A 288358-nucleotide genomic window follows, 5' to 3' on the forward strand; every position below is an offset into this window, starting at 1 on the left:
AAACACTTTGCGACAGTGGAGAGAAAAAAAACTCTCGTCTAACGGAAGGAAAGATCTTTCAGAAGCAGATTCAGGGTGGTCGGCCATCTGCTTCGACTGGTGAGTTTGGAAAGAGGAATGTTTGATGTGATGTAGAGATTGTGACAAAAACCTGTTCCACAAGAGAGGAGGCTGGTAGCTGCCACTCTACTTCCAATTCTACTCTATAACCATAAATAAGCCAGTAGCACTGACCAACGCCATATATCAGTATAATATCTGAGCTTGTCAGGATATTGTCCCGCTCCTCAGGCATCAAGGGAGTCCGTGCAGAGAAATAAATAATATAATAGAAAGATATCCAGAACAAATGACAAATTTTCCTCCTCTCAATACTGACTTTGAATGCATCTCTTGTTATGAAGCAATTGCACTAAGAGATTGGAGACGAACACACTTTTCATGATACTCAATATATAAAGACAATTTATATATATAAATAATATACTCTATTGATTAAATTACTTGTTTAGGTTTAGACGCAAGAAGGAGAGATGGGGGTGTGGAGCTGCAACATCGTTGTGCTGTTGTTTCTCTGTGGAGCTTCTGTCACTGAGGCCCGTCCCTCTTATGTATCTGATGTGGAGCCCAGAGGCCTTCAGAGACGTCTTCTAGTAGAGGAGGATCCCACCAACAGCAACATTAATGGAACTCAGAGTAAGTGACAAAAGGAATGTTGATGGGGATTTTACCATCACCCCCACTGTTGCAATCAGGTGTGTCTGAGGAACTTTGAGCTCTGTAACTCCTCATTTACAAGAAGCATTTTGGTGTCAACCTCTCTGTCTCTGTCCTTGATGCAGTACATTCTTCTCCCTGCTGGTTTTCCAGGGGCAGTCGATCCAGATTGGGGCTCAAAGTCACTGGAGTGGTCCTATCTGGCTGCAGGACTGGGCACGGTCCTCACCATGTCCCTCTTCATCGTGATGGCTGTCAAGCTTCGCCTCTTCCACCGCTTCATCGCCAGCTACAGACACTCCCTGCTCCACGAGGCCGATGGGGTCAGCCAGTACGGCCAGGACGATGTGTCTTTCCCGAGCAACGTGCCGGGTAGAATGGGAATGGTCAGAGGGACTGCTGAGAGTGGGCAGGATGAAGATGATGACGGCTTCATCGAGGACAATTACATCCAGACCAGTGAGAGACACAGGGCGGAGAGAGAGAGAGTGGAGCAGGAGGAGGGGACAGAGGACAGCGACGATGATCTGCAGTTCACAATAGGGTGATGGGATAAAGACTAATTTCAGTCCTGCACTACTTACTAATTATAACACATTATAGACACACCTTTTAAAAAAGCACTGTGCATAGAGAAATCTTGATTGTAAATTTTGAGCGATGGCACCCATCTATTCTATTGGAAGAGATTGAACAAAAAATAGTCTTAGTGATGTCGTAATCTTTTAAATTGTTCAAGAATTTGTTTTCTATACCCTAGAATGGGCCCTTTGTGTTTAAATACTATATATTTCCTCTCTATGGAGACCACCATGTTTTTTACAGTAGCCCAGACCGGACAAACTAAACACCTTTTGAGTTTTTATCACAACTGAAAGCTGCCACAGGTTCTCTTTCATCTTTGGAAGGGGAGGGTGAGGTGAGAGGTATTCAGTTGCAACATGCAACTTCACCACTAGATGTCACTATATTCTACACACTGAACCTTTAACTGTTGGACGCCAAAACAGATCAAAAATATAAACATGTCACAACAGAAAGTGAAAGTTTAAAGAAAAGAATAGATGGGAAAAAAAAGAAAGAAAACAAACATGTGTCTCTGAATTATGATTTATTTTTTATTTTCATTTCAAGAAAAATGTTACTGCTTGTCACTGAGTTCATTTGAGTTAAGATGATCTGCACACAGGATTTGCTGCAATCCTTTTTGCCTATATACTGTATACGTTGCAGTTTGTTGCATTTGCTTTTTTCTCACAGATCTGATAAATCACAATGTTGTCTGTCACATAATCACCAATCATTCCATGGATGCAGAGTAGAAGTTGTTCAAATTAAAGCTTAAATCTGTAATAAGTAAGTTTCATATCCATTTGTATAATGACACATTTGCACCCTGCAGTTCAAAGCTGTTCCTGCTCTGCTGCTGATAAATCTTGATTGCCAAGATTTGACATGTTGATATTTAGATTTTGATATTTAACAGAGTGAGAAACATTTTGACATTATTTGAATGTTTGAGTGTGTGAACATGTGTAAGAGGTAGAAACGTCACTGTATTAATGTAAACATAGAAAAGATATCGAAATTCATTAATAAATAAATTCTGATTGAAATTCCACCATTACTCATTTTTTATGTAAGTTGCCAGTCTGGTTCTTTGAGTGTGCGATAAAGAAACTCACAAAACACAACTAACACAGTGATGTTTCGATTTGATGTGAACACTTACTGAGTTTATTTTCAACCTCTGAGAATCTCAGTCAACAAAATGTTTTTCTGAGTCATTGCTGACAACAGACTGTTGCTCTGGTACATTTAATGTGCAGGTATTTGAGTTGACGATAATCCTCAGTCGCCAGTTTGTTTTGATAATGGAAAACAAAAGGACTAGAACAAAGGAGCTCTGATGTCTACAATGTGGTGCTGATAATCCTGCACATCTCTGTGATTTGTACTTTCCTTGAACACACATTACATTTAATATTTTCTTCCTTTCCCAGATGATTAAACCTTTTTCTGAATGTTTTTGCACATTAAGCTCATTCAGATCAGACTTGTTCTGCTGGAGGACATCTCTCTCCGCACTTGGCTCGTCTGTCCCCCTGAGACATTGAACACCAGGGCGGCTCGACTCCCCAGCCTCCTGGCTCTGCTCATTCTCATCATCCTCCTCCTCCTCTGCTCCCTTTCTTTCTTAAGGTAGATAATCACACCATAAACAGCCACAGTCACTGCCATGACGATCCCAGCAGCCATCAGCACCAGCCCAGACACCAACATCTCCCTGCTGTCGTATACTCGGTGGCCAATTGTGGCCATGCAGAGAAGCACTGTCCCACAGAGCATCACTGCTGACCCCACAGCAAGAATCAGCACCGGGTCGGCCCTCCCGCCGCTCTTCAAAAGGTCGATGCGACGCCGGCTGTTCACGCAGTTCATGTCCTGGATGGCAGAGCTGAGGAGCTGCTTGAGCAAAACAGCGAGGGCCAAGAGGCAGAGGGTGGTGCCCACCCCGAGCCTCCACTCTCCGGACAAGCTCTTGGTTGTGGAGAGGAGGCCTACACCGCCAAGGCCCAGCCCCATAATGAGGGCCACTGAGGCACAGTAGCACAGCAAGGAGCGGCGTGGCTCTGTGAACCACCACAGCTCCACCTGGTCTTCCAGGACACGTCTCTGCATCAAGGCGGGCTCCAGGTAGAGGCCCGCAGGCCGACGCACATTGTGGTAGAATGCCTGCATCTCAGTCATGGCGGGTCAGCCGGCCCGAAAACACAGTGACCTGGTAAGATTGTGCAGAATTTGTGTTGATGATCAGAGCACAACATAAAAACAGAATTCAAACTTTGGTGCCAAATAGAATCGTTTTTATAAAGGTCGTTCTTATGGTGAATTTTATGAGCTAAAACATCCTGTGCTCAGCTTCTCTGAAAACAATGAACTCACCTTATTGTTGGTAAAACAATCTTTGTGGAATGGTCTTGTAGTAAAAGTTTGTAAGATCCCACAGTTGCCTGGTATTGTTGTATCATTCTGCAGAAGAGCCTCTGTCCACTTCAAGTAAAAAATAATCCAGCTTCAAAAAAATGCTTCAGTGATCCTGTGAGTGAAGATAATATCCTGATGTCAGGCTGAAGGCAGAAGAGCAGCAAGGACCCGACAGCACACAGGCAGGGGCTCCCACAGTGTGATACCCACTTACATTGTCACATGGTTTTTGTGTTTGTAGCTTGTCCACATGTCTGCTCATCAAGCTTCCATCACCAGAGTGACAGATCAATAATCTGTGCCCTCCTCACATTCCCGACCCCAGTGCCAGGCAGAACGGCGGACACCAAACAACCCCCCTCTTCTCGCACAGGAACACCATGTCGTGTGGTTAAGTGGGAAAATGGACGGGTTCACAATAGCAGCGTTGGATCATGGTTTGGACAGAGATTGGCGACATTGTCCGGCATGCCCCCGCACAGACAATGGGCTGAACGATGAACACAATGACTGTGCTGCAGGAGGAGGCCGGTGGTGTGCTGTGCAGGGCTGAGTGATGTCAGTGTGCCCTGATAATGGTGTTTCTGTGATCCAAGGGGATAGCGTCATTCACACACTCAGCTGAGCCTCTTAGATTGGCCATGATGAGCGCTGCATCTCCTCAATGAAACGTTCACTGACCCAGGCCCTCGGATCTGGTGTCTTCCAGTGATACGCCTCCCAACGCTGGAGATATTTCTTCGAAACATTTTGCCTTTAGTTTGACAGTAGATATCAGAAAATAATGTATTTGGATCTGTTCAAGTTCAGAAAGCTGCAGACCCTGAAGAGAGGGAGTCGAGTTTTGCACATGTGGAAACAGGCTGTTGATAAAAACACATCTTGGGTGTCTCGGATGTCATTCAGTTCCGATCAACTCCGCAGCATCTCACCAGACACTCAGCTATTCAAACCTGTGACAAACAGAAAGCTCTGAACCACACAGACATTGACAAAAAGTATTCGCGAAAGAAAAGGAGAACAGAGGGAACAAAGAGCTTCAGGACGAGCTGGACACACACAACAGGCATCTGAGTTTCTACACACTGATGGAGGAATCTCAAAAGAAGACAACTCCGACTCCACAACCAGAAACAGTTTCCTCACAACACCTGTGTTTCTCAGAGTCTTTCCTACATGAAAGAGCATCTCTGGATGAGGAGGTTCCAGGCTAAGAAGCAAAAAGATGAAATGCTTTTAAAATGAAAGAGGAGCCTCAAGTAAAGTTACATATTTAAAAGGTTTGTCATGAAACATTCCCCCCATGGCCTTAAAATGATTTGAATATATCTCTACACCTTCCTTCCTCATTTCATGACTGGGCTCTATGAATATAAAGCCCTTTTTATAGCTAGTGAGCCCCACCCACATGTTGACAGGATTGATTTCTTAGGTTTGAAACACTGGCTGTCTGACTTGGCATTTGGTTATTGTAGTGTCAAGATGGATATTCAGTTATGGGATTGACTTATTATTTCACTTACAATATGTCTTTTATCATAAAAAAAATGCTATTAACAATCTCTAGAGGGACATGTTAACATGTTTGAAAACTAGATTTTTCCCTGAGGGGGACATCAAGGCCTGTCAAAGCTTCAGCTGCAGAGGAGATTTTCTTCTCTTGCCTACAGCTTAAAATCAAAGCCCATGAGAAAAGAATCAGGTCTTTAAAAATACTCACGCTACCTGTTCAGCACCAAACAGCAGGCTGCCATTAAGAGATAAGCTGGAACCACCGAATCGGAGCTGAAAATAGAACGGATACTGGACTTAAATTCACCTGGTGACCACAAACTTCACGGCAGCGGGTTCATCACCAAGTTGCTCTGTCTGCGGGATAAGAACAATTAAAGAAATTCACATTTGATCGAGGGCAATTTTTTCCATTACCACAAGAAAGTGTTGATATTCTAAAAAAAGACTAACACTTTCATTGTATGTTCAGCTTCAAACGTCATTTAAAATTTAAGTACGTCACAAAAAATTGAACCGTGTGTGTGAGTGTGTGTGTGTGAGTGTGTGTGTGTGTGGAGCTCAGGCTGTATGTAATTAAAACAAACCATAAAAAACGATATCATCAGTTCTATAAGAACTACCTGAAATGACAGAAAAAAAATGTTGACATGTACTTTAACTTTTATTTAATCAATGTCCAATCTACTAACCTTGAGGAGGCAGTATTTATGACCTATACTGCAGCCATCCACCAGGTGGTAATCGAGCGCATTGGCTTCATTTTGGGGAGCTGTCATGTTGTTCATCCTGTGGGGTGGGGTGAATGGTCTTGTCATCTGAATCTCTGTTGAACACTGGGTTGTTCTTATGGACAGATAGAGTCCACAGAAGCTGACACAGGTAAGCAGAGGATTTCTCTTCATTCTGGTTCAGTGATTGTGGTTGCACTGCATGTTACAGGTTAGTTATTTGATGCTGGTTAGTTAGTTTTACTTGAGCGAATTAACCAGCTAGTAGAAGGTAAACAGCTCAACAGCCTCAGATTTAAGCAGCAAACATTTTTCATGTGTACTGATAGTAAATAGCTCCATTTATATAACTTTTTAAAAGTAAATTATGTTACTATCCAAATGTAGCCCCAACACTTTAGTCTTAAATTAATTAATATTAAAACAAAATGACTATAAAAAAACACATGTTCACACTGATGTTCAGTGCTGGTCCAAGTGTCTTTTGCTTATTTTATTGTAAATCTTAATAATTCACATACATGATGAATTGACGATGTGTCTCCATGGGAACCTCTCATGAACCAACCAGTCTCTGCACTGAAAAGATGGACAGGGACACAAACTGCACCGTCTCCCCCTAGTGGACAGTATTACTCGGTGCACAATCCACCATTGGATCCACAGCCTATAAACATTTGAATGTCAGACACATCAGAACAAATTTTAACAAGTCTTATATATCAAAATTAATTGAAGCAACTCGCCATGAAGTAGAAATGTAAACCAAATAAAAACTTATTTTATTTGGTACCTTTCGAATAGTTGATTAATGTGTATGTGTGTCTGTTTGTTAGTCTTATGGTAGAAAGGCCTGTCGCTTACCTGTTGTACTCTGGAAAAAGAGTCGAGAATGCAACTTACTCTGGAAAAGCAGAGCAGGATGAATAGATTAACAGATGATTGAATGAATGACTTATTATAAATTATTGTCAAATACGCAACTACTGGCTGCAATGATTCAGGCATGTTCTACAAAGCAAAGTCCACATGCCCGTTTTTTCTTCTTCAACTATCACCTACAAAATTATCCTCCAGTCGGCCACAACATGAAAACTGCCAACTGGCTTTGGATCAGTGTAACTTTCATTTAGTCAAACCATGAGGTGTTTAAAAATAGTAGATTTTAAATCCCAGTACCGATAATTCACAGTGAGCTATTTTAAAACATCCAACATGCTGAACGATGAAATTCTGACAGCATAGCTTCAAACTTCTTCATAAATTCAACTATAGACACTGAGTCAATTAAAATATACTGAGTATAGAACCAGCACCTCATGTACACACACTGTATTCTTAAAAAACTGTGTATGATATTGTTTTTTTGCAAATCCAGTATTCTCTCCTCCCTCTCGATCTCTACATATATATTTTTATTTTGAAAAATAAAAAGATTAGACCAACATCAATATTTCCGTTATGAACAAGATTTTTCATGTCCAAAATGTGGCGTTGTTACCCCAGTTTGACCTGTAGAGGGCAGCAGCATGCAGAGCTGGACAGCAGTCTGCAGGATGCAACATTGGATGCCTATACAGCAATATGTTTTGTGCAAGATTTTAAGGTGAAGTGGTTCGAGTATTAATTTACTGAATCAACACTGTAAGGGTATTTAACTCAAAAAACGAATAGTTATGTTTTGTAAATGTAGTACTTTAATATTTGAAAACTGTGCACGAATACCTTGAATACATATTTCATTATAACTTATCTGAGTACATGGTATAGGAATAATGTACACGTGTTTTCTTAAACTAAGAAACTGTGCTGTGAGTTTGTGTAGGAGAGACACAAATCTGCCTTGAGACTTAAAAAATCATCTCTTATGGTGAGATTCACTGACTGTTTTTAAAGATGGTCGGCATGCCAGCTTCCAAAAAGTAAAGCCAAAGTGTCTTGATCGCCCCCTGGTGGCTGGCTGCAGTATAGGTCATAAAGCCTCTTTCTCTCCATGTTACCGAATGGGTATCGGACCAAACTCAAAACTCAAAACAATGTCAAACCAATTTTGGTTTGACATTGTTTTGGAAGATGGTTTCTATCATTTTAGGCAGTTCTCATCAGAGTGATGTATAAGTGCTCAGTTTTTGGTAAGTTTGGTTTTAATTACGCTACTTATTTGATATTTTAAAGATGGGGTAAAACCTCATGATTATCAGCTGAGACTGACTCATGTATTAGTGTATAGGTGGGACCTCGCTACGGCCTTGATCACTACAGCACAAACTCTGACTCCAAATATGGGATATGTGGCCTTCATTTTTGAAAAGGCAGGAAGTGGAGATGCGTCATCCGCCCTAATATACGTCCAAGGTTAGATTAGAGTAAAGAAAAACCTGCTGCAGTCTGACAAACCAGTGCCCAAGCATTCGCAACCGAGAGATCTGTGTGAACAGTTTGTGATTCTGGCTCCAACTCTCCAGCAGCTGATCTCCCTGACAGGTGCAACACCAAGCGGAGGGGATGAACTAATCTCCGAGCCGCAGATCGCTGGGTTAGACAAACAGGGCTTGTGACCAGAACGTCGCTGTTCCAGTTTCCCCTGCAGCAGCTGGGTGGAGGTGGGAGGAAACAATGAGCAAACGTGGCTTTCTCATGTCTCAACAGCAGCTGCGGCGGTGGTCTTGGAGCAAGGTACTCAAGCCTAATTGCGTCAGTGCTCAGGAGCCATTAGGGGATAGATACACTGTAACTGAACCGTGATGCCTTGTCGATGCCAGCGTCGGCAGTGTGTGAATGTGGAGCAGAGAAGAAAAAACTGTAGGTTTGCTCAGCACCAACCATTAATTAAAATGGAAATGTGGCCCGAGTAGAATGTGTAACTATTTCCTTGACTGCTTTTCACATGTAACCCCAGATTTCCATGATTGTAGTGGCTGCACATCCTTAATGTGCAATACCGAGGAAATGTGGGATCTGCTGCCAGTTTTCCAGCCCCTGACGTCAGGTGACACAAACCTCAATAATCCTGACTTTTTAACACCCCCTACTTTCAAAGTTCCAAAGTTGTGAAACTCCTGCACAGACGTATTAAAAGCCAGGTGTCAGTCTGGCGGAAAAAGACAACTAAAGATCTGTCCTGAAGTGACTTTATCCCAGTTGTAGCAATTATAATTCTGTAGACACTGTCAAAAAGCGTGAGTTATGTAGGATGTGGCGTAAGTGATCATAAAGTGTTTTACAGGACACATTTGCAGTGTACCCATTTGTGTCGAAATTATTTCAATGCATGACAATCGTACAAATCACTTCCACAGCAGTTGCTACGAGGAAAATATTGAGTACGAGCTATAGTAGATGTGTAAAATCTGATTTTCGGTTACGCTGGCCGTGTGGCTTCAGATGTGACACTGTCGCTTGTTGAAATATCTCAACAGCTTTATAATCATAGATAAAGTCGACATTTGTTGTGTTGAGTGATTATTCAACAGCCGCTGGAGAGATTTTTATAGAGATTGGTACAGAACATAGACTCTATATTGTCGTGGACCAAGAAGTCAAGGTACAAAACACAAATTTAGAGTTAAAAGAGGTTAATTTTCTCCCAAAAGTTTTAACAACATCATGAAGAAACTAAACTAACGGAGTTATAGGGCCCTTGAAAGAGGCCAACAAAACACAACTCGTACATGAGGCAAACAAAGCAGCTCAATTTCAACTCAATTAAGAGACCTCCAAAATTCTTCTTCTTCTTCTTCTTCTTCTTCTTCTTCTTCTTCTTCTTCTTCTTCTTCTTCTTCTTCTTCTTCTTCTTCTTCTTCTTCTTCTTCTTCTTCTTCTTGAATGGCGGTTTGGCACTTAACATTTAAGGTGCATTACCACCACCTACTATACTGGAGTGTGGATCAAAGTGTTTGGTCTGTGGAAATACCCCCACCAACTTAAACCTTAACCTCTTCATTAATTCAGTTTCTTTTAAAAACTCAAACAAGACTTTATATTTCCCTTCCTCCATAATGAATAAATTCTTCATGTATTCTTCTAACTCTTCCAACCCCAATTTCCTCAGCCAATTCTGTAGCTTTTATATTTCTGGCAGTGACAAATCACATTTATCACAGTTTCTTCCCCTAAGCCACATTCACACTGTCCTGATGGACGTTTCCCTATTAAGTGCATTTTGTTTAATCCTATGTGTCCTATTACTAACCTTGATATGACTGTTTGCTCTCTGGTGTTTTTGCCAATTGTTTTAATTTCTCCCACTTTGTGCTTTATTTGATACAGATTGCGTCCTTTACCTCACTCATCCCATTGTATTGCCAGTCAGTCATGATGTTACTCCTTATTACTGTTTTGGCTTTGGCCTTACTGAAAGCTACCACAGCTCTTTCCTGTTTTAATGATTGTTTAACGAGTGAATCTGCAGTTTGTGTGTGATGTATAGTGAGTAAAGTGTTTTCGTATATTTCAGACAGAGTATCTGCTCTGCTGTGGGCTGACATGGACTGTAATGATACCAATACTGGTAGTGAGTCTGAACATACTATTACCTTTTTAATCTTGTTTTGCTCTGTCCACTGTTATGCCATTGCTTTTACCAACATCTCAACTAAATATACTGTTAGGTGATATGGTGTTCTTTCTGATCCTTTGATCCCTCTGTATTATTATGTGTAGTCCTTAACCTTCCCTCTGCTATGTCTGACCAATTCCGTTTTCCTTGGTCTCTCTTCATTTTCTCTTGTATATAAAAGTCTGGTGATACAGGGGGAAATAGCCATGTCGGTGTCACAGGATAAGGAAATCTTGCATTGCATTTTTTTTTTTTTTCATGCAACCTCATCTCTTTTACCATTTTACTGGCTGTCCATACATAACACTCTGTCTTAGCCATCCCACTCCCAGCATGAAGGGCTCCCACAGCTGGTTCTTCTTCTTCTTCCCTGTGTCCTTGTAGGGGTGACTGGTAATTTAGCATTAGTTGTTTGTTTCAGAGAATCAGCAGCATTTCTCACATCTCCACTTGGACAGCTACAACCTTCCATATTGAGCCATGAGGGCAAAATATTTACTAACTGACCAAACCAGTACACACACACAGTGGAGAACTACATAAATAGAAGGTAAATCCCAAAGCAAATATACTTTAATCCCCCCATGATGTCAAAGCTCTTGGTTTGGTCCTCTGCATAAAACCAGGCTCCGCCGTCAGCTCAGGTCACTGCTGGACCAGGAAGTAGAACTCCATGCAGAAAACTCAATCTAAGAGAAATTAAATAGTAAACCAACTATTGAAGGAACAAATAATTTAACTGTGTGAAATTATTAATGTATGAACTTAAATGACTCCAAATCAAAATAAAAACTGTATTTCATAGTGATGTGTGGCTGAATGTGTGTAATTAAACCTTCACGTTTGGTATCTATCATATATATAGATGCTCCCGTAAACTGAATCCAAAGTTTAGTGATCACCACCTGGTGGCTGCACTATAGGTCATACATCCTGCCTCCTCTGTTAGTGGATGGGACATCAACCAATGTAAAAAGTCAAACTACATGTCAAATACATGTTTTTTACCATTTTAGGTCGTTATCACTTTGATATATTTTAAAGGGCTCCCTTTTCTGACAAGTTTGGTTTCAAGCAGTTATTTGAGGCTCTGAAAGTGGGTTTGAATATCATGATTGACAGCTTAGATTGGCTTGCGATTGGTCGACCACTAGTATCCAGGTTATTTTTGCCTCGTTTCTGAGAAGCAGGATGAAGTGGAGACGTGTCGTGCCACTTATATACGGCACTTACCTATAGCACTTTGTAGTTTGGCTTTCTTGAAGAGATTTCTTGATTCTTCTGGTTCTGGGTTTGTACCCTCATGGTTGAGTGCACTTATTGTAAGTCGCTTTGGATAAAAGCGTCTGCTAAATGTAATGTAATGTTTACAGTGCAAATACTGAAGCAAAACTTACATTCCAATCAACTTCATCTGCACTTTGTTTAATCTCAAACTTGTAAATGTAAGTATGCTAAAACTGTAAATTCAATTGGTGTCCTAAGCAACATTACCCTCTAAAGGTTGTAGCATTCTGATGTCAGTATGAAAGTACTGCTGTGCATGGTACAACATCACAAAGCTGCCAGCATCGTCGTCAACTCTTGCTATTGCTTTTTCCTTGTTTTTCCTCTTTTCACTTGAAATAATTGTATTTCTTACTTTCCTCATCTCCTTTATTCTTGATGAAACTATTTGCAAGAATCACAGCAGGCGACTTACAGAGCTGGTTCTTGAGCTCACCCATGTTCATGGACACTGGTGTTTTAGAGCCTAGTTAACCGGGCACTGAGGCCAGAGCAAGCATGGCCTACGAGAAGTATACAAAACCTGCTCTCCACTAATTCTGTATTTCAGATGCCTGACAGTCTCTCTCTCCTTCAGATGTGCCCGGCCTCCGGCTTAATCCTCAGCACGCTAAAAGCATTTTCATTTAGTCATGACTCATTCCTCATTCCTCAGAGCAAATTGACTGTAAACTCAATTTAGATGGTGTTATCTCTGATCGGTGAGAATCGGATGAGGCCACAGACAATTGTTGTGCTAAATCAATGTTAGTCGTTTTAATTTTTTACTTGAGCAAGCTAGGCGGGCCCAAATAACATGTGTAATAGAGTCCGCAGAATCAGATGTGAGTGCACAGCAGGAGTCGTCGTCCCCCCCCCCCCCCCCCCCCCCCCCCCCCCCCCAGTGGATTTTCCCGGTTCTAACACTCTACAGATGCAAAAGTGTAAAAAAAACAAACAGAAAATATACATCTCCTGGGGAAAAAGCGCAGACACACATAGAAGACACTGACAAATATATCAAGTGAGTTTGTGGTGATAAGAGCCAGTGACGATGTCAATGTGCTGTAAACAAAATCCCATTATTTCCTGGCTCTGCCTGCTGCACCCGGCTGCTCTCGCCCGAGTAATGCGGAGGATTTGTTGTTGTGAAAGTGTCTAGGCAGAAAACTAACTTCCCCGCTGTGTTGTGCGTGCGTGAAAGGCAAACTACAGATAAAGTCCAGACCCAATTCTCTGGACCTCCTCCGCAGGTCATGTCGGAAAAAAAGCTAAAAGCTTATTGCTTTGTGATTCCCAGGTCATTTGCCTTACAACTTTGAAGAGGCATGTAGCTCTTTCACAAAGTTAGAATTCAAATAGTATTGTGATGTTTTCCTGTCTGACTTAACATCCCGCTCACAAATCAGAATTGATCACTGGGGCTGGTGTTGCTTACTCATTTTCAGACAGTAATTCCTTTCAATGATTTGAGCGCCTGTTCAACAACCACTGCACTTGTGTAACAATGACAACAGCTACCAACTACAATCCATTTTCACCTCACTGCCATGACTTCAATGGCTGCAAATTCGATTGTTTGTGCTACTTAATATGTGCATATGTGTGTCAGAGTCTCTTTGTGTGTTTGCTATATGTTGCGGTTATGAGGGGGGGATTAAGTTATCCCTCAGCTTATCACCATTAAATGATGAGCAGTGGTCGTGACCTAGTTTTGAAAGACAGCCTTGTTCTCTTTAGCTTAGAGAGACTGGACCCTGTGGCCATTGATGCACTTTTATCTGCAGACAACTGTTACCTGGTTGTGTTTAGTAAGAGCAACAGTGCTGCAGTTTTGTTAATAAAAGAAGTGCAGGGGCCTTTTCCTGTTGCTGCTGCCTAGGAGAAAGTACAGCCTGCGGTACACCTTAGCACTCTCATAATTTGCATATAGATGAGAATTATATTACATTACTGCTCAGGGGGTACATTCATAATGTGGTTGTTGAACAGGATACAGTACAGTACAGAGAGCGAAACAGGTGGGGCTCAACGTGCTGGTTTCTGCTGAAGTCACACTGTCCCACATCTTCCTTTTCTCTTAATCAACAAAACTGCATTTCTTTCTTTCTCTCAGTTGTTTGAACTTCGAAATGACTTCCCCAAAATGACTTCCTCGAAATGACTTCCCCGAAAAATCTACACCAGACACCACAGGGACACAACATTGCTTGACCTTACTGAACCCATCTGCTCCTGTTGGTCCCCACCACGGTTCCACCAAAACCTGCATGTCTTGCTCTAAAATTTATTTCACTGACTCGGTGGGTGTCAATTAAAAATATTAACCATTTAAACCACAGCCACAGTCTTATCTCCAGCCAGGTACTGAATCAGGAAACAGCTCCCATTGTTCTTCAGAAGGGCTAAAAGGGCGCTGACCGTGTTACCTTTGTAAAGTTCATACAACTCACATATTTGCTGGTTATATTTAATTAGTAATATTCAATTATAACTTCTGTGTTTTAGTATAAAGATTCAAACTAAAAAATAAAAAATAATCACACTTATTCTATTATATTTTAAAATATAGTAATAATACTAAACTTTATACAGCACTAACAGCACTTAATGTTACAAAATGATTAACAGAAATGAAAAACATTATACACATAAATTAGTAAGTGAGATATTCTGTGCTATTTTACTATTGATATTGTGATACAAATTTACATTATATAAAGAAAAACAACAAAAGGAACCACAGTCAAAACAACAGACATTATTTTCTCTACTTTACAATAATTGTATTATAATTACTATTTCCATTTATATTATAGCTATATTAAAAAAAATCCCTCCTTGTGCCACTGTCTCATCTGTGAATTTCCTCTTCGCATTAGCCGTAAAGCTGCATCTTATCTTATCTTAATGCAATTATAATTAACATCAATTATATAGTATGTTTTAAAAAGGGTGGAAATGAAAAGAACAAGACAAATTCTATTCTATGATCACCATAATGATAACTATAGTATATCAATAATATATGATACACTTTTCTTAAAAAAGTCACAAAGTAAAGAAGAAATACACACAAATGAAAAAAACACCAATCAAAACAATTTACGGCTCCATTCTATTCTGTAAGCTCTAGCTCCGCCCTGCGTGCTGACGTCACGCTCCGGGCAGCCAGTGAGGCGGAGGGATGGAGGATGGAGGGATGTGGTATGAGGCGGAGAGGATGGAGGGAGGGGGGAGTTTCTCTTTCACTCACACACACACACACATAGACAGGCAGCAGCAGCAGCACTGGCGTCGCAGCAGCGCGTCAAGCAGAGCGGCTCTCGGGCTTTGTTCAGTGGATGTGAATGAGGCTGAGCTCCATCACCTGCTCCAGACATGTGGACGGATATAAGGACACTGCTACTTTTACATCTGTTCATCCTCAGGCTGCAGCTAACGGCAGGTCAGTGTGACAGGAATCCAATAGAATATACCGGTGTGTGTGTGTGTGTGTGTGTGTGTGGGAGCGTGTGTTTTTGGTGGGATGTAGAGGTGAGTGACTGGGAGCGCTCCTACTCAGTGTGGGTGATTTCTACTAAAAGAGAGGGAAAAAAAGCAAAAATACTTAACTTAATAATTAACACTAATATTCAGACTTAGTTAATATGAAATCCGTTATGTCTCCGTGTGTGAATAAATGCTTGTGTGGGATGAGGGAGGTGGGAAAAAAAGCCTGTGAGAGTGTGTCATGTGTTCCTGAGCATCCATACTGCATCGGGAGAGCAGTAGTAGAATCTTTGTCCTCATGACTGCTGACAGACTCTGGGCCTCCTCCTCCTCCGCTGCTGCTGCTGCTGCTGCTGCTCATTATATCCTGAAATAAAACTGGATCAATAACTGAAAGAAAAAAAAAGAATAAACACAGAGCATGACGCTGAAAGAGGCTCAGCCAATTGACCTGAATGAAGGCTGAATATCAATTAGGCATTCATTTGCAAATGACAGTTGAACTAGTTGCGGTTACTACAACATTGGGGGTTTGTCTCTCATCCATCTGGACCCTGTTTGTAAGTGTGTGTGTGTGTGTTTTGTTGTTGCAGCCTCGGATGAGTGTGAGGATGGACAGTTCCAGTGCAACAACAAAAGGTGTATACCGACCATCTGGAGGTGCGACGACGATGACGACTGCTCAGACAACAGTGATGAAGAAAACTGTCGTAAGTGAGGCCTCATTGGAGGAATACATTATGGTAACACTATGGATGCAAATAACACTATGGATGCAAATATCTCAATAAGGAGGAGTCATCCCCCCCCCCGCAATCATGGTCTGATCAATGCTATACCCTCCCAGGACTATGAGCTAAAATGAATTGCTTTCTTATGATCTGAATTATAAAGATATAATACAGAACAGTTCTTCATTGAAATGTCCAAAAAGCGACTTGATTTGTGTTGTATATTTTTTGTTGACTTGTGTACCTAAGTTATCCAAAACTTGGCGTTTCGTATTGTTACGCTTTATCAGCGGCTTTGGGGAAAACACACTGCTCTCCAGTTAGCCAGCAGGCTGTTCATTCATTCCCCTGTTTGTACTGGAGAAGGTTTGCGGTTTGAATTCTGGTTTTGGACGGGGGCCTTTCTGTGCAGAGTTTGCATGTGCCCGTCATGTTTGCGTGGTTTTTATCCAGGTAATCCAGCCTTTGCCCAAAATCCAATGTCATATACAAATTTGGGGTTAGGTCAGGTTGAGACTCTGAACTGAACATGTGAGTCTGAATTTTAGTTTGTGTTTGTATGTCGACCCCAAGATACGACCTATCCAGGGTGAACCCCGCCTCTCGCCCAAATCAGCTGGCCCCAGCCTCTCCCCGAGACCCTCAAAAGGTTAATCGGTACACTTGATAGATAGATGGACGGATGGATGTCTGTAGCTGACCTGTAATGTATCACAATTATTCATTGTAACTTGCTGGGTGCTGCGTCACATAGATTTTCATTTGCAATTGTGGCGAAGAGAACAACTCCCTCGCTGCCTCACGACCATGAAGCTTTCTGTTATTGTTTGGATTGAGAGACCCTCAGCGGCTGAAGTTACATATTGTGCGTTTAATGGTCTGTTCCTGGCTCCGATGTTTTTATTGAAGCTTCTTTATCTTAATGTATTTTCTCAGAACAGTTATATGAAGCAGAAAATGCACCAGTGTCTCCCTCAGCTCTCCGTCCTCTCGTAATTTCACATTATTTTCATGGTTGAATATATTTTGCTCTTTATCTATTTGTTTTTTCCTGTTTGCTCACTGTGCATGACATTACCTTATATTCAGGGAGACACAAAAGCTTATAGTCTCCAAAGAGGCACAAATAAAACCATGTACCTAGTAGGGATTAGGTGTGTGTGTGTGTGCGTGTGTGTGTGTGTGTGCGTGTGTGTGTGTGTGTGTGTGTGTGCGTGTGCCTCAGACCGTGTGCGTAGGTGACTTCATCCCTTAGCCATACAAGTATAGAAATCTTAGTAAACATGTTTTTTTTTTTTTTTTAAAAGAGGGTTGATTTGGTTCCCAAAAGTCCCTCCATCAGAAAAAAAACAAATGATCTGAAATGAAAGAATCCCCCTCTCACAATCATAGACATGTGCATTTTCATATCTTGGAAAAATATTCACAACTGATGCTTTGCATACAGACATTCAAAAAAAATGTTGGAACCAATTTGACAATCAGATTCTTTATTTTGTGTTTTTTTGGATTATCCCCTTTCACGCCTTGTTGTTTAACGGGCTCATGTACAACAGCGGATCCAGTTTTACGCTGTGGAATCGAGCGCTGATCACAGTTAACTGCTCAGTGCACAGTACAGACGCCCCCGACAAACTTTTCCTGAGCTGTGTTTACAGAAAGAACTTTTCCTTGATCACTATAACGCAGCGTTTTCACTGTGTTACATGAATATTTTTCAGTTTTCTTCTTATTTTTATTCCTCAAAGAGGAAAATATCGCATATCCTTCGCTTTCATCAAAATTATCCATCTTCAGAGCCAAACCTACTCCAAATCCCCTCTCAGACATCACATCTTTTTGCCGAATATCTTTCATCACCTGACTACTGGATATTGACTTCTGAACAAACGTATCGGGTTATGCTCAAGAACATCACTTTGACATTTGAGAGGGAGGGAGCATTTTGATGCTGTGCTCAGTGTTGTGATGACTGTCAGCCATAGGCGATGCTCAACCCGGTCTTGGATGTGTCTGTGCAGAAATAATAGAATTTCAGTTTTCTTCTGACTGCGTGCCAGTGGCCTATATTTTTTCGGAAGAAACCAGTGATGCTGTGCCAACTCCGAAGCCAAGCTCTGCATGTTTTCCGTGGAGCTACGTTCTCATGTGTCTGGCTTAATTGTGGCTCGGGAGGAATTCCTGCACCTTCCAGCACATATGTATACATATGTGCTCTTTCTCTCTCTCATTCTCTCTCTCTCTCTCTCTCTCCTTCTCTTTATACGTCTCTCTCTTTGTTTGTTTCTGCTGCTTCTGTCTCCTACAAACTCACAACAACCTGCCCTACACAAGCACTTTGGGATTCTTATACTTGTTACTCTGGAGATGTTTCCATTGTTTCTCTGAAAGCAGCAGGACGTATCCTGGGGCGCGCCAACAAAAAGCAGGTCATTTTGAGCATCTTTGCTCCTAAAACATTCATGTGTCACTGCCACACACACACACACACACACACACACACACACACACGCATACAGCTACTCGGATGCTGTTTAGAGAAAATAGCTCTGCCAGCCTTTCCTCAGAATTCGTTTTATGAATGAAGGAGGAAATTGTGAAGGAGATTTTACTATCCACAGTGTCTTTTCCATCATTCCGAGCTCCGGACATGTTTAGTGTTTGAGTGAAAACACTTCTCTCCTGAAAGCTGAGACCACTGTCAACCCACGATTTGAAGATGGCGACAGTCCGCCATTACATACCCTGTTACATACTGTACATTATATTAGAGAGTGGCCTTCACTTTCTGCATCCATCTCCTCTCCTTGTGAGGCTCGCTGTATCTGCGTGGGCAGGCGGATCAGGCTGTGTGTGTGTGTGTGTGTGTGTGTGTGTGCGTGTGTTTATACGTGTGTGTGTGTACGCAGAGTCAGATCTGTCTCTGCATTTGCATCCTCACAGTGCTTGACTGCTGATTGGCTGAAGGAGCATTTATCTCACCTGTATGGACGAGAACACATTACTGATTCAAATGATGCAACTATCACTTCCCACATACCTCCATGCGTCATTTACGTTGACATGGTCGTAAGCAATGCCTCCACTAGAGGGCAGCACAGAGGCGATAGGTTCTGACAACCACAAACTCTGCGACGGCGGATAAGGTTGTGTGTCTGCTTGTAATGCCCAAACACAATGGAAGGAAATGTAGTTTATGGCTGGAAGAAATTGCACAGCAAGAAAGAAAAAGTATATAGTATAAAGTAGATTAATGGAGTGTGATCAAGTTACAAAATAGGAGCCTCAAAAGTAGCTTAAATCAAGGCAGCCTGTTTTCCCTTTTAGCATTATTAGCAAACAAACTTCAAGTTCCTCCTCGACAAAAACACCAGTCCAGAGCTGGATCAGAGGAGCCGACGCAACGTACAGGGGGAGCAGTCGGACTATTCAACCGTGCAGTGTGAACACATACATCGTGAGTTTTCTCTTTCCATCTCAGACGACTTACAGTGCGAGGTGGACTGGAAATGGACCGACAGCTCCCTCCGTGTGTAGAGTATGAATGAGCCTTAAAGGTTTTTAGTTCTTCAACTCGGACCACGTTTGATTTGGAGAAGAGGTGCTCGGGCACATCGCGCAGCTCTGGCGATATTTAATTAATTTGTTACTTTTAAAGTCATTCTCCGGGGTTGAGTCTGGAAGCGCCCTCTGCTATTTCTACATCTGAACAAGCCAGTGAGCCAGTGATCAAAGACAGTGAGCACAGTGGAGTGAAACTTGTGCTGCACAGACTCGTGGGCTGATGGTCCAGCTTCTACACACATCACAAACTACACAGTTGTCTCCTGGTGGACTGTGAAGTGGTTGCGAGGGAGGGCGTCACTTTCTGTCACTTCTTCTTACATTCTCGATATATTATTTTACAGTACAGTGCCAGGACCAAGCATCCAGTGGCTGAACGTGTGCAACGGACTGTGGTTGTGAAATATGCCGACAGCAGAGAACCTGTGCTGCAGCTCCTGATTTAAGCATCCCCTTGTTTTTAACCCGGGTGGTGCAAATTTACGGAACACGTGTAAAAGCCTTAAAAACGTTGTCGCTGCTCATATTCGAGTCATACCCTCTATATGCACCATTATCCTCCACCATCCTCCACCCTGTTTTTCCGTTATAACCACCATCCCCCACCAGCCCACCCCCAGACGGCGCTCCCATCTCTTCATCTACCCCACCATCCCCCCTCATCAAAACTCGTATTCCCCGCTGACCAATCACTGGCTGCGTACACCCACACATTCATAGATTCATAATTCCCTGTACAAGCAAGGACACAAGTATGGACCTGATGAATGCTGGCATAAATGCATATGTACGTTCTATACAACTTTCGAGACCTCGATAAAAAGAGAAAAAGGAGTAAATGATATAAAGAGTATTCTTTTTTTTCTTTTTTATTCCAAGCTGCCTGCTTGTTCTCCAGCCTCCAGTCATTCACAGGTTTGCTTCTGGGGGAATGATGTAACAGCCACAGGTTGAGCGTCAGTAGATTTTTTTTCTGTATTGTTTCTCTAATGCAACCTTGACTTGGAAAAGATTGCTTTTTATAAAAGGTCTATGGTGCAGAGTGACGGTAGAAACCTTTGCGTTCATCTTAACTGGTTTAATAATTCATAGTCCATGTTTATCATAAAAGTATTACTGTTCACATGTGTGGTTTATACATACATTTGAATGGTTTACTAAACTGCTGTTATTTTGCCCTGCATTGCATGTCGGCAGTTTCAGAGGTCTGTTAAGGATTCTGCATACTAACAGACCCAAGTGCACAACTTTTCAAAACAAAAGCCTTGTTCTTCGACCCACCAGAAAGAATTATGGCAACAAAACAAACGCTGTGCTTTTACTTTGCTGGCAAATTGCTAAAGAGGAAGTGAGTCAGCACCCGTGATACCTATGAACGTCTGTGTCTGTCCTGTATGGCGAAATAAAAATAATCAAATTACCAAAATTATCCGGTGGTGCAGATATTATTGACAGAACACAGCTGTAGTTTATCTGAGGATGTAGAAGAAGACCTGTTCTTCTGTTAGCACACTGCCTGATCTCCACTTACTGCTACAGATATTTTTCTATTAATATTGTTAAAATAACGTATTGTGTGTCCAAAGATTTATTTGTTGAATTTGCAGGTAGCTTGTATACTTTTAAACATGTAGTATCAAAAAAGTGCTGCGGTATTGACACTTTTGATAATCCTAATACAGAATATAAAGACAGATGAATTCACACCAATGGACTCTGCTCTCCTACAGATATAGCAAAGTTGAATCCACATGCACCACGATAGAAACCTAGGCCACTGAGTGCATCGTGTTTTTGAGGTGAGGATGAGATGCAAAGCCGCCGCGCTCCTCACTGCTTCCCGGATCTAGAGGCTGCAGTTGAAGAACTCTGCCACGAATTCTCAAAGTCAGATCTGTGCCAACTCTGACACGGAGCTGCTGTTTAATCCTCCTTATGATTATAGAGGCGTATCAGCCACTCTCCATCGCATCTGCGCTACCTTCAAAGTCCGGCGCGTGTCCGCTCCACTTTGTTCTCATGCTTGGATGTGATAACGATCTGTTTCTTCTACGTCCGCGTTCATGAATTTAAAATCTGCACCTGAAGAAGAGCTGAACGGGTGCCTTTGTTTTCATCCGTGATGCAGAATCAGCAAACTGCGTGCCTCCCCCCTTTGTGCTCCATCTTTTTTACATAATAAATCCTCCTTCGGATGGAGACTCACTTTTAAAACTGCGAGCGCTCTCCCACAGCTCCTGGAGTCATTGTTTATGTCTTTATTCTAAAGCCTTTCAGTGGATGCAGCTTCCTCTGCATGTCGTCACACCATGAACAATGTAGAACTGCTCAAAGTAGACTGGAGCTTTGTCTCATACGGAAGTCTCCAGTTTTTAAAGCTCAGCGTACAACTGTTACACCTGACTCCTGCCCAACTACTTTTACAGGTGCACCGATATTCTTAATAAGACATTACTCGTAGTATGGCGGGTGTGTAAATGAGCTGCTATAAGAATTATCCATTCATATTCCCGTTTACATGTTACAGAGAATAGCCCGTTTATGTCCACTCAGCATACGTTTAACGTTATTGCACCAGTTTTAAAGTCGTATGTCACAAAATAAATCCTTCAGGACATTATAATGTGACTTAGATCAAAATACTCCACAGGTCTTAATTGAATTACTACATATTCTCAGTATGACCTTATTCAGGTTAAGTTAGTCAGAAAAATAGTATTTTCTATGTAGTGGTTTTAGGAATATGTTATGATTGAGTATAAAAATAGATTACATGATCGTCCAGAGCTTTTGGTTTCTCACCATGTTGTTGTTTTTGTGCTGGACTTCATGCTGGGTTCCTGGCAGGAGCATCTACCATTCTGTTCCTTGAAATGATTCAGGTATTGTTTGACAACTTGAGAGCAAGTTCAGTTTTAATTGTGATTTTTGTTTTTTTTGTGCTGATCTGTTACTCATCCCCTGCATTGAATTTCAAACTACATTGTTGCTCTTAAATGTTTCCCTCTCCTCTCCCCTCCTCTCCTCTCCTCAGAAGTATTCTGACTCTCTCTGTTGATGGGCAGCAGGAGCACAAACCTTTCCAGTTAGCTCCACAGTTTGAGATCTGTTGGCCTTGTTTGTCCTGCTCTGGCAGCTTGTTGTTGTTCTCTGAGCTTGGTGGAACTTAACCCAGCAGCGCAATTCTCTACCTCCACCAAGAAGGTTATGTTTCCGTTGGTGATTGATAGTTGGCAAAGATACACAAAAAAACGATAATCATGAAACTTGGTGTAAGTATGATATGGGTAAATCAATCAATAACATTTTTTCTCTATAGCCCATACTCATACAGATCCAAATTTAAACTGGATCTAGTGGATTTAAATGTGTTTGTATACGGCTTGTAAAGCTAAATGTTGATGATGGGGAAAAACTAATCATTGAAAATGGGGGAAGAAATTATTTTGATTTGTAGATTGAATTAAAGAGTTTGTTTGTGTTTCTGTCAAATTCTCTTGTGTTTTTTGACACTATTTACTTATTTATTTTGTATCTTTTCAACACGATGATGCACTTTATGTGTCAGCTCTGAGTGAATTAAGTATATTTTAACTCACTCGCTTGCCGCTCACATAATCACAGCAGAGCCTTTATTAGTGTACCGATTTGTATTAGCCTACATAAAAGGGATGTTTTATGGCAAAAGCAGAATGTTATATGTGAATTGACTCAATTGAGTATTGAGTCAGTGTTGGACTGACATCAGTCCCGAATTATTTACTTAAAAATCGAGTTTGAAGTGAAAATGCACATCCCTTGAGAATAATAAAGTAGCAGGAAAACAGCAGAGTAATCAATAATAATAATCATTATTCAGCCCTAATGTTTTGGAATAATTTAATAATTTAATAATAAAATGCAGATAATTTACTTTTAGTTATTAAGCAGTTCATGTGATGAACAGTGTGTTTCTTTGATAATAAGTTAATTAAGTATAAATCAGGTTTTAAATCAGACCAGACATTTTCTCCCAGGATGCTTTGCATTTTCTGTCTTCATTTGCCAGAAAAACGTTGAAGGCCATTGCTCTGATACAGCTGTGCCCATCTGTGTGATGTGTGATGTGTGATGTGTGATGTGTGTGTGTGTGTGTGTGTGTGTGTGTGTGTGTGTGTGTGTGTGTGTGTGTGTGTGTGTGTGTTTTTCCTCTTTGGCTGGCCCTATCTGCCCTGTGGTTGCATGTCTCAGAGCCACCTTCCCCAAAGTGATCATTAAGAAGTCTGCGGTTCCAATTGAGCTATTATCTCAGATTAGTGTGTCGCTATACGCAGAGCTGCTGAGAGAGAGAGAGAGGGAGAGAGAGAGAGGATGAGTGAGAGCGGATGAGTGAGAGAGAGAGCATGAGAGAGAGAGAGGATGAGTGAGAGAGAGAGAGAGAGATAGAGAGAGAGAGATTAATGTGTGGGTATAAAACATCACTCAGCCTCAGCCTCTTGCCCTCATTGTCCATATATTTATCCCCCATTCCACATATCCTTTTAGTGTCCAGCACCTAAGAGAAACCATTTGTTTGCATCATATTTAACTTCACCCCACCAAAGAAAATCTTCATTTCTTTTAAAATCTAAAAAGCAGATATTTCTGTGGGGACACTCGTAGCTATGGGCTTTTGTCTCATGATAAATGCACTCAGCTCAGTTGAATCATTACAAAAAAACGATGCAGTATTAAAACAATATTAACTGTAGTTTGAACAGACTAGAGTTTTTATTGCGTTAAAGTCAATTCAGACTTTTTTGTGAGTAAAATAAATGTTGTTTAAACATTGTCAGGGAATCGCTATCGGTGCAAGTTTAGTCAATGTGACTATAGATCAGTGTCAGAGGCTAGATGTTGTGTCACATGCCTCGTGGTGAAAAGTACATCATCCATATTTACATAGCTGTGACAAACTGTTTTCCCTCGATAGCACCACAGGCTGCTTTAAAAACTGATAAATGTCAGGTTAAAAATAAAGGTAGCTGACATCAAGCGATTCATTCAGTCCCATTTTAATACGGACATTACACTTTAAGAACTAGTGCAGTCTGGGTATGCATTTGGTGAAACGTTGTTGGTCTTTTATGCCACAGTTTAAATTTAGTTTTTAAAAAGCATCACTGTTGCTATGGTTGCTACTGTCGTCCACACTACTGTGGTGTTTCCGACGTTTGTAAACGATGATGCAGTCGCCCATATTCGCTTCCTGATGATGACTATCAGTCACGACTCGTCTACCAGTGGAGAATACAAAGCGCTCAAACCCTGTGGCCTCACTGGGTGCGTGTGTTTGCTGCACAGCTGCTTCTTGAGGTTTCTGCTACATCTACTGTATTTGCTTGAATTAACGTAGCATGTGTACTCAAATAAATGCCAGTTCTGCAAATATTTCATAAAATAAACCTTGTTAAAACCAATGAGTGGATTCAGTCAACAGACGTGCTAGAGTGCTTTTACTTTGAAACAGCCAGTTTATATGTTTGTGACATATTCCACAGATATAAACACTGAAGCTGTGGTGAAAGCTCATTTTCACCGTCTGGTTTGCTGTGAACCTCATGCGGAGAAAACAGGCGAGAGCCAGACTCTCTCGAGGAGCAGCGCGGCTCACGCTCGCAGTGTGGCTGCTTTAACCTGATAACATGGAATGAAAAGCAAGACGTTCCCCCCCCGCACACGAGCCGCAGTGTGGCCCCGGTGTGACACTCCCTGTTAGGAAGAGTTCCACCTCATCATCACTTCAAGAAATGAAATTCCTGCTCTCACTTTTCACCATCGCTGTTCCAAGTGTGTTGTATTTTAAGCAACCAACTCCAGAAGAGACAAGCACACTCATGTCCAGTGTAAGTGAACGATCACGTGTTTCGTGTTTTCTGCTGTGTTGGTACGGACGGGCGATTACTTCTGATACAAAGCTCGTCTGGATGGAGATTGTTTTTTGCTCTTAATTGTGAAGTTGAAAGCTGAGCCACGGTATTGAAACCTGAACACGTTAGGGACACAGTGATGCAGCTCCACATGGCTCTAGGTTTTTCCGTGGCAGTGATTCAGTAGTAGCAGTGAAGTGAACCCAGGTTACATCGAGAATCAATAAGACACATGCTGGATGTTTGAGAGCGGCTGCCTGCTCTGTGAACCCAGACCTCAGGGCCGCAGTCATCCAGGCAGACATCGCCTTTCATCCACAATCACTGTCAGGAAAAAGAAACGACCCACGAGGGGGCTTGTTGGCAGACATAGCCATAACTGTGGAGCATAATTCGCAACTTCTGAGTCATGTTTTGTTAAAAAATGCCACTCCATGTGACTCAATAGCTGCGCTCGGGACTCTCTGCCCACAGCTTGGGACTGGAGTCAGGTTCTGACTCTCCCTCTATTTTGATTTATTTGTTTATGGATGAGTACACTCGCTCATCGTGGACCTTCAGAGCACATTATTCCACTGTGAAGTCAAACCAGTTTAATGGAGAGCGTCAGCGGCTCGTGCACGTGGCGCTGACGTGAAGTGATGAGCTAACAGCTGAGACACAGCAGCCGAGCCCTCAAGTCTCTTTCTTTTTACTGATGATTCAGTGAAGCTGGATGAATTATGAGCGTCAGCTCCGCTCGGAGAAGCAGCGACAGTCGCCTCTGCCACACAGTGACTCACTACATCACCACCATCCTAATGTTAAAGCTTCGCATGCAGGCCAACCCTGCCATGAAATCTTCCCACCTTCCTGCCTGTCTCAATGCAGCCATCACACCCAATGTGCCTGGTTACTACTGAACTGGGACCATTGTGTTTCTTCCAAAGGGCCCGAGAGGTGTAAAGAAAAAGCAGTCACAACTTGATTTGTGACAGAAAAAGTCAATAAGGAGCAGGTACCTTGAGGACTGAGATATTCCATCATTCTATTTCATCGTTTATATTTCTTCTCTATAAACTTAGTGTTGGTGAACCCAAACAACAAGTGTTACAACCAAAATGAGGTTTCCGCAATGTAGTTAGCCTTTTGGACCAATAGCAGTTAGTCGAGAAAGCATGAAGGAATAAAACGAGAGAAAGAGGCGGAAGCGGCTGGCAAGACCATTAGGAACTGTTGAGGATTTTCACATGCAATCTAATGTCAATACATAGTATATAAAACAGAAGTTTTTAGTCGGCTCCCTCAATTACAATGTGAAACCAAATCGCTAATAAGAACATGAACCTTGGTGTGGACCTTCAGATGTGAAAACACCCCAAAACACAAATAAATGTGATTTTCAGTCATCAGGGCTCCAAACCTAAAACACAAATTTACAGACATCAAAATAAAATTTAAATGGATACACATTACATCCACACTGGTACTGATTCCATGCTTTGGCATATAAAAACATTTTATTTAAATAATTTTCCCCTTTTGAATTGTTTCCACATATTTATAATGCTTATAAAAGCAAGTGGAAGAAAATGTTATTGGTGATAAACAACTGCAAAAAAGGCAAATCCTGCACAACTTAGCAGATGGAACCACAGGTATTTACTAACTTATCATTTTGACACAATATATAAAAAGAAGTTGTCTTGTGTTTATAGTTCTGACAGCTCAATGAAAACGAGTCGAATGAACAGAATAAGTCTGTTTGACTTGTGTGACTCTGTATAATTTTCATGAAAACCCCAATTAAATTACATTACATTCCCATTTCTATGTGATTGTGCAGACGGCAGTCCTTCAGTGTTTCCTCTTCTTCTCAGCTGCTGATTATGTAGCATGAGCTGAATGAAGCTCTTAATGCTCTTTAGGCTTTTATTCATTCTAGTAGTGAAGTGGAAGTGGTTGCTCTTTCCTCTGAATGAACGATAAATTAGGTTTTCAGCACAAATGCAGAATTTATGAACCCAAGATAAATAGGGATTTAATATTGTCAGACACTGCGTTACCTGAACAGTGCAACAGCAAACAAGGATCAGGCTGAGACTCATATACTCAGCAGTAGTTTGTAGTGTGCAGGCGCCGCGCAGCCAGACAGGAACTAATACATGATAACCAGCTTTCTGATTAGAGGAAGAATGATGCTTCACACTCTACTCTGTGATGCTTCTATCATTATTGCAAAATACTTAGTTACCCTGAATGTGTGTAATAGGCAGCAGGGTCGTACCTCGGTACTTCAGCAGACCTTTTCTTGAAAGTGTTTGTTAGAGAAAGGTGAGGGAAACTGTTGCTGACCTCCTGAGATTTTGGGAAACCCGATTGTGATCAAAGCTCAAGAGCTAAGCTCTTCCAAGAGATGGATATGTTTTAAATGCATAGCCACCGGCCACTTGCACATGCACGCACAAACATGCACAAGCACAGACACACACTGACACACACATTCTGTTGGCTGTAGACTAATGGAATTACTTTTTATACACAAACACACAACAACACTGTTTTGACTTGTTTGTGCGCACTGGTTGTGCACAGGAAATCTTGTAATCTCATGTGACACGGATCACCAGAGAGGGATGAACAAGAGCAACGGAGAGAGAGAGAGAGCGAGAAAGGTGAGAATGAAAGGAGAGAAGAAAAAAGAGGGAAGTGTTGAGGCGAGCCAAGGGGAGTGTTGCTATGGAACTGGGGGGATGGAGGCAGGGATGGAGAGTGCTGCAGGGTCATTGATTGTGGAGTTCGTTATTGTTGTGATGCAGATCAGATAGAAGTGTATCGGAAAAGATGGGCAGCCCATCAGGATTCACCAGTTCTGTCTCCTTCACGAAGGTCAAAGTTGAGGATATTGTTTTCAGCAGCACTGTCTGCACGGCGTTGTGTGTGCGCCGCTCAGACTACAGAGCTAGTGTCGAGAGAGATAACGACAATGGCAGCCGTTTGTTTTGAATGAAGACGAACAGAGCAGCTTTACAGGAGGGGTTCAGCTCACTGCAGAACATCTGCTCAGTGGTACTGCTGGGAACACCTGGCACACGTACAGCACGCCTGCTCTACTTACAGCACTGTTTGAAGTACATTTTCTCTGTTTAGCTAGGAAAACAGAGGCAAAGCGGACTTTCTGTATTTCCATTTGAACAACAGAGTTCATGTATTTAAATAGCAGCTTAGGCTGCAGCCATACTACTGCGTTTTAAGTTTGAAAAGTCTGTATAACTTTCATGTCCATGCTAACCTGAAAACACATTTCGCTCGACCACTCGCTTACAGTGGGCATGTGCCAGTGTTAACAGGAATTAGTCATATAATAGCTTTCCTTGTAAAATGCAGAATTTCACTGCACATCAGCTTTAAGCAAAGAACAAGGTCATCAACGCGTAATTGATTATCCATGTTGTGGAAGGAAAATCATTCAAAATCGAGTTATAGAGCAAACAGTAGACAAAGAAAGAATGCAAATGTGCACCTTGCTGAATCAGGAATTGTGCAATGATGTTGAACATATAACTGGCCCTTCTGTTTAAATCGTGGCCCCCTTATTGCCCTTGGTTTAGAAAAAGCCTAGATCCGCCACTGCTGGCAGCAGCACTGATGCAGGGCAGCAGAGGCATTGACAGGTGAAGGGAGCGATGGGAAATCATTGCAGCTTAAACAGACCACCAAATAGGGAGGGTGTGTATGATGGAGGATTGTGGAGAGTGATGCATGTCACATGATTAGAGCAGTGCAGCTCCAGTTGACTCTCTGAATCAGCTTGCAAGGGTTGCTTTATTTAAATATGCTTCAGTACACTGGTAAAACAAAAGTTTGTTCTCCCTCAACCCACCAGCAGGACCTAAATAAATTCTGCATAATACATCGCTACAGCCCTGCAGTAATGACACACAGTAAACTTTAAAACAAATCTCAATCCAGAGCCGAACAAAGATAGTTTTTGCTGCAGGATTATTATACATGCAGGTGTTGTTGCATCCATCTGTTTCTCCGATATTGCCTCCTCTGATCCGCCTCTAAAATCATTAACCGCTCTATCTTTCAATTTGTAGTGATCCCCAAAGATGTGTCACTTCTTTGTATCTATCCAGCAGAAACCTCACTTTAACATGCAGCACTAAGGCCTACTTTGAATCTCAATGGCGCATACTGTATATTATTATTATTATTATTGCAGGTTAGAAATGGCAGCAGAATTGCCCCAGAAAAGCCTTCATTAAATTTGCCTCATGCAACAGGAAGCTACTATTGCATTTGAAAGCTTGCAGCTCATTTCACACAGTGCTTTGTGATCTTGACATTAAGTGAAAGCTTGTATTCGTTTTGTGCCAAAGGCTGATAGAAATAGTTTTGTCAAAGCAGAAACTTTGCTGATAAAATGTCACGTTCCTGTATTAGCACTAATGTAACCTCATGGATTTGAGGTGTCATTTCCAAATGAGTATCCAAAATCTTAACCCATTAGCCAAGTTACGCTGCCAAAGCCAACTCAAACATAGACTCTATATGGAAATAGTCGACCTGACTGCTCACAGCAAAAATGTAATGTGGAACAGGTCATAAATCAAACAAAAAATTCAAAGGACTGGTCAAATTGTAGGTAGCTATTATCACACACATGTATGTCAAAGTGCTCATTATTCAAATATGTTTGGTTTTATTTGATTGTTTGATTCTATAAAAACAAGGTAAAATATGTCATTCCTGTGTAGTGGGAGGAAGAGGAGACGTGTCGTCCATCTTTATATCTAGTCTATTATCTTTCCCTGTCTACAGACAGTAATCAGTGTATCCAGCAAATCGTTGCATCACTTATGTGTTGTGACATTTTGGTCCTGAGGAATGTAGAAGACTGTGGATTTGGTATTCCTTAGTAAGTTAGACATTATGAAAATAGCTTGCGTACCCCTTCACTGTCTGTCCCTTCCGTTCAAGTGAGCCAACCAATTGTGCCGTTATTTTAATGGAGCCCCTGAGTGCTACATGCATGAAAGAAACTGCAGTTAAGAGCATAGTTTCTTTCTCACCTTCAGTTTTTCCCCCCAGAGACACTCTCCTGGAGATGCAGCGCATACTGATACGACTGTATATGCAGCAGATGTAGAGACACAGTTGTGCGCCTCAAAAAAGAGAAAAAACTAAAATCAGGGACGGGCAGCTCTGCGTGTTGTGACAGTGAAGTCAGTGAAGTGTGGGGGTTGATTCTTAATAATTTACAAACAACAATTTACAACTCCTTCCCACCCTCGGGGCATCAAGGTGTATTCAATCCACTGATATACAACATTAATACATAGCAGTAAACCGCTTGTGTCATGTGCCCAGGCTGCACAGTGGCTGCATTGTGCTGCCGTGCATATACTCAGCTGCTCCGGAGCTGAGAGGGAAGCTTTTAGTCTGTTTTTATGGTGGGCGGCTGCTGGACTCTTTGATTGACTCCTTTTCACAGTGGGCATTTGGTGGAGCCACGCTAAAGGATTTCAGCCCTCACAGAGTCCATCAATGCCTGTCTGCCACTGCGCTCCCCCTGTCTGACTCCAGTGGGCAGAAGAAGAAGAAGAAGAAGAAAGGGTGAGGTGTGGGTGAGAAGAAGAAAAGACAAAATAAAGTTTGAAGCTTGGAGCACATAGAAAGGGGGTCTACTTGTGTGGGGGGAGAGAGTGTGCGCGTGAGAGCGTTGTGTTCGATGCTCAAATGCCAACAGCAGCTGCTGCAGAAATCTAAGGGTATCTTAATTACACTGTCGTTGCTAGGGGCAGATTTTCTCGAACAAGTAATTTAACCTCGGGCAGTGTTACACTTATGCTAATTTGCGTCTGCAGAGGGATATGTAAAACCCTGCTCTCAAGGCCCTGTCACAGCAATTTGCAGTGCCTTAGTCTTCAGGCCAGTGGGGGTCTCTCTGTAAATTTGGTCCGCATAGCATTGTGTTTCGTGTTATCGGAACTGCAAGGAAGAGAGAGAGAGAGAGAGAGAGAGAGAGAGAGAGGAGAGAGAGAGAGAGAGAGAGAGAGAGAGAGAGAGAGAGAGAGAGAGAGAGAGAGAGAGAGAGAGAGAGTGAGAGAGTGAGAGAGAGAGAGAGAAGAGAGAGAGATGAGAGAGAGAGAGAGAGAGAGAGAGAGAGAGAGAGAGAGAGAGAGAGAGAGAGAGAGAGAGAGAGAGAGAGAGAGAGAGAGAGAGAGAGAGAGAGAGAGAGAGAGATGGCCCTTTCTCCTTGCAGGGTAAAAGGCTAATCCTCCAATTCCCATTGTAGGCCCTCAATGAGTAGACAGACACTGTAATCCAGTATGGCACACATTTCCATATACAGGAGGAGCTGCGCTGAAGGCTTTAATGCATTTGGCTGCCTGTGACTTGGATTGGCAAGGCACTTTTAGCATTCATTCTTAAATTCGGACAGATTATAGGCTAAAAATGAATAATAGACAACTGAAAAGTAATGGGACTAGTCGTAAACCTTTCTGAGGGCTTTAACAACTATCTTATTTCTGTCCTGTATTCAGATACCGGGATGTAATTACGTACTTAGGGCTGCCTGCAAGCACTTTCATAGATTCATTTATATAGTCTGAATGCAGAGAAATCTCAGAGACCCAAATATCCATGACAAATAGCTCTTGTTACGGATAAGAGGCTTCATTTTAACTTATTTATGATTTATCTAAGTTATGCTCTTTTAACCTTAGTGTTATATGTATTCATTAGCAAGATTAGAGTCTTGAATACTTTTGTCTTCCCAGTACTATGCCATTGATTTGTTTTTCTCCTTAACCTGACTTTAGCCTTCACTCCGTGGACTTTTGGTATTGGCCAATACCGAGCACAGATCTTATACCGGTGCATAAATAAAACAACAATTAAACCTGTATGGAAGTGATGATTGCTGTCATTGTTGTAGGACCTGGCTCAGGTTAAACCCTTTGAAAAACCAAACACACAAAGAACTAATGACATAGAAATAATTTTATGATATCGTTTGACTGTTGAACTGAAAAAGAACACAAATGAATTAATCTAGAAATGCACAGCAATCTGCAACACGGAAGATGATGCCATGGGGCTATAGGATTAGAGGTGAAACGTCAAGAAACACAAGCCCAGCTGCACCTGTATAACTCCTGAAGATACCATGACCTGGATGGCTGAGAGCCATCACAGCAATGGTGGTGGCAATGCAACTTAAAGTTTCGCTAACAGCTAAAAGCAGCAGGAGAAGGAGAATTGTATAGTTCAGCAACAACAAAAACTAATCTATATCTCACAATGGTAGACTTGTCGGTCTGAAGTTTTCTGCCACTCCTTCTAACTTTCCGATTATTCACCGATAAAGGATCAAATAAATTCTGCCAGCATCTACCCTCTTCTGAATGAAGTTTTACAGGATGTATGGAAATGTCTGGAGGGACTTTCTTCGTCTCTCTTGCTATATATGTGACAGGAGAAGGACGGATAATTTAGCAGCTGTTATCACAAGGGACATACTCCATTAGTGGCTTATTCCATGAATCGTTCACTGACCTAGTTACACTTGGGAGGAGTGAGATATGAACAACTTGGGAACTAAGGTACATCTCATGTATGTTAGCAGTGGGGCTCTAGACTTGTTCTTCAGTCCCTGTTGGTCCATCATTGTGGTTGGATGCAACAATTTCAACATACTTATAGATCCTTCTGATTTTGGATTTTTCCCACTTTTGGTTGGATGTTACGACTGCTGTTTTTTCTGTTTGTCTGTCTGTACAGCAGGAGTACACAAAAACTACTTCACAGTTTTTGTTAACATTTTAAATTTTGGGGATATTTAAGTGAATTTCTCAAAAAATGATGTAGCTATCCTAATGATAGTCCATATGTATATTTAGTCTGGATGCAGATTTTGTGATTCTAATGGTTTGGAGGATGATCTTTATTTAGTTATGAGCTCTTCAAGTGCCCATCACGTTTAAAACGTTATAAAGTGGTTAACATTTAAAAGGGGAAATCGCTCCGTCACTGTTTAAGTATTTTTGGACTGTTGTCACTCAGGCCTCAAGCTTTTGGTCCTGGAGTCATTACTACTTTTGACAGCTGGATAATGATCAATAAAAGGAGTGTCACCTGTGTGCAGCTAGAGTGAAACTGGGAGGAGATTGTCCAAGTGGAGGGGAAATCACCTTGGGATACTCCTCATTCATTTCTATTCATCTGTTTCGCTCAGCAGCACAGACTCTAAATTCTGAGTCATACTTTATTCTGAAATTGCTGTAAAAGAATGTTAAGGGTTGCTTTAGTCTTTTTAACAGTGTGCTATGATTGGATATAATGAATCATATATAAGTATAAAAGTACAGTTGTAAGCGTTTGATTGGACGTAGGCGCAGGAAGTTTTGCAGTCAGCTGTATGCTTATTGTGGATTTTGCAATAAACTCACAGTGCTGATGTTGACCGCCTGAGATCTCGTACAAGACTTTCAAAAATTCTCCACTATTAATGTCTTAACTATATCTGTAGTGGAGGCTTTCATCTGATGTCTTTGATAAACTGTCAACATGTTAAAATCTTCAGATATCAGAGGGTTGAGCTCTACTTTCAGAATCAATGATTTCTATTTCTTTTTCCGAAAATTCTTTGAACTCAAGCCTTTAAAAACAGGTTCTCTGATCAATACGTCTCAGAGGTAAAAGTCTTGGCAGACCACTGGGACTTTGCTTAGCAATGCAAGACCTCCATACTCATTAACACATAACATAACACAAAGCAGAAGGGTGCAGCCTCTGCAGAAAGTTATGTTCACCAGGATCTTGGTTTGAATCCCAGACTGTGGTGATTCAGCCCAAGAGGAGGAAGGTTTCAGAGTCATTTCCACTGAAGCGTGCAGGAGAAAATCTGGAGGGAATAGTGATGGTGAATGTGTCAGCAGTTTAGCTGAAAGACCTTCTCTCAAACTGTGTGTTTCTCTGGTTTCTAGACCAGTGAGACTCTATAAACAAAAACTATGGGGCAGGTAACCACACACACACACACACACACAGTTATTACCTCAATGCTAGGTTGTCTAGCATTGAGCGACGACTCCTATAGCAGCACACACACTTCTATGGCAAAGATGTTCGAGGCTTCTCGCCTCCAGAGTTCCCTGACGGCCAAGACCAGGCTGGTGCCCAGACAGCTGGGGCTAAGACATGTCTGAAGAGCACGGTGGTCCCAAGACGTTCAAGCTGTTGGCGCAGGCGGCTCTCTCAGCCAGCAGTTCAAATGTGTGTGCGGGAGACAGCCGAGGGACTGGAGAGGATGGGGGACATATTTGAATGTTAGACGATGTGGTGGTACACGGGTTTAGTTACAGGTTAGATTTGAAATGAGCCTGGCTTTCCAGATTAACACTAACAAGCTGTCGCTGGTGCCTTTTCAAATAAATGTCATGACGTAGAGACATCTTTTAAGGTCGGCTGCAAGATCCAAGATGGTATGAATCACTAGGTATTGTTTTGAGTCATGCATTAACTTGAATGTAGACATTCATAAACGTGGTAACAAATGTTATGTTATTTAAAATATATTACTTTCATCAATACCAATCAAAAAAAATTTTTTGTATCACGAGAGGCTCATCCAATCTTTTGCGGGATTAGTTTTGATAGGAAGTTTCCTGTTTTGATAAAATTAGGCTTTAGCATTAATAGATGCATTCGCCGCCTCCAGCTGTGGAAAGGTGCACGCTGTCTGACCCTTGCCAAAGACTCGGGAACAGCAGTAGGGGCTGGTTCCTGCAGACGCCCGCTGTTAAAACCTTGCCTTGCTTCTGTCACTGCCTGCCATAATTAGATTCCTCTGCCAAACTGCTTAAAATTCCTCTCCAAGAGTTTCTCAATGAAATGCTCGGTAATTGCTTGGCTCTTCATAACGGCTGCTCATATTTTTCAAGGCACAGCGGTCCTCGTGGAACAATCACAGACACATTGCCCTACACGTCCTCAGCAACTCATACAAACACTACTCACTTTCAAGGGTGGGAGCTTGGCAGTTCCCGTCGGGTGTGTCCCCGCGGTCGCTACCTGCTGCTCTTCCGCAGACAGGTTGTGCAGTTTACTCCCTCCACCATCCCACCTTCCTCCTGTTACAAAGGCATTTCACTTGAAATCTTACCTTCCATTTTGTCAGTGTCTGCTGAGCTGTTCTGACACCCCTGCGGTTTGACTGGCCTCTTTGCTGAACCATTAGCTTGCAATGCTGGCATTTTTACCACAAGCACACCGAATAGCAGAACCTGTGCCTCTTCTAAATAAAACTGTGTAAATCCTTGTACAACAATTACTTTACCTTTCACAATGAGACGTGGAATTCCTGGCTGAATTCTAAATTAGATTTCCTAGCAGAAGAGATTATCCTATTACATAGGATTGGATGAAATTACAGTAAGGTTGCATCACTGGCTTAGAAATACCATATGTGAGCTGTAAAGGAGGAACGGTATATCTGAAATCCATGGAGCAATACCCTCTATTCAACAAGGGTCATGAAGCCAATCCCAAGCCCCCTTTTCCACTGATCAAAAAACGCCCACTAACATCTGGCTTTTGTCTGCAGTGCGAATGGATGCAATCGGCATTCATGCCTGGGTCAAATGTCTCTCGGGTAGAACCAGGATTTGATCGAATCCTGTTCTGATCAGCAGTGATGAAAACGTGGCACTCTTATGAACGTGCTTATGTTTTCTTCTTATTCTTTGCTTTGACAGTCTAGATGTTGGCGCTGCAACTTTTCTGGCGGCAATGTTATAAAGCACATTGACTATCCGGGTGTTAATGCGTAAATATCCATGAACGTCTGTGTACTGTTCGTGTTTTACGTCTGTGGAATTAGAAAGCTTTGCAAATCTGATATGTAGCACCTAAAAAAGGATACATACACATTGAGACACAACCGTCAACAATCATAATTGATAAATAAATTATAGTAAGAAAGATAAAATCAGTATAATAACAGCATCATATCATACGCATGGGTTCTGTTCGAATGATTGCACAAGTATAACCAGTGGATTGCACTTCATGATAAATAGTCTTTGAAATTGTCCTGAGATATTATGATGATGCAGAGGTGGTACGGGGGGGTAATGTTTATTAGAGTTTAGTTCAGTGATGGCTTGTGGGAAAAAGCTGTTCTTCAGTTTGCAGGTAGTTTACCCATGTTTAAAAAAAACTGCATATAGCCTACTTGCAAATTGTTGCCTAAAAGGGATAATGGCTGACATTAGACCAGAGAAGTGGGTTCACTCCTGGGAGCACGCCTGGCTGCCACAAAGCCAACATACAGAGACAAACCATTCACACTCACTTACACACCTACAAGCAAACCTTCATGTCTTTAGACTGCAGTGCTGTACTGTATATCCACTGAATCGTCCTGTTCTCATCTATATTCTCATACGCTGTCATTAAGTATTCATGAATGTGTTATGAATTGTTTATTGCTGTGTCGTCCTATTCTTTGCCGATGTGCCTGATGTCTGCTTGTTGATATGGATCGTATGCTACATGAGGACAAAAATGGAAATGTTCCATTTACAGCACCTCAATGCACGTCGCATGGCATTTAACCCAGGTGTATGCACTGCACCATGGTGGAATACAACTTGGAAGCTAATATGTAGGTCACTTCTTTATCTGACTTCTCTTATTCAGCAACCCGAGCATGAGCCACTGCTGTCCTGCACATTTCTGCATCAACCAAACACGTCGGGGATTTATCTCTCCCTCCTCTGTGTTGATACAGTAAACAAATGAATGTGTCTGCCGCTGCTCTTATCATTTTTATTCACACACAGTAATTCATGATGTACTTATTATTAATGTCCAAGCATTTCAACAAAGCCGCTGCTTCATGTAAAAAAAGCACAATACTACACAATTCAGTTGTGTTTGTTGTTATTCAGTCACTTCTTCAACACACTGTGTACCCTGCTGGCACTACATTACGTTTTCAGTCCTTGTGTTCAGAATCTTGATGTTTAGTCATCACACCTTGGACCTGAGAGACACTATGTGGGAAAATCTGTTTTTCTAGAATGCTGAACGTCATATCTCCCCCTTCCCACACTTGACCAGACTTAAATTAAAGAGTGTTCAGTATGCAAAGGCCTGTAAAGCTTTGAGCTTTGTGTCTCTGTGTCGATGCCAGGCTGTTTGGCTACAAATGTTGACATATGGCTGCAGACTGACTGTATTTTTGCTTCTTAAAAACAGCAAGAACAGGAAAAAAGTGAGTGTAGCAGAAGGCCAGACACAGGGAGAAGACGTCATGCAGTGAACGGCAGGGAAGGTTACTGTACGTTTGTGTACTGTAACTTTCTTTCGTGTGTAAACAGTACTGCACAATACAATGTGTTTTATTTTAGCAATATTTGTCACTTTGATTTCACTGGGCTGTGATATGTGCATTGTATGTCTGTGATTGGGGTCCACCTACACACTGCTCCATATGAGCATGCAATGCAAAAGAAGGTGGGCAGTTACTTGAAGCACGGATCTAAAAAAAAGAATAGAAGAAAAGAGCTTGATAAATCAAGACTTGTTCTGAACGTCGATGTGGCTCAGCTCCATTTTGTTGCCTTCTCATAGACTCACTATAACAACCTGAACCTGTGTGATACTGCTCTAACGTATGTCAGACATGAAAGTAAATATCTTTGTGTTATGCCCAGGCTGTAGCAAACTGTCTTAAGTATAAATCACTCTCAGGCTGCCTCACAGGGACAGCTACCTGAGAGACAGCTACCTCCGGCTGACCAGACTCCTCGTTTGGTCTGGAGATGTCTGGGCCAACGTGACCTGACAGGGGGAGAGAAAATGGCTTTTAGCAGTGTGAGGGCTATAATTAGCACAGTTTGTGTCTTTTGATGGGGACACAATATCAGAAGAGATGCAGTAGCACCATGTAGCCTCCTTTAACACAGGCATCGTGAATGTATTATGGTGCTGATCTGTTGAAAGGCATTCATGTTGTTGGTTTAATTTCTAATTTTAAAATATTGAGCAAAGTAATGACAGGTGATTGACTGAATACAGGAGTGGAGCAGCAGTGTGGGCCAAATCTGGGCCAAGAACTACCTAAAATGGGACCTGTATTGTGACTCTTTACTTTTTCTCATCTGCTTGCATGTAGAAGGCAAGGTTTAGAACTTGCACAGCAGCCAGCAATCCTGGTGGCAATTGAGACACTTTGGCTTCACTTTTGAGGAGCAGCCATATTGTCCATCTTTAAATACGGTCAATGTGGAACAACTCCAGCTATAGGAGCATGAATTAGTTATGGTATAAAACAGAATTACATTTGATTAATTAGTTGTTTTAAATAGTGGAGGATATGCAGTCTGTTGTAATACCTTTAGCTGTATCCGTAACATTTGATTTTCTCAATTTGTCCAAAAGGGCAAAAAGGTAAAACAGCGGAGAGAGAGAGAGAGAGAGTGAGCGATATTGAATCTGTAGATATCACTACTGTGGATCTAGGTTTCTGGATCAATACTCCATCAACAAGAGCTGAGTTAGAGCTCAGTCTCATGGGGCTTTTTGCCTTGATGTTGGCTCCAGTGGCTTATTGCTGACCACAAGGGTCTGACTGACAGGACATGAGTGACAGAAAATGATTTACTCACTCTCAGAACAGTTTTTCATTCAGCTACATGGACCTTCGAGGTATATAACTGATTCATATTATTAATATTTCGAGTACAAATTTATCAAAGTAGAAAAGTCTGCCTTCTAGCAAACTTAAACACTAAAAATAGGCTAATTAAATTCTATAATCATTTGCAAAAACAATTTCAGGAGCAGCTTGTTGGGAGCCTTGCTGATGCCATGCTGTATTTCACCATGATATCCCATTAATTTTGGACGGTTTAGTCATTTGCATGCCGGCTTAAGCCAACAGGATACATTATGTTTCCTGCCTCGACATCACTCCCCTACTTCACTCCGAGCTAATGAGGCCATTTGTCTTGTGATGCTCAGGAGACTGTGCTTATCACTGCATTACCTATTACGCTTCTCGTAGCGTCCAAATGGAAAGCGCCGTTATTAATATCCTTCATGGTAAAAAAATGTATATACATTTAGAAAGTGTGTGTGTGTGTGTGTGTGTGTGTATGTGTGTGTGCCAGATGACTGAAGGCTGTTTGCTCCTCCTTGAATGTCACTGAATGACTGAGGCCAAATATTTCCAGAGCTCATCAAGATTTTTTGTCCGGTAGTCCGACACTTAAATATACATATTCACGTCAAGCTTCCTAGTTGATATTTTAACCAATATTTTCAATTAAATATTTTCATCAATAACTGCTAAAAATGCTATCAGGTTAAATGATATGGTGCTGAAAATCAACAAAACCTGTATTTAAACCATAGACTGTACGTAAAGATGGATGCCACAGCTCCACTTCCTCCCCCAAACAAGAAATGACGCCAAAATATGCGGGAAGACATAAACCAAACAGCAGCAAAATGAACACTTGGACAATGACATACATCAGTACAAGAAGAGCTACCTAAAATGACAGATACCATATTTGAGTAAAATTGATTTGACTTGCACTTCGAGTTTTGCCATGTCCTATCCACTTACATGGAAGAGATGGAGTTGATAATCTATATTGTAGCCACACACCAGAGGGCTGTTAAGGTGCTTTGGATTCATTTGTGGGAGTTGTAATGTTGTTTCTGTATTAACAGTGAATGGTTGATGCTAAAAATCAATTGAACCTGTGCGTTTGTGAGGCTGCAATTTTACCGCGGTGCTTTTCACCAAATGCTACCATCAGCTTGCCAACATGATGCTGGGTATCATGTATAATCTCATTTTGGTGTATTAGGATGCTAACATTTGCTAATTAGGAATTAATTGATCAATTAGCAGATAAAGGGCCTGAGGGTTAGGAGCTATTTTGGGTGCTGCATGATTCCAGATGATACTCCCATTCATGCTTCCTATAGACAGTGTCACATGACTCACAGCTGGAAAACCTCCCTGACTCATCAGTAAAACTCAACTCATCAGTATTAAAGATAAAAAATGTATGTGGTTCTTTCATACAAAATCAAGGGATAAATGAGCCTTGACTCCTTGGCTGCATTTGAGAAATGAATATCCCATCAACAAGCTTAAACTTCAGATTTATTTTAATTTAGAAAAAAAAACTGAAACAAATAAAACGGTATTTTCTTATGTTGAAATACAACAAAAAGAAAATATCTATACCGAAGTTTTGGACCAACCAACCAACCAACCAACAACCGACCATACCAAACCAATGTTTTTACCAACCAACCAACCAGCCAATCAACTAACCAAACCAACCATACCAGCCAGCCAACAAATAACCAACAAACCAATCTTACCAACTATCGATTGGCCGACAGTCTAACATTACTGTCCTATGAGCCATGATGCTAACTTGGCTAACAATATATAAAGGTAGTTAGCTGTAAGGATCAAGCTGCAGAGGAAGCTGTCCGTTACATCAGCAGCGAGCCACACTGACATCTGGCTTTCACGTGAAGCTCATCAACCCAATTTAACACCAAACTCATAATGCATGTACACTGTAGGTCTGCCATGCGCATCCACATGACTGGAGATTAAGAAAGATGAAAAGGAGTAGAGGCAGAGAAACGCTTACAACATCGGCCCCACAGGAGAAGGCTCCAGGTGGGGTTGTCGGAGCGTGGAGCTCCTTCCCACTGAACCTCCTCCAGGAGACATACCATGGCTGGGTGAGCTCCCCTGTGCAGGGCCCTCGTTCTGTCTGTGACACATCCCATTTGTAATGTTCACCATAGGCGAAACTCGCACAAAAAACAGAATCGCTACTGCTTTTTGTTTTTCTTTAAATTTTCTCAGATGTTGGCTGCTTGAGCAGTGTCTCTAAAAACCTGTGATACAAGAGAGTGTGTGCACTATTCTGTATGTGTGAGTGGGTTTACATGTGTGCTGGGCTTGTCTTAGAGATTAATGTTCGGTAAGTGATGTCCGCCTACAGTGCAGTAATATTGCCTGTTTTTATTCAGTGTCACACTCTCCACTACGATTCCATAAAGCATTATTACTGTGTGTGTCACTCTCTATATCTGCTCCTATTACTCACTTGTGTTATTTCTCGTCTTTCCGTCGGACGGCTTCCCTTCTTCTCCTCGTTCTCCCGCCACTTTCCCCTTCAGCGTACGCTCACACTCGCTGACCCAACATTTTAAAAACCTCTCCTAATTAAAACCGAAAGTTATTCAAAGCAGATGGCACGGGATGGCCTGGGTAATTATTGCCAAGCGAACCATGGCCCCTGTAGACCTTGACTGAAACGAGTTGCAAGTTCACTTGGATTGGGTAAGGAGCTCAGACTCTCGAAGAGAACCGGCCCAACATGTCCTGTATGACCTGCAGAGGACACATACTGGATAAGAGATTTTTAAGGTCTTTGTCATTTGATCAAAGAACGTCTTATGTCTAAGTCAGCACATTCTGCAACTTATAGCCTCGTCAGCACTGCCCTCATCTCCCCTTTTGTCCATCTCCTGGGAGGCGTATTAACACAATATTAATACTCATGCAGGGATATACTGTATAGGAATGAAAGGTTTATTTTATGGGGATAAAAATGCTCAACTTGAAAAAGAATATTAATGCAAAGTTTTATCTTCTTCCGGGATTCATATGGAAGAACTCATGAATGTAATTAATCTGTTGAAGAAGGTGAATCGTTTCCTTTTGGCCTCTGGGCTTCTCGGTTTGCCGCCCCACCCCACCAACATGAGTGATAAAGAGGCTCTGGAAATACTCATGCAAAATACAAATACATATGCCAGAGTTAAACGTGAGCGCGCCACTAATGAGCTTATACACTTGAGGGAGGTGCTGGTTAAAAGGATGTCACTATCCTCATTTTATCGCCATCCGGCTTCACCTTTAACAAAAGCCCACATTCCAGCTCTGTAATGAGGACACGAGTGGCACTAAGGCTGCAGAGAAATAACAATCAGAAATGTGTTTTTTTGCAAGAAGCTGGGTATTATAGAGAAACAAAGCAAAAAGACAAGGGTGGGGGGAGGAAGAGACCTACAATTGAAGGAACAAAAAGAAGCAGAGGGAATGTTTGTCTCTGGAGTTTAATGGGGTCAGTTCATTATGTTTTGCAGGAAAGAATGTTAATTTACATTTTTGAAGTGAGCCGTAACAAGGGTTGGAAACACAGACTGAAAACGCAGTGACTGAAACACATGTCCTATTAGAGCAGCACTCTGAGAGACATTTCATTTCTTTTGATAGGGCCAGCGCGCCAAGGTGGAGCCATTATGGGTTTGACTTTGTTCCTCTGACACACGGGATAATTGAGAATAGGGCAATTAAACAAGATTTAATATTAGAAACGAGCACTTTCTAATTTCGTTGACAGGCTGTCTGTCACCCCTGGACTGCACTAACAAGACTTACAGCCACATCACAGGTGGCTCTTGAGTGACCCATACTGTAAATATGACATTAGGGTTACAGCAGGGGTTTAATGCATTTTGAATGAGAGCCAAATATCAAGAGGAAGGCTGGGACTGTCAATTAAAAGGTTTGTAAATGGACACTCATCATAATTCCACTTATGTCCTCTCTACATTTAAAGGTTTACAATTTGATTGAGTATCTCTCTTTTTATAATCTTTAATGAGATGCTGTTGAATAACATCTGATAAGGTCCATGTAGCTATTAAAGATAATAGAACTGCATGAATCAATGAGTAGGCGGAAATGGACAGGACCATTAGTACAAGAGTATAGAGGTTTGTAAAGTCAAAATAAACAGCTCTTCATAAATATGGTCTGCTGCAACTATAGGGAATCATTTTATCAATGGAAAATTAACCCGCTGTCTTGTTGTTAATTAAATGAATGAGTTATTATAAAAGGAATTGATGCATCTGGTGACTATATGACCACATCAGGGATTTCAGCCACCCTCTCGTTATCAGGGTTGCAACAGATCACGGTTCAGATCTGAGGGCAGTTTTATGTCATGGGTGAAGTGTTTTGCTTCGTTCATTCTTGCCGGCGGCGCCATTTGCCTCTTGCTTGCTCTGTTTCTTCCTCTCGCGTGCTATTGTCCATAAAGAATTTACTGCCCACACAGAAAGCCAGACGGCATAGTTTCAGCTACAGCTGTGTGGGTTGCTGCGAGTGGCATTCAGTGCAGTTCTCACACACCCAGGAACTTCTCTTTTACTCTCTACTCTGTGGAGCTGTCACTGGGACTATGTTCCATGTGAGAGTGAACGGCATGCAGAAAAAAATCACTGTGGGAAACACTTGTCTTATTTGCCTGTCATCTGTATATTTAAATCCAAAATGCTCCTATATGTGATGCAAATGATGAAGAAAATTCTTACTCTCCTTCAGTAGCTATGCCGTTCACTGTCATTCATGTGGATCACAGATCAACCATGGTCCTTAACGACACTACTAAATATCTTTGAAATCAAATTTATTTTTATTTCTTACATTATAATTTCCCAGTTATTAAAGTGGCACAAGCCTCTGGGAAACGTCCTCCTCTTGGCACAGAGCTCACTAATGGCAACTGTACAAAGGAAACCAAAGGAAAATCATTAGTCTCTTACAGGAAATGTCATCCTGATGAAAATTTTGAAAAAAAGACATCCTCTTACTGTTTTATTATTAGTCCCGATCATAATTGTAACCATAAATACAACCCTAACCCTAACAATGCCAACAGGTAGGAAGGAATGACTTACACCTGTGTCAGTGAAATAAATTTGATTTCATTGTTCTTTTTATCTGGGTTGAATCACTTTAATTACTTTTGAATTTGTATCCAACAAATCCTACGTCTGTGAAATGAAAAGTGGGACATCAGGAAAAACTACGTGCGTCAGCCAACTGATCTATATTGCTTTTGAAATTGGTGTGAGCCGAGCACAGCAAAGGAAGACTCGTGCTCCTTTCCCCTTGCAGCCGTTCAGCTCAGCTTAAGCTCCCTGGACATCTCTAAATGCTATATCTAATTTGAAGCATCAGAGCCAAGATGGAGCCAGCTTAGCAACAGTTGTGGCTGTGTAACAACACTTGAGGGCTCAGCGAAGGGCCGGCTTGCCAGTGATTTATTAGACCATATTGCAGGTGATCCTGGAGTAACAGGCTGAGGGAAATGAAAGGCTCTGACCCCTGCTTGCTTCTGGCTCCCTGGCCGAGTTGCTACAGGTGGCCTCTGTGTGTGCGTGTGCGTGTGGTAAACTCTCCGCTGTTACATGAACATTTTGATCACTGTCAGTTTTCCTTTCATTGCTTAAACAAGGTTTTTTTCTGACGTATATTTCTTGACTGCAGTAAACAGGTTTTCGAAGTAAAAGGTTTAACCTCCTTGAGCTTGCGGTGCTCGACAACCAGCATTAACATTTCCCTGCTCCGTGACGGAGAACCCGAAGGAGAGATTAGACTGTTTTTTGAAGCCCAGCAGATGGAGGGAGGGAGGGAGGGAGGGAGGGAGGGGGGAGCAGACGGGGTGAAGGGGGTAAGGGCATACAGCACAGTAAGTGAAAGTCAAGAAAATATGGAGAGTGGAGATGATTAGTGGGGGATATCAGTGGAGAGGGCTGCAGAGGAAAGAAGATGAGCCTGATCCCTTCTGATCACATGGATGATTGCTGGGATTTCACACATTGTGACCAGTTTCATGACAGAGCTTCAAGGCTTCTGACGCTGCCTTTAACCTCCTTTTCTCACCTTGTTATTCTCTCTCTGTGCTTCTCTCTCTCTGAGCAGCCAGGAAAACCTGTGCCCCTGCAGAGTTCGCCTGTTTAAACGGCCAGTGTGTCCCAGGACGCTGGCGCTGCGACGGGGAGCCAGAGTGTCCCGACGGCTCTGATGAGGCAGAGGAGACCTGCAGTAAGTGAAACCATTCAGCTGCTTGGTTTGAAGTTTCTCAATACAGTTTGAGCTCCAGGAAAATGAAAAACACTGTAAACAAGCCAAAGTCAGATAATCAAACTCAGTGATTCTCAAGCATAGGTGCCTGAAAGGAGAAAACTACTTTCTCCAGCAATCAGGTTATATTTTCACATTTTTCCTTTTTATTTGTCACATATAAAATAAAGCACGGATTTCAACAAAACTTGGTGGAGGGATGGGGCATGGGCCCAGAAAGAACTAATTAAATGTTGGCATGGAAACTCACTTTCTTCTCTAACATTGTGAGATTTATGAATCTTGATGAAAATAATATTTTAGAGGCCTGTTTTAGTTCGACCTGGTTTTTCATCTTTACAATTTGGCTTATTTTCCCAATTTTGCTTTACTGGTAGATTTTTTCAAATAGTTTTGATTAGACTATCACCCATTTGGAAGAATCAAATGGCAATCCAAATAGAGAATGCCGGGAGAGGAACAGAATTGTCTCAACTAAAATTAGGATTATTCAGGCTTTTCTCCAATCTTTGCTTATTTAAAATCTCCTCAAGTTTAAAAAATAATTGGATGAACATTCAGATAAATAAATATCACTGCATATGTGATGAAACGTCAGTGGATAAGTGGTCCCTAGTAAATGTTGCATTGCATCAAGAGGTTGCAAGCAAGAAAAACAAATGCAAGGCAGTTTATTTGGTTGTAAAACCGACAGTGAGTGCAATCATACTACAGTTACACTCCAATTTTTCATGGGAAAAAGTAGTGTAGGTTGCAGTAGATTTACCAAGGTGTTTGAATATAGATTTTCAAGTTTCTTCAATGTTAGACCTACGTCTAACTGACTCAGGTTCAGGGCTTTTTAGTGACATCACTGCATTAACAGAGCTCAGCAATGAAACTGCTGAAAACGATGTTGTAACCAATAGAAATCAGGGACAACCAGGAACTATAACAATCTTAACTGTAGCTTCTAAGAGGCGCATTAGAATCAGCTCTTACAGTCAATCAGTTTCTTCAAGAAAAGGAACAGTCGAAGCTGCAGCTGAATAATTGTGTTGGCATTGTGCGTGCAGCATCTGGATATGCAGCTGCACCTTCGTGTCAGTCTTTCCAAACCGGATTTAATTTGACTTTCCCAGAAGAGTCAGGTTCAGGCTGCTACTTTCCCTTGTTATATCTGCTCTGGCGGCAGTTCAGCCACCTCGCCTGCCTCCACTATCCCACACACTTCAATACTCAATGGTGTCTGATGGTGAACCCAAGAAACACCTTGAATGCTTCTCTGCCAAGTTGTTAAAGCTGAGTGTCCCTGGCTGGCTCTCTTATAGCCGGTGCCAGTCGCCTGCTCCCACACACAGGCCCTGATGGGGGGTTAGGCAAATTGACGTTTCCTCAACCAGGCAGGGACCAATGAGTGGGTGTCTTGAACTACTTAATTGTTTCCTTTCTTTCTTGCTAAAATTCAAATTTCTCTCCCTCCCCTGGCTACCGTCTTCTCCCATGGGGGTTACTCGTATACCAGACACAGCTCAAAGCAACGCACAGAAATACAGCTGCTGGAATCTGTTTCACTGAACATGTGTTTCAACCCTGGGTCTTCATCTGACAAACGCTGCTAACACAATATCTGGTATCATACAGCACTCCGGGAGGTTAGGATTTTAAACGTAGCAAGATGTTCTGCTCAAATGAGCTGAGACCTTCAGCCCAACCTGCTGAGTGCGACAGCAGCAGATGTTTAGATTTCGACTCTGAGACTGGAGTTTGTCTTTCAGAGTGAATTATTTTTTCATGTTTGAAATGCTGCGGAGATGTAACTGCACCGTCGTGCTCGCTGAAACTGCTCCACTGCACGGAGAAGAGTCACAGGTAACGGGCCCTTATATCTCATCCTTGCAAATGTCTGAGCAAATTTTTGATAGTCGGGATTAGATTTGGAACGTAAGGAAATATTCTAACACTGCTGCCAAATTTTGTTAAGCAACACATTTTTCGATTTTTTTTAAAGGATCTGGAAATGTTTTTCTTTTTCTCAAAAAGATTTTTATAATGATTGATGATCCAAAAACTTTTTTACCAGAAAGTGAACAGTTCGGGTTATTTCTCTTTTTCTTTCTGCTCCTCTAGGGGTGAAACAAAGAGGAAAAAAGATGATGACATGTACTTTAATGCACCACAGACATTTGAATCAAATCTGATGGCTCTTGGTGGGTTGTCTCACCATTTTCATGCAAATCTGATCAAACCACACCTACACACTCCTGACTCCTCCTGACTGACTGTATATAAAGATAAAAGGCAAGTCTGCACTTCCTCCTGCTGTTTAAAACTCCTGTCAGTTGGAGCCACAGTCTGTGTAGTTGTGATCGTGGTGTATTGAGCGCTCGACCAATCAAAAGTCAGTCTCAGCTGTCAATCATGACAGTTCCACCTTATCTAAACACAAGTCATTAAAACCAAACTTGAAAAAACAACACTTGTAATAAGAACTACCTTAATTGACAGGAACCGTCTTTTACGACAGGACCAATACTGCAGCCAACAACCAGGGGGCAATCAAGAGGGATGTAGGCCATCCATCTTTTTATACAGTCCAGTGTCTAATATGTACAATATGACTTGTAGAAGGACTTACAAGAAAAGTTCACCAGAACGATTCAACAATGATGTTTGTAGATGTACATTAAAAGAACATGTTGAATGATTCTAGCCTGTTTTAGAGCTGTATCTAACTTCCATCGCCAGTGTCCTTTTTTTTTTTTTAACTTTAAAGCCTTTTCAAAGTTATTGTGGGAGGGAATTAAAATGCATCCAGCTGAGCAGGAAATGAATCAAGAGAAAGCCAAATGAATCTTTCAGAGGATATTCATTCCCCTTTTGTCCCATTTTATTGACTGCGGATGTGTGGGCCGGTTCCATGAATAATGTAGCAGCCCCACCACCAGGCAAAGCTTCTAATGTCACCCCCAGAAAGGTAGGGCTAAGGAGAGAGACATGAAGGGACCTCTGCAGGATAACAAGTTCCTATAGGAAATCCAATTAAAGATAAATGAAGGAGGGATTCATCTCTTGGCTGCAGAATAAAGAGAGAGAGAGAGATCTGGGCTCAGGAAGGATTCATTAATATGGAAATCCCCTTTGCATTGACGTGATGTAATGTAAAAATTACACCAACACCTAAAACACCAACTGTGAAAAATCTCGCTGGGGTTTTTGTTCTGCTCTGCAAACAGAGATTCATCTCACTATGAAACAGGTTTGGAAAGATATGGTGCCTGTTGCTGTAAGAATGATCATTATTAGTCAGAGATTGTCCTCTTCCTCCTTAAAAAGTTAGTCCACTGACTACTTATCACTATAGTGAGGGACTGGTGGGTGAAACTTTTGAGTACACAAAATACTTTTAGAAGTAAATAAGGAAAAAATAAAATGCCTCCACACTGCTCCTGTGGGGTCATCCAAGAGTGCATAAGCCCGTGTTTTTAGCCTAGATGTCTGCTACTGGAAGAAGTGATGCCACTGATGATGTATTTGTATTTTTTCTCGTTTGAAAAACTGTCCCCAGTTGGATTTGGCTGTAATGCTTTTTACCCCTGAAACTCCCAAAGTTTTTTGTGGGCTCAAACCGAGTTAATTCAATTTTCCTGTGAAAGTAAAACTAGAGTTTTGCCAGTTCTCCTCCCCCTGCAGCATGAATCCCACCAGATGATTAATTCTGATAAAAATGTTCCTTCTTTATACTGACTCAGATAACTGGACTTTGTTTATCAACATATATCGAGTGATAATCCAATACCAGTGCATATAAAAACACAAAAATATATTTTCGTAGTTAGATAACTTGCTCCTAACCAAGTATGGAAATGATGATTGCTATCATTGTTCAGGTCTGGCTCAGGCTAAACCCTGTATTTAAAACAAGTACTTACAGAGAATGAATACCGTAGAACTTATTTTACTATCTGGTTACAGGATTATAACTGAAAATACATAAATAAGGAATGCACAACAGTTAATTCCTTAAGTGCCACCCCTTAAAACTGAAGTCCTGCATAAGGTACAAGTCACTCTTTCACTTGTTGGACTCTCCAGTGTGATATATTTCCAAATTACATTTTAGCCAGCTCTGTTCAATGCTACACTACAGGAAATAACTTATTCTTCACCATGCTAAGAACAGGACCCTTCTTACCCATTGCAGTACTGATGAGCCGCAGTTTTACCTGGGTGAAACTGATATAATTTAAGACGTGGTATCAGTTCGGTACACGCCCAACCCAACATCTTTTGCAGTATCGGTGGCATTTTCAGTTTGTTCTCAGAACATCTGTACTTGACTCTAGCCAGAATCTTCTCGATCGTTAGTGCTACTCTAAAGACATGGGGAAACACTTTTTGAAGGAGAAAAATAATTTGTCATAAGATATACATCCAAATCAGAGTTGAGCTTTATAGTCCTGAGGGCATCGGTAACTCAGGGGACCCCAATGATCCACTAGTTGGATAGGTCAGGCGTAGTTTTAGGCTGTATCGGAGGCATTTTTGATGGTGGTATCGTTATATCTAGAAATGCAGTGGCTGGTACTCTAATGAACGATGGAGATTGATCATTTACTGGCTGCGCTTATGGCAGAACACCTTTTATCCCTGCCCTCATTCCTCCTTCCTCCTGAAAGTCAAACTTTGACAAAAGCAGTCCTCCTCGCCCTGAAGGACGGATCCGTCCTGATGATGCGCTCAGAAGGGAAGTGTCAGACCGATGCCCAATCCTGAACAGAGGGAGCGTTAATGGGATCCACTTCATCACAGCTGTCTTTCTGTTTGAGTGGATGCAACTGTGCCGTGATCACACTGAGGAGAAAAGGGAAGGAGAGAAAAGACTCAAGGATGGACATTGTGGGAATAAACAGGCAACGGCAGCCAACCTGCTCTTATCGTGTGTCTCATTAACCTCTTTTCACTGGAAGCTTCCCTGTGTGTGGCGGCGCCTCGTTGAGATTACTCAGCTATAATGAGAACTGTACGTCTGTCAGCGAACGCCTCTTGGTGTGCTGCATCTTTCACATCAGACTGAAGACGAAAACGCCAAAAGAAAACACAGACCTCTGACATGAAAATGTAGCATTAACACGTCGCTCGGCACCCCCCAATCCCATGCAACACTTCCCTTTGAAATCAAAAGCTACAGAGCTTCGCATTTACCAGTTGAACTTCGCTAAAGTGGAGCTGGTTTTGCCTCGTTAATGACAAAGCGGAGGGCGGGAACTTCACGCACCCCCGCGGCTAATCTTTGAACGTGACGCTTTGGCGATGAGCTTGCTTTTATGTAAACGGCAGCCATCAGTGAGCGCACGGTGGTTTTCCACGGGGCTAATTACATATAGTGCGGCACATGCACCTTAATGCATCATGCTCCAGTTATGCTGAAGTCCGATAAGCCGCGCTGTCGTCTCCCACATGCAGAAAAACCCTTGTCTTGTAGTAAGTTTAATTTGGCCCCCTCCTTTCAGCTCTCCTCTCCTGTCTCTCTATTTCAGTCTCACGTGCACAAAAGTAACAGCACACACACACACACACACACACATAGTTGACGCACACTCAGTTAGAGAACTTTGGACCCGGGTGCTGCAGACATCTGTGCCACAATCATTCCGACTCACCGCGTGGATTCTCAATTACACGCTGGAGTAGCGTTACACCATCGCATTAAGAATTCAGATTTGGCCCACGCTGAGCGAGTTGACTTGCGTGCGCTGAAAAATGAATGAGTCTTCGGAGGAACACGTGAAGTGCCCGGGCTCGTCGTTTTTGGTATCAGATTAATGTGTAATCAAGGAGGAAGTGGGCCACCGCATCCAGCTGTGCAGCGGCTCCTCCGCTCTCCCCCCCCGGCCGGAGCGATGACATTTCCACACTGCTCCTGTAGTCGTCGAAATCACCTTTAGAGAGGATTATATAGAGGGGGTTAGGGTTAGGGTTAGGGTTAGGGTTAGGGTTAGCGTCCGCTGCCTGACTCCTCCTGGCAAATTTTTCGCTGAGTGCTGCTCAGTTCTGCTCGTCAGTCTGAGCTCTGTGAATACTTCTCTCGGAGTTGACAAGCGTGAGGTAGCTTCACAGTGTTTCTTCTTCCCGGAGAAGTTGTATTCATTATATGAGGACATACCCCCCCCCCCCAGCCCGAATACTTGGAAAAAATATGAATTATTCAAACAGATGGAAGTCTTCTTTTTAAACCCACCATATTGTGCCTTTGGTTTGCGCTTCTAAGTGTCGTGTAATTTGCAGAGGGTTATAGATATATCAATGAGAGTGGTTTGATGAAAACTTCTATGAAACTATTTGTAGATATTGAGCTTCAAACCCCTTTGAGCTTCTCCCTGGGAGCTAATAACAGAGCCTCACTTTTGTACTGACTTTATAATGGGCACATTTCCATGGTAAAGGTGTTTTCGTTTCCTTTGTAAAGATTTGTTTGTGTCACACACACCACTTGGCTACACTGATGTGATGTGATGTGGATTGTTTAGTGTCATGAGAACATTTTACGAGCACATATCCTTCACTCTGCTAATTATGTCTTCTCTGTCTCCACCACTGATTTTTGTTTACATAGTAAATTGTTGATGTGTCAGAGAAGTAAGTTTAATATGTTGGTAGACTCAGAACTAAAGCTGGGGAGAGTTCCATCAGTGGCAGAGCCTGACAGCGCTGCTAAATTGAGGTTAATGCTGTTATTGTAGCGTTCATACGTGGAAACGGGGGTAATTCTCATGCATTGAACTTCAGTTGGTTACGCTGTCTGCGAATAAGAAATTGGAGTGGGATTGTGATCCCAAGACAAAGTCAGGCTGCCACCTCAGCTCAGGTTTAAAGTTCAGTTTTACCACAGCAGTGTTATCAGTTCACTGTTATAAATCTGATTCAGTAAAATGAGCAAGATGTGATGATATTTTAGCTTTTTTCACTTAAAACATTATTTTCCTCTACATTTGTTCAGGGAAACTAAAATTGTACGTTACCCTACGTAGTAGTTAAAGCACTATACCCAAAGAGTGGTTTATAGTGAATTTAGAACAGCTCATGGGAGTTAAGACCAGAGCTATTTACTGAGGTGGAATACAGTTATGCAAGAATGACAGTGATCACATGATGGCAGAACGGCATCTAACAATATCATTATCAGCTAATGTGATTTTTGTCTCAGATTAAATGAGCCCCTCCAGTCTTATCGACCACTCAAAGCACTTTACTGTTCATTCACGCGGCCATTGAAACGTGGCTTCTGTGCACAGTGCTTTTTCTATTACATCACTCGTATAGTGTCAGGAGCAATTTGGGGTTCAGCATTTTGTTCTAATGAAGCCTGGAGGCACCGAGGATTGAACCACCAACCTGCTGGTTATTGGATCACTCTCTCTACCCTCCTGAGCTGCAGCTGTAGATTAATCATTAAGTGTTCAGCGATGTCTAGACATGATAAAAAATATGAAGAGCCGACTCCTAAAGCCAAGTATATGGGCCTGATGTTGTAATTATTTTGCGTTAATGATGCAAGCATTTTTCTATAATGCGTACAAAGGGTTAATAAATCATCTAGGCCTCAAATTTAAGGTGCTTAAGCATGATTATAAAATTTTTTTTTTGTTTTCCGTAATATTTGCTGATTTATTTCATGAATTGACAAATTACTTACTTGAAAAATTGCAGACATTACAGTCTGAACAAAAATTTGACAATTAGTTATGATTTATAATGGGGGGTGTCATCATGCCAAGGTGCTGAAGACCCTTGTCTAACAGCAAGAAAGTTGTGCACTTAAGTTTTCATATTTAGCTTCTCTGAACTGGCCCTCGGCAGTTGACTGTGAACGGTCGTCTGTACGTGTTAGCCCTGTGATGACTGCACCCTTCATCTGTGTGTCGCCGGAATTTTGAAACCGAAGTCGCGCTGAGGAGGATCAGCAACATCGCTTGGTTATAAAGAGGCGTTCATGCCACAGTGCATAACCTGCTAATGCACTTTGCTCATCAATAACAATCTCCCATCTTGTAGTTTGCAACCAGCTAGCGTGTTCTTGGCCGGAGCACATGTATAATTCAGGGAAGGAGGACACAGCCACGCTAACACGGTTTAATGAAGCAACGAATCTGACTGTGACTCATGTGACTGTGAGTGTTTTGTCCTTTTTTAGATCTGAGGTGGTTGTTACCATTTGAAGCCTGACATAGACGGGTGTAGTTTTTGTACTCACTCGCCTCCAGTTCTTCAGACATAAAAGACTTGCTGTGGGAAACGAGGAGCAGGAATTCTCAGAAACAGGTTTTGGAAACACGAGGATGTGTGTTTTTCTAAGTGTGTCTAAGTGGAAGCAGCTGTAGAGAGTAGTCAGGGACTGTCAGGGAGCAAGAGCTGTCATGAACTGGTTGTGGGTTGAATCACCACCGTGCATTATCTATAAGCATTCAAAAGCAGGGAAAAGGGCACCAATTAATGAATAGGTTCCTCATTATTACTCCCACGCCGCTCTGTAGTTTGTTGTTACATTTTTTATGAAGCTTCACTTCTGATCAATTTAACACATTTTTCCCCACCACAGGGCTTATTATGTATCCCTGTTATCTCATCATATGCCTCAGCGACAATCGACAAAACTTAAGAGCCTCTCCACTCCGTCACTGAAAGCCTGGTATCGAGGTTAAAACACTGAGCAATAACAAGGTCGCCCGCAAATGAAAAGCAAAGCTATTACACCATTGCGCTGAGGAAACAAAGGCCGCCTTGGGTCTTGTTAAAGGTGATGAGTTCTGAACAGATCTCTTGCCAAAACGCCACAGAGGAGATGCCTCCTCATTTTTCACTCCGATAGTAAACCACAGCCAGACTGTCAGTTTGTGTCGGTGAGTAATTGGTTTTCATTAAGTCGCCTCCTTTCGCGAGCGAAATCCTCATCACCTTTGTCTTTGTGAAATCTGAGATTTCGCTCAACAATAGCTGTCATTAGAGGCAGGGAGCTAACGCTACTTGGCTGGAGTCAAGTTTGGCATCTTCGTGTGAATTTGAGAGGAACTGTTGTTTTTAAGAATCGTCAGTCAGCCAGAGATCAGCCTCTGCCTGGTGGATTCAGATTCTGCTAAAGTCTGCTCTCCACCTGTCTGTCCGTCCTTTATCTCTTTCTTCTCGGGTTGAGTGGCTTTGATTTTGCTTTAGGATCAGAATCTGAAAGGTCGTACAGCACTTTGCATCATCATCTTTTCCTCTTTTCTTGTTCCTGGTGCACCTCCCCTCTTAAGGATTCCTTTCCCCCCCCCTCCTGCTTCACTCTCTGGGTCACCCCCTCTTTCATTTTGTCCCCGTGTCTTGTTTTCTGTCAGGTCCTCTTTGGCTCTGCATTAGACTGAATTCACTCAGACAGCATCTTATTTCCACTTTCAAAGATCCCACCTACTCGCCTCTTTCATCTCAAGACATTTCTGAGAAACTGCATTTCCTCTCTGACCGGCCACTCTCACATTTGGTTTGAAGATGTTACTCAGCTGTAATGCTTCACATTGCAGCTCATCATTCCTTCCCCTTGTCTTTTTGTTTCCTCTATTGAGCTCGTTTGCTCTCCCGACAGTCGTGTCTAGAAAAAAGTCACGAATTTCTCACCGAGAAAGATAAATCACAGGGTATAATTGTCTGTCGTATGCATGAAGAATTAAACAGTGACGCAGGCACCATCAAAGGCTGCCACACGTTGAGGGAAAAATAGCTTTCTGGTTTGAGATGATGATTTCTAAAATTCGTTGCACATGAATCAGAAGAAATAAAATGTTATTTCTGTAACTCATTGTAAATTTAGAGGTCTGTCGGTGGGTCATATTAAACTATATTATAATATGAGACTGACTGTCAGAATTATTGATGATTAACACGAACTGCAATTTGTACAGATCTAAAGTTTGTGGACTGTAACCAGGGGCACAACCAGGGGCAGATTCAGGGGTAAACTGGCCCCTGCTAAAATCAGATTGGGCCCTGAAGTGCCCCTGTTCTGTCAGTGTGTTTGGTAACAATACTAACAATAAATATAATTAGTTTAAATCTTTACTTTCTTTTTTTTGAAGAACACATTGTGCTTGAAGAAGGAACAATCGTCAAAACATATTCAATGATGCATTGCTTCTTGAAACCTACAGAGCTATCCACAAACAAGGACTGACTTAAATGTGCACTCTAGGGTATTGTGCATGGATGTTGGACATACAATCAGCCCCTCTGTGTAAATTGTGGTCGCTGTTTGACCCCTGATTTAGAAAACAATCTATCACAGGGGCTGGAACCTGATTGTAGGTAATTGACACTTCTCTGCCAGCAGAATACCGATTTACAATCTACCCAGAGTCCGAGGTGTTGTTTGCTGTAGGGACACCTCTGAACACTGCAGTAGCAAAGTGCTTGTTTTCTTTTTTCGTCCGTGGGGTCAGGGCCTGGCTGCCTCAGCCATTCTCAGATCGTGATCTCCCCAGGCACCAGCTGCCTCTCCGTCCTTCTCCCCCACATCCCTTCTGTCACCCCTCCTTCCCGCAGGGTCAGTAGAATACCCAATGAAGGCGGATGAAAAATAAATCTTCCTTAAGAGCTGGTGTTTAATGGTGGTTACCTGTTGGCGCATGGTTACCTCACTTATCTACCAGGAGGATACATTGGTTTGTATTGACTCTGAGTCAATGGATCAGACCTGGACTTATTTCACCTTGCCAACGCAGTACACCTTAAATGATAATGTATTATTTTCTGTTGTATATACTATTTATACACATTTTCTTAAAACTTATTTTTATTTGTTGTATGGTAATGCAGATATATTATTTACACATTGTTAACATTTTATCTTTACTTCATATGTCGAGTTATTGTTTTGGTCTCTGTATATTTCTATTCTTGTGACTTGAACAAATTGCCTTCAGATTTTGATACTAGTAAATGACGGTATGGAATATGAGCAACAGAAAAAAGCAGTAGAAGACTGGCAAAGACAGTGCTGTCACACCACTCCTCCTCTCACTACACTGGTCACATTCAAACTCGACTCTCCTGGCCAACCACGGCGCTCCGTTGCCTCCGTGCTGTCACTTCCTCAGGCCGCTGATCTTTGACTGAGATGAGTGACAGGACTCGTCTCTGTTCTGGCTCCACAGTGGAAATAATTCCCCAGTGAAGTCACTGCACGTCCCCATGCTGCAGAGTGAATACCCACCGTTTTTCATGCTGCACCTTGAAGCCCCAGGCTAGAGCTTCTATTTCATTTCTTTTTAACAAAGAACCAAAAAAACAAACAAAAAACCTAAGTAGTGTTTTTAACTGTTTATTCAGGGGAGATGAGCCTCCAATTTGGATTTCTTCGAGCTTTTGATGCTTTTGGGTTCCAATGCATTTTTCGCAAGTAATTTTGGATAAAAGTCACAGCCAAGCCATCAGTGTATGGGTAAAAAACATCCTGACAGCAGGCAGCTGAGGACCTTTGTTGTTTGTAAAATGCATATTGGTCAGAAATCCAAATTAGTATGAACCAATATATAATTATCAAAGTTACACTATAAAGTACACAACAATTAAATAGTGTTATTGTCTTTTTTAAGTTCTTGTACTTGTTATACTCTAAGTGATGCTCTCACTGCATACCACAGAAGATACATTTACACCTCATAAATTAAGAAAACAGATACTCATGAAAACCTTTTCAGTTCATTATGAAATCATGACAATTAAGGCTAAAATGATCCCTGCATTTTAAAACGACCTTTGTAATTGTCATCGAATATATACAGTAGTTCATTTAATAATTAAAGCCTATTGCATATTGTATTTACATTAGCAATTAAGGAATTACATTTTTGCCTAAGTGCAGCTTTCTAATTAATCTGTTTCCATGTGAACAGATGTGCTTTGGCTTGGTAGACGCACTTTATGTCTTTTCCAATTATCCACTATACAGTTTACACTAACATCAGATATTCTGTTCTAACCTCATAAGTGATTTTCATTACGGAGATTGCTCCCATTGTTTGTCAGCTGAAGCGAAGCTGTGCGCTGAGTCCATGTAAAAAAGAAAACACGACTGTCAGAAGGTTTATAAAGTTCATGTTGATAAGCAGCTGGAAAGTGAGGTCACATGGAAACTCCTGCAGACGGCAGGCTGCTTGTGGAAAGATAGTGGAGTAGCTCAATTAAAATATAGATGCAGTAGAGTGAATACATGTATCCATGTTAAGACTGGTGTAAATTAAACACGACATGTTGTAGCTAGCTAGCATAAAAGCTAATGCTACAGGAAAAATTTGCTAAAAATGGTTTCAATAGATTGATCAAGGTCGCATAATGGATATTTAACAGATTATAGCTACAGGGGATGTAATAAATGGCTAAGAGCTCATAGATTAATTGTTGAAATCCGAGACCGTGTGTAGAGATGGAGAACATGTCTCCACTATTTTCAATTTCAGAAAAATGTAGCTAGAATATCCTGCCATCTTGGGCTTTGGACATTTGGAGCCAGAGTTGATTGACATAGCTCCGTTAAATTCATGGATTAAAAAAATACCAAAAGTAGCTCATTACTCCAGAGGATTAATAGGTGAAATATTAAAAGGTGAGATACCCAAAGGTATTAATAAATATAGTTGAAACATAAGTCTGTAGCGCCAAATTCTTCTACTTTGAGCTGCATAGGGTTAAATAACTTAATAATCATATCATTTGGAACATTGATCATGATGAAGGGTTATTTGAGTTCCTCTGACAGTACTGAGGTGTGTGTGATTGGGGCCATTGTTCTTAAATATGATATTAAAGAGAAATAATCAAAGACCGAAATGTGGTCTTACCCTTTGGATCCAGCCTGCGAGGTTTAAGGCTGCACTGTAAGCAGAGATGTATAATTAACAACCTGCCTCACATGAAACAAATCTGGATCAAACCTGTTCTGTGCCAACTACAGCAGATTGGCAGGAAAAGAGAGTTGTGTGTGTGTGTGTGTGTGTGTGTGTGTGTGTGTGTGTGTGTGTGTGTGCGTGCACGGGGGCGTCTTTTTGCTCTTCAGCCAACCGTGCATTTGCTGTAGTTTATGGTCTTTCTGCATGTCTCTTTAGAGGCGGCCCAGACAGTCAAATCAATTGGCCAGACTGGTGGAGATTTGGACGAGTTTTAACATTATCGAGGGGGCGATGTCTCCTAGTGCTTTTTGTTGCAGCCTTTATGGGACCATAAAGACCTGTGCAGTAATCTCCCTATCTCTTTTATCTCTGCCCACAGGCAAACAGACGTGCCCGCCGGAGAAATTCGACTGCGGAGGATCCACCAACAAGTGTGTCTCGTTGTCATGGAGATGTGACGGGGAGAAGGACTGCGAGAACGGGGCGGACGAGGAGGACTGCGCCTCCGGTGGGTTTGTTGTCACGGAAAAGGAGGAAATGCATGAACCCTTGTTTATCCGGCGGTATGTTTTTCTGTCAAATGGTGACTGATAGGGAATGACTTGACGATGCTTGAAGTCGGCCAGAGGAATCACAACGCTTCCTTTTTGTATTTTAGAGTTTTTCATCCTTTTTCTGAACTCACTTATCATCCAGGGGCTTAGGACTTTAAAGCACAGTGGGGAACACTCCATACAATTAGAGGGATTTTCAGTAAGTTTTGATTTAAGCCAGCTGCACTCAAAAAATAGGTTCACTTTGATGTGGGAGAATATGAGATATCTGCAGCTTTCTGGTGATGTTTGGATTCTTCTGCCGTCGCATTTTGAACCTTGACTCGTTGGACTTCCCGCTGCAGGCTCCTCAGAGCCGTCGAAAAGTGACATCACCTCCTCGCACAGCCAATCAGACAAGTCAACCGTGCGGCTGCCTCCACCCCTTCAACCCCTGCAGGGACTATTCTTGCCCTACTTCTGAAGCGGCGTGAAAAATCGGCTCCCTCTTTTTCTCTCTCTCTCCCTTGCCTCTTCACATCAAGAAAAATTGATTGAGGGAACAGAGCGGGAGGAGGTGTGGTGTTTAGACTTTGAAGATTGTGCAAAAGTGGCACGTGGTGGCAAATGCAGAGGAGGAGAGGGGGGGAAAGCCATCTCCCTATTATCCCATATAAATGATGTTCTTTCATTCCAGGGATCTGCTCCCTTTCAGTTAACCGTGTGTGGGCGATTGCTATCCGTGCAATTCATGTTATTTTTTAAAGGATCTAGTCTATTTACATTTTGTATTTAGAGAGGAAACCAAGTGAATTTGTCAGGAAATTAAAACATCAATCAGAGAAATCATCTTCTAGAATAGATATTTACCTTCCTCTCCTGGAAAGATTATGAGCTTTGCATCCATTGTGCTGTAAAGATATTTTTGTCCCATCGGCCTGCAAGTGGCCTGTCAGTGACTCCATGTCTCAATGTGGCCCCACACGCTCATGCCCAGCCAAGTGGTAGTGATTCCATCGACTTTAGATCTAATGCCTTCTTAGCTCAAATGGCTCTTCACAGCGCTGCCCATTGAGACCCAGTCTAGCCTGTGCTAATCCTTTTTTCATTCTAATGTCTGTATTGATGCGGCAGTCTTAAGCTTCTCAGTGGCGGCACGAGGGCCGGCAGCGGGCGGGTAGCCACCCAGGCAAAGGCCAAAATCCCTCCAGATGTAAAGTCTGTTCAGCGTGAGCAGCAGGAAGAGGCTTCCTCAATAACCGGCGAAGGGCCGTTAAGTGCTGCACAGGCCAGTTTATGTGAGAACTGATTGAGCCCAATGCCAGGATGGAAGATCATGTTTAAATCAAGGGCAAGAAGCTTTTTTAGCACAGATCAGTCTAGGTACCAAGCAGCGAAGTCTTAAATTGTTGTTTGTGGTTCAGCCCAATAACACAAGGAATGAAAAAATAAGGGGTAATAAATCTATATACTAAATTCGGCCTGCCACAGTTTCATAATGATACAAACCTTTTTTTACCCAAAATCAATAATCTCTGATTTAAGGCTTACAAAATCTTTTTGAGATATTTTGCACACACAAACAAAAACAATAATATTCGTATTGCAACATTTTGAAACGAGCAACTAAACGTGATTGTTAATTGATGATAATGCAAATATGCTGAGATATTTGCGATGAGTGCAAAAAGAGCAGAACACATTCACATTGACAGCAGATGTTTACAATGATTTACTCACCCTGCCTTATAAAATAATGTTTAAAATGCCTAGACCTAAGCAGGCTTCGAAGTATCAGCCACTGAAAAAACAGTCAAAATATATTGAACATTTGAATCATTGTCCCTGAGCATAATCAATGTTGTGCAGTTGTGTCAACTCAGCACTGAGCTTTTTGATAATTTGCTAATTGACTGCGTTTATAGCTTTTCTATTCCCCGAGCCCTCAGAGCACTTTACACTACAAGTCACATCCACCCATTCACACATATACAGTGACTCTATGCAATGCTTTTCTATCACACATTCAAAGTCACTTTCAGACTGGATGAGCCAGGGATCAAACCCCTGACCTTCTGGTTACAGGACGACCCGCTCTACCGCCTGAGCCTTGATGAACTTATGGTAAATGAGACCGAACATGTGTGAATTTAAGTTTAAAAGAAGTTATAGGTCACTGATTTAGAGCTGAGCTCTTAGATTACTTCTTATACTGTAGACTGGAGGCTTTAGATCTTTCACATTTACAGTCACGATAAAGAGAGGGGGGAGGAGTGATGGAAACTACCAATCGGTTTGAGTACGTCTCAGTGTGTCGGTTCATTGCAGGCTCAGCTGCTGGCACAGGGGCAGCTGGAGAATTGACTTCAAAGCAGCATTAACTCTGCTGTATGTTTGAGGTTAGAAAGAGAAGATGAATGAATCAAAATGTGTGAAAAGATAAAGCGGTGGTTGCGTGAGAGTGAGAATTAAACTTTTTCATGCACATTAGATGTTTCTTATAATTTTGCTCAGCCGCAAACCTCAGTCTATTCACCTGTAAATGTTATTCCGTCATGACTGGATGCAGTTGATCTAAAATGTTGAAGCATGAATTAGAAAATGTTTGAAATTTAAAGGACCAGTGCAATGTCGGTCCACATCAACTAAAACATTCCCTGCAGAATCTACGTTATACTGGAACCAATTCATTGTGTTATCTCACTGCCTCTGTGTCCAGGCATTGTGCTGTGGATACTAATTGCCAGACTCCACCTCCATCTTTCTGAAAGAACGGACTTATACTGACTTATAACAAACAATCCACAATTTTCTGTCTTATTATATTCATTGGACATTTTTACTGGCCTCCTGCCCCTTTGTGTGGACCCAAATCAAAAGAAAGTTTATTCCACAAACTGTTGACACTTTCACACCTACCTTGTTTTTGCGGATCCTCACACTTTTGTTTTTAGTTCGAACCAAAGTAACAGTTGTGAAAGGTCTATACCAGAAGAGCTGTTCTCAGAATGGATCAAACTGAATTAGGGTTCGGTTCGTTTGCAATGGGAAAACATTGACTTACGGATCAATTGCGGGAAGTTAGACAACCTTAAAGAGAAGAAAAAGAAGCAGAAGTGGCTCTTAGGATTTCTTGTAGTCTTAGCCTCCAACAATATAACATGTGAACAGACGTTAATTTGTTTGATTCAGACTAATGCTGAGTCCTAACTACATCGGTTTTATGATGTGGTAGATTTACTATAATGATATAACAGTGGCAGCATAATAACAAAAATAAGCAATTCATTCATGAGCTTCTTTCAAAACAAAACTTAAAACCTAAACTAGACTCACCTAAACTAAGTCCACACAATGATGTCTTTACAAAATACATTGACATTTTCTTTTCAGTTGTCATGGATTTTAGAGTGTCAGAAATCCAGTATCACAAGAGTCATTATTCGATCCTCCTTGAGTTTGCAGTGCGTTGGTGTGCACCGACTTAAATAAAGATGCCAGCAGAGGGAAAACAACCAGATTCAAGTTTCACTGCTCCGGCAACAAGAGTCTTTCTGTAGCTGTCTTTTACACTCGTGCTTTTGTGATGCGCTCATAGTCTGGCTTGCATCGAGCTAAACATTCAAACACGCTGTTCCCTTTCACATGTGTTTAGTGTGAGCGGAGAGGAGCACTGACTGAGCCGGATCGCACTCAACCCTCTCTGCGCTCTGCTATTAGTAGAGTGAATAGCCCGCCGCAGACTCGGAAAAGCAAACCTTGCAGAGGCAAACTGCTAATTGAGTCACCCGCATGTTGAATTATGTATAAAGTAGAATTTAGCCCTCACCAGAGAAAGCTTCCCCTGATCAACATTACATTAAGCAGCGGCTCCAGAGAGGCTCCGCGAGGAAGTTCAACTGTGTCCTCCTCAACCCTCAGCGATGTGGGTTTTTAATGTGCACTCACTCGCTGGGCATCTTCTCCTGAGGACGGCAGTCCCACTGGGACGCACTGTGAGGCACAGGGAGCCGGTCCAGACTTGTGTGTTTGCTTTAAATGTTCTTGTGTGGTTTAACTTTTGCTTGTTTTATTTATTCATATCTAATACTGCTTGGATAGTATTAGACAACGAATGACTCCTTGTCTCTGTAGTGAAACTGAACAGGCAGGAGCTGCACGTCCCCAGCGATGCAGCTACACCACTGACAACATTTCCTCCTAATTTCAGTGTGGTAATAGAAATCTAGACACGTTTTCAATTTGTCTAAGCGGCGGGTGTTTTGTCTTTTCTCAGGTCTCTGTCTCCTCCGCCATCGCCCACCCGCCCCCAGGTGGCCTACCTTCTCAGTCAGTAATGATATCTGAGAGGAGGTTAAAAAAAGCTCTCTTCACTTTGATTCCCATCTTGTCGGCAGTTATCTTCTCCTGGTTGTTAGTGCAGATGAGAGGGGGCTCTCTGATCTGCTACAGCTGTGTTTGCTGTGTAAATGGGTGCGTGGCAGGAAAGGTCAGCCGCTGAGCTGTTTCCCTGGAGAGAGCCACTGTGACCTGTGTGAAGTGGCCGGCAGCGTGAGTGTGTGTGTGTGTGACTCTGCCTCTCTGGGTTTGTCATTTGTGGATGTTGTGTGCCTTTGTGAGTGTTTGTGTGAATGGCCCATTGACCCTGCTGCGGTGTCTGTAGCTGAACTGTCCCTTCAGTATGAATCTATGAATGTTGGAGCTGTTTTTCGAGTTTGCAGAAAAACCTAAAATGGTAGTTTAGATATTTCTGTTTGGAACAAAGTGATGGACTAAAGAACAGTCAAGCACTGGTGCTGGCCAATCAAATTACATTAACAAGAAAAAGAAGGCAGCTGTTGAATCATGTGTGTTAGCATTGTACTGATAGCTCTCATATCACATGAGCATGAAAGCCGGCGTTGTTGTGGTTCCCAACCACAGCATGAAACAGATTGTTGTCATTATGATGTGATAGCTACGCATGCGTCGGAGTCCAGCGTTACTGCCCACATTTTCCCATGTTTTTTTCATAATTTGGCATGGTTGTTAAACAATACATCCACTAGAGGGCAGAGTCGAGCGTTTCTGACAACAAACGTGACAACGGAGACGTAGGTTGTGATACTTCACCTGTTTAGAAAGAGGCAAAAGAGGCTGCGTTGTAAGCAGCATTGCTCTGTGAGGCGATTCAATACATTGAGGCATGTGGATGGGGAATTCTGTGTTGCAATGTCTTCCTCGTGTCTTACTTGTCACGCTTGAACTATTAGCTACATTGCCCCTCATGACTTCTGGTGGTACTGCTCCGTTTCGTCTGTCTCGTCCGTATTCTAAAGTGTTAAGAAGATGAGCACAAATACAGGAGAGATGAACGCAGTGTGCAAACAGAGTTAGCTCAGTCCTTTTCCCTATATATCTAACGTTGAGCATTAATGAGCATTAACCAACAGAGCCATTGCCTGACTTGTGCATAGCATGGAGCTGCAGATGTTAGTGCATAGAGAGATTTTATAGCCTTACAGGTAATTTAAAATGTCTATATGTGCACATATACAGTCTGTAGTTTATTTTGCAGCCGTAGTGTTTGCATACACATGTGTGATGTCACCATCTTTTTTTGCACACTTCAGTATGTTGTAGATTTAATTTGAAATTGATACAGCTTGTCAATCAATCTACTCTTAATAACCCACAATGACAAAGTGAAGAGTTTTTTGACTTTATTGCAAAAATTGAAATGTCTCATGATTGTCCTCAGACCCTTAATTCAGTATTTTGCAGAGGCCTCTATGACACCATTCTCTCTTCTTGGGCAAGTCTCTATCAGCTTGGTTCACCTGGATTCGGGCAGTTTATCCCATTCTCCCAGGCAGAAACTCTGAAGCTCTGTCAGACTGGATGAGAACTGTCTGTGAACAGCCATCTTCTGGTCCGTCCAGGTGTTCTGTGGGATTTAAATCTGGACTTTGGCTGGACTTTCCTCACAGTCAGAGACTCTGTTATTTTTGTGCTGAAAGTCAAACCGTGAAACTCAATCTCAGTGTCAGTCCTGGACTCTATATCAGGTTTTCTTCAATGGATTCATTCTTCAGTCAATCCTGCCCAGTGTCATGCTTCACTGTGAAGATAGTAATCAGTCTATATCACCATAAAGGCCTGAATGATTGAGAACTGCTGTGATGGTTGTCTCCGTTTCAGATTCTCTACACAGGTCTTCTGAAGGTCTGAAATCTTTATACAGCCTAAATGCATATTCATTTAGTTGAGATAACAATATGATCTTTAACAATTCTTTTTCTTTACAATGTCGAAAAGGGTCATTCTGTTATATATATCGTGACCTTTGCACCTGAATTATCAAAAATGTTTCCAACAATGTTTAAAGCCAGAAAAGAAATCCAGTTATATTCATTTGGGGCATTTTGGTTGTCTTTTTAACAGCGCCGTGGTTACTTTACCCCTCGCTTTACCCGTCTGTGCTATAACTTCTGGAGAAAACAACATGAACACAATGTTATCCAGTTAGCCAGTCGTCTGTTTATTCCTTCCACTGTTTGTATTGGTCGTAATGGATCATGACTATTCATTGCCGTGTTCTGTGCAATGTGAATAAAACTTAACTCCCATGATCCCACGCTACTTCACAAGTCTTCAAACTAGGCCATTTGTTATTATTTTGATTGAGAGATCCCCTAGTGGCTAAAGTTACGAATTGTAAATTGAATTTCCTGCTCCTTCTTTTAATGAATTGACCACACAATAACCCACTGAGTGAAATGCTGGGTCCTCGCTTCAATTTATCTATCATTTAAAAGCCACTGACTTGTACCACATCGTGCACTATGGGCTCAAGGTTGTTCAAAAAGTCCTGACATTCATTTACGCGGTGCCCCCACTGGAAACCAGCCTCTCTCGAGTGGAACCAGGTCACTCGTGTACAGTGCTAATGCTCTTCTCCTTGTATAATAACGTACATGACTCTTGAATCTCATTAATTATTTAGTGCCAAATTAAAACGGAGTGAGGGTTCAGGGCATTACAGGGACAGTAGTTATGAAACACATCAGAATCAGATGGAGCCTGTTTAATATGAATGAATAAAACCCCTTCACTGAACTGAATCCACAACATGGGCTTTTCGTTTCAGTTGCCTTCCCCGTGCAAACAAGGCTGTTGGAGTCAATTAAGGCAACACTGATGTTTGCAAAGAAAAAAAAAACATAGTGACTTTGACATATGGTATAATTATATAGGATAGTATTAGGATAGAATTAGGATGCTATGTTTTCAATAGATGAGGACATGTTAACCCAGTTGAACTCAGCATGTGAGATTAATCATAATTTTTCCGTCTATTTAATTTAATTTCTCATTTTCTTTTTACGCAATGTCTTGATCCAGTTTGATTTGGAAACCACTGACTTTGTTACTACTTTTAACTGATGGTTCAAACTGCTTTTTGTTTTTTTGTTTGTCTTTTTGATATTTAGAAGAATTATCCAAAAACTACTGGACATATATCAAACTTGGTGGAGGGATGTGGTATGGGTCGGGGAAGAACCCACTCAATTTTGGTTTGGATGTGGATCAGAGGGAAGATCCAGGACTTTATCTTTCGCCTGCTTTAACATTACGTGATCAGCAGTTTTTTGGTGATTTGTCAGAGAATAACTCATTAATCTTGATGGGGAAAAAAATATGGCATCTTAATGGTATAGACTGATATTTATGAGTGTTGTGTTATTTGATGTGGATCCAACTGAAAATCCAGATCTAGTGAATTTGAAATGTGGTTTCATGAGGCGACTGTTCGGCCTTGGTGGAGGAGTGCGCCCTCTGAGTGTCCTTCAGTCTCTTTTCTGTAGCCATTTAAATATTGATCCCTGTTTGGATCAATGTAAAAGTATCTGTTGCAAAAATGCTGCGTATGCACATATGGTAAGATCCTGTCTGTTTTAGATGGACGCTATGAATGTGGGTGTGAATGGAGTCAGTGGCAATAAACTGTACAGTGAAGAGCTTTGAGTGGTCATCAAGACTAGAAAAGCACTTTATGAATACAGACCATTTATCTTTGAATAAAGATAAATGGCTGATGACTCTGGTCATGTGCAGCCAGACCACAGACTGATGGGTTAGTGACTGTCAGGTATTATTTCACTCAGACCAAATTAAATGACTGGTGGTTTTTATTACAGTCCTGCGAGGGCCACAGAAACCATCTTTTTTCAGGGTCTTTTTCCAGACGACTTTATTTACTCTTGGCTATTCTGGCGTGAGGACGATTTTTGTCAAATATGTTTCAGGAACAAATTAATTCATGAAAAATGTGTCAAAACAATAACCCCTCCCCCCCATCCAAAGGCGAACGGTGCTGAAATTGAACTCCTGGTGGTTTGTGTAAATGCCTAAATGTGCTTCTCCCTCTGCTGGCCTCATGTGATGCTTTGGCCTCACAGTGGGAACCCTGACTCCCTTCACAGACTCAGTGTGTTTGGCCAGACACGAGTAAAGAGCCAGAGAAAGCTGCTTAAGGTAGAGAGAGTGAGAGAGAAGTGGATTTAGAAAAGCATGTACGATGACTTTGAAGTGAGGAGATGCACATGAACTTTTCTCTCCTGCTTAGGAACATTTTCATGCAGGGGCGAGCGAGGCCAGTGCTTCTTACTGCTCTCAGGTTTTTTTTAGGGTAGAATGGCATTTAGAGTTGACTGTAACCTACAATATGTGGTTGACCTTTGTGCTAATGATGCATCATAGGTTAAAGACCTGCTGATTGCAGAGAGGTCTAGCATCTTAAGCTCCTCAGGAGGCGACGTGTCTCATCATCTTCCTGTGAAACCACCACAGTCCCCTCTCCTTCCTCTTCAGCTCCTTCTGTCTTTTCCCTGGTTATGATACCACTGTTGCATCTCAGTTAACTGGAGAATCCTTTTCACTGTGTCTCTCTGTTTGAAGCGTATGTGATTGAATGAAGGGGCAGAATTTCAATACATCCGACAAAAACATTCATAAGCCTTTATAAGCTGATTAGAGTTTGGTGGTCAAAGGTCAAAGGTCAAGGTCACTATCACTGCACAGATAACTTTTGGCCACATGTTAATTTTGACAATATTTCTTACAAATGCCTAATCGGGAAAAATGTTGAGTAGCAATAGAGTCAATGGCCTTTTAACCTGGGACATAACGTTCTGCCAATACACTAATAACTATAGAAAGAAATTCTGATAATATTTGACTCTCTGTTGGATGCTGAATTGTAGACGCACAGACACACTCAAAGATGACCTGATTTGGTGGATAAATGTCACTGACTTCACAGAATGAATGTGCTGATTATGTCAAATTGGGTATAATATTAAAACTACGACATTTAACATCCAAAAGGTCAAAAGTCAACTTTGTCGCAACACCCTAAATCCCTTCTACTGGTCATTATTAATTTCAAAAGGGGAACTTGTTGGTGCTTTACTAGTAAAATGTTCTACATGTGAATATTCAGAATCTGTATGGGCTGGGAGGCTTCTAGATTCTGTTTCTAGTTTGACCAATCACTTGCCCTTAGGTAAACAGTACGTGTGGAGAACCAAAGAGGTGGTACACATTGACTGGAAAGTATCGGCTATCGGCCTTTTCATTTATCTGAATTCATATGCAAATAGCTGTTAAAAGAGATCAGCCAAAACATCGCTGTTTTTTTTTTTTTGTAGAGAAATAGTCTCGGATCAGATATCTGCTGTGTGTACCAAGAGGCTAATTCATCATCAGACGAAAGCCAGTGAGCTACGAGATTGTTTTTTGTCAAATGGTTTGTTACATTTCAGTCAGTTTTTATTTTGATTTGTTACAGGCTCTTAAGGATGGCTGGGTTACTACTCATTTTTAAAGCACAGGCCTTTAATCATATTCATTTGCTTTCACTTTCAGCTTTTAAGGGAAAAGTCAAAGGCATATTGACTAAACTATAAATTCATTGTAAAGGCTTCTCTTCCCCTGCGTCAGTTTTCATAAGACAGTATAGATGCAGACTCACCATTTCTCCTCAAACCTCTTTCTAAGGTTGTTGCTCTCTCTGTTCTCGTCCTCCAGATGCCAAGGCCTGCCCCAGCGGCGAGTTCATGTGTTCCAACCGCAAGTGCCTGGCCACTGTGTATGTCTGTGACGGGGACGACGACTGCGGAGACGGCAGCGACGAGCTCAAGTGCCTCTCCCCTCTCACCTGTGGGCCCAACCACCTCCGCTGTAACACCTCGGAGTGCGTGCCGCTCATGTGGAGCTGCGACGGAGACCCCGACTGCTCCGACAGCTCGGATGAGGGGCCCGAGCGCTGCGGCGGGGACGGGGCCCCGTACCTGAACAACCGCCGGGCCAACTGCACCGCCGGAGAGTTTCGCTGCGCCAACGGGGAGTGTGTGCGACTGACGTGGAAATGCGATGGCGATCCAGACTGCAAGGACAAATCGGACGAGTCGGATTGTCGTGAGTTTGCCTTTTTTCTCTGCTCCTCACGAATCTCTCCTTGTAATGTCTTCTTCCACGTAGCCCTTTGTCTCCCTCCTTTTTGTGTTCTGCAAGTGCTTATTCATGTTTTCCATTGTAACATAACTGTTTTTGATCCAAAAGGCTGTCCACTCCATTCAGATTGATGCATGGACATTGCTGCTCTGTCAGACGGAGGTAGTGGACTTGTAGGATCTGGGTTCAGGCTGAGGGAGAGTTTAGGTACAATAGAAAATTGAAGTGCACATGTAGCCATGGTTACATGAGGAGGGTACAGCAGAATTCATCCCATAAACCATCGACACACAAACTACATACTAATCCGATGCCGGCTGGAGGTGGCTGCTGTTGATGCAATTCTCAGAGAAAGTGGAGGAACTATTTAGATTTGCAAAACATCAAATTGCAGATGGTAGTAAACCAGCATGAGAAAGGTCCTGGAAAACAATAAAATAAAACAAGAGACATGGAAACAGTAAAACATTAGTATTTCAGGGCAGAGTACGGCTGAGTGGCTGAGCTGCTTGAGGTAGTGAGAGCCGAGGCAGAGCGGCGGGGGTGAGTGTGGCTGACAAATGGAAAGTAGTCGGTGATCCTGAACGAGAGAGACAAAAGGTAAATCATGCGGGAAGGAAGGTAATGAAAGACACATCCCAAAAAAGTAAGAAGACTTGTTTCAAAGAGGCTGTAAGTGTGACCACCACACAAGGTTGATTGAAGTTGTGGCAGAGAGGCGGTTTGTGAGTTGATGATTCAGACTCGGGCTGCGTGCAGCTCAAATAAAACATCATACAACGGTTGTTTGAATCTTTAAACAATGACGCTTTGAACACTGTCAGATATTTTTTGCATTGTTGTGTAAGAAAATCTTGGAGTTGGATGACATCGATTTCAATATGTGTTTAATACTTCAAAACACAATTGATGTTACAATGTCTGCCTTTGCCCATAAAATAAGTTCAGCTGCAATAACTATAATCTTATCCTTTCAAATAACTTGTATTACCGAACATCTCAATTGATGCAAACGCCAAACAGAAGCTGCCACATTTGCGGAGAAGCTATATTGTTGGATTTATATACACATCTCGGCTGATCTCAGGCTGCACCTCTGACACACCCAGGAAACGAGAGAAGATGTATCCTTAAACCCGCCTTCAACCATTTTTGAGCAAGAATGTCTTTCAACCCAGAAACGGTAGCAAAATGTTTTGGGATTGCCCCCCCGCCCAGCCGAGCTCACACACCGGCAGGGACAGCGCATACAGACGTAACAACCAAAACCAGTCGAACCAGAATGGTCCATAAACTAGTGTAAAATCTGTAGAAAAGGTAGTTTGGTTTCTCCTTGCAATGTTCACTTTGCAATGGCTTCCAAAGTTCCAGTTTGCATTGACACACCAATTACATAATTTCCTGTTTGTACAGAAGAAAATACAATTCAATCTTGTATGTTATACATTTAAGTATTGTTTAGCCTACTTACTGAAAGGATGCACCACAGCATATCATGGTAATTAGTATGAAGAACAATCTGTTTACAACCAGTATGTAGGATGAAAGTGGTACACAGCACATCTCTGCAGCTCCAGGCTGCTCACACAAACACACATCTGTCTGGACTTGTTTCTAGTGTTCTTGAGTCTTCTTTAATTGAATGTAAATGATGTTATGTTAACATAGTTTGGGTGCTTAGTGTTTAAGTTTTTTTTTTTTACTTGATTCTATTATCTATTGCCATTCACTGCAAATATTTCAAACAGAAGAATAGAGTTGCAGGCCAATCAATTCCCCTCACATTCAGAAGTAACTACAATGGGGGTCAGTTTCATTTCACATTATCTTTTTTTGTGGACAGTGTGTAAAGATGTCCCTTTGCTTTCAGATAAGTTATCTGTTTGCTTTCAGACTGGAAAGTGGTTTTAAGAAAAAAGTCAACACACACTATTTCCTTCCTCTTGAGAGGTGTTGCTTTATCATTTAGCACATTTCCACTCTGCTGGGAGTTGGGACGCTTGTTTTTTTTATTTATTTCTCCTTATAAATGTGTCAGGTGAAGAATGTGCTGGTTGATAAACACAGTGCAGAGATGGGGCTTTGTGATAAAGCAGGTTTTTTCCTATTAGCTGGTCATGGATGGAGGAGCCCTGCAGCGCTTGTCTCACTAAGCCAGAGTGTGAAACCCAGATAGTCCCACTATTCATTATCAAGATGTGTGGTGCGCACATCAAACCCACAGCTCACACTCTGCCTTGTCAAATAAGAAGCCCTTACAAGAGAGTGATGTTGTGTTAAGCTGCTGGATCCCTGCATTAAGGAACAGGCCCTGAGACGGTTAGAGGCACGACCCTGTATTGGTCCAGAGGTTATTATAGAAGCCACTTATGCTCAGCCCTTTCCTCCTTTTCTCTGTGCACACACTTCCGTCTATGCAAGGATTATCTTGCCACAAAAAAAATTGAATTTGCTGCCACCGGCTATTGCTGTGATTCATCAATATACTTTAGAATTTACTTCTTATTAATTCTATTCAGAACTGGAATGTCCCCCAGTAGAGCTCATATCGGCCAAGGCCTAACTGTACTCTGAAATTAATGGATATATTTTTTGGGGAACAAATCCTTTGCTTAAAATATGTTTTATGGACTGAAATAAACTCAACTGACATTTCATAGACATAGACATAGACATCCATCCATCCATCCATCCATCCATCCATTATCTATACGCCTTATCCTTTGAGGGTCGGGGGGGAAGCCAATTCCAGCTGACATTGGACTTATAGATATCAGTTCCCTAATTACGTCACAATGTTTAAGACAGTGCTGAAAGAGTCCTGGATCTGTCCCCCTATCCAGAACCACATTTGAATGGGTTCCTCGCTGACCCATACCATAATATTCCACTAAGTACCGTGGTAATCTGTCCAGTAGACTTTTGTCTGTTTCACAAACAAACAAACCAACCAATAAACTAACAGACATGGTGAAAACACAAGATATACTGAGAGTGCATGTGTTTCGATATGCAGCAGTCGGTTGCTGGTCTGATCCCCAAACTGATCTCCCAGATACAGGGAAACATTTCATAGACAAGATACTTACGTGTGTATGCATGTGCACGTGTATCCCATCTCCATTACATTGCCTCTATCGCGCTCATCCCGCTATAACACTAAATCACACCCCCACCGACCCCTCAGTCATATATATTGCCTCTTAGTGAGCTTTAGAGAGGAGTTATATGAGCTTACTGTGGCCTGTTGATGAAAACCTTGTCTGTGCTTGAGATATTAATGATGTTTGGTGTGGCTGCACTACTATATTGAAAATCATTCGTCACACACTCTCACTCACCCTCTGTCCGAGGCAGCACCTGATGCAGGCTGTGAATGGATAGAATAACACTATTTCATTTTATGATTTTCTCGACAAAGAGTTGATAAAAAACTGTCGTGCTGAAATGCAACAAAGGCTCTTGACTTGTTTTTGAGCCTCTGGATGTTGAGTTCCTCTTGCAGGGATTAAAGAGGATTTATATTTTGTGTGTGTGTGTGTTTGTGCGTCTCCTGCAGCCCTGTTGACGTGTCGTCCGGATGAGTTCCAGTGCGGCGACGGCTCCTGCATCCACGGGACCAAGCAGTGTAACAAGGTCCATGACTGTCCTGACCAAAGTGATGAATCCGGTTGTGTCAACGGTGGGTACGCCTGTCATCACTGTCTGCATGTCTGGCTGCTGGAATCTGTCCCCTTTACCTCTTTTCCTGTCTTCCTCTAGAATCCATGTGTGTTTGAATCTCTAATCATTTGCTGTGTCTATTGCAAGTATTTACTTTGATCCATTGCATCTCTGGCTTCTATCTGTATATTATTGTAGATATCATTTGGCCCTGTTGCTTCTTGAACTCTAAAATAAGTTTCATTCACCAGTGTGTTTGACCAAAAATCCTCCCAGCTGAAGAAGTGGTTGGAAAAAAGTAATGAAAGAAAATTTGAGCAATATCCCTTTATATAACCTCTGTTTGCTTTCTTGTTTGTTCTTTATTTTGTCCCCCTCTGAACTTTTTGGCCTTTTGGGGGCCTTGGAAATATATACATTATCACTTTTTAAATCACCTTTTTAGCATAGACTGTTTATACAAATGGAAGTAGATGCTGGGTCAAGGAAGTGAAGCCGATGTGGAGGTACCTGAATCCTGCTTTTTAGGCGACTGCACTGGTTGCATAAAGAAGTCAGTTCTTTTGAAATCTGAGAGAAAATGACTCACACTTGTTTTCTGGGCAGCTGTGCTGAGGGGGTCGAGTGGCTGTCCTCTAACCAGAAGGTCGGCAGTTTCATCATGGTCTTGCCCATCTGCAAACTGAGGTGTCTTTGTGGCAAGATACTGAACCCAAAATTGCCCCTGACGGCTGTGCAGTTTTCATAAACTAAATTGCTGCCCATAGATGCACTGTATGAATTATGTGAATTATAGTCCCATTTAGATTAAATTAGACAATGGAGAACTAAATGCATTATGCATCCATACCGTGGGATGGACAGCTGGTTGCAGGTCGCAGCTGGAAGTGATATATTGTTACTTCTGGTTTCATAAAACCAAGATGGCGCTGGAGAAAATGCCAAACTCAAGGCTTTAAAACGGCAGCTCACAATCTAATGGGTGACTTCACGGTGCGTTGCCAGCTGCTTTTTGCACATCCAGCAGATAATCGGCAACATTAGAATTGAGTCGGGGTCAAGTCTTAAGCCACAGGATGAATTTAATCCAGAATCCCCTCGTCTTGTAGTTGGGTGTCTGATACTGAGTAACTCCCAAGGGAAATATCTTTATCTTTATTTGCTCACTCTCCACATTAAGTAGCTGCTGGTGGTTGCTTGATGCTGGGCCGGTTATGTAGAGTAGACTTTTAGAGCTTTGAGAGGCAGTGCAGATTCAAGTGATGATTCTAAAGTCATCTTGGGATGTGATATTGGCGTAAAAACTAATTACAGCCACAATTGAAGTGGTTCTTTCCTTGTGCACAAATAAGGAGAAACTAAATGAACTCGCTTTAAAGTGATGTACGTGGGCTTTTTTCCGGACACATATCCATCTGGAATCATTTGCTGTAATGACCATTGAAGTTATGTGGAATCGGCCCAAGTTCTTTTTCTCAGCCAATTTGATTTCTTCTCCTTCCTCTGACTGTGTTGCATAATTTATCAGCGTTGTTCAAAATTATTTTGCAGGAAATTAAGCTGTAGCACCGTGAAACTGAACCAAATTCAGCTTCTATCGAACCAGGCTTTTAATGTGCCACGATGTGAATATCTGAGAGAAAAGTGTTTTATTGCTTTCACTTGTTTCATGCGAGACTTCAAGACTTCGACAAATCCCCTGCACATATTCAATTTGACTTCACACACTTTTCGATTGCATGAGGTTTTGACGGAATTTTCAGCAGCACGTGAAAAAATGTGTGCGATGTTTATGACGCTGATCCTGTCTTCTTTTCCTTATTTGGACACAGCCACCAGGTGTGAGGGGCCGCTGAAGTTCCTGTGCAAGAACGGGGAGTGCATTGACAGCTCCAAGGTGTGTGACTCTCTCAAGGACTGCAAGGACCGATCAGACGAGCCCAAGAAAGAGTGTGGTAAGAGGACTTTTTCGATCGTAATCTCCTGTCAGCTCTCACCAAAAGTTCGTCTACCCTTCGACGTGAACACGGTTTATTGCTTTTCGTCTGGGCTGCTAACAGGACAAAGCTTATTCCTCATTTCCCAGGTGTGTCAAATGCTCAGCTGTGAAATTGCAGGAGCTTGTGTGCGCTAGCGGAGCTTTTGGTTTCAGTGGTGAGAGAGCATGCACAGTATACATCTACAGTAAATGGATTCAAGCACTCAATGTATCCGCATAATCGTGTTTACCCTAACAAAATGTGACTAACTCCCTCCTATTACCTTGCATTTCAAAGACAGAGGCGTGCTCAAATTAGCAGCAGCTTCTGTTGATCAGAACAAGAAGCTCCATGTACTCATTACCATCAAACGGTATCAAAAAGCTCCTCCTGCTCTCAGACAGTCTCTTCTTCATCTCTCCTCCCGTCTCCATACACCTTCCACTCTCGTTGACCATGAATAAATGAGAGTGATGCCTTCCTTTAAAGGAACAAAACATTGGGGCTCTATTATCTTTCCTCTGTGTTGAAGACATCACTCAGAAAGCGCCCAGCATCGGAGATGGTGAGACATCGAATCATAAAATGACACTGAATTGTGAATGCAAAATTGCAGTGTAAAGGATGTGCTGATAAATCAAAGGACACATATATAAAAGTACAGACTTGATGATGGTCTTTATAGTTATTTTTTAGCAATAATTTTAGACAGAACTCAAACAATGATTCACTTTTGTCTTGGAGCGTTACCAACAATCACATATCAGACCTGAAACCAGTCAGGGAAACAAAACAAGGTAGAACATCAGACCCCCTTACGTTGGTGTCCCAGCCGGGGTCCACAGGCTTGACCTCTTTGTCCAAAGCCACCTCTGGGCTCTCTGTGGCTTCCCCTCTTTGCAGCTCCTGTGAAACAATTTCTTGCCAGAGCTTTACTGATTGAGCACAGAGCAAACCCCCGGCAGCCCACTTTCAACTGGCTCCCGGAGAGACCACCTCCCTGGGACTTTGCACTGCTCCACCAGCTCCTTGTATTTTCATGAGCCTCCATCGGGTTTTCTTCTCATTGCACGGTCAGCTGCCGATGATCACCTGCCTGGTGGAGTCTGAGAAAAAGACCAAGTCTGGGCAGAGTGTCATGTGTGATGCGATCAGAAAAATCTAGGCAGACTACAGCAGGTATATTCAATTAGAATTCACAGGGATCCAGAGAGAGAAAGATTTCTGCATCAGAGGCTCAGAACATTTCTTATGTGGGACTAGCACTTATACAGGGCATTATTAAATCTCTCAACATCTGTGTGTAGTTGACAAAGGACTGTTGAGTCAAAAATGCATAGTATTTGAATAATATACATACACAAATACAATATGATCTTTTCTTGTCACGTTGTTTTTACACTTGAAAAAATCCCATCCAGTTAGTTTAATGTCTCTGTAGCTAATGTCTCAAAAGTTCTCTCTCAATGCAACCATCTTGGTTGTTATTGAAATGCTTCAGCCAGGCTCCGCCCTCCTCTTTCCGAAACTATATCAAAACCGCCTCAACTCAGATAAAGGGTTGTGATTGGCCCCGCCAGCTTTGGGACGGACCTTATTCAGTCTGGATGGAAGGGGAGGGGGTCAGACCCATCTGCGAAAGTGAATATATTCGAGCTCTCTGATTGGTCCGGTTCCAGGCCGTTGACAGCTGGCTCCGCTACTCTTCCTCCCTCTCTCCTTCCACCCAGGTCTTGTGCTCAGCTCATTAACGGCGTGTCCACACACACCTAGCTCATCGCTCTGCTCACTCATCCGTTCCCTCACAAGATGTTCCCCGACTGCAACACAGGCACAAAAAACACAACAATACTGAAACACACTCACGTAGATGTTTGCTGTGATTGCGTTTGCCGCAACAACCTCGTCAGAGAAAATAAACACCACGCAATACTCTCTGTGTTCCAGCCATTTTATTTTCTATTTCCCTTCTCATTAGAAATAATGGCATATTACCACAGCATTGACTCATTACTAGCCAGGCCATTTGTTTCTTAACACTGCTCCATCGTTTTCCCCTTTACTCAGAAGCGGCTCAAAATAGGTACATAATGGGATATCACGGTGAGAGAGAGAGACAGGGAGGGATGGAGAGAGCGACGGAGGTGGAGTGGAAATAGGAGAGACGTCATGTTTTATTTGCCCACGGGAAAGGAGAAGTGACCTCTAAATCACGGCTGTCCTTGGAAGCAATCTGGAAAAAGCTGTTTATATGTTCACACAGGAGATTCTCCTGGGGCATCTTTGTTACCCGCCCAGCTCCCATCTAAGAGACAGGGAGCTACATCTCAGTCTTTTCTTTTGTCTGCCTATAATTTTGAACTGACAGAATGAAAGGAGTGGGATCCTCTGAGAGCGATAGGCTGCTGTCACAGATCCAGCGAAAGTAGAGATGAGGTTTCAGAGTCGGCCGACGTCCAACACAAAACACAAGAGGATTTTTCTACAAACAAGCCTTCAGTCAACCAGGAAGGAGTAAACTTTAGAAATGATATAGAATGTTGTTATGTAGCTGAGCAGCAAATGGGTTATTTTGTCTTTGAGTCAATGCCGCGTGTGTGAAATGAACCGGTTATCGGGATTTGTGGGTTTAAAATTAGAACAGCTTTAGCTCCAGACGATAACAAATAGTCATTACAACCCATTTAAACCCAGGGAAAAGTCAAAAATGCAAAGAAAAAATAAAGTTATAGGATAACTGCAACACAAACAGTTTGTAAAATGTAATGTGGTTTAGCTTTCTAAGGCAAACCATGTTGATGGCCTCCTGGTGGCTGGGTGCAGTATAGGTCAAAAACCCTGCCTTCTCCATTTTAGTGGATGGGGCATGTCATGGGCCGGACTAAAGTCTACACATCGTGTATTTTCTTTTCTTTAGTTCTTATCACACGGATGTATGTTCTTCTTTATTTTTCCAGTAATTATTTTTATTTACTCAGTTAATTGATGCTATTAATAAGCCTGAGACGTTTTGATTGACAGCTGAGATTGGTCGAGCGCGTGTATCGGCTTGACTTCATTACTGTGGCTCCACTTCTGCGTAGTAATGGCTCCAAATGACATCATCAGGACAAGATGGCAGCGTCTGTATCCAGGATATTTTGGCTTCATTTCTTGATAGTGTGAGGAAGTGGAGCCATGTCGTCCATCTTTACAAACAGTCTATGATCCAAACACAATCGATCAAATGGGGTTTGCGTACAAATATTTTTGTTTTCATTTAAGATTCTGCAGACAGAGACATCGACTTTAATTACTGGATTTTTGGTAGTCTGTGCCCTTTCAAATTAAAAGTCTTAGCTAAATCCACACAGGGTTATGGCCTGTTTATCATCTAACACCGAAATACACACCACACACAAACACACACTAATAAACTAGCAGAGGCAACCATCCACAAAAGAAAATATTACACATGCTTGAGGTGTGAAAATGTGATGTGAACGCCGCAATCAAAATATACAAAAGATTATTTTTATATCTAACTACCGAAGTTTCATCCTGGAACCAGTTGAATAAGGCTGTGCTTTGCTTTGGGCCGACTCTCACTTGCCCATGTTCAGCATAGCCTTGCCTCCAGTGACTGATGAAAAAGCTGAATGCCTATTGGCTAATGTGTTACACTAGATTGCGTAGGATACCGTCGACAGAAACTAGCGCCCTGTCATACTGAACGGCACGGTTTCTCTCTCGCAGTTAAATCCATTTTTCCCTTTATCGCCTCTTTCCAGTTGTCAGTTGCTCATTGTGCAGCTTAATTGTTTGTGAAAACAAAAAAAACAAAGCCTGCAGCTTTTGAATGAAATCTTGGCGAGATTTATTTTTTCTGGTGATCTTAGTTTTCACACGTTTGGTGTACCTTCTACGATTAGTTTAGACAATAGGATTTTTATTTCCAACTAAAGTGTGTTAGAGAGCTTCATAAATAAGTCATGACTTAATCATTGTACCAGTGACATGATACAGAACTATATGAGCTTCTGATGACATTATATCCTCAGCTATACTGAATAAACGTGAGGAGGAGATTGGAGAACTGGCCCTAACGTTTCTTCTTGCTGTCATGTAAACCCATTGTGTGCAGCACAATCCCATCTTAGTGCCTCTCCTTCCTCCATTGTGTGCCAAACTTGTGCAGGCTGCTTTGACCTACTTTCAAATGAGAGTGATTCTGTTTTTACATCTTGCTTTTTTTTCTGAGCTGTCATTTCCGTGATGCGTTTACATCACTCTGCCTCAACTCAGCGTGCCTGTTTAATTTAGATATCCTCACTTGCTCCCGTGATCGATCCTTATGGGACCTTTCGGAGTCCCTGCACACAGACGGACCTGATTCTCCGTTTAAAAGCTCACTCACTCACTGCGTGTGTGTGCAATGCCGTGCCTCTTTAATTCCCTCTCCACTTTTGAAAAAATCTGACAAGGATTCAAAAAGGATGGAGATGAGCCGGGCGCTGCAGTCGAGACCAAAATGTACCCCCCCCCCCTCGTCCCGTTTTATAGTAAATCAAATATGAACCTTTCTGAATGACCTTCCGGATGACCTTAACATCCGTTCATCCTCTGTGATTGGTTGCATTTGACAACAGGCTCCTTCTCTTTGTCTCCCAGGCCTGAATGAGTGTATGATCAACAACGGCGGCTGCTCCCATGTCTGCATGGACCGACCAATCGGATTTGAGTGCCAGTGCCCCACGGGTTACCAGCTGCTGGACAAAAAGACATGTGGAGGTAAAGAAACGTCCAGATCGATGTGTAGGTGGATGGATGAATAGATGGATGGATGGATGGGTGGATGGGTCTGTGTGTGTGCGTTTGTGTCTGTCTTTGTGTTTGTGTGTTGCTTTTGGCAACTGTTTAGTTGTTTGTCTCTCTGTGTAGTGTGCCCAGACTGTCACTCCCACAGGGAACCTTGCATACACTTGCTACTCTCTCTCACTTACTCACTCACTCACATACACACTCACACTCACACACACACACAAGGTTATTTTCTCAACACCTTCCTCATGCTTTTAGCACAACCATTTCCTCATTACACCCAAGGAAAAAGCCTGCGATGTTGTGGAAGGAAACAGATCAGAGAAATCGACAGGTCACACGCTTCTCTCTCTCTCTCTCTCTCTCTCTCTCTCTCTCTCTCTCTCTCTCTCTCTCTCTCTCTCTCTCTCTCTCTCTCTGTGTCTCTGTCTCAACATGTCTGTGTTTCTCCGGGAACTCAGAGCCACACATTTGCTTTTGTCTCACCCATTATCACTGTTATCTCACCCAAAACTAAAGCAGCACTATAGATTGTGATCAGCCCATTAATGGTGAATTAGTGTCTGTCTCTCTCTGTCTGATTGTTTCTTTCTCTTTGTGTCTCTCACTCTCTCTCCCGTCTCTGCAGACATCGATGAGTGTGAGTTCCCTGATGCCTGCAGCCAGATCTGCATCAACTACAAGGGGGATTTCAAGTGTGAATGCCACGAAGGTTATGAGATGGACCCCGTCACTAAGACCTGCAAGGCAGAGGGTGAGTCACAGTGACTGTTCATCAACAATTCAAGGTGTAGGTTAGTGCCTTTCCCTTGAAATTCAAAAAACACCTTTAGAACACACACAAACTCAAGGGAGGACTGGGGGTGTCTCTGAATATAGACAATGTGGTGGTTTACAGGTTTAGTTTCTGCATAGATTTGAAAATGAGCAGGGATTTCCAGATTCACACACGAGAGCTCTGATTGGTGTGGGAGGCTGTCCACTTTTGGTAAGAGGCCCAAAACGGACTTTATATTCAGAAAAGTGGTTACAAATTTGATATTAAAACCAGTATTAATGTGTTTCATCAGAGAGCTTTTTTTCACAGCTCTAAACAACACATTTAAGTTTGATACTATCAGTTGAATCCAGGGCACGGTGGCTGAAATGGTGCAGGTGAAGTACAGGGCTCTTATTTTTTTAAGTGGAAAAAGAGAATTCTGCAAGAATAAAGTTTTGTGTTGAGTCAAACTCTGAGCTTTAGTTGCTTTTAAAAAAAGAAAATGGGGATTTGATAAGCGTCTGTTTCCGTTTTCTGAAGTTTATAAATTAACGTAACCCACAAAAATGCTCGGCTTGTTTAGAAAGAGAACTTTCATCTGTGCTGAAAGTTTCCAAGCTTTGTTGTGCGTTTGATAACAAGACATTCTCTCAGATATTACTCGGCCTCATTAGTGCAACCCTTTCGCTCGCAGCAGCTTATGTGCCTCGGTGTCTAACCCTCCACGTCTCATAATCACCGACATCTTTCTGCTGTTAGCTTCTTATCGCCGCTCTGCGCTCGCTTGTGTACTCGACATAACTGCAGACAGGGAAAGAAAAAACAAGCATCACCAAGGCAACAGCTCACTTATCTCCCAGGCCGAAAACTGTCCACCAGTGTCCCGTCCCATTAGACAGTTTCCTGAGTGACGAGGCCGCTGTGTTTCGTCCTGCTAAACACTTATAATTAGGTGCAGCAACTCTTCAGGGGTACCTGGCTGAGTCACGGTGGAAGCTAATTACATCAGTTTAATCTGGTGTCCTGTTGGGCTTGTTGTCGACAGGCCAGCGTCAGACTAGTGGAGAACAAAGTGAACTGCTATGAGGCAAATAGATTTTTCCGCTGAGCTCCAGCGATGGCAAAAAAAAAAAAAAAAAAAAGCTATTAAGAGGAATTGAGAGCAAGGCCAGTTGATATATTTACACTTCATTTCCCCACAAAATGTTCATTATTTAATTGGCAGGAAACAGTAAGTGAGAATGAAATGTGGTGATTGGGTCCCTGTGGCTGTCGAACGCTCCGATTTTATTTCCCTCAATTAAACTGAGCTGATATCAAAGCTCAGCACTTGTGTGTGTGTGTGTGTACACACTGTACTTGTGTGTGGATTGTATCCCCCCCCCCCTGCCTCTGTACTTGTGTATTTCTCCGTGCATGGCTGCTCAGTGTGTTTTCTATCAGTTTATCACGGCCAGGAGACAACTGTGTGTGTCAGAAGCTGCCAAAAGCAGAATCGCTCCCCAAAATGCAGCAGTTCCACCTCCTGGTTTTCGGCAATGAAAACCTCTGCTGCTGCCCTGACAGCCCCATGAAACTAACAGAGGGCAATTCTCCACCTTAGAGGTTGAAAGTGTTGTCACTGTAACGGCCAGTTGTTTTAGCGGAGAACATTTAGTCCTGAGCGCCACTGTCATTATTCAGACTACGGGCTGGGAGAGGATGGAGAGGGCAGTAAGCGGGAACGTGCGATACCACAATGAGGCTCTGACACAGACCGTCGAGAGGGGAAACTGTGGCAAGCGAGCCATTAATGAGAGATTTTCATATCTGCCTCTCGAGAATAGTGGCTGCATCTGGCGTCCTATTACCACACAGTGTCAGAAAGATATGGGCTCAATATAGACGTTACAAGACAAAGGTGGGTGCTCTAGCTGGACTGATTCAACTTTCCCTGCAGGCTCACACTATGTCTGTTACCCTCATGGCTTTGCCCTGCCGGCATTATAAAAGAATAATCATAGAGTAATGATGATGATATAAATGCGTCTGTGGACCCTGGGCATGATTCTAATTGAAATGCATCCTGGATGACCTCATCCCAATGAGGCTCTAAAAATAGGCGTGAATTCACTGAAACAGTGAAATAAGGACACAGTGGGATGTAGACGCTGAGGTGCAGGGAAATGGAAAGTAAAGCATGATTATATCATATAATATATACATTATACAGCTGATAAATGCATTACTAAGTCTGCACATGTGTCTATGATGACACCACAGTCACTATTTTGTTGACAAATATGTATCTTTTATGGTTTTCCATGTATTTTAGAGCTCTGTGTATTAATGCATGTGTTTTTTTAAATTATCCCTTTTCAATGGCTTCCAGCGCACTTCCTCTTGACTTCAACCTTGTTAACATAGTTCTCCAATAAATTGTACTTTGTGTTGTGTATATATGTATATAGCATTTCATATAGTGTACAGTAAAAATATATATTTATACCGATATGTGCAGGCCGAATAAAACTACACAAAAGTCCAACATTGAAATTAAAGCTTGAGGGTTTATACAAACACTCTAATCAAAATATGCCTTAGTACAACATGTAGTTTAAAAGACAATGTAGCGTATTGAGGCTTATCCTCTATATCCAATTTTTCTTTGGACATACAGTTGCAATCAGAAATATTCAACCCCCCAAAGATTTTAAGGATTTATCAATTAAAGTTTACAGAATCTTGCTCTTTGAGCAAGATTCTGTCAACTTTGAGCAAGATTCTGCTTCGGATGACTTCTTTATGAGTTGGGTGATACAGAAAATCAGCATGGAAGCCATCAAACATCACTGATCTAGAGGCTTTTGCACTTGAAAAATGGGCAAAGATTGGTGTAAGAAGCTTGTCCGCACTTACCGAAAACGTTTTTTAGAAGTTATAAAAGCTAGAGGATGCGCCTCAAAGTACTGAAGCTGGGGGGTTGAATAATACTGCACATGCACATGTGTTGAAAGAGTTACATTTTTCATTTGAACTTCAAAGTTAAGTCAACTTCTGTTGTCAAAATAACTAAAAAACGCATCAACAAATATCTTTTTTTGTTTGATGAGGTTTTTTTGTCATTTATTGTCATTATCTGTCATCCACATCACTATAATGTCTATTGAGGTGAGGGGGTTGAATATTTCTGATTGCAACTGTAGATCCTACATTTCATTCATTAAGGTCTTGAAAAAAGTGTTAAAATTAAATTGTTGAAAACCTGTTACCTGTGTGAATGTTGCCAGTGTGCTATTTAAAGCAGTTTGTTCAAATACTAAGGAGCATAATAAGCTGCGTATAAATGAAGGATGCGTACAGACACACTGATCGATACTTCAACTACTCTTTTTTAATAAAATACTGCTCTTGTTAGGAGGAGGATATTTAGCCGTCTTCACATTAACTTCTGTGGTGTAATTGATCTGTGTTAAAAGATCACATTCAGTGCATCGACTGCGGTGCTACAAATGTACAGGAGCACATTAAGCTGCAATACTTTTTGACAGTGGTGAAACCTCTGTGCGATTACTGCAGAGGAAGGTCTACATCATTCCCTGACACGCTGTGCTTCCCATCAGGGTTAATGGTCCCGAGTCCAGCACACACAAACGTGTTGATGCTGTGCTGGGAAAAAAACAATCTCTCAGACTTATCGGCTTTTCCCGTTTTTTATTCCCGTCTTTTACCTCTGAATGGGGCTGTATGTTCTGGGTTTAATTATTGACACAAGAACAGGTAGAGTCTAGCCTGGATGCCAGACGAACTTAGCCCCGCCCACAACATTTTTGGTCGGGCAGTTCGGTCTGGAGTCGCTCCGTTGAGGAAAAATTATGCCCGACCGGGCCAATCAGATTGTCAGGGCGGGCTTTATACGATGATTGACAGATGATCAACGGTAACGTAATCAACCACGTCATCAAAGTGCCCTTGGGTTGAATTCGTTTTCAACAAACATGCCTGCCGCTGGCGAGCTGAGATGTGTAGATGCTGCCATTGAGTTTGTTTTAGAAGACATCGACAGCGCATTCATTTTGAAAGAGGAACACAGAACGTGGAGGCGACGCCGGGCAGCGCTAATAATATCACCCGTTGATCCAGTAGATCGCTGCATGGCTTTGTGCCAGTCACACCGGAGGCTGAAGCACCGCGCTGCGCCAAGGCTGCCTCGCGGTGCGTCAGCCTCCGGTGTGACCGGCACAAAGTTTTAACATGGGAGTGGATGGGAGCCAGCTGTTATTTAAGGCTTGGCGCTGCGCTGAAGCGTCCGGTGTGAACCCGGCGTTAGTAAATAACTCACAATGCGTTGCTTAGCATACGTCACATACTACGTTGCTCTGATTGGTTGTAGGTCTATCCAATTGAGCGAAGAGGAATTTTACTTCCTGGTCAGTTGAAACACGCCCCATAATCACAGCCCAATGGAGCGGTCTCAGACTCACATTCTGACTAGAATTGTGAGTCTGACAATGTCAGGCTAGGTAGAGTCATTACTTTTTACTCAATCTAAATCCAGTCTATGATATTGGTCAGAATGGGTTTGGAATTTGATTTCACTAGATAAAGGTTTGAATTGTTTTCATGCACTGCACTTGCTGTTGAATTTAAATTGATATATCACGAGTTCCTGGACGAATCATTTTCTACCAGCTTGCAGCTTTTTTTTTTTTGCTCATTACCAAACTGTCAGAAGTGATTTGACTGGTCTTCAGTGAAGCAGCATTCCAACTCTCAATGTATTCACCCTCCCTCAGCCCTGTTTCATAAATGAACTTGCTGGGTGCAAATATTCACACTTTGACCCGGACACCCTTTGTTTGTTTGTTTTTCCCCATAGTCACCAAAACTGAGTCCTAAATATTGTTTGATTTGCGTGCAGGGAAAAGCCCGTACCTCCTGTTCACCAACCGACATGAGATCCGACGCATAGACCCGGTGAAGAGGGACTACAGCCAGGTGGTGTCCACGCAGAAGAACGCAGTGGCTCTGGACCTGGACGTGGCCAACAACCGGGTTTTCTGGTGCGATCGCTTTTACCGCAGAATCTACAGGTAAATGAAAGACGACAACCTGAGTCACGTGTGTGTTTTAATATCAGAAACACAAGTTCCTGAGATCTTATAGTTTAGATTAGCCTTGAATTCAGCAATAAACATTAAACTAACTGGAGTCTAACTAAGTAATAGTTAAATTCACTGTTTCTCATCAAAAGCATTGGGAGACCTTAATTTTTGGAAGAATTTTTAACTTACAATTTGTTTATGTCCATGTTCACTTATTAGAAGCCCTTATGAGTTAAAACAAAAACAACTGTCTTTTCCGCTTTAATTAACAGTCAATGGCTCGGACTTGCTAATTAATTCAGATTCCATCCACTCCTTCTATTGTTATCCCAACAATGTTTTTTTCCCCTGGAGTTCATTCTAATTGGAGCACTGTGTTCTCCTCATGAAATGGATAAAGGGAAAAAGACCTCAGGGGGAAGGAAAATCCACATTCCTGCTCGGGAGCACATCTGCCTGGCCCTCACCTAGCAACTCTGCCAGGGCCAATTCATTAACGTGTGGGCCAACCCCTGAGTGAGGCCTTGTCTATTCTGTTAAACGCTTCACCTTAGAAGGACGCTAACCCCCCGAATGAACCTGCTCAGCGCGTTTACCCCAAGGCTTCAGCTCGCACACACCAGACCCTCCCTGCACGCTGTAGTCTATTTACAGCACAGTAGACACTTTTATATGCTCATGCATCCTCTTTATAGCCACTCATGATTGATACATTACTATCGAAACTTGCACCAAACATATTTTTTGCACAACATAAAAGCCTTTTTCACCCACGAGGAAAATACATTTATCTGGCTTCTAATGATAAACTAGTCGACAACTTCACCCAACGTAAAACGAGCAGAGCAGCACCAGACATAGCAAACAAGCTAAAGTTATGACTTAGGCTACTTATCCAAAAACAGTAGCACTAGTTTGGCATCTGTCCTTCATCCTTTGGCCTCTTTTAGCTCTCGCCAACCAGTGAATTATACTCAGATGTTCACTCGTGATTGGTTTATTACTCAGTCCCTTCCTCATCTCCTCTTCTTCGTTCAATCCGACAATGTCCTCTTAGGCTCTGCCATGATGTCCACACTGGGAATCGTGAGCCAGTTAGCTGTTAGCTCAGACTTTGGTTATGGTCTGTGATGACTGCCTCTGGAGGTCGTTATGTTCCAGCACAGTGTACCAGAGTTGCATGGCGAAATTGCAGGCCTCCAGGGGGCACTGTGGAGATAATAGACACGCCCTTTTCCCTGTTATATGTTTGTGTGCTATCAAGTTATTTTGGAGCTGTTATTTTAAGGTATAAAGACTACCTAGTGTTGCTTTATGGAAATGTTTGTAAAATGCTTTAGGTTATAATTAAATCACTTAAGCCAATTATAACAATGATTAACGTCTTTTCCAAGCTGCCATGTAATACGGGAGACTGTGAATACAGACCTATTATCACAAAACAGAGCCAACAGGCCTCTCAGCATCCCTCCACATAGATTTTTGGAGTAATGGCTGACTTGCTGTAGAGTGTGTCTTACATTTTATCAGCACGGCAGAATACTCCTTGTCCCCTTTGCTGCCTCCACTCCCTGTGTCTCCTATTTCTTCCCTGTCCTCATTTCTTGCCCTCTCCTCCACCTGCAGTGCGTTCATCCATGAGGCCAGCGACCCCTCCCAGCAGGTGCCGCTGGTGGATTCAGCCCTGCAGACCCCCGTGGGCCTGGCTCTGGACTGGCTCCAACACAACCTGTACTGGGCCGACTCAGGGGACAAATCCATCTCCGTGGCCTCCGTGGACGGCACCAAGAGACGCGTGCTCATCAACTCCGATCTCAGTGAGCCCCGAGCCATGGCCCTGGATCCCCACCACGGGTAAGAAGGATACATCCGGGGCTCACAACAACAAATGCCTTAAAACTGGACTCATGAATGAATCACTGACCCCATTTTGTAACAGCCAAAACTAAAGATCTGAATGGATCACTGATTATGATTGCTAAAACATGTTCTCTATCAATCAGTGTAATGCAAGAAATACCTTAACAATAGACTTAATTTTCAAATATATGCGAATTATTTAGCTGTATGCTATAAACAACCGTTTATAATGGTGTCACACTATTTGGGTGGCCCTCGATTACATCTCTTTATGCTGGCTGTACTGATCTATTTCATTATTTTATGTATAATATTGAAGACCGAGGTTGATAACCGCAGATCAAGAAGGGTAAAGTGATTTCATCTTTAAAAGGAAAATTGAATAACTAGAATCCTCCTCTTGGACCATGTCGAATGACAAGCAGAAGAGGACTTTTGTTGCTACACATGGGAATCCAGAGTAACAAGCTTGTGACCCATTTAGCATCCTGACTCAGGCTTTTTTTGGTAAATTCCATCCTGGCTGATCGCTCCTAATCTGGAGAGCTTTACGAATTTGTGCCAACTTGTATTTCTGCAGCTTTTGTGTTCTGGTGATCTGAACCCAAGATGAAAACAGATACACTTAAAAAACAGACACCCAACAGGAATCCAGCACAGGCTGAATCCTTCTTCTGATGCCAAATCTCAGCTCTGTCTATGAGGAAACCTCACTAGATATCACTATTAATTATTTATATGGAAATGGCTGTGTTAACCACCGTGTACTTCTCAATGTGGTCACAACGTACTGCCTGGTAACCATTTAACTATGGCTGGTTTAGCAGATTATTTACCAACACTGATGATCGAACAAAGCCACAGCGTTAAATTGAAGGCTAGACTACTAATTAATACACAAGGGGCCACAAAACATAAGTTGCCTTCTAATAGGATGAAAATATTATACATATTTATAATAAACCATAGACAGAATGGATGCATTTTCACTTCCCCTTTCTATTAAAAAATGAAGCCATAATATCACAGATATGGAAGCTGCCATTTTGACCTGACCATTTGGAGTCTGCACAGTATTAATCAGCGTATAGAGCCGTTGTAGCGATACACTCACTTAACCTACGAGTTGGTCTCAGCTGTCAATCATAATGTTTCACCCTATTTTAATGGCAACAAATTAGTAATTAAAACGAAACTTGGACCAACTTCAGTATGATTACCGCTACATAAATGGAAAATATTTGACCAATACTTTGACCTGTTTTTGGTCCATGTCCAATCCACATGCGAGGTGGCTGGTTTATGAACTAATTTACAGACAGCCACTAGGGGTCAATACGATGATTTGGCTTCATTTTGGGGAGCCCTCATTTCATCCAGCTTTATACACAGTATATGTTATAAACATAGAAATGGTTACATTTTACCCTCAGTTGTCATATGGAATAATAAAAAATCACTCTTTTTGGTCATTATGATTTTGGTCATTAAAAAAGCATCTTCGCAAGATCACTTTTGCACACAAAGAAAACTGTATATAATAAGTAATATAGACTAATAAAAAGCAAGTTATAATATCACAAGGCTGTAAGATGGCTGCCTTCATCCTTATAACAGCGCTGGAAGACAATAGGTTTTATTATGTTAGGAGAAATAAATGAGTATAAGCAGAGAGTACCTGGGAGATAACCTGACGTGTGTTGTGGTTTGGTGGTGCTGAACGGACAGCTCCCATAAAGTGAGCTTTCAGTTTGCTGCAGGAATCGAATCTTTCTGTCACTGCGTCGGCCATCACAAGTGATTAAATCATGTGTCACTGGCTATTAAGGGATGCTGTCTGTGTCCCATACAAAACAATTGTTCAAGACATTTTACAGGTAGTAATCCCAGACATTAAATCCCAGACAGTGCTACCACTGCGTTAGTGTTCAGTCTGCGGTGAAATGCTTTCCGCTGCCTTTAAAAAAAATGCTCATTTCCTGTCCTATATTTTTTCAGTCTTGTATAGAATTGTCCTACAATAGGCTGCATTTTCCCCTTTCATCCTGGTGGTGCAAACATTGTGGTGCAGACAGTCCCGATAATAAATATAGAGAAGAACGCTGTCTGATCTTTATCTAAAAGAAGACATTGACGTAAAGTGAGGAAAGCTACCCTGCAGGCGTCTGCGAGAACTGAAACAAAGAGTTCTCCCTTCTGTACAGACACTCAGAACTTCATCAACTGTCAAAAGTTTATATAATGCAGTATAATTAGTTTAATACTGACTACGGCATTATTATTTTCACATTTGTTACTGAGCACAGCAGCACTCCATGAGCATTGTATGATAACACAATAAATGTGCTTTCTTTTCTTCAATCCAGCTTTATGTACTGGTCAGACTGGGGCACTCGAGCGAAGATAGAGAAAGCCGGGATGAATGGTGTGGACCGACAGGTGCTGGTGGCTGATAACATTGAATGGCCGAATGGCATCACTCTAGGTGAGGAAAAAACAGCTTTTTTATTCTACAGTAGGTTTAACACTAAACAAGTAATTGTTGTGTGTTGCTAAATGTGTCTGTAGCAGAGTCGTTCAGAGAGCTAATGGACTCCGTCAACTCATTATAGGTAAAGGTCAAACGTTAATGAAAGTGTTATTGCAAATGTTCAATGATACTGGAAAGAAATTGATTTACGAAGCAATCACATTTGCTCAGGAATGATATTTGAGGCGTTTTAGAAGTTATGCATTGACACAGTAAAACTTGACTTGATGTAATTGTGGGAAACTGACATTTTAAAATGTAATCAATATCACCTAAAGGAGTTGTTGGTCACAGTGAAGGAGTGTTTACTGTGAAGGGAATCAATTTCTGCTCAGCTTCAAAAAGTCCTACTTATAATGAAGGAATCACACCTTTCACACCACGTGGACAGTTTGTGTGTGTTGCTTACCAGGCAAGAGGAGATACTGGTCGGCTTACATCCTAACCTGAGCCCTTGACATTTATGTGGATGTTACTTTAGCCCCTTTTCCATTTGTCAAAATCCCACTAATACCCACTAACATCTGGCTCTCACTTTTGGGTCTAATGAGACAGACATGGGCTTTGATTGGCTCCGGTTCTGACACGTTTGTTTGTGACATCGTACAAACCCCCTCTACTGGCAATGGGAAAGGAGTAAATGGCAGGTTTACCCACGCTCAAGAAAACTTGTGTATACCCATTACTTTTGGTATAAAAGAAGTATTTCATAAATACCAGCTTCCTATACCTTGTTGCAGACAAAAGCAACAATTCGTGGCAATTTTGCAATCTCTGAAACCAGGTGCCTGTTTTAGCAGGAGAATGGTTCCTGCCACACTGCCAAAAAAGCCGTTGAAATGTCAATTTCCCATATTTCAGTCTAGTCAATAATCCGGGATAAAAAAACAAGACCTCCACCTCACAACATCTTAGGGTCTTTCTGCCGGACACCACTACACACAAGTGCATATTTGAGTCTTGACAGGTCGAGATGTTTTGGGGTCGTCACCCACAGAATATTAGACAGGTGGTTTTAATGTTGTGGATGATCTATCTTTATATGTCTTTGTGTGTGTGTGTGTTTCTCAGACATGGCCAACAGGCGTCTCTACTGGGTGGACTCAAAGTTGCACCTCATAGCCAGCGTGGACCTGAACGGAGCTCACCGCAGAACACACATGTCGTCTGCAGAGAGACTGGGACATCCCTATGCTCTGGCTGTTTTTGAGGTATGTGCGTGTGCGTGTGCGTGTGTGTGTGTGTGTGTGTGTGTGTGAGAGAGATGTTTCATCGATGTATCACAGCCTCTGATGCTGTACCACTAGACAATAGACTACAGGGATTTGGGGCAGCTTTCCATGATATCACTCAGCCTCCCACAACTCATCATATCTTCATCTCTCTCATTAGCCTCTCAGGAGCCTGCAGTCTGACTGGGAGTTTTGAATGTAATGACTGTTGAGTTCAATTTAGTTTGTGTGTGTCCCTTTAGGCTGAGCCGACGAGCAAAGACTGAGCATACTAAACAGAGGATAGCTATATGGAAAAGAGGGCAGCCTAAAGCAACACACACACACACACACACACACACACACACACACACACACACACACACACACACACACACTGTGGTCATCAGCCAACTTCTCTGTGTGTGTGTGTGTGTGAGTGTCCGATGTGGCAGGGCCGTCCGGGAGCAGAAATCCGTTTAAGTGCCAAACAGTCCTGTAAATCTGCTGCCTCGTGGTTTCTGTGCTGCTTGTGTTTGTGTGAAAACAGAGTTGTGCTGCTATTGCTGACAAACTCCTCCCTGGGTTACCCCCCCCGTTGGTGCAGCCACAGCAATCTTCCAGACAGTTTCACATGGGTGGTAACAACATCGCCCTGATGGCCTGTTCCCCAGTGCCATTCCTCTCTAGGGGGAGCTGGTCTCAGCGGGAACAGATATACAGAATTCATTCAGCAGCAGTGCATATTTATAAGAATGAATTTTTTGAAAGGAATCATGTTGGAATTCAATTCGTGGGCTCAAAGGTCAAGATTCTTGTCCAGGGTGATACAAATATGTCCCTCCTGTGACAGTAGGAACAGCACAAAGAAGATTCAACTCTGTAGTAACCACACAGTATTCATCTGCAGGTACAAGTTATACATTCCAATACCTGATTAAAAAGTATTATCAGATAGATATCAGATATCAAGTCAATCAATCAATCAAACTTTATTACTGCAGCACCTTTCGAGAATGAATAAATGCTAAATATAGCTAAATTAAAATTAATATAATATGATAAATGGCTAAAAGATACAACTAAATATGTCTTAAAGACCAGTCTCGTCAACAGCCAGACCGAAGGTAGGTTTTAAGGTTGATTTTTTTTTTTTATTTAACTTTTATTAGTGTTGTGTTGTTGTACAGTTTAATATTATAATATTCGTCCTAATCATTGAACATTTTGAGGGAATTTCTTCAAAGAACCTTTATTTGCACAGAAAGAGGAACAGTTGTTTCATGAAAATGATATCGTGAGAACGGGCAAAGGTAATCATTTCAAACTTGGCACAAATTCTCACAAATTCTCACAAATTAACTGGTTCGATTTTGGTTATCATGGGTCAAAGGTCAAAGTCACGGTAGCCTAACTCAACATGTCTTTGTTCTCTTGAACATGACATCTCAAATATGCTTTTAAGGAAATGTATTCAAATTCCAAGCAGTTGTCTCTTGAACGATTCGAGGTCAAAGGTCATAAGTGTTATGGAAGTTGTCTGGAAGCTGGTGAAAGAACTCAGGCAGCAGCTGATGCATTATGCAGAAGAGTTTAATGTAGACTTGATGCATCAAGGAGACCAGAAGGTGGAACAATATACAAACGCTTACAGAGTAACATGAGCAACTGTGACCGCCAATTCTGAAGATGTCTCCCACAGCATCCCAGTATATCTCTCTCTCCTTCCGTCACCCATTCCAACAGCACCTCCATGAATGGCTAGAATTGCTGTCACTCTCTATGTTACATGTAGGTGTTTGCGTCCTATTGGATAGTTAAGCCTAAAGTATGTATTCCTAAATCCCATTGTGTCCTTACGTCTTATACCTGGTGTGATACGCAAGAGAGTTGAAGTTGGTGCCTCTCTGTCTGGATCATCTGAGTTAGTCGCTAAGCGTAGACACAACAATGAACTGTTGGTTTGGCCCTTTATCTATAACCTGACCTTGGGTACTGCTCAGAGAGAGAAGGGAGTATCTGTGGAATTATACAGGCACTGTTCTCCTGTACAGATATAATACAGTGACCTCAGTGACCTCATACGAGTGTGGGAAAACAAATTCTTTAGACTTGAATTGCACTGGTTGGTGGAGGCGTAGAACCACGGGGCTGCAGTTCTATTTCTTTTTCTTCATACTCTTAACAAAAGGAAAATATCCTTCCAAAGCATAACCTTGAGATTTTCACCGTGCACTGTTCATCCAGCCTGCAGACAGCACATCGTGTAACTCCGAGCAACGATGATAAATCCCCTCCAGTGAGATACAAGTCTCTGCTCTCTGCCCTGGTGTGACTGCAGGGGTGACCTTCTCCTCCAGGAAGTCCAGCACACACACACACACACAAGAGCTCCGTGTTATTGAACGGGGCTCGTTGTGGTGTTCATCACATCAACATTTCTCTCTGACTCAACACAAACACACACACACACATACATACACACACACACATACATACACACACATACACATAAACACTGTCTCGCCGCTCACTGGAGATTAGACCGTAGTTTCTAAGGCAACCGCCAGAAAAAATGGGCTCCTGTCTAAAACTGTCTTTTCAAGCTGTTGAGGGAAACAAAGCAAACAAATCAGTTAATAAACAACGGGGGTGGTTAGAGTCTGCCTTTAAACCACTGTACTTTGATCTGAATAGGAAGTGTTTTAATCATTTAACACTGCACACTGTTAGGAGCCGCAGAGGAAACGGCAGATAATTAACAACAAAGTGATAGATTATATCGTCTTATAGAACGGGACCATTTATCACCTGCCTGTCGCTCACTGCTGCTGAATACAAACCTCGTGTTGCCTCTGAACATTCATATGCATCTCCTTCATGCATTCATCCCATCCCATTTGCAGCAAAGGCCAAATTAACATATCTCTCTCTCTCTCTCTCTCTCTCTCCCTCCCTCCCTCCCTCTCTCCAACTAAAGACAATGAATTAGATTCTGTGTGGCAACAAATATGCATCAGTGCATAATTCACTCGCTCTAATTCTCCTTGCTATTATTTTTCCTCCAATAAATTAGACTTGTGAAGACTGCGAGCCAGGCTCTGTAAAATCTCTCAGCCTCCTCTCTCTCTGTTTAGGTCATTGGTCCACGAGCTTCTTATCATGTATCATATGCACTTGTTTTATTTCATTCCTGTCATACACTTTCTCTCAGTTACAGTCATATTAAAGGTTTCTTTACATGCACGATGTCCAGAGCCTGAACAAGGTCATCAGCAGTGTTGATACATCTTTCTTTAAACTGCCTCTTGTAAAAGCCGTAGCACGGCCATGCCCTTAAATTATGGACTGTAAGTATGAAGCAGTATTTCTGTTTGCCGCAATGTCCCGCTCGTTAAGTTCAACACAACCCTGATGAACTTGTGGTGTACTTTACACAATATTAACGTTTGGTGTCCCCTCTTTCTCAGGACCGGATCTACTGGACAGACAGAGACAGAGCGGCAGTCTTCATGGCCAACAGGCTGACAGGGGAAGACGTCCACACGCTGGCTGAAAACCTCAACGACCCCCATGACATTGTGGTCTTCCACCAACTGCGGCAGCCGCAAGGTGTGTGTGTGTGTGTGTGCATGTGTGTCTGCTGGTGTGCCAACACACCTCATCGCTCTGTGATCATGTGAGCGGAGTCGTTTCTCTTTGACCATGTTTCCTCTGTGGGTCCATCTCAACCCATGCGACATGAATAAATGATACTGAGGCCTGTGACTGTGGCGGAGTGATCAAAGCTGTGGGAGCAGCAGTTCATTCGCACGTCCGTCAAATCCCTGCCTCAGACCCGCTTCTCTCTCACAGGACTGTCTAGGATTGAACCGAACACACCACTTAATCGTGAAAGTGACGGATTGTGATTTTTCAGTTTCCAGATCTGTCTCCGGCTGCCTGTTGTCACAATTTTTCCAGTTCAATCTTGAGGGGTCGGCTGTAGCTCTGGAAATATAAGCTGTGTTCTGCCATGAACTCACAATTGGGTTTGGATTTTGTCCAGAGGAAGATTCTCTGTTGAGATATGTTAACACAAACAAAGAAATCTCCGGAGCGTTCAGCTGGTGCAGCAGACAGAGGCAGGATGTAAAGTATTAATTCCACTGCGGAGATCATGTTATTGTTTTCAGCAGAGCAGCACATCTCAAAAAACTCTTATTATCTTCAATGTCTTCTACATGTATGGCACCGCTTTTTCATCCTGTCTTAATTAGTTTTTTGTCAGCTTTGCATACGTCGTGTGTTAGATACGTCATCAACAATCCCACTTTGACACTGTGACAAACCAGCTGCTGTTTTCTCACATTACCTCACTGGGACACTATCCAGAGTTTTTACTTGGGGACTGGCAAGAGAAACTCAGGAGGAAGTCCAGAGCCTCTCACTTGGATTTACTAACAGCCCTCTTGAGAATATCAGGACATAATCCAGAGTTCAAGTCTGAAAGCAGCTGTAGAGGGTCATCCACTAATCACAAGGTTGGCAGTTCGATCCCCGACACCTCCAGTCTGCGTCTCATTGCGTCCATGAGCAAGATACTGGGCCCAAAGTTGCTCTTGACGGCTCAACAGTCTATAAAGAGTGTGCACTAGAAAAAGTGCTGCATGTGTGCGAATGCGGCATGCACTGTAAAGTGCTGTAGATGGCCAATAGGACTGGAAAAGCTCTACATTATCACAATCCATTCATCATTTACCATTCCTACACTGTATGTTCCCTAGTTTGTGTTAACTCAAAAGTTAAGGACCACCACAGTGGAGTTGTCTCAGGCCAAGCTGCGCAGAACCTGATTATTATTAACAGCAACTTCCTGCAGTTGCCAGATTTCATTCTTTGTACTCTCCTAGTTTTTGTTTACGCAAAGTAATGGGCTTTGTTGAAAGGGAATTCAACATTGTTCACAGCGGGGAACCATAAGAGTAGAGCAGCTTCCTCTGTCGCTCTCTCTCTCTGACTCGCCGCTCTCTCCCTAAGCTGAATAAGTGATAATCTTATTTACGTAACCATAACTGTGTAATTCTTCATGTTCGCTCCTCTGTCTCTGCGTCCCTGTCTGCAGGCCCTGACAGCTGTAATCTGGGCAGCGTGGCCAACGGGGGCTGCGAGTACTTGTGTCTTAAGGCTCCGCAGATAACCGAGCACTCGCCCAAATACACCTGCGCCTGCCCCGACGGACAGGTCCTGGGGCCCGACATGAGGGGCTGCGTGCCAGGTGAGTGTGTTTGTTCTCCGGTTATTGATAATGTGGTCATCTTCGGTGTTTATTCTCTGGTAATTGAGGGTATTTAGTAAATCAATAGCACTTGAGGGGATTAGCTGGGCAGAGCGTCGCCGTGCTCACTGTGCAGATAATGTGATTTTGATTCACTTTACAGAGCTTTTGGTTTTTGTGTGTCATCAGAGGGGACAGTTATGGGATTCTGGCCAGAAGCTGCAACTGGATTAAAAAGAGACTTGTTGCTTAATGCAATAGCTTATAGTGCTGAGCAAATAGTGTCACACATAATAACAATAATAGACTTTTTAATGAATACCTCACACAGTTAGAGCATTGAGTGTTAAAGTAACAGCAAAGCAAAACAGAAAAATCAACAGATACTAAGTTAACAAGGATGAAAAGGTTATTAATAACACATGATGACAAATGATATTCGTATTTGGAATGTTTATAACCAGGAGAACTGAAACATTTTCACATTTAATGTGAGTAACATTGCCTTAAACTCAAAAGGATTGATAACTGCCTTTACACAATTTGTCACAGAGCTAACACAGTAGAGGATTTGTAATCAATCTATTCTTATTTATCTTTTAGTGGCTAATAATTGATAATTAATCACTAGATATGTTCCCTCCGAGCAACATACTGTAGCTGACATGATAAAGGATGGTTGCTAAGCAACAGGTGGGGGATACAGTAACCTTGAATACTATGCAAACTGATAAATTAGATCTGGAAAAAAATACTATAATAATATAAAACAATATAATATGTTTTTTTCTGATTATGATCTTTTATAGCCATTATGCCATTCAATTTTTTTTTCATAAAGCAGTGTTATGTGCCACTGATCATGTTGTTATCTGAAAAGAACATGGAAGGTTTAATTTAATACAGAAATACAACTGAATAAATCCATATAGAACAGTATTTACACACACTACAGTGGGAGGAAAAAAACGTACATCTCCTGAATTCAGTATTTTGCGACACCGTCTCTAACATTTGAATCACAACGTGACAACAGTTGATTGTTTGCTCACGTCAGCGGGTCACTGTCAATCACATTTAATTCACTATCCCCACCCACATAGTTTTGATGAAGCACAGGAGTTTGGACCGTTAATGATCAATATCCATGGATGTTATATCCTTATTTTACATGATGAGATTATTTGTCTTATCTTAAAATTTGAAATTTGGGGACACACTCTGATTTGTTTACTAAAAAGGAAATAGTTCCCAAAATGTCAAAAATATTACTCATGCTAAAGAAAAAAATACTTAAGACTTGAAATCACATTATCAGGGGCTGTACCACATTTGGAATAATTCACTTTCTTGCACTCAGGGTTTCTTCCTCTGCTCCTTCTTTCCTTCCCACAGCACCAAGAAACAACGCGACGCTGACGTCCACACCTCCCACTGGTCTTACACCTCGCACTGGTGCAGCTGTCGATGGAGACTCGCCTCCACCATCAGGGGGAGTATCGCAGGCCGACGCCACCCCCCACCTGACCACTGCTCCCCCTGGTGCCCTGGACCCCCTCACGCCCCTCTCCACTCTCAAGCCTTTGTCGTCGCAGGACTCGAAGGCGCTGGGCTCCCACTCCACAGCCAGCGCAGTGGTCGTCTCCACCACGGCTGCGGGGGACAGCAGCGTGTCACAGCACTGTAAGTTGACTGCGATTTATGAAAACAAAAAGATTTATGACTTTAAGAGTGCTCGCTGTGTGCGTTTTAACATTTCTAATGAGAATGAGCTCAGTCTTCTGCAAGCACAACTTTCACCTGAGCGTCGACGTCCCCTGCCAAGTACCACATCCTCTAGTCCTACTCACACTTGTAATGTAGCCAACAGCCTCATCCTCACTGTAATGATGACATTAAAGTGAGATATCTGCGAGACTCGACGACCACGCTGGACTGACTTTAATAGGAGTGATGGATGGTACCTCGCCGCCAAGGAAACGTCGGCTGTCCCTTCATAAATTGTGCAGAGCGGAGTGTCGCATGTCTGCGAGGGCCACGTGTGCTCTTGTGTCATTGCACAGAGTGTAAACGTACGTGTTAGTAAGTGTGTAGTATGTAAATGAGCGCGAGCCGTGAGGTGACATTGGAGCCAGACAGAGCAAAGATGGATGGAGCTTAGAAGGTCAGGGTGCGTCGTCAAGGTCGCAGTCAGGAACGCCAACCGACTCATCATTTCTCCCCCCCCCCCCCCCCCCCCCTATTTCATTCTTATTCCAACGTCTTTTTTACTCTATCTGTCGCTCTTTGTAAAACACTCACGGCCACACACGCATGATCACCCGCTCCGTTTTTATCTCCCTCCTCTTCAATCTGCTTTTCCGTCCCGCTTATCTTTAAGTCTACTTCTCATACATATTTTTTATTAACGGTCCTGTACGCTTTCCCACTCTTATCCTCTCTGGCTCCGCTGTGTTTCTAGCCTCTCTCTCTCTCTAACTCCTCTTTCTCTGGTCTGCTCTCTCCCTGCAGCTGGAGGGGACCATTTCCTCCTGGGCGAGAACCTGACAGTAGCTGTTCTGGGAGTGGTCATCCCCATTGGTGAGTCACCCGAAGCGTCCTTTTCCCCGCGTCTGTCCGTCCACACTAAAGGCCTGCTGCCTTCTACCTGACGCCCATGGCCTCTCTGCTTGTGCTCAATTCACTGACCCTGCCGTGGCGGGACGAGAGAAGCCACAGGTCTTCTTCTCGGAGGTTCATCTCATTAGTCATTTTCTGTATCTGACATCTCTGCCGCGCTGCATCATTCCCCTCACGCTGGGTTGTGGTGTTGGGTGCTGCTACAGCCTGAGGCCTCCCTGTCAGTAGATACTTTGTCCCTGGAGTTTAACAGAGCAATAAAATAGACTTAGAAAATGTTCCTACCTCTAATGGCTGGTTAGGTTGTTTAGCTACTGCCGCTACACCCATCTATCTTTTACTACACAGCACATGTAGGTTACATCATAGCAGTGGCAGATTAATCCCTTAAATGGGGAAACAAGCAATATTCAGTGTGAAACTAAAACTAACCGGATCAACCTTGATTCAGACGTTCAGGTGTGATAAGGCCCAGAGTACAAACTTGAAAGCCTGAAGCAAAAACTAGGTCAACAAGGTGATAATCCATTTGTAACACATGGAAATAAACAGATTTGTTTATTTATTTCAATGCAGAGCAAGTAAATCCTAATATTATAACCATGATAGCGAAATATGTAAGATCAATTTGTCTGACTAACATATTTTCTGTATCTTTTAATGTTATGAAGTTGCTGAGACGTCTGCATAAACTCTTATTGTTGATTTAACCAGCTTCACTTTATTTAGCAAATATGAATTTGTGTAATTGTTTTAAACAGGTTTATTTAGCCTGTAACCTCAGAGTATTTAGTTAATGATGTGCCAATTAGCCTTCAATGTTGTTTACGACTCGGAGGCCAAGGAGCCCAACATTCTAATGACTGCAGAATAAATTACAACTGATAAAAACACAGTTTAATTTATTACTTACACTTTTGCTCTCATGTTTTTGGTTTTGCAAAGACTAGACAAACACCACAGTTTATAGAAGAACACAGTTACATTTAAATATGAATTTCCTCCGGGAGTATTTTCTCCCAAGTAAGCTGGTCCTCCTTTGACAACACTTATAAAATTATATAGAGGATAACAAACAAACTGCAAATGTGGAAGATGTTATTGTAGAATCTTTTGTTCATGTACAGTTTGATGTGTGAAGATGCAGAACTACTGCAACGTGTAAATTAACATGAACAACATGAGTAAGCCAATAAGTTTAGATGGACAGTTTTCATAATGCATTTCATCCGGTGAGCAGACAGTGCAAGAGGATGTAAGAAAAAGAGAAAGAATGAAGCTTAATTTGTGAATTTAATTATTAAAAAAATATATCCAAATAACATGATTTATTCAAGGTCAGATTTGCTGAGCATGAGCTGCCAACAGATAGTGATGAAGTGTGAGGATTTTTAGATGATATAGATAATAGTATAGCTTAGCAGAGCTGAGTCAAAAATCTCCTGGTCAGTGTTTGACCTGACTTTGACCTGACGATTGGCTGAGCCACATACACACACAGCCTGTGTGCCGCTGCCCCTCTCTGTCCCTGCATGCCTGTGCCGCTCCTCCCTGTGCCTCTCCTTTCATGCCATGGACTCGTTCTGCCTTGTTAACGCTGCCCCCTTCCCATTTCCCTGCCGCTGTGTGTTAATCGCGTGCAGTTCCTATCGTTGCCACAGTGGTGTTCGGCCTGGTCTGTTCCGGAGTCTACCTGGTGTGGCGGAACTGGCGGCGCAACTCCACCAAGAGCATGAACTTCGACAACCCCGTCTACCGCAAGACCACCGGCGAGGGCGAAGAGGACGAGATCCACATCGGCCGGACCGACGGCATGGGGCACCACACGCACCACCACCCGTACCAGCAAGGCGTCAGCATGGGGGTGGTGGGGGCAGGAGGTGGGACCTGCCCGCAGTTCATCGCGCTGCCCCTCGGGGGCAGCATGCCCGATCCAGGGACTCACTGGTACACGGAGCAGCCGATGCTCTCCACCGCAAAGTGATCTGAAAAGGGGCAACACCCGGAGAAGATGGCCGCTCAGGCACACGCGCACACAGTGAGGTCAGGGTGACTTGGACTGAGTCTGCTGAAGGGACGAACTACATATCATCCAGTGTATTAGCAGCCATTCACAGCCCTGTACTATGCCAATTTCCATTTGAAAAACAATAAGTCGTGTCAAACCTTTTCTGTGCTGGAGCTGGATCTATTTTTCCTCTGGTAAATACTGAGAATTGATAACAGAGTTTAAAAATGTGTGCCAAAATTGACCTAAGCTGGGATACAGAGTCAAACTGGTTCCTGTCGTGAGTCGTCTTTTACATTGATAACTTAGTGAGGTGTGTGCTGTGTGTCTTATATTTTGTGACAGGGCTAGTGAGAGGTTATGTTACGTCCTTGATGTACTAACTCTGGCTCTGTGCTTTTCCCAGTGGGCTGCGGAGCTCTGGGAACACAGTTTAGGAATGAGAAGGAGCTGTGGAAGTGGGACAGTACCTGCGTTGATGGGACAATCTGTACAGATTCGTGTCAGAATCAATCATAAATGTCATTACTGAAGCCGTGTTGTGTAGTTAACATTGTCCTTGATGTGTTTTCTGTACGATTTTTTTATTCTCAGATTGATTTTATCACCCACATCTTATTCTTACTTTCAGGTTCAGAGACAAACCTGTAGAAGTGGGTTGTCCTGCATTTCACAGTTATTAATTTACCTCTAACGTCCCAGAGTTTTGGGAGAGTACAGCAAGTGAGTGGAAAGGAGAAAAATGAACAAATTAAATCTTTAGACCTTGGTTTTCTGTGAGCAGAGAGATTGTGATGGTTAGAGAGAAAGTGGAATACACTACAGGAGTTGCTTCCTCTTTACTGGGACATTTTTAGATGCCAAACGGTTCGGGAGACGCAATAGACTGAGTTACGTGGGTTGACAATAATTACTTCAGTGTTTTGATTTTCTTTGATCACCTGAATTCGACTGTGACAAACGTGCACACGAACACACACACCGGGCGCAGTGCTGGCTGGCTCACGCTGATCTCCAGACGACGGAGACAATGTGCACTTGGCCTCTGAAAACACACACAGCATGCATAATTGCTCACCAACTGACGGCGCAGCCATTCTTTGTTCCGGGCAACACACACTGACACATGTATACACACATGCACGCACACTTTCACAAAAAAAAGCGTGTGAGATTCCGTGCCCGCACGCCTCCTCCTGAGGTGGCCGATATCCAAGCAGACAGTTGGGGATAGTGCAATGTGGGAGAGCCCAGCTGGTGGCTGCATGATGAGAGTGACCTGTCATGTGATGTAACCACACAAAAACACGAATCCCACTCTGATGTAATGAGTATGAGGCCGACTTGTCCTGTCAGTGAGTGTGTTCCGTGCTGGTTTATACCTGTCATTCACGCTGTTACTCCATTCTTACAACTTTAAAACTCTGGTGTGTGTGTGTGTGTGTGTGTGTGTGTGTGTGTGTGTGTGTGTATTCATTATTATGCATGTGAGTGCTAACGTTCATCCCACAGCCATATTTGAAACTGTTTTGTATGCTCTTTGTTGCACAGCCCTCTTAGAATGCCTTCTGTGCATTGCATGGAGGAAAATAGTGTATGAAGGTGTGTGTGTGTGTGCGTGTGCGAGTGAGTGTGTGTGGGTGTGGGTGTGTGTGCTTGTGTCTGTGAGACTGGAGAAGCTCTGAGGGTGCTTTTTGATTCATTGAGTTGTAAATATGCTTTCATAAGGTTTTTGATAATGTATTATAGGATTATGTAAAAGAAAAGCTGTACATAAGATTTTAGATAAAGTGTCGACAGGTATATTAATTTATTTGTATAAAGCTCTGCATTCCCTGATTGTACAAACTTTGAATTACCCACCAAAGTGATTTGTGTTGTTTTCTTGCCGTGCATCGTTTGACCTCCATCTTTCTGTTAACACACCGTGTCCCCTCTCACATCCTTGCAACGCTCCCCGACCTCAGTGTTAATGACATGATTTGGTTTTTGGTTGTTTGTGCCTTTGTTTACTTTTAAAATGTTCCCTCGTTATGGTTTTTTTTTGGGGGGGGAGGACAGGGATCACTGTAAAGGCAAAGATAAACTGGAATAAGACCAAACTGCTTTCACTTTTTCATTTTCTGTAATGGATGCTTTTGAATATCTCTATATATTGATATATAAAATCCAACTGAAAATTTCCACAATGTGTGCTGTGTCCTCATCTTCTACACATGATCAAATAGTACGCCTGTCTCAAGTACACCACCCAAAAGGAATATTTTAGTGTCACTGAAGAGCTTTAGAGCGAGCCTCTAAAGTTTGCTGATCAACTCTTTTTTTCAACTCTTAAACCAGTTGATTTAAACCTGCACTAGTAAATATTTTCTTATGGTTCCAATGGTCAGTGTGGCCTACACAGTTACAGATTGTTAGAAGAAAAAATAAAAAGGAAATGTATGGACATTAATGAGTATCAAACAGCAAACAAACTTACCAACTAGTTGGTGAACTAGTTGGGACTGTGTTTAAAGATGGATGACTAGATAGCGCTCCAGAAAAGCCGCCAAAGCACCCAATCAGCCACTGGTAGCTGGCTGCAGTATGGGTTATAAACCCTGCCTCCGTAAAACCAAACTAATAGGTCAGATGTATATTCTTGATCAAATATTTGTGTTTAAATAGAAAACATCATGATTGACGTCTGTGACTGACTTGTGTATGACTCGCGTATGATGCGTAAGATGGCAGCGTTCCTGTCTGGGATATTTTGGCTTCATTTCTGATGAGTGGGAAGAAGTGGAGACATGTTGTCTGTCTTCATATACAGTCGATGAGATGAGCATTTAGCAGCTAATGAGGCTGAAATTTTCTCAGATATAGTCAAGATCAAAAATATAAATAAATGAATGTGAATGTCGCACCCGCATTCATCAGGTTGGCCACAAGAGGTCTCTAAATGAATGCTTTTATTGTTGTATGTCTGATAAATATTATTTGCTAACACTTTAGCCGTTTAAATGTTAATGTCAATCATCATCTTTTGGCGACCTGAGAATGAGTGGGCCCACAAGAAGGAATCAACAAACAAGTCTCCTTATCAGGTATGGTGTGTTTATTTTCTAATTACTTTGATCTCATATAAGCAAGTGACAACCTACCTGTCATCCCCTATTGGTTTGTGAAGTATCCATGCCGTGCTTTATCATCAGTTGGACTCTAAGTGAGACCGTAATTTACTAAATGAACATCATGCTGTATTGAAGAAGGCTTAACACTAGAGATTGAGACCATAAACGCAGTATGAAAATGTTAATTTGTGAAGTAAGGTCATCTTCTAATAGACTTCAATAGAAAGGGACTTATTTGTAACCTGTAGAATCGCCCCCTACTGGTCATTTGATAGAATACCGGTCTTGGTTTGGCTTCACTTTCCAGAATATACGACAATTATTATAAACAGTCTACGGTTTTAAGTAGCTGCCGCTGGTCATACCAGACCAAGTAAGGCTGCCACAGCAAAATGACTACATGTTTCAATCTACCAATGTGTGTTCTATTGCTCACATTTTTATTTGACTGAAGGAGAATGTGTTGCTTCTGCATTCCAAATCTATTATGAGCCCATGCTGTCTTGTATCCATCCTGACTGTTTGTGATCCATCAGCAGACAGACAAACAGTGGCAGATAAATCCAGTCCAATACCATTATTAAAGGGAAACCAGGCAAATGCCTTCAGACTCATCAGCCTCCTTGTTTTCCTCCCACCCCATTTGGACATTATGTAATGAGTACTTTAGTTTTTTTTAATAATCTAGTGGTGCCTGCAGTAGAAATTCATTGGTCCACATATCAGCCCACCATATCAACCTTTATTCATCGTGGTGTGACGGTCTGTCAGGCTGGGGGATGGTATATGTCTACATATCTCTGTGGCCTTTGTACTCGCATGAATACGTATCGTCACGGGTCTTTTATTCTATTGTTCATTTATTTCAGGCCATTGTTTTAATTTTAGCCGGCAGTACGTCACTCTATGATAGAATTTGCTCAGATTTAATCTGCGACCCTAGAGAAGGATGCTGATTTAAGGGTTCATCACAGTGGCGGGGCAGTCGGTCGGCGAGGCTGGGGGAAAAAAAATCCCCAGGGGAAATGAGGTGGCTTTGCTCTTTCAGACGGAAATCCAGCCTCCTCCTCCTCCTCCTCCTCCGTCTCCACGCTCAGTCCTCTGTGTCACACAAATATAATCTCAAGTCTTTGCAGCAAAAATAAAAGCTCTGACACTTACTGTTCCCCAATGGGCTCAAGGAACAAAGGGCCACTCTCATACACACACAGCTGTTTTCACGCCTGACTGGGCCTTTCCAGCTGCCATCCATTGTGACTGCAGGTGAATCTCATTGTGGCGTCTCTCACTGAGGAATTACTACAATTCAGTGGGTGTCCTGTTTATAATTGTCTGCCACACTTGAAGGCGATTAGATCTAATCCCCTGGGTATGGTCATTTTAAGAATTGAGAATAGTGTTGCTCTATGTATGTGTGTTATTTGGCAGGTAGTGGTGATGCTGGAATGGAGGAACTGCTCCCCCTGCTGGATTTCCAGCGCAGCCTGACAATTCAACTTGTGTATTTAAGGACATGTTTGCTTGTTTGAAAATAGACATCATCATCATCTATTTCCCCCCGATTTTTATTAAAAACAAACATTGTTACCTTCATTATTGAAATTGCTATAGCGATAAATCAACAGGTTGGTTTACATTTGTATTTCATGTACACATCATGCAGCATTCAACAAGTACTTTACATGTCCTGATATATTTTACACACATTTTATTTTATACAAAAAGTGCTGATCTGCCGCAATAATGGAAATAGCAGCCTCTGCTTTTCCTCCGTAAACAGAGAAGCACCTGTGATAAGGACCATTTTATCATGACAATAACAATTTACTTATTATAAATATATATTTTCCTTGCATAGTTTGTTGAGGGAAGCTGATACTTGATTGTGCAAAGATCAAGCCTAACTTACAAAAACACATTTTACTGCACAAGCCATCACAACAAACCCTTGTTGAAAGCCCCACCTCTCTCATTGATGATGTCATCTCATACAAAACTTGAGTTAATACTTGTGCGGCACAAGTCCTGGATTCAAAAACAATATCATGGAAGAAAGAAGTCAATCCAGGCACATAGCATCAACCTTAAACTGCATTTTAAGGTGCATCAGACGGAAAGGAGCACGTGTAAGAGGTTCATTATATCTCCAGATTCTGATCAGATTCTCCAGCTCTACAGAAGTCGAGCCTTAGCGTGGGCCTGCAGGAGGGCAGCTGTGTCCGTGTGGGAACCTTGCATGGCAATAGAGATGGCAGTTTGACCAAGCTGGAGGATAGAGAGAAAGAAAAGTCAAATGAAGTTTGACACACAAGATAAAGATTTACTTATCCACCTGTAATTTTAGCCATGCTGGCAGTATTCAAAATCAATTACTAGATGGATTTCTTCGAACTTTTGTGAGGACTTCAGCAGTAGCTTGAGGATGAATCCCACTGACTCTGTTGATCCCCTGAGATTCACTCCTGTTGTTAGAGACACAACTGCAGTGGCTGTTCTAAACCTGCCTGTTTGGAAGGGTGTTCTCTGGTAATGCTGGTTGCAGCTTTCTTTCTCTGGCTGTAAAAGTGACCTGCAGTCATTGAGCAGTAAAGACTCAGGCCACAGAACCCTGAAGCTGCATGTTCTGTGAAGCTCGACCCAGTGCACAGATCCCTGAACTGGTGAATCCGTTGCCGTTGACATGAATGCTGTGTTGTCCTGACAACGTCTCTTATGTTGATGAGTCACAGCCGCCGCTGCTTCCGAACGCTACATTCACAGTTTATAAATACTGAAAGTGTCTCAACAGCAGATTAGACACTGCACTTCCTTGGGCCTTTAATAACCCAGTTGCCGAGCGTGAAGCCAATCAAATGAATTGTTCCTCAGATATGGGTTCCACATACAGACAGACAGAGATTTATTAAATGATAAGACTGATTTTATTATGTTACTGCTGACATGTTCAACTGAACTAGCAAAAATTGAAATAGACTTTACATTCTAATCTGGACATTAGCGTGTGGCTCAGGTACAAAGCTTCTCTGCCTGGCAGGAGGACTCTTGTCATTGTGTTCATTGGAAGAGTTTCATGGTGCAAGATTGAGGCTGCACCTTGAAATCAAACACTAATCCGCATGGTTGCATTTTCAGTTCATAGGTTTAAGAATTCATATTTACTGGAGTTTAATTAGTCTAATTAATGAGGGTTTGTGTTGAGGTGAGATATAATTGTATATGTTGCACAGTTGAGACTGGACACCCGTGGTTTATTGTCTTTTCTTCCTCTGAAACTAAGGTGGACTGCATCAAAAGTAATAGATGCATATAGCAGCCCTCTTCCCTGCTTCCACTCGCTCCAGACTGGCAGATAAATTACTGTTGGCGGATTAGCTCATCTCAGCCCAGGGAGATTTGTCTTACTGTATCCCCGATTAATCCTGGGAAAGCTCTATTCTGCTGCATGCACACACTCGGTCCACCCACATGCACAAAGTATGAGCTCCCTTTTGAGTTCAGTTATGTGCGTAGTAAAGTTGTGCCATTTTCTTATAAAACCAGGATTTCACAAGAGAAATCGAGTTGGAGTTATCCTTTTGAATTCATGAAATCGTATTACCTCAGGGTGCTGCTTGTAGAATTTTTAAGAAAATGTTGTCCAATTATTTGTTATTCTTTTGGAAATATTCATACTGCGACAACTGCAACTATGTATCTCACACTTGGCTGTCAGGGGGTAATATTGGAAATATATACTCCATGGGACTTGTGCGCTTCAGTGTCACCTTGTCAGTGAGGGTGAGGTCACACTGGCTCCTCTCCAGCAGCAGCCGTGCGATGTGTGTGTGCCCCCTCTCCGACGCGAACATCAGGGCCGTGGTGCCCTGGCTGTCCTGGCTGTTTGTGTCGGCTCCACAGCTCAGCAGCAGGCGGACCATCACCACTCGGCCGTGTCTCACCGCCAAGTGCAGAGCTGTTTGGCCCGTCTGTGAGGAAAAGAGCGAGAGAGGATGGGACACAGACGGAGAATTGTTGTCGATAAAGGACTCTGTAGAGGGATGCAATTCCAGGGTGGATCAATCTTCAAAAAACACAAGACCATATTTCCCATAATGCAAGATAGTGTCATTCATTGGACCCTCCATGGTTTTCACACATCTGTGGGGCCTAAGGATACAATTTGGGGGCCAATGCTTGAAGTGGATACACCAGTCATACTGCCAGTCATTATAATCAAACCAAACATAATATTCAATTTGTATTTGAATAATAAAATTCAGGCTTGGAATATAGATCATGCAAAAATTTTCCTTTTTAAAGGTGCCTTATTACAAAAATAATTTTTCACAGACTGACGGAGGGGGACGGAGTTTTTGGATCAAACATACGTGATGATCCTTGCTGTTGCCTTATCACACAATACTGACAGTAGCAAGTGCTATAGTAGCCACCCTAATCCAGCAAATGCGATGTATGACTTGGGGGGGGGCTCCTGGTGGCTGCGGGACCATAGTGGCAAACAGAAAGTTGTCTTATGGGGAGGGTCGGCCCTGCTGTTATATTCTCACATCTTTTAAACTGCTCCCCCAAGTCCTTCACAGCCTTCTTTAAATGGCTTCGCTCAGAGGTGTGAAAGGAATTTTCAGAACTGATTTGTAACTATTATGAAATGCAAACTGATGCACATGTGAAAAACAATAGAGTGACCCTCCATTTTGAGTGGGAGTAGATGCAATCTTCCATTTAGACTGGAACAAGCTCCCTCATTATGGAAGTTGCTCCTCGTTGAACTCAGACAGACTAATTCTCCAGCTCCTTTTAAATCTCCTCTTAAATCTTAACCTTTTATGAAAGCTTCTACAGATGATTGACTCTGGCTCTTATTTACATGTACTAATCCTCGTTATTTACAATTCAATTATTTTTATGATATTGTTCTATTTTCTCTGCTCATGTTCCATTGTCTTATTTTCATTGTTCCTACCTTGTAAAGCGCTTTGTAAAAACATTGCTATTTAAATCAATTATTCATTTATAGAGTTATTCATTTTCTGTAATTTTAATCAGTGTAGCCACACGTTACCTGACTGGAGTGAATGTTGATGTTGCCCAGCTCCATTATCTTCCGGACCACCTCCATGCCACCAGGGCCATCAGGGGCCGTCAGTGAGGCCAGCATCACTGCTGTGTAGCCAGCGTTGTTCTGCAGGTTAACATTACTTACACCTGAAGTACAGAGATAATCAAAATTAACATTGCAGCGATTACTTTGTAAAAAAAAAACACAAACTGGTAACTCTGTGGTATTACCTGTTTCCAGCAGCAGGCTGACGATGTCGTAGCTGCAGTGGGACACGCTGTAATGCAGCACCGTGTTGCCGTTGTCGTCGGCCAGGTTGATGAGGAAGGCCAGTAGTGAAGGTGTGGATTTCTTCACCTCCTTCAGGTACATAGCCACCCTGCTGGCCACTGAGGCCTCTTCTGCCGCCGCACTGAACCAATACTGAAACAACACGACAAGGGCCTTCCTCTGGAGAAACAGACAGGAATACAGGAAGGATGGAAACCTTGGATGATGCATTCTGACATTTGACCAGCAGAGTGTACAGTACATGGACAACCTTTTAAGCAGTATTAATGGACTTGTTACAGAACATAACACTTACATATTGTCACTGGATTGTCACAGTATAAAGTTATTAAGGTGAACAGTTCAACAATTTAGCTATTTTCACATCCTAAAAACATGTAGCAACATTAGAATTTATTTTTGGTGGCAGTGTTTAGTCCAATATTCGCTTTATTTTGGTCTCCACCAACAAATATCTGTTGGTTAATCTTGCCTATGTTCAAAGCTAGTTGTTAACTGTGTGTATTGTTTGGTGAGGAGGTTGTATGTGATTAGTTTCTCACTGAAAACAGCCAGAAACATGGTTTCATTGGAGAAACAGGCTACAAAATCTAAACAATGCGCTGAAAGATACTAAAATGTCCTTAGCTGGTTGATATCAACAATACAACATATTGATTGGGCAGCTTTAAGTTACATTTAGTAAGTTGAGTCCTGTTTCCTGTTTACCTAAAGACATATGAGTTTAAGTAGCTTCAGTATTAATTAATGACTTTCTTTAGGTTTAATGAAAAATCTCTGTTTAACAACACATACCATATCATCGTTGGGGTTATGCATGTTTTCCATGTGCTCATTGAGGAACTGACATGCAGTCATAAAATCTGCACTCACAGTCTCCCTGAAAGAGAAGAACATGTGTGCTTGGTGAATCATCACGTCGGGGATTTACCTCACATATTCAGGAATACATTCTATTGAAATGAAATAAACATTTATTGGAGGAGCTATTTCATTTACTAAACCAGCACTGATAAAGCATTAGTTCTGGTCCTCTCACCTGCCCCCTGGGGTTGTTTCTGAGCCAGAGCACCTCTCCATCTGTTCTCCTGGAGGCTTTGGTTTCGTCTTGGGCATTTTCACCGGAGCTTCTGCTTCCACAGACGCTACGCCTCCATCTGTCCGCCCTGATCCTGTTCCTCCCGATATCATCTGTGTGTCTGGGCTCATGTGCCGCTCTCCCTCCACCCGTCTCATCTCTGGGTCTGCATCCACCTGGGCAGCAGCCATGTCTCCGGGGCTGGTGCTGCTCTCCTTCTGCCGAACGCTGTCGTTCACAACTTCTCTCCCAAGATTTCGAATTGTGGTTGTTCTTTATGAAAATTAAGGAAAAGAAAATTACGCATCATTTTAAGCACTGAATTCTTGGATCTCTCAAACACTGGGATGTTTAAATAGAAACAAAGATGCTTCAATTCCCTGAAAAAACTGCATTAACTTTATTGCTTTTTTGAAATTTACAGCTGCTGTCATCAACCTTAAAGCCAATCCATCCATTTTCCCCCATGATGTCTCATTTGGCTCGTTTTGGAGTAAGGTATTTGGAAGAGATTATTCATGTTAAGGATAATTTAGGATAATCCAATCACTCTTTGAGTCAATTCCTTAAGCAGCTGTGGCTTGACATAAAAAAATAGTAAAAAAAAAAGATTCAGCTGATTATTTCCTACAAGTGGATTGTATATCCCATTCAATGTTTTTTGTAATTCTGACCATTAAAAAATACACAGTCTTCTGTCCTTCAGGATTATTCTAATTTAGAATGATGAAATACATTTTGATCTGAGGCGTTGGAAAATGAAGAATGTATGCTGAGGTAGAGCGGTCGTCCTCCAACCAGAAGGTCAGAGGTTTGATCCCAGTCTTCCCATCTGCATGCCGAAGTGTCCTTGGGCAAGATGCTGAAACATGAATAGCCCCTCATAGAAATGTTTGAATGTGTGTGTGAATGTGTGAATTGCAAACTGTAGCGTACTTCACTGTAAAGTGCATTGAGTGGAGATCAAGTCTAGAAAAGCACAATATAAATACAGACCATTTACCATTTCATGGGACATGGGAGCCCGTGCTTTAAAGGGAGTGGTATTCATCATTCAGATTTAAATCATTATAATTTTCTCAGTCAGAGCCAGGCAAGAGTAGCCGAAAGAACCTCAAATTCAGTCGAGTTCCAATAAACATTACTTTTAAGCTCGGTAAAGGCAGTGAGAGCTGTTTACTAACCCTTCATTAACACCCCCAGAATGTTGGCTTGTTGACGTCTGGACGCATCCATCTGTCTTCAGGATGGATTTGGAGTCTGCAGGGAAGACGAGACACAGACGACATGATGGAATATCAACATGCAGATGAGCAGCAATGTTTTTAACATGGTTTGGATTCTTTAGACATAGCTTCACAAAGCTGAGTCACCCATTTTTTAAACTTCGATATACAAACTATATAAACTCAGACCATCAAGTACCATCTGATAATTAAAGTTGGAGTCTGAAGTTGACTAATGAACTCCATGATTCAACCTCTCCTATAGTCAATTTTAATAAGATAACATTTTCAGTGTTGCAGCAAAATAACAAATCGCCTTTGTTTCGATAAAGGCGATTTGTGTAATGTGAGCAGTCGACCTTTTGAAGACATAAACACTGAGAAAAAATAAAATTGTTACAAATGGTAACACACAAATTAATTACGTTTTTTTTTCAATTGTTAACTTAACAAACTTTATAAATATGTGTGTTTCCAACAAAGTCTTTTTTAAGGCTGCGTGAAGTGCAAATTTGACTTAATTTTCTTTTGTTGACTTTTGTGGAATATGCAGAGAAATGTTTTCTCTCTCAGTGAACACTAGGTACAGTGATGTAATGTACAATCTCTTGACTACAGTACCTTCATGCTGAATCCTGTCTCCATCATTGTGTCCATTTTGGATGTAGTAGGAGGTGAGGATGTCAACAAGTCCCATCATCTCCTGCTGCAGGGAGTTGACTTTAGGGTCGGGGTGTATGAGTGGCTTACCCCCCTCTCCTGACTCCTTGTCTGCACACAGACACGCCCACTGCTGATCCAGGAGCCTCTTGATCTTCTTTATGTGGGGGACGACTACTGCTGTGTCTACAGGCCCAGTTCTTACAACACTCAGGGAGCTGACATTATCATAATCTGTTTCAACAGATCTCACCACCGTCTCATCTCCGTCCTGGTCCACAACCACCCTCTCTGCCCGGACCCACACTGCAGGATTTGTGATAAGGTGCTCCACCTTCTCGTCTTTCCTCTTGCTCTCCTCCTGCTGCTCCCTCAGTAGGCCTACGGCCCTCTCGAGCTCCAGGCCAGTTTCATGGAGCTTCTGCTCGAGCGCAGCCACCTTCGCTTGCAGGGACGTCACCGTCAGCAGCTCGTCCAGATCTGTACTAGTCCTCCACTCGTGTGTTGGATTAGAATCGTCTTGACTGACAATGTGATTTTTAGGAAACATAACATGGCTTTCATGCCTGGGCCTTTTGATTTCCCTGGTACCATAGTGGGACAAAGTATGAGGGTCTGTGCTTCCATTCATCGAAGGGGCTTGGATCTGTGGATTCAGGCCCAGACGAAGCATTTCTCGTTCCTCTTGGAGGATGCCGATCTGAGCCCTGAGCTCTGGAATGACCCTCACCTCCATCTCCAGCTCCCCGACATGTTCAAGGGCCTCGGTCAGGCGCCTCACCAGCCCTGAGCAGTCCCGAGGACGAGGGCTATCTTGGGAGCATAAAATGTCTTCACAGGAGGTGTTTCTTCCTCCGAGGTGATCCCTAGAACTGTGGAGGCTGCCGGGGTCATCGGTGGACTCTGAGCTCTGTCTTAGTAATACTGTGAGAGGCAGACTGGAGGCACGGAGAAGATTAGGTCTGATGTGCTCACCTAAAGGCTGCTCATCAAACTCCTTGATTCTGGCCTCCATCTCTGACAAAGACTTGAGCCCTGTGGGAGAAAGGGGTCTCCTGTGATCGCGTGCCCAGGAAGCATAGCTGTGATGATCGGCATCGGACAATCGGGACCTGGGGCCGATAGCTCCGGTAGATCCCCAGAGGCTCGAGCAGTGGCCAGAACCAGACGGGTTGAGATGCCTCGGAAGAGTGCTGGCCCGGGGAACTTTGCTCCGCCGCTGGATCGGGACTCTTTTGATGGTGTTGCCTTTCTCTATGTCGTCTACGTATTTTAGGAAGTCCAGGTCAATTCGGAAGCCATAAGGGGTCTCCACTGAGTAAGGGGGCTTCCCTTTAATTCCATTCTCTTTAGTTTTATGCGATGAGATATTTCCTGCACACAGTTGAACACTAATTAAGTAAATCCATCACAATGAAATGTCTCATTTAGTCAAACTCAGTCTTTTTACGGACTTTCTTACCATTTTGTCTCTCCATTTTTCTTTTGTGCTGTTCTCCGACAATTTGTTGTCACATTATCTGGTTGGACCTTTGAGTATCTGACAGAGCAAACAAGATAAAAGCAAAACAGTGGAATTAAGTGAGGCCGCTACTCATGGAACACATGCTAGGGACTGTTTATAAGTGGTTGAAGTGATTATTGTGTGGTTATCTAATAAAATAATGAACATATGAACACAGGCATGATGGCACAACTGATGATTTTTGGCAATGGTTGTGGTGACTCACAAAACTAACATCACCCAATTACACTCAAGCGCCATCTCGCTCCTCTTCTCTGTCATTCTCTTCTCCTCTACAAGATTTTTTTATGTTTTTCTCACACTGTCACTGCTTCATTTCTTCCATGAACCAGCCAGTTATTATTCAACGCTGGCAGGCCTGATGTTCATTTGATTACAGCCCTGCCATCCACGACTGGAGCTGAAAATAACTTGAGACGTTCAGCCTAGCAGCATTGGCCAGCGAGGCAAAAATATACTCCTCCAGACGTAAATGAAGACAGCCATTGTTCTGACTCACTATGTTCCTCCCTTCCTTCTCTCACTTTCCCTCCAGTCTTCTTACAGACCTGTGGTTTACTTTTAGAGAACTTCCTTTAACTCTCTTGTGTTACATTAGAGTTGCATTTGTACTGTGCAGATGGTTCTACTGCCATTTATATTCCCTTATCTTTTTTCTTGTCTTTAGCTAGTCAATATATGAGTTTATTCTCTATGTATTCCAGTAGTAACTCAGTGTCCCTCCTTTCCAGCCTCACCTCCTCCCACCCCAAACCACACACGCCCCCCTCTCCTGACCACCAGCCTCTGTGGCAGCTCGCTGTCCTCTTGAGGCACCGCAGCCACTGAGCCGCAGCCCCAAACAATGTCAGCTATGCAGTAAACAGACAAACACCACCAAATGGGCCTGCTGGGAATTTTATCTTCCATCTTTCACACCCTCTCTGTTGGCCAAGAACAAACAGCAACAAATCAGCAAATTATGCACAGCAATGCATACCTTTTTTTTTACACACTGGGATATGTACATATGTGCTTGAACTCAATGATAGGCCCACCAAGCCTGGTAGTTTCAAGATGGGTGGAGCTTGTCACATATATGGTATGTTCAAATATAGGATAACAGATATTAATCTGGGAAAATATATTAAATTCCAGTTAGCAAACTTGTTTCTCAGTGAGTGTGAAGTTGCCGTAAGGGCTGGATGTTATCACTAATAACCAATATAGTTTTGCTACTGATTTTAAATGATGATACCGTCCTCTGAAGAAGCAGTAACATATTTTTGACCAATATTCCCTCTGCTTTTAGATCAACTGAATTTCCCCCTAACTTCAGCTTTGTACTGTTCAGTCTACAGAAGGTTCATGGGACCCTGTCTCAGCTGAAAAACAAAGCTAAACAGATCTGTGGTAAAAAACAGTCAATGATTGATCCAAAGTCAAAGTGAGCTGAAAGATGTTTCCAACAACGCTCTGTAGAACTGAGGGGAACTATGAGTCAGGTGACAGTATTCTGACAGATATGTGGATTTTTCATCATAAGAAGCCCCTTTCTCATTAGACATAGATACTAGATCCATTGTTCATGTATAAGTATTGACTATAGTAGCTTAAATACAAATCACATTTTTTTATTTAACAAAACAAGCCACATTCTCAGAAATTGGATGTCTCAAGGGAAAAAACATGAGCAGCCATTAAAGTGGACAAATATGATTAAACTGATAACAAAATAAGTAGGAGCAGCATGACCTTGAGCAAGAATTTCTTGCCAGTGCTCATTTGACAATTTCTACTACTTTACTTTACAGATTTCAGTCAGCCCGAATGAAATGTAGCACTCTCATGCAAAGTGACTCAGTCAAATAAAAGCATAATATTGAGCCCGCTCTGTATTTCATGCAGTAACTCTTCCCACCAGGTAGCCTACTTAGAGAAAAATTCAATAGTTATTACAGTAACTAAATATATTTTTCCCTAAATCTGGTAAAATGATTTATCACAGCAGCGTTCCTTCTCCTCACGGTATGTTTGGTTCTGTTGTCCACACAGAAACCTACAGTACACGTGTTTCACTGAACACACTGAAACTGATACAGCGTGCATGTTGCCACACCAGTGGACCTCTATCACACTCTTTCAGCACCCAATCTGAAAAGTCTAATTTTAGCTCATGCACGTGGGTGTAAAGCTAGAGTGCATTACACAAGGAGGAGATGTAATTTTATTGGAAATTCAAATTGGAGTTAATTCAGTGAACGTCCTCCGCAAAGTTGGACAAACCAGGATGACATGATTTCCATAGAGCCAGTGAAGCTTTAATTTAAAAGAAAAAAGCCTAATGTGGAAAGGCTGTATTAACAAATCTGTCAACCAATGCTGTGCAGCAGAGCACCTGTTACTGCCGATGTCTCAATCAGTCTCTATGACGGCTCTGTCATCACAGTCAGAAAGTAGACGACTTCAAGAGCATCGCTTTGTGGCAAAAATGAAGTTTACTATGTATGAAAAAAACTGTTTACTGCTATAAGTTCATATCAAATGAAAGGAAAATATTTACTTTAAATTTCACACTCATATTTTGAGATATGGATATTGAGAGATGGCTTATTTACCTTCGCATACACTGGAGGCAAAGGGGATCCAGCTAGACTAGCTCTGGTCTTGACAACCCACATTGTTGAGCCAAAAAGTGCCGCGAGTTACCGCTAACTTTCAAGAAAAAGTAGTGAGTCTAATATCCAGCCCTTTCTTTATGCTGTCTACTTACCTACTTGCTATCTAACATACTTTGATGGGAAGATCACTTATGTTTTGTCCATGCAATATGAGACCTGGAAACTTGCGGCACACTATGAAAGTGGTGTCTATCTTTTCATCTAAAATCAATATTCCTCAAATGTCAAACCAGTCCTCTGAACTATCCTTGGGCTTGTGGCTATGTCAAATGGTTTTGCCTGCTACAGCTAATCCAAAGTTGAATGTGTAGCATTTAGAAAGAGCAGTATGTTCACTTTTAGACTACAGCTTCTAAAACAAAGTGAGAAACAAACTGCACTAGCCCACATGTTTCTTACATACGAATATAGACTCGCTCAAACATTTCATCCTGACCATGTTGCCACAGAGGAAACAATATAGCAGAATAACGATCAGGCCACTGCTGTGAGTCATTGCCTAAATCTGTCCACATTTCCGTGGCACATGTTTTGATTTCGTATGCTGGGCCCACCTCACAGGAAACCCAACAAATGAGAAGTAAAAGCAGGACCAAGCCAAACAGGCCCGAGCCAAGCAGCCCTTCGCACCACTACACTACTGCTAAGCTAGACAATGAAATGAGTTGATTTTTTTGAATAAGGTTTCCTTGGTATCCCACTATAACTCTTGCTGTAGTTAGTCATTTTTTCGGGGGTGTCTATTTTGCAAGATTCAAGCTCTTTTGGACTCTGTGTCCCCACAACAGCTGTTCTCCTCCTCTCAGGCTCTCAGTAAATGTGTTCCTTCTCACACAGACCTTTTGGCTCTGCCTGCATAAACCTCATAATCACAACATCTCTGTCCACAGCATTCTTTACTCCAGCCACAAACTAAATTCATGACACAGCAAGAGGCAACCTCCCACCAAAGCAACAATAAATGCTTGAGCTTCAAATGAGCACAAATGGATCATTTATATTTGTTTGTTTATCGTTCACTCAATGCTGGGAACAACAGGACGTTTGCTACAATGCAGAGTTTCAGCCGTGCTAATATGGTCCATTAGTCCATTAGTGTTTGATGGAATGCCACAAAATTGTGTACACACTTTTGTTGTCCTCAGAGGATGAATCCTAACATATTTATCCTTTTGTTCCACCATGGTTGAAATTTAATGTTTTGAGTTAGGTCCTCAGCTACTGAATGGGCTGTCATGCAATTTGATGCAAACATTAGATCCAGGTTTTTCCCGGCACAGGCTGCATTCCGAAAGCACCTTAAGCGAGATACTGTGCCGACGGTGAATGGTGTTTGATAGAAAAAGCTTTGCATGTAGAAAACCTATATGAGTGTGTGGGTGAATGCTACTTGAACTGTAAAGTGCTTTGGGAAGTCGACTAGGCCAGAAAAGTGCTACATGAATACAGTCCATTAACTTTAATGTTCCTATAATGATTAAATGCTATCACTTTGGGTGACTTTTTCATTTGGCGCCACCATCAGGTCGAAATCTTAATGCTTGGTGTATGATCAAAAACCTGCTAATTTCAGCCTCAGCTGGACATTTGCGATAAATAGCGACTGTTAGCAAAATAAGCTAAGATAGTGAATGTGGTAAACATTATACCTGCTAAACGTCAGTATATTAGCATTGTCACTGTGAGCATTACAAGCTGATGTTAGCATGTAGATCGATGTACAACTAACTACAATCTGACAGAGGTGCTGCAGTTTTTCACAAGTTATTGAGTTTGTGTAGTCTCACGTGTTTTTAGTTTTGTGGGTTCACATGGGGTGAGGTTTCAGATCAGTCCCTTTGTATCCTCTATCACATTATCCCAGTCAAACGCTCATGTTTATTATGTGTTTGGATAAAAAAAACACTTTTTGACACCGCAGAGTGAATGCCTGACTTGTAAAATTTTAGACAATTGACGTAATTCTGAACTTGGAAACCTAACAGTGAGGTTTAAAAACCAGGAAACTCTTTTCATCTTTCACCCTGTCCATCTGTATTCACAGCATATTGTACACTGCATGTATAAATGTTTCCCTGTCAATGTTCTGTTCCTGGAAAAATGATTCCTCTCCTCCAACTTTTGGCTGTACAGTCTGTGGTTTTTCCAGCGCATAACTCTAAACCCTGTCTTCTGTTCGGAGTTGATTTAGAAACCATAGCCAACTGTTTGGACTCAAGCTCCCTTTCCCCTCCTGCTTGATCCGTCTCTTCTTTTTCTGTAAAACTTTTTACACTCACTCTCTCCAAAATGACTTCCCTATAGACATTGCTCAAGTTCTATGAGTTCTTCTTCAGTATGTATTTCTTCTTGGGGATCTTTTTGGGACCACTGGAGTTGTCCTGGTCCTGTTCCAATACCAACAGGGTCAGAGGTGGATTGAGGCATCTAAGCCTCATTGAGTGGTATGTGAAGCCAAAGCTCAGGATGAAACAGCTGCCAGTGGCTTCACGCATTGAGGAAAGCTATGCAATGTTAACATGGCAAGGTTAAAATAGAAAGTGTGCCGCCTGGGCGCGTGTGTTTACGGGGACATGTGTGTTTGTGTTGCTTCAAGTGCTTTTCTGTTCAGCATGTGTAAATAGAAATGTAATCAAAATGTAAATGTAATTCAACGTTTTATCTCTGAGAGGCAAATGTATCCCCCTGAAAGTCTGATCAGTATTCAGCACAGGCCCAGGAGATACACTCGACACAATTTGTTAAACCATTTATAGTCAAATGCTTTTCTGATCCTGAGTTTAGAACAGATTTTTATCAAAGACTTTCAAGGTCAGCATTCAACATCTCGAGTTTGTGAGATAGAGACATGAGATCAATATTAAATCAGAGCTTACCTTGTGACATATGTTTAGCAGTTTCCTCCACTCTGTCCTCCTGATGTGAGGGCGTGTTTGCCAGACAGTTCACTACAATCTGTTTTCAGCTCAGCCTGTCTGTCTGTCTCCTGAGAGGGCAGGGGAGAGCTGTCTGGGAGAGTGGCACGCAGCAGCAGTTTGGGAGATGCCAATGTGCAGCCCCTGCCATAACAGAAGCTGGGGTTGCTTGTGTGCAAAATAGTGCATGGAGCAGGGAGGGGCTTGTGAACATGCCTTTCTTCAGTACCCACTGTCCTACCAAGACTGACAACTGGGGGGCTACACATGAGAAACCACGCCCACTCCTCCAGACGGCAGCCAATTGGAGTAAAGAGGCGCAGCCGGCTGCGAATGACGGCCACTCTTCCCGAACCCGGGTGACAGCCTGTCAAAGTATGGAGCATATGGTATGAAACAAGAGAAAGTACCAGAGTCACCTTACTGTGTACCGTCCATAATCATCTCGGATAACACCAGTGACTATGCAGTGCCTCACAGACCTCCCGGTTGCTGAGTGTAACCCTGTCCAGTGCTATGTGGTCTCTGTCCTCTATAATCAACTGAACAGGAGGAGAGAGCAGAGGGCTTGGTCCCGCTCATGAGGGTACATGTCTCTCATTCTTCATGGATCCCTTTTCAGCCCATTACCAGCATCTCCCTCTGAGGCATCACCATCATGCCAGGAAAGACATCCCATCTGCTCTTTGAAAGGGCAGTCGGAGTCAACTGTTTGATTGCTTGTTTGATGCCCGGTCATACTTAATATGTCGGGACAAATCAATAGTTGGCTGCAGGGATGGAATTGTTGGTCTGTCCACTTTGTTGCAGGCTAACATATTGCAACAGCTATCAGATGGATGTAGACATTCATGGTCCACAGATGATGAAGTTCAATTTTATAAATTAATCCAGGGGATGAATCTTTTAAAGTTTTGGAAACCTTTAGCAGTGCCCTGGCTTTTCCACTTGCACAGTCATGGGTTTTTCTTGACTCATAACCTAATTTGTAATTATAAACTATGGAACATAAATTCTAGGTGCCCATAGGATGAATCAGAATGGCTTTGGCAGTCCTACTCTTTGATAATTTTTGTGTAGTCCACTGACATAACCTATAACTTCTCAATACATCAACATGTACTTGATGGACTGGTATAAAAAGACATTCCAGTTCTACTGCAGTTTTATTGTTATAGTGTTGGTGATCCCTGAATCCTTCCTCTAGTTAGTATCACCATTTGTTGTTTGACATCTGTCTATGCATGTTCCCCTGAGGATGGCTTCCTTTTTCATATTCTATTCAATACTATACTACTGATATATGACCCTTGTATTTTGTGTTAAGTACTGATTAGCAAATGTTAGCATGCAAATACTCTAATATGATAAACTTGATAAACATTGAATTAACTAACAGTATGTTAGCATGATAGCTTTAGTGTTAGTATGACAGAGATGCTACCATGGCTACAGTTGCAATCAGAAGTATTCAACCCCCCAAAGATTTTAAGGATTTATCAATTAAAGTTGACAGAATCTTGCTCTTTTAGCAAAATTCTGCTTCGGATGACTTCTTTATTAGTTGAGTGATACAGAAAATCAACACGGAAAATGCATGATGTAGTATTTGGTTGTAGCAGTATATTTTGTTAAGATAGCCATGTCACAATTATTCAACCCTATATAATATTGTTGTTTTTAAAGCTGTCTGACAGTTTTTTTGTCTTAAAGTTGAGTTGAAACATTTTTAAGCCTTTGGGAAATCTATACTGATCCTTCATTTGCTTCAGCTGTGATGCATATATAAACCCCACCCATGAAGGTATTCAAGGTGAGTTGCAATCATGGGAAAGACAAAGGAGCTTCCACAAAAGCTGAGAGAGGAGATTATTTCATCACACCTGAAAGGCCTTGGGTAGAAGAAGACCACAAGGAACATCAAAAGTCGACTAGAATATGCAGGAGAAATTTGGATAAGACTACTGAGTTTTGGGTGACAGTTCTATGGACTGATGAAACCAAACTGGAACTGTTTGGACGTATGGCCCAGCGGCAGGGGTGGACTGGCCATCTGGCATACCGGGCATCGTCCCGGTGGGCCGTTGACCCAATGTGGGCCGGTCTGGTCTGCTATGTTTTTTTTTTTTCTCTTCTTCCTCTCTAAATTCCCTCCAATTGGGCCGGCCAATTGGCTACAGAGGGCTAGCAGTGTGTTGCCAGCATCGACACATATCATTGGTCTATTGTTTGTCATTGTCAATCAATCATGAGCTGACAGGCTCAGAGAGCCCTGACAGTGCTGTCAATCACAACACAAACCAGGGTGGGGCGGGACCTCATGGCATTGGCGGGGGGAGTCGCAGGACGGGCTGCTGCTGAGACAGAAACTTAAAATGGATAATAAGAGTTAAAAACGCCCGGGTGGCACTGAGAAGCATCGGAGAAAAAAGCTGAAGTCTCTGGAGGTGGAGGCTGCTACATGTGCCAAACTGACGGACCTGTTTGGAGCCGGGTTCACCAGCCCAGCAGCAGCAGGTGCGCCGGGAGACGAGCGAGGAGGACTCGACAATGATGAGCGAGTGGAGGCAGACATGGTAAGTAACGCTGGCCTGGGGCTGGCTAGGCTACATTTTTGAGACATGTCCAAAACAAAGTAGAAAACGTTTTTGATTTTGTTTTAATATGCCGAATTGTGATATTATGGGTTATTATTGTTCAGATGATTTAGCTAAGCTAGCTAAGAGCTGCTAACGTCGTTTACTGTAGCCATAGCAACAGTAAACTTTCTGAGCTGTAAATAGAGATGCAGAATCAAGCTATATTGAAAACAGAATACAAGTAAACCTATAGGGAATAATTAGTTTAATTTGAAATATTTGCCATTGAATTTATTTTAATCTTTCAATTCATTTATTGTTTACTGAGGTGATAACTATTTAGTAGGTATAATTTGTGTGTAAATGTGTTACTTTTACTGTAGTTTTCAAATGGCTGTGTATAGTGCTGTCTTGAGCATTTTCAGGCATTGTCACAATGATCTGACTTTTTTGCATTGGAAAACACTAAGAAAGTGTCCTAATGGAAACATCATACTTCATAAGTATAATAATTTTCAAAAGGTTTTAAAAGAAACACATATCCAAAAAAGTTCTCAACTCTAGGTGCAGGACAGAGGAATTTTTTTTCTTTATTCTTCAGACATTATAATGTATCCATGTCCTTCTCAGGTTGACCACTTGACATGTGAGAGCCTGAGGAGTTGTTCCCCCTCTGTCCATGTTCGAGGACTTGCTCTCTGTCTGCCTCCACTCTCTGCCTTCACTGTACCAAAGTTTGTCTGTTGAGTCTCCTCCAGTCTGGTGAGTTTATCATTTTTTATGTTTTATGAAATCATACTTAATTTGTGATGATTAGAGACATTATAATGTATCCATGTCCTTCTCAGGTTGACCACTTGACATGTGAGAGCCTGAGGAGTTGTTTTCCAGACACAGGTAGAGCTGGCAGGGGCGTCCCCCTGGGCCTGCCCTTTTGGGCTGGGCTTCAGCTGCAGATCTAAAGGCTGCTTCCAGGGACATGGGGCCCTCAGCCTTTGTTTTTCTTTGCTTCTGCACCTTACAACATACATCACACCTTATTTTCACACATCCAAACACTGTTAACACCACTGACGCGTAACATATTTTACACATCCCACTACGTAGTTAGAGCTATCTTGATTTGGAGTTAAATAAATTTACTTTTGGCTTGAGAGGTTTGTGTGTGGCCTCCCTTCTTGTTGCCATCTTTGAGCTAGGTGGTAACAGTAGTATGCATGAGAGAAGACGCCGCGAGATTTGTGGACTTCTATGTGGTGTCCGTTGATAATGTAGTGGGCTGGTCTGGACAGACAATGCCAGGGCTGAATTTTTGTCCCAGTCCACCCCTGCCCAGCGGTATGTCTGGCGTGTGAAAGGCCAGGCTTACGACCAGAAGAATACCATCCCCACAGTCCAGCATGGAGGTTGGTCAAAGATAATGTTGGGCTGTTTTTCTGCGGAAGGAACTAGCAATCTTTATTGTGTACATGGCATCATGGATTCACAGAAATACCAGGCCATTTTAAAGAGGAATGTGATGCCTTCTGTTGACAAATTAAACCTTGGTGATCATTGGACTTTCCAGCAAGACAATGATCCAAAGCAAAACCTCCAAGTCCACCAAAGCTTGGTTGAGAGAAAGATCCTGGAACGTCCTGGAGTGGCATTCAGAGTCACCAGATTCAAATTTGATTGAAAATCTTTGGTGGGATTTAAAGAAGGCAGTTGCAGCATGGAAGCAATCAAACATCACTGATCTAGAGGCTTTTGCACTTGAAAAATGGGCAAAGATTCCAATCGAGAGGTGTAAGAAGCTTGTCCGCACTTACCGAAAACATTTTTTAGAAGTTATAAAAGCTAGAGGATGCGCCACAAAGTACTGAAGCTGGGGGGTTGAATAATACTGCACATGCACATGTGTTGAAAGAGTTACATTTTTCATTTGAACCTCAAAGTTAAGTCAACTTCTGTTGTCAAAATAATTAAAATACGCATCAATGAATATCTTTTGTTGTTTGATGAGGTTTTTTTGTCATTTATTGTCATTATCTCTCATCCACATCCCTATAATGTCTATTGAGGTGAGGGGGTTGAATATTTCTGATTGCAACTGTATTATGCTCTTTCTTTTACTCCTATAGTCTGAGTTCATCCCTCTTTCTCTACTCTCGCCATTTCTTTTTTCTGTGCTTATATTTGCGTTGGGGTGCAAGTGACTCAGTTCGCCTCCTCAGGCCATGAGAAATTGCATTTCCCGATGTACTGTATGAACCCAGCCTCCAACTGGCAGCGCCCAACTTGAAAGCAAAGTTACCCGAGCAATGTTTATGAAAAGTCCATGACATGATGAGGCGAGAGAGCTGCTCCTGGGGTTGCAACCACCATGTTGTGCCCCGCCAGGGATGGAAAAGGAATTAGCAAGAATTAGAAAGAAAATACTCCTTTTCCATTACCCAAGCAGACAACCGACTCCGAGAGGGATATTGTGGTTTAACTCGAGGGAGAGAGAGAAAAAAACCCAGCCTTTATTGGACCAAACGACTGCTGACGGACTGACCACATGCGGCACAGCAGAAAAATGTTCTCAAAGGCAATTTCATAGAAAGATTTAGAGTTGCATCATATTTGAGGAGAATCTAGGCTACAAATTCTCTTTTTTATTTATATTATTAGTTGAACAATTAGTTGTTAATTATTAACTTGAACAAATAGACGTTTTTGGCCCACACAGTGAAATGCATGAAGGAAGAGGCTGATTGCAAGCTGCAGGGTATTCATTTGAATGTAGTTATTACTTATGGAAACTGCCTTCTAGTGGAAAGTGTAGCTGGGGGTGGTTAAATATCACTAAGCGGCAGGTCTTCTATTTAAAAAAATCATGTTTTTGAAGCTGTGCTAATGGAGAAAATAAAATTATAATAATTTTATAATTTAATTCTAATGAGTAAATTTCCGTTTTTTTTACAATATGTAACTGAAGAGACCACCACAAATGGAAAAGTTTAAAGTAATTTAATCCACAGGGTATTGTCATGGCCTACATCCGTCAAATGGAGTCAAACGTCAAATGGAGATTTGACGTTTGACATTATGTAACTGTGGCTTGTGGTCAGGGGAGTTACAGGTTGTGCTGTGGCTGCATTGGCCCACTGAAACCGGGTAGTTATGTATCAACGACCTATGAATCAAGACCAAGGCCAAAGACCCTTGGCAACTGACGTTATTTACAATTAAAGATGCATAAGCCCTAATTCAAGCTAGGGTTTCATTTGAGGTCATTGAGTAAGAACTGTATAATTCTTTGATAACCATTGAGAGTATTTAAGCATACATTTTTCATTTATAACAATAAATGTTGTGTAATATATGTGTTATGCCAGTTTACATGACTATCCCTATGGTAATACTAATGTAAGTACATGGAAGTACTTGTTTAAGATAGAGCTCTGGGGCATCCTCATCTCCAGAGTCCACCTGCATATATAAATCGACCCTAATATATCCAGGTAAGCAAGGCAACAGAAGAACAGACAGTGTAACAATGACAATTAAGCAGCATTTGATTTGATATGTGCCATCGAATCAAATGTGCATTTAAATTAAATAAATTCCATTTAAATGTATTGTTATATTTACAAAATAATCTTTGTACATGTTTAACTGGAATATATCCTGTTGAACCTTTGGTAAAGTTTTGTACCCCTACATCTACTTTAGTTGGACCCCTCCTTATAAGAGTTTTTGTATGTCAGCTTCTCTGTCATTGTATATTTAAGTTTATTTGTTAGTTGAAGGTGATAGTATAAAATGCTAACTGACTTCTGATGTGTCATTTGTTTTGGGGATCTCATACAAAGACATTCATGGTCCGGCCCTTTCCATCAAATAATTCCCAACAGAGACATCTTTAGACTCCAGAGGTTACATAAGGAACAAGGGAAACGAAACAGGAACAAAACTGGTGCAGGGGCTGAGGCAAGGTAACACAAGGCAACACGAGTGAGGGTGAATACTACTAGACACAAAGGGAGTTGGTATTGCGTCTAATTTGGGCGGGGCCAGCAATATCAAATAGGACAGGAGATGAAATGAACAATAGACACCCAAGGAAAATGTTTTTCAAAATAAAACAGGAAATGATATTCCAGTCCAGAAAGTCACTCAGAGCAGCAGATCAAGATATCTGCATGTGGCAGTGGGCATACAAACTGAGACAGTACAGGCCTGCACCATCCTGCAGCACATGGGACACACTCAATGACTTTTGAAGGCAGACTCACTGTTGCTACTTGATGAGATAAGCCATAAAAAATAGGGCATTGACCACACGAGGGACACTGACCTCCTCTCTGAACAGAAGAGACTGGATGGCATTGACAGAGCTAATCAAGAAAAAGGTCATCGGCGGAGACAGTGATCTCCATCACCAGTGGTTTGAGACGACAAAGAACCAGTTTGTCATCCGTTGCATCGGCTTGTGTATGTGTGTGTATTTACAGTCATCAAATCAAGCCAAATCCACAATAATGAATATGTTAATATATATTCATGAGTTCAATATTTCATCCCATGCATGTCAAATATAACAGTCACTGGCCTGCTCCCCCGTCATTGTTTATCACACTCACACACTCATTCTCCATGACCCTTACACACTATACTTTTGAAGTTGCTGTTGCTCCATTAGTGGTACATGTGCACCAATTAATTCCCCCCTCAGAAACAGGGCCCCCATGGCTGAAGTCAGGGTTGTGGACTTTGTTTACTGAGCACACACTGCCGGGCTCATACACTCCTGCTCTCATATGTGTAGTTAACATTTAACAGAGGAGATCCAGGGTCACCACCCAACAGGATGCTGATAGCAGGTTATATTCTCACTCCTACTGAAAACAGCAGGGAGTATGCACCACAAATATGAGTTTGGTTTATTGCATTGTGTGGAGAGTTAGAGTTTCTGTGGCAGAAAAGGAATATAACCATTTTTTCAGATCACTAACTGGAATGTTTCACTCCATCCATCCATTATCTACGCTGTTTATCTGTTTAAGGGTGAGGGGGAGCTGGAGCCAATTCCATCTGGGATTGGACGGGACGCGGGATACATCCTGGAGACTTTCACTCTCACATTAAGACCTGGTCAACTTAGAGTCTCTAATGAATCTAGCCCCAATCTGCCTGTATTTGGACTGTGGGAGTACAAAGTACCAGGACAAAACCCAGACAGACACAGGGAGAACAGCCATTCCATGGTCAAATGAGAGCATTAAAGCAGTTGTTCGTATTATAAGTAAGACTATGTGACAACCCTGGAGTTGTCTGCTGTGCTTGTATTCTGTTTCTGGATCCTGTAGGCGGAGTCAGCCTTCATCATCAGCAGTGATGTGGCGCACCTGGGGGACTACTACTTAAGAGACCTGCAGACTGGGCTCTGGTCTCTCTCACTCACCGGGTTGATCTCCACATGGACATGTGGAGGTGTTCTCGTTGTCTTTTGGTGTTTTGTAATAGTAGTTATGTAAAATAAATGCTATATCTTCAGAACTTGTGTTATTCAGGGTTTTCTTGTTGCACACCTGAGCCAAGGTGTAACAACTACATCCACACTACTATATTTTTGTTTGAAAAATAATCAACTCTGCTACGGCTAAGCCAACTCCTGAGTTTTACAGGTGCTAAAAGTTTGGTAACGCTCCCAGTTTTTTTTTCTTTTGGTGGAAAACTCTAACTCTGCATTTTAGTGTGGACGGGAAGAAACCACTATATTTGGAAACACTATCAGACATTCACAACCAATTGCTCATTGGATCTTTTTGGTCACGACGTAGCCTTCGCGGATTTATCAGGCTCCCCATTCAGAGATGGCATTTGCCTTGGTTACTAGTGTACCACAATTACAAGCATGTTGCGTTTGCTAACAGCTGTTGTGCAGTTAAATTTAATTGTGTAGGAGACAACAATTACTGTGTCCAGTGGCATTTGCAGGCCCACATGGCACACCCATGCCCATTGTATGGTTTCTCAGGCATGTTAGAATGGATGCAGATTAAATCTCATGTAGCCATAGAGTTAACATGTGGTATTTTTGTCTCAGCAGAAACAATCCACAGCTCATTACATTACGCACATATACACCTGCATAACATCTATACTGACTCACCACTGGAGTAAAATAAGTAAACTAGGTCACTTTAAAAATTAACCAGCCACACAACAGTCCCACTGAACAGCCATGGCCTCAGTGCAGGTAACCACAGGTCATCTGTTGAAAACACAGAGTCCTACTGTCATGGCCCAGAGAGAGAGAGAGGGGGAAAAAATGGCTTCGAAGGAATAAATGAAACTGAAAACGAATAATTTTCACAGTGGGATAAAATTGGCGCCGGGTAAGTATTATGCAAAAAGGTGAATTACTCCTCTCTCAGTACATTTTACCCAGTGGCTGCAACAATTTCAGATTGGATGGAGCTAAATTCAATGCATTATTAATTGCGTTGAACATATTAAATGCAGGAGAAGTCATTAGTAAACATTTACTTAATGCAAATGTCAAATCTAAGCACTGAAATTGTAATACAGATGAATATAAATTGAATTTGAATTGACCAATCATCAGGAGGAATCTACCTCTCGCTTACAGATATCGATCAGACGAAGTCAATCATTAACCTGACAGCAGACAGTTTGTGTATAAAACATGAGATGTGTACCCATTGGCTCTCCGTCCAGTCACAGAGGAGGGAGAAGGCTGCCAGACGTTCCCCTGATGTCATCGACACACTGCTGGTGAAGCATCAACAACAACAACATGAGAATAATGATAATTCCAGTAGTGCTCGTCCTGTCTGCTGCCTTCCTCCCTGCCCTCTGCGGCAAAGGGGACCCTACCGTCGTCCAGGCCCGGGCCTCGGCTGAGACCCGCTCCCCCTTCGCTGCCCTGGACGATGTGCGTCTCCTGGCGAGCGGCCTCCTCCAGCTGGGCCAGAGCCTGCGGGAGTTCGTGCAGAGGACGAAGGGACAGATCAACGACATCTTCCAGAAGCTCAACATCTTCGACCGCTCCTTCTACCAGCTGTCGGTGCTCGCCAGCGAAATCAAGGAGGAGGGCGAGGAGCTGAAGAAGACCGCCGTGGTGCTGAGGGCCAACAACGAGGAGATTAAAGGCCTGTCTTTTGAGATCAACTCCAAGGTGGACAACATCCTGCAGGAGAAGACTCGACTTCAGAACAAAGTGGAGGGTCTGGAGATGAAGCTGAGCAGTCTGTCGCAAGGCCTGGTGACCACCGAGCAAGCGGTAGAGATCAATAGCCTCAGGGTGAGTGACCTGTTGTGGATAGATGGAGATGTCCTTAATGTTTCACTCTTCATATGCATCGGGCCTGCAAAGGGACTTTTGGAGACCATGTTAATCCCATCAATGAAGATTTTTTAAACCAGTAATCATGTATTTCATATGAAAATACATAATAATAATTTATTTATATAGCCCTTTTAAAAAACAATTTTACAAAGTGCTTCACAAACATAGATACAGAACAAAGGAGTAGATATGAAATATAGTGTACTTTTATCAGTAATGATACTTACACTGCTTTGCATTGTTTTCCTCATTTATGTCCATAATACTGGCTCAATGTAGTACGTATAATACTACTAACAGATCCATCTTTACCTTTTTTTCTTCCAATGAGCAGGCTGTGATCCACAGTCAGGAGACGAGCATCACCGAGCTGCTGAACGCTGTGAGGGATCAGAGCGACCAGATCAACTACCAGAGGGACAAGATCAAGAACCTCGAGGAAAAGGTAGATGTTAGGGACAGTATGACAAGTATGCAGGAGTAGGGGAGAGCGGGGTAATGTGGGACATTTTTTACATTTGCTCCCATCTAGGCGAGCTAAACTGATGTATCAGTAAAATTTACACATTTCCCATTAATTCAGGATGTGATCAGAATGTCTTCAGGACAAAGGGCAGTGAAAATATGATTGTTTTAAAAAAAGTGGTCTTGTGTCACTTACTTTTTCAACTTTAAAAACTACCATAACAACACATTTTGTAATAGTTAAAATCCTGTCAACCACACATTCCAAAACTAATAACGGACTAGTAACAGAATCATGGGGATTGGTCAATTAAGCACATTTATGATTATTATGATTCATGTGATCTCTTGCACACCCTAGCTTACCTGCACAGGGACAGGGATATTGTTTTTCTCTGCGTTTTCAACTTAACTGGAGCAAGGCCATGGAACTGGTCAGCTAGTTGTTTCAAGTGTTTGGCTCCTCCTCCATCTCATCTGTGAATATTCTCTTTACCTCAGGTACTGCATCCCAGGCTACTGATTTTACTTCCCCTTTCTCTTTTTTCTTTATGAATCTTTTGAGGGTTGTCTTATCAATATTTCTATCCCTTCCAGCTTTTCTTAAGGACTTCTTTCCTTGCATGACCTCAGCGGCTGCACTCTCCATCTCTGCGAGGGGTGTTTGGGCCCAGGTTGTCTTCCTGGTGTAGTTTCTTGGCATGATGGTTTTTCTACAATGTTTATGACATTAAAAATAAAACATATATAATGTAATATAACACAAAAATATGTTTAAGACTAAACTTAACTTGTGCTTCATGGTGAGGTAAAGTGAGACACTGTCCCACTTTACCCCACAGCATTTGTCCCACTTTACCCCGAAGCCACAATTTTTGAAAAACATCATCTTTTAGCAATTCAGGCTAATCTTCAGCTAGCATCAATCACATGGTTTTATATGTTGGAAGTTCACCAACATGTATGATCTAAGTTTTTCTATCTGAAGCAATTTGTTTTGACACAACAGTTGATTAAGTTCAAAGCAAGAAAATTTACTTTTACATGGAAAAAACACATTTTTGTGAAAAAACATACTTTCCACAGCACCAGCACCGACTTCTCCTTCATTGCAAGGGGGGAATGGGAGGGGCTTGAAAACATAATAGTCACATGACCACAAATGTGTTCCGTTGCCTAGATACAACGGGTGTTTCACATCACCCGATGTCCCACATCACCCCGCTCTCCCCTACTGTCTTTTCAAGTGTGCTCAACCAGATCCAGTCTTCACTTGTGATATTTATAAAAATAAAGAAGAAAATCAAATAGTTACACCACACTGATGTCTTCCACTATCCGAAGAAATATTGTGTACTATTAAATGCTTATTACTCTAATGCCTTTATTAATACGTTTTTTATGACCATTGGTATTTTTAAAGAAATTGTACTTTTATTGTTTTTGGTGATGTTTGTCAGTGCGTGACTTGTTTTGGTCTTCTTTTACTTGCCCTCAACCAAATTGCCTTTTTGGATTAATACAGTTGTATTGTATTGCAACATTAAAGGGAAAAACTTCTCCAACACACATCATATATGTATATATATATTTATTCATATTTAATATAATAACCCTAACTGTTCAAAGGAGAAGTGCCAAAAAACATATTATCAACACAAAATATTTAAATTCTGAGCCGTCATCATCATACCATTGCACCTGTCATAAGAAACTTTTATATGTTTAAGTCTTTAGAGCTGAAAATTCTGATCAACTGGAAAATTTCTACTTTTGCAGAATAACAACCCACAGCAGGGATTATTTGGAATTGCTACTTAATCCACAGTTTCTTTTCTGACCTGTCATGAGGATTATATCTGCAGACTAAAGGGTTTCTCCAACATTTTTATTTCCAGCTAACAGTCAACAGATTAGCCCAAGAGACCATTGAGAGGATGCCTGAGACCTTCAACCCTGAAGCTCCGACACTCAGCCCTTTTCTCAACTCAAACTCTACAGGCAACACAGAGATGCGTAAGAATGATAATAAAAGATGAAGAAATGTTGAAAGTGATGTTTGGACTTGGTTTCTTTTTTCACAGCATTCAGTATTTAGTATTCTGTAAAGACTTTAACTTAAGTAATAAATCCTTCTGTGTCAATGCCCATGATATTAAAATGAGTCCTGTCAATTTCCTGCAATTTTATGCCTCACATTTATCCAGTTTCATGGAGTCACAGCAGGGAGCTGCCTGCTGTGTCCGCAGCCTCAGTACTTACTGAGCTATCAATTATCCTTCACACATTTAGCACAGACACTGCTGCTGACGAGAACTGTTCACTCTCTGTTCACAGTATCTGCACCAGATCAACAGTTTGCAGTTAAATTATGTAGTATGACAAATTATAAATAATATACAGAAGACTTTTAAGTTGGACATTAATTGTGTCCTCATTTTTATTTAGATCTATCATCAGACTGCAGCGAGCTGTTCAACAGAGGGGAGCGAGTCAGTGGCGTCTACGCCATGAGACCCAACGGATCGGAGCCTTTCATGGCCTTTTGTGACATGAGCAGAGGTAATCCAAGTTTCATTCAAAAGGACACTTTTCTACAGCACTCTGCTTTTATATCATGTGGTATGTTTTATTTTTTCATTTAGATTATGGAGTGACAGTCGTCCAGCGAAGGAGGGATGGTTCTGTGAATTTTGACCAAACCTGGGAGAAGTATGAAAACGGGTTTGGGGATTTTCAAGGTAAGAGACACACAACTAAACATCACATGGTCCAACACTGATCTAATTTTTTTTTCATGATTATGAGATTTGTCGCTTTATGAACCCTGTTATTACCTCCGCCAAGGAGGTTATGTTTTCATCTGCGTATTTACCAGTGTGTTAGTTAGCAGGATTACTCAAAAGTTACAGGACAGATTTTTCCATGAAACTTGGTGGAAGGATGCAGTAAGGGTCATGGAAGAACGCATGGAATTTTGGTCTGGACCAGGAGGCAGATCCAGGAATTTTTTTTTCAAGATCTTTCTTTATGAGGGCATGTTTTATTGGTTTCCCAGAGAATAATTAATGGATCTATTTAGTTGAGTGATATTTATGAGTGTGTGAAATCTGGTGCAGATCCAAATAAAAATGTTGATCTGGAGAATTTAAATGGGGTTTCATAAGGGGAGTGTTGGGCCTTGGCGAAGGGATGCACGCTACTCGTACCATTGTAGTTAAAAGAACTGAGTGTCCCTGTGCATGGAAGTGTGTGTGTATCATGTCTGTATTGTTGAAACCAGCTCTGAGCTGCCCCCCCCCTCCTTCTGTCTCTCTCACAGGAGAGTTTTGGCTGGGTCTCAAGAAGTTCCATGCTCTCGCCGCTCAGGGCGCCTCTGTCCTTCACATCCAGCTGGAAGACTGGAAGCAGAGCAAACACTTCATGGAATACAGATTTAACATCGAGGGTCCGGAGAGCAACTACACCATTCACCTCACGCACCTGTCTGGAGAATTGCCAGACCCCATGGGCAACCACACCGGGATGATGTTCTCCACCAAGGACAGGGACAATGACAACCACCAGGACTTCAACTGCGCCCGCATCTACTCAGGTACAGCAGAAGTCGAATTGTTCCGCAAATCAATGGGTAAATGAGTTCTTGTCATCCATTATTGATTATTGGTTGTACAACGTGTAATTTCTTCCAGGTGGATGGTGGTTCAACGCCTGTGGAGACACCAACCTGAATGGCAGATATTTTCCTGTGAGACCAAAGGGGCGTTCGGAGCGTAGGAGGGGGATTCAGTGGAAGTCCGGTCGAAAAGCTTCTTACACCTTCAAGCTCACAGAGATTTCACTGCACCGAGGGGCTCCACCTTCCTCCACCTCATCTGCCTCTGAGTCAGGCGTCCCTCTCTGATCCAGCACCAAAAACAACACTCAAAACAAACCAGCATCGAACAGTGGCCTCTGCAGGACAGACTTGGCAGTGCTTCAAGTGGGGCAGCCGTGGTTTTTAAAGGCTACGGGCAGAGAGGAAACTGCTTTCCTCCGAGTGTCGAGTCCTAAAAGATATAAATCGGTCACATATGACGAGTTTTACAATTCTGAGTGCCCCTGTGTCCTGAAGAGATGAAAGAATGGGTTTCTCCCTATCACCAGGACACTGTGCGCTTAGTCTGAAGAAAATAGTAGAAAATCTAAATGTATTGGGATATCCAAAACACAATTAATCACATTAAGCTTATTGTTAAGAATAAATACATCTTCACTTACAGTATCTCAGACGTTAAAGGGTATGGAGAAGGAGCTAGAACACAAAGCCACATATGAGCAGGTGTATATTGGGTCACATTGACTCACAGTGAACTGCAGTGGTTCCAATAGGGGAGGTGGGACCCATTGAGGAAGTCACAAGATACATCCAGGGGATCGAAAGGGAATTAACAGTGAAGGATCTGATTGTTTCTTTCATTGACTCTTTGAAATACTGTACAGATGTACCCCATCCGTCCTTACAATATAAGTGCAACTGAGAGTTGGGGTCCCACAAAGACATGGCTTGATTTTGAGGGCTCGATAATCAATGAAACTCGGGAACCACTGCTATAAATAACATTCATCATTACTTTACATTTTACTCTATTTTTGATACATTTGCTATATTTTTATTTAACTTAAAAACATACATGATGTTGACTTTCCATAATGCTAATATTAATTTGGGTGCAGATATTCCTAATATATCGCGCTAATGTTCCCTCTGATCAGACAAACACTGTCCAAGACTGATAGACTGTGGGTTGCTAATTGTCTGCAGATCTGCCACAGGATGGTTCTTCTCTGTCAGCAGGATTTGATCTGTAGAATGACTGTAGTAGACAAATGACCAGTGCATGTTCTTGTTACTGCTACACACTGAAACTTTCTCTATGTTGCACTGAGAGGTCGCTCTCTTTTGTACTGTGTTGCAAGATGCCCTGAATAAACTCTAGAGAGCAGTGTTGTTCCGTCTCACGCAGATAGTTCAATTAGATAAATGATGTTGCCTAAAACCACATATAAGTGTCAGTATGTGCTTCTAATGATTCTCTAATCACAGGTCTCACTCTCTGTCTTCACACTCAGCTTAGAGAAAAGGGTCAATGGTGAAAACCCGACCAACACTGTCCATAGCAAATTTGGCAAGTGCATCTTTGATGAGAGATGTCATCCTTCATTTTGCATTTCATTTCTTCATGCACAGCTGCAGCCCTGAACAGTTGGACAAATTGCTCCCATAACAGTTCAGTAGCTTCCAGTCAGACACACCCAAACAAACACACACACACACACACACGCACAACTTTGTGCCTGGGCCTGCAGCCTTGACAGTGATCCTCCTGCACATGTGTGAAGGAGCGTCTTCAGTTACTGCCTCTGCACATGCATTAGTCTGAAAGGTTATTTTGGGCCGCAGAAAGCACCACAGTAACTCTGGGCTTCTGTGAAATAATAGGAGGAGTCAGGCTGTTACCCTCCTATTCTGCCCCTGTGTGCTGCTTCCCCCCAATGTCGACTGACAGGGGATTTCCCTCCAAACAAGAGGTTCCCCAAGCTCTTTGCGCCGCAGCACTAGGTTGGATCTTCATTTTTTAAAACAATGGACAACATTCCTCTGCAAGTGTTGACCGTCCCCACGGCCCCCTACCCTGACCAGAGGCCCGGGACCAGCGGCCTCAGGAAAAGAGTCTTTGTCTTTCAGTCCAGGAGGAACTATCTGCACAACTTCATCCAGAGTATCTTCTCCTCCATTGACCTGCGTGACCGCCAGGGCTCCACGATCGTGGTCGGGGGAGACGGACGCTTCTTTAATCGAACGGCAATTGAGGTCATTGTGCAGATGGCAGCTGCCAACGGGGTCAGTGTCAGCATGTGTGCGGACTTACTTGCCTTGTTTGTTTGTGTGTGTGTGTGTGTGTGTGTGCATGCTGGAAGGTGTGTGCACGTGTGAAGGGGTGCGCACCGGGGTAGATGTGTCACTGTGTGTAGATCACCTCATGCGTGTCAATGTCACCTGCCCTCATCTCCTGATCGCTTTTCATTGGCTCTACCAGCTTCATGTGTTGTTGGTGTTCACCTAGAGTTGAGTTCTATCACTTAAAAGTTATGTATCTTTGGCCAAATTCTAGTCCCACAAAACAATAAATAAAAAATACATACACACCACCAACCTTAATGTTAGGTTTTTTTGTGTTTACTAATTAATTGGACTCACAAAAATGTAATCATCGTAACTCTCTGTCGTTTTGTATTTGCTTTGTGTGAAAGGGATTGACAATACAATCCTAACTCGAGGTGCAATTACTACACATCTACTCTCAACCATATTAAATAGTCTTCCTAAAGTCAAAGTAATGTCTAAAATGTGATTTAAATTAAACCATAAAAGCTGGAGATTAGTCTCTTTTACCATTTTCCCAGGTGTGAAGCCAATCAAAACTTTTTAGAAAACCAGTAAGTGAACCTTTATTTAAATGTACTGTCTCTAAGGTTATAGGCCTTTGCACATCAACAGATAACTAACATGCTATAATGGGAAAAATTATTACATAAGCTTTGGTGCTTTAGTAAAAATTATACTAAAGCCACTTATATACTTATATATATTATATATACTTATATATTGTATGTTGAAGTATCTTTATCGGGATAGCGATGTCAGTCAGTTGGTCAGCCCACCACTTTTGTCTGGATTGAAACTTCTCAGCAACTATCAGATGGACGTCCATACAATGTTGAACATACATTCCTGCACTTTTGGATGAGATGATACAACTTTCCCTTTTCATCTAGTACCATGATGTCATTTTTTATTTGTTCACCATTTTATTTGACAACACTGAAAATCTGCATCCCATCAACCTCACCTGCCCAAGCACTGCCATTGTAGTGTATCAGCATGTCACTATGTGCACATGGGCAATGGAGGACACTGATAGGAGAAAATATTCTGCTGTAAAGACCGGAAAAATCTATGAATATTGCCTTTCAGCCATAAACCTCAGTAGCTGCTGCAACTGCAGCTCCTGGCTTCTCTGTGGTCTTCAGATAGAAACATATGAAACCTATTTTGTTTTGAATTCTCCTGTTAGCACCTGCTCTCTGTGCTCCTCCGGTTTAAATTACAGAAGCCTCAAGCTTCTGGTGCTTTCTTTGTATGGACATTCTGGCAATCTGAGTGGGATTTGAAATACACTCACACATAACTGGACTGGTTCTTGACAAGCCGCAACTGTGAAATTCTGATCCCACCTACTGGCATGACACATTTACATCCCTCCCCAACTCAGATATATTAAAGATACACACTCACGCCGGACGATTCACTCACACCTGCGTGACTTTCTCTCAGGTGGGCCATCTGATCATCGGACACCATGGGATAATGTCCACCCCAGCCATCTCCTGTGTGGTAAGGAAATACAAAGCCATCGGGGGCATCATCCTCACTGCCAGCCATAACCCCGGTGGACCTGATGGAGACTTTGGCATTAAGTTCAACACTGCCAATGGAGGTACGGTAACTGAGGAGGGTGAATGCAGAAGTGTTGAATAGTGTTACGAGCCTGTGAAGTCAGGAGTTTAACACGCCTGTAAAAGCTCTCGTTCTGACACGTCCTGCGGACACAGGACCCAAAAATAACGTTATGACTGGATGAAGACATAAATGTGAAACAAAGTTCAAGCACCTCAAAACAGTCAGCACAGTTCTAGCATTAAAACAAATCATATGAAGCAATAATATGATGGATACAAATGGCGCCATCTTGCACAATTGGAGCCAGAGCCTGCAAGGTAGAAATCGCGCAATAGAGCTGCGGGAGCACAACCAATCACGAGTCAGTCTAAGCTGTCAATCATGCTCACAGTGAACATTTAGAAAAATTAGTTTGATGTATATTTTGACTTTTTAGCATGGTCCATGTCCCATCCATTAACATAGAGGAGGCAGGATGAAATCACCTTTACTGCAGCCAGCCACCAGTTGGCGTTCAAAACGTAAAGCCATCGATTTGGCTCTTGGGAGCTATTCATGTCTTCCATCTTTATATACAGTCTATGTTACGGGTATGTGGTTTTGACAGCAAACTACATGTGAATATCAATGTAAAACCAAAGTTCATCTTTCATATTTAGGTCCAGCTAAGGAGGCTGTCACAAACAAGATCTTTCAACTCAGCAGAACCATTGAGGAGTTCGCCATCTGCCCTGGACTCCGACTGGATCTGACCACCCTCGGGAAACAGATGTTTGATCTGGAGAACAAGTTCAAACCATTTACTGGTGAAATGCAGCATGCGTCTGTCACCCATCACATCATGTTGACTGCTGTGATGACAACAATTCATTTATTTGTTGATATTAAACACAAGCTGAAATCAGTGACAGCTAAAACATTTCTGTTCCTCATCTGTGTTTGTGTTCAGTGGAAATTGTGGACTCGGTGGAATCCTACGCCAACTTGTTGAGGAATATCTTTGACTTCGCGGCCCTGAAGGAGCTTCTGTCTGGAAAGAACCACATCAAGATAAGACTGGATGCCATGCACGGGGGTGAGAGAGGAGCACGACATCACATTGGGATATTCTCCGTTACACTGTAAACTAATGACAGAAAGATGGTATGAATGATATCAGCACCAGTTAATAGTAGTAGTAGTAGTAGTAGTGGCAGAACTTGTAATAAGAAGAAGAAGACGAAGAATTGTGAGATATACTCGGTAATGTAGAAAGAAAGGGAGAGAGGATAAAAGATGTAAAATTCTTGATTCAGTTGGATTCAATTGCTGTATTATTAACAATTTAACATATATGTAACTGTTGTGAGTTTGAAAGCAGACCGAGCCCCTTGCTTCATGTCAGCATCTCAACCTCTATTCCCCTCATCCTTTGAATATAATAAAGACACAACTGACTTTATTATAGATATAGATATTAAGATTATTCGTACAATATTGACTCAGTGTTTTTTCTCTTTCTAACTGGGTCGTCTGTTTTCAAGCAACATGTTCATGATTCTCATGTTCCTCACTTTGTTTGCATGAGGTCAAATGTGAAGGACGAGTCAAGTCGCTGGTCAGTGGTTGGTCACTCAGACACCAAAACATCCGACGATTGCGTGATGTTTTGGTGGAATTCAGTTTCGCAAGTAAATAATGACAGTGAGCAAAGTGTGCCAGACTGGGGGAAAAACAAAGAAAGACCACATGTAGTTTTTGAATCCTGTTCTACAGAGACTGGTTCTCGACTTTGTTCTGGCAGTGGAGAGGTGACATGGCGTTGAAGGAACCTTCCAACAATTCCTGACGATTGGGTTACTAAAGCTATTTCCAGAGTCCCCAAACACCGAAACTGAAACTATAGTGGTTGAACAGTTCCAACGACCCCCTCAAGCTGCATACACACACCATCACAATAACAACAAACTCCTCACAAAAAGTTATACATATATATATATAATGTAAGAAAAATGTACATGGTATATTCATATTTTGTGAGGGTATTCTTACCATGTACCAAACATCCACACTATAAACCTGGTATTTGTCACAAAACATAGATATGTTGTTTGCTTTGCCTCCTAAAATATCGAGTACAGGATGAGCCCCCAGCAAGGAAGTTATATTTTCAGCCATGTCCATGCGTTTGTTGGCTGGTTTGGTTATTTGTAAGCACGTTTACACAAAAACAACTTCATAAATGTCCATGAAACTTGGTGGAAGGATTTTTATTGAAGATCTAGATCAGGGGGTGGATCCAGGAAGTTATTTAAACTTTCTTTAACATTGTGAGATATGGAGTTTTACTGTTGGCCGTTTGCGGAGATGTGCACTCTACTGAGTGACATTCTAGTTCTTCCTCTCTTAACCCCTGTCTCTTCCACTTCTGCCTGCTCCCCAGTGGTAGGACCATATGTGAGGAGGATAATGTGTGAGGAGCTGGGCTGCCCGGCCAATTCTGCCATTAACTGTGTCCCACTGGAAGATTTTGGGGGTCAACACCCCGACCCTAACCTCACCTACGCTGTGGATCTGGTTGAGAGCATGAGAGATGGACAGTACGATTTCGGTGCAGCTTTTGATGGAGACGGGGTGTGCAAATACATATTTTTCTGCTTTTTTCCCCATTAATAAATTCAAGTCGATAAAAAAGTTATATTTCTAATTCACATCTAGAACCTGGCCCTGAAGACCTTGACCTCTAACCTCTGACCGTCTGCCTGCGTTATAGGACCGTAACATGATCCTTGGTAAACATGGCTTTTTCGTCTCCCCCTCTGACTCTGTGGCTGTGATCGCTGACAACATCTTCTGCATCCCGTACTTCCAGCATACAGGGGTGAGAGGCTTCGCTCGCAGCATGCCCACAAGTGCAGCCTTAGACAGGTAAAACCTTGGCCTGGCTTTCACCTATCACTGTCAAAACCAAACAGCCTCTTGTTTTCCCAGTTGTGGCCAAGTCAAACTTTGTATACTTTAAGATTATACAATTTAAATACAATTTAATCAGTGCATGTAAGACAAAGATATACATGGACAGGTATAAATTATTAATGTTATATTATTATGGTGTTGCCTCTTATTGCTGTTGCAAAGGTTCTCTGAGCTTTCTTAGAATACTATTTGGCTCTATTTCCCTTCAGAGTAGCCAGTGCAACAAAAATAGAGCTCTATGAAACTCCCACTGGGTGGAAGTTCTTTGGGAACCTGATGGATGCAGGCCGACTGTCTCTCTGTGGAGAGGAAAGCTTTGGTACAGGTAATGTATTTTCTTCAGCAAGTTGTTAGATCAAAACATGCTTATCTGAAATACCATAGGAGTGGAAGAGAAGCTGTCCTCATATCCACTTTCAGGTGGAGACCATATTAGGGAGAAGGATGGGCTCTGGGCCGTGCTGGCATGGCTGTCCATCTTGGCCACCAGGAGGCAGTGTGTGGACGATATTGTCAAGGACCACTGGCTGAAATATGGAAGAAATTACTTCACCAGGTGAGATGGTAATGTGAGACACTCTCCTTCTTGCTACTTTGACATCGTGGGCCATATTTCTAACTAACTTCTGTTTATAAAAAATGTATGGTTGGCAAGATAGAAAAACAGTGAAACAGTTGTAAATTATTTCAGAGAATAGCTATTTTCACAGTGCCTCATGTAGATGGAAGTATAAGAAAAGATAGGATGAACTACATCTCAAATTAGAACAGGATATGACTGACATCTACTGGACATTATATGCCATTGTACATTCTGTCAAACCGTGCACTGTGCGGTTGATTAAGATTTAAATCATGATATGAGGGATTCTACGGCCTCTTACATAGCAGCAAAAAAAACGACCTATTTAGTACTTTGGGGTTTTAGTTTTTATTTAGGATAAGAGCAAAAGCTGTACACTCTGTTACAGAAGAAAATCACAATTCAACGGAATACATCAAGATAAAGATGAGAATGAAGAAACATATCGATAACGCACTTCCTCCTTTGTTATTAAAATCAGCTATTGTTTGTTGCAGATATGACTATGAGAATGTAGAAATAGATGCGGCCTGTGAGATGATGGAGGATTTGGAGATCATGATTTCCGACAAGGCCTTCTTGAGGAAGAGATTCGCTGTGGAGGACAAAATCTACCAAGTGGAAAAAGCGGACAACTTCGAGTACACAGATCCTGTAGACAGCACCATCTCCAGGAACCAGGTTCATGTCACACACTCAGCTACAGTGATGAGCTTGTCATGTGTGCAGGATGAGTCCTGTGGTGTTTTGGGCTCTTGTCAGCATCCGAGTCAGTTTGCTGTCCTTACGCGATCTGTGCTGGGCTGTTTTCCCTGCAGGGTCTGCGGATAATCTTCTCTGATGGTTCTCGGATCATCTACAGACTTAGCGGGACAGGTAGTGAAGGAGCAACAGTTCGAATCTACATTGACAGCTATGAGAAGGAACACATTTTTGAAGACACTCAGGTACGGAAGATGACCATTCATCCATGTTCATCTGAAAATTCTAGATTAGTTATCTCTTATTAGTTATGACACCCAGTATAACGCATACCATCAACAAGGGTTAATAGTTTCCTGAAATTCAATCAGTTATTGCCCACTCATAGATATAAGTCCCCTGTTCTTTTTGATTAAAATCGTTAAATTATATCCTGAGAAGCTGGCAAAATGTACAAAAACTTGCTAAAAGCTCGAATCTTATTGACATCTAATATTAAAGAGATCCTTTGTTCGCATCCACACCAACATTTAATGGATTCCTCCTTGGCCTATTTCCCACCCCTCCACCAAGCTGCAAGGAAATCAGTTTTTGCATCATCCTGCTGACAACCAACAAATAGCCAAATGGCCTGTCTGACAACGTCAAAGAAAGTGAAAAGAGAAATTCCAGGATCTGCCCCCTGATCTGGATCCGCACTCAGACTTAATATTTCATTGCCAGACCCATACCCATCCCTCCACTGAGTTAGATGGTAATCAGTTCTGTAGTTTTTGTGTACTTCAAATCAACAAACAAACAAACAAACCAACAGATAAATGGAGAGGGGTGAAAACATAACCTCCTTGACAGAGGTATAAAACAATATTTATTTTAATTGACAATCCAGGAGGAAACGCTCTATGGCAGCTGCACTTTCTTAAGTCTCTAACATGATCGTCCTTGTTTGCAACAGGTGATGCTGTCGCCCCTGGCAACAATTGCTTTGAAGATTTCCAAGCTCCATCACAGGACAGGTCGAAGTGGCCCATCGGTCATCACATGATTCCTCCCACATGTTACTCCCTAGTGATGCTACAGAGTGATGCCCTATTGTTTTGCTTTCCAGATTTTTTGTACAAACCGAGCTTAAATACCAAGTGGAGCTGCACATCATGCTTTAGTTTGCAATTTGATTTGACTTTTACTCAGCGACTGTCTCTGTGAAACATTAAACCGCTTTTTATTTTTGGTTTATGTGTGACAGCTGGCACGTGCACACATAGACATCAAAGGGGGCTTGAGCCCCTGCCCTTTTTCTTCGTCGACAGGGGCGGCTGTGGCTGAACGGGTAGAGCTGATGACTAACCAGAAGGTTGTCTGTTCATTCCCAGTCGCCCCCACCTGCATGCCGAAATGACCTTGGGCAAGATGCTGAATCCCCAAACTGCCCCTCATAGTAAATGTGCAGAGGAGTCGAGGAGTTTATATCAGAGTATAATCAGAGTTTGTCCTTTTAAGCCTTAGGTGCTGCACGCAAGTATATACTGAAAGTCAAATCAGTTTGGAAAGCACTGACCAGTGTGATGGACAAACTGTTGTTGTCAGATTTTTTAATTGAGACCCTTTTTTAATTACAGCACACAATAACAATAACAGTCTATAATACTTTTGTATAATTTCTATAATACCTTTTTGTCTAGTTTCATAGAGAGTTCATATTTGTCTGACTGATTGTGATAACTGATGAAAAGGCATCCATGTACAGTAATATGGGAAATTGTGGGTGTGATACATTGAAATGCAGCAAGATGCAATGTCCAATCGTTGACTGCTTAATCAAATTCAAATCGTGAGTCTAGTGAAGGTGTACTTGTGAGCACACAGTCATCTGCAGTCATGTCATATAGGCAGCACCTCCCACCTCCCAGCTCCTCCCGTGCTTGTGTGGAGGTGAATTGTGATGAACAAAAGAGTTAGGTACCAGTGCCTCCAGTTTACATATAATCAGGCAAAAGACAAAAACAAATGTAGTTAACTTGTTTCTTGCTAATGCACTCGCATGAGCTATAGCTAATGCAATAAGTTAAGGCCTATAGGCTAATGCTTCTGTACTTAAGGGGAGACCCTACAGGTGAATACAGTCAAAGTCCTGCCTTAAAAAGTAACTGCATCATTTTGATTGTAGGATCCTCATCTAATAACAATTCATTCTACTTGTTTGTTGTATGCTGATAGATCTTTATCAATGATACAGAGAGTCCTACACTGAAACTAAGTCCTTGCACCAGTTATTATGTGTGTGTGTTATTCTAAATATATACCAGAAACTATTGTAGCATAGAAATCATGCACATTGCGGCATAGTTTCCTTTGTTGTTGCCTGCTCTTTGATAAACTAAAGAAGACCATTGTGTCTGTGGAACTGTTGAAAACTAACAATAGTGTGAGTGTATTAAAATAAATTGGTGAGTTAGTCAAAGGTATTCTACTATGTATACATTTTTTTTAATCATTTTCATTATGAATAATAATGAGAAGTGCCCTTTTTGTCAGTTGAGCCCCTGCCCCCCCAAACGTCTGTGTACGTCCCTGCAGTAGACACTGAGGGGAACAGCCAGGCCGGTGCTACAAACATGCGAGAAGTACATTTGTTGTTGGATGTCTGTCTTCAGAGTGCCCCGGAGGATTTGCCCAAAGTTCATCGTCAACTGTTTCCCCCTAAAATGCAAAGGCATTTCACCCAACTCAACCTGAAGAGCAAACATAGGAATTGTGGGAAATCACAACAGCAGAGTCTCAAAGCTTGAGCTTCCTCTTCTTTTTTGTTCGATTTATTAGCGTGTGTATGGCTACATAACGTCAAGGTGCATTTTCGCCATCTACTGTGTTTCGTGAACAGTTCCTGGAGGTACTGGAATATCAGGGGCATTCCCGAAGGTAGACATCATGATCCAACAACTATAGTGCTTCTTCCATCTCAGAAGAGTGAAGGGGCAAAAGAGGGGACAAAAACTTACCGGAGATAAGAAGCTTTGTCCCTGCTGTTCAATCGTCAGTAACGCCCCGATGGCTGTTCCCCTCAGTGTCTACTGATTTCCTAATTCTGAAATTCATGGAAGAACAAAGGAAAGGCCAGGGCTCAATTTAAATGTCACTTTAGAGCCACTTTTAGCCCCTTATTACTTTAATGTTTTTGACCTTTGATGTATATCTGTGATCTTTTAATAGCACAATGAGGCTTGCCATGCGCTAATAAACTGAATACAAAAAATAATTGCGCTGTGTTTAGACAGGAGGTTTTTCACTTTTTGAACTGTTCTCAAGAAGGATCCAACACTTTTTGGGCAGACTCAGACTTCACAGGAAGTCTTCAGAAACATGACGAGCTTTGAGGAGCAAGGTAAGTTTAATTACACATTTGCAAAAGAACGGTTATCACAATTATTAGGACAACTGCAAAACGCTAATTTGATATAATAGTTTGATTGAACTGAAGCTTAAGGCAGCATCCATAATGAAAACAAATGATGCTCTCACAACCATGGCATGGGTGACATTTTTGAGTCCAGAAAACACTTCTGGAGTCTCATGGGCAGGCACGTGCACAGATAGACCCCTAGTGGTGCTCAAGCACTGGCCCCTTTGCCCTGGATGAGAAAAGTGCCCCTTCTGCTGGAGCCCAATTTTTCCTTCATTCATCAATATTCAAGAATAAAAATTACTCTCTCTGTCATCAATTTCCCCCAAATGTGTTTGATATCTGACGGGCATTTATTTGAGTTATTGTCAGAATTTCGCCCCGAAATGCCCCGACATGCGGCGCCTGTTGTTCATTTATTTATTCAATTTAATAATTTGAGTTAGTTTGGTAGCAAAAATAAATATATAAGTTGAAAATATCCCTCTGTGTTTTTTATTTATTTATTTATTATTATTAGCAGGATATAATTTTGGCGATGGGTGCTCTTTTTTGGGGTTTGAGGACCTGCCCCCCAAAATGTCTGTGCACATGCCTGCTCATGGGTAAACAGCGTTGCTGCCGAGTCCAAAACAATTGAAGTCAATTGTGCCCTCTTCTTCAGACGTAATAAAACAACAGAAAAGACATGCCTCTATTCATATTCGACTCAAAACTGTGTCAACACCATCACGTAACCTCGGGCACACCATCGTGTGGCTACGTCCGATTGCATCGCCACTTGGACACATGGATGACACCACACAAGCAATATGGAGGCATGTTATGTTGTTTCTGTTGTTTTATTACATCTGATGAAGAGGTCGCCTGGGCTCTTGAAACTCCTAAAGTGTTAACCCACCTTTCCATCAGCATAGTGATGAGTAGAGTGAATTTTCATTTTTCTTTGAAATATCCCTATACCAGCCCAGATTTATGAAATGACAGCAAAAAAAAAAATATTTTTTAACTTACAGAAACAATTTTTTTAAAGGTATATGTATTGTTATTTACTGGAATATTAATCCCATTCTCTTTCCTCATCGCTCTTAACACGTCCATGATGTCGACATTTTTTGTGTTATCTGATGTAGATGGGGACAATCCCTTTGGCATACCCATCAACGTTGAATGCAAGGCTCTGATACAGCAGGTGAGTCTGACGTTAGCGTGTAGCTTACTGGGAATTAATGACAACACTGATGAAACAGTTTTAACTGAATATTAGTCAAGCCACCTGTTGAACGTCGCACATTCTAATATCCAATCTCCAAACAATGGTGCAGATGATATGTCACTTATGTCATGCTTGCTAACTTCGGACATTTTCGACAACAGATTCGTAAAGAAAAGGCGAATCTGGTCCAACTGGAAAACAAACTCGAGAGCCAAAATGATCGACGGCAGTTAATGGATGAGTGCATCAAAAATTCTGAAGAACAGCAGAGGAACACCGGGGTAGGTTTATCAGAATACAAAACATATTATTATGTGTCAGGTGTGCATCTCTTCTGGTAATTTGGTCATAGGTAACTGTCTCACAGTGTGTGGCTCAATTCTTCTTTTGTTTTTTTTCTGCACTCAGGCTCTGTGTAAGGCCATTAAAAGAGAGGAAGAGTCTCAGAAACACCTCAAGGCCATCGCAGAGAGGAAGGCAGGTGGCATATCACAGGAGACGAACAAGATAAAGAATGACATTCAATCTTTTGCAGAGACGAGAAAAGGGCTAGAGGTCTGTACCATTCACAACATAAGAAACAACTGTATAGCTGATGGCTCTGTATTGCAAATTTAAATGTTGCTAACTCTGGCCATATTCTCAGAATCGAACGTTTGTGGGGAAACAGAAGCTAGAGTATTTTTGGAAGCTGCTGAACAGGGAGCATGAGACCATGGAGGAGTTTTTGGAGAAGTCAAAGCGTAAACATGACGACACGATGGCCATCATCAAGTACTCGGAGCAAGATGAGCAGAGGATCAAGGTAAAGTGAAAGTACCTAAAAGTACCAACAAGTGTTTGCTGAGCTCCTGTTGAAGGTAACCTGCCCTTTAAAACTCCTGAGCCTTATTTTCTCTCCTGTCACAGTCTCTCACCCTGGCGATAGACAAGAAGGCCCTGGAAGCCAGTGAAAAGCACAAAGCAAATGACAAGGAGATGACTGAGACAATATCTACACAGGTACAAGAAAACAACTGCACACTGGCTGATGCAAGACTGACACATATATGTAAAAGGGTTCAATCATTCACTTTAATCGGGGGGGATGTTCTACATAGCCTAACTGCATTGTGCTTCAGTTGCGTGGCATTTCTTCCACTGCATAGAGTGGTTGAGTTCTGCTCAACTTTTCATGCACCAGCCAAACAAATCCTATTTAAACCAATACTCAAATGGAAGAACTAGCCGATAGAATCATGTTGATGAGAAAGATGATGCATTGGCAACCTGGTGTGTGTTCATCTCGTTGAGGATTCTATATCCATTAGGCGTTGAATTGAAAGTGTTGGTTTAACACAAAGACATCTTTTGTTCTGTTCCTTTCCCTTTTTTCCTTGTGAAGTTCTTCATTATTTGTATATTTTGGATATTTAGTTTAAATATTCATAATAAAATAAAAGACTTTATCGCCAAAATTGCTCTGCTTTTCTAACAGCTTGCTTTGGATACGACCACGGAGCATTTTCAGCAGACCCACCTAGAGACACAGTGGCTCATCCAGCTGTGGGAAAAGACTGTCAAGCAGATGAATCACCGTGATGCTGAGATTAACCAGTGTGCACTGGTTAGGCCTGTTACTTTGCACTCCTTTTACATTACATTACATTGCCTGTCATTTGCCGGACTCTTTTATCCAAAGCGACTTACAGTTAGTGCATTCAACACCTATGAGGGGCCATTTAGTGGATCGGAATCTTACACAAAGACATTTCAGCATGCAGATGGGGAAGACTGAGGATCGGAATGCGTTCTTTCTGGTTGGAGAACGACCACTCTACCCCTCAGCCACAGCCACCCACTCCTCCCAATAACAACAGACAAATGGATATTAACCTCTGCTCAATGAACCGTACGCTTAATTTTGGAACTTTTCTTTTTTGCTACTTCCTCCGTTCAGCAACTTGCCAAAGCGCAGCAGAGCAAAAGGGAAAGCAATGCCAGCATTACAGGGATGAAGCACCTGTTGGATGATCAGACGCGCAACAACCAGGAAATTGAGAGGAAGATGCTTGGAGCCCAACAACAGGCAGTAAAGCTGCAACAGGAGTTCAAGGACCAGGAGAATAACTGCAGTACGGTGCAAGATGAGGTCAGCTACTCAAAGACCTTTAGCCAAAGATGAATAATATGTGCTCAAAGAATGTTTAAACCAATCCAATCTGTAATATGGCTTCAAATTGTTCAAACTGATTCTAATGCATGCTAATGATGCTAATTGCAGCTAAACAGTTGCAAGGGCGCACAAGACAAATTAAACTCCTGTGTCAAGTCTGCAATGACCAACATATCCAGAATGAAGAAAGACATCCAGGATAAAGACAAAAAGTGAGTGAAATCTTACAACATGTCTCTGTCGATGTATAATCACTGTAGTTTGTAGAACTTTGTAAACAAGCCCTGTCTTTATATGTGTGTGTTGTAGACTCAATGAGGGCAGGGCGTACAACACTGCGCTGGAGGAGAAGCTTAAAGAAGTTATTCAGATTGCCCTGAGTGAGGAGGAGAGAGCTGCTCAGATGGACCAGTTTCTCAGGGATGAGGACGAGGAAATCAAGGTGAGCAGCCTGATACAACCTCGAACTGATAAACTTCAGGCGGGAGAGAGTTGTTATTTACGCTGGAACATCTTTCTCGGGATTTCATTTCAGGACTTTCACATCTTAAGACACTGTTTAATTATTTATTTTGCTGGTAGCTTTGGGACACAATCAAAATACATACATGAATGGGTTCGGGGGGGTGTTGTATGTTAGTGTTGAGTTTAAATTAATTTAAGGTTAGGCGTAAAAACATGGTTTCGGACCCTATGGGATTGTCCTTCACTTGAAAACAACCCGAAGTAAATACTCTCCCTAAAATGAAAAGGTTTACCATAAGTGGCTGGGTTTTTCTTTTTTAATTTACACAAAAATGGAATCTGTATCTGTTAGGGTGAGTTAAGTCATATGAAACAGAGGTAATAATAGAGGTGTGTTGTGATAGCGGAGAAATCAGTAGGACAACATAGAACTGATAGCGACAAACACTTTACATCAGCACACTCAGACTGTAGATACCCATGGCCACAGTTTGCAGGATAGTGTGGCGTTCTGAGGGTTATTCTAGGGTGATGATCTCCTCACTTATTAATAAAAACGTCTGTATTGTACTCTTGAAAGGTCAGAGGCTTTGACAGTATTACTACTTTGTAACCCTGTGCTACTCTGTGCTTTGCTGTAGGAGCGGGATTTACAGCTGCTTGAAAGCAGACATGAGCTGCTCCGTTGCAAAGCTCATTTGAAGGCTCTAAAGACAAAGGAAAAGGATACTGTCGCCCATGTTGCCAGGACCAAAGCCTCCAGGCTACTGAAAAACCAGCTGAAAGATCAGGATAATGCCTTAGCAAGACAGCGAGTGATCTTTTCTGAGCAGGTAAGTTTACAAAAAAAAATACCAACCCACACCACACACAAATGTGCACTGTACATATCATCATATTTCCTCTCACTTCCCTGCATCATAGGACTCCAAGATCATCAACCTGGATAGAAAACTGGCACGGCTGCAGGGAGACTCTAACCTTGATGAAACACAAGCATTTACAATAAAGATCGCTGAGCTGACCAAAGCCTTCGAGGAGAAGAAGTCAGCCAACACGCTAACCAACGTGCTGAAGGAGTCTGAGGTCAGTCTCACCGCTCCTTCTCTCCCTGTTCTACTAAAGGAAGCCTTTAAATCTCACACACATCTTTCTCTGCTCTCTCTCTCTCTCTGACAGGACGATATTCGCACATTGAAGAAAGAAATGGAAAAGTCCGAAGCTCAAAAGAAAGATGTGACTGAGAAGATAGTGGAGCTCAACATTCGCTGTATTACCAGTGAGAAGGAGCTGAAGACTTTCCGGCTCAGGAAACAGGTAACGCGCTGATGTCACCTGAGTTGCTGATCTTTAGTCACTACTTCAGGGCGTCCTTTTTTCATATTGTGTTAAGGAGATCACACATAGGTGTTTCTTTTGATCCAAGGTCAAATCTGACTTTAGCTCATTCACCCATTTTGGCGAAATTTATTTATTTGATTGACAGAAATTTAATAGGAAAATTATTTTTGAAAGTTTGTCATTTACATATCATTATAAACTGAAATGAAAATACAAAGGCCTTTCTTCTTTATTGATCAATCTGTTGCAAAGTTGTGTAAAATGTCAGTTACACTCTGGCAGAGCTCAAGTGACATTCTAAAATGATATTTAACATGTTTACTTAAAACATGCAATGAATGGATGTTATTATGTAAAATTGTTATATTAATAGATTAATGAATAGACAATTGTTTTCTGTCAGTTCATAAATTGATCAATATACTGTTATTTTCAGTTCTAGATATGAAACTTTAGAATTTTGCATTTTTTTACACCAACTGATTAATAATGATACTACGTTGACCACATGTGTTCCTATACAGGAAGACAAGGTGGAGCTTAACATCTTGAAGGTAGAGGTAAAGCGCATTAGAGATCTGATGTACAACAAGACGGACACTGTGCTGTCGTTGGAGAGGAGGAAGCTGGGGCTGCAGAAAGCCTTAAAGGAGAGGGAGGCTGAGATCAAGGTCTACAGAGAGATGCTCGGCCAGATGCTCAAGACCAGTGAGAAGGAGAGACAGAGACTGAGGTGGGAGCAACTGCAAATTATCTCAAATCTCATACTAACAGTCCAATAGTCTGAGACCACTGCCCAATCCAAGTGGATGTGAAGTGGTTTTGGACTTTTGGACCCATTCTGATAGTTGTACATCATTTGCTGTTCCACTTCAGTAACGTACTGTTAGTTCAACACCTGTACAAAGAGTTTCTGTGTCTGTTTCAGTACTGAACTCAATGAGAAGCTGTCCAAGATCGAAAAGCTGACCGATCATTTTGAAACCAAAACACTTTTGATGGCAGCTCCTGAGGAAGACGTGGAGAAGTGGCTGGTTTACTGTATCATAAAGGTCAGAGGTCTTTAAACAACACACACACACACACACACACACACACACAATATTGTGTCGCATTGCCAAGTCTTCTGAAGCAGACCATAATCACATTGTGCACACCGGCTCTCTGAATGACTCCAGGTGTGTGCTTTTCACCAGGCTTCACAAGAGAAGGAGGAGCTCAAACGAAAGGGAGATGCTCTGGAAGCTGAAATGCGCAAGATCAAGCAGGAGAACAGAGCTCTGGAGAACAACAACAATTTGTTCATCAACAGTATATCAGCATATGACAAATTCCTCAAAATAAAAAGTGAATCAGGTACGTTTGAAGTGTTAGACAAGAGTATTCTGAACCAAGTCATCGCTAACAAAGTAATTCAAATTTTTTTGTTTGTTTCAGGTCCAGAATACCAGGAAAAACTGAAGTTAGTGGAAGAGTTAGGGGCGGCTGAGGATGCATTAAATGTCAAGAAGAGACACATCAAGGAGCTGCAACAGGGCCTTGAGGTTAGTCCCGTTTATACCCGGTGTTGAGCAGATGACGTAGAAAGATGTAACAATTAGACAATTACCACTGAATAACTCCACCTGAATAATAACATGTCCCATCACAAGTCTCGCAGAAAATATCTATTGGCTCACATTTTCAACAATTTTCAACAATTTAGTATCATGTAAATCCATAGTAATTATGTTTATCTCTATCTCTAAGAGGTCGTATTCGTTTTAGATCAGATTGGACCAGCTATTTGTAAATTCATTTTTATATGTGTGTGGAAAGCCCTTCCTTTTTTTATTTTTTAGAAACTATTAGTTATGTGTATATCATCGTGGTTCAACATTGTTTTGATATCGTAATCTACACATCAATTCGCCAGATTCTTGCAAAAACCCAGTCCAACTATATAAACAGGAAGTCATTGTGGCATCACAAGCTGTACCCAGCGTGTTCCGTACAACTAAATTAGTTATTTCTAGCTAAAGCCCAAATTGTTTCCTCAAGAGAATCACTATATGATCTTTTCTGGCAACTTAACCAGTTACCATTAGGAATTTTTTTTTTTCCCTAGTACTTATTTTAGTCCTTGTCCTCCCCACTCGTTGGATAGTTGTTCTCTATATTTTTTGTCATTCAGCGTGCATTGTTGTGTGTGTTTTTGTTTACCACTCTCTGTTTCCAGGACAAGAACAATGCCTTTGATAGTCTGCTGCAAGAGGAGGAGGATGTGAGCAATGTGATGAGGGACCAACGATCAATCATCAACAAACAGACGAAAGAAGTCACTTCCCAGAAGGAGAAAATTAACAGAGCAACAAAAAAGGTTTGATGTCCAACAGAACCACACTTTTTATATTATAATATTGATAACTTGAAAATATTTGAACACAAATTATGAAATACAATACTGAAGTTTTCAAGTTTCATTAACAAAATTGAACATTTATAATCTGAAAAGACTTTTATGTGTTACCAATTGAAGAGATATTCTCAAATGTATAAACAATCTTTTCTTCAGTGCGTTCTTTTCTAGTTTGGCTTCAACAAATATAAATTGTGTACATTTGCACTTCCATATAAATTATTTTAAATTATTATTTCATTTTGTATTGTCTTTGTGTTTGCCAGTGCTCCAAACTGACAAAACAGATCCGCTCAGCGGAAAATACCAAAAATGAGACTTTGGAAGAAATGGACATTAAACTGAAGGAGTTCAAAGATTTCAACAAGAGCTTTGATCAAATGCTGAGAGAGGTCGTGGGGATCAAGCCTGATCTCAGACCAGTGCTGGAGGAAAACTTTCTGCAGGTTAAAAACAAATGACAATGCATTGCTTTTAGCTTTTGTGTCAATAATTGGATTTAAGTTTAATATTATAAAAAATGCAGAGACAAAAACACAGTTGCATTATCTTTTTTGTTTCTTCATTTTCTTTTAGGCCAATCTCTCTTTTCCAGCTGCTTCAGACGGTCCCAACGGCCGCTACAGATCCAAGACAAACTTGTTCAGCAGCTCTCTCAGGTCTGACTCTCTTCTGAGAAGGGATTAGGGTTTGGTTGTTACACAGTCATCCAGCTGAACATTACTGTACTTAAAAACTGTACAATAGGAACATGATTGATTACTGCATAAATTATGGACTTGTATAAATCAAATGTTAATATATATCTTAGTACTATTAAAGGTCTAGTTTTCTTTTTTTGTTATACAAAGGATTAGGGATCTTAGTGTGTTGCTCCTCCTCTGTATCTTCATGGTGGTGCTTTCTCTGTTTTCAGCAGAAGTCAAGTGGCCTCAGGACATCCATCCTACATGTTGGCCTCTGTGGAACCGATGCCGACATGACGGTGACTTCCCCTTGTTCCACCTAGTAGCTCCAGGAAGTTGAAGAAGTCCTTTCTTCTGCAGGCTGACTCTTTTTTGGTCTCATCCTGTTGGATTTAGAGACTATCCTTCAAGGTGAACACTTCCCTCTCCGTCACTTTCAGTGTCTGTTTCAAGTCGAAGACTCCAAACCTGTCTGAATGATACGTGCAGACCCGGCTTGCACAACTTTTTTGGACTCCAACAGAGTTGTCTTGAAAGACTACTTCCTCTGCCTTTCTCTCCTGCACATAATTTCCTTCTGCGCTATCTGATTGAGAGTTTCTTTAGCCAGCTCCTTGCTCTCCTTCTTGAAGTCCAGCATGGCTCGTGGAGGGCCTTCAACAATTTTTTTGGGACTGCACCCTTGATTTTGGGAAAGCATGTGAGCCATGTCGTCCTTATCCATGTCGTCCATTCTTTGAATTCAGGAAGAAGTGTTGAAATTCCATTGACATTCAAACAAAGAGACCGTTGTCTCTATTTAGTAGCGTTTTTAGGGTTTTGTCTTGGATCCGCTCTTTTCTCACACACTCTAAGATTCATTAGAGTCTAAGACTCTAATGCACTTATTTACCTGGACTTTGATGATATTTAGCAGCAAAGGAAAAGTGTAGCAACATTCTAATTGAGAACACTGAATGTCACTGACTTTTACAATAAAATGAATATTCGACTACTATTCAATTCAATATAATTTGTATAGAACAGAATCACAACACATATTATCTCGAAGCAATTTATATAGTACTGTTGAGTCTTTAGAAATCAAGCAAGTTTGGCGAGTTTGGAGAGAAAATAAATCCCACTCTTTTATCAGGAAAAAAAAACGTCTAGAACCAGTCTCAATGTGGGCGACCATTTGCCTTAACCGGTTGGGGTGCTGGGAGAAATATGGGGTGGAGGAGAGAGTCAAGTGCACAAGAGGGGAGAGGAGAGAGAGAGAGAGAGAGAGAGAGAGAGAGAGAGAGAGAGAGAGAGAGAGAGAGAGAGTAAAAAAAAAAATCCTTATGTGAACTTCATGCGAAGGAACTATGGTGACACAGTACTTAGTCTGATACAAGTGTGGATGAATGAATGTGGGTTTCCAGCTGGGGGGAGTTTTCATGTAAGGAATGTGGTTAGAAAGAAAATTGCATCAAAGGGACAGAAAACACACACTGGCAGGGACAGATAACACCTCACAAATGTCTCAGTGTCTCAAAATGCAGGTTTCCAACCTCGACTCTTCCCCGCCGACAAGAAGACAACCAGAACAACACCAAGCTCCACCAGAAGCAGATGTTCCACAGGCAGGAGCCCAGGCTCCAAAACAACAACCTTTTCCAGCTAATAACGTTCCAGACCCGCAACTCCTCTCTTCACCTCGCACCAGACAAGCAGGCAATATGGACTGGGACAAGATCCGGCCCGTATCGCGAATTGTTGAAGTGACCTGATGTTGCCAGCCTGTTAAAAAGTGCAGGCATCAAGTGGGACTCAGGAAGAGCTTAATAAAAACACATGCAGTTCATGCGAAGAAGAAGAAGAAGAAAAGAGACACTGATCTGCATAAAGCCTCACTGACAATGTTCACAGGTACATCGCGGATGCAGAAGAAGAGGATTTCAAGGAAGGAGAGGAGACGGCATGTGGAATGAGGATTGGGACATTTGTTTTCTCTGTGGAGAGAAGGGACATTGGGAAAAACTAAAAAAAAATTGCAGAAGAAACAGCAACTTTACAAGGTGATTGAACCGAGGCGGGGATGGAGGAGAGGGAGGAATCAGCAGCTTTGAACACAGAACGAGGCTGTGAGGAACACATCACACATCAAGAGGGTGAATGAATCACACCAACACAAACACTTATCAGAGAAGTAAATACTTTTTTTTTGTTTTTTAGAAAAGAAAGACAAACTACTGATAGGAACATGTGTTAAATATGAATGAGATGTATATGTTCATATGCCAACGCACACACTCACAGTGCTAGGGAAAGAGAATATATTCCTTATTGGTTTAGGAGCAACGTATTCAGTCATCGAGAGTGATATGTTTGACACACATCCTAAGATGAGTGGATGATATGTTAGATCTGTCTTAGATTCAGGAAACACCGTGGTTGAAAATGCATGACTCCCTTAATATGAGGTGATATTATAATATAATATAATATGAGGCATCACTGAAAAATTCAAGTATTACATTTTTGCTATCCTCATGTTGTCCAAATTAATATGATGGGAAGAGATGTAAATTGTCTTTTGGATATTTTTATAGTTTCCACCCCATCAGGAGTCATAGTGATCCGAACGGCTGATCTTTATCCACCACAGATTTACACGTGCATTAAGTGTAATGCTGCTTCACTGCTATATGAGTATTACGTAATGGAAGCTTTGTTCATCAGTTGTCACATCAATCAACAATGATCTAGTGGACAAGGCCCATTCAGTCACACAAAGAACATCCAAAAGATTTACACTGCACTCAAACACAAAGGGAGAAATGCAGGTTTTGAGAAAAGATGGTTTAGAGAAAGTTGTGTGAAAGATAATTTAACACTAAGTTGCATGTTCTGGAATGAACATAGATGTGCTGTTTCTGTAGTCACCCTCTCAGTTCCTTCACAGATGTTCAGAGGATGTTTTCCTTTTAGATGTTCCTGGTTCACACTCACATGACTTGCTCTCAAAAACAAAAATGATTGGTTGTTTAACTGGTACCAGACACACGTACAGAAGCCCAATATGCACATTCATATTTAGATTATACAAACAACATCTCAAGGGCTCAGAGGTAATCATGATGTTGGTTTAATTGAAACATGGAACCTGTGGTTATCACACCCTGATCTGACGATATCCACTTGAACAGAAAGCCATCGATGGTATTACACCAGTTTTGAACTCTCTATTGAGGGCAGGTGTAATTGTTCCTTGCAAGGATTCACTAGTCTAGTGCATACTCCGATTTTTTCCGGTGAAAAGTATTTTTGATAAAACACAACCTGATGATTTGCAATTCTTTAAACAATCCTTTAGCAAGTTCTGAAGGATATTAAATGGTTCTCTGTTGTTGATCTGGCAAATGTATTCTTCGGTATTTAAATTGATAAAGACAGCCAACACTGGATTGCATTTGAGTTCAATAGACTTGTTGTCATTGTGACGGCACTAATCTTCAACGACATAAGGTGAATAGATTCATAAAAGTGTGTTTGAGTATGTATGTATGTATGTATGTATGTGTGTATATTTATGTGTGTATATGTGTATCTATCTGTATAGGTTGTTTAGATAAATTCATTTGATGCATTTCACTGCAGGTTCCCATAGCAACCCCCCCGCCTCCCCCCACAGCTCAACGGTCAAGTGACGACAGTCTTCAAAGGAACCTTTGAAGACTGTCGTACCTTCGAAGTCTGTGGTAACTTAAGAAATCGCCAGTTTTCACTTTTCGCTCAGTTCTCGTCTGACTACTTGGCTGGTTGAACTCTGTTCTTTGGATTTGACTTGAAGTCAATTAAGATCTATTTGAACTCTGGTCTTTCACCTGAACTCGTTTCTTTCACCTGAACTTGTTTCTTTGGATTGAGAGAAGACAAAGATGTTCCAGACGCCCCGTGACAGGGAGGCTGTTGTGTCCTTGGAGGCATCTGCCTCCTCCAAGAAGCCATGGACCCCACCTGATCGGAGGGGCGAGAAGTGGCATCGCGTTCCATCCAAGCCCGTGGGCTTTCTCCACGCTGCCTCCTACGAGCATCAGCCGCAGGTGAACATTGCCTTTGGCTTTCCATCCATCCAGAGGACAGAGAAGACAGAGGAGGAAGCTGTGAGGAAGGAGCAGGTCCGGCCTGAGGAGACATTCAGCTGTGTCACGGACAACTTTCAAGCGTTCATAAGTCACGAGGAGATGGACGGTGAGGAGAGCCTGCAGGAAACGGTTGAGCTCGTCTTCAAGAGGGCCGTGCAGAAACCAGACTCTGCTGCAGTCTTCGCGGAGCTGTGTCAGCGCCTCTCAACAGTAAGTGATGCATCTATGACTGGAAGCTACTTTTATCCTGTTTCTTACTTAGTTGAGAGGTTGATCTTTTTTTGCAGGTTGTAACATTCATTTAACACTTTGATAAACAAGCTATGCTAACCCCTTAATGCACACCATGGGTCATATCTTTGAGATAAATGTATTATATCATTTAATATTCCAGGTATTCATTAAATATCCTGTTTTTGATTACCAGAAATATTGATCTTTATTTTTCCTTTGTTACTTTATGAACAAACATATATTTTGTATTGGACATAATATTCTTTCTCACTAGTAATGGATTGTGAAGAAACTCTTAATAATAATCTACATTTGTTCATAAGGTAAGAAAGGAAAAAGAAAATAATGATTTGTGTTAATCAAAAACAAAATAACTAATGATTATCTGGAATATTAAATAAAGAAATAAATTGATTTCAGAGATATAGCAAAGAAACATTCATGCCATGCATGAAATAACATAGGAAATTAAAACAGGTCATTTTTTACCCATGTTGTGAATTAGAAGGGTAGCGATACAAAAAGTACTTTTTTTTCAAATAGTAAGAAAGGAAAAATTTAAATCAGGATTTGTGATGATCATAAACAAGTTAATTGAGGAATACCTGAAATACTAAATTAATCAAAATGAATCGTCACTTTGGTTAATCAAATAATAAGTTAATTTAGAGTTGAGGATAAAAATCAGCACACACTGATCACTGTTGACTGCATTTGGTGTTTGCTGTATAAAGTGATTCTTTACACATAAATAATCACAATGTTTTCCTAAGTATGTGAGTTGCATTTGTGTTAATATTTCCTTATGGTTTTTTTCTGTTCAGGTGGAATTCCAATCCTTGTCCGACTGGTCGGCCAGCGTCTCCTTCAGGTCCCTGCTGGTCAAACACTGCCAGGCAGAGTTTAAGAGGAACTTTGAAAGGGAGGACATTTCACGGAAGGGGGGATCCTGCCTAGAGCCAGTCAGGGACGTGAGGGTTATTGATCGACTGAGGGAAGAGAAAAACAACGCCAAACCCTCCTGTCGCTCCATACATACCATCCGGTTTATTGGGGAGCTGTTCCTCTCCAAGGTTCTGGGGGACAAAGCCATGCACTGCTGCATCAGGAGGCTGCTGCAAAATGGAGACGGGCCTTCTCTTGAGAGCCTCTGTGAGCTCCTCCAGCTCATCCAGCAGGACCTGGAGGTGGTCACGTCAAGGGAGGTGATGGACTCGTACTATAAACAGCTGAAGTTCGTCGCAGAGAAAGGGAGGAGGGCACCAAGGCTCTCCCTTTTGTTGAAGGACACGGTGAAGGCAAGGAAGTGAGCAGGCTCCACCCCCCACACAGACACACATGCTGCATGATTACAAACCTCACTGATGGATGACCGAGGGCATCTCCTCAATCCACGCTGCTGGGAGGACTCGGCGACTTTAAACTGGTGGTGGTTTCTCATCACTGGAAACTGTCCACACCTTCTGCCCTGCACAGTGAGGAATATAAAGACAGTTACACCATCAAAACTACAACAATCCTTATTTCTAATTATCATCATCTGACACGGTTGAGTGATCACCTTTACACTGTGACAGACTTCCGGCTGCTGGACTGCTCGTGTTTGAGGAGCCACAACATTTTTTTCTATTCTAAATAAAGGATATGACATGATATTACACAGAGTGTGATTTTGGTTTATTATGTCTTATCGCCGTAATATGTGCTTCTGAAAAACTGCTGCATCCAGTAATTATGAAGGAAGAGAAGGAAACATAACAAATCCTGATAACAGACTCATATTCATACATTTTCTGATAGTGCAGCTCCAAGTTGAGTTAATCTGATCATGTTGTCCTCTTCACTTGTTTACTTGAGAACTAAATAGAGGTTTATTTAAGATGATATAACACATTTAAACTCTAACTTTACAAATTTCTCAAGTTGAAATCCAGAAAATAAATTTATTTTCAGGCTTTAACTCTTTATATAAAACTTTTACCCACTTTATAAATGATCTGTTCTGGTGTGCACGATAGGGGTTTGTGAGCTCTGGAGAGTTCTGTTCATAGATAAATCTCCTACTGAGTCCCAATTGTAAATAAACATTTTGAGAATAATTTGTACTGTTTCTTGTTGTATATACATGCGAGTGATGAATCAGAGTAATAATTCCATCAGTTTTCTAAACTGTCTTTCCCATTTAGCATCTTAGTTGATGGAGACCCAGAATCAAATCAATACTTTCTTTTATTTGCATAGTCAGTATTCACAAATCACATTTTGCCTCATAGGGCTCAACAACCTGTACAAGGAGCGACACCCTCTGCCTTGATAAAGCAGCAAAGGGGACAGTCAGAAATAGACACCAGAAAATTTATAATAAGTGAACATGTAATACTTTCTACTAATGCAATGAAATATAAAAACAATTTAAAAATACAAATAGAATATATTATACTATAATAGATAGCAGGGGCGTTGTTAGGCCTGTTTTTAGGGGGGCTGAAGCTGAAGCCCCCCTAAAATGTTCTTCAGGCCCCCAAAATAATTATTGTAATTTTTTTTGATTTTTTTTGTAATTTTAGATTTTTTAATTAAACTATTGTTTCACACATGGACAAGTTATTTATAACTCTAACATGCTACATATGTAAGTGCGTTTCTGGTTTGTATGTTTTCTCCCCCTTCAAATTACAATCCAATAGCCTCTCATCATACTTAACAATAAAAAGACCAGGCACTAGGACCTTGGGGAGTCTGCATCTGGCTTTCTCACTCTCTCATCAAGACAGCAGGATTACAGCCAAGGAGTTTAGCTCATAGTAAATGATGCACGGAGTGAAATTGTAAGTACAGGTAGTTACAGAATGTGGCTCTCTGTAGTTGTTAATGATTGTTACCTGCTTCAATTTAAGTTTACTTGAGGCAAATGAAAGGGAATATTGTAATGAGCTATGTTAACACTAAGCTAGCTAGCTAGCTATTTTGTTAGAAAATGTCTCCAGTGAGCAAGAGTGTGAACGAGCAAATTTGAAATGTAAGAAATAACTATCGACAGCTCTCTATTCTTTGAATTAATATCTATCTTTAGTATTTTCAAACAATAATATCAGTGCCTATAGAATGTTGTTGTTTATAATCAGTTCATATTTGTGTTGTCAAATTTCACAATGACCCTGAAATTCTGTCTTTTCTGTTATCTTATACTGAATGAATGCAAGCAAAGATACAGAGAAAAATCACACTCTTTCTGATTGAACCAATCTATGAACTGTATGAAACATGGATATCCGCAGCCCCAAATGAGCATCTGAATGTTTGCGAGTGCGCTGCGTTCTGAGTTCAACAGAGAAAGTTAAACATTCACATGCCTTCGTCAAGGCTATTGTGAATCACTGACCATTTACACCCAGGCACTAAAACACAGCTTGAGCTCATCAGTGTTAATTTCGTTGACGAAAACTATGACGAAAAATATTCGTTAACGATCTTTTTTCCATGACGAAGACGAGACGAAGACGTAACGAAAACAGATCTTTGAAAATAAAAACTATGACTAAATCTATTTTAAGTTCCTTTGACGAAACGAGACGAGACGAAAATGTTGGTGGTTGACTAAGTCATAATAAATTTTTTTAAACATCATCGTATCAGGCCGTCATGAAGTATCAGGAGAGGGCGAGTGAGTGTGTGTGTCTGTGTGTGCGCCAGATAACACACCGGTCCCGAGGCTCCGCCCCCCGCCCCGCTCACTCGCTCAGAGCTATGGCTCAGAGACACAGTGAGACCAGAGCTCGTTCACGTGGAGGAGCCCGTCACTGTCTCACCGGCTGCTTCTTAACAGTGGTAACAGTAAAAACACAGAGTTTCTCTGGTCTCAGCTGCTCAGAGATCAGCGCAGCAGCTTCTTGATCAGAGCAGAAGCTGGAGTTGGTTTCTAAAGAGCTTCAGTATCTGTGTTCGCCTCCAGTCTGACCTGCTCTCGCGTTTTGTTTTCACATTTAAAACCAAATATATATTATTAAGCTATTAGGCTGCAGCTATATGTTTTGATTTATTCTAAAATAGGCTACTTCTTATTTCATACATTTCCCACAAATACAGGGAGGACTCAAATAGCCCTACAAAGTTCTGTGTTTAATTTATTTCAAAGTAGGCCTACACTTGCCTGTCCATTTTCTTCTCTTCATAAGCGTTCGGTGTTTTCCTTTGTTGTAACAGGTACAAATAGGAATAAAATGTCAAGAGTTTTCTTTATTGTCGTTCTATAATTTCGTAAATGCAACAATCTATAGTTTAGTACAGTATAACTTTATATTAAACTTTATTAGCTTTGTTATCAAATATGTTTTGCGGCTCCAGACAAATTTTATTTGGGGGAAGAGGGGGAAAAATTACTCTTTTGAAAGTAAAGGTTGCCGACCCCTGCTATAGCCCTATGCTAGGAGGGATATCTAATGGACAACCTAAGTACTGCAAGCTAGACTATTTTGCAGTTTTAGACACAACACAGGGTCCCTGGGCCTGAGAAGGGAAGAAAGGAGTTAAATGTGGCTACTAAATGTGACTAAAACTAGACTAAAATGTAATTCGTTTTCGTTGACTAAAACTAAGAAGGATAAAAATGACTAAATGTGACTAAAACTAAAATGCATTTTCGTCAAAAGACTAAGACTAAGACTAAATCAAAAATAGCTGGCAAAATTAACACTGGAGCTAGTTTATTTAGAGATAACAGCAGGAAGAGCACATTTACGATATGTTGATAATATAATGATTTGTGATCCAACTGAAGAATACTGGGAAAATTATTCTGTAGCTCTACTAAAACATCTAATGATAAGATCATAAGGCAAGCCTGAAAAACTGCAGTTTGTTAAAGTATAAGTTTGTTAAAGTATAAGTTTGTTAAAGTATAAGTTTGTAAAAGTGAAGTTTTGTAAAAGAACAAGTTAAATTTATAGGGCACGTGATCACAGCAGATGGCAAATCCCTCTCCCCTAATAGAGTAACAGTTATTCAAAGATTCCTAAACTGTTAGAAAGAAATAAGTGATGTCATGCCTGTGATCGATTCTCATTGCAGGTCATTTATCCATAACTATGCTGTCCTCGAGGAGTTCCTCAGCGCAATCGCACACGGGCTTACAAGCATATAGCAAAGTTACATGGACTGATTGCACAGAGAAAGCTTTCACTGACTTGAAAATGACCCTACAAACGACCACCCAACTTTATGACTACCCGACCCTGACCGACCTTTCACACAAGCAGTTGTCAAGAAGGGGGAGTAGATCCAGCTGCTGCAGGCCTGCCTACTTGTCTCAGAGCTGTAGCAGCGGCAGAGAAGGCTGTAATGGCATCCAGTGATTTAGTAGGATACTCCCCTGTTCACCCTGTTGGTACCACATGCTATGTCTATGATTTTGTTGGAACAAAAGATATCTCATTTGACTGCTGCACACTGGCTTCGTTATCATGCTATTCTGTTGAAAATTTCTAATATCACTGTGAAAAGATGTAATGTTCTTAACCCAGCTACTCTTCTTCCAACAGAAGGAGATGGTGAATAACATAAATGTGTAGTAACAATAACCAAAGTTTGATCCTCCATACTAGATTTACAGGAAACACCACTGCAGAATCCAGACTTTGAACTGTTTGTGGATGGATCAGCGTCTCGCAATTCAGACACAGGAGCAAATCAAGTTGGTTTCTCTGTGGTTACAGCACATGATACATTGATTGCATGACCACTCCCTGCTCCCCTGTCTGCACAGGCAGCAGAGCTCACTGCTCTCATTGAAGCATGCAAATTGGCTAAGGGGAAAAGGGTTAACATCTACACTGACAGTAGATATGCATATGGTGTAGTACATGATTTTGGCACGATTTGGAATCACAGAGAATTTCTTACATCAGCAGGCAAACCAATTGCACTTCATGCACTACTGTCTCAGATGCTTGATGCTATCCTCCTCCCCAAACAGGTTTCTGTATGTAAATAGTAAATATTTGGGCATTGATTTATGACAGCATTGTGCCTATCACCCATCTAGTGGTGGAGCGGTGGAGAGAGAAAAAGGGACATTAAAAAACAAATTGGCTAAATGCTGTGAGGAAACTGGATTGTCGTAGACTAATGCTCTCCCACTTGCTCTCATGCAGATGAGAATGAGAGCCAGACCAAAATATGGATTGAGCCCATTTGAGATTCTGTTCTGACGCCCAGCGAACATGGGCATTGGACCTGTTAAAAGACCATTGCCCTCAACAACTCTCTGTGAAGATGAAATGCTATGTTATTGTACAAATCTCTCTTCTGCTTTATCTGCCATCAACAAACAGGTTAAAGACGCACTCCCTAACCCGGCAACTGGACCACTTCATGACCTGAAGCCAGGCGACTGGGTGGTAGTGAAAGACCTAAGGTGGAAAAGTTGGCGACACAGACACTGGACAGGACCGAACCAGATTAACATTTATTAACAACCCACACGGCAGTGAAGGTCACTGAGAGGACACATGGATTCATGCTAGTCACTGCAAGAGAGTCCCAGAAACAGAACATCCACCTGCTGCACCCACACTGAATAATGGGGAATTATGAATAACAAGTATAAATAAATAAAGAATAATAAAATGTATTAACCATTCACTTGGATCCGGCCTGCTGCTGAGCTGTGTACTGTCGCTTTAAGGCGGTCACATGACAACAGAGCCCGAAGGAGGAAGCAGGAAGTGGGTTCATCAGGAAGAAGGGACTGAGCACATAAACAACGAAGCAACAGAAACTAAAATCTCGTCAAAGATTCATCGCCATGGCCGGCATCAAAGGTATTTTACTTACTGCGTCAGTGAATCAGTTGAACAGTGAAGCGTTACGTTTGTTTGGCAGACGTTGTTTTTGTGCGTTGGTGCTTCAACAACTTTGTTCAAGTGCTTTGAATTGTTTAGAAAGCTGCGCTGAATCACGTCGACAGCAAAAACTCTGCCCCCGGGGACTTCACGACCCGCTATAAGATTTCTCATACCCACTTGGTTACCCACCAGTATGTCGGTGGTTTTCACAGTCAGTGAACTCCCCTGAGTCACGGTCACTTCACAACAAGTGTCAATAACCTGCATTGTATTTACAAGTTTGGACAGGAAGCGTCTGTGTTGATGTGTGGTAACTAATGCTTGTCTTCTCTCAGCACTGGTTGGTTTGTCCTTTAGTGGTGCTATTGGTCTCACGTTTCTCCTCCTGGGCTGTGCACTGGAACAGTACGGGTATGTTCCTCTGAATAACCAAACTTTTCATTATTGTTATTATTATTATTATATAAGCTAGATTTAAACATTAAACATGTTTTATTACTCTAAGATATAGTGCCGTTGTTTGACATGTTTTGTTGTGTCTTAATGGGATAGAACACTTATTAAACATGTATTATTTGGTCTTTAAGATACACTTCTGATATTTAAAATTATGGATATTACAGATATCATGTATTATTGTGGCCTAAAGGAATATAACATATATTAAACATGCTTTTATTGTGTCTTAATGGGATGGAACCATTTTTTAGGTACTATTGTGTCTTAGGGGTACAGATATTGCATAATTGTAGTATTCTGTCTCACAGTGATAGCCAAGCTATTTAACATATTTTCATTTTGTCGTTTACACAGATATCTAGCATTTATTTTTATGTCTCAAAAGGACAGTAGAGACATTTAACATCTATTACTATGTTTAAGGGGATAGTACAGACAGTTCTGCTTGTCAGGTGACTGTGTATTTGAAAGTGACAAAAGCAGTTATCAAAAATATCCCAGTCCAAGACTCCAAGTATTTATTTTAAGGACTTTTAGGTAGAGATTTTAAATATTGACCAGAAATATGCCAATCCTACAATGTTCATAATCCAGTTTAATAGCCTCATTACAGCCCCTCAGCCCACGCTCCTGGTTGGTATCGTAGGCTTAAAAAAAATAGCTCAAGCTGAGATGACTCTTTTACCAGGATGATATATTTCAGACTTTGTAAATCTCCTTCCTTCAAAGTCACAATGACATGATGTGTTTTTCCCCAAGCTTAATAGTACCTTATACGATAGATAAACAGTGTTTCACGTGCAAAATCTGTAGAGTGCCTATTTACATGTTAATTTAGCAATTTCTTTTTTTATTATTTGACAAGCGGCAAACTCATTGTCTGTCATCAAATGCAAACCGCCCCTTTAACTGTTCCACACCTGTTTTGTCAGGGTATATTGGCCGCTTTTCGTACTGATTTTCTACGTGCTGAGCCCCATCCCGACCTTCATATCCAGACGCCTCAGTGACGACGGTGACTCCTCCAGCAATGCGTGCAGAGAACTGGCCTACTTCTTAACAACTGGCATCGTCGTCTCCTCTTTCGGGCTCCCTATTATCTTAGCCCGCACTAGCACAGTGAGTTCTCTCTACCCATGTTTTTGCCGTCTGCACCACAACAGCTATTATTAATTTGTCCTACATTCTATCTTAATAAAAATGTTAAACCTGTATGCCAACATTCTGGCAATAGTGTAGTGAAAGTAAATGAATGACTTCTGACATATTTTGGATTTTTCTCTCACACAGATCCAGTGGGGTGCCTGCGGTCTGGTGATGACAGGAAATGCTGTCATCTTCCTCACCATTCTTGGCTTTTTTGTCGTGTTCGGAGGCGGCGATGACTTCAGCTGGGAGCAGTGGTAGAGTGCTGTTGGACAGTGAAAAGAGAGAAAGAAGGAAGGATGGATGGATGGATAGATAAAGTGGTGGGTAGGTGGATAACTGAATGGATTAGCTGCACACTAAGGATAATATGTGTCCTGGATATAATGATCTGGCTGCAAAATGTCAAATTTACCGGGCATGTTATCAGGCTGACTTTTATATTGGGGAATATACAACGTTATGGACCCGGTTAATGTGCCTTATGTCTGGAACCAGGGACAGACCGATGCCTATACCCTGCCTATGCTTTAACACCACCTCTGTCCACCTTAACCTGTGTATTTTAGCTTGCCTTGCCTTTGTTTCAACCTGCAAACTCCCCTATTCATTGCAGTTACCTGCTTTTTTATTATGCTTCAGTAAATCAATATCATAAAGGGATCCTCACACTAAAAAATAACCCTATTTTAAAGCACACCACCCAGCTGCATTATCTGTCCTCACTGTTCAAGGGGGAGATGGCTGTACCTAACTATGGTTTGCGTATCATAAGCGCTATTTAAGTGTAAAGGCACGGCAAGTTATCTACCAATGCTATCTGACAACTAGTTGTAGGACTCGTAATCAGGTAAAAATATATATTTGTATTTTGGAAATGCATGTTTTTGCCTTATTTGGCCTTACATTTTGTTTTGGTGCAATTGTTTACATTCTCACCAAAGATCATTTAGACTGCAAAAATAGAGCATGTTCCCCGCTGAACTGTAGGTGCAGTAAGATGATAATCAAAAAGTCAACAGAGGCCTTTGAGGAAACATCGATATGTTCGCATCCTAAATTGAATGTTCAGTGAGTGTGTTGAACGCATGTTCATGTGATATACCTGCAGGTTACAAAGAAATTCATAAATGACAACAGATGATGTTTTCAGTTTATAAATGATATTTTTCCATGTTGAATGGTAAATATTGTACAAGTATATGTTTTTAGGCCAAGAGTATGTTTTTCATCCTAATGGAGAGGGCTTAACCTGCATCTCAGTCCTAAGTGCCTGTACAAATTGTTGATAGCAGAAGTCACTGTTTTGAGATTTGACGCTTGTTGTTTTGTGTTTCATCTTCAGGGGCCATTGAAATCTGTAAGTGTAAATCGATATAACATCCTCTGTTCCACTGTCGTCAGTTACCATTATTCAGGAGGTTCAGATTTTTTGTGTAGTTAGTCCCACTCTGGAGACTATCAACGATATAAGGTCTGTTCAGTTTCCTGTAAAATGCTGATCGTCTCAATATGCAAATTCTCTACAAGGAAAGCTATAATACTGTCCTTCTCACAACTGACATGTTCAAATGTAAGTTTGTTCTTTCTCGCGTGCCTCTCGTAACAACACTTTTAAAACACTAACAAGTGGTGAAAAGCTCTCAAAGGTAATTATATTAGCTCCCGACTGCATTTTGTTTTTCTAACATTGATTAAACTCTCTGTACAGTAAAACAAATGAATGGGCTCTGTCTGTGTAACTGCTGACCATGTGACCAAGAAATGAATGCAGGTATGAAAAGCAAAACTTCCAGTGGTCAGTGAAGTAGACACACAACTTGGTTTGACCTCTGTAAAGCTCATCTCCGTCCTCTGCTGATGAATGAGGAGGATGCTTACAAATAGACGTCTGCACATTATATATATACAGAGCAGGAGCCAACCCGGGACCAACCTCAGTAACTGCCTCCCATGAGACTCAGACTGGAGAAGAAAGAGGCTGTGTGTGGGCAACTGGGTTTTGGTTCTGTCTGGTCTGACTTGGTTGGTGAATCTGTGGTCTGACTGACAAAGAGTTCAGGTGTGAACAGCTGCTAAATAATTTAGATATTTTGCAATATTCAACAAGCAGCATGTAAAACAGCTCAATGTGTTTGCCTTGTAGCTGATAATTGTCACTGAAAGACATTTCCCTGTTTGTTTTGCTCTTTGCATGAACATAACAATTTCCAATCTACTACCTTGCCCGTTGCCAGACAGCTGCAAAACAAAAAATGTATTAAAAAGTCTAAATTATCTAGTCAGGCTTAAATAGACAGGTATAGAAATAAAGCTTGCAGCGGCAGCAAACCTGAGTGGTTTAATTTGATTCTTTATTCACGTGTGTCAGGAATGCACTGAAGCTGCCACACCAATTTGTGAGTGGAGGGAGTTTAGTCAAGGTTTTTTATTTTTAGTTATTGGTTTGTTTTTTCATCAGCAGGCCTTAGTCAATTTTGAGCAGATCCAGTCATAGATCAAATCGTTCCTTTAGTTAAACTTTGCAAAGTTTGGTATGACAATATCAACTATTTCCCAGGGAATGATCCATGGATCTTGATTTAAACTAAAAAATCATTGCGAGAACTGATATTTATGAGCGTGTGCAATTTAATGCAGCCGGAATTTGGTGGTGGTCATATGTGATCTACTGAGTGTCATTCACTTGTTGGTTCCTTGGTTTGTTTGTCAGCAGAATAATGCAAAAATCACTGACTGAATTATTTTTGGCTAATAAGCCTATATATATATCCAGAGATGTAGCTCTGATTCAAACAGAAATATTCAAAATGACAACACATAGTCCAGACATGGCTTGTTGCAGATGGACTCATCTCCCTGGTGGTTGTCGGCAGACGTTATTCTGATGCCAGGGCGTCAGCGAGTTGAAAGGGGCCAAGTACAACTAATATGGTTACGTGCCAGAGGAAGGATTGACACATTTGCCCACTGAGGTTCTCTGCAGGGGATTTCCACGCCAAGTTTCCACTCCTGGGCCCGTATGTGTGAGATGAAGTCCGTCCAAAACGGAGAGGTGGCTGTGGATCAAGACAAGCCATCTGTTTACTACACGTTTCAAAGTGGAAAGATGGGGATTGATAAACCCTGACTGTTATTTACATGTATGTACTTCTGATGTTGACACAAACACTCACTGCACTCTGGCTCACATAGGGAACACTGATGTCACCTGAATATGAGTTTTACTATATCACACAACATATAATTTGACACTTTGATGGGCTGTATTTGCATAGAGAGAGGAATGCATAGAAAGTGATTAAGTCACACTACTTTCAGCACACTCAACATAAAAATGTGTGAGTGAGAGTAAAAGAAGATGAAGGTGAAGATGACGATGGAGATCAGAAAGACTCCAGGGACACCCATTCAACTCTGTTCCAGGACAGCTGTTGCCTGGCAACAGCTAAAGCATCACAATTATTCCAAGACAATCCTGAGTCTGGCCTTGGACAACACACAGCTATACACAGTTTAGAGTGACAGGGCTCAGTGCAACACACATTGAACTCATCACAAGGTGAAAAAGAACCAAAGGATGCTAACACGCAGCACATTACACTGCAGTGCAGCATCAGTTAACACACAGTGACACCATGTAAATTATAGACACCTCACACTAGTAGGACAATGCATCCACTGTTCAATACAATTCAGTCTCCATCACAAATCTACACATTGTAAGTCGCTTTGGATAAAAGTGTCAGCTTAACAAAATGTAAAATGTAATGTAATGTGACATTATATATTTAAGTGACTTATTTTAAATCACTTGTCTTTTTCTTTTTAATGTTTCTATTTGTATTTACTGCACATTTCTCAACGGTTTATAAGTGTGTAAGTGCATCTTTGTGATTATTCCTGAGTTTGCTAAAAAAGTTTTTAAAGGTGCAATGAAAATGACATTATACATAGTTTGAATGTAGCTCTTTATGTCCACATGTTGAAGTGTCCTTGGGCAAAACACAGAACCCATTGTGCAGGCCAGCACCTTTCATCAGTGAGAGTATGATGCAATTTGTAAAGTGCTCTGGATAAAACTGCTCTGTAGATGCATCCGTTTACCATGGAAGCTAAAAGGAGCGCCATGCCTCAGAAGATGGAGACACACATCTAGTAGGTCAGTACGTTACATATAAGTCATTTTTAAAGAGACGGCTGGATTGAACACACGAGGGGATGCTGGGCAGACAGTTGTGAAGCAGAAGCAGACGGTACGGGTGGGGCAAGTGGTGGTGGGAGCGAGAGAGAGACAGATAGAGAGAGAGAAGGGTGGGGGGGCAGCCATTGGCGGACGGAAGAATTTGCGTCGCCTCAGTCGAAGCCAATCGACGCGCTCGCGGGGTCTGGAGGGGGAACGAGCGCGAACTGGACAAATGGAGCCTGATAAAAAGGAGGCGCGTGCGTGTGATGGCACAGGAGGAACAGCGGAGCACACATCGTGAGGCGGGAGACTGCGATGCGCGCGGGCTAAGCGGACGCGGCGGCACCGGTAAGAGACGAGGTTAAAAACCTATCATGTCCGACGTGCTCATCACTTCACACCGCTTGCTAAACACGGATCTGAGCCTTTCTACCCGATCACTGGGTGCTTTTCATCATCTGTCCACAATCTGAAACCCACGCGACGTTTTAAAGTTTCACATTGACATTCTGAAGTTGATCATACCGAGAGAGAAAAGGCTCGGAGGTCTGCAAAACCCGGAGTAATCCATTGTCTGTCCGTCATCTGAGATCTGAGATGCGCAGGATTTATTTTCGATGGAACGTGAGCTGCAGTCAAACACTGAAAGCTCTTCAGGTTCAGTTTCATCAGTAGATGTCTGTGGGTGTGTGTGTGTGGGTGTGGGTGTGTGTGTGTGTGTGTGTGTGTGTGTGGACGCGCGTGTGAGACAGAGTGTGTGCATCTCTCTCCTCTCTGACAGCTCTGTGTGTCCAGTAGTAAAACTAACGGTGCGCTGCTCCAGGGTCAACCCACTCAAATGTCTCCCCATCAAGTGTGATGCTGAAGACAAACCAGGCAGAAAACACACTCGCAGACATTGGTTACTCTGTGGTTGAGAGACAAATGAGATCGATATATATTTTAGTTTGGGACTATTTAGATGAGGTTGGTGGAGAAAGGGGAACATTTGTGTAAATGTTATATAAAAAACATTGGTAAACCCACTTTAACGCAGTGGTGACAGAGTTGCCGTTTGGTTTGTAAACCAGGATTGCATGCCAAGTGAAATGAGATCAACCCTCATTATCCAGGGGTCATCGGTCCTAACAAATGTTAAAATGTCTGGTCGAATGTCTTCAATTCAATTTGAGAAAATAAAAGCACTTAAAAGGATTAAATTGTTTTAAATTCAGATTAAATTAGATCTTTTTATTAAGGCATGTCTCTGCCAAAGGTCAGAGCGAAAAGTTCTCCACTCTGCTCACAGAACAAGAAGGATACAGTGGAGTCTAACAGAGTTGGTCTCAAATTTAACTTCTAGTATTAAGAAGCTCTTGAAAAGTCTTGAGTTGAACTTGTTTATAGCTGTACACCCCCTTATGTTACCAAGTTTGACTTAATATTCTAGTAAAGGCTTAATGTGTCTTACTTGAGTCAACACAGAGACTCAATAGAGACCTTTTTGTATTGACTATAACAGACTATGACAGTTTAATATTCATTGTTTGGGTTTTAGTGGTTGCTTGTGTTGAACCTTGCGAACGGAAATAAAAGCCAACACTGTTCATCAGGGAGTTGTTTGACTTCTCCCACAGTGCTGCACACTATGTGAGGTAATGCATGAAGAAACCCAAAGTGTGCGACTGTTTCAACACTGGTGAAACACAAGAACGTGTGTGTGATGACATGTTATGTGTTAATCGATATCAAGCTGTAGCTGGATCGGTTTGACCGTCTTTCACCAATAAATGCAGTGAATAATATACTTGTTTTTACATTCAGATTTATCTAGTTAGTGCATTAATAATATGATTATTGTAAATAATAAGATCAAGGTCACAGTGTTTTTAATGCTTATATATGGTGTGCAGTAATCGGGGGGGTCCCCAAAACTCAATATTGTGAGATTTCTTCATTTTCTTTTTTGATGATCAACTTTATATTTGTACCTAGATGTGACATTGCCCAGTACAATTCCTTGGTGGAGGTCCGATCTCTATACTGAGCAAATTTTTTAATAACAGAAAGATTTATTCACCAAAATGTGGTGCTGATTGTGTATAACTTGATCATTCGTGACTTGTGCTGTTGATCTTCATACTTGTGAACGCCTGATGTTTAGAGCCTTGTCAGTTATAACGTTTCTGTTACTCTGTGTACACTGCTTTTGAAAAGCAAGAGCCAAAAAAAACGTTGTTATGCTATCTGACCTTTCACACTTTAAATGTTTGTGGGGTCACTTGTGTTTACAGCCATTGTTCTGTCACCAAGATAATAATAACAGAGATTAATATAAATATAAAGATAATATTAAGAGACTGTCATGGTCTAAGTAATGATAGGGTGTCATATCGTTTCAAACATCAAGGTGTTTCATTGCCCAGTTTACAGCATTTCTGCTGTGCAGCCGGTCATGTGGTGTGAGCTCAAGTGGCGACCGTCCTTCTTTTGTTAGTCGGTGGTGAAACAACAGGACACAGACAGTACATCCATGGCTTCTTTCTAAGAAGGGCTCAGACTGCTAGACTGATGACTCACTTACTGGCTGCTTACTGGTAATGTGGTTACTATACTGTTCTTTTCTGTCGCTGTACATAGATGTTTAGCTTTCAGCTGATGAATACAGGCTGTGTCTGCACTGTAGGCATTTAGTGCATCAGACTGGGTCAAAGTTTGTCACAGTTGGAGCAGTAGTGAAAAAACGGCTAATTGTGAATACAGGAAGAATGATTGTAACAAGTTATGCGTCTAGAGCAGGTTTCAGACATGCACTGAACTGCTTTATGTAAGAACACAAATCTCTGTGTCAGTTGTTGAAGATGTTCTGTCGAGGTTCTCCTGCCAGCCATGTGAAGTGCAAACTCTGAAAAATGTAAACTGGGCTATTCCTCATGTGAAGAGAAGACATCCATCAGCTTTTACACTGCTCTTGGCTAAAGCACTTTTAAAATGCTTGTTCTCATAACTCTGACTCATCAAAACATGTTTATACTGTCTACTAAGGTCTAGGAATTTGTTTTTGGAAACATCTATGATCCTTAACATGCTTGCCAGAGATAAACTACTGGGCCCCTGAGGGTCTGTAATCTTGTCATGGGTCTTTGTTGCCGATCTAAGATCAGTCACATACTCTGTCATCAAGTTTTTTTTTCTATTTCAGATATTTCGCTGTGCTGTGTGATCTGTGGAATTCTAATCCAGTGTCTTTCTCTCAGACTGACATTCTGCTGACGTGAATTCCCACTCCTCCTATCACACCACTGGATCAGGGAGAACGGCTTCATCTGTGAGTATGTCTCTTCTGTGTCTCGGGGTGAGTTTTGTGGTCGGAATCAGTTTCTCACTGCAAGCCTTATCGCTGAGTAAGTGGTATATAACATTTCTTCATTGGTTTTTGTGCAGAAGGGATCAGTTTTCCATGAATCATGGAGCTATTAGATAGACCAATTTTTAAGTGTACAGTAAAAAAAAACGTTCTGTATGCCTTTCTTTTCTCTTAAATTATCATTATCTTTGGATTTTGGAATCATTGACTGTATGAACAAATCCTTTTATTTTGGTATTGTGTGTGTGTGTGTGTGTTTGTGCATGTGCGTGCGTGTGTGTGTGTCCCATGTCTGCTTCAGGGAGGGATTTACAGACATGTTTACATAGGGGTTACCAGCTGGTGACACTCACCAAAGGTGCGCTGTGTACCTCAAATCTCGCCGACTCAGCCAAGCCTTCTGCTGCCTCCTCCCTTTAATTTTTCAGCACAAAAGCTTGAATTCCATGGAGCTGGCAGAGGAACGCTTTGTTTAGTAAATGCTTAACCGATGAGGCGCTGACACACACACAATAGCTGGTACTTCCTCTTAATATCTGGGGCTTTTCCTATGCTCTGCACTCAAACAAGGACACATCCAGAGTCACAAGTGTCCTGGGTCACCAACTATTTATTTTCTTTGCTTTTCATTCACAGGTGACTGTGACTCAGTAGGTGCAGTGGGAAGCCTAATTACAAGATGTCGATGGTTTGATTCCAGTCTCCCCCATTTCTCATTAAATTGCCCTTAAAGGCTGTGTTGGCAGTCTGTGAGTGAAGGGGCTGAACATAGATACACTGCATGGATGTCTGTGTGAATGGTTGAATTGCAAAACTTTACTGTGAAGAGCTTTGAGAAGTCATTAAGACAAGAATATGGCTATATAAATGCAGACTATTTACTATTTAAAATAGCTGGATATATATATAAGCACAGTAGCTTCACACTAGAGGCTAACCTTGAATTAACATTTATTTATCTCTTTCACCATGCAAGTAAGGAAATCAGTTTTCTTCCAAAAGCTGTTGGTGTGATGACAGAACAACCCCGGGAAAGGTCTTGTGGCCTGTGGTCCAGTGCAAACAGGCTCACAGGGTATGGCCTGTCCATTCTCTCTCTATGTCAGTACTGTAGGATAGAGAGCTCCCATCATGTGATCTCCACAGTGACGTCATTTTCCAGCCGCCACAAATGTGTCCCTCCTCAACAAACTCCTCTGTCTTCAATCATCTGCTGGAATCTGCGTGACCGTGCTGAATGCACACAGCATTTCCCACTCTGACTCCTAACTCCCATTTGACACGTGTTGATTGGCTTTTCCTTTTACAGTCATAGAGATAGCATGGCTTTAAAAAAAGAGAAAAAATATTTAAAATAATATAACCATAATATTATAATTTGATGTCCCAATCTGGCTTAGTGAGTAAGTGTCGACACCTGCATGAAGTACAACTGCTTTGTGTGTGGGACATGCCCACACAAACAGAGTGGGAAGAGAGGAAAGGATTGGATGAGATATCATAGTGTGTGCCTGAAAAGCAAATATCAACCTTCCAGCAAGTTATTGACGTACATTTTTAACCTTATATAGTCATCCAGAGTTAACCATCTAACCTACATTATTAACCTTATATAGTCATTCAGCGTTAAGATTCTAACCTTCATTATTAACCTTTCTATCCATCCAAAGATTTCTAACATTAGAAAAAAGCTATGTTGATGAAAACTAGGTAGATTCAGGTGGTAGCCCATCACTACTTTCAGCCATAGCCAAATGCAAGGGGTTGCAGGTGTGATTTGCATTATGAGCAGTAATAAATGAGTGTTCTTCCCTCTGGCCATTTGTCTTACATTTGACTTCTGTTGTCAGCAGCTGCTACTATTTAAACAACTGCTTTCATAGAGCACATTAAAATGGTGCTCAGTAAAGCGCACAGCTCCTTCAGGGCAACTGGTTAACATCATACACAGGCTCTGAATTTAATGAGTAGCCTTGAAACTATGTCATTAAAAGACAGCAATGTGTTTTTGTGCTATAAGTCAATAGGTCTTTGTGCCACAGACAGATGGCTCCTCTTTGTCGGCTTATTCCTCTCGCCTCTATTTCAACCACGATTTTCATGTGTTTTTTATTTTTAACATTGAGCTACCCTTTCGAAAGATTAAACATCAGAAACAATATCGATTGACATGCTTTCAGAATGTACGAGTGCAATACGATACTCAAAATACTCAATAGCTGATTCCTGACTGAGCTGTATTTTTCAATTTGCTGCCGTCCAGTAACAACCACAGCTATTAAACCAAGGTCAGAAGGAGAAGCTGCTTTATAATCTGAGGTGATAAAAGAAGATGTGTTTTCATGAGGTTATTTTAACCCCGAAACTTTTTTTGAGTGCATTCTGACAGTATTTCTCTGCTAATCAGTGAGAAGAAGGCAGATCTTAAATCTGTATAGCTGTGATCAGTAGACACTGTTTTGTGTTCTGACAATTATTCCTGAGGTGTGTATAGATTGGGTGTGGTGGTGTTCAGATTGAGTAAATGTGGGTGGGCCCAGCAAGTCAAACAGGACCTGCCACTGTTCTGTCACCAGCTGTTGTGCCTTGTGACCAGAGTGTCTTACTTCTGCATTTACGCACACGGTTTTCGGAGTGATTTAAAGCTTGATGTAGAATACACACTGGCTCAAAGCTGGGTAAGTTAACTCTTAATAACAGTTTTTTTGGCTCTAAATGGTTTCGCATTCACCAGTAAATGAGACGTATGTGTGTGTATGTGACCACTTTAAAGCTAATCCATCCCGCTTGTGGCACCCAGATAGCTTTCAAAGCTCTCACTGTCGCACTTCAGGGGAAATGCAGTAATTGAATAATTAATGCAGTCCAAAACATTATTTCTTAATGTTCCTTTGTTTTGATGGTACAAATGCTACCTTTGCGTGGGTGTCTGCTGATGTTAAACATATGACAGCTACTCACTCAACCTCTGACGCTCCCTGTTGTTAATGGACACTGCGTGACATAGACTGAATGGTCAGATGGTCGGCCGTGTAGCCTCGCTGACCTCATGCAAAATATGTAAGTGCAAATATTGGCTCCTTTGATAGCATTGTGAGTTAACCAATTACATGTGGTCGGAGCTGTAAGAGTATGTCAGATAATGCTAAATGGATGTTGCGTATAACAGACGCCTTCTTTATCTATTCTTCCATTGGTTCTCTATACCAGTGTTTTCCTGCTCAAGGCCACTGGCGCTGCGGGGCGGATGTCTCTGTCAATACAGACAGGTCATAAAGCTGCATGAGGACGTGGACATAACATACACAAGCCTGCTCGCTCATGCTGCTTTCAGACATCAGCTGTACGCGGCACATTCTCAGGAAATTATCTGGGAGGACTTTATGTCCTTTGCTGTTTCCTGCCAGCCCCGAAGTAAAGTGTCCGCGTGAGAATGTTGCAGTGAGTCAATGGGAGAATTTGACAGGAAAATGTCCAGAGAATTCACTACGAGGGGGGTTGATGTTCTGAACACATGACGGATACAAAACTGAAAATAGCTTAGAAAAAGAACACAAATATTTCAGGGTTAAAGACGCAGATGAAGCCATCGCACCAAAGGAAACCACGATTGACCGCGCCTCTAACAATTTCCCCAATCCCAAAGTGGTGTCTTTGGATAGTTTTGTTTTCCCAAGAGTAAACGCTTTAAATAAACAATTCACAATGTTAATACAATGTCAAATCCTCAGATTTCAGAAGCTGGTTTGAGTAGATCTTTGGTAAATAACACTTATAGTAAATTAGAATGAACTTTATCCATTGGATTTTCTCTCATACAACTGGTCATACAATGCTGTGTATCCAGTGTTCTTAGACAAAGAGATGGTGCAGTCTTTTCTCTCCTCTCAAAGAAAACACACTAAGTCCTCATGCATGCGTGATTTATTATTAAAAAAAGACCCATGTTTAATGGAAGAAATAACAGCCTCAAAGCAAATGCATGAGTTGCAAGTCAAGCAGAAAAACACAGTCGGCTTTGGTTTGTTTTGTTCCCAGTGGCTCCGATGATACACAATTCGCCTCACACAAAATTCCCTGGTGTTCTCCTCAGATCTCTTACTATCAGCATGTTGAGTGCTGCCTCATGACTGTGCATTCTGTCGCCCGCTTCACATCAACAACCAATTATTTGTAGAGCTCCCGGCAGCCTCCGTGGGGATGATGTATTGGCGGGGTTACGAGAATGAGAGGTCACTTGAAGCTAGCCTCTCTAAAAAGTGAAGGCAGTGAGACGGCAGGGCACTCTGGATCCACTGCCCTGTGATGTTCTTTCAAAATGAGTGGTCGCTTGGGTTTTCGTTTTAATGTCTTCATTGTCTCATAATCTCATTTCTCCTCTGGATGTATCAACAAAGCTTTGACCTTTGTACTGAGCAAGATATTTCCCCCCCCCCTTAAATGGCAGTAAAAATTCCGTAGTGAAATCTGTGTCCGTTGCTCAACTACACATGTCAATAGCATGATCCAAAGTCATCCCTTAAGGGAATTAATCAAGTCATCATATTGTAAAGGAAAAAGCGAATTGCACCCCTAGTGCAATTTCAATTCATCTCTATTGTTATTGTACCAAAGCACAATTTACCTTAAGGTCCAAAACCATAACTAAATATAGAGAAGCTCAACAGTTCCCACAAAGAGGAAGTAATACCAGCGTCACTTCAACTTACTACACAGAGACTGAAAAAACCTTGGCACCAACATTATTTGCAGACAATTGGTGAACTGATTAGTCGGTGACAGAAAAGTGTTCAGTCATTGAACAAACACAAATGAAAAACCTTCACGTCAAACACATGGATCTTCATTAATTCAGTTTTTTAACCCCATTGGAAATTTAGAATTGACTATTGTCCTGTCGCCTTGGGCACAGAGAGCCTCAGATGGCCACGTAGTACAGTTTCTTTCAGTTTTGTTAGCATAACATACAGTACTACACTGCACTCACAGTTATTAGCCATTTCTATTATGGCAACTGTGGCTATATAAATCCATGAATGGAGTCTATCCTATATCTTGTTAATTGTGAGATACAAACTCATTCATTGAAGACTTTTGAATTGAAGTTCTAGATGAAGTTCTTAACTGTCTCTGAACAGCGCAGTTGCCTGGAATCAATGTTTGCCTTACACAAGTCAAGTCCGCCGAGATTACACAATCTTTCAAATCCAACTAAAAACAAACAAATAATGTATTGCACCTGAATCCACATATCCATATATTGTCTTTCACTGGCAGAGAACTCCCCCAGATCCTTGTTACTCAATATAACACAGCTACAGTCTCACAGTCTATTGAGCCTGTTGGGTTTGTTGGGCTTCATAGTGTCTCAGGTGGCATGAAGACAAACTCATCTTTCAGGACCTTTTCTTTGCCGATTAGTATTATTAATCCTAAAGCTGTAAATTGTAGGATCACTAAATGGTATGAACAAGCTGTGTTACATATTGTTCTGTAAAAAAGTAAGCAACATGGTACTAGAGATAGTATTGCTGGTCAGTCGGTCCAGCAAGTTTGTCAAGATTGAAATAACCTTTAAGACCTACTGGGAAAATTCTGTGTTGTGGATAAATTAAGATCAGATAGTCTTTCATGGTACCCTAGAGGATGAATCCTACTACTTTGATGATCCTCTGATTTCCCCTTGAGCCACATTAGGCTGATCATTTGTTTCAAAGTAAAAATGGCTCTGCTACTATGAGATGGGTGACTATAAATTATGTAGAGAGTAATAACATCGTTCCAGGATGAATCAGACTGACTGGGCACCCCCTGACTTCTCTTTTCCTTTGGGGCCATTATTACAATTGTTTGGGTGTTCAGTGAAATATCTTGACAACTATCGTTTTGGTTTTGGTCAAATTCTCTATAGATAGTCATGGTCTGCTGAGGAAAAAAAATCTTTATATTTATATAAAACAAATCTAATCAATTTATCCATTACTAATGCCTGAAAAATACACTCTTAGGTGTAGTTTGTATTTACTGCTAATCAACAAATTCTAACATTCTAATATAGTAAACTAAAGTAATGATGAACATGATAAACATTTTATGTGTTAAAAGTCAGCATGTTTCCATTGTCATTGTTAGCATGTTGGCATTAGCATTTACATCACAGCACAGCCCTTCTTCAGAATGAGATTGATCCCTTAAACACAAATGTTGAATAGTTTCCTGCTGGCTGGATTGATAAGATCAAATTTATAATTAACCAGTCTTCAGTCAACAATCCTCGGTCATTCTTTTGAATTCAAAATAATGTATACGGGTAAAGCTGACAGGTGCTTTATCATTCAAGAAGCAGAAAACATGTGCCAGTTTCATGAAGTATAAAACATTTGAGAAGTGTTCTTCTGAACCCTGTTGTACACACATCCTCATGCATTATTGAGAACTTCAACCTCCTGCTGAGATTTGAACCAGCAAGCCGAAGAGTTGTCTCACAGACGCTCCAAACACAGAATATCCGTGTGATCTGCTGCCATTTCACCTCTCATGTCACTTTCTTTTCATCATAACTCAAAACATCAGGAATCCGAACATTTAGATGTTTGTTTTCAAAAGCTTAAAACAAGATTGGGTGGATTGGTGCTGCTCAGAAATTCTCTTTTACGTGCCACTTGACTTGGCAGCAGCTGAGAGCCCCTACAACAGCCTCCCTCACCAGGAGTCCTACACTGACCTCAACACAGGGACTCATTGTGACTGCCAACGACGAGGTAATGTGAGGGGGTGTCCTTATTGACATGGATTATATCGATTCATTTCTGTCACACAGATTAGTCACAGTGTGCAGTCAGAGGAGGGTGACAGACGGGACTGGACTGAAAGGCCTCTAGGCGCAGACAGCACTGTAACACTTAACTCTGAATCATGCTGAGGGTATGTTAGTGCCATAACACAAACCAAATTAACACCACTGTTACCCATGAAGCCTTATCCTTTTTTGTTACAGTCATTGTGTATATGATTTCTACTTATTCTTTCAAAGTGCTCGATGTAAATCAAATATAGCAAATAGGCAACTTTTCATGCTGGTGTTTAGACATCATTTAATATCGAAGAATTTCAGTTTAGTTGTTGACAAATATTTTGTATAAACCAGACATAATCTACAGCCATGCTAAACATATATGTAATATTTATCTTAATTAGGGTTTCTGCTAGGTCTCAAAAACTCCGAAATGTTAGTCCTTAAAATGTCTTAAATATTTATAAACATTACATACTAGATTAGGTAAAAGTCCCTACACCGCTTTAAAATGGATTTTAGCGATAATGATGTGTTTGAGGGTTCTTCTTGTGACTCCACCTTATCTTCAATCCTAGTTATTCTAGGACTCTGATATTCCTTTATATGTGTCGTTCTTGACATAGGTCTTAAATTTCATTCATTATGGTTTCAAAATGTTACTTGTTGAAACTTGCATAAACTCTGTTTACCATGAACACCATCTTGATTTAGTGTGTTATCTTAAACACATACAACAGCTGAGGCTGGAATGGTTTTTGGTCATTAACCTAAGTTTTAATGTATTAATACAAACTTTGATCTAATTGTAGCGCTAGAGGAAGAGTTATATGATCTACAACAATTCATTCTCTCAGACACTTCAACAGCAATTCATTCAATGGTTGTCAAGATATTCAACTTAAAACCAGAAATATCAGAATCATACTGACACTAAAGGTAAAATCCAGGGATCAAAAAATCTCACAAAGCTTCAAACTTCACACAATTCACTCTGTACCATTTGCAAATGTTTTCAAAAGTAAGGTACTCAAAATATATCTTTGGGCTGTTGTATTTTTTTTAGCCCTCAGTGTTTTTTTCACTTCCTTCCAGGACTGTTTGCATGTCAACTTGTGCAAACTTGTGACAGTTGAGCCAGGTAATCCCTCACAGTCCATGTAATGTCTGCTTTTTTGTGCAAATCCGTGTGTAATGCATCACCGTGTAGACGTGTCCAATTACTGCAGAACAATAACGTAAGTGAGACTAGACTGTCAGACGTGATGTTCACTGGGACGGAGGTGCAGCAGCTTTCGTTGTCCCCCCCCCCCGCTCACCTTCTCCCTCTGTGTTTCACAAGTGCAGGCGACTGGTGAGGCTGACCGGTGCAGGACAAGCAGGGAAGAGCTGCGAGAGAGAGAGAAAAAGAAAGAGGGAGAGAGAGCGTCTAGCAGAGCAGCCCCTCAGGATGAAGAAAAGCAGGAGTTCACAGGGGGTTACACTGGCGGATGTAAGTATTGATTTTACCAACACTTCATGCATGAATTACACATTCACTCATGATTTCTATGTATCTGAAATGAAAGTGGAGAGCCTCATTCTGGAGTTTATATGCTTACTCTAAATCTTCTTTTCATTATGTTGTCATTCTGATTCTCCTCCAAAGAAAGATACAATGGGAAAACACTGAGGCTGCAAGGTGCTGTCTTTGCTGTGTTGGGTGACTCATAAACAGATCACTGCACCGTACACAACAGGGCGCTCGCTGGCAGGACACGCTGAAGAGAGGGAGATGACGTGTCTCTTGGATTAGAGACAGGGGAGAGGGACAGCGGGTTCCGTGTTTGTGTGAGAGAGGTGGGATGATGGAGACAGAGAGTTGAAGGATGGTGCAGGGTTCAGAAGAAAGAGGAAGAGCAGGATGAGGAGGATGAGAAGTATGAGGAGGATGAGGAGGAGCGGTGTTAAAAGGCAGCTCACACCAGGGGACATACAGGCCATAGACTGAGTGGAAACTTGGAGGATGAGACAGAGATCTGACAGAGAGGCCCATCTGCTTCTCCTCCAGGACACCGGGTGTTTATGACTGTGCAGGCAGGCCACATCATTTACCATGACTCTGTCCAGGTGGAGATCAGAGGCCAAGATGCTGAGAGTTATCCAAGAAGTTTTCCTGCTGTTATGAATCTGATTAACTCTAAAAACATTACATTAAATTCACAATGTAATCTAGTGTAATTGTCAGTAGGAATACCGTCAAGAGAGAGAGACCAAGGTGGATTTTTGGAAAATTATGTTGTATTGGAATAAATATGAAAACATTGGTAAGAATCATTGCTGATTTTAAGGCTTGCTATTTTACAGTTAAACCATAATATTAACAAAAAAAGGAAAATGAAAAACAAAAGAAAAATGTAATTAATTTATTCTGTATAAAAAATAATCATAGTGGTGCATATAGGCAACTATCGATATGTCAATGAATGGCTGATATCAACTTCAATATTTGTATCTGCCAAACCATAAATCATTCGGCTCTATTCATGAGTTCATTACAGTGAATTTCTGACTTTCATTCAGAAGTGATTGTGGTCATATCACTTCTGTATCTTATGAAGATCTCCTAATAATGGCACCTTAGGCATTCGTTATTGTGCAGGCTTCTTAAATCTTTTATCAGCCCTCGATGACTGCATTTCACAAAATTTCAAAAAATAAATGTGTTTCAGTTCATACATCGGAGTGCTCATCTCCTACCATTCATTCAGTTTCTTCAGCACCTTTAAGTAAGATTATTTTCTCTTCTCTTGGCTCATAGATTCAATTATTCAGGTCCCACATCAGGACATGCTGTTAGAGCATACCTTCTTAAGCCCTCTCATTTATATCACCTTCTTCAAAAAGGCTTTTTGGAGCATTTCCAGAGAACATGGGAGCTGTTTAATATCTGCAGCCAGGAAAGGTCTTTTTATCTTCCTGTAGAAAACACCCACTCCACCTCTGCTTGACACTGGAGCATCTCTCCCTCCGTTTGAGACTGATGGTTCTACCTCTCATCTCCATTCCTTTCCTTTTATAACCATGCTCCAGCACATGGATGGATCCCAGGTTTCAAAATTTACCGATGTTTTCAAAGAACAACATCCTATTCCTGAGTTATACACAGGCAAGGTAATTCAACACTATTTCCTCTGGAATAGAAGATCGATGAACAACTAGAATTACATGTCAGAGATGCAATCAATATGCAGACCACAATGATAATGATGATTAGTTTGGCAGTGCCACAGCAGGGGCTCTGTGACATATTGATGAGAGTCGTGAGTCACTGGAACAGAGTTGTGTTTAGCCAGATTGGATTTTCAGCCGTTTCTTTGTGACGCAGTTGATGCGTCTCTTAAAAGACAGGCACAGTAAATCACATAAATTGTATTTCTTAGAAAGAGCAGGAGAGTCAGCAGAGCTGCATTTACCGACTTTAAAAAATAGTAAGGCTGTCTCCTGTCTGTGGTTTATCTACGTCCCCCTCTCTCATTCAGACACTTTCCAAGTTTTCTTCTTTTGGCAGTTTAATCTCTCATTCATGTTTCCTCTCTGCTTTTTATCTGGTTCATCTCTTTTTGTCTGTCGCTTTCACTCGGACGAGGAGGTGCATTGTTGCTAACTTTCTTCAACATCTGTCTTTTTCTAGTCCTCCTTAACTCTCTATCTCATCATGTGACCCCACTCTGTCTGGCACACACTCATTTTAATTATATCATTTTTGATATAATTAAAATCTCTCTTAGAACTTGAAACGCTGTCATTTAAGAGAGGAACTCCATGACTATGACAAAGAGACAAGTGAGACTTGAATCAATGGACTTTTTATTAACTTTAATGGGAACTTGTTCAGGGTTTACCTGACCAATCGTCCAATGTCAGCTAAGACTGGCTCCAGCCCTCCATGTGACCTCTGGCATAGATCATGGATGGATGGACTTAAATGGGAGCTGATGACAGCATTGCCTTTTGTACGATATAAATCACACTTAGAGTATTTTTTAGATAATTCCTCTTGACAAGATGCATGAACACGTGTAACAGGTAAAAGCTATGAAAATTCCTTATCTACTTGCTGCTAAATGCGTTTAAATGGATTCCTCCACTGGAGATGGAGTTAGTATTTGATCGTGCGCAACCTTGACCTTCTCACATTGTGGTGAGCGTCATCCTTTCTCCTACTCACTCTCTCACTCACTGTCAGCCTCCTTCTTTTCACACTCGTCTTCTCTGTCGAGTTTCTTGTTTTCCACAGCTGCGTTCAAAGAGATTCCTCAATTTCCCATCCTGCCTCTATAAACCTGCCCTGCTCGTCTGAAACCTTTCGGTGTGTTTTATTTACACTTGTGTGCAGTGGAAATAAAGTGGAGGGTGATGTATGCAGAATGAGTTCTGGCAGACTGCCTCCATCTCCTCAGTGCCCTGTCTTATTTACAACCAGTCATCCCAGTGAAGCAGCCAGGGCTCTTGACTGGAAGCTCCACACTCAGCCAGACTAACATTAAACACACGATTCATATTCTGCTCGACTTCATCAAAATGTGAGCTGGCAGATCAGGAGTCGAGGGGCCTGAAATGAGTTTTGATCAAATATTAAATTTTTCTCATTTTGATAAAGAGCATGAAAACGTGTTGGGATATCTGCAGGACGTGCAATTTGTTTAAACATTTGTACTTCTCTTTGACAGCCTCTCGAAAAGACATCTTAATGCCTGCCAAAGCTGGTTTATTTATTTTTATTTTTAACCTTTAATTTCCTTCTGTTTATTCATGGAGGCAGACGTGTAGCGAGCCCTCAGCCAACTTTGTTTAAAATACATTTGTTAATTTTGTTAAAAAAAACAGGAAAGCCCTCCTGTGTTAGTGGCCCATTGAAACATCCATAACGTTTTTAATGTCTTGGCTATGCCTTAGTGCAGGGTAAAAATAATTAATCAACAGTGCCTTACATTTTTGAAGACGGTGTGCAGCTGGTTCTGCCGAGCTGGAAAGGGTTTAATGTCTATACTGTGGTGTACAGCCTTTTTTGACTGAGTTTGCTGTATAGTCCAGGAATCGCTGTTTAACGCCTTTGTGATGCAGGTTGTTGCAAAGTAAAATGATTGCTCTTTTTTCAGTTTTTCTCTGTTGCCCTACATCTACTTTTTATTGTTAGTCTCACTCAAGGCCCTTCCAAAATATAATCTCTGCCTACACCACTGCATGGAAGCCTGTGATGAACCGGTGTAACCCAATTATTCTTTGTCTCTTTTCTTTTTGCCCTCAGGACCATACCGTGGGACCATTTGCCACAGCCAACACCCTCAGCGTAGACGTGTGCAGAGTCCACAGGCGGTTCTCCGGCACCCTGCTGCTGCCGCCGTTGTCATGGCGACAAGCAGAAAAGGAGAAGGACAGGGGCAGGCCGCTCACACCCGAGGAGGACCCGGTGACCCGGTCCAGACCCACAAGTCTGCCCATCTCCACCCTGCCACGCATCGACATCACAGAGGCTGACCCCGACAGGTGAGGTGACGAGAAATCCAAGGAGGATCATCACAGTTGTTTTTGTAGTCGTGTATGTTTGATGTCTCGTGATATTTTTACCTCCATCGATAAGGTTATGTTCTCACCTTTATCTTGAGATGTTATTATGAGAAGTGTAACCATGTATTTGGTTTCCTAATGAACCAGTGGCAGTGACAGATTAGAATATTGTGGGCCAGCATAATGAGACACATGACTTTGACATGGCGAGATAAGGCGTTAGGTTGGGCGGAGGTATATGCTCGCAGGGCGTCTAGTTTATTTTTTGTAGTCTTCTGCTTGTGATCTTGCTTTTTGAGAACTATGTTTCATTTGTACTTTGTTTTTAGTTTTGTGCTTTAGTGCTGAGCAGAGTTCTCACAACAACCTTAGTGCTGGTGGGAGATTGCTGGTTTCCTCACGTCCAGTTTTGATATTTGATGAGCAAATTAGTAAAGTTCGCAGGGACATTTAGTTATTATTTTTCAACCCTTTATTTTCTCCTAATTTTGTATCAATTCTCACAGTGATGACCTCCTGTGTCCTGGAGAAGGCATCAAAAGGAATGAGATGAGAGCAGTTTGCTGTTATTGTTGTGTCTTCCTTTGAGGTGCCGTGTGACACAGTAGGCTGCTGTGTTTCAGATGACTCTCCTCTGTGATGGCTGCCCCTTTATATTATTGGATGACAATTTGCCTCATGGATCCTGTTTCTTTGAACCACGATGACTCACTCCACTAAAGCACACATGATTATGGGCTCTTCAGAGACATATTGTCCACTGACTCTCTTATCTGTGGCTTTTATCTCTATGTCACTCATCCCCTGGTCTTTTGCTCTTTAAAAGCCAGGGTTGCATTTATTTAGAAACAAGTTCACGAGCCGGAAAACTTCAACTCTGTTTATTACACAATCATAACTTTTTGTGTCTTATTTGCCAGATCAGCCGATCAACTTGTTGATTTGGTTTTGAATTGTATATATTGCAGTGAGAACATTTGAAACATATCTAACATAAGGTAATTCAAAGTATCGGAGTATCATATGTTTTTTTTTTTTTTTACAAATGTGTTTATTGAACTTTTTATATATTGACATAACAACAATAAAACAACACTCAACATACAACATTGGTCTAGACAGTCTATACATACTTACATTCACCCAATCAGTGTAAATGACAACAAGATAAAGACAAAGAGCCTAAGGCTAGCCAAGGACAACATTCGAGAGCACTGAAGCCACTGTAGAGCTGGAAAAGTGAAGATATGGAGTCGAAATGTTCATAAACTGTCCCTCTGAAGAGTGAAGCAGACAGGTCAGGTTCTCAAGGGGAAAACATTCCATAATTATCTTGTGCCAGTTCGATTTAGGGGGGGGGGTTTGTCGCTTATCCAAGACAAAAAGATTTTCTTCCTGGCTGCATATGTGAGGATATTATACAGTCTTGCAGCGTTGGCATCCACAATAGTATCCTGACTGGTGTAACCCAGATATTTTTTCCAAATCTTTCAAAACACCCATCCAATATGCTTGTATTTTAGGACATGACCAGATACAATGAGTATAGGTGCCCACTGAGATTTTACATTTTAAACATGCAGGTGAGCGTTGAGAGTTCATTTTATGTCTTTTGTTAGGAGAGATTTGTAAACGGTGCACAATCTTAAATTGTAGCAATCTGGCACGGTTACACGGTTATATTTTCTTTGTTTGAGTCCATATCTTAGTCCACTTATCCCCATCAAATCATATATGTTTTAATGGCTCTGTGCTGTAGACAGCCAGTGGACGGAGGTATTATGTGTCCTGGTTATCGGTCTGTATGTACATCGCATTCTTTTGGACATGATATCTCATTGAATTTCTTCAAATCTTGTAAAAACGTTCAGTTCAGCACTGAAGGACAAAGGTCTCTGTGAACTCAGAAAGCACATTTGTTTAAAGTTTAAAGTTTCCTTGTGAAAGCGACATCTCACAAACCCCCTCATAAATGTTTCTCCAAGTTTTGGCACCAACATTCAACTGGAGTTGTAGATTACGATCTGGTTGTCAAAGGTGAATATCAAGGTCACAGTGGCCTCACAAACAGTTTCTTTGTCCTTTCGACCATGATATCTCAATACCACCTTTTGAGAATTTCTTCAAATTTTCACCAGTTGTCACTGGGACTTAAATATTTGATTTCAAGGGGTCAAAGGTCACAGTCTCCTCATATTAGTCATAAATGTATTTGTGTAGACTGAATTTGTTAAATCATACAGAGCCTTATATAGCAATATATTATTCTCACGTTGCCAAAAATGGCTCCATTCCATTTGATTGAGTCCAGAAAGTGTGTTTTTTCAGAGATTCATCCGCATTTCAAAAACACTGGAAACATGTTTTGGCAATAAAGAGTCTGACGGCAGGAATTGGCCCCGGCTTCCAGCATTTTATTGAGTTCAGTCCAGTTGAGATTATTTACAGAGCCCAAATGGGAGGCTCTGGTTCTTCTCATCCAGTCACACAGTCTGTTTGGCTTTCAGCTTGTTGCGATAACGTAAATGTAAATTAACTCTAATGATGTTGACGTACAGTATATAAACACTGACAAACTTTTAAAATAACCCTGAATTTTTTTAATAATAGTACACAAGTTTCTGCCAGAGCTCAAACGCTATTTTTAGGTCAAGGAAAGCAGTCTGACAAAGAAGGAAAGTTTTGTCTGTCCAAAATAGAACGAAATGCATAACACTGAAACCTGAAATGTGAATATGAAAATCTGAATTTTGTACCAGTAAACTTTTTGGCCACATGAATTTGGTGTGTATTTTCACTGGATAACACCTAATGGCCTTCTTCCACACACCTACGAACCAGTTCCCCCTCCTCTGACCAGCTCGGCTTGACCTTTATGTGAACTTTACTCTCCTGTGTCCCTGATCATATTATTTTTAAATGATTACAATAATTATTTAAAAAACCCACCTCCGCCAAGGTAGTATTTTTTTTCTCTGTCTTAAACATTGGGAGATACATAACATTTTAGTTTAACCCATTGAATGGCTCCTGGATCTTAATGAAAATAACTGGGTATGTTTAAGAGACTGATATGTATGAAATACATACTGAGTGTGTGAAATGTGGTGCAGACCAAAATAAATATTTTGAGTTTAAATGTGGTTTCATTGGCAGAGTTATATGCCATTCGAGAAGAGGTATGACATTCTAGTTTACTTTGTGCTCTGGTTTATATCTCCCCTACGTCATTTGCACATCAGTGAGCCTTTTTAGGTTGATGAATAAATGAACAGCTGGCTTTTCTCCTGTAATACCCTCCTCTTCACCGTAAACTCTGCTACATATGCTTTTATATGGCGTCATAGGTGGCCGAGCGAAGGGCGGGAAGGGATGATGAACGCCCCGACTAATCTGCAGCGGTTTAACATACAGGGAAGAGGGACAGGTGGTCAGATAAACAGGTTGACTGCGAGTCTGTTCTCCAGTCCAGATCTGCCTGTTAGAATCTGCCTTGCCTGCATCGCTCCAGCGCGTGTTCTCCTGCTGGAGAGAAAGGTCTGTCGGTGTGTGAGTGAGTGAGCGGGCGGGCATCAGGGTATTTTGTTGCTCAATGAGAACGAACGAAGTGGACGGCAGAGAAGAATGTTTCGGAGGTCCCCCCGTTGCAGAGCTGGGCACTTTGACTTCGGCGAGGAAGTCGTCAGTAGACAATGCCTCTCGGCTCCCAGGTGACTCTTTAGTGATCTTCTTTATAATTTTAATCAAACGCTGTTTTGCAACTCTTTTAACCAGAGACTCTGTTTGGTATTTTCTTTCTTCCTCAAAACTGACCATGTTATGTCACTACAGTCATTTACATACCACAATTTTCTGCTTGTGTCAGACCAAGAGATTAGATTATTGTCATAGGTAAAGCATGTGGTCATAGTTGTGTGAAGTTGGGATTTGAATTACGCAAATGGCAGCGCTGATGACGTCTTTGCATGTGCGTAGACAGAGTTTGCACATTTCCCACTAATCTGAGTTTCTGTGGCAGAGGTGTGGGGTGGAGAGTGTCTCAGTGGGAGGGGGGTGTGTGTGCCTATTTAATCCCACATGCAGCAGAAATTACCAAGGCGGGGGTGAATTTGGGGCAGTCCATTTGTGTAGGATTGTGTGTGTGTGTGTTTTCTTGTGGATACACCTATAACAAGACTACCACTACATTTTTTTCTATAATATGAAATGCTAATTTGTTTTAATCAATCTGTCATATTATTATCCAAGATAAAATTATGTACTGAGTAAAATGTATTTTCATTTTTGTGCTATCTGTTTCCTGCCATGTATTCTCTGACCTTTTACCTCTAAACTCCATCCGTCCATCTGACGAGATCATCTGGCTACACAATCGTTTGTCCTTTGCTCCTGCACCCACTCCATGGTGATAAACAGATTATGTCTGCCTGCAGACATCTGTGGTGATTTCACTGCATTATCAGAAAAACATGCTGGTGGGAAGACTTTTAGACGTTTTCATCACGTTTACATATTAAATGTGCACAACATGCGCCAAATCTGAGGCTTGTGGGTTTGCTCTGCCTTCATAAATGTTGTATCCGCGGTCTGTTGGTTGCCTTTTCAGTATTTTCTTTGTATTGCTACTTCTATTATTAAGGCTTTATAGGGATAAATGAATGGAGCTGTCACAGTGGGGGATCTAGATTTTTTCTATATCAGGGGCCAAAAGGGGACAATTATATGTCCAACATCCATGTGAAATTCCTTATTTAGTAAGGTAAGTTTATTCCTTGTTTACTGTTAGTTCTATAGGTTTGAGTCAAAGCCAAATCATTGAACATATTTTGAAAATAGTTTCTTATTTAGGCGATTGTGTTTTAAAGAAAAGCTTCTACAAAAGAAAGTCTTAACAAACTGGGAAATGTTTTGTCAGTTTTGTTCGGAAGTTACTACTCTTTTTTTAAAGACTACTACAGGACAATTCAGGGGCCAATCAGAGTCCAGTTTGGGCCAGTGCTCAGTTTTCTGGTGAGACACAAACCAGAAGAGCTGTTTCCAATAAAGCCGAACCGCTATCACTGACCAGCAGAGCAAACATGTTTTATATTTACGTTTGTTTTGTGTTTATGTTAAGGATGGATAGATGAGTAATATCCATTTTAGGGTTTATGCAGCCATCTCTTCGCTGAGTGGGATCTGTGGACCTGTTGCTCAATAACCCTTACTGGAAGTCCGTAGTGCATAACGCTGATATTTGATTGACATGGTATTCAAAATGCAGAGGGAGAAGTCAGGTCCTTGAAGCTGATGAACACACACATTCACTGATTTCACGTAGTTACTTTAAAACCTTTTTCTTTCATATGCAGCCTTCTCTTCTTTATTTTCTGTTCATCCCTCTCGTTTGTCTCTCTCCTTCCAGCTGCGAAGTGGAGAATGGCCCTCTGCTGTGCTGCAGTCCGTCGGACCCGGCGTCCCCGAGCTCCGGTCTGGTTCTACACCCCAACTATAGCGGCCACGGTCAGCGCAGGGAGTCCTTCCTGTACCGCTCTGACAGCGAGTATGATCTGTCGCCCAAGTCCCTGTCACGAAAGTCATCCATTGGTGGAGATCTGTGAGTTGTTTGCATCCACTTCACAATGACCATCTATGTATGTGTTTGTGTATAACTCCGTCTTTCCTTTCCTTCATTATCTCAGGCACGGAGAGGACTTGATTGTGACTCCGTTTGCTCAGGTAAGAGCTGATTTCAAGTCAGTAAATCTCCCTCTGTCAACATGTCTGTTGTGGTCGGTGGAGAGAGCGATCGATGACAAAGTGCACGTCTCCGCCAGTCATGCGTGTTGTGCACTGTGGCAAGGATAAACGCTTCACTTCCTGCGTCTGTCACGCGACGTCGATCCTTGCCTGCAAATTGCTCATTATGGTCCACGCTATCAATTGCACATCACACTGTGAAAATGTTATGTAAAACGAATGATAGTTATAAAACAAAGCTTATTTCCTGTTGCCAGTAGGTGGAGCCATCATATATATAGATATAGATCTGTTCAAGTAGGCGCTCTCATGTAGCGTGAGCAATTTTGTGTCAATTGGACAATGCTACCACAACTTAATTTTCAAACTGATCAGTAGGGGACGCTATGACCCTGAACTAATATTAATACATAGAGCTGTTCAGATCAGGATTGTGATCATAGGTCAGTAGCTCGGAGCCGGTTGGATAATGCAGAGTGGATTAACAAAGTACTTCCTGTTTCATGGCGAATCAGTAGGTGGCGCTATTACACTGATAAAATATTGACACAGAGCTGTTCAGGCTTGGACTCTAATCAGGAGACAGAAGTTTGGTAGTGATAGGACAATGCAGAGGGGAGTTATGACAACATCGTGTCCTTTGGCGAAGGACTATCCTTCGCCGCACATCAATGTTTGCACGGTTTGAGGAAATGTCACAATTCCGACCATGATCCAATGACTTGACTGAGCTCCTTTGAGCTGTATATTGTAAAGCAGCCAGTAGCAGTTCATCAAAGTATAAAACATGTCCCTTCCTGTAGCCACCAGGGGGAGCTGTGTTTTCAAGTCATAATTTCTATGTAAATGTCATCAAGCCGGGACCCTTGTCTTACATGTCTAGTTTGGACTCGATTGGACCATGTATGTCTGAGTTACAGGACCTCGTGTTTTGAAGCCGTTTATCAAACCCTAACCCTAATTTGAAGTTGATCTCATGAAAGCCCTGGGACAAGTACTTCAAAGTTAAACTGTGGAATACGGCCAAAATGGCAACTAAATTGAAAATGGCGGGCTTCCTGTTGCGTTTTTTTCACAATCAGTCAAGGGGAAACCTAAGGGCTGGTTCCAGGGGGCGCTGTTGAGCCATTTTGCCACACCCATTTTTCAAATTACTCCAGAATACGTATATGTTCACCACTTTCTAATTTTCTACAAAGTTTGGTAAGAAGTTCAGCATGTTAAAGCCCTCAAAAGCCAATTCAGTTTCGTAAGAATAATAATAATAAGATGAATCCTTACAATTTCAATAGGGCCTCTCACCATTCGGTGCTCGGGCCCTAATGAACTTCCTTGCTCAGTCAGGATTAACTTCCCTGCCCTCTGGTGGCCTGTAGTAGACATGGCATGGGCTGCTTTTCAATGGCAAAGGTCATTTTAGGCTCATCACCCAAAACCTACTGCTCAAATTATTTTTCAAAACAATCATTAATGATAGTATATTTATGTGTGTGATTGATTTTTTTTTTTGATTGCTCTCTAATGATTACAGCAGCTTAGGGTTCTTACCTTCTTACAACTTACTGTACCACCATTATTGTGAGAGGTAAAGACCACAATAAAAATTAGTCAAACACTTGCGTATCTTCTGAGCACCTTTTACATTATCATAACACTATAAATATTAGTGACATTATCAGTGTGTATTTTCTCTCGTCTCTTCCACAATCGTCTTATACTGTTTATATAGTTAAATATTCCTCATATTTCTACCCTACCGTGTTCAACTCCTCATATGGCTTCTTCTTGTCATTATTATAATGTTTTTTTTGTTTTTTTTTAGGTTCTAGCAAGCCTTCGGACCGTCAGGAACAACTTCACCACTTTGACAAATGTACAATGTGCATCCCATAAGTAAGACATCTCATTGTGTAATGGTGTGTGCTTTGTGACTACAGGCTGTTTTCAGCTATGGAAAAAGGCTTTTATACTAGGAGCCATATTTGTTTATTTAATGTATGCTGGTATAAATCCTTTGCAAAAAATAATGGTTAAAAAACATATTTAGATGCCACAGTTCAAGATACCTACATCCCACACTTGGTGGCGCCAGTTCATCAGAACCTCCCCCAGTGCTGTGGTTTCATGAAGAGCGGACCCAAACATTTAGAGAGTCTGGTTTGCTGCACTGTCACTGGAAATCCTGAACTGGACACAGTGACATTTTCTATTTGCCTGACGAGGTTACCTCATCTCATTCTGGTGCTATGAGAGCTCCCTCGGATCTCCGTAATGGGACAGTCCTGTGGCTGCACATGCTTCAGGTCTGTGCCACAGGTGGAAACAGTCAAAGAAACTTAGGAAAGACTGGTCACCGTGAGCTGAGAGTTAATTTGACGAAACAGTGTCACGCAGTGTCAGTTGAAAATCGGACTTGTCCCATGCAGAGAGACAGAGCATCTATTCAGTGTTTCTTACAGAAACCAAATCACATTAGTAGAACAAATTGATGCAAACATCTGTTACACATCTGGTTTTAATTGTTTGTGACTTGTTTCTCTTTGGATTCAGGAGGTCTCCTGCTGCAAATCAGCCGTCTGTCACCAAAGTCTGTCTGTCAGGTGAGTGCAGCCTCAAGCCCTCCACTATATGAGGAGGGGAGGATGAATACACCTGCAATAGAGCCTATGATTCTGAGATATGTGAATAACTGGAACGTGCATGCGCACACTCCAGTTGTGCAATCTTTTTACTGTGGTAGTTGTTTGTTTCATTTCCTAGAACTCAAATGTCAAGATCGGCTGCAAGAGGAGGACAATGAGATGAGCTTAAGATTTAAGACATAATGATGCAAAAATAAATACGCTCCAATCAGTGTTTTCCTGCTGTGGTAATCACAGTACGTGCAGTTTTATGGGAAAAAAAACAGAGATAGAAATTTCACTTGCATGTGACGTTTATCTCCACAGTCATCAGCAATATTCACAGCAGCGTACAGTGACTTCCTGTTCTCACACTTGAACAGTAGATGAATATTTGTGTTTATGTTTTCAATCAACATGCTCAGTCAAGTATGCATTTTGCACACAATATAATAAAACAAGATATAAAATAAAAAAAGTGTCTGACACAGCAACCCGTCAGGAATATGATATAAGTGAATATTATTAATGATAATATTAATAATTACTATTGTTATTGTTGTTTTTGTAATCTTCAAGCAAACAAGGACAGAATTAAATATGCATGGTCAATGGGTCATTACAAAACATATGCATCATAATTTAGGAAATGCATATAGAAACTTATACAGTAGTAGAATAAAGATTTAAAGAGTCAGTTTTAAGACGAGACTCAAAAGTAGCAGCAGGTTCATCTGATCTATTAGATTGTGGACAGCTAAAAGAGGGTGAGAGCCTGAAAAAAAGATTGAATGGTTTGTACTCAGATCAAGTCGATTTGAAGGAGGGAGTGGATAAGAGAAAGAGAAGAAGAGGAGGGAGGGTGGTTGGGATATTAGTTCCTGCTACTCTGCTTCTGCAAGCCCCATTTACGTCAGCACAGCCTGCACACGGCCGCTCTCCACTTCCTATCAGCACAAATTAGCTGCTGGGGGTGTCCCGCGGCAGGAAAAAATACAAGACGAGTAAGTGTGAGTCCCTCATTGTCCTTCCTCCTCCACACTTCTCACAAACCTTGACCTTCCCCAAGTCATCGCTGATGAGCGAAGCCGTGCTGCTATTGGTTTCCATCGTGACGCATGGGCTTAGATAAAATGAGGAAAACAAACGTGATTAATTCAGTTTTTAATCTGTTTGAAACCTCTGCGAGACGATACACGCCGCGCAACTCCTGTGTCACCACAGAGCATCGCCGTCATCAAGACAGTACACCCGCCACTACATAATGGGGATTGTTCCCAATGTTCAGGAGGAGTACAACAATTAACAATATAACAAGAAGCCCTCGTGTCCTTCTCTTGGCTGCTCTCTGTCTCGTTTCTGGGCAGGAAAAAGGAGAACAGATTTTTCCTGTTTTGCATCTGTGTTTTCAGTGAGCCATTATTATTCCCAGTGGTGGAAAAAGACACAGTACCTGCGTCTTTCTGGGCGCCAGCTCAGCATAGATGTGAAAGATCCCTTTGAATCTTTGACAACCCCTGTAAAGGGATTTGAGCAGGACACAGCGAGTGAAACACGTCAGAAATCAGGGTTCTGTGAATTCCTGGTGGCGGGGATGTAGTGGTTTCAAGAAAGAGTGAAAGATTAAACAAGTTGAGTGAGTAAGGAGAGAAAGAAAAGACACCAAAGGTCAGAGGCAAACGTCACAGTTTGTCTTTTTAATCAGATGCCATCCGGGAGAAGCAGGAAAAAAAAGTCAGATGAAATAAACAGTCACTGGGTGAAAGTGCATGAGAAGCAAAGAAGGCTGTATGTGTGTTGGAGGGGGGGGTCATAATAGAAATCAGCTCGGCGTCAAGTGCGTCAGTGCAGCCTGTGTACACTAGTAAACTTCTTTACTCCAGTAACGTGTATTGTACTTTTCCTCATGTGACTTTGCAGTTTTCCCGCACACAAACCGCCTTGGCCCCATCACACAGCAGCGGTCCCTTGAGACAGGCAGCTCAACAAAGGACATACTCTTTCCAGACTGATTCAGATTACAGGCTTTGCTCTATATTACGCCTGATAAATGGCACTTTTGAAGAATATTCTTGATTGTGACGTCTTTCGCTGTCGGGAGTCGTAAATAATCTGTATCAGTTAACAATGTCATTAGCTGTAAGATCGTCACAGATGGTTGGGTAAATGGTTAGACATTGAGCAAGGAAGGGATGTTGAAACCTGATCCTGTTCTTTGAGTGAATGTTCCCTTTGCCCGGACCTGGAGACACTAATGTTTCAGGCAGCGCTGCGGGCCAGAGAGATCCTTCCCTTTCTCTATAATTTGACTCTGCAAAGAAAAATGTAGAAAAACAAATCCTCATTCTAGTTGACTGGTAGACAGACTGCATTACATTCAGATAGATTCCGGGTTGGCTACATCTTTAGTTATTGAGCACTTTAAATACAACATAGTAGATTCAAGGTGCTTTAACACACAAAGATAACAAGACAAAAATGTTTCATTATTATTATCACTAACCTCACCAGTAGCAGAAATAACAATAATACTAACGCCTCAACAATGTAGGCACATTGAGAGGCCAATGAATTACATTTTTTAAGCTTTCCCCTGGTTTCTATATATGCTAAGCTAAGCTAAAAGGCTGCAAGGCTGTAGATCTATATTTACCAGACATGTAAGATAGGAGTACAATTCTTCACTTTTAACTTAGTATGACTTAAACAAGTAGTCTTCTATTAGACGTGTAGGTACCAGGCATACGCTCGAAATCGAATCGAAAGTGGCAGATTTACATTTGAAATGGGAGCACGGACTAATGGGGTTTGTTTAACCTGAGCTGTGTTAAATGTTGCATGGTTCAATGTTCAAAAGTTGTCTCACCAAAAATTAGACCCATGCTACTTAAATCTGAAGGAGCAATACGATTGGACACAGAACAGGAGCTAGCTTGTCTGGCTCTCTCCAAAGGAAACAAAGAATGAAATTGCACGCAGCTGTGAGTGGTTGTCTGTCTTTGTTGGTCCTGTGATGTTGACCTGTCCCGGGTGTGTCTCTTGCAAAAAGATCCTTGTGATGGTTGGACAATTAGTTTGTACAAACGCAGAAGATTAGGATTAGTTTTGTACTGTCAGCTACACGTCCATAAAACTATTAATTTGTTTTTGATAATTTGCATGCCCCCGCGCCACCGACAGCCAGTGGCCGAAGCCATTAAGTGTTCAGGTTGTCGGCCTGTCCTTCCGTCCCATTCTTGTGAACCAAATATCTCAGGAACACCTATAGGGAATTTTTCAAATTTGTTACAAACGTTCTCTTGCACTCAAAGACGAACTGATTTGATTTTGAAGTGCTCAAAGGTCACTGTGACTTCATATGAGCCTGGAAACAGATGTATGTGGACTGAAACTGCACTGGTTGGCAGTGGTGGTAATCCCAGTCGGTTTTAAGAGGTGTGGTCGACTGATTGTGTTACATTTAGATAGAGCCTGTTTAACTTTGCCTGGTGTCTGTCTTTATGCTAAGCTAAGCTAAACTGCTGCAAGGCTGTAGATCTATATTCACCAGACGTAAGAAAGATCTCCCACCTTCACTTTTAACTCTCTGCTAGAAATGTATTTAAATTTTTTTATGATTAAAAAATAGGATTTATTTTTTGTTGATCCACTTTATAGAGACTCAACTATGTACATTTTGTTTTTAGGTCAGACATATTTTTTCCAATAATTGATTACGGAACTGAATGAAGAGTATTCATTTATCATAACTCCAGCAATTATAATAAGTAATGTTTAAAATTACAATATATTTAAATTAATTAAGTGTGCTAGGACATAATGTTGCATTATAATGTCTTTCTCTGCAATGTGTTTTTGTTGCAGTGCCTTTGCATTTTGTTAAAGCAACATTTTCTCAGACTTCACTGACAGAGCCACTGTTTGTTTTTATTAGTGTCAAGTGGTACTGTCTTTTACCTTATATGGATATGTTGTTTGTTAATTCCCTAATTGGCAAAAAGACACGTGACTCTGTGCGTACACTGCTCAGGGTGTGGAGCCCCGCACAATGAGAATTGCTCACTCGTCTATTGTCTCATTTTGTAAACATGTCCTGGGAGAGAAGTAATAAAGAGTAGTGAAGAATAAGCTCGTTCAAAACAGGTTCCGACAGCACAAAAGAAAAAGAAAAGCATGTGTCAGTTCCCGTAATCTGCTCTATGATTACATTCAATCTGATGTGATCGCATTTAAATCAGGCCAGGAGTGTTGCAGTCATAGTTTGTGTTTCTTGTGTGTGTGCGTGTGCAAAGAAGTGCACCGGCCTGTTATCTCAGGTGAAACTATTGCAACCAAACCTGCCTCAGCCTCGTGTATTCCAGTAAAAATGAATTGTGCTACGATTAAAATACTTAACTTTAGCGGTTTAGTTTTTGCAAACCCTTTATGCCAGGGATGTGCACAGACATTTTGAGGGACCCCTGCTTTAACATGGAAAAGAAAATAACACATTATTGCACAACATCCTGCAAACGTGTCAAACTGAGCATTGTTGAGGTTTTTTATTTACAGAGAATCACAACGATCACACAAAAGACTCACACTGAACTTGTGACACAACGTGTCCACATCAGCCTCAAGTCCCAGGGTAAACACAACTGTCTTTCTCTGACGTAAAACAAGTTTCACATGACACGGGGCAATGGACATCGCTTGGCATCCTCTTTTTTTATTTTTTTATCTTCGATGTTGCAACTTTTGGTGATACCTTGGGTAACAACTGCAGTGGGGCAGCTCAGTCGAGAATTGCAAACAGGGAGTGGCCCAGGTCAATTAAGCCGTGAACGGTGCACGTCCACACTTTATAGTTGATCAGTCCTGCATCAACAGCATGATCCATGATTTATGATTAAACACTTTAGTATCTGCTCTCTTTTAACATTGTGGTGTCAAGGCAAGGGAAGTTTAATTGTATTTAAACCTAATAGGATTTGTATGTGATACAGGTTTTTTAAATACAGTCACCTGCTGTCATGATTCCCACACTTTTAAAAAATGAAACGCATCAGAGAGGAGATGCATATATTTTATTGCAGTACAACAATGCCATTTCTCCCTGATCATGGCATTGTGTATTCAGTTGAATGATGAGTTATAGTAAACAACCTTACAGGTTGAAAATGTTAATGTTTTATTATAGCATCCATGTCATGATGAAATCATTGCTGCCATATTATCATAGATTCATTTGCAACTCAGTAAGCTTAAGCTCATGTGTATATTTATATATGACAGAGAAAATGCGCTGTTGAAGTGTGCAGGATCAAATTGTGAGACTTCTTATCCCCCCTCAAAACAGGCCATTAACTCCTTTCCCAGTGCCAGCAGAGGAGTTTGCCTTTCTGTCTTTTCACCCGGCGCTTCATGTTCCACGTCACAAACACATCGAAAACTGAGAAGCTCTCTCACCTCGTTTTCTTGCAAAATGAGTGCATTCACCAGAGTGTCATTTTCCATTTCTGCCGATCACAGCTAATTAAACCATTTAATACATAACCCAGGAGTGAATGCTGATTGTATCTATTCCCATTGTAGATAAAAGTCATATGTTAGGGAGTTTTTGGGCCAGTGGAAAAGAGGCTTTAGTGACTTCTTCATGACATCCTTTATGGGCATCTTTTTCTATATAAGTAGTAGCTTGTCTTTCCAGTCTTATTATCTAAGCAGATCCGTTGGAAAATGTCAGAGGATGTTTTTGAAGACATTGACCTTTGACACATCACCTCAAAAAGTTTATCTTCATGAGATACCCTCCCTAATAATATTCCCACCAATTTGGAGAAAATCTTTCCATGCATTGTTGAGTTAGTTTTGTAGACACACACACAGACAGGGGCGGGAGGGAGGGAAATCCCCTACTTGCGTGCAGGGTAATAATGAATCAACAGACGGATGGATGGACACACAGACGGACAGCTGGCCACACACTGGCAGCCAGAACTAATTTGACCTGACATTTTCAGTCTGAGCCGTCCGCTCCGCTCCAGTCTGAGACAGTCACTCAGCTCCGCAGCAGGAATCCATGTCAGGTTTTCCATGCTGGCGGCAGAGGAGAAGATCTGCAGGGCTGGACGCGTGCAGCCTGGTTAAGTATTTGAATTATGTCATTGACGTCAGCACAGTCATAAATCTCGCTGCGGCCCATCCCTCCAGCTGGCCCATGCCAGCACAGCTCCATGGTGCATTGTGCAGGAGCTGTCTCACAGGCCGTAATGAGGTGTATGTCAGAATGTGTGTGTTTGGATAACTGCGAAAAGCCTTTTGTTTTCATAGGTGAGGAGATTATGCCACAATTATAAACTATGAAGAGTCATAATCAGGACTGAGAAATGTTTGTGAGAAAAGGCAGCTGGTGATAGTGTGGTTTCGGGGTTGGACTGGTTCTAAATGTCCAACACAACACAGGTTCACCAGAGTTTAGTTCTGTAGAAGGGACACTTCATAGGAAAACAGTGGGACAGATAAAGATCTTATCATATAGCATTGTATTGAATTCGGTCTCATACAGTAGCACAGTACTTTTTATTGAATCATTCTAAATAAATAAAAGTACAACATCATGTTGCCTACATACTATTAACATTTAAGGAAAATGTTTAATAAACTGCAAAATAATCTGTATAATGTTAGATCTACTTTTACCTATGTCAGTAATGGTTCAAGAAATATTGATTGAAAGTTCTATTTGCATATTTTCCTAAAGAAATTACAACAACAGATGTTTAGATTTTTGAAAACTCGGGATCCAAGCTGGATCTTAGCTGTTATTTACTGTATGTGCTGTTAACTGCTGTTACATATTTTTAACTTCATATATATAATATATTCCAATGGTGCAGTATACAGCACCTTAAGAGTTAAGAGCACCCCGTTACATTTGTTGCAAGCAAGTCACTGATTCAAATATTTACAGTCTTGCTGTATTTTTCCACCAAGTGTGACTGTGTTGAAACGTTTCTTTCTCTCCCTCTTTGTCTGTAGTGTCAATTTATTTTCATGCGTCTCTGAAAAACCTGAATAAGTTGACGTAGGTTGGGGGGGGCTGATACACCGGTGATTCATTCAACCACCCTGTGTGTCTTAGCTCCATGTGCAGCGCAAAGTCAAACAAACGCAGCCGTGAGCACAGGCACGTATCAGTGTGTCGGAGTGTGCACTCTTCTCCTTCATGATGTGGGGAGGTCAACACGAGGAATGCGTTGTGTTTGCGCACATGCAGATAGCTCGGGGTTGTTTACACCCGAACTGACGCTGGTGACTGCAGTCGTATTCATCGACCCGTAAGCGGTTGTTTTACTCCCTGACGAGTTCAATTAGTGGGAATAAACATGACTCGAGCCGTATTCGTCACTGAGTGAAGTCCGCCTTGCCGTGAAAACTCAGACACTGGAGGAAACCCTCCGCTGCATGTACAGCCTGTAAAGCTGCTTAGAAACTTGTGGATGGAAGTGACATAGTACATATGTACTTGTACAGATGTAGGATTTTACAAACAAAATATGGCACTGCCCAAAAGTGTGGGACCATTAACTTGAAAGACACATTGTTTAATTCACCACCTAGTGGCTAGTTTAACAGAGCATACAGTAACTAGAATAGCACTCTAAGAGCCTGATTGGCCTCTTAGTACGCAAACCTGATTTCATAAAGATTTAAGCATTATTTCTTGAGAAGTTCACAGAAATATCCTATTTAGAACTGAAATCCTGGATCCTGCTAAGTTCTGGTTCTTCCTTGGCCCCATCCTTCCAACATGTTTCAAGAGTATTTGTTGAGCAGTTTCAGTGTAATGCTTCTTACCAGACAGACAACAATGAAAACATAATGACCTTGGAGGAGATAATTACGATTAGAATCCTCTTGACCTGTTCCAGTTTTGCTTCTTATATATTAATGCATTTGTTATAAAATCTAGAGCCCAACCGATTTATCGTTTGGCCAATAAAATCAATCAACATGAGCCCGGTATCAGAGTTTATGTTTGCTGTTGTGGAAACCTTATCTTCTAGAATACAGAAAACATGTGTATAAGATTTTCGAAAAATGTGTTTCGTATAGTTTCTTACATCAAGTTCTAAGTATTTGGTTCTATTTAAATTTTTATTTATTTATAGTTATTTATAATTAAGTTTATGGTAAAACTTTAAGATATCAAGCGTCGCTTACATTTATTTTTCTTAAGGGTTTGATCACGACATCTTAGGAATCATTTCCAGATTATAATTTTTTTATATTGACGGCCAAATGTTTAGTTATCTGAAACTAATGCTGGTTAACAATTCCAAAAAGTCCATAGCAGTCAGGCTCTACTAAAAAAAAACAAATAATGTCTACACAAATATAACATCTCCAAGAAGGACCATTCTCCATGAATACTTTTTATACTGAAGTACATTTTTTATATTACTTACGGAAAATTTGGAATGCAGGGTCTTTCTTATAATCAAATATTTTTTGTTGTGGTACTATTACTTTACTTAAGTAAATACTTAATCTGTCACTGGCTGTAGCTCATCAGTAGGTGGTATAATAGATGAGACAGAACAGTTCTTCTCACCAAGCTTCCCCCAGACAGCAAGAGAATCAAGGTTTGTGGGGGGGAGGGCTGAGAGCACAGAGAGCAGCAGTGTGAGCTGGATGTGAGTGGAAGGTGTCTTGGGCGGGAATGGAGGTGGTGAGGGGGCTGCGGGTGTTTGAGCTCGGCCCTGGTCGTTAGTGCAGTTGATGGCTCTCACAGAGGTCGGTTTGTGGCCCTATAGTGGGAGAAAGATGGGGCGAGAGGGGGGAGAGAGGGGAGGCAGACGGGGTCTGTCTGCACACTGAGGTCTGTTGTCCTCTGGGCAGCCTCCAGCATATGGCCAAAGCATTAGAAGCGACTGAGGGAAGAAAAAAGTTGACTTCAACTGAAAAACAGGCTGGAAAAGTACCTCGCACTCTGTCTGGGAGCAGGTTTTCTCAGACTGAAAGTTAGTCACGCCACCTTTGACTGGTGACATGGGGAAATGTCTGCCAGCCCATGCAGCACTGTATTCACGATGGAGCAGAGCTGATGACGGCCTCAGCAGTCCAATCTACTTCTATTGTGTGCACAAATCCTTGTTGTAGTCACAACTCCCACTCTCAAATCTGATTATTACACAAGTCAGATAAGTGACGTGTGGCTCCAGGTCTAACTGAATCCCAAGAGATGAATGAGGGAAATTCTGCCTCTGTGATCTTGAGGAGCCGGTAAACCTTTGTTCTGCAGTCCACATCGGAGTGGTTTACAGCCATCGAGAACTGGACTCGGCGTATGAATTAGCCTCCAGCTTCAAAAGGGCCTGATTCCTGTTCATACAAAGAGCCAACACTTTGATGTTCACCGCCTGCACTGGTAAAATGTCCAATGTCTCTTTAAGCCCTCATCGGAGGGAAACGAGTGCAGGATGTGGTCCCACCTTCTTGGCAACATCTCCTGCTCTTATGGCTCAAGACGGCCGCACATGGGTATATACCCAGTTTCAACAGCTCACCACCTTGTGCGTGAGCTGCTTTAATGTTTTACTTTTTGATCTGCGTCACTGATTTTTACATGGCTCGGATGCCAGTGGTTCCTGTGAATAGTTAGGGCCGCGGAACTTGGCGTCCAGTCGTATATTAGAGCCAAGAGTTCTTTGAATCCTCCAACCTGGATCTCAAATAAAGGAAAACTGCTCTGACCTGAGGAACGTGGCTTGCGCTTGCAGTCTTCCTCTTGTAATTTGAGGAGCGAGCGGCATGATTCCTAAAAACCACAGTCGAAGTCAAACAGCAGAACCTAGACTTTCCTGTGTGATTTGGAAGAGTCGTCATGCTGTTCTGATACCTTTTCAATGAAGGGAGGTTTCCTGAACTGCACATGTACTGTTCTGTTTGAAATCTCAGTGAGGCTCTTTGTCAAACACTGGTGGTTCAGAGTCTGTGCGCCATCACAGGCCTTTGAAGTGCTTTGAACCACTATATTGACGTAAATTGGGGAGCAGCACGCTGGCTGTCCTGTTGTGCTAAGCATATGGGGTAAATTTCTTCCATGTGTGAAGCCCTATGAAGTCGAGATCAGTGTTTTCCATAGAGCACGGGAGACGGGGAGATCCAGATGCGGGAGTGTCTGCTCCCTCCAGGCAGAAATGTGTCGAATCAACATTCTGCATATTGGAATATGATGTTTCTTAATTAGTTAGCTTGTGTTATATCATCTTATTTTTTTCTACTTCTGACACTTTGTCAGCCCACCGCGTGTGAGACACGTCCGCTAACGACACCAGCGGTTCACTGAATGACAGCTACGATTGTCCTCAGCAGTCTCTCCCGCCATTCAGTAATTCCACTCCTTGTTTTGTGCAAATTCAGGGCCAAAGAGGAAGTGCTTTGGTTTATTTTGGCACACAGGAGACCCCGGCCTGTTCTCCCCCCAAATGCAGTGAGTCAAAGTTTGCCTCTCGTGTTGCATGTGCAAACACAGGGCTTGGTGTTTGATATAATTTTTTTTTCTCCCTCTGAGAGGTTGAGAGAGGAGAGAGAGTTTGTGGAGCGTGGTGGTGTGGTGTGAGCTGCTGCTGCAGCACAGTACAGCCTTGAAGTGGTCTGCAGGTTTCAGAAAGGAAGTCATCGGGAGTGGAGTAAGTTGACAAAGTGCGTCAAATACGCTACAGCAGGTTGTTGTCTCTGCCTCCTCTTCCTGTCTAAACTCTTCTTCTTGTTCCTGTAGTTTCATTCTATCAGTAATCATAAACATAACTCAGTGAATCTGCACAGTATAAAAAAGCTAAGCCAGATGGTTCTGTTTCACCAAACTTCTGCATTGGGGTTGTGTCACTGTACCTCAATGTACACACCGGTTGTATATGTTTGAATGAGAGGGAGGGGGGGGGGGGGTCCCAGACACATCAACAGCAGGAGGCAGCAGACCGCCTGCTTCGTGAGCCACTCGCTCATGGTACTGAGAGGGTGTATTAGCGGTCAAGAGAGAAAGTGAGAAGGGGTGGGGGAACCAGACAGAGTGGGAGGGGGTTTGCAGAGTGCATGGGAGCGAGGGAATGAGGGGGTACGGAGAGAAAGAGCCTACAGAGAGAGGGCGAGTTAGCAAACAGTAACTCTAGCCTCAGTTTGTCTGCAGAGTGCAACTTCTGTGAACTTTCTGAGGTGGTGGAGCGGAACAAGATGAAGGAGCTTTGTGTGCACACTTCCCCCTCTTCCTCTGCGACTGCCGGATGTCCCTCCGGCCAGTCCTCTGTACGATCGAGCCACTCCGGGACCCTCGGACCTACATGCATGGTGTCGGGGGGTTCTGCCATGGACATGGATCCACTCGGGCCTGATTACGTGTCCATGTGTCTGTTGGCAGATGAGTCCTACCAGAAGCTGGCTATGGAGACAATGGAGGAGCTGGACTGGTGTCTGGACCAGTTGGAGACCATCCAGACCTACCGCTCTGTCAGTGACATGGCCTCCAACAAGGTAGGGAAATGGAACCTATATATTTTTAAATATATATATATGCAAGCAATACATTTGCTGCAAAGGTTATGCATGCATGTATCTAATCTTTAGATTTCATCATTTAAACTCTTCTCTGATGATGGGACTGATGTAGGTTCCACATTCGTGCTTTTTGCTGCACAGGGGCATTAATATATATTTTTGTCATAATTTGAAGAATTATCTGAAGGGAATCACCCATAACTTCTGAAAATAATTAAACATTCTTTTCGGCCTAACCATCATTAACTCCTTGTTTCGTAGAGGAATGTGCAATCTTTAACTTTCAAGTTTAAAGATGACACATAATCAGCATCATGCTCTCACTGTGCAGCTCACACTCGTAACACACATTTCACTGTGTCAAGATCTGCCCTCTGATGTTGCTTGGAGATTTTTGCAGATCAACAATTTCATTGCACTGTGTGAACTCAATTTGAATAATAATCATCTCCACACTGCAAGGAACATTCATTACAGTTACAAAGAGTCACAAACCATTATTTAGATTAGAGTAGATCATTTTACATGTTCATTCACCAATTAGATATTCAATATTACAAATTGCTCTCACTATTCACATTTTGTCATTCGTTGTCAGAAGGCATGGTATATAACCTGGACTGGATCCTGTGACGACTTGTTTATAGCTATACAATGGTTTTTTTGTGGAAGTGTGGTCGTGAATTTGCACAGGGTATGCAAATTGTAAATAGCTTCTTGCCACAGTGACGCACTTGCAAAGTACCAGCTGTTCTGCGGTAACCTAAGAGCTGTTATGATCAATTCACAGATCTCTTGTAAAAAGAAATGTAGAGTAGCCTTTGTTTTGCATACTGGGCTCCTGATAATTTTGAATGCAGAGGGAAGAATATTGCATTTATGTTCAGGGGAAATGTCCAGCTTCACTTCCCTGACCTTGTTCAAACTACATGAGACACATGAGAGGTTATAGGCTGTCACACAGGATGGAGGATTTGAAACACATGTCACTTTCTCAACTGACATCATCTTATGAGGTCGCATCCAACTGGCTGACTTCAGTTTGTCCGCACTTAAGTTTAAGATTAACATATAAAACATGTTGGAGGAAAGTGCATCCCACTTTCTTATTCACAGGGAGTCATGACACATGTTGCTGTAGCCTCAGCGCTCTCTGTGTTGAAGAGGCTCCCAGATGAAAACTCTCAAATTCCTCTGGTTTACTTTGATTCCACTAAGGAGCAAAGAAGATCACATCTACTCTATGTTAAAGCAGGGCTGCAGCAAGAGTGGATATTTTTCAGTTCAGTCAAATATTGCGTCTACCTTCATTTAAATCTCTTGTGCAAAAGTTGTGTACGTTTCTAAATGTAAAATGTTAAGGATATTTAATGTGATATTGACATCTGCCCATTGTTACTGACACTTTATTTCCACCATGCTGCTCTAACAAAAGATTTTGTGTGTTCTTTAAAAATAATTCTGATTGATATGATTCTATTAGAAAACTTGGAACAATACGTTATACAACAAGTGAATAGTGGGCACTCAATCAGTTTGTTCAGCAACACATATTGAATGTTCCTACATTCATTTCAGCTTCTAGCACATCAGGAAACTAGAAAAAAGCTCCATCCCTCTGATGTAGCACGACTTCCTTGTTGCCAATTGGCCAAAGTTGAATATGCTCCCTTTCACTTGCCCAAATTTGTGCCGCAGCTGAAAAGCATTCAGTGCATTGGTGAACACTTTGCATATTAATGGAATGAAATCATAACATTTTCTCCAAAGATAATTCTTAAAAGCAGGTTACAATTTGCATCATGAAAACATTTTCTACAGTTATTTTTTAAGCTAAAGGAGCCTTTTAGCCCTTTTTAATGAATGCTTTACCTCTTTTCTGAAATTCTTTCTTATCCTCAATAGTAACATCTGCGTCAGCCTATAGACTTGACTGAAATGCTCAAGTCAGCACGCCAACAGGGTTATAATGGCGGTGTTAGTCAAAGTCAAAGTGAACTTTATTGTCATTCAAACCATACAACAAGGAGTGCACAGCACAATGACATTTAACACCACAAAAACCGACAAAATAGACAGCATAGACAAACAAAAAACATACGCATAGACCTAAAAATAAAGTAGGCCATTTCACAGTGATTAATGCACAGAGTAAAAACTAACTTGACACTGGTGTCTGGTAATAAATTGCTTCAGTAATGAAACATTGATTTAATGAAACATTGAATTAATTGGGAGCAGGAGTAGCCGCTGCCACACAGGGTGCAGCCCTAGCATGCTAAGGTTTGGCATCGATACCAGTTTACCTTGTTAACAGTTTAACAATACTCGATAATTTTGCTGATAAACAGTAATGTCAACGTGATGATGGCACGAGAAAAACACCAGCTGAACAAAGTCACTGGGACTCGTCCTCCAGGCACCATGATCATCTAAACCAATAGAGAAGCCTGCTATTGTGACTAAAAAGATGTTGGCATGGGAAAGTGGATAAATCCAACGTGTTGTTCTAAATTTAAGAAAAGTCAGCCTTCTGATTTGATTAAAGTGAAGCTAAATAAACACATTGTGGTACTGCAAGACTACACAAAGCCGCTATTTAGATCTAATTACTTCCCTTTGCTTTGATACACATAAAACGTTTGATTTGTGTAGCGCTCAGCCAAATTACTGCACACTCCACCCCCATGCAGACAGACAGTGGCGACTGTACGGCGGCGTCAGATTCTAAACACCCAGGGTGGCGTTATCCATTTCCGCCCCGTCTTCTACCCTGTGGTCCGGGGGAGGATTGGTTTAGGGAGGGGTGCTGTCATACTGTGACGGGTGACTGTGACCATGACACCAGTATCCTGTCTTTTTGTTTCCCCCTCCTGTGCTCTGTGGTTGCCAGACGACAATAGCGGCGTGCCGGCCCAGGCAGCCAGGTTGAGTCTTTACTGATACCCACGTCACTGGGACTGTGGAGACAATGAGTAGGGGCCCTGCAGCCCATACTGCAGCGCAGGCGCCGGGTCAGGCTGGCTGGGTACATGACTCAGAGTCCTCTCAATTTGACCCGATACCAACACAGAGCGCTGTTGACTAATGATGCTTTTGAAAGAGCGGAAGTCAGCAGTTTATGATGTTTCAGCTCAGAATTGCTAGTAGACTCGATTGTTGTGCCTTTGGACAGGGATGGAGAGACACAAATTTGCATTTCTATTGATGCACAATGAACGCAGAGTCAGCAGACTTTTACTCCTCCCCAGCGTTTACATGACATGACGCTTGACAAAGAGCCCAATTCTTTTAGGAAGTAATTGAACCCAGGGCGTCTCCGCTTACGGTGTCCAAGGGCGCAGGTGTATCCGGGGCGATGGGACCACACACCCTGCTGACCGCCCCGTCTGGTCGCTGTGACCTCAGAGCGGGGGAGCTGCCTCCCTGCCCCTTCACTATCATTAGCCTCGCCACACTTCCATGCTGATGCCGGCGATGGCCTTGGACAAACACTGCCATCTGACTCCAGTTAGAGGAGTTTAGGGCTTTGCGGGCTAGCGTGCGAGCAAGCCCCCGAGCCGAGAGCGAGCGCGTAGGAAACTTTAGCTCACGTGTGGTCACTTGCCACTTTTGAAGCGCCGCCGTCCTCAGTGGGGGAAAAAATGACAAAATTATTGAAACAGATGTAGCGGTGGGTCTGTAGCTGTGGCAGGGGTAATGGACATTAAATTACAGTGCCGTGATTCCTTTCGAGTGAGCGGGCGGTGAGCAGATCAGACGAGCCGCAGTAGTGATTAGGATGCCTAATTGTAATTAAAAAGTTCTACCTCTGTAATCTGCTGTTATCACGGAAAATAAGACAAAATGAGGGAGGTCAACTTGCTCTGACTCTAACCCTGTCGCCACCTGGTTTTCTTGAACACCTTCTAGGAATTGGGTGTTTCTAGTATTACTACAGTCTGGGTTTTACTACAATCTGAAAACTCACCGGGCACAGTCCGCTGTGTGTTGACACTGTCAGCAGCCGCACATGTGACAGAGGCGTCATTGGCTCACGCTGGGCTTTTGTCAGATTGCAAAGCCACAATATTGCAACAAGATGTCAAGCTGTTCCTTTTGCAATCGTATTTGTCTTTCCTGCGATTTCAGTCGAGGTCAGAATGTGCCTCCATGAACTGAGCCGACTTTTAAAAACTTCTCCCATACGAATACAAACTTGTTCCTTGTGTTTTCCCTCCTCAACACGTCAGCGCGGCAGTCTGCTCAACTTGTTATCTGGGACTTTTCTGTGATGAGCTCAGGTATGCATGTTGTTTGGGTGCCTGAGGCCACGTTAAGAAGCCGAGCGTTTACCAGTAAATGACCTCAGTGAATTACTCTATCATGTAGAAGGGAAGTAGGTGGGAACGAAACTCCCGGGCCCGTGTTTGCTGGGGGAGGAGCCATCGGTCTCTTGTAGGCCAGTCAGTCAAGTTGGCTTTATCGCGACTTGTTTCCTGCCTGATGCCACTTCAGTAAAGAGAACAGAGAGAGGAAGCAGACAGTCTCGCAGGCGCTGAACAGAGTTATTGCCAGTGGGACTTTTACAAGACTTCTTTCGTGTCGTGTCTGAGATTTTACTTTTCTAAGTAACAATGGGACTATGTTGTTCTGAAAAGGAGAAGATAAACTTTGGGATGCATACCGGTTGGAAAAAGGTGAGTTAGTTATGGAGCTGCTTATATTGTGCTGTGAGAGTGTGGTTCATCACATGAAGATTGTGATTTATTAAAGAATATGGTCATTGTTTTTAATTTAAGTTGATTTATCTTTTCAGAAAGGATGATTAAATATTGAATGTTTCTTTAAATTTTGTATGACTTTGTTTTTTTATTTTAAGATTTGGTGACATTTGAAACACTCTGTGTTATTATGAGTTAAAGTGTTAATAGTTTTTTGCCTAGACGGTTAAATTATTATTATTTTTCATTTATTGCGTGACAATTCCTCCTGAATGCACCTATGTGGAAAATTCCAACTTTGTGAGGCAACAGCTCCTCATCATCTGCAAACTAGCGTGAGGTTTATGTAACTTCCCTCCGTGTCCTCTCTGTGCTCACGTCAAAGGATGTATGAGTTAATGCCATGCGTTGAGTAACCTATTCTCCCGAGCACAGTCATCTACAGTGTCACCGGGGCCGTCTGCCCTGAACTGCATGACACTGGGGCTGCTTACATGTGGCCGTGTGCCTAATTCATTTCCTAGAGGTCACACAAATCCACACTGTTCCGCCGCCCTTAAGGCATCGGTTACAAGTCGCCCTTTGAATGAGAATAAAAGCCGCCTGAGTCCGAGCTCGAATTTTTTGTCATTACGAGCTCTCTTTGATTTTTTTTTATGGGCCGCCTCTGGCAGTCTGGGGTTTTGGGTGCAGCCAACGCTTTGAAAGTGCCGTTCAAGTTTCACAGTCAAGTCGATTTTAGCCGCCTGCTTGACATCTATTAGACAGCTGCTGAGAGCAGAGACAGTCTGGTCCAGTGTGAGGAGAAAAGAGACCATTGTGAGAAATAATGAAAGCCCCGGCTTTAGGCGGACTCACGGTTGATTTATTTTCTTACAATGTTTGAACACATTACAGAAGCGGCAAAACCCAATGAGACATTTAAAGACATTGACTCCACAATTATCTCATTGTGTTCATTGTAAAGAGTTTGTGTGTGATGTTTTTCTTTTTTTTTAGGTTGTGTTTCCTTGTGCAGCGTGGTCGTTGTGTCTGCTTAGAGCATCTCTGCTGCAGACTGTGTGTTGAATGTGTGTGTGTGCTTGTGCATGCATGTGCGCGTGTGTGTGTGTGTGTATTTGATGTGATGCAATGTGCCCAGAGTAGGGACCACTGTGAGAACGACGGAGGGGGCCCCGTGACGCTGTTGCCACGGCGTTGACGTTGCCGTGCAATTGGTGGGGCGCCGCTGGGCTGCAGCTCCCTCGTGCGCGTGTCTCCCATCGCCTCTGTTTGGATAATGGATACTGGATAATGTGCCTGTATACTGGGAACTACACAGTTAGTCAGGGCTGAAGAGAAGCTTCCACTCCGACGATGCAAATTTCAAAAAGGCGCAAAAACCAAATCAGTCAAATGAACCCAGCGTTTCCTCGCCCTTGTGATAAACAGTCTGGTGCTTTTTGAAGCCTCATGTTGCGCAGTGTGCGTTCGATCTGTTCTGCATTACTGAGCAGGGGGAACAGATCAAGAAGGGAGGGAGGCAGAGGTGGGAGGGGGGGTAGTGGGAGGGCTTTTGCAGAGAGCACAGGAGTTGGGGAGAATAAGAGAAATAGATAGAGAGTGAGAGGAAGATGTGGGGGGGGATCCTCCTGTTTTTCTGCAGTGCTGTGCATGGCTCAGTGTTCTGCAGGGGTGGGAGGCAAAAAGAGAGAGAGAGAGAGAGAGAGAGAGAGAGAGAGAGGGAGAGACTCCACCAGCCGGTCTTCCATCGGGGACACTCGCAGCTCGAGCACATCACCCTCCTCCTCCTCCTGTCTGCTTTTCCCCGTCCCTTCTTTCCTTCCCTCCCTCAGTCGTACAGCCTGTGTTTCCCTCCTTGCTCAAACTGGGCTTGGTAAGACTGGATTCCCCCCCCCCCCCCCCCCCACCCCGCGCGTCACTGGATGATATTTGGATGGTGCACAGAGGAGGTTTACAGAGAGACGGACGAAGGCGAGAGAATCGAAAGAGAAATTGATTGGATTCGGGGGGAATTCCAGCGTTCTTGCAATCTTGGAAAACCGTGGGCGACGCTATGTGGAGATGCATTTGGCAGAGGATGTAGGGGTCCACCACAGCCCCTCTCCAGAGAGCTCAGCAGGGGCATATTCACTGTATAGTCGACGGTGATTCGGGGGCAGCCTTGAGCTTCAGGCGGGAGAGCTGAGCTCAGCCTTGGGGGTCCACTCAGAGAGGAGCGTACAGGGCTTCTGCTGGGGAGCGCCAGGGGCTCAGCACAGCTCAGCACCATGCCTGAGGCCAACTACCTGTTCTCTGTGTCCTGGGGATACATTAAGGTGTGTCCTATGGATGGGACTGTGTGTGTGTGTGTGTGTGTGTGTGTTTGTGTTTGTGCGTGCATGCATGCGTGTGACCACATGTAGTGTGTTGATGACTTTTCACTACAGCTGGTGATATCAGTCAAGATGACCCACGTTGTTTTTGTTGTGCATTGATTATTTAGTATGTGTTTGATTAGATGAGCATCTGTCAACATGCTATTGCTCAGTGGTTGCGTACACTGAAAAAAAAATTGCGCATTTTCTTTCCCTGGAAAAAAAACGTGCATAAACAATAGTGTTTTGTTTATATGATGTCGTACTGTACTTTGTATTTGTTTGTTAAAAAATGCTTTGCGGTCACGTGTCTCAGTGGCTAACTCGAACCAGAACCAAGCAGACATAAACACAGACCTTATATGGCGCACACAGATACAGAGGCCATGTTCTCATGGGGCAAATGCCGGTGGGAAATGGCAGGAAATGCTTTCTCTCCTTTTCTTGGAATCGGCAGTAAACGATTGAATGAATATGTAATTCCCTTGATAGAAAATGTAACCTCATGAACCTTCTCTCTCTCTCTCTCTCTCTCTGCCTGCAGTTCAAAAGGATGCTGAACCGGGAGCTAAGTCACCTGTCTGAGATGAGTCGCTCTGGCAACCAAGTGTCCGAGTACATCTCCAACACCTTCCTAGGTGAGCACACTCTCACACAAGCCAATTGACACTGATTGGTTGGTTCGCAAAATGTGACTCCGACGATCCAGCGTCCGGGAACCAACACGGCCTGAATGTTCACAGAGGTTGTTAGGTCACCCAAAGCAGCGGAGGAAGTTCTCGTAAGTCTGCGCCACTGCAAACCAGTCTGATCTGGTCTTGGGAAGGAGAGACAGAGTCCCCTGGCTCTGACTGCTGCAGAGAGATGAGGAGGATGAGAGGGGGGGGGGGGGGGGGGGATTCAGGGAAGACTTCCCTCTGGAGAGATCAAGGCAGTGAGCAGGGGGAAGTGTGTGTGTGTGTGTGTGTGTGTGTGTGTGTGTGTGTGTGTGTGTGTGTGTGTGTGTGTGTGTGTGTGTGTGTGTGTGTGTGTGTGTGTGTGTGTGTGTGTGTGTGTGTGTGTGTGTGTGTGTGTGTGTGTGTGTGTGTGTGTGTGTGTGTGTCATCAGGTCCAGATAGATACTGCATTATTCATCAGGAAGACAGAAGTGTTTCCTCGTCTCGTAACAAGCCCAGCTGCAGATCGTGACTGGTAGTCAGCTCAGTGCAGCTCGTCCTACACACAGCCAGACACTCTGCCCCTCAGCTCCTCCGCCTTCACATCCAACCGGGCGACGGTGGAAACACAGGACCTTTCCCTAACAATAGTTTAGGGGCAGTGGAAGCGATTTCTGCACGACAGAGCTGCTCGGGGGGGACCAACACGAGCAAACACAGAGCTCATCATTGAAGCTCTGCAGTTTTGGTTGTCATCTGCGTTGCAGCTCACACCTGTGAGGTGCACGGAGAGCTTTTTGTTCCTGTGCTTTGTGGAGAAGGTAGCTGAGATATTCTTTGTCTCTCTGCGGCGTATGTGGTGCACACACAAACAGATCCGGACCGAGGGAGTCGTGCACTCACACACACTGTCAGCCGTGTGCAACATGTGAGAATCACACTCAGCCAGCACACTTGAATCACATGCTGCTAAAGAAAAGAAAAAAACTGCTGCATATAAACAAGCGCGTCCTTTAAACAGTTCTTCTTAATATGAACCAGTTTTCCTCAATTCTCTGGATTGTTATTACAACAAGGTTCAGTTTCTCAGAATGTGCGGGCCACTGGAGCAGATTGCACAACATCCCATCACCACTGTATGTTGTAATGACATTTATCATAACAGTTTTTTTCTTAAATAACTGTCAGGTCAGCTTCAATGTGTTGTAACGTGGGTGTGAGAGATCAACCCCCCCCGTGTTCACTTTGTTTACTCAACACAAGCAAGGATGCTTATCCAACGAAGGTAACTGAGAGAACCATCGTCTCAACCTTTTTTTCCCCTTTTTTTCATTTTCTCCAGACAAGCAAAATGAGTTGGAGCTTCCATGTCCAGTACCAAAGTCCAGGGAGAGGAAGCGGAGGCAGGGTCAGCAGCAGCAGCAGCAGCAGGGCGGGATGATGACTCACATCAGCGGGGTGAGGAAGGTCAGCCACACGCCCAGCATCTCGGGGAGCAGCTGCAATCGCTTCGGGGTCAAGACAGACCAGGAGGAGTTGCTGTCCAAGGTAGATACCTGATTACACCGCAATAATAATAAAAAAGGCTTAAAGTCATCTGTTTCAGACACTTACAGTCGTCTCATGTCTTCTCTCTAACAGGACCTGGAAGACATCAACAGATGGGGGCTGAATATCTTCAAAGTGGCCGAGCACTCCCACAACCGACCCCTCACATGCGTCATGTACACCATCTTTCAGGTTAGAGTCCCGCCTCTTCATCCTCCTCATCTCCTACCCTTATGACAGAGAGAGCTTTTTAAGAAATACTATAATCATTCACATCTGTGTGTACAGCATGTCAGTGTTACAGCAGAAACATCTGCCGGATGGACACTAGCAGTTCAAATTGATTAAATGGGAACATATTAATCTGAGAGGCAGCAGTGACCAGTGAGGCATAACCATGGTTTTTTTCTCATCTCATGCAGGAGCGGGATCTGATGAGGACGTTCCATATTCCAAAGGACACCTTTGTGACTTTCATGCTGACCCTGGAGGACCACTATCACTCCGACGTGGCGTACCACAACAGCCTGCACGCCGCCGACGTGGCCCAGTCCACGCACATCCTCCTGTCCACCCCTGCACTGGATGTAAGTGAATAAATGCCCATGATGATTTCCCCTACCTTCAGCAACAAAATCACATTTCAAAATAGTTGTATTTACTTAAGAGTTAAAACACTAGGCAACATTTTTACGGTAGCACCACCGCCCACACGTTCTTGGCTCGATTTATCGAGGTGACTGGCATTACTGTCACCAATACTGGCATGGCTTTGGAAATGCATACTTCAGGATGACACATTGCCCTGAACACTTCACCTTGTCTAGCCAGATTACCGGAAAATCTTACCTCTGTTTTTATTCTTCTTCTTCCTCCTCCTCGAACGCAGGCCGTCTTCACTGACCTGGAGATCCTCGCAGCCATTTTTGCCGCGGCCATTCACGACGTGGACCACCCTGGTGTGTCCAACCAGTTCCTCATCAACACCAGTAAGTCTTTCCTCACTGCCAGTCGTCAAGAACACTGTGTATTTAGTCTACACTGGGAATAATAGGAATAATAAATAAATGCATGATTCAGTGGGAAGTGTCTCCCTTGTGTCAGTGTGGGTTTTTAGGGGTTTTGAATTGGTAACCATAGCTACCTGACCTCAGTTTGAAAACTTTGTGCTCAATTTAATTTCTTCCTTCCTGCCATTTCCCCCTCTCTCTCTCTCCCTCCCTCCCTCGTCTCCCCTCAGACTCTGAGCTGGCTCTGATGTACAACGATGAGTCAGTGCTGGAGAACCACCACTTGGCCGTGGGCTTCAAGCTGCTGCAGGAAGACAACTGTGACATCTTCCAGAACCTCACCAAGAAGCAGAGGCAGACGCTGCGGAGAATGGTCATAGACATGGTGAGGAAACGTCTGCGCGCCCAGAAAACCGTGTCTTCCTGGCTCCTTGTTGTTGCTCCTTTCCTGAATCCCTTCTCTCTGTCTTCTAGGTGTTGGCGACCGACATGTCCAAACACATGAGCCTGCTGGCCGATCTGAAGACAATGGTGGAGACCAAGAAGGTGACGAGCTCCGGAGTCCTGCTGCTGGACAACTACACAGACAGGATGCAGGTAAGAGCCACGCATGTAGAAACACAACACTCTCACAGATGCCAGAGAAATGCAAGATGATTTAATCGACTTTTTTTCTTCTCTAGGTTCTGAGGAACATGGTTCACTGTGCCGACCTGAGCAACCCGACCAAACCTCTGGAGCTGTACCGCCAGTGGACGGACAGGATCATGGACGAGTTCTTCCACCAGGGAGACAGAGAGAGGGAGCGCGGGATGGAGATCAGCCCGATGTGTGACAAACACACAGCCTCAGTGGAGAGAACACAGGTAGAGAACCCACATCCACACACTTCCAACAGGAATTGAACATCCTGGTTGTTTTTCCTTCTTACTGACGTCATCTCTGTTTCTATCATCCAGGTGGGCTTCATCGACTACATCGTCCACCCTCTGTGGGAGACGTGGGCCGACCTGGTCCACCCGGACGCCCAGGACATCCTTGACGTGCTTGAGGACAACAGGAACTGGTACCAAAGCATGATCCCCGAAAGCCCCTCCCCTCCCTTCTACACAGAGGGGAGCCCAGACGGGGAGGGGGAGGGGGGACCCGTGATGAGTAAATTTCAGTTTGAGCTGACGCTGGAGGACGAGGACGAGCAGGTGGGAGACGTGGAGGCCGGGATGATGGAGACCACCGACGGACATGATAATCTGACACTCCAGAGCCATCCCTCCGATGAGGATGGGGCCCCCCCGGCGGAAACCTAGCTGGACCGGACGGGGTTCTTAGAGCGCAGCGTGATTGGCTGCTTCTGGTTAAATTCCTTTTATTGCAGTGGAGCAATCCTGCAATCGTGGCTCTTCAGGAGCTGCCTGGCTAAGGGGCTGACTAAATGTGGGGCACCCCTGCAAATGAAGCTCGGAAACCCTGTGGCCGTTAGATTTTGAGCCCTTGAAGGGAGCTGAACGAGCGCAGCCTCCGGTCTTTGGAAGAAGGGACTGACTGTGGGGCTGCGGAGGCTGAGTCTCAATCCTCACAGACAAATAAGACGACGTAGATGATGTGAATCCGTGAACTGGGACAAGTGAGATTTCCAAAACTTGCACTTCAGGACACTTTTTTATGTTCATTACGATTTCTTTTGCATCATGTTCGAGACTGGAGGCCACCTGGTGAAGTGTCCAACCAAAACTACTGGTCAGCAAGTTATTTGTTACCAATTCTGTTTTTTTCTAACACTTGTCAAGAGCAAAAGTTGTGTGCCTTTTTTTTTTCTTTTTACAACCGTGTCTTTTTGTACATGTTTTTATAATTTATTGAACACAATCATGTAGCTGTAATATGTGTCAACATTTTCTACAATAAGGACATCTTTGTCTCACACAGTCTTCCTAATGTTCTGGCAATATTATAAGCTTCTCACAAAAGCGTCGAGTGAAGGTGTTTCTAAAAAATCTGTTGACTTCCCAGCACAATTTGCACTTTGTGGCAAGAGGAAGAGAGGGTGGAGAGCATCAGTGATTTACACAATCAATTTCTATCCAATAATACATCACATAATTAGAAAATTACTCATATTTCAGATCGATGGATCGTCAAATTGCAAAGATCCTGCACAGAAAGTGTTAACAAAGCATTTTGATGAATTCACTTCCGCGTCTGAACAGTGTGATCCCTGCTTTCAACGCCCAGATCAGTGAAATTTACCCCAAAATATCTCGTATAAAATTCCATAACCTTATATTGTATCGTGCTGAGCTATATTCCAGTGTGTGTCCTCATTTTATCAGCTCTCACACACACACACAGCTGTTGAGGTTTACTGAATCACATCCTCGTGAATACACTTTACACCGTATCTGGTTCTGAACTATGAGTGACTGTAAGACTGTGTGCACATTTAAACAGACACCTGTCAGTGACATGATAACTGTATCTTCTAGTTATTATTATTATTATTATTATTGTTATTCCAGCACTTTGACTATGACGACAGTTCCGCAGCTGGTTGCTGATCTGTCCAACACTACCTTAAAGGTACCACATTGTAAGGGCGCAGCCTTCAGAATAATGGGGAGCGAGTGTGTGAGCGAGTGTGTGAGCGAGTGTGTGAGTGAGTGTGTGCGTGAGTGAGTGAGTGGTTACACAGTTGCACAATCTTGTTACACCCAGCTGTGCTGTGCTGACCCTTCAGCTGTTTGTAACAGTGTATTTATTACCTTTTCTCCTTGTACCTGATGATATTGATATTGATCAATAATATTCACTGTATATTTGTTATTATTTATATGCACTACCACGCGTCAAATCCACAGTTTGACTGAAACACGTCTGGTGGTTCTGATTCGTTGTATTAAGCAAAGCAACTTTGCTATGAAGACCAAAAACATGGAGTTATACAGTTCAGTTTTTTGGGGGGGGGGATTTAGGAGTCTGAAATGTTTGGTTCGAGATTCCAGCCGGAGACATTTGTACAGTCTGAAGCAACACCACCTCATGAGAGGTGCAGAGGAAGCTCTTTGTCTTTTGTTCCTGGCGGATCATGAAGAATGATGATCTACAGTATTTGCTGCAGTATTGTTGTGTACGGTGACGGGTCATTGTGCAGCTTTAAGAATATTTGCTGAAATATATGACATTGTTTCAAATGTATTTTTTCAGTGTTTTCCTCACGATATATGGTAAAACGGTGTATGTTGTGCTCAACAAATGTTTTCTATCAGATTATTAAAATGGGCATGTATTACAGAACACTGTGGTCTTGAGTTTTTACTGGAGAATATCAACAAACAGGTGATAAGTTTGTTATCGTAGGAGTTTTTTTCATATGAAGTTAAAATGAGTCATAAAACGACCGAGCTACTGTAAATGTCATGACCTCAGGCAAGGCCAGGTGTTTTTCCCCAGCACCAGTGAACAACACTCTTTAAAATGACTCCTCTGAGACCCACATTCAAAACATGATCGCGCGATTACAATATGCCCACAGATGTGGTTTTGTTCACGTCATAGTTCCAGTTTTGCAACTCTTCAGGGGAAAACCAGGTGGAGATGACAGAGGGAGGAAAACCTGATTCAGTCACTTCCCTCGCTGTGACACCAGTGACTTCTCCTCACTCTGAAACCAGCCGAGCGCGGCCGGACACAGAGCCAGCCGAGTAAACAGGAAGGGGAGAGATAGTGCTGCTATGTGCCGGGCCCTCAGGGCATTCACTCTCCCATAGCCGCGAGCACCTTGACCCGCTGATAAGACCCGCTGATAAGCATCTGGATACGTGTTCCACGGGAGGGCAGAATTAGCATGAAGTCAGAGATGAGTGCTGCAGATTTCAGAGACTGACTGTGTGCAACCAAACAGAGGAGGGAGGACCGGAGACATTTCCTGATGTAATCTCACCGTCGTGTTTCTGTGTAAACTCAGTAAGCTTTGTGTGGGTTTCTATTGGGCTGATAAACCCTGATAAACTTTTTATAATTAGATAAGTAGTTCCCCGCTCAGCTCCTGACACATGGAGCTGCTTGTCAGGAAGTAAATTACATCATCTGGTCCGGGTTAAAAGACACTCATCACTCAGCTATGAAAATGACATGGTAGGCAAGACTCCTGGGTCAGGGCCAGGAAAGTTTCCCTTCCCTCCTGACACAATGCAAAGTATGCAAATGGAGGAGTACCACATGTTTGATTCACAATGAGTGTTTCACTGGATATATTGTTTGAAACATTGGACTGTTTACTCTGCAGTTCATGGATACCTGAATGGCAACAGGAAACCGGAATCATCCTCCTCTTCCTTCAGCAGAAATGAGGGAACTGTTGATGGTAAACACGGGCACAGACCGGGACCAGTGTTTTCCATGGAGGTGGTCCACGGTGCCAGAGCAATGGGCAGTTTGTTTTTGAAAGTCTAACACAAGTCTTGTGGTGTGTTGGATGACGTCAGCAGGGTGAGGGCGGACTTCCTCCAGCCCCGGCAGCACCGTCTGTGAACCGCCTGAGTTCAGGCTGAGCCCGAGGCTCACACTGCTGCCGTCCAGCTGACAGCCACTCAGCCACCTCTCTCCACTCTACCCAGCCAGGCCCTGAGAGGCCCCCGGGCCCGGGGCCAAGGCAAGAGAGGAAGAGAACCACTTCCAGAGAAACAAACCTTCTCACTTCATATCCACTTTATAAAAACAAATGTCTTCCTGGAGTTTCTCCTGGCCAGCTGCTGTTTGTTTTTAGTCAGGTTGACAGTAAGGGCTGAAGTCAACTGGGCAGTTGCTGGGAGGAATACAGGCTCACATGGGGCATTCCAGGATAATTCAATAGAGGTCAGAGTAGCTGAGAAAGACGGCTGAGGAAGTGAGCTGAGAAAATGATTAATCTGGAAAAGATCCGATGAGGCAGTTTGATCCTCTAAGACCTCTGTGTTTTTTGTGTGTGTGTGTGTGTGTGTGTGTGTATTCCTTGTGTTTCGTGGGGCCATGAATGCAGCATCAGGACAATAACAGGATGCCTCCTTCCCAGAAAATGTCACAAATCATTGAGGTATCAAACACGGCGGCAGCCATCCTAGATACGGCAGAGCCTCTCCCAGCCTGGCTTCGTCCTTCTGTGTGCAACTGTCTTACATATCTTTCCATACACAGAATATGTACGGCGGCAGTTATATGATAAGCAGACAGAAAGAGCAAATTCAAGTGAAATGCCCGGAAAATAAGGAGGAAACCGAGATTTGGTGACCTTTCCATGAGGTAAAGGGGATTATGCATGCAGGTTAATACCAAGCTGGAAAGACTGAATAATATTACGCAGATATGTGGAGTGCAGACATTTGATGGTAATTTGGAGAGATATTTGAATTCTTCTTGCGATCTCCAATTCTTCATTTAAAAAGAATACGCTGGTGCTGGGTGATTCAAAACAAGTGGGTCCCTGAACATCAGCCCATGTGTAGAGGACTTGCTGCCTGTGTCAAATCACATTGACTCACAATGTGTTTAAGGACATGGCAACAGCCTGACATTTGTGCTGATTCCTGTGGGCTCTTTACCCAGCATGCAACCTGCTCAGGAATTGTTTGTACTTGGAAGGGAGCACCCCCGTGGGGATGCAGAGGCACACAAGAGCACACTGTCATCTTTGTTTGTCAGACTAAAAAAAGAGAGAGGAAAACAAACACACCCCTGGTATCTTAAAGATGACATGCTACTCACACACACAAACACACACACACACACACACACACACACACACACACACAGCTAATATTCTGTGGCAGATCTGGGCCAACATCTGACACCTGAAGATTGAGGGAATTCCTGTCGGATAGCACATCTGCAGTGGTGAGGTGGAATCATAGATATTGTTTGTTCATGCACAGGCACACAACCGAAGTCCAAACATCAGGTTTGGTCTTGTACCATTGCAGCAGCAGAGATAACCAGCTTCTCTGTGGAATTTGGTTCCACACAAGATAAAGGTCTACTGTAAACCAGATCATGTTTAGTCCACGTGCCCTGCTCTTGATTTCACCAGGATCAATAGTCGTCCCTGTTTGACACAGAGAGCGAGAGGGGAGAAAGGGGGGGGGAGCATGCAGCTCTGAAGCTCACTGCTGTGTCAAAGCGAGCGAGTGCGTGGGAGGAGACTCTCAACGTGCACTGCACAGTCTGCGGTAAAGGAGGAGAAAAACAGAGAGAGCGAGAGAACGAAATGTGAGGCCTACACGATGTGAAAATATCAAATATGTCACATCTATAGGCGTGAGATAAACAGAGGCTTCTTGCTACCAGGAAACGTAAACTCCTGACATTCTATCAAAGGTCGTGTTGAAGTTGTAGATCCAAATCTCTCCCTTCATAGTTTAATGTTGTGTCGCTCTCACAAAAAGATGAATGTTCTCTTTACTGAATAAAAACATCTGTGAAAACCTAACAAGATTCTGTGGATTGTGTCCTGATCTTAAATGCCAGGCAAAGTATTAGTAAATAATAAATCAGTCAGTTAAATGTTAACTGTATTCTGTATCTGTATTTTTTTTCTGTGTAGCCCATATTCACAAATCAGAGTTGGCTCAGGGTTTAACAGGTGCCACATCCTCTGCTTTAAACCCTCCACAAGAATGACGACAAATAAAATGCAGACACCTGAGGGAGAATGCAGAGAAAGCGGATTGATAACACGTGCTGGCACAGAGAGTTGAGTGAGAGAGATCCCTCTCGCAGGAAGGACCAACGATTTCACGTGGTTACAGATCACATCAACAAAATATCAATATTTACAACATTCATGAGAAAAGACAGAGTCCACAGAGGACTATTAATGTTTAAATACTATAGTTTTGGACTGTTTACCTGCCTAAGTTAACAACATGTGTCACTGCTGACCCAATTTAAAGATAAGGGCGTTTTTTCTTACAGTGAAACCATCGTTATCATTACAATAACATGTTTTTTTTCGATAGTATGAACAATAAAGCTTCACATGTTTGCCTGGAAATATGCCGATCCTGCGTTTGACACCCACACTGTCACAAAGTCGGCTTCTTTTTTTCAAATCCTGCTGAAACTGTCATTTTTGTTGTCATCACAAAAGAGAAGAGATTAGTCAGAGGCCTATTCTTGTTGTGTTTGTGGATTCCAGTAAGGATCTGAGAGCGTCACAGTCTACCGAGCTCTGACCCAGCTTCCTCTGTGCCCACTGCGCTGCACTGTATCACGGGAGCGATAAGGCCGCAGCCCCCCCCCCCCCCCCTCCCCCTGACCGAGGCAGACAGCCGCTCACCAAACCCCCCCCCCCCTTCCCCAGACACTGCCCTCCATGTCAGCATCAGGCTTCTCAGAACACATAGGGCCTGTTGGTCCTGTGTGGAACCCGATGGAGGATGCAGATAAGGGAGGCTGTTGTGACTGCGGCTGTCTAAAAGCAAAATAAGATCACAGTCAGATAGCTCTTTGTGAGTAAGGCTGGTGTTTGTGCACCTGTGTGTCCGCATGTGCGGAATGTGCGCACAGTGAGAGCTGTAAACAGGCCTATAGTGAATGATACACCGTGGTGGAAAACTACTCGCGGCCCTTATGAAGGTAAAAGTACAAATACAACAACATAAAAACACTCTGTCCCTTAGTTAAGTAAAGATGGAGCGGTATTATCAGCTGACTGTAAGAGTGAAACAATCAACTGGCCTCTGTGACTGATCTAATAACACGACTGGACAATAAAACAATGTAATAATTATATATAGTATCATTTTAATCAATTGTTATACAGTTCAATATGTATGTATAGTTGTGTTAACACAGTGAGGAGGTATAACACGTAATTGATCCACTTATATAAACATACATTATTACACTCTCAGTGACTGGTGCAAATGGTGGATATCAAGGTGCTGCTACAGTTGAAACTACTTCATTTACACATATAGTGGTTTTTAACCAGAGGTCAGATCGTCAGGTGATTAACTGGGTTGGTCCCACATTTAAATTATATTTTCACGTTTGCTCTAATCCAGTAATGGTAAACAATATAACCCTGTGAAATACAATCATCACTTTGGTTTTACACTTTTATCCTCATACTCTTAATGCACAAAGAATTGTATTTGATTTCATAAAATATATTTATATTGAGCTCTTTTTTATTTAGATTTAATTTCTTTTCTTTTTTTTATGACATTGCTTACATTGCTGAGGTGACCGGTCCTTCTCATTCAACCCAAGTCATGTCAACCCAAGCCCTCGGCCTTGGAACGGCTTAGAGATAAGGCTCGCAGAGTCAGTGACTTTTTTTCTTTTCCCCTTTTATATTAATTGTCATATTAGTGCTTTTATGTGTTCACGATTCCACATGACACAGCTCAATATTTATTCATTTAATTTGAGCCCTCTAACCCTAAACCTGGTTGTCTGGCTTCCTAGCCACATTTCATCCTTCATATTTCTATTTCTATTATATTTAGTTTTCTTGCTTTGCTTTCAGGGAACTTTGTAAACCCTGTTTTTTAAAACTGCTATATAAATAAAAGTGTTTTATTATTATTATTATTATTATTAATATTATTATTATATATATTTTTTTTTTTAATTTAATTTTAAATAACTTATAAAGCTTGACACTTCTAACCGGAAAATGTAAAATTAGAAAGTGACATTGTTTATGTTCAAGATATCAAATTGTACTTGAATAAAGTATATGAGCTTCATCTGTATCAAAAACCGACGACCAAGCTCAGAAAGGAAAGCGGCGACAGTATCTAAACGGTGTGTGTGTGTTACACTTGATGTCGGCTGACATGTGATTGTAGGAGGAGGCTTTCGCTGTGAGCCAAGGGGCAGTGTGGCAGACAGGGCCTACGTGCAGATCAGCGTGCCACCAGAGATGCCATGCCTTGTCTCCACTCTACCATGTCCGTCAGTCTCATTAGAAGCCTGGAAGCCTGGAAGCAGCAGCAGCGGGGGCCACTCTTCCTGTCGCTCCCTTCTCCTCCTCCACAGTTTCAGTGGTCTGGAAAACAAAACCCTCTCATGAGAGAGTTCAGAGAGTGTACTTTTGCTCTGCTGTACTATTAGCAGGTGCATGGAAAAAGTAGTATCAGTGGGGGCAAATGGGAGATCTCTATTTACTTTGAAGTCACGCTCACACAGGGGCCCTGAGGCCAGCATGTGTTATCAATCCTCTTTCTCTGCATGACGCTCAGATATCGATGACGGCACACATGGTACACCTATATACCATGTAGGTCAGAGGTTGGTTTTAAAAGTTCATTTACTTATATTGACAGAAGAATCCAGGGCTTTTAGGGTTCATGATGGTCGAGGGAACTTTTTTCTCTTCATACATCTTAAGTGACCAAAATGTATGATATTGGAAACTGGCCTCATTACCTCCACACACAAAAAAATACTTTATTTGTGGCTAATGTCTTATTTAAAATCTATCTTATTCCTCATAAGTATTGAAGTGATTCTAATTGCACTGCAAAGATCTAATAATAATAATAGTTATATTAATATGTTTCCAATAATAATAGTTAGGATAAAATCATAATTATTATTATTATTATTTCCATGACGTCTTTCTAAAGTCCAAAGTACGCCCTATAATACATCATATATGAACCTCAGAAACATTTAATTAAAACTAATGTGAAAGGTTCAGTGACAAAGACAATTGAGAATACACCACGGGAAAACCAGACATGTTATTGGCAAAGGACAAAAAAGCAGAAAATATCCAGATAAGGCCTCCGAGGACAACAAGGACAAGATTATGAGACTGCTGCTCTGCTTCGGCTCTCAGCTGTTCAAGTTCAGTGCAGGAGGACAAAAGGCATCGCACATAATGACAGTGTAGAAGACATGATCGTTAATTAAGTGATGGAGTAATCTGACTGAACTTATGTGGGTCACTGTGTTACATGTGCTCATGCTTATTATCATTGTATTGGATGAGTGTAATGTTTTATAGGGCAATGGCAATACCCTTTCCAGCCCTTTGTTGGTTTGATTCAAATTATTCCTGTGTTGACGGGACATGGGGATAATTTAAGTAGAACCCAAGGTTAAAATCAAATACAGTTTAGACAGAGAAGGATGAGGTTATGTTGGGTATGTCCCACGGCTGGGCTTTCACAAGAGATGCAGGTGACACAATATGAAAAGACCATTCAGATGTGTTACAGCACCAAATATGGAGCTATCCTGTGTGTTATACGGGCTCAGTGTGAAGAAACGTATTTTACTTGTATTTGGAACTTAGATTCTGAAACATGCAGTCGGATCCAAAAAAGAACATTTACTTTGTGACTGTATTTGAACTTGAGCTCCACTACATTTTCGTAGTTGGTGGTCATGCATTTTGAAGTTGGGTGCCACCCGCCAATAAACCAAACAAAGAAGAAGAACCTGGAAAGTAATAGGATACATTTTTTTTAGCATAGATTTGAGATAGGCCACTGCCTCCGCCTGTTGGCTATGCTGGGGCAGGGTGTTCCAAAGCCTCCGTCCCCCTTAGTCTTCAGCCGAGAGTTTGGGACAATTAGGAGACCCCTGCCCGAGGATCTCAAGGTTCGTGCAAGGTCACACAAGATCTGAAGTATATATTGAGGAGTCAGCCCATGCAGTGATTTCAATGTAATTAAAAGTACCTTAAAATCAATTATAAAAAAGCGTACTGGAGGTATATTGAGTATATTATTTTCAATGCTTAAAGAATAAAAACCCAGATGAAAACTTTTGGGAAAAGTGAAGTTGCATCTTTTCCTTCTACAGTGCAGCAGCGACACTCTGTGGCCACGCGGGGCACAACCAGTGTGCGGCTTTAAACGCAATGAGCGTGTGTCACCAGCGGGGGTCGCTGCTGCGCGCGCAGACAGCGGAGAGGGGCCAACCAGACGGCTCCTGCTCCAGCTGATACGTCGCCATCTTTGTCGCGAACATAAACAACAGCAGTGACGCGTCGGACGTGCGGCTGTTCACCCGAGGAGAGCGACCGCAGCTCGCACCGCCGCAGCGCCTCACCCTGGACATGGAGGCCGCCCCGGTCACCTGACGCGCCGGGTGAGTGGCTGACAGAGCGTCGGTGTCGTCGGCCTGACGGTAGCAGCGCTGGTTAAAGGGGCTTGTGTGCGGGAGCAGGATGCCAGGGACAATGTGTGATATTTGGATGATTTTAATAAACAGTGAAGTTGCTCTTTGAGAAACGAGAAGAGAATAAAACCATTGGGTCGTTTGTTGCGGTGCGTCCTCACCGTCTCCAGCCGCAGCAGCGGCTCCCACATCCGGCGTTTCCTCCTCTGACCCTCGGCCCCCTGTGATTCACAGAGATGGAGATCCTCTGCGGGTTTCCTCACCAAGAGGGAGCGGAGGTTTAATCCAGGGGGGGCGGGGACTGGCCAGCAGAGGGAGGCTCCTCGGCTCGTCCGCCCTGAGGACATGGACCAGGAGTACGAGAGGAGGCTGCTCCGGCAGATCAACCACCAGAACGTGCCCACAGAGGCCCGCCTGTCAAAGGTCAGACCCCCCGCAGCACAGCACACACTGGGTTTGTGAACACCGGTGCACGCGCAGCTGCGTGATGCGACGGGCAGCCTGACATGATGTGCGTGTGTGTGTGTGTGTGTGGCAGTTGCGGGATGGAGCCGCAGACCGAGTAGAACAGATGGTTCAGTGTCATCATGTGGTCCCGGTCCGGAGCAGTGTGAGCAGAGGTGTGGTACGGTGGACCCCGAGGTGTCACACACAACAACAACAACAAATCATAAGCTATAAAAACAAATCTGTAAAACACAACAACGGAGAAGGAAACAACTAGACACACATCAAAGAGTAACTGCTCAAGTAAATCTGTGTTTGATCTCTAAACCAAATTGTGTCACTCCTCTGTGATGAAACACACGAATGCAGGTTTTATTACCACATTTATATTCAAACAAATTTACATTGATGGGTTCAATGTGGCTTATGAAGCCACCTGATGTTTCAATCCATGTTCAACGGAACCAGTTGAACCAATCAAAGAAACCGCCAGTGAGTGGGAATCTGCAAAGCTGCACTTGTTTGAAACTAAATAACCATAACCCCTACATCCTCGACCATTCAGAGCCCCCCCCCCATCCTCTCCTGCCCCTCCATGTCTCCTCCCACTCACATGGATTTGCAACAGAAATGTCTTGCAAAGTAGAGGGCTTCTCGCCTCTAGGTGTCCCTCAGTCCACTGCGTTTTCAGGGCATTTTTTGAATTTCCAGGGAGAGAGATACTTCAGCCAAAACGTTTGGTTACACATTAACCTCTAAACTGAAAAAGGAGGCACCTGCTAACGACAAGGCTCGTCGCTGATTGAACAAACGCATTGTCCGTCTTTTTAACATGAAGGAAACGTGGCATTGTTTTTTTTAGATTTGCTGTTAAAACTGTTTTCTTATTTGTCATTGTGTTATGTGATTTTGTGATTATTTTTTTTACGGGCAACCGTAGTGCTGCTATAAGTTTCAGGAGCCCTGAAAAGTATCTCCCTCGGCCACATCTTAACCATGAGGCTTATAACTCTGCTAAATTGTTCGTTGTTGTCTAAATGGTATTATCTTCCTTCCCAGTGTGTAAGTGCCACCTGCAGTCCTGTCAGTGTGAATTCAGGGGACCGCTTCATTCCCACCCGAGCTGGAAGCAACTGGAGCATCAACTTCCACTATGCTAACGTGAGCAGCTCCTCAGTTTGTCTACCCGGTCAGGTATTTTAATGGGAGGTGCAGCTCAGTAATCTGTGTCCTGCTCCTCTCCACAGGAGAACTGCCGCTCTCCCAGTCAGACCCACAAAGCAAAGGACGCCAGCTCAGACTCAAGCAAAGGTCAGAAACCCTCAGTGGACACTTTGATGTGAAGTTGAAGTTTTCCCTCAACGGTTTTAATGTTTTGATTTTGTGGATCACATCCCTCCACCCTCTGTGTTCCCTCTGCCCCCCCTGCAGACACTGTGGCGTACGCTGCCCTGCTGAGGAATGAGCTGCTAGGGGCAGGAATAGAGATGGTGTCAGACCTGCACACGGACGACCGGAGGCACACGGTCCTCTCTCAAGACTCTCATGGCCTTTTTAGGGTAAAACACCACAAAATCTGACCATGAAGAATTTTTACATCTAGGAGTAAAGACGGTAACACTGGATTGTATTAGGCTGACAAAGATCTCATGTGTAAAATATATATTGTCTATCTATCCCTGTGATCAAATATAAAAATGCTACAATGTAATTTGGATTCAGCTCAGATTTGATGTTTCTCTTATCACAAATGGTGACTAAATAATCAGGACACGTCACTATATCTTCAACTTCACCTTTTTAAATTTTAAATTTTCATACTTTAATGTTTTACTAAGAAAGCTTAAGATGCATAATTAAAAAAAATCTAGCAACAGGAGGTTCTGTAATGTATCTAGAGCTTTCAATTGGTTGAGTCATAAAGCTGCAAAACCTTTAACTGTGTTTGTTTAAACCATGCACCATAAGAAAAATTAATAATACAAATGTTATGTAGTAGGCAGGTGCTTGACATTGTGATAAAATTTGAAACCCCAATTTAACAACATAAGGAAAATGGGTATTTGATTGCTAATGCTTTTTACTGAAGAACTGAAGAAGTAAATTGAAAAAAGAAAAAAAACCTGTGACATGTGATCATCTTGGCAGTCAGCAGCCTCCTGCAATAATCCTGCTCTGTGCTCTTTCTCTGCAGTACACTGTCCACACTAAGAGAGTGCCTTTCGATAGCGACAATGAAGTCTCACCATACTCCCTTTCTCCCCTCAGTAACAAGAGGTACAGTATACACCTCCTTTATCTCACTTTCTGCTGCGTGAACATGAACTGATGCTGAAGCTTTTTGTCTCGGATCCTGGTGAGTAAACTCTCTCTGTTTCCTCTCGACGTGTCTCCAGTCACAAGCTGCTCCGTTCTCCTCGCAAACCAGCACGGAAGATCTCCAAGATCCCCTTCAAAGTGCTGGACGCTCCGGAGCTGCAAGACGACTTCTACCTCAACCTGGTAGACTGGTCCGCGGGCAACCTGCTCAGCGTCGGCCTGGGGGCCTGCGTCTACCTGTGGAGTGCCTGCACCAGCCAGGTCAGAGGAGGACTTTGGACTTTTATTGTGACATTTCCCCTGCGTTTGGCATTAGTGGAAGGAATTAAGTGTGTGTGTGAACTTTCACTGCCCTAACAGGTGACGAGGTTATGTGACCTCTCGGTGGATGGAGACTCGGTTACTTCAGTGTGTTGGAATGAGAGGGTGAGCTGCCACAACTGAATCTACTGTGTTGAAAATATAATAATAAATGTAGAACAGAGAAATAAAAAAACTTGCTTGCTCTGCCAATCAGGGAAGTCTGGTCGCCGTTGGAACCCATAAAGGTTACGTTCAGATCTGGGACGCAGCTGGAGGGAGGAAGCTGACCAGTCTGGAGGGTCACTCCGCCCGTGTAGGTCAGTCATTGCTTGAGTAAAATACAATAACACATTTCTGGAGACAGTGGGATATGAAAAAAGGAAAATGAAATTCTCCTAACAGAGCTTTCAAAATGTTTGTATTCAACTGTGATTTTCTAATATTAAATTCCACCCGCTACTGCATATATTGTACCAGTGAGCATGTGCTATGTGGTGTACAAGCAATGCCAGATGGATATTTGATAGCTCCAGTGAAATGCAAGACCCTCCCTCCCTTTGTGCCGAAGGTGCCCTGGCATGGAACGGGGAGCAGCTGTCGTCGGGAAGTCGAGACAGAGTGATCCTCCAGCGGGACGTCAGGACCCCCCCTTCTACTGAGAGGAGGCTGCAGGGTCACAGGCAAGAAGTGTGTGGCCTCAAATGGTCTCCTGACCACCAGCACCTCGCATCCGGAGGCAACGACAATAAGGTTAGACAATCTAGAGCTCAACTTTCACCAAGAATTTTCTTAGGTGGCTCCCTGAGTTTAGCTCGAATGATCTTTTAAGAGTAGATGTGAACGCACTCAAAGCCTCTGTCTTCCTCTGGACAGTTACTGGTGTGGAACAGCTCCAGCTTGCTCCCAGTGCAGCAGTACAGTGACCACCTGGCAGCCGTGAAGGCCATCGCCTGGTCCCCCCACCAGCACGGGCTGCTGGTGTCGGGGGGCGGCACCGCGGACCGCTGCCTGCGCTTCTGGAACACACTGACGGGTCAGGCGCTGCAGAGCACAGACACCGGCTCCCAGGTCTGCAACTTGGCCTGGTCCAAACATGCCAATGAACTGGTGAGGAGGCGCACACACACACCAACACACACCCTGGAGATGCTTTGTGCTAATATAGTAACAATCACAGTCACAATATAGCAATCTATCAAATGTAATGCTGCAATTGGGAAAAAAGATAAACACCATCCAATAATCTACAGATAAAAATTGTAAATAAGTGTAGAGATATTTTATATAATGGGCCATGATTCTCAAGATGTTGTTGTCAAACCATTATGACAAAACTATGTATTAAGGCTTAATATTTTATGATTTACCTATAATCTTTTCAGATTTTATATTTAATATTAATCTCTTTGTTTTCAGGTGAGCACTCATGGCTACTCACAGAACCAGATCCTGGTGTGGAAGTATCCATCACTAACACAGGTGGCCAAGCTGACAGGACACTCGTACAGAGTGCTGTATCTGGTGAGACAACAGGTTTAATGATGTCCAGTGTTTTCATACTGTTCATTTATCAAGTATTTACATGCTATGCATCAGTAAAAGTCCTGCATTTAAAATCATATTTAAGTAAGAGTTTGTAAAAATTTACTAAATGTAGTATTCAAATAAAAGCTTTCATTATTAGCCTATACTTCAATGCTGGATTTTGTTCTCTTTCCTGTGACATCAAACTTTTTCTCAGTATTTAGAATATGAATGTCCCAGTGTGCACGTACACACCTTTTCACCTCCCTGTCCTCTCTTCTCAGGCTGTGTCGCCTGACGGGGAGGCCATCGTAACAGGAGCTGGAGATGAAACACTACGTTTCTGGAACGTCTTCAGTAAGACACGCTGCACAAAGGTACAGTCTGTCTGTCAATAACAGTATGAATGAGTGCAATGCCTTGGTTATTTGAAATTATCGAATGGGGCCTTGAAAAGATACGAAAAATGAGATAAGATAAGATAATTCTTTACTAGTCCGACGGTGGTGAAATTTGCAAAGTACTCAAATACTTGATGTTTGTGTAAGTCTAGACTCTCTGGAAACACTGAGGGCTCAGTGTTCATAAAAAACAAAAAAGTGGTTCACCCTGATTGAATGAAAAAATCAAATGGCAATCAGAACAGTGCATACCTCCACTAAGGCAATTTGGAAACCATATTTACATCTGCTAGATTTCAATTTGATCTGCACCAAGTCCCACAAACTCATAAATATCAGTATCCTTAATATTCCTGATTGTTTTCATTAAGATTAATGAATTATTGTCTGGAAAAAATAAAAAAAAATCCTGGATCTGGCTCTTTGTCCGGATCAACCCCAGAATTTAATCCTTCCTCTATATTTCATGAACACCTATGAAGCAATAAATTACCCCCCATAAAAACCAAGAGACAGAGATGCAAAAATAATCTTATTGGAGGCAGTGATAACTGCCTTGAAATGTACTTTCACTCAACAGATAAATGATGTGGATTCTGGGACAATTTGTTTCATGTTCCTGACACTTTTAAATGTCTCTGTTTCCCTCAGGAATCAAAGTCAGTGCTGAACCTCTTCACAAGAATACGATAGTCCTGTGTCAGGACGGGTTCAGGAGGGAAGTACTGAGCTGTGGACGAACTGCACAGTCACACAGTGACGCTCGCAGACCAGCCGCCACTTTCCACTCATCTCAGAGACATCTTCAACAACCCCCAATAAGACTGTCCACTTTTTCTACAGCCACAACTTCAACCGACAACTGCCATCCCTCACAGTGACTGATCTAAAAAGAAGAATGAGCAGCGTATTGTCAGGACATGTTGTCTGCTTACAAATGTGGGTCTTGTTTTCTTTTCTGTCGTGTAAGTGATGAAAGTGTTTTACTATATATTAACAGAATTATACATCTACAAGAGTTCTAAGCTATAATAATGTAACGTCAAGTTTTTAAACTTCTCTGCTTGGATCAGAGAAGAAGCAGAAGATTAAGAAGTCTGACTCGGGTGGGGAGGGTTTCTATATTTTGATAATGTGTGAATATGATCAACCGCAGTATACAGAGGAAGAAAAACAATAAATGCGTGAACACACACACACACTCAGTTGTTCACGCAGCTGGAAAGAAAGATTTGAGTATTCATTGGTGTTTTCTGTCAGTCGTCAGTGGTTTGAATCCATGTCTGGAGATAAGAGACATAATATGACACCTTCTCATTTCATTTTATTATAAACACTTTGCCCAGAGGCTCATTCATCCTCATCATCGTCCACTCTCTCTCCGCTCAGTCCAAGTGATCTGGTCTTTGGTCGTCCAGTGTCACCTGCCCAAATCCCATTTGTCACGGAAACAGATTCAGATCGTTTCTCTTTTCTTTCGACTGTCCTCGGCAGCTCTGGCAGCTCAGACTAGTACTCCGAGTATCCAGAGCCCTGCAGGCCTCGACAGAGCAGAGAGAACTCCTTCACTATCTCCTTCACACGACGCTTGTTGGTTTGCTCCCTGGAAGAAAGGAACAGACGGGAAGAGAACAACAGTACTGATCACATAAGTATTTAACATTCAGAATGTATAGTTCTAGCTTGGCACAGCACCTGAATCCTCTAATATAATCCTTGTGGTTTTATTTATTAATATCCTAAATTAATACTCCAGTTAAGGCTGAAACTCTCAACAACCATAGGTGAGGGGTTGGGAGACATTGTGTGGGTGTAAATAAACTGAGAGGTGTGTAGCTGGCCACATTCTCCTCCTCTATTACCCCACACTGCCTGTTTTCACTTACCCTATCAAAATAAAAGCACAGAAATGCGTGAACATGCACGAAGAACATACATGAAGAGGATAAATCTTCCATGTTGACAGGAACAGCAACAGACAGTAATATGGAGGGATTAGATTCAGATAGATAGACAGATGGATGGATAGATAGATAGATAGATAGATAGATAGATAGAGGGACAGATAGATAGACTTGGGCACTTGGGATTTTGCACATGTGAGGGTTAAGAATACAGTTGATGGCTCCGCAAAACAGTAACAATAACTTGTTGGACCACATGGGGAAGAGTGAAACTATGAAAACACGAAACTGCCAGCATACAGCAGTTACAAAGAAACAGGAGCACTCATTTAGAGTTGTGTTTCTGGAAAATTGTATAAATGTCAGTCAAGCATTCACTCTCTTTGTAGTCTTGTTTGCTTATAGTTGCGGGAACACTCCACAATGGTCGCCATGCAGCTTATAACATTGTGTGTCTTCCATGTGGTGTGATGTCTTTAGAGCGTTTGCACTTGAAAACAGCTGCTGCATATGAAAGTGAGGTTTATGAGAATGCTGAAATTAAACCACAGCAGGAAAGTTATGGACCAGAAAACCTAAACATTGAGCTCAAAGACGGTAAAACAGTGAACTGTAAAGTCTAGAGGTTAACAGCTCAGTTTTTACCTGAGGAGCTGCTGAGTGAAGGTGTGTTTCTGTTCTGTGGAGACCTGAGCCGAGGGGAATCCTGGGCTCTGCAGCGTGTCTTTCAGCCACTGGGACAACAGAGCAGGACAGTGTCTGTTCAGACTCAGCAGCACCTCAGAGAAATGCTCCGTCAGACTGCGAGGAGAGCCGCCTCCGACCGCCTGAGACCCGGAGACAAACAGATACAGGGTGTTAACATCTTCCACTTCTCCATCTAGTTTTCATGGTATGTCCTCGGTCTAAAACCTTGTTCACCTGGAGTATGGTCTCTGTCAGGAGCTTTCCATCCCTCTGCAACACTTCACCAAGACATGGCATGTCTTTACAGCGAGGCAGCAGCTCTGTCTTCCAGGGACAAGACAGAAATAGAACGAATTCAAGACCCGACCGATTGGATTCAGACAATAAAGATACTGGAACCACACATTACAGGCTCAACTTACAAAGAATAGACTGGCAGCTTTTACTGTGGGCGTCTCTGGAAACTTGAGTGATAAAATCCCTGGAGAAAACAGTAGAAGATAAAAAAAATTTTTTACATTTTTGCTTCAGTTGTTTAGCTGAACTTCAAGACCATGCAAAACAACAGAAAGCACCTAGGAGTGGTGAGAAAAGGGAAATAAACCGTTTGCCATTACTTGGTTTTCTACATTCAATGGTCATAAAATGTGGTGTGATCAAGTGCAGACAAACACAATGTGCTTGTGGTAATAAAATGCACGAGGAGGACATTTTGGATTGTACTTCCTCAAAGACTGATGTCATTCCACTGTCAGGTTAAAGTCTGGGCTCTGATTGGGTCGCTCCAATAGGCAGATTCTCTTTGAATGTTATTTACTTCAGGACCATTGTACGGCTGCTTTACACAACTTGTACTGAGCTTCACCTGGTGGAGACATATCGCTTTTCACATATTGTAACTGATGTATTCAATGTGGATTAAACCAAAACAATGAATGGTATGTTATCAGTTATAGAGAATTTACACGTGCTTGATCATCCATGATAATAATGTTATAACAACAAGAATAATAATCCTAATAATAATAAATAAAATAAAATAATTCAGATATTAAATGTAGAGATGAAAGCTTTTCTAGTAAAGAACATTTTTAGATGGGATTTAAAAGGAGAGACAGATGAAGCATTTCTGATCCCCGCTCATAAGTCATTCCAGAGTTTCGGGACCCTTTACAAATTTATTCACCAATCGGACTCTCTTATAACCAGAAGAAGAATATCAGCTGATCTAGGGAAGCTCAGTTGGAAAATCCTTGATTTGCACAGGCAAGGGGCTTAATTGTAAAAAGCTTCAAAAGTCAAAATAATGCATATATACAGATAAATCCAAAACCTTTTTCTCACCACTGTATATTATTAAAAGCCGCAATTGAATTATATAAACGACTGTATCGCACACAACATGTACAAAGAGTAAAAATCATGCAAATCAATTAATTATAATCACAATCATAAAATAATAATAATGGACTGACAGGTGAACAGTAGAAGCAGGTAATGATACTCACCACAGTAAAACAGAGCTTTTTTATCCAGCTGATCGGACAGGTACAAATCAGGTTTTCTTTTAAGAATCTAATGATCAGGAAAACACAAGCACTGTGGTGAGAGAAAACAAAAAAAAATTCATCTAATGCTCGAGTGATAAATGGACACGTGCATTTGACCAACCTGAGCATGAAGGTGCATAAATGATTCTGCTATATCAGGATGATCCCGTGGACCTGGAGAATAAATGTGTAAAGGTGAGCAAGAAAAGGGATTTCCTAAAAACTAAAAAAAGAAATGTTGTTGCAGTACCTTGTTGAAATATCGAGAGTGTAGCTGTAGTCAGGACTTCACTGAGGCCTCTGATGTTCGAGCTGTGATGGTCGTCTCCTGCAAATATGTGAACCATCTAAAAACAAAGAAAGAGAATACTTAAATCGGCTCCATAAGCTTGTTGAGAGCTTTAATTCCAGGTTGAGATGGGGGGGGGGGGGGGGGTTACCTGCCGCGCCAGGTCCAGTGCAGAGGCTTGTGGGTAGGCGCTGTAGATCTGCCCCAGCATCTCGCTCAGCTGAGACACCATGGGCCCGAAATCATGTAGGAGGGTTCGAACGGATTTATCAAAGACACCACACACCGCCTGCAGGGGGGCAGATGTGAGCGAGTGTGAGTCAGATCTATCGCACATGCACAGACACACATGACACCATACACACATGACACCATACACACATGACACCATACCCAATAATATAAGCAGTTATAACAACCCTCCTACCTCCACCACCTCGGAGTCATCAAGCCACTTGCTGAGGATGGTCTGGATCAGTGTGAACACTTGTTGAAGCACAACCACAACCTGAGAACATTTCAAATAAAGACAAAGTAGATATACATATGAAGTATGTTTTAGTTAATATAAGCAGATCGTTTGATATCCTGAGTGTTAAGATCAAGGAACTATTTGAGATAATTTTATCCTCATCTTATTAACAGTAGCTGGTATGATCTATGACTGAGTGGAGTTAGTGGTGCTCCTTTGACAGGTTTCGTCTGTTTTTATTTGAAGCTGAACTCACTGGGTTCTGTGAGGGTGTGAGTCTGGGACTGGGTGTTCCTTCTAAGTCGTCTGCTTGTCTGTTGATGTCCAGAGTGGTGAAGAGACTGGACATCATCCCCAGGATGTGCACAATGGACGGTTTATTGGTGGGATCAGGCTGCAGAGGGACACAAAGATGCTGGGTTTGAGACAAAGCCTCCGACTGAAAGCAACCAGGAAGTGAATGGGCCCCTGGTGTTCTGCATTCTCATGGGTTATCATCGAACTTGATCTAAATACACCAGCTAATAGACAGTACTGGCATTTTCCTGCACATGTTTATATGATTGCGGACATTTGTATTGTGGTTCCAGAATTATTACACCCATATAAGATGTGGTAGCATTAGCTGACGCTGCAAACTGTCATGCAGTACTCCAGATTGTAGTAACAAATATGAACCAAACCATTTGAATTATTCGGACATAAATATTAAAATAGAACAATTAAAAATATTGTTAATACTATCCTTTAAAGTAGTAAAGTGTATGACGATTAAAAAATCTTTTGCTCATTTAAATTAAACATTATAACCCAATTTATATTATATACACAACATGCTTTATTTCTACCATGGCACAAGAACAGTTTATTTTTTCAGTATAAGAGTTGTATGAGTTTCTGCTGATGGACTGTACCTCGTGCTGGGCCAGTGTGTCCAGCCGCTGGATGTGAGGGGTGATGAGAGAGTGAAGTCGGGCCAGGATCTCGTCTGCTGGCAGGGCCGACAGCAGGAAACCCAGGGCCTGCATCAGCCACATGCACTGGCTGCTCTGCACCCACACACACACAGTGCACATTATTCACAATGTCCTCAGAGAGGTGGTAGGTGTTTGCGTGTTTGCAGAAGAAAATGGCAATGTTGAAGGCAGTTTACTCACCTTATGGATTTCTTTAATCAGTGCATCCTGCAGACAAAAATCCATCGTGAGTGTGGATGCGTTTACAAAGGCAGTAACCACACTCTGGTTAAAATACATGCAGCACATTTAAAGATAAATCATTTGTATGATCCCGTGAGGCGGAGGGTCTGACCTGGGACACAGACAGGATGTCCTGAGCGTAGGGGCTGAGGTCATGTCGGCACTCTCTGCAGATCCTCTTCAGAGTAGACACACTGGACACAGACAGCTCCGCCTTCACAAGACCCTGGAGCACCATGGGTAATATGCCGCCCAGCATCACCGGGTGGTCGGCCAGCCACTCAGCCAGGGATCCTGAACAGCAAGGGGGGGGGAAAGCAGCAAAACATGATTATTCATTAATTGTAAAGAAAAATGTGTGAAGGTAAAAGAAAACTGGTGTTGTGTCTGTGTGTACCAATGGTGTACATGACAGTGTCGGCCAGCATGACGTTGCTGATGTTGATTCTGGGAATCAGGCCGATAAGACCTGGGATAACATCAGAGTAGTTCACATCTATGGTCTCAGCTATGGACTGGAAGCCAAACAGCAGGGCCTCCGTGTCCTAGAGGAGAAGAGGGTGAGGTCAGATCAGAGGAGGATGAGGAGGAGGAGGAGGAGGAGGAGGAGGAGGAGGAGGAGGAGGAGGAAACACTAAAGATCTGAACAAAGTCAGAAAGGAGTTATCAAATACATTACCTGCCATATTGCAGACTGCTGTGGATCCATCAACTGCCTGCCCAGCCTGTCGTAGAGGTTACTGAGCAGCTCAGCCCCCAACATTTCATAGACGTACATCAGAGTGTCAGAGATGTCCACCCTATACAGGAGAACAGTCGAGGACACAAGGGTCAATCTGTAACTTCCATTGTTAGTCTCCAAATGAGGCTGAAATGTATTTAAGGATATAGATTGAAAAGAAAAAAAAGTTATTCTGTGTGTAGCTATAACAGAAAATCTTCCCTGTGATGAAGGACGACAGCCCAGTGCTAGGCCCTCTTAAAAGTTTCCTCCGTCTTCCTGACTAACCTGTAGATTCTGAACTGCTCCTTGTCATCAGACGACCAGGAGGTGAATTCTTCCTGCGAGGGATAGTGGGATTTTTGTAGCAGCACATCCACGAGCTGGAAGTAAACTGGTCTGTAAACCTGGAGATAAACTGCCTGTTTCTCCTCCTCGAACGACAAGATGTCATCCTGGACACGCAGGAAATAAAAAAAGAGCAACAGAGCCTGGGTTTAAATCCTTTGTCAGGGAGAATGACACAAAAATACACATGACCATTTAGTGCTCGCAAGTAACCAACAAAACTGAAAGACAAAATAAACATTTAATTTAGAAGTGCCGCAGTGCAGCTGTATGCCTCCATCAACCGGAGCAGTTTCAGTCTGCATGATATATTGTCACCATGACCGTTGACCTTTTCCCACTGCGATGTACTCAATCAATATTTTCAACTATTCAAATTAGTCACCGTACCTTGACCTTTGATGATGGGTCTAAGTGAATTTTGTGCCAAATTTTCAATAATGCTCTTCAGGCTTTCTTAAGGTCACATGTTCATGAGGCCAAAAAAAAAAAGGTTTTGTGAGCACACATGGACCTTGACCTTTGACCTTTGGCAAATACCAAATTCTATTCAGTTCATCTTTGCGTCCAAGTGAACGTTTGGACCAAATTTGAAGGCCCTCCCTCAAGACAGTCTTGAGATGGGACAACAGACATACGTATACATAACATGAAAACACAATGCCTCTGAGCACTGGCCGACACCAGCGTGGAGGCAAACAAACAACCAAAACGTCTCTCGTCTCACAGTCGGTACCTGCAGAGAGTACCAGAAGGTGAGTGTGAGGGAGCTGGTGGTCTCCGTGACGGGGTAATGACCAGGGATACCGGTGCAGTACAGAATCATGTTGACCAAAGCCAGATACTCCTGCCAGTGATCCAACTGCTCCAATAGAACCCTGTCGTACACAAACACAACGAATCCAAATTAAGAAATAAAAGCCACACTGAGGGAGGTTGAGGTCGTGTGAGTCTTTATCTGTGTGTACCTGGAGTGTGTTTCTCCCATGGCAACAGCGATACGACAGATCCCATGTGAGGTTTCCATGTCCCCGCCCTGAGCCGCAGTCTTCAGCTGGTCATGGAGACCCAGCACCAGAGGCATCAGGTTCACCAGAGCGTCGGTATACCTGCACACACATGTTCTCATTCACACACCTGACGAATGAATGTTGACCTTCTGACCCCTATGAACCGGCATGTCTCTCACCTCTGGCAGTCCGGCTGTGACAGGGCGTTTACTATCGTCTCCACTGCCGTGTCAAACAGCTCGGGATGGGACAGCGCGGCGAAGCAGTCCTGCACCAGCTCGTGACTCTCCCCCAACGGCACGTCCAGCGCCACCCAGCTGGACAGGCAGCGCAGCACCTTCTCCTTCACCTGGTTGGAGGAGTCCTGGCTCTGGAGGAGCTGACGCAGCATGGGACACACCACCGCCCACTCCGCAGACAGGGCCCCTCTCAGCTGCGTGCGGCGAGCCTGAGCCAGCCGGCTGCACTGGAACTCCTCAGGGAGCACGGTGAGGAGCTCCAGCAGTGCCAGGCAGTGGGCCTGGGGGTCCTGAGGGGCCTCTGCACCAGGGCTCCCTTCAAAAGTGGGTTTCTGTGGCTGGAATGCCCTCACCATGTCCGCCACGGGATGAGACCACGCCTGGGGGATTAAGTTAAGAGCCATGGAAGCTAGGGAGACACACAGGCGAGTCAGCACCATTCTGGGCCCCGAGGAGAAGTGCAAGATGTGGGAGAGGAGCTGCATCCTGAGGGTGTCATGCTGGTCAGAGGGGAGGTCGCTCCAGTGGCGGGAGATCTTGGTGTGGAGGGTGCTGGCTCCAAAAAACTGAACCTCTGGAAGCTGCAAGAAGACAGTTTGACATCATGACTGTGTTAATTTTGGCAGCTATTTTTGATTTAGTCTTAGTCTTCTGACGAAAATGCACATTAGTTTTAGTCACATTTAGTCATTTTTATCCTTCTTAGTTTTAGTCTAGTTTTAGTCGACGAAAACGAATTACATTTTAGTCTAGCTTTGTCACATTTAATGGCCACATTAAATCCTTTTCTTCTTTTAAAATAACTAAAAACATATAGCTGCAGCCTAATAGCTTAAAAATATATATTTAGTTTTAAATGTGAAAACAAAAAGTGAGAGCAGGTCAGGCTGGAGGCGAACACAGAAACTGCAGCTCGGTACAAACCTACTGCAGCTTCTGCTCTGATCAAGAAGCTGCTGCGCTGATCTCTGTGCAGCTGAGACCAGAGAAACTCTGTGTTTTCACTGTTTCCAGAGTTAAGAAGCAGCCGGTGAGTCACTGACCGGCTTCTTCACGTGAACGAGCTCTGATCTTGTGTCTCTGAGCGAGTGTGCGGGGCGGGGGGCGGAGCCTCGGGACCGGTGCGCTATCTGGCGCACACACACACACACACACGCACACACACAGACACACACACACTCACTCGCCCGCTCCTGATTCTTCATGACGGCCTGATACGATGATGTTTAAAAAAAGTATTGTGACTTAGTCAACCACCAACATTTTCGTCTCGTCTCGTCTCCTCAACGAAAGTTAAAACAGATTTAGTCATAGTTTTTATTTTCAAAGATCCGTTTTCGTTACGTCTTCGTCTCGTTTTCGTCATGGGAAAAAGATCGTTAACGAATATTTTTCGTCATGGTTTTCGTCAACGAAATTAACACTGCATCATGAGCATCGTTGCAACAGACGAAACAACTGTAGTGAAATCAACACAATAAAAATATTCATGTTTTTCTGCTTGGAATCACGTCTTGGATTTTAAACACAATTTTTTTTTTACAATATATGGATTTTTTTAATTCTGTGTGCACACGGCCTAAAAGTAGTAACCAGGGGGGCAGCATCAAAACCTATCAAATAAACCATCCTGATGTTTTTCCAAGATTTAAGGAACAAACGTAGCGTCTCACAAGCATTAAAATGAATAGTCTAATAATCTAAATCTTAACTCATCATAATAACAGCATCACAGAAGAAACTTTGATTCATAATTCACACAATTCAAACAACCTGTCTTTCTCAGGGATCTTTTTTTTTAATTATTGATCAATTTGGAGACGCAAGAGAAGGATTCCTGTTCTCAGCTGGGACCATAAACACCTTTGACTCCTCAATAAGTAACATAGGACCCAGAGCCATAATACTTGATTGAAATAGGTTCACCATTTTTGGTATCTTCTAACTGGGTTCATGCTTCATGATAAATTATTAATTTTTTCATATTTTGTCATCCAGCTTTCCCCAAAACAGCTTGAGAATTGTGGGATTGAATGATTCCACAGTCTTGTCATTTCCCATTTGTGTCTTATTGATCCAGGAATCCAACCACTTGTCACCCTGAACAGCTGAAACTTATAGGAGCAAACTTATGGGAGGGAACTGTGAACCGACAACAACAACAACACACCTTGTCCGGGCTGAGCAGGGCCCAGCAGAACTGCCAGGCCTGTGCGGAGCCCTGGGCCTGGGTCAGCCACTTCTGGGCCATGTTCTTACGCTCCATGTCGGGATCAAAGTAAAGCTGGTAGAGAGCCTGTGCAGGGAGAGGGACGAGAACAAGGAAAGAAGTAAGGACCCTGCTCCAGTCTGTGTGGACTGAGGAGGTGTTATCTTGTGAGACAGGCTGATACACGAACAAGAGTCGAGTTTACAGTTAAATAAGGCTTTAAGAGCTGTAACTCCCCCATGCATTGATAATCAAACTTGATGACTTATTGTCTGAATAGAGATAAAAAATATGTGTTGTCCTGGCAACTAATCCAAAGCACATGGTGTTAGTTATTATTAGGACAGCATATGCTTATGGCTGGTATCATGTTACCCAGGGTCCACTCTGACTAATCTGCTCATGTTCGACAACAATTAACAAACTCTTTTCTGCTTAACTGCTGTTGTTTCACCAGTATATGAATTATACTATACTGACTTTAGCAGTAATAGATGATGATGCAGCAGTGACAGTAGTAGTGTGGAGCAGAGGTGTTTTGAGTGCATCTGCAGGATTAAACTCACTAAACAGTCGTTCAGAAAATTACTGTCTGGTTACTGACAACTAACTCACCGACTCCACATTCTCCACCGTTAACTCCACCGGGCTCTCTCCCGGGTTGTCCGGAGGCTCCATCTGGCGCAACTGGCAGGTTTCTCCTGGTGTCCCTCAGGAAACTACAGCCTGCTGATCGGTAGAAAGTAAATAAGTGATCAGATCGAGCTCTCGCTTTCCTCTGAAGTGTGTGTGTGTGTGTGTGTCTGTGTGGGTGTGTGTGTCTGTGTGGGTGTGTGTGTGTGTGTGTGACAGAGGACGCAGCGGGTCATTCAGCTGTCTACACAGTACACATGTGGGCTGTGCGCTCAGGCGTGACGACACACTGACCCCTGCGGGGGCTGAAAAGTTTGTCACACACACACACACACATGCACACCTCGTCAGCTGTCACTGCTCTGAACCAGTTCATGCACCAACACGGAGCACGGGGAAAACTTGGAAGCAGCGTTGGCACTCTGTGTGTGTGTGTGAGAGTGTGTGTGTGTGTGTGTGTGTGTGTGTGTGTGTGTGTGTGTGTGTGTGTGTGTGTGTGTGTGTGTGTGTGTGTGTGTGTGTGCCACAACAGGCGCTAGGGTCCTGACGCACACAACTGCGCCTCTGACGCACTGGCGCCTGATTGGAGCGGCGGAGCGACAGCGCCTGCAAACTGCTGCGCTCCAGAGAGGGATGGATGCGGATGGATGAGTGGGTGTGAGAGGAAAAAGCAACACACTCGCGGAAGGTGAAGCATGAATTGGCAGATTGACATCCTTTCGCTCTTTGGGGAATAAGGACCGCGCGTGTGTCTGTGCGCCCGCGTGCCATGCGGCCCCACCCCTGCTCCTCTTCTGCCCGACTCCCTCAGGATATTTTTAGCGCTGCTGCTGCTGATGAGCTCTGTCAAATCACGTAACGGAAACAAGCTCAGAGCAGAAGCGGCGGAGCTGCTGTGCACAGTCCGGTTTTTACGGAGAATCTGCCGGGGGAGGTGAGATGAGATTAGAAATAAACTTGGTGTTCGTCGTGTTGGTGCTGCTGCTTACCGGCTCAACGCAGACAAGAGGTAAGGTGCCATCCCCAGTGTGAGTGTGTGTGTGTGTGTGTGTGTGTGTGTGTGTGTGTGTGTGTGTGTGTGTGTTTGATGTGGACATCCTGCTGACGTTAGCTGGGCTCCTTATTAATTCAGCACATGATGCTCTCCGCTGTTTACTCGTCTTAGAGAAAGTTGTTACAAAGCTGGAGGCAGAATTTGATCATTGTTCACTAATATTATAAAAGCTTTAGTTCATTCGTCAGCTTCTTGGTGTTAGAAGGATGTGCACTGTTCATCTAGGTGAGATCACCCAACTCAAATGTATTTATTTTTATTTCCACCAATATCAAATATTATTGCGTTTAGCTTTTAATACATAGCTTGATTTAGACTTGTATCTCAGTGTATGTCTTTTTGACACCTTATTTGCAAAAATGGAACCAGGCCTCTGGGTTTAAAATTCTAAGTTCAAATCATGGTTTATCAGAAGACTATTGGATGACATGTCACTCAGCTGATTAGTTATTGATCGAGTGATTCTTCTGTGCCAGTAAACTAAAAAAGACCAATCAAGACATGAATATTTCCCTTTATGCTCTGGTGAGTTCTAAGAGGACCGTTTTTTTTTTGTCTATGGCAAAAACTATGTATATAATATATGAATTATATGTTATTTATATTATATGTTATTTATAATTTATTTCATTTCTATATCCACTTTATCTAGGTCAGAGCAGTGCTTTGCTCCCTGTCCTCCCTGGGAGTCATACCGGCACCTCAGCATCTCCTGACCGTGTGACAGGGGATCCTGGGAATGAGGGCCCGCAGGGGACACGTGATCCTGCAGGAAAGGATGAAACCTCCACTGAAACCATCACCAGGGCTGAAGGAACAGTCAGATCAGATAATGTCACTGATGCAGCATTTAAATCCCACTTGTTGAGCACAAGCTCTGCAGCTGCAACATCTGCACACACCGATGGAGCCGTGGTCATGAAGGCTCACACAGGTGCTGCCTCTTCTCCAGGTAAGACAAACCTTTATGCACCTTTTTTTTTAAAAGATTTGGAGGAAACAATTATCAACACACAAACTTATGGTCTTTTACTCTGCTTCTATAATTTTCCAATCCTTTCTGTTTACTGAGTCCAGATTGAACTATTCAAATAATAACTGCCTGAGAGCCTCCTGTATGCAAACACAGCTTCTTTCCTCAGACTCAGCTCCACTCCCAGCAGCAGGAACAGGGCCCTCGTTCACAATGCGTGTCGTATCTTCATTATTTTTAATAGATCAGTTAAATATAAACCTGCCATGTTGAGGGCGCGTTGCCTCTTTGAGGAGTGTGGAAATAACAGACAATATGACATCGCACTTTAGCTCCCTATAGTCATCGTCACCTCTCTCACCTCCGTCTCTGTAGAATAACGCGGAGCTCGACACTTAAAAAGCTAAAAGTGGCATCGCTGCTACTTTTATGTGTTTTCTGTATTTAATGCCAAATGTGTATTTTTTTCCTATTTCTCGCTCTTTATAAAAAAAAAAGCATAATCATGCAGTCGGGCCATCCATCCAAACATCCATCCATCAATCCATCCATCTATTATCTATACCACATATCCTTCAAGGGTTACAATCTGACATTTGGTGATAGGTGGGGTGCATCCTGGACAATTCGATAGTCCATCACGAGGCCAACATACAGAGACACACAACCATTCACACTCACATTCACACCTGGTCAAGCTGACATTGGGCTGTGGGAATAAACCGGAGAACCTAGAGACAACAGAGAGAACATGCACACTTCCAACAGGATTGGGATGAGGACACTAAGCAATTCAATCTTCAATTCATTTTCATTTGTAAACCAAGCCATATTTAAACCTACATTATTTCAAGGCACTTTACATATTAACCTGACAATATTATAGAAAAAAGCAACAGTTCCCACAATAAGCAAGACATTGGTGACTACAGAGGCTACCAGACTCATTGTGGTCGGCCATCTGCCTCGACCGGTTGGGTTAGAAGAGAAAAATGGACCATTTTACCACCATGCCACCACACACACTCCATTTGTCTATTTTAGATTAACTTTATTTTGTTCTACTGCTGGGAAGGTTATGTTTTCACCCCCTGTTTGTTCGTTGGTTGGTACGACTGTTAGCAAGATTACTCAAAAAACAACAAAATGATTTGTCACAAAACCTGTATGGTTCAGGAAGGAACAAAATACATTTTTGTGCAGATTCAAATCAGAAGGCACATCCAGATTTTTTTTTTTCATTTTCTCTAACATAGTGAGATCATTATATTTATAGGTGTGTGAAACTTTGATCTGGATCTAGTGAATTTAAATTCTTTCTCAAGGGGCCTGTTGGCCCTTTGAGTTGTCATTCCAGTTAAGTGATTTTAATCTGACTATAGCTGAACCAAAACCAATGTTCACTACGGTGGGAAAAGTAGATCTCTGTTTTGTCGGACAAAGCTTTAATTTACAGCAGTGAACATGTGTTATATCCACCACTACCACTGTTATTGTGCCGTGGAGTCCATGCATGAAAAAACAAACAGTGTATGTCAAGCAGGATGCTGGTGGACGCAGGTGGACGCTGACAACAATAACATTACAGCAGGAGTGTGTGCTGTAATGTCAGCGGGAGTTACCCTGCTGTAATGGGCAGGGTGGTGTGTATGTGTGTGTGTGTGCTCCATTTGCTTTGAAGAATCCTCTGTACTGTTTTGAATTGATACAGCACTACCCTCACATCCACACTTTCAGCTGGCGCCCACAGCCTTTCATCCACGCCTATGGCGCACAGCCCCACCCCTCTGCATCACGTCTCCACCACTGAGGACAGGAAGCCCAGGGCCACAGATCCCACAGCCACCTTTTCATCTCAGCCAGCCCGCACGGTGCCGATTATGAGCTCCACCACCCAGTCACAGGCCAAATCCCAGCCCACAGGCCGCCCTCCCACCTCAGCTCCAGTCCCTGTGGGGCCAAAACACCGGGAGGCCCCATCTGAACTCAACGTTGGAGATGAAGGTACAGTGACGGAAAAGGGAAAGCGCAATATAATTCAAATTTTCTCAAAAAGAAGTGTGTTTTATTATGTTTGTCCATTCCTGTGTCACACAGAGCTCAAGGGGCCCCGGTACCACCCGAGCTCCCGTTTGGACCCCCTGCTGGCTGGTCTGCTGTCAGTGTTCATCGTCACCACTGCCATCGTCTTTGTCGTCCTCTTCCTGAAGCTCCGCCAGCGGACAAACCACCCCGAGTTTCATCGGCTGCAGGATCTCCCCATGGTAAGACTTCTGAGCGGACATTACAGTGAGGATGATTCATCTTCACTTGCTTCCTATCCAGTCCTACATTCTATACAAAGTCCTCCTCCTCATCTACAAATCCGTGCGTGACCTGGCCCCCCAGTACCTGTCTCACCTTCTCTATCCCAGAACCTATGGTCCCACATAAACAGGTCTCAGCCCCTGGTGATTCCCAAATTGTATACAACCAGACGTTTTTTTAAGATATAATATAAAATCAAGTCACAAAATGAGCTTTGGCCTGTATACAAAAAGGGAAAACTGAATCTATTACACTTGAAAGGTCAAATATGCTTCTGTATCTCTGTAACTTTATAAACTAGGGTTCTAATCTCATTCTTAGAACTGCACTGCACTAAATGTCCAACTTACCATCAAGTTTTGTCTCAATGATCTTCTCCAGGATGATTTGATGGAGGACACACCGCTCTCCAGATACACTTACTGAGGGACGCGTCCTGTCAGTCAGAGGCAACAGAAGCAACGCGGACACCACAGGAAGAATATCTGGACACGAGCAAAGCTTTTACCTGATGCAGCTGCATCACTGCTGATCAGTGTGTTGGGTCAGCGGTGAAAACGTTTCTCGGATGCTACGGAAGAACGATTGTTTTACTCATTTAAATACGACGGTTTTGTAAAACTTCAACTATTTTTCCACATTCCCTCTAAAGTACAGGAGATCTTCAGTCAGGTGGGAAACGTATGTTTTCTATGTATCCCCTGACTTGACTCCCTATGTACGCACAGCACTTTAATGTGGCACGTATGGTCACACTGCCCTCTAGGGGACATTTGGGGTTATGTGGATCAAGGTTGCACATGGTCCCTTATTGTAAATGAACTGACCACCTCAGGTTATGAAGGGAGACATTAGAGAGTGATGGGTAAAGATCGAGAATGCAAAGTGCTTTGAGACACGTTGAAAAGTTGTCATCACGCCCCCAAATGATTAAAGAACTTGAATTATGATCTTTTAGGTGACCAAATATTAGTGAAGTGCACTTTCACACCATATTGCCAGGTCGCACGTGTTGTCTTAAAGCCACAGTGTTGCTGCACAAAAAATGAAAAAAAGGCAAGCGATATACAATTGAAAAGCCATGTATTTTGGAAAAACGGTTAAGTAATACACAAGTTATAGATTATTAAAGTGTTTTCGTGAACTAACCAATTTACCCCAAATTATGTGGCCAATATTTATTGTTGCGTTGCAGCCTTTAATGTTTACTTATCTGTGTTGTGGAACTTGTATCATCATAGTCTGATGCAAATATATAAAACTTGAAATTGGTTATTCTGCTTTTATTGATGAATATTTAATCCACCACAAGACCCTGCTACACTAAATAACCACTAAATATGAGTCAAATGTCATGTCAAGCAGCATCAGGGACGGGTTTTTTTGTTACCTGTAGCTGTATTAGTTTGAATATTGTGCAGATGTGCTTGACCTTAAATTATGTATTAGAGATGTTAACCTAGTATTACTTTACTACTGCATTAAGTGCCATTAGTTAGTTAGTAGATTTTATTTGGACATGGACGTGACAATGTCATTGGACGAACCAGATGCATTGTTTACAGTGTGTTAGCATAAATGCTAGTTTACAACACCTGTCCACAGGAGGCTATGTTATGTATATATATATGCCCTTGAAAGGTAGACTGTAAGAATTTATTGATATATGTCCTGTTTGATAATAAAATAGAAACCACAGTAAAGTTGCACATCTAGAGTGCGGTGTTGATTTATAAAAGCAATGAGCTTCAAGCCTTACAGTATGCTGTGTCATTGTGAACGTTTGTTTCTTTTGTCAGTGAATCTGCCTCAGCAAGTCATGTTGGATTTGAACAAATACTCTCCTTAAATAAACAAAGCCACTCCCTTAAACACAGTCCACTAATGCAAGGGCAGAATTTCAACCCTTACCCCACTCCACTCACTACAAAGGAGGAAACACAAACATATTCATAACCAATGTGTCAAATTTTATAGTATGAGACTTTATAATGAAAAAATAACAGAGATAATGATTGTGATTGGAATTAAGTTTGAGTTTTCTTCCATGACACCTGCATTCTTTTAAATAACCATTTTCATTTATTTTTGCCAGATAAAAAGGTAAAACATAAGGTTAAATGTCCCTTTTTATAACATTTTTTTTATTTGTTTATTACAAAAGATACATTCTTTGGCCAATTCATTCAACTTGTCAAAACCGCAAAGCAGGTAAAAATGCTTTGAGATATAAACTGACTTGTTATCTCACACATTCATGATGGTAAATGAGGCGTTTTCCCGCAGCGAGAACCAGTCAGGTCACTTGTCAACGGCTCCCTGATGAGAGGTTATAGAATGGATGCTTCAAGGAACGACACATTATACTAGGTATGTAGAGGAGTATTTATTGTTATTATCATTACTAAAAACCCAGGCTTAGTCGCTGTCCTTAACAGCAATCGGGCGTCTTACAGAAACGGCCCATCCGTGGTCCTGTCCAACCCAACAGTTGGCGGCCAAAGCTGGCTGTGGTCAGGATCATTCCGAGGAAAGCCACGTTGCCAAACGCTCCCCACCTTCTGTTTTTAGGATCTGATTGGGATACAAAACATCATCCATTAGCTAAACTTCTATAGCTAAGAGGAAAAAAGGTAAGAGACGTGGTACGCCCTCGACAGATCCCACAGTCACCCAGTCTTTGGGTTGTGGGGGGGAAGCTGGAGAAAACCCACAGGGAGAACATGAAGTCCTCACACAGACATGTGGGTCACCAGGCTCAAACCCACAACCTTGTTACTTAGAGGTGGCAGTGCCAACTGCTGATAAAAGAGCAGAAAATATAAATGAAAGACAACAGGTTCTTACCTCCTGTAGAGTACCCATGTGCGTACACCTCTCTGCTAATGATCCATACAGCTCCAAGTCCACTGGCTGCACGCTGTTACACACACACACACATACACACACACACACATAAAACACTTAGATATGATGAGAAAGTTGACATTCCTGCATTCTGCATACAATGGCCCTATTTTTTCAAATCCTATCAAAGTCTTAGTCTATTCAAGTGTTGTGAAAAACTTACTGGACAATTCAAGCCACCAATAGCCAGGCAGAAGAGGAAGGCCGGGTACAGCTCCAGGCTAATGAGAGGTGATAACAGATTTGTATCACATTACTACATGAGCTTTAACCTCCTTTTCAAATGCAACGACTTCTGAGTCACAGTGTGCAAATCTTTGTTGCATTGTCCTGGTTTACTCTGGGCGATACTCACGTGTTTTGGTGTGCACGCTGGATACAGTTGAAAATCTTTCCGGTTTCTGGATCATCGCTGTACATCTGAGGGTACTGTGAAGGCGAGGCAGGATTATTTGTACAGGCTGGCACCTTTCCACAAAACTAATCCACTGTTACACCACATTTCATGGGACACAACGAGACCATGCCCACATATGAAGCATCTTCATCAAGGTAGACACCTATGCTTACAGTGAGTGGTGATTTGATTGATAGGAAAATTTACATTATACCTTCCTATATGTATTTGAACAGTAATAGTCGGGCTCACCTGCACGTCGTACTTCTTGCGAGCTTTGCCAACTTTGATGGCCAGATGCCCAACCATGGCAATACTGGCAACACCCGTCAACACCACTAATCCATACTCTTTGGAGAGCACAACCATCCTGACAGACCTGAGAGAGGGAAAAATTACAGTCGCACACAAAACACAGTCAAAACGATGACACGATAACGCAAAGAATATCAGTGGAAATACTTGCACGGTCACAGAAAATATTACAAAGTCACAAAAAAAAAAGAAAACAGGCAATCAAAAAATAGCAAAAATTGAAGACGATCAAAAAAACATTGCACGCTTGAAAAACTAAACAGTCACAAAAAATACCAGACACGAAAACACACAATTATTCAGATTATGAGTCACACACATAGTTCCTCCAGGAGGAGGAGTTCGTTGTTTGGCTAAACAACGGAGTGAAAACCCTGCTTTTCATGCATGAGGATAATTAACAATCATTAGTGGTCTGAATCTAACATGAGTCTGTCGCAGAGGTGGAAAGAGACAAAGAGGAGCAGGGATGCCTTCATACGCAAGGTCACCTGAGGATTCAAGCGGCGCCATTATTACAACAACATGTCTGAAAGTAGAAGAAGCGATCGAACTCACAGATGTCTCGCAATAACACAAAGTTTAACTCACAGATGAAGCGACAGCTGTAACACACCGGAGAGAACACACAACACGGACCAACTCTCACAAGAGCCGAAGTTTTCTGGTTTAATGCTACTTCCGTGTGCGCAGAGGATAACGTAATAGCACAGACACCCAAGGGGGCGTGGTCAGCGCGGAGTATAAAAACCTGTGTTTTATTCTCTGATGATTAACACGACGGCTTTTATGGCGGATGTGTGCTAAAAGTCAGGATCACACCCACTTTCACTTGCCACATACAGGACCTTGAGACTTCCTCAGGTGAGCTGAGGACACCAGGTCAAATGGGGTCGTCACTGAGGACAATTGGGAATACCATGTATGAAAATCTTGGACTGCATATAAAGCTGGAAGACACATTACCACCTTCTTCCACAATCTAGAACTAGAGCTGTTATTGATCGAGAATTTGCATACAAACACATGTCAGTATGCCCTGAAAAATAAAGTTCAAAGTATCAGCCGAAGGGAAGAGTAGGACACATATGTGACTGTCCTCTGATAGTTGACCAGCTTTAAAAGGCGTAGATACAATAATGAATAACTGATAATAACATCAATAGAGAAATTTAAAACAGAAATTATAATAAATAACCACAAGGGGAAAAACATCCTTATTTCATGTCCTTTAAATGTCAATCAATACAATCTTTGTGTTCCAAGCACTATTATTTACAAAAGGTAATTGTGACAAAGTACATAATGCAAGGTGGATATACCGAACAACAAGACCTGCTATCAAGCCAAAATGAGAGAAAAAGAGTCATCAAGTGCGATGGCAGGGGATCCATGGGAAGAGACCAAAGTGTTTGTCCGGGGGGGAGAATCCAGGAAGTGGCTGATGGATCTGGATCAGACGTCAGTGACTCAACATGTGAGTTAGTGGATGATTCTTGGAAGAGGTTTTCTACCAACCTCAAGAACAGCTCAAAGTCTGGTATTTATTTTGTGTAAGAAAGGGAAATACTGGAGAATAAAAACAAATTAATCTCTGCCAATTCATAGCATATCATAACACAAATCAAGAACTATACAATAAATGAAAAATATACAAAGAGCACTGTTTTTAACCTTTATGCCAAAGACTTACAGCACCAAGTCCACTGGCTGCACGCTGTTACACACACAAACACACACACACAGACACAGACACAGACACACATACACACACACACACACACACGCACACACAGACATAAAACACTTAGAAATTATGAGAATGTTGACATTCCTGCTTTCTGCATACAGGGCCCAATTTTTTAAATCCTATCAAAAAGAATTTCAGTCGAACTTTATTTTATAAATCCTTAAAATGTTTTGTAACACCTTAGTCTGCGAATTGTATTTAAGTTTTGTGTTAGCATGACACCACAGAAATAAACTCACTGGACAATTCAAGCCACCAACAGCCAGGCAGAAGAGGAAGGTGGGGTACAGCTCCAGGCTAATGAGAGGTGATAACAGATTTTTATGACATTAATAAATGAGCTTTAACCTCCTTTTCAAATGCAACAACTTCTGAGTCACAGTGTGGAAATCTTTGTTGCATTGTCCTGGTTTACTCTGGGCGATACTCACGTGTGTTGGTGTGCACGCTGGATACAGTTGAAAATGTTTCAGGATCATCGCTGTACATCTGAGGGTGTGAAGGCGAGGCAAGATTATTTGTACAGGCTGGCACCTTTCAACAAAACTAATCCACTGTTACACCACATTCCATGGGGCACAACGAGACCCTGCCCACGTATGAAGCAACTTCATCAAAGTAGACACCTATTCTTACAGTGAGTGGTGATTTGATTGATAAGAAAATGTACATTATACTCTCCTATATGTATTTAAAGAGTCATAATTGTGCTCACCTTTACGTTGTACTTCTTTAGAGCTTTGCCAACTTTGTCAACCTCTGAGATCAGTCAGCGAGCACAATGCTCACTTACCACTTCCAGGGATGGCTCATACTTCGCTGTGTTTGCCATGTTGACTGTATTTAAAATCCCTGGTTGATATGTTGATACACTCCCAAAATGTTCCAGTGGTAAGTTAGAGTGTGAAATAAACCCTCAAACCTCAGATGACCCTGCAGGGAGAGAAATGCATGCAAGTTCTGTCTCTCATAATCCAAAAGCTTTAATGCATTTATTTTTACAGTGTGTGCAAAATCGGCACAGGTTGATAAACCACAGACAAATTCTATTTAAACAGTAAAATATGCAATGATAGCAGATGAAAAGATGGGGGGGGGGGGGGGGGGGGGGGGGGGGGGGGGGGGGCTTTTGAATATGGTGGACTACAAGTGTCAGAACTGATAATAAAGCATTATATTAGACAATGAATTGTACAATATAAAAGTGACTTAAAAATGAGTCCATTACAATTTAAATTAATTATTTGACATTGTAATGGTGGATAAGAAGAGGAATTATAAAAGGAATACGCAATTGAATTTGTCAAGGAAACTACTGTATATTATTTTGGGTCAGTCCTAAACTAAGTTCGTCTGGCATCCAGGCTAAAGCTAGGCACCCTGCAAAAGTCTATTCACTCAGAACAATACTAGGTATTCGCCACTAGATGTCCTCATGAAGTCACTTAACATTCCCTGGCTTCAAACAGCTGTGTGGAACAACTCAGCCCCAGCATGTGTAAAAAAACATGAGGTTATATATGCCTACAGGCCTCCTGCTCTTTTTTATTACACCAGGGAATGGCAAGTACAACTCCAAACTTCTTCATGTGGACGTCCGCGTGTGTGAGAGAGAGTGACAGTGGTCAGTGTGCAGCTGGCTGTCGACTCTCATCTGAGGGGGTCGTTTTGTTTTCACGGACTGTCAGCGGCACATCTGTCCTCCTCCTCCTTCTCCTCCTCCTCCTCTTCCTCCTCCTCCTCCTCCATCATGCCTAGTCTGATTCAGCACTTCAACACCTACACACAGAACCGAGAATAGACTCGGGACTCTCACTTAGACTGGAGAGGGGAGGAGAGAACAACTGCTGCGTGCGACCACCCTGTCCCATCTCATCTCGTCCCACCGTCTGCTGGCTGGATACTGGGCAGAGTTCGGCTGGTTGCCAGTGGCAGATATGTCAGTCATTGTCATGAACGTCTCTCTGCACATGTACGGGCCTGAGCTGTGATGGGCTGATAGGGATCCCCCTCGCTCAGCACATTGTAATAACGGCTCCACTATCTTGTTACGAAAGCTTAAAACCCAATGAGATGTTATCTCACACAATCTCAGGTGTCAGGTGCACCTGCTTCTTGTTCCAGCTACACACACACACACACACACACACACTCACACTCACACACACACACAAACACACAAACACACACACACAAAAAAAAACACACATACACACACACACACAGAGACACACACACACCTGAGGCAAAACTGATTGAAGTGATGCAATACACATGCATGTGTGCACACACACTCACACACATGACAGGAAGAGTTCTTATTCCTGCATTCTGCATACGATGGCCATATCATATGTTGCACTATCTTGATGAGGACACTCATTGCCCTAATGCACTTCCTGTGGCCCAATACACTAAACTTAACGGTCACGACTGAATCCCTAACCAACCCTTTAACTAAACCTAAACTTCACCCTAAAAACTTAACCTAACATAAACCTAATTCTAAATTTATCCTAATTCTAAATTTAACCTAATTCTAATCCTAAAAACAAGTGTAACCCTCAAACAACCGATTGAAGGTGACTCAGAAAGAGAGGACCTGTCAAAATGTCCTCACTTTCTAAAAATATCCACCTGTCCTATAGGCTAAAAAATGATCCTCACAAAGATTTCTTTACAAGTACACACACACACTTGTGTTTATGTTTGTAAATCTATCTTAGTGAGGAACTTCCCCTTTACCCTATCCTTAACCATCGGTACTAAATGCCTAACCCTTAGCAAAAACCTAACCCAATAACCCTAAAACCAAGTCTTAACCCTAAAATGGGTCTAAAAGTGAGGACCGGACAAAATGTCCACACTGTCCCAGAATGTCCTCACTCTCTAAGTTGTATATAGGCTAAACTTTATAACAAATATACCTGTAGTGCACACACGCACACACCGATCTCATTTGGATGCACTCACATGCACACACACACACACACACACACACACACACACACACACACACACACACACACACACACACACACACACACACACACACACACACACACACACACACACCAGAGGCATGGGGGAGATGCCTGCAGCTGAAGCATTATAGGTCACCTTTATTCCAGCTGCCCTCCCGAATCAGGCTTTGCAATGGCCTCAATATTTAATGTTAGTCTTCCATTACCTCTGCTCTATCTGTCCAAGGCGTCAGATCGCCCCACAGCGCCTCACCCCCGCGCCCCCACCCCCCTCCGCCGCCGTGCACTTCAGCTCTCAGCCCCCCTCTCCCCTCCTCCCCCACCTTCTGGATTCAGTTTCGGAAAAGCGAGACATGCTGAAGGGAAGCGACTGACCGTGATCGTCGGCAGCAGCGCGGCGTGAGAGGACGCGGTGAGCGTGTACCCGGGTATGTTCCGATGTCAGAAACTCGCTCAACCCGATGACATTTGAAGCAGAATGAAAAACAAGTGACTGTCAAGTTCCAGACAGTGGATGCGCGCTCCGGACCCACGCGGGAGAAGACAGGATGAACTGAGACATTACGCGCAAAGAGGGTGCCACGGGCAGGCGCGAAGGTTTGACCTCTGCGGGGATCATTTCTGTGATCAGTCATTTGGCGAGGATACATCAATGAAGAATGTGACTGCGCCGGATTCTCTCCGAACGGGCTGGATGAAGCCCTTGGCGGTGACATGCGTCTTGCCCCGCAGCCAAGCGCGCAACCCCTGCGGCTCCTAGTTGTGCTCCTCCTCGCCACGGGGGTGATCACGTCCCCGGTGATCTCCGCCGGCTGCCCGGACAGGTGCGTGTGTGACGACCAGCTGGTGGTTCAGTGCGCCGGGCAACATCTGACCACCTTCCCGGTCAACTTGCCGCTGGCCACGCGGCAGCTCATCATCTCCAACAACCGCATCGTGGAGCTGCCGCCGCTGTCGCTCAACTACCTCTCGGACCTGGTGTACCTGGACTGCAGCAACAACTCCCTGACCGAGATCTCAGAGTCCACGTTCGGGAACCTACGCAAGCTGGCCTACCTGGACCTCTCCTTCAACACCCTGACCCGGATCGAGGACCGGACCTTCGGGCCCTTGGCGAGTCTGGTGATGCTGAGGATGACGGACAACCCGGGGCTCTCGGAGATCCACCCGGACACCTTTTCGGAGAACGCAGTGCTCCAGGTTCTGGACGTGAGCAGGAACAATTTGACGGTGCTCAACATCACCTCCCTGATCGCTCTGCCCTCCCTGCGCTCCTTGGGACTCAGCGGGAACCCGTGGAGCTGCGAGTGTGACAACGAGGACCTGTGTGTGTGGGTCCACCTGGAGGGCTTCAAGTTCCAAGGTCCTATCAATGATTTATTCTGTTTCATTCTTGTTTGATATACGGTGCTGCACAGTATCACGAACCTTCACTGTTGGGTTTCCCTGAGCCTGGAGTGGACTCGTCCCACATGGACTCCTGTGCTCTAGTTATTAATTATTAGATAACCTGTTATGTAAACTATTGGTCTTTTTCTGGCTCAATAACTGTATCCACGAAGAGATGCAAATGTGTCTTTTCATTTGATATTTAAAATTGTTATGAAAGAGAAGCAGATAACTAAGAGAAGAGATAAACTATTGGTGTGCCAAAATTAAAGATGAAAATATGCTGTAGTTTATATAGCAGTTAATACATTAATACATGTTTCAGTGAGTGGGTTAACCTGCTACTGGGCATCTGGACGAAGAGTAGCCATTGATTTAAATTGTTTATATTTAGATAGAAAGTTGTAGAACTGAATTTTGCCATAGGGCCATCATGATTACAGCAGACCCTCTCAAGCTTATCATGTCAACTGATGGGCCTAGAGCGCTCTTTACTGCCAGACTCCTTTTCAATAACATTATCTCCACAATCATCCCTTCAGAGATCTTGCTATATTTCTATTAAAAGGCCCCTCTTCATGCCACCTTTGCTTGTTTACATTTAAAAGAAACTTACCAGCATTCTGTAACCATGTGATGTCACGTTGCCCGGTGGCTTCCCCGCATGTCAGAGGCGTGACATGCAGCACAACAGCGTGGGCATCTCTCACGCCCTTCCAGCTGCACGCAGCCGCTCGTTCCCCTCTGTGGCCACATCTGCTGCCAGCATCAAAGTGTAACTCATGTTTGAACCTTTTCTACACGGCAGTGACGCAGAATAAAAGCAGAACACATGCACCTGGAACAGGCTGTGTGCAAAAAGAGCAGCTCGAACCGGAGCTTCTAGGGTCCCTGTGGCCCACTTTACCTGGCTGGTAATACAGCTTATATCAGTCAAGGTGATTCCTTAAATTCCAACCTGGTAACCATAACACTATGGTTATTAATGGTTTATGAAATATGCAATGACCATTTATAAAACAAGTCATTATTAAAGGATGCATTATTCAATCTGCAGTAGCACAAAAGGAGGAATTCAAAATGACTGACTGTAAAACTTGTTTGCTTCAATCAAAGCAGCACTAATATTCTCCAGAGCCCTTCAAGGAAGGAGTGACTCCACGCTCGCTTGTGTTGAACCATGTCCCGTCAACATGTCACATCAAAACGCTCTGTCACGTCGTCACCCCTGAGCACACACCATCATCACAACTGGCACCATACCTCGTCACCCACAACTGCATCATTGTCAATGGTAAGACACAGTGTGTCTCATATGCTAAATATACAGCCCGGCTTTACCCAAGTCTAAGTTCGACCCTCTCTCGGCTTTCAGTGGGATGAGGCGCAGGTGACGACAGTGGAGCGTGACAGCATTCAGACTATCAAATAACAAAGCTGCCGAAAGGAGATCGGAGACTGGGAGCCGTCTGATTTCTTCTCTAGCAGCCGGGTTCATTAATTCAGCCCCGAACGCTCGCGGCAGGTTGGGAGGAAAACAGCGAGTCGTTTATCCCAGAAATGACTTATCGATCTATTTAGCGAGTGGGATAGTTTCCTGCAGGTGTGTGATAAATAGATGACGGTTGCACCATCAAGTATCGACCGCTCTTTTCGTTTTATTTCGGTCAAGCTGATAGAAGTGTTTGATATTCCATAATACTTTGAGTGTGGATGTGTCACTATGCAAAAGGGCAGCAGCTATTTATAGTGCGTCTTAGTGAGCAAGAAGCCAGTCATAATTTGAACACTATAGCTGTTGAATGCACACCCCTCATAGTAAAAAGTCATCCCCTGCTTCTATCTCCTATGCACAAACATACACCCCCCCCCCCCCCCCCCCCACACACACAGCGGTTCACCATGGTACCTGTGAAGCTTAGTTCAAGTCCAAATTGGATCCTGCAAGAGCTGTCCTATTTTCTTGCCGCTCATTTCCTTTTGTTTATCTTAATTTTGAGTGGTGCCTCTTCCAGTGACAGCTGCCAGCATGGGAGAAGGCGGACACACACATACACACATACACACACACACGCATTGTCACACACATTCTCCATCTCTGCTGTGTACACACATTGTCTGTCCATCTTTTTTCCAGCAGCCAGCAACTCAGACAACACCTCAATTTCGCCTAAATTGAGCCCCTTGTGTCTTTAAACATGTGCTGTCACATGCATACAAAATCCCAAATGCACATTCACGCATGTAAACACACACAGAACAGACTTTTGGTGCTTTAGGTGGAGGACACAGAAGATTAACATTCTCGAGGCGAGTGTGTTTCGGCTCCAAACTCTGCCTCGGCAGCCTTGTTATCTCTCATCTCGGTCTCACCTGGCTCATACAACACGAGCCGCCTGTCTACTTGGTTTAGGAAACGCATCTACAGCCAGCGCGTGAGCGAGCACGAGGGAGAGAAAGCTTCAGGAAGGAACCAACAGATTCTCCTCTGTCTCGCCTTACTGGCTGGATTAGCATTCGCTCAGCTGTTATATAAGGAGAGTGTCTAGAAATAGAGCAGAGAGAGTGGATGGGGGAAGGAAAGAGGGAAAGCCCTCTTCTTTGATGCCAGTCCCTTGAGGGTGGAGGAGGATGAGTGGTGGGGGTGAAGCCAGAAGGGTTTCCTTCCTGGCTGTCAGGCACAAACACTTGCATGGGTATACACGCACACACACACGCACACACACACACACACACACACACACACACACACACACGCTGCAAGGGCACAGATAGTAGATGGGAAAGCTGATTCTTGTGGAGAGGGTCTGTGCATACATATGAGATAAGAGAGTGTGTGTTTCTGCATGGGTGGACACGTTTGTTTGTGACTAACTGCATCTTGTGTGAACAGTGCACAGGATCAGAGCAGGCATGAAATTATCTGCGGTAGATGGAGCTTAGAGAAGCAGACTGTCTTTGTGTTCTTCAGATCTCTGAGCCCAAAACATTAGGAAAACAACAATTTCCGCCGTCCTGTAAATGTCCTAATAAATGAAAGTGATTGAAGGATACCACACCTCTCTATCACCCTCTGTCATTTCACACTTCCCACCCATCTGAGTCAGTCAGGACACCACGTGGTACCATTGGGAGGGCATCAAAACTAGTTTGCAACTGCTAGCAGGAATTACAATAGGAAAAAGTAATGAATGACTACATTATATTAAGAGTGAAGGTGAATGATATTTGAAATAGGCTACCTAGCCAAACAATTAATAAGCATCTAAGCATCTAAAATCAATGAATAAACAGATAAAACAATAATGTTGCTTAGTCTGTAATCTGAAGTCCCACAGGATCTTAGTTCTGTTGTTCTCAACCACCTTCGTTGGTATGTCCCATCTGTACTTGTGTACCTCTAATACAGATACAGATGTTCCTGTTCACTATAGACATCTATGTCACTATCCCAGCCACTTGTTATTGCCTCTCAATGTGTTCTGTCCCAGCCTGCATCTTACACCCTGCTACTATGTGCTGGACTGTCTCCAGGGTGTCTTTGCAAATCTTGTCCCTTATGTCTTGTCTGCTGTGGCTGACCCTAGCCTCTATGGGTCTTGTGCTTTGGGCCTGTTCTTGTGCCACTGGTAGGATCTCTTGATATCAGCCACTTCTCGGTGGTACATGCCGTTCAGGGGCTTGTCCTTCGATGAGGGTTCATCTTCCTCTTCCTACTCATCATCATCATCATTAAGTTTCTGCGGTCGAGGTATTTACTTAGCAGCTTGTAACTTGGGGCTATCTTCCTCATGTATTCCTGGATTTTAATTGCCTCTCTCTCTATATATATCTATATAACAACAATCTTAGTCTGGATATATAGATATCTATATATCTATAGATATATAGATATCTATAGATATATAGGTATATATAGAGGCAATTAAAATGTATATATAGTGGCTCCTCTTACAATAGCATGTCATCAAGAGCCTGGTCAAACACACATGAAGTCAGTTACCACAGGTCAGATCATTACAAGCACAACAGCAAAGCATAGTCCAAAACAAATGCTGGTAGACCTACTGTTCATACATGGATGGAATGCACATTGGGCTAACTATAGCAAAGAGACAATACAAAGAGTCACACAAAACATGTCCGATCATCCAGTTCTTCATTGAATATAATAGGTGGAGTGTTTTAAGCTAAAATATATACCTACACTCACATCGGACTAGAATTTGGTTTATATTACCCCTAAGATGGTTGGGTAACATAATGCCCAATCTGCTGAGTACAGTCTGCCCAGTGTCTAGCGACAGCTTGTTGAGGTTCAGCACGGTGGATGGCTCCTTTATGTTTTATTAATCGTACATCTAAGTTGTATCTTTGTTTTTTCGGCATGTTTGATAGCACACTTGGTGCATGGTAGGGAGCCTTACTGGAGCTACATGTTCGAAAAGAGGCCAAGGTGCAGCAGGTGCAACTCAAAGACAGTTGAAACAGATTGCAAAAGAATAGTCGAGAAATTAACTCCAACAATAACATGCAGTCATTTGATAGGTATCACAGAAGTTGTTATTACCTGTCCACTTGAAAGTCAACTCACATCAGCATTTGGAACATGAGGATGGTGTTGTTGAAGGGGTACTCAGTACATCTGATAGAGAAGTGTACTTATACAGTAAGTTTAATAACAGTGTGTCGATCCACGTTTTCCTTAAATATCAGACTGCAGAGATGCAAAGCAGCAAACATTTACATGCAGACTCTACAATATATATGCCAGCAAAATGAGAGAGTGGACTTTTAAAGCTGTTTAGAGACAGGGTTATGGAAAACTGTTCCCTGTGCAGGAACTTCCAAGTCTTTTCATCTCTCCCTTTGGGAATTTCCCTCAGCACAAAAGCTCTGGAAACACAGATGCCAATTAAAATCAGCGGCCGTGTGGAGACGGCAGCATTCCGTTCCGTTGCACACACTTTCTGCTCTCAGTAACAAAAGGCTTTCGGATTATTTCCTAAAAAATGCATCTCTCGTCAGCCGCTGCCGAGCTCAACGTCAACAATGTGGCGCGGTTAATATTGAGTGAAGGGCCTTTGAAACTGGATCCAAACTGTAGTTTTGTGAGAGCTAGGAGGCGTGGGATTTTTTTTTTCCTGTGACATTTTTGTTAGGATTTGTGGATTTCAGCAAGGTCTTATTCGTTGTCGTACCCGGCGCCTGATGATGAGAAACCCTATTATCACTGGTTTCAGGCAGACGCAAAGGCCCAAGTCCCTCTCTAATCCTGTGGGGGAGAAAGGAGTTTGAATAATTCATCCATGATTTTTTTTTTTTTAATGCTGCATCAACTCAAGGCTTTCGTACATGGGAGGCTCCCAAAGCCCCCAGTTTTCTGATAAGGAGAGCAACATTGTTATGCAAGCGCCATTTGAACTCAAATGTTTTACGGACCTCTTCAGCTCAGTTTGCAGCAGATGTGCCATTTACAAATGTTATGTAAAGTGATGTGTCGTAATGTGTTCATGAATGATTTAACAGGCTGCTGTGATTAATGCCATATGTAGAATAATTTATCCTGCTGAGTTATTTGTGCATTTTGTTGTGGCTCTCACAACATCAAAGAATCCTTTAAAACATATGCTGATTGTCAAGGCGGTGAATATTTATACTGTTAGAAATGTCACTTGATATTTGCAGAGAAGGTCAGCAGCTAAGTTCACTTACAAGGGCCAGGAAATATGATGTGTTGGAGAGTAAAACTCACTAAACAATAGCTAAGGACGTTTTCTTTCTTAACTTTAACTTCGATTGTTACTCATTTTTTTAAATTTTTTTAATTTTATTGAAAAAACATTTGACTTATCGCTGCCAAACATGTTGTGTTTTCATTAGCATTTTTCTGTTAATGCAGGATTACGGAAACAACTACTGGATGGATTTCTGTTAACATTTTGGACGGTTGTGTTATGAGTTGGTTAGAACTCATTAAATTGTTGCGCAGATCCTTAACAGGATTTTCTACTATTCTTTAACATTGTTGTATCTTATCAGGCATGTTTAGGGAACGGATATTTAGGAGTGAGTGTATAATTGATCTAGTGCTTAATAAGGCTTCACAAGAGAGCAGCTGGGTGTTGGCGGACGTGTGCACTACTGAATAACATTCTAGTGCACGTGAATCCTTCTTTGACCAACTGTAATGTAGCTTTACTAACTGTTAGTAAAGGAATTAGCATGTGTGTTCAGGATGTCCCTGTCCTGGATTGACAATATGAAAACACACACACACACACACCCTGCACATTGTCCAGAACAGCATGAGTTGTCTGAATCAGAATCAGAATCAGAATCAGAATTCTTTTTATTGCCATGTATATTTGCACATACAGGAAATTGCCTTGGTGTGGTTGGAATGATACCACTCCAGGAAATCTGACCAGTTAACAACACCAAGCAATTCCCTTCAATTCAAACAACTTTATTAATCCCATGGGGCCAATCATTCATTTGGAACGGCTTGTACGAAAACATACCCAGACAAGTACAAGATACAAGGGAGCTAAATGACGGAGATTAAAAATAAATATTGAATAAATATCAAAGTTAAAGAAGTAAAAAAAAAACTTGCAGGAGGGATTTGTAGTACAAACAGGTGACATAACAACATCCTGATGGCAACAAGTAAAACTCACTGGTTAGAACCTTTTCAGGAGATGATATATACTCTTCGCTTTCGAGAGTGTTGTTGTTAACAAAAGAACTGAAATCTTCTAAACGTCTGTGATCTCAGAACAGATTTTTTAAATATTGTTCAGGCTGATTTCTACGATTTGTGGAAAAATACACATTATATTCCGAGTGCTATGAATTATGAATTAGGTCCTGATCTATGACTAATGCTCTTCATTCTCTCTCGCTGTGCGTCTGTGTCACAGATGAGGGCCAGAGCGTGTGCGGCTCACCTGCCGACATGCAGGGCCGTCGACTGGGTGACGTGGGCATCCAGCTGCGGACGTTATGTCACCAGACCCTGGGCTCCTGGGACTACATTTTCTTTATCGCCATCGGCTTCGTCATCTTTGCTGCCGGCACCGTGTCGGCCTGGGTGATGGGCGTCATAATGGTGCTCTACGAGCGCTACATCAAGAAAAAAGATGAGCGGCTCCAAGTGGATGAGGAGGAGGAGGAGGAGGAAGAAGGAACCAGTGAGACGGGCCACACCTCGCGGGCCAGGAGTGACCATGGCAACGGGAATTTAAAAACCTTGCACAATGTTTAAAAGATGACGCCATGGAAACCCACAGTGCCTCCTGTCAACTTCCAGGACAGTCTGTGAAGTCCAATTAAAGCCCAGAGTCTGTTTAACAGGCTCCGCTCTGGGAGAGAGAGAGAGAGAGAGAGGACTCGACAGATAGAGGGAATGTCATTCTGCTCATCTGTAGTGGCCTTTCAGGTGATGTAACACACTCTGGCTGCCATAATGGAGGTCTGTGAAACATTTGAGTGGGAAGTGGTCATCCCTGCAGAAAGAAATCAGTAAAGGTGGTTATCAATGTTCTGAAATAACAGGATGGTTTAACATGAGATATTTGGAAAAAAAAATGCTCATTTTGGTTTATGCACTAGAAGTAGTGGTCTCATCTCCCACCTCGAGAAAATATTTTGTCATTTGCGAAGATTAGTTTTCTTTGTCAAGAGTAAAATAAGAAGACAAAAACTAGACTATTAAAATATTGATCAATACAATTGTATTTGTAGAGCCCATATTCACAATTCAAAATTTGCCTCAAAGGAGCCACATCCTCTGATCCCTCAACAAGAGGGAGGGAAAACTACCCAAGGAGAGAAAACATGTAGAAACCCAGAGAGAGTCACATGTGAGGGATCCCTCTCCCAGGACAGAGTGAGGTGCAGTAGAGGAGGAAAGAGAAGCATGTGACATGTCCCCCGACAATCTAGGCCAATAGCAACATAATTAAGATCGAGATCAATCTGTCGAGACAAAAAACATGAAGCGGCAACTGTCACTCAGCTTACACTGGAAAATAAAATTGTTTACCAACTTAAAAACTGAAATGAATCATTTATGCTGTAATTTGTTAATTCAAATTTGTACCAACTTAATTAATTTGAGTGTCACCAGTTGAAGTAATTTCTTATACGTTGGTCCAACAGTCTGTTTTTCAGTGTAATGTAAAGTGTGGAAACAGGCAGGAACAACCAGCCTGGCTCTGGGCTGAGGTAACACAATCCTCCTGCCAGCTGTTTCTCCACATTTCCAGCTTCTGCGTGACACCATTTAAAGTTCACTGGCGGAAGCTTAACAGACAAATATGAGACTGGTGTCATTCTCCTCATCTGACGCTTTGCAGGAAGAAATAAATAGGAGCAGTTTCCAAAATGTCAAACTTATTTCTTTAACCGCCATGTGGGTCCAGCCAAGAGCAGCACAGGAACAGCAGGGCTCAGACCATCAACCCACATAGACTGGTGTGAACTGTTAGTTTTTCCAAAAGATTATGCCAAAAGGAAAAAATCTAATTACCCTGCACAAGAAACCATTGTTACTTTAAGTGACCATAGGGCCCTTTCCTAAAATTACAGGTCAGGAAAGACTGGAGTTAACTATTTCCCTTCATATATGTCAGGCCTATGTGGAAAGTTCGGTTTTATCCAATTTACAAAATATTTTGATCTTAAACTATTACAAATTGGATGCTAATTAAGCAAAATCAAGTGTATTTCTAGAGCCCACTCATGAACAATGTTTTCACACAAAAAGGCTCAACCCCAGACCTCCATGATGGCACCAAGCATGGTAAGAGAATTGTGACGCAGCTTCACAACATCTTTGTTAAACCTAAAGTGTCATCATTCTACTCATTTGTATGAAATGTGCGGGTTAAATGCATTTATATAATCCATTTACGTCCCTGTAGATGAGCCGAAGTCAGAGTGTGTGATGTAGCTTTGTGTGTGGCTGAGCTTTTGCCGACACCAGTGGGACAATCTGTGCTCCGACATGTGTGCGGTTTTGTGGTGACGGTTCAACCTCCCCTCAGTTACTCTCTCACGAAACTGCAGTCCAGGTGTTCGTGCTGAGGAACCACAGTATTTACCAAGTGGAGAGCCAACTCATGCCATCTGCTGAGGTCTGCTTTAGCAGCGGGCTCCATGCTGGATGGCAAGTTATCGGGACTGTGCGATAATGGATTTAGGCCTCTCCTGTCTCTGTGCTGGGTTGCTAGTTTGAGTGCAGTGCCCCGTCTGTCTGTGTCTGCATGCACTGTTGATGCACCGAAAAGCCTTATGAGATGTGTATAAACTGTGAGACCGACCCGTTCATGTAAGTAAATAAAGAAAAGGATTATATGGCAATATACAAAAGATCTATAAATGTATCATTTTTGTATTTTTGGAACAAATATGAAAAGTGTTCAGTAAATCCCGGTTTTATTCATTCGTTCATTTGATTTACAAAGATTTACAGCAATAAGTCAGTTCAGGAAGGAATTTGTTTGTTGAATAGCTCAAATAACCAAATTTCACACACACAGATGTCAGTCCACTCAATTTGTCAGATGTTTCCCCTCAAAATCTCTGCATTATATCTTGAGAAGTTAACCGAAGTGGAAAATCCAGTTTTGTTTAATCGTCCTAAAGACAGTGATGAAAACATAACCCTCTTGGTGGAGGTAAATGTCATTCAGTTGTGATATCAGCCCCTGCTGTGGGTGAGTTGTTTTTGTTTTTGTTTGGATGTACCACTTCACTGACCATGACACTGACTGTTATGAACTGAAAATGTTTTCAGGAAAGAAACAAAACTCTTGTTGGATAAGGGAAGTCCAAAGGTGGCTATAGTTAAATGCTATCGCGTGTGTGTCTGTGCGCGTGTCTGTGTGCAATTGGTTGTGTATAGAGTACAGAATAATTTACTTGATCTGAGAACACAGAAGAACCTTTTGGGGACCTGAGAACGAGGGTATTCTCTTAAAATGTTGTGCCAGCAGTTTTTCCCCTCCTTTTGTGCTGTGCATATTTGACTTGACACACGTTTTACTCTGAAACTGTTTGCATTGTAAAGCTTGGATGTATGTATGTCCAAGTTATTTTTGAAACTGTGCTCGCAAAGGAGAACGGACCTGTTCCACCGAGGATGTTTGGACATGTTGCAGTTAGACAAGCACAGGTGTAAATAATAGATTTGACTGTGTCTGAGATCCATGTAACTGCTTCACTTTCAGAGTCCCCGTGTTGTGCATGCATGGGACACACACAGATTGGAGGCATTATTCACTTCTTTTTGTAAAACATGTACAGGCAACAAAAAGCTCTTATACTGGTATTATGTGACTTTTACCTATTAAACTTTTGGACTGTGCGTAACAGGCTGTGAGGCTTTAACTGTGTCATAATGCAATTGTGAGGAGTTGGATTATTAGCATGTAAAGTTCTTTATTTGTGCGATGAGAAGGTGGTGAAGATTCCACACCATCTGTTTTTTGTATTGTTCTATCATCTGAATTGCTACTGACAAACCTTTTTTTCACATGCTCTCTGGCACTCACATTCGATTTGGCCAAAATGAACTAAATGCATAAAAAACTCATCATTATAGACCTTTTTACAGCAGAATATAAATATATAAATATAAGTGTAATTAATAACATAAATTGTTTAATACATCTAATAAATACTAGCTCAGAGACACAGCTTACTCAATTCATTTAAAATGGGAGTTATACTCTGGGAATTAATCTTACTTTTCGTGCCAGTGTGATGGGTCTAAATTTCTCTTTTACTCCACTGATATAAGATACTAAGGACTGAATATGGTGTGTGTGATTATACATTGTTGCCTGCATTCCATTATTATATAAGGCAGTGATCCAATTTCAAAGCAGAACTATGCTTGTGCCGAGCTAAGCATACTCACTGGCATAGCACACATAGCTGGATGCTAAAAGTGTCAATCAAAAATAATGACCCATACTGTACCTGTCAGTCTCCCACAAGCTGTTACAGTCTGCTGAGCACTACAGCTAGTGGTTTGCTCTTATGGGTCTGGGTGTTATTTCTGCATGGGTGGCTGCAGTACATACAAAATGCAGAAACTAATATGAATGTCTATTGACGTCCGTGTGCTTAACCCTCATATCTACATGCGGTGCATTTCTATGGCAGATCTCAGCTGTGAGAGTGTACTACAGTACATTCTGCTGTAAGCACACCGAAAAGGCCATGCCATGCCACAGGCAAGGGTGCAGGGTGTGGCCTGGAAATAGGATAGCAGGCGGATCTAATTCATGCTAGAGCAGTGAGACAGATGGAATGACAAGGGATATCCACAAGTCTCTGTTTCATAATAAAAATTGGCTTAGTTGCAGTTCTCATGCACCTCTCACCACTCTGTACTGACAGCTCTGGCAAACCATGCAGCCTCTGTATGACTGAATATGCTTTTAACAGTATATAATGAACTAACTGGATGAATTTCAATGTTCTGCGCTTTTTACTCCCCCACATGTCAAAATCCCCCTGTATGGAGGCACATGTATGAAATGTGCTCGGGTGCACAGAGACAAAAGCATCAGTTCTGCCTCCAGAGCCGACTCCAACACATATCGCCTCTCAGTACAATGTACTGTGTGAAGTCTTTGGGAGAAGTGCTCTGTGTGCACCACAATACAGACACCAGCCAGAACAGCATCTTCCCACATCATCAATAGAACCAAATCTGCAATTCAAATGAGGGAGACTGTTCGGGAAATTCGCTTATTAGCTTTCTTACCGAGAGATGAGAAGGTAAATACTGTTCTCTCTTCTGTGTGTACAGTACATACGAGACCACAGCTATCAGCCAATTAGCTTAGAGTAAAAGCAAACCTGGTTCTGCCCAAAGGTAGGAAAATGCCCCATCCAGCACATCTGAGGCTCAGCAATGAACAGATTTATATCTTGTTTGTGTAATACATATATAAAAAAGTGTAAAATCAACATATTGTCGTTATACGGGGAAATAAGTGATGGACTATGACCAATGAGTATTTCGAAAAAAGTCATAATATTACAAGAATAAAGTTTTTTATTGAGAAGTTGGTTGCAAGATACATCTCTAGGATACGCTGGGATGCATCATCAGTGATGTTCCTTGGGTTAAGAGATTTATAATATTATGAGAATAAAGACAAGATTTACCAATAAAGTCTATATTACGAGAATTAGGTTGTAGTTGAGCAGAAAGTCATGAGATTATGAGAAGAAGTCCTAATTTAAAAATACAAAAGTCAAACTCATTGTTTTATGTTTTTTAGAAACTACAAAATCCCTTTCAATAACGTGGAGATGTAACCACCAGTAAAAATTGAACTTCTTAATTCACATTAAAAAATGTAAACTTTGCCCCATAATATAATGACTATATTATCAAAATCTATATTTTTCCCTTCAAGTGGCTCCGACACTCATAACAGAGTAATACACCAAGTGCCCATTATATAAATAATAAGTGACTTCTAAGTTGTAGAGCTGCTTTGCATGGAGCTTTCTCTTCCTGCCTCCAGTCTTTATGCTAAGCTAAGCTAAACAACTGCTTCCTGGAGCTTCATATTAAGCACTAACGTATATGAGTGGGGTATCAATCTTCTCATCTAACTCTCAGAAAAAATTATAATAACCACATTTCTCAAAATATTACAAACAAATTAACTATAAACCATTGCTTTAAGATGACATATTGTATTTGTACTAATGGGTTCTCTATTGTGCTTGATAATGGATGTTTGTTTTTCTTCTCAAGTATCCCATCATTCACCAGCTGGTCTGAGGCCGTGGTCAGGATGTGTTTTAGGTTAGGGACGCACTCAGCCAGCGATGGTCACATCAACAGCACAGCTGCGACCGTGAGCCACTTCAGTGAATAGACGAGGCAATTCACACAAGCCATTGAACGGAGAAGCTCCTGCAGCCCTGTGTCCCACCTCTGGTTGTTTAACTCAAATGTTTGCACCATTGTGCACGTCGACCGAGCTGAAAGCAAAGTGGCCACTATAAAACCACCCGCAGATGAGAGATGTGACATTAAGTAAGAGCGGATCTAACCGACCGTGTTAGCCCTCTGACACATCTACTTACAAACACACTCACTCACACTCACATACAAACATGCAAACAAAATGAAAGTCCTTTCGCCGCGGAGCAGTGGAATGAGTTACACCAAAGTTAAAGATGAGGGATTTATTTCCAGCGACTCTGCTTTGGATAGTGCATTTCTATTTCTGTTATTTCGTGAAAATGTCATCATTAGTCACTGCCACTTGTGGATGCAGCACCAAATCACTGTCAGCCAGATCCAAACCAGCCAGAGCTGGAACAGCAAGGAACTACTGCAACGTTTATTATTTTAAGTTAATCACATTTAACCAGTGTTCACACAAACATGCAAAATGCCTGGTTTTCATTACAGGCCAAGAATAACTTTTCCAGAGTTTTCTCCATTTTCATTCGAACACCTTCTCAATCATTATTTCATTATTGTTTGTCAGCTGGGATTCCGTTCAAATCCATGAACTTATGTTGCATATTATGTGTTTCGTAGTGGACTGGATATTGACAATTTCTCCTCTGGGGAAATGGCTATTGATTGACAGTGAAGAGGGAGCCCCTGCCTCCAATTGACAGACAGGAGGATGGTCTTACTGCTGTCACACATCTGAGCACAGGCTCAGGGGCCTACCAACTCTGTATCCTTCCCTAGCAATAAAAGGTCATTGGAGAAGAGATGGTACGTCCTTTTATGTGTCACAGTTCTGCCTGGAGAAGTGTTGTTTTATATATTTTTTGCTTCATCTTGTTATTCAACCCTCCTGCTCTTTAAATCTACTTTCTGTCTCTGGGTGTTTAGAAGGTTAGCGGGTGTCTAATTAGCATCCAAGTCAAAAACCCTTTAAGTCGACCTCAGGCTCTGCACTGGGGTCTGGTTTGTTTGCAGACTGGGCTGCAGAAACGGCCTCACACATGTGCATACACACTCACAGCTGGAGATGTATTGCACTGGAGTTTTCTGAGTGCCCAGGCTGGTTCACAGTTGTGTTATTATAATACATTAGAGATGGCTGCACAAGTGAGATAACGAGATGCTTACTCGCACTAAGCTCTAAATCAAAACCAGCACAATCAAATTTCAAGCCAAGACAGCCAATTTGCAAATTGGTCTGTGATATTTTTACACAAACAATGGTGGAGCATGAAAGGGTCTGAAAATATCCTTTGACTCGCACTCTTGCAGCATGACTCCCTTGCTTCTTTTTTTGTCTCCTCTGAAGTTATTTTTGGTCATAAGATTTTTTTTCTACCCGTCAGTTTCCATATAGGAATCTCTATTTCTGTCTTTTTTGTCCAGTACAAAGATTCTGTTTAGATCTTAACAGGAAAGTTACACTTTTTGAGAAATTGATGATTAGCTTTCTAGCTATGTGTATTTGGACAAGCTAGCTGCTCATTTTACGCTAAACCATTGGCGCTAAACTGTGCTAACGGGCTGCAGGCTTCAATAAGTGCAGACAGTGCTATCTCTGCTAAGGATCGACTGGTTATTTTCACCCGAAACTGTTTGTTAATTTATTCATTAGCTGGATTATGCAAAAAAAAAAGGATTTCAACCAAACTTGGTGTTGGGATGAAGAGAGATCAGATCTTGATGTAAAAAATCTGTCATATTTAGTAGGCTGTTATTTATGGGTGTGTCAATTTTTTGTGTGGATCAATTTTTTCAGATTTCATAAAATGATTTGTGGCCTTTCAACTTGACATATTTTGTGTTGCCATATATTACTCCAGTAAGTACTGTAGGAACAAGTCAAACCATGACTTTTTAGTATGTGACCCATCCACCTACATGGAGGAAGCAGGATTTATGACATTTGGGCTTATACAGCCAGCCACCAGGTAGCGATAGAGACACATCGGCTTTACATTTGGGGAGCTGTCAGGTCCTCCATCTTTATATACACAATATGGAGGGAAAAAAAGATGTTGTTTTAAGGTGTGCCAGTCTATTTCTGCTAGAACTTGCTAGCGACCAGCATACAGGAAGTTTCAGCTAAAACAGTCTGTTACCTAACTGTGGTTTCCATTTCAACACTACAGTTACAGATTAAAGATAAGAGAGGTGTGGGTAGCTGGATTTTGTTACAGAGCCAGGCCTCCAGTATCCTCACACAACTAACTGAGCTTCTAGCATATCACATGTAGTGTGCAGGCCTGACAGAGGTATCAGTCTTCTGCTCTTACGCCTGACATGAAAGCGAATAGGCACATTCATCAAAATGTCCTAACTAGTCCTTTCCTTTACTTCCTCTGCTGTCTATTTGATGTAGTCTTTCTGTCTCGTATGTCACATGAGTATTGATGAGCTCTTTGAGCCACAGACAGAAACTTTAAACCTAATTAACACGATGCACTTTTACACCTTTGGCTCCTCCGTTCACTCTACCTCATCAGTTTGCTTTTATATTTTGTTTAAACGACCGACACCAGTGCTCAATCGCCCTGCATGCTGTGGCATCAGCTTCTGTGGGAAGCAGTGCAGTTTCCCTACACTTCTCACGACTTTACCTGCTCGCATTACACAACATTACACCACGTCCACTGTGAGGTACTTGACCTTTGACCCAGCAGGACTGTCACAGTGAGTTTAATGTTTAGGGGTTGAAGGAGTTGTCAAATGCTGACACTGGATCAGTTTTCGCAGCATTTTCCTTTATCATAGCACAAAACACTGCACAGCCAATGCCCTGACCTGGCTGAATCACGGATCTGCTAGATTCTGTTAAACAGATCCTTTTGAATTTCATCAAGGGATTTGATACTTAAAAGTTGGAACAAGGGGATGCGAATAAATCAAATATTCATGTGAGGTTGATAATCCACTTTTCAAAGGGAATTATTAATAGGCCAACTTAGAATAGAAGCTGTAGATACCTGGGAGCAGTTCTGTCTTCCAGCTGTGTGACATAAACTGTAGTTAATTCATCATCATTTCACCTGGGGAGAGATAGAGAGAGTAGGGAAGAAAGAGATACGAGATAATAATATAGTCCCAAAAATGACTGTATTATAATGAGGCCCTTGTTACAGACAAAGCAACAGAATAATGCTGTTTCAGTATTTTATAAATGATCATGTATGATCTTGAATTAAAGATCGAATGACTTTAGACTCTACTTAGCCCTGAAGCTATGATACTCAAGCACCCTCTAGTGACAGGTTTAGTATCTACAGCCCAAGAGTTGTCAAGAATTCAGTTTATTTGGAACAATTAACCAAACTTTTTACATCCAGCAACAAATTAAACTCAAAACAATGGAAATAATTTGCATCTCTCTGTCAGGTTTTGTTTCAGTATCCTTTCAATATCTATAACATATATATACAGTATATGTATTCTATTGTTTATTCAATTAAATATCTAATGTGTACAACAGCTCAAACACCTAAAATCATAAATAATATTTTCCTTTACACTGCTGTCAAGAGCTTCACGGCCCCTTCTGGCTGCTGATGGCTCCCGAGTGACTCTGCTGTTGCTCTACCATCCGTAAAATGCTCTCTGATAGTCCTCTAATGTCTCCGTGTGTGTCAGGATTCGCAGCCAAAGCCCTCAGAAGTTCCGTCACCCCTTCCTTCTCCAACATGTTCCTGTAGTGTGAGGCTAGAGGACGGTGGAGGTAGAAGAAGATGAGAGACAGATTAGACCCCACGCCTAGAAATGTACCGACCAATCAGAATGAGCCGTACACTTGTACGCACTTATCAATGAGGCAAAATGCGTATAATTGTCCCACTCTTAGTGTTAGGGATGTAGAATACATGGGACACTTGTAGGCACTTAACATTATAGCAAAAATGCCTAGAAATTTCCTGACCAATCAGAATGAGCGGGACACTTTGAGGCACTTATCATTGAGGCCAAATGCCTAGAAATGTCCCATCCTAGGTGTTAGGGAAGTACAATACTTGGGACACTTGTAGGAACTTATCATTATTGCAAAATGCCTTGAATTTTCCCACACTTGTGGTTAGGGATGTACAATACGTGGGACACTTGTGACACAAACCAATAGACTATTATTAAACCAGATAGCTCCATTTGATCAATGTTTTAATTAAATAAGGTGGTATATTCTATGGAAAGTAACTAAAGAAAGACCGATAATATGCTCTGTTTTATATCTGTGTGGGTTATAAACAGGTATCCCCCTTTGTGTTTGCTATATTCAATCTTCCCCTGGGGTCTCCATAGTGGTGTTTGTGTGTCTTACTGTTTTGACTGCAGACCAGATGTATGGCCCAGACTGCCCACAGCTGCACTCCCGAGGGCTGACAGGTCTGGAGCAGAGGGCGGAATGGATGGAACGACCTGAAACGGGGACAGTTTGCTGAGATTAAAAAACGGAAAAGAGTAACTCTTCACATTGTTTTGATCATTTATTTTGTGCTTGAAGTACCAGATGGTCGATTTTCCATTTGGGCTTCAGTGCAAAATGAATTGTCACCAGCAGAAATACATTTTTTTAGTAGGTTTCTTGTGATTGTCTGAGCTTCCTGTCACACTAGTATTCAGTCTGAAAAATCCCTATGTGGGAACTCAGGGCATACAAGGGCAGCACGGTGGTGTGGTGGTTAGCACCTCACAGTAAGAAGGTTCCTGTTTCAATCCTGGTTCAACCAGGGTCTTATGTGTTTGCGTGTCCTAATCGATATGGATGATGGATAATTTATAAAAATAATAAAAATCATGTTAAAAGTAGTCAGTTTTTCATGCAATGCATATATCATATTATTAAATATATATTTATATATAAATAAATAGATATCAAATCAGCAACGACTGATGTTATGTAGGAGTGTAGGATGTGTAATTAACGAGAAAGTGAACATTACGCAACATAAATTTGACGTTGAAGTGCAAATGCATTTAAAGTGACTGCTCCTGAAAAGCTTTCCCTCTGTTCTGTGCAGTTGTCTCACCTGTACGAGACCATTTCTCTCTCCAGCTGAGTCCATGTCATTATGGAAGCGTGCTGCGGTGAAGAGTGACAACAGTGAAAAGAGGTGAATGTCATTTTCTGTTAAATGAAAAAACAGCAAACCAAAAACACACACCAGCTGCTTCAGTATGTTGGCGCGGAGCTCAGTGTCCAGGGTCCAGGCCTCCAGTCTGGAGGTGAGCTGCGCAAGAATCCCTCCGGCAAAGTAACGGACCCCAACCTCCAACTGGGGGTCCTGCAGGATGGTGAGGATGTGTTCCAGCAGATCCTCCTCCAGCAGCTGGGACTGCAGCTCCTCCACCTCGGCTATGTTGTTCTGAAACAGAGACAAACGATAACAGAAATGACAGCAACAACAGCGTTAGGGGTAGAAGCGATTCAAGAACTGTTTTATGTTAGATTTCTACAGATCATTATTCCTACCTGCAAATAACTTAAACTGTTTAACAGGACTTTAGGATTTAATGTGGATGCTGTGTGTTATAACAATTTTAAATTCCTGAATCTAGGAATAAAAATTTATTTATTTTGGCCTCAAAACACACCAGTTAGTCCAAATAAGGAATAAAATCAAGACCATGCAGCTCTGTGGCACACAGAGCATGTAATAAAAAATCCCAAAATCAATTCACAACTATTAACGGAACATTCACACACACAGAGAACCCACCAGGAGGCCAAGAACTTTCTGCTGAATAGAAGGTTCAGTGTAGTAGGTCTGTAAAAGAAAATGGCACAGCACACAAATAAAAATGTTTGTCTCCGATCCTCCATGAAGGCACATTTTCATTATGCATACATCAGTGCATTTTTTCAGGGCACTCTTACCTCCAGAACCTCCTCGTACAGCTCCAGGCCCTGGCACTCGATGAAGTTGTGGGCTGCACTGGGCATCTCGTCCGTCAAGTTCCACAGAGCACTCAGGGCAAACTTCAGAGTGGAGTCCACCACTCCCACCATGGCCTTCTGCTGCACGATAGCCAGCAGCTGCTGTGGGACGGAGTCGAGCAGAAGAGAACACATGAGGCATCAGGGGATTATAGAGATGTGTTGATAAACAAGACACATCCTCTGGTAAGGAGGTGGGCCGCATTGAATAACACGTGCATCAGTTGAATAAAAGGACATGCATTTGAATATGTGGCACCAGGCATACAATAAATGAAAATGAGAATTACCGCCCTGTTGAAGAATGCCTCCTCTAACCAGTGCAGTTTCAATCTACATATTTATTCTTCCAGACTCATATGAGGTCACAGTAACTTCTGACCTTTGACCTTTGACCAAACAAATCTAATTATTTACTCTCCGAGTCTGTGTCTAAATTCAGTGGATCCCTCCTTTAGACAATTGCAATTTCCCAGAAGGCCGAACCGATACCAGACGGTCTAATGTACAGAGGCTTTCCATGATCAGCCTCACTGGCTCCTCCCACCCTTATTACTGTTGCCTAGCAACAGAGCTGAACTTGGACACCATGAGAAAGTTTATATGCCCCTTGATTTATTTAACATGTTTACCGTTAGTTGTTCGGGTTAAGTTGAAGCATGACACTCAAACATGTCATCACTTGCTGGTGCGACTTCTGCTTTGAAAAATGGTTTGTCACTTTGTTTCTCAGGGATATGCAGCCTTCCAAACGGGACAGACTAGTTGCGACACACTGATGCAATCGGTCCTCAAATGCAGCCACTGAAGAACGCAGCCCCTGAATTGAGACACAGCTATAGTTTGTTAAACGTTTGTGACAGATTTGGAAGGATTATTAGGTCACAGTGACTTTGAACTTTGAGATCGGTGTCTCTGATGTATGAACTCCAATGACAGAGCATGTGGGAGAGAGACGGGTATCTAGAAATACACTCATGCATATCTAGTGCTAAGTTGGGAACGTTGTGTAAGTATGAAACCAAATACCCTGAAAATGGAAAGGTACCTTCATAATGAAGACGTCCTTGCTGAGCTTTGCAGTCTGTTCTGTGGACAACTGCAAACAAAAACAAACAGGCGAGAGAGTCGCTGAGCTTCACCCACTTTTTTAAAAGTCACAAAAATGAATAAATGAAAGTATGAAGGTGGCTGTTGAAAGGTGGGTCACAGAGGCACGGGAGAGCTCAACACATGGGAATGACAGGTGTGCACTATTTCCCTGCAGCAGACTAACACACGGTAAGTGAGCAGAGTCTTGACCTTGGCCACCAGGACGGAGATGACAGCCACAGCCATCCTCTGCAGGGTCGGATCCTCGTGGCTGCTCAGCCAGTTAATCACCAGCGTGGCTGCCAAATACCTGAACCATGATGACAGCATGGGGTATAAGGAACGCAGTATTAGAAAAATATACCAACAATCTATACGCACGCTTCCCTTCAGGTCAGCACTTTCACATCTGGAAGCACTTTTTTCTTTTGGCAGTTGGACTTCAAGACAAAACATATTTTAGCTGGATCAAAATCGGCTGGAAAAACAAGTGTCATGCCTTTAGGGCAGTGATTATCTTGGCTGCCGCTTGACCGCAGGCTCATACTTCGCACATATAGTGAGTGAAAGTAAACTAACTTGTCAAAAGGGACATCCTGCAGGATGTAGTCACTGCAGAGAGCCAGCAGGCAGTTTTTCTGCACCTGGAGAGATGAAATAATTCATGAATATTGAAGAAACACATGGATTTAAGAAAATGTACGAGTTAATGTGTGCATACGGCTTTATAGTGTCTATGAATATTGTGTGAATGTGGCAGAATGAGAGCTGTAATGAAAGGCAACGTTTAAATCAGAATATAAATCAAAATCAGTTTTATGAAGAGCAAACTGGTAGCAATTTTTCCTGCTCATGTGCAACTACATGGTGTCATGATGGATGTGAAGCCCCCGACCTGATGGTGGCTGGGGAAGCTCTTCATGGCGTTGAGCAGCTGGGCGATGGCGGAGGTGAGCAGGCCGACGGGCATGGCCTCGGCCAGGTCCTGAGTGGTCAGGTTGAACGCGCATGCAGTGGCCACCAGGTGGACGTGCAGAGAGGTGGGGTGGCTCCGCATGGCGCTCAGCACCAGCTGTGGGAAACAGGCGGCCTGTGTCACGATCATGACGGTTCGAGACTCGGTAAATGTTTGTGCCTGTGACTGTCCCACTGGAAACTGTCTCGAAACGATTCCCAGCTTGGTGTTAGTGGGTGACGTTCCAACCTCTGCAACCGCTCACCAAGCTGTGGGGTTAGACTGTTCTCTCTCTCTGCAAGACTCCTCCACAAACAGCCTCATTACCTCTGATCACATCCAAGTTCAGTCATGGGGATGTCAGCTCACAGGACGAGTTAACTTTGGCGTGCTTTGTGCTGCATGTTCAAACTGAGCATAATGCTCCTCACCAATAGCACTGAATCTAGAGTAAAGAACATTTCGACGGTGTATGTGAATACATGGGAGAGATTTGAGCTGTAACTAATGATGCATTCAGTTTGCTTGTAAACCAAAGGAATTGCATTTGCTGTCAAGTATGACAAAAAAATCTGCAAATCCTCCTTTTTAAGAAGCTGAACATACAGAATGTTTCGCTTTTGTGGTTGAAAAAAATGACTTAATTGTTAACTGATAAGCAAAATAGCTAGATTGTTTAACCTCTGGTCGAAATGTTCTACAATCAAGGAATTATCTAGACCGTGATACCTTCAGCATATCCGGCCGTGGTTTGGCGATGTCTATGGTTAGATTGTAGAGATGGACGAGGGCCTCTCGGATGAAACACTCCCTGTCTCTGTACCTTCTCAGGGCCTCACAAACCTGGTTCTCATTAGCCTCTCCGGTTACCTTAAAACACACAGAGCACATCAGCAGCGTCACAGACATGGAAAACACTGTGCATATTCAGCAAATGCATAAGAAGGAGCCTCAAGTCAAATGGGAAACGTATGCCCAAGGCCAGCTTCTGCATCTATTTAAGACATTCAGAGTGTCCTGGCATGTCACAGACAACAGTGTGACATCAACTCTGTGCCCAGTGCTCACACCACATCCTTACTTTGAGGTTTGCCTGTGAAGAAAGGACGTCACAGGAGCTAACCCCGGTGGCTAGCAGGCCCAAGAAGACCAGCCCACCTCTGGACTCCACAAATGCTCGGACGGCTGCTTCCGTGACTCTCTTCCGCCCAGAGATATCGAGAGAAATGAGGGAAGGGAGAACCTGGGGACTCCCCTCCAGGAGCTGTTGCACCAGCTCCTCCCCATCTCTCCCGTCATTGTCATCCATCGCAAGGTGGTCATCTGAGAAGTCCAGATGCCTGAGAGCGTGGAGCTGGCCGAGGACAGAGAGCAGCCTGGCAGGGGACATATCCAGCTGCCGCAGCCGGTGGGCGATTACAGACCTGAGGGTGTTCTTGCACTGAAGGAGCGCCGTGAGCTTTGAGACAGCAGTGCACGAGATATCCAGCGTCTCCAGCTGAGGGAGAGTGCAGATATCCTCCAGGGCAGCGTCGGTCAGGTCTGTGTTGGCCAGGTTTAGCGTCCTCAGGCCCTGCAGAGAGCTGAAGCCAACTCGGACCCTTCCATCCTCCGGCAGAGACCCCCAGTCCAGGTGCAACCCGTTGAGGGACAACTTCTGCAGGCTGGACCTGCACTCCAGGTTGGCAGCGAGGCCTGAGATAATGTCAGCCCCAGTGATGCCGCCAGAGACCCAGGAGGCATCTAGTTCCTGGAGGCGGTGAGGGCAGAGGGCCAGGTGGAAAGCCTCGGTGGAAACGGGGCAGCAGCGGACGGCGGCTCGGCGCAGGCGGAGCTCTTTACAGTTTCGGAAAATCCCAACAGTTGTGTCATTCAGTATCCCTTGTTGGGAGAAGCAAACAGAGCGATGTTGTAGGAAAAAGTAGCATCAGTTTTCCCAAATTCATGTTTGTGGAGTAGAATTTTCCCATCTAGTCAGCCTGGCATACAGAACACTGTGAACTGTTGTGTACTCATTTGTTGTATACTTATGTTTATACCAAGTTAAGAGAAAAACAGCATTTCAATACAAGTTGACAATAAAGTTGACTTTGACGATATCTATTTCAATATCTTACACATAATACACATATAGCGTATACATCATTACGCAATAATCCTATGTATCTACATTTTACTGTAGGGACAGGTGTATATTCTGTGCATATTATCTGTATTTTACTATCTACTCTAATTATTTATTTCGTTCTATTTTTAAATAGTTTCTGCTGCACTAAATTATCTAATCTTATTTTATCTTCGCTTATCTCATCTTATCAGAACATATAGCAGGACTACTGTCCTATAGAAGCTGCAGTTTCCCTCCTTAGTGGACCGCAGTTATCCCGGGGCCTTTTTTGTCCCCCTCACCCACCTGTGGTTGCCATCTGACGCAGAAGTTGGTCGGCCATCTCCTGTGGGAAGAGCGGGGCCCAGGCGAGGCACATGGAGCCGTCTGCTCGCCTGCTGCACAGTGAGTCCAGGCTGCAACACACCTGAGCCAGGCAGAGGTCGCACAAGGCCTGGGGGCCCTCAGCATCCTTAACACAACAGCGGGAGATAAAAAGAGTCATTCAACTGGATAATCAAGTACTGTAGAGCAGCAAAAGTGAAGTGAACTTAAAAGATAAAACGCCTCCATACTGCTTCTCTTGGTCATCAAAGTGTCTGTAAGCCCTGACATTCAAATTCAACTCGAAACAAGGTCATTTACATTGTGTTTTAACCTTAATCTGATTTGAACATTCGAATGTCTGGCTTGTGGACACTTAGATGACACCACAGGAGCCCTGAAACTCCAAAACCCTTCACCCACCCCTCCCTCGTCATAGTGGTGAGTAGATTATGAGTGGGTTTTCATTTATTGGCTGTTCAGGGCATTTTTTTTTGCTCTTTGTTTGTTCTCAACACATATGTAAAGCACGGCTTTCTGCTCGGGCCTCAGCAGATCCACAGTGACACAGGATCTCCCTCTGCAGGTTTCTAATTTTATCCACAACAGACGAAGCCCCGCACACGAGTAAAGCCCCATTAAATCACCTAATCCTGCGGCTCTGTGCAGGACGAGGTGGACAAAGGCAGTTGGTCCTTTACCGCAGTGTGCTGGTTCAAATTGCTTACTGACACATAGTGCACGAGGGGGAAATACTCAACTACATTATAATTCAAAGGGAAAAGTCAAACTCACCATGTTTAAAAAGAAAACTGCCCGACTGGGCAGAAGAAACGCGGAACCACGTCCTCACGCAGCGTTTAAATCAAAAGATGCCATTGATTCAAGTCATTTATTCCAAGTTAAATTAAGTCAAAGTTAGATTTGATTCTCGTGTTTTGATAAGAGTCGCTGCTGTTGCCCGTCGATCGTCTACTGTCACATTATGACCGCGTCCTATTGGTCAGTCCACGTGACGTCACCGCAGGCTTGTCTGAAGGTACGATAGCACAACTAACTTATCTTTTTTTATTTGTCCAAATTAACCCTTACCAAACAATGAGAGCTCAGCATTGCAGAATTATTTTCTGTGACCCTGAATTTAACTTATTCACCTGTTATTGTTCATTCTATTGGGATATTCTTTTTATTTATAATTTTTCTTGGTCATATTTTAGCGACCAAGAAAGTTTAGTTCAGTTTAGAGTTGAATTGCACCCATGTGACTAGTATGATAAAAGAAGGTGAATACATTTTAAAAAGCTGTCTGTCTATCCATCTATCTATCATCTATCTATCTATCTATCTATCTATCTATCTATCTATCTATCTATCTATCTATCTATCTATCTATCTAGTCATCTATCTGTCCATTCATCTGTCTTTCCATCTATCTATCTATCTATCTATCTATCTATCTATCTATCTATCTATTTATCTGTCTATATATCTGTCCATTCATCTGTCTTTCCATCTATCTATCTATCTATCTATCTATCTATCTATCTATCTATTTATCTGTCTATATATCTGTCCATTCGTCTGTCGTTCCATCTATCTATCTATTATGTAGTCTCAGTATAAATGTACCTGTACCGTTGCACCTGTAAAGGTGGAGGGGGTAGTGAACTCTTTTAGCCACAAGGAGGGGCTCACAGAGAGAGTTTGGGGTTTGGACCATTTTATAAGAGACAATTACTAACTTCTTAAATTTTAAAAGAACATTATCAGTGATAGTTACACTTAGTTTTCCAGCTGCAAAAATAAGAATGGGAAAGCTCTTCCATTCCAATTCATATTGCAATACAGTTTTTCTCCATTGCTTTGGATCATTTCACGAAACAGAAATGACATTCTCAGAGCTCTAAGTGCAATTGGCAAAATAGCCCATATGGTTCAGCACAACTACATAGATCACCTTCAAAAGGTCATATCTCACCCAAAACAGTTAACTCAAGTTTCAAAAGCAAATCATTTTCTCATATAAATAGTCAGTGCCCCCAAAATGAAAATTTCCTTCTCGATTGCTGTGGCTCATCTCTCAAAATAACATAGATGGTTCAGCAAAACTCCATAGCACACCTGCAAAAGGTCATATCTCTCCCAAAACAGCCAACTCATCAGTCAAAACTAAATCCTTTTCTCATACAAATAGTCAGTGCCCCCAAAATGAAAAGTCCCTTTGGCATTGTTTAAACACTACAGGTCAAAATGTTTAGATGTTTTGTCAGTTTGGCAGTGGACCATAGAAATATCCCTCATGTGCACATTTCAATCTTGGCTCAGTCCTTGAATGGTCACTGAATGGTTACAGTAGATGTTTTCTTTCCAGAATATTATGTGTATCAAACAGAAAAAATATTTATTCAAGGTTTCACATAAAATATGTTTATTGAACTCATACTGCCATGGAAATTGTTACAGTATTTGCCATACATCGTGCTTACAGTAACAGAAAATGTGTACAGCACAATATACTGTCAAACAATAAGCACATCAAAACTAAAATTTGGCATAGTGAGATATGACCTTTTGAAGGTGATCTATGTAGTTGTGCTGAACCATATGGGCTATTTTGCCAATTGCACTTAGAGCTCTGAGAATATCATTTCTGTTTCGTGAAATGAGCCAAAGCAATTGAGAAAAACTGTAAACTTACTGTGTGATTGGTGATCAGATGTGTGAAACTCAACCTTGATTACTAAAGTTCTAGTTGCACCTGAAAATTAACCCGATTATCAAAGATATCCTTATTACAGTATATACCATGATGTTTTTCATGGTATAATGTGCCTGTACGATTTTGACAGTGGAGTGAACTATTGTGCAGGTGATGATGTAAACAATGAAATTATGCCAACATGTTCTGCAGAGAACAACCACTTGACTGAGAAGCGACAGTCAGTTTTGACCAGCAATATATATTCAATTGGTAATTGGGCTAACTGAAGGCAATTGTACCTAACCGTTTGCAAAGGTGGCATAATTAATTTAAAAATATGTGCAAGCTGTTGGAAATTGTACTTGTCATTGCAAGGATGTGCTAATACAATTGCAATTTGATTAAAGGAATGAGATATTCCAATCTGTTGTGAACCAGTGCCCAGTGGTTTGGAGGTTTGCACGTGTTGTTTTGAGAATGTCATTTCTGTTTCGTGAAATGAACCAAAGCAATGGAGAAAAACTGTAAGCCAACATGCTCCTCTGGTTTGACATAGGGCACAATCTGCACCAATGAAGCATGGAGGTGGCCCATGCTTCACAAGAGTTTCTAAATGTAGAGCAGATACAGAAAATGCACATCCAGACATGGTTTGAATTAGCACAAAATGACCTAAGCGCTTAAGCTCAGGGTTTATAGCTTCTTTCCATAACATTTACACACGTTTATATTTATTTAAATTGCAAGACCTCAATTTCCCTAAAACCGACCAACTATGGGAGACATCCAATACCAATTACACGAAGGCAAACATATGTCCCCATACATGTATGGGTCACAGACACTCACACATCCATGTTACTCTAGGTTATTATGTCCTGTCTCAATTTCTCATAAACACAACCATCCTCCCACGTGCAGAAATATGTCTCCCCACGCAGAGAATCCCCCACGCATCAAAGCCTGGGCTTCCTCTTCAATCCAAAACATTTAGCTGAGGGCCGTTGGTTTTTCTTTTCTCCACAGATCCCTCTGCTTATTGTCCTCATAACCAAATAAACACAGCTGCCAATAGTTCTGGGACTCTGCCACATGAGACACACTCACCCCCATAGACGGAGAGAGAGAAACACTCACATTAGAAAAAACAGGCCTAATGCCATCATGTTGAAACTACTGAAGTTGCCAGAACCGCGCAGTCATTGTATTGAGCTAATTGAGAGACACTTTGTGAGCAGGAGGAAGTATAGACTCCGAGAAATGTAAATATAAGTGAGGCTGAGAAATGAATGTGTCTCTTTGTGTGACAGAAACAAAGACAAAGTGTGTGTTTGTGTGTGTGTAAGTGTGTGTGAATGTAAGTGTGTGTCATTACCTTCTACAAGCCCGACAGATAAGATGGGTGTGTGGGAGACAGTTAACCTGATATTCGGTGTGTTCAGTGACTCTCAGTCATCACCTAGTTGTTTTTTTCTGCCATGCTGAAACTTTTAAATGTGACATCACAGGAGGAAGGCAGGGCCGAGCCAGAGAAAATTACAACATCAGCCTCCCTCTTTCTGGGTAAGGACCACCCTCCACTGTTCTCTCCCTCAGTGGACGGTGTTTGCCTGTGCCATAGCTGAGTGCAGACCTTCATTCTCAATGAGAGCAGCACATAGGGGGAGACTGGGAGTGAGAGGAGGGGAATGGAGAGCATGAACCCACATAGGAACCACAACTGAGACGCCTAGGCTGGGTCTTACCTGCACATCCCGGACCATTGACTAAACTCACTCACTGACACAGGTAAGATTATTATTTTTGCTCCATTGTGTCCTGGTTATTCATCAAACTCATGTGGCCTTTGTATATATTCTGTATCCTCGCTGTTAAAGTGTTCAAATTGCTAGATATTTCTTGTCTTAACTGCAAATAAGAACAACAGAATTTACAAGCAAAGTTCAATGTAATTTTGAACACTGTTGTTAGATTAAAGTTGGATATGCTTCACACCAGGATGCTTCATAGAATAACGATGGAATGATTATAAAATTTTAAGAAATTTGAGTTTAACAACTTTAAGATATTCATATTTATTGTAAAAACCTGTATCCTGATTCAATTCACCAAGTGTGAACCTACTTCATCTTGTCAGCAGATGGATCTAATTAGTCGCACCATTGAAATAACTTGTGGGCTAACTGGCTAACTCCTAAAAATCTGGCAAATGCCACAACTAAGTTGTAATGTTGGAGATAGAGTTATGGGTGCAAATGTGGTGTAAGCTTTTTCTGGGCTTGAATATACATAAAACAACTTTTAATTGAGGTGTGTACCAGTAAGGCAGAGCTCAGTGGTAGCAATTCGAGTCAATGGGTCGATTGGCTCCGTCCCCCCTTCCCACTCTGGGCTGGGAAAAGCAGCCACCGCAAAGTTTGACCTGTGAGCACAGCATTAATATAGATGAGGTGGCTGCATATGGCCCGATCTGGCTCGGAGTGAGGGAGAGTAGAGGAGAAAATACCTCTCCAATAAGTCAACAAAAAGAGGGCTGGTGCGGCCGCCTTGATGAAGACCAGCGGGGTGTGAACGACGGAGAGAAGCCTGGTGGTGGCAGCTGCAGATGAGATTCATAGGCCCTCTCTGTAAACACCGTCACTCCTGTCAGGTCGAGGGCTTGTGAGATTCATATTGTGGGGTTGGAGACGTGAAGACGGGCCAATTGCTGAGACCAAGCTATTGAAAGGGGGATGAGCCGTGATTACGGAAAAAACAGGGAGAAGTTCTCTCTGGGTAATAATAGCGGAGTGACAGTGCCAAGGTGTCTCTGAGTGCTGACACATGCCCTGTTTTCCTCAAAGTGCACTTTTCCTCTTCCCTCAGATGCTTCATAATCTGTGACGAAACAATCTGCACCTTGTTCCATACGTTAAAACTAAAACACTGGCTCCGGGGCAGTTTCAATAACATTGCTACAACAACATAGTTATAAAAAATCAATGTTGACTTAGGTACTCTCTGTGCTTTCTGTAAAGAGGCCATTGTGCTTAATGAAAACACACAGCTTCGTATTACATTTTACTCTTGAGACACGCTTGTTTTTTCCTATGACAATGACAAAAGGGTACTATTCTGCTAGAGCAGCAGTTTGAGCTTAGGTAATGCTCTGGGATCAGTCCTATTAACTGTGGTGAGAACTCTTCAGTGCAAGTAAACATCAAGAGTCGACCTCAGAAAAGATTCAAAGCCCCTGCTGTCTGTCTTGGACTCATTTAGTCCTGTCTCTTTGCCATCTGTTAAAATCCTCACTGGATTTGTTTTTGATGAGCTCAGATATGAAGTGGGTCAAAGTGTCTTTCCGTCAGAAGTGTTAGGTGCAGGTTACTTAACCTCCTTGGCCATATTCATCAGACTGCCTTCTGACAGGCTTCTGATTTTGGCACGGCCGCCAAAATCAGCCTGCAGTTGGCTCGTCGGTAGCCCCGGCTCCCAGAGCAGGGCCTCGCTACTGGATTATGGAAGGTGGGATCTCTTACTTAACGTGCATTTTTGGGTCATCACCCACTCCTTTTCCATTCGTTGTGCTGTCAAAACCAATAAGATCAACACACAAGCTTTTCCATCCAAAAATAGACTCCAGAAAACATTACTCATAGATCAGGGATTCCTGCTCCCTCTGCCACCGCTCAAACATTAAATCTGTTTTGTTCCGCATCAAATTCTAATTTTCGGTGTGTGCCCATCAGGCAAAGAAGACAAAATTCACAAAGAGTCAGACTGGCCCAGTGATAATTACCGGGCTGTTTTCTATCTAGGTGCTCACCACTGATGGTTCTGCAACTCAAGAATCGATGAAAGACTGACAGTGGATGTGGCACCTTATAAATAATATGTTCAGAGTCCTCCATGGTTGCACAGATTCAATTTCTACAGCTTACATTCATGTTATATCGTTTCAGACTCAAAGGTTGGTGTTTTTTCCATGAGCCAGTGCAGGTAAACTGAAAGGATATAGGGGAGGTTAATGGAGGATGTGGAGAAACTGATCTCTGCACTTGCACACCCTCAGACACCTGATACACTTGTGGCGAGGGGCTTAATGGAAGACAACACATAAAGGAATGTATTGAAAATACGAGTAACGATAACAGAGTTGTGGTGGGTGGGTGGGTGACACTGCTCTTACTCCACCACAAGCGAACCAGATGGCACATCCTGCCGGGAGGAGGAGCGTCTTTTCACTTTACATTTAAAAGCTCACTAATCAAGCAAGTCTTGTGCTTTGAATCAAGACCACAGGCTTTTATGTCAACAGATGCTCTTGGTCTATTTTAGCTTTGCCGGCACTATGGTTGGAATATATTGGGTAATACAAGAAAAAAGGACATCTGAATAACAACATCTTTTTATGGAGTGCATGGGAGGAAATAAACACTTAAAGTAAAACACTTAAAGAATGAGTCTGCTGATTTCTCTCATGTCTACAAGTCAAAAGAAAATACTAAAACCAATCAACCAAAAATTAGCTTAATA

General features: G+C 42.3%; 15 protein-coding genes across 24 annotated transcripts in view; 10 read left to right on the forward strand and 5 right to left on the reverse strand.

Annotated features, from left to right (window-relative positions):
- Positions 1–2669: 2669 nt before the first annotated feature.
- Positions 2670–3468, reverse strand: tmem125b (transmembrane protein 125b). The gene has a single exon (XM_053438740.1). It carries the CDS (start codon positions 3466–3468, stop codon positions 2764–2766), a length of 705 nt encoding a protein of 234 aa, XP_053294715.1. The 3' UTR covers positions 2670–2763.
- An 11685-nt stretch (positions 3469–15153) lies between these two features.
- Positions 15154–101107, forward strand: LOC128454523 (low-density lipoprotein receptor-related protein 8). Its single transcript, XM_053437939.1, has 19 exons — positions 15154–15220; positions 15858–15974; positions 45273–45395; positions 58710–58838; positions 68935–69324; positions 72920–73042; positions 74856–74978; positions 79653–79772; positions 80431–80556; positions 85463–85634; positions 87273–87500; positions 89873–89991; positions 91108–91247; positions 94718–94859; positions 96352–96504; positions 97562–97564; positions 97900–98187; positions 99016–99084; positions 100767–101107. The coding sequence occupies exons 1-19, from the start codon at positions 15154–15156 to the stop codon at positions 101105–101107; spliced, it is 2973 nt and encodes a 990-aa protein (XP_053293914.1).
- Positions 101108–105790: 4683 nt separating this feature from the next.
- Positions 105791–129533, reverse strand: LOC128454524 (KN motif and ankyrin repeat domain-containing protein 4). Of its 2 annotated transcripts, none has more exons than XM_053437941.1 (10): positions 128930–129533; positions 114021–114098; positions 112520–113932; positions 111857–111932; positions 110634–110945; positions 110390–110474; positions 109534–109753; positions 109307–109449; positions 108009–108209; positions 105791–106509 (listed from the first exon to the last, which is right to left on the reverse strand). In XM_053437941.1, the coding sequence occupies exons 2-10, from the start codon at positions 114034–114036 to the stop codon at positions 106417–106419; spliced, it is 2559 nt and encodes an 852-aa protein (XP_053293916.1). In that variant the 5' UTR covers positions 114037–114098; positions 128930–129533; the 3' UTR covers positions 105791–106416. The 2 variants fall into 2 exon arrangements, with proteins under 2 accessions (XP_053293916.1, XP_053293915.1); XM_053437940.1 differs by lacking the exon at positions 128930–129533 and adding an exon at positions 119620–120038.
- On the forward strand, positions 128926–135034 carry LOC128454526 (angiopoietin-related protein 3). Its single transcript, XM_053437943.1, has 7 exons — positions 128926–129534; positions 129914–130024; positions 131943–132060; positions 132493–132606; positions 132690–132785; positions 133367–133639; positions 133737–135034. Exons 1-7 carry the CDS (start codon positions 129028–129030, stop codon positions 133946–133948), a joined length of 1431 nt encoding a protein of 476 aa, XP_053293918.1. The 5' UTR covers positions 128926–129027; the 3' UTR covers positions 133949–135034.
- A 147-nt stretch (positions 135035–135181) lies between these two features.
- On the forward strand, positions 135182–144004 carry LOC128454525 (phosphoglucomutase-1). Its single transcript, XM_053437942.1, has 11 exons — positions 135182–135928; positions 137423–137585; positions 138208–138354; positions 138498–138623; positions 139971–140161; positions 140301–140455; positions 140713–140828; positions 140924–141059; positions 141584–141767; positions 141905–142033; positions 142744–144004. Exons 1-11 carry the CDS (start codon positions 135671–135673, stop codon positions 142831–142833), a joined length of 1695 nt encoding a protein of 564 aa, XP_053293917.1. The 5' UTR covers positions 135182–135670; the 3' UTR covers positions 142834–144004.
- Positions 144005–145148: 1144 nt separating this feature from the next.
- Positions 145149–155198, forward strand: LOC128454596 (coiled-coil domain-containing protein 39). Its single transcript, XM_053438029.1, has 21 exons — positions 145149–145170; positions 146322–146380; positions 146566–146685; positions 146813–146959; positions 147051–147209; positions 147314–147406; positions 147882–148010; positions 148344–148535; positions 148668–148771; positions 148869–149001; positions 149666–149857; positions 149949–150110; positions 150204–150341; positions 150890–151098; positions 151294–151417; positions 151562–151721; positions 151803–151909; positions 152584–152724; positions 153030–153209; positions 153340–153422; positions 154976–155198. Exons 1-21 carry the CDS (start codon positions 145149–145151, stop codon positions 155196–155198), a joined length of 2877 nt encoding a protein of 958 aa, XP_053294004.1.
- A 9264-nt stretch (positions 155199–164462) lies between these two features.
- LOC128455109 (leptin receptor gene-related protein) lies at positions 164463–167962 on the forward strand. The gene is made up of 4 exons (XM_053438753.1): positions 164463–164613; positions 164973–165048; positions 166029–166215; positions 166387–167962. The coding sequence occupies exons 1-4, from the start codon at positions 164598–164600 to the stop codon at positions 166501–166503; spliced, it is 396 nt and encodes a 131-aa protein (XP_053294728.1). The 5' UTR covers positions 164463–164597; the 3' UTR covers positions 166504–167962.
- An 8368-nt stretch (positions 167963–176330) lies between these two features.
- LOC128455108 (cAMP-specific 3',5'-cyclic phosphodiesterase 4B) lies at positions 176331–219580 on the forward strand. 6 transcript variants are annotated; one of them, XM_053438747.1, is made up of 17 exons: positions 176331–176452; positions 181915–182059; positions 185858–186096; positions 191522–191713; positions 191799–191835; positions 193679–193749; positions 194407–194456; positions 205879–205991; positions 213620–213713; positions 215074–215279; positions 215373–215471; positions 215702–215866; positions 216169–216268; positions 216520–216674; positions 216764–216886; positions 216973–217155; positions 217249–219580. In XM_053438747.1, the coding sequence occupies exons 2-17, from the start codon at positions 182018–182020 to the stop codon at positions 217594–217596; spliced, it is 2217 nt and encodes a 738-aa protein (XP_053294722.1). In that variant the 5' UTR covers positions 176331–176452; positions 181915–182017; the 3' UTR covers positions 217597–219580. The 6 variants fall into 6 exon arrangements, with proteins under 6 accessions (XP_053294722.1, XP_053294723.1, XP_053294724.1 ...); XM_053438748.1 differs by lacking the exon at positions 176331–176452 and having other exon boundaries at positions 181910–182059; XM_053438749.1 differs by lacking the exons at positions 176331–176452; positions 181915–182059; positions 185858–186096; ... (1 more) ...; positions 191799–191835; positions 193679–193749 and adding an exon at positions 194034–194159.
- Positions 219581–227256: 7676 nt separating this feature from the next.
- fzr1b (fizzy/cell division cycle 20 related 1b) lies at positions 227257–233624 on the forward strand. Of its 2 annotated transcripts, XM_053438823.1 has the most exons (15): positions 227257–227371; positions 227636–227824; positions 227940–228026; positions 228908–229009; positions 229096–229159; positions 229280–229407; positions 230043–230125; positions 230245–230428; positions 230528–230593; positions 230685–230787; positions 231039–231220; positions 231344–231577; positions 231887–231991; positions 232279–232371; positions 233047–233624. In XM_053438823.1, the coding sequence occupies exons 2-15, from the start codon at positions 227747–227749 to the stop codon at positions 233086–233088; spliced, it is 1551 nt and encodes a 516-aa protein (XP_053294798.1). In that variant the 5' UTR covers positions 227257–227371; positions 227636–227746; the 3' UTR covers positions 233089–233624. The 2 variants fall into 2 exon arrangements, with proteins under 2 accessions (XP_053294798.1, XP_053294799.1); XM_053438824.1 differs by lacking the exons at positions 227257–227371; positions 227940–228026 and having other exon boundaries at positions 227384–227824.
- Positions 233625–233714: 90 nt separating this feature from the next.
- LOC128455147 (importin-13) lies at positions 233715–243783 on the reverse strand. The gene is made up of 21 exons (XM_053438822.1): positions 243639–243783; positions 242985–243110; positions 240755–241395; positions 240534–240674; positions 240302–240443; positions 239506–239672; positions 239176–239296; positions 238894–239041; positions 238609–238790; positions 238455–238481; positions 238212–238346; positions 237554–237691; positions 237253–237333; positions 236977–237114; positions 236787–236883; positions 236658–236710; positions 236495–236561; positions 235409–235467; positions 235221–235310; positions 234945–235126; positions 233715–233998 (listed from the first exon to the last, which is right to left on the reverse strand). Exons 1-21 carry the CDS (start codon positions 243699–243701, stop codon positions 233905–233907), a joined length of 2892 nt encoding a protein of 963 aa, XP_053294797.1. The 5' UTR covers positions 243702–243783; the 3' UTR covers positions 233715–233904.
- A 528-nt stretch (positions 243784–244311) lies between these two features.
- LOC128455164 (uncharacterized) lies at positions 244312–249697 on the forward strand. The gene is made up of 5 exons (XM_053438841.1): positions 244312–244665; positions 245363–245662; positions 247421–247687; positions 247781–247947; positions 248372–249697. Exons 1-5 carry the CDS (start codon positions 244596–244598, stop codon positions 248414–248416), a joined length of 849 nt encoding a protein of 282 aa, XP_053294816.1. The 5' UTR covers positions 244312–244595; the 3' UTR covers positions 248417–249697.
- Positions 249698–250357: 660 nt separating this feature from the next.
- On the reverse strand, positions 250358–252359 carry mgst3a (microsomal glutathione S-transferase 3a). 2 transcript variants are annotated; one of them, XM_053438843.1, is made up of 6 exons: positions 252201–252359; positions 251547–251673; positions 251253–251326; positions 251061–251118; positions 250838–250910; positions 250358–250564 (listed from the first exon to the last, which is right to left on the reverse strand). In XM_053438843.1, exons 2-6 carry the CDS (start codon positions 251661–251663, stop codon positions 250422–250424), a joined length of 465 nt encoding a protein of 154 aa, XP_053294818.1. In that variant the 5' UTR covers positions 251664–251673; positions 252201–252359; the 3' UTR covers positions 250358–250421. The 2 variants fall into 2 exon arrangements, with proteins under 2 accessions (XP_053294818.1, XP_053294819.1); XM_053438844.1 differs by having other exon boundaries at positions 252168–252332.
- A 4698-nt stretch (positions 252360–257057) lies between these two features.
- LOC128454735 (leucine-rich repeat-containing protein 52) lies at positions 257058–268043 on the forward strand. Its single transcript, XM_053438247.1, has 2 exons — positions 257058–257706; positions 264659–268043. Exons 1-2 carry the CDS (start codon positions 257058–257060, stop codon positions 265000–265002), a joined length of 993 nt encoding a protein of 330 aa, XP_053294222.1. The 3' UTR covers positions 265003–268043.
- A 6164-nt stretch (positions 268044–274207) lies between these two features.
- Positions 274208–281323, reverse strand: LOC128454935 (protein zyg-11 homolog). The gene is made up of 13 exons (XM_053438538.1): positions 281125–281323; positions 279793–280592; positions 279441–279581; positions 278652–278828; positions 278336–278400; positions 277967–278066; positions 277713–277763; positions 276605–276766; positions 276447–276494; positions 275892–276092; positions 275757–275809; positions 275048–275145; positions 274208–274437 (listed from the first exon to the last, which is right to left on the reverse strand). The coding sequence occupies exons 1-13, from the start codon at positions 281321–281323 to the stop codon at positions 274265–274267; spliced, it is 2268 nt and encodes a 755-aa protein (XP_053294513.1). The 3' UTR covers positions 274208–274264.
- Positions 281324–285416: 4093 nt separating this feature from the next.
- Positions 285417–288358, forward strand: part of LOC128454585 (angiopoietin-related protein 1) — a 9863-nt gene continuing 6921 nt past the window's right edge. For both annotated transcript variants that reach the window (XM_053438003.1, XM_053438004.1), the window contains exon 1: positions 285417–285631. The gene's annotated coding sequence lies outside the window, so the exon portion shown is untranslated. The remainder of the gene's footprint in view (positions 285632–288358) is intronic.

The sequence above is a fragment of the Pleuronectes platessa genome, chromosome 13 (assembly GCF_947347685.1).
Source record: "Pleuronectes platessa chromosome 13, fPlePla1.1, whole genome shotgun sequence".
Taxonomy (NCBI): domain Eukaryota; kingdom Metazoa; phylum Chordata; class Actinopteri; order Pleuronectiformes; family Pleuronectidae; genus Pleuronectes; species Pleuronectes platessa.

Coding starts and splice junctions, on each gene's coding strand:
- LOC128454524 (XM_053437941.1), bottom strand. Junction 109,450..109,533: donor CAGCCTGCTGCTGGAAACAG/GTAATACCACAG, acceptor TCTGTACTTCAG/GTGTAAGTAATGTTAACCTG. Junction 108,210..109,306: donor TCAACATTCACTCCAGTCAG/GTAACGTGTGGC, acceptor TTTTCCTCACAG/ACGGGCCAAACAGCTCTGCA.
- LOC128454735 (XM_053438247.1), top strand. CDS start 257,058: ATGCGTCTTGCCCCGCAGCCAAGCGCGCAACCCCTGCGGCTCCTAGTT. Junction 257,707..264,658: donor GGAGGGCTTCAAGTTCCAAG/GTCCTATCAATG, acceptor TCTGTGTCACAG/ATGAGGGCCAGAGCGTGTGC.
- LOC128454935 (XM_053438538.1), bottom strand. CDS start 281,323: ATGACTCTTTTTATCTCCCGCTGTTGTGTTAAGGATGCTGAGGGCCCC. Junction 278,401..278,651: donor GCTTCCCCAGCCACCATCAG/GTCGGGGGCTTC, acceptor TCATCTCTCCAG/GTGCAGAAAAACTGCCTGCT. Junction 276,767..277,712: donor AGGACGTCTTCATTATGAAG/GTACCTTTCCAT, acceptor TCCGTCCCACAG/CAGCTGCTGGCTATCGTGCA.
- LOC128454526 (XM_053437943.1), top strand. CDS start 129,028: ATGAGAATAATGATAATTCCAGTAGTGCTCGTCCTGTCTGCTGCCTTC. Junction 132,786..133,366: donor CGGGTTTGGGGATTTTCAAG/GTAAGAGACACA, acceptor TCTCTCTCACAG/GAGAGTTTTGGCTGGGTCTC. Junction 133,640..133,736: donor CTGCGCCCGCATCTACTCAG/GTACAGCAGAAG, acceptor AATTTCTTCCAG/GTGGATGGTGGTTCAACGCC.
- LOC128455109 (XM_053438753.1), top strand. Junction 165,049..166,028: donor TGTGCACTGGAACAGTACGG/GTATGTTCCTCT, acceptor CTGTTTTGTCAG/GGTATATTGGCCGCTTTTCG. Junction 166,216..166,386: donor TCTTAGCCCGCACTAGCACA/GTGAGTTCTCTC, acceptor TCTCTCACACAG/ATCCAGTGGGGTGCCTGCGG.
- mgst3a (XM_053438843.1), bottom strand. CDS start 251,663: ATGGTTGTGCTCTCCAAAGAGTATGGATTAGTGGTGTTGACGGGTGTT. Junction 251,119..251,252: donor CAGCGTGCACACCAAAACAC/GTGAGTATCGCC, acceptor ACCTCTCATTAG/CCTGGAGCTGTACCCGGCCT. Junction 250,911..251,060: donor TTGGTGGCTTGAATTGTCCA/GTAAGTTTTTCA, acceptor TGTGTGTAACAG/CGTGCAGCCAGTGGACTTGG.
- LOC128455164 (XM_053438841.1), top strand. CDS start 244,596: ATGAGATTAGAAATAAACTTGGTGTTCGTCGTGTTGGTGCTGCTGCTT. Junction 247,688..247,780: donor ACTCAACGTTGGAGATGAAG/GTACAGTGACGG, acceptor TGTGTCACACAG/AGCTCAAGGGGCCCCGGTAC. Junction 247,948..248,371: donor GGCTGCAGGATCTCCCCATG/GTAAGACTTCTG, acceptor GATCTTCTCCAG/GATGATTTGATGGAGGACAC.
- LOC128455108 (XM_053438747.1), top strand. CDS start 182,018: ATGAAGAAAAGCAGGAGTTCACAGGGGGTTACACTGGCGGAT. Junction 216,675..216,763: donor GGAGAATGGTCATAGACATG/GTGAGGAAACGT, acceptor TCTGTCTTCTAG/GTGTTGGCGACCGACATGTC. Junction 217,156..217,248: donor CCTCAGTGGAGAGAACACAG/GTAGAGAACCCA, acceptor TCTATCATCCAG/GTGGGCTTCATCGACTACAT.
- LOC128454596 (XM_053438029.1), top strand. CDS start 145,149: ATGACGAGCTTTGAGGAGCAAG. Junction 150,111..150,203: donor ACGTGCTGAAGGAGTCTGAG/GTCAGTCTCACC, acceptor TCTCTCTGACAG/GACGATATTCGCACATTGAA. Junction 151,099..151,293: donor AAGGAGAGACAGAGACTGAG/GTGGGAGCAACT, acceptor TGTCTGTTTCAG/TACTGAACTCAATGAGAAGC.
- fzr1b (XM_053438823.1), top strand. CDS start 227,747: ATGGACCAGGAGTACGAGAGGAGGCTGCTCCGGCAGATCAACCACCAG. Junction 230,429..230,527: donor GGAGTGCCTGCACCAGCCAG/GTCAGAGGAGGA, acceptor CTGCCCTAACAG/GTGACGAGGTTATGTGACCT. Junction 232,372..233,046: donor GTAAGACACGCTGCACAAAG/GTACAGTCTGTC, acceptor TGTTTCCCTCAG/GAATCAAAGTCAGTGCTGAA.
- LOC128455147 (XM_053438822.1), bottom strand. CDS start 243,701: ATGGAGCCTCCGGACAACCCGGGAGAGAGCCCGGTGGAGTTAACGGTG. Junction 240,675..240,754: donor TCACAGCCGGACTGCCAGAG/GTGAGAGACATG, acceptor ATGTGTGTGCAG/GTATACCGACGCTCTGGTGA. Junction 235,468..236,494: donor AAAAGCTCTGTTTTACTGTG/GTGAGTATCATT, acceptor TGTTTTCTCCAG/GGATTTTATCACTCAAGTTT.
- tmem125b (XM_053438740.1), bottom strand. CDS start 3,468: ATGACTGAGATGCAGGCATTCTACCACAATGTGCGTCGGCCTGCGGGC.
- LOC128454525 (XM_053437942.1), top strand. CDS start 135,671: ATGGACAACATTCCTCTGCAAGTGTTGACCGTCCCCACGGCCCCCTAC. Junction 138,624..139,970: donor ACTGGATGCCATGCACGGGG/GTGAGAGAGGAG, acceptor CCTGCTCCCCAG/TGGTAGGACCATATGTGAGG. Junction 141,060..141,583: donor GGAAGAAATTACTTCACCAG/GTGAGATGGTAA, acceptor TGTTTGTTGCAG/ATATGACTATGAGAATGTAG.
- LOC128454523 (XM_053437939.1), top strand. CDS start 15,154: ATGTGGACGGATATAAGGACACTGCTACTTTTACATCTGTTCATCCTC. Junction 85,635..87,272: donor TTTTACCGCAGAATCTACAG/GTAAATGAAAGA, acceptor CTCCACCTGCAG/TGCGTTCATCCATGAGGCCA. Junction 87,501..89,872: donor GCCCTGGATCCCCACCACGG/GTAAGAAGGATA, acceptor TCTTCAATCCAG/CTTTATGTACTGGTCAGACT.